A 288,056-nucleotide genomic window follows, 5' to 3' on the forward strand; every position below is an offset into this window, starting at 1 on the left:
CAATTCCAGCACAAACACACACACACACACACACACACACACATACACACACACACATACACACACACACACACACACACACACACACACACACCAAAAAAAGTCCCCAAACCAACAAGAGCACAAAATCAGTTTTGTCAGTTTCTTATAAAGTTAAAGAAAAACCAAACAAAAATCTCCTACCAGCAATCCCACTCCTAGATATTTGCCCCAAAGAAATAAAAACTTATATTCACACAAAAACCTTTATATAAATGTTAATAGTAGTTTATTCATTGTAGCAATCCAAATGGGTAATCTATAAGACATCCATAGAATGAAATACTAATCAGCAGTAAAAAGGAATGAATTCCTGAATATAAGTTATAAGCTTGGCTAATCTTGATGCATTATGCTAAGGGAGAGAAGCTAGACAAACATGGCTCCATCCTGGCTTATGTAACATTCAGAAAAGGTACAGCTATGGGGGAGGGGAGCGGTAGTCAGAAAACAGATCAGAGTTTGCTACCATACTGGTGCTTATACAACTGTGTCTTTGTCAAAATGCTAAAAGAGGGAAATTTTTATGCAATTCATACCTAAATAAATTTGACCAAGAAAATCAAACGTGCTGTGCTAACGCAAGCTATTATTAATAACCATCTAGTAGCTCAAAAATGAATTGATCTCACAGATGAAGGGGATATGGTGCCACTGTGCCTCCCTGTCCATATGTGGCCTTAAGTGAATCCTGCAGCAGCCCTGGCAGGTGGCAGGGGGCATTTCACCAGAAGAAGCTCAGACTACATTATTTTCTATCATTATACAACTGCTTCGGAACACAGCTGCAATTTTAACCTGATTTTTCTGATTCCTACTCTTTTCAATGTCATTACGTTGTCAAGGAGTTTGGGAGAATGTCAGATAAAGACAAAACAGAGAAACAAACAGAAAAACCCAAACACTACTGGTTAGGAGCAGGGAACCACACGAAACCAGGGCCAGCAGATTTCTTTGTCCATCTGAATCCTGCATTCTTCAACGCCCGCCTGAGGCAGTATCCTCTGCAGCCCTCTGCTAGCAATGGAGGCTGCTCTCTCTTCCCTGGGGATAACACTGGTGACTCATGCTGCAGGAGGGGGCCCTTCTGGCTGTGGGAAAACAACAGAAACAGAGAATCTTTGGCTTCCAGAAATCAGCTCCCCTTGCAACTCACCAACAGCACCCTTCCCCGTGGGCCAGGGATGGGTGACACCAGGGATTGGTGACTCCAGTCCCAGGGCCTGAATACACAGCAGAGACAGTAGATTAATGACACCCTCTTTCTTAAGAGGACTGGGTGAAAAACGGGATTTGTGCTGAGCACTATTTCTTTGTCCTCATGCATCAGAAAGATTGTCCCCACCTGGCCAGCTCACGTCTGTCTCTTAGCATGGTATCGACATGGATACTCAATGAAGTATCCTCATCCGTGTTGAGTTGTGTGAGCCTCATTACAATTCAGAGAAAAGGACAACCCTAGCCTCCACTTTGAAGGTGAGAAAATAAAATTCCAGAGAGCTAAGTTATTCTGCCAGGGACATCCAGCTAAGAAATGGTGAAGCACAACTGGACTCTTCTCTTAGGCATCCAAAGACCATCTTTGTCTTCTATTAATCCTCTTTGTTTTACTTACATCTCTCTGTCTCTTACTCTTCCTGTTCCATGGGCACAGTGGGACTAGTCCTCATCACGTACACAGACTGGGGGAAAACCATGAACTTGCTGCTGCCCATGATGTTGAATGGAATGGTTAGAGCTGTGCTCCTGGACAGTTCTTTGCTAGCAGTGGGGTTTGTTTTGGTTTGTTGGTACTGGGGATTGAGCGCAGGGGGTTTCTAATACTAAGCTACATCTCCAGCCTGTCTCTGATAGTTACTTTAAGTAATATGTAAGTCATTTGTAAACATTCCAAACCATAGATATGTATCTCTTTAAACTGATCATACCCTTTGGAGGAAGTTAGGAAGTAAGCTTTTTTGTTTTTTTCCCCTAGTGGGGATTGAACCCAGGAGCTCTTAACCACGGAGTCATATCCCCAGCCCTTTTTACGTCTTTAATTTTGAGACAGGGTCTCAGTAAGTTGCTGAGGCTAGCTTTGAACCTCCAACTCTCCTCCTGCCTCATCCTCCTCAGCTGGAATGACAGATGTGCACCGCTGCACCATGCCAGAAGCAAGCTTTTCGAGCATCACCTTGTCTTCTACTCTTCCGGGTCATCTGAACAAACTGCTCTCATCACACCTGTCACCTCTCACTCCTGGCTCTGCTCTATCACAGTGCTGGTGCATGGTCGGTCTGTCCCGGTCCCCACCGGCGGCGGCGCTGCAGGGGTTGGACCCCTGGGGTACTTTCAGAGGGAGGCACTGGTGTGTTAGCAGGGCAAGATGCAATGCGGGTTTTCTAAAGAGCAGAACTGAATATTTCCTTTTCATTAAGAGTTCTATTTTCTCAAAGGAGAGGGGCTGTAAACTGAGGTGAGGACAGCTTTGTTCTTTCAAACCTGTCTCCTGCCGCAGTGCAGTGCGTCTCTGCATTTCTTTTATGTTCTCGGTTTTCCAACTCACCTCGCGCAAATAACCCCGTTCCATTGACCCTCCTGAAGGCTGGAGCACTGGTCCCTGTGAGTGCCAGAGCTCTGTACTGCCTAATTACCTGCTCCACAGAAGCCCGGGAGGACTCCAGGCCCAGCTGGAGCCCAGCTGTTGGAGAGATGGAATATTAAGACATTTTCCTTTCTTGGGAGTCCTTGTTAATTCTTCCTGGTGGTGATTAGCCAGCTATTTTTAGCTCCATCTAAGCTCCCTGGTTAGTATTTCAGGGCTGGTTCCGACAGCTCTGAGGTGCACTCACCACATTAATGCGCCAATTCCATTTGGTCCCACTGAAGTGTACAAAATTAACTTGGCAGGGTGGACCCAGCGCCCCCGGCCTCCCCAGGTGGACCTTCTGCTGCTCCCTGAAGCTCTGGCTCCTTTCCAAAGGCTCTGCAGCACTGGGTTCAGGGACAAAGTCTTACAGGAGGGATCTGGAAAGGGAGCAATTTGAAGGTGACCTGAGGGGCTACAAATAACCCCTCTGGGGAGTGAAGAAATCTAGATTTTTTTCAGCTGGACTGTGGCCACCTAGCTGTGTGATGCCGGGCAAGTTGCTTTCCTTTTCTGAGCCATCAGTAATGTGGTGTGGCTGGACCAATTGGCTCCTAAGTTTTTTTCCAGGACTAAGATGCTATAGAGGTCCTAGGTCTAAAGTAGGAGCCCAGCGTGAAGACATCTGAGCCTGTGGAAGGACATCGGGAAAGCCAGCTATGGAAGATGTCTCTCTTCCCTCCTTTGGTCCACCTGGCTTGCCTTTCCCAAACCCAACCCAGATATGAAGCGGTTCTCACTGCAGGTCCCTGCTTCAGCCTCCGATGACCTGTTGTTGGTCGCGGGTATCTTGCCTTCCCTGAGACACCTTTGGGTGCTGGATACGCTCAGGAGTCACTGTAGATGAAGCAGCAAAGCGGGTCATGGAGATTTGGGCATCTAAGTGCAATCTTGTTAAGAAGATAGAGGAAGCCCCTGGGAGGTGACAAGGCAGTGCCATTCCATTCCACTTAATCAGCAGAGACGTGACGACTTCCAAGTGACGGCTCTTGCTGTACTTTCTTAAGCAAGCATGGACTCTAAGCCAGCTCAGAGGGATGTGGGCATTGCCTTTTCTCCAGAAATCTGCTTTGCTTCAGAAGTCCTGTCACTGGTGGGATGGTGGCAGGACCAACCCTCCACCTGGGTACGTCCCTTCCTCTCACCCCCGTTTGTAATCAGCTGCCTGGGAGGATATAAGTAGTGTATATTCATATATGTAACTTGGCCCAGTACTTTTCACACAGCAGGTGCCTCTTTGCTTGCTTATTAACTTGGTTTGAAATCCATTCGTAATGGATAATTCTTGGGGAGTGCTCACTCACTCTGGGCCAGGTAGAGAGTTGTACTTAAGTATACAGTGCTTTGCAATAGGATTACTACATTCCCTTGTTACGGTTTGGATATGAGGTGTCCCCCCCCCCAAAAAAAAAGCTCCTGTAGCAGTGCAGGAATGTTCAGGGGTTAAATGATTAAATTATGAGAGTCGAGACCCAATCAGTAGATGAATCCATTGGATTGATTCATAATTTAGATGAACTACAAGGTGATAACTTAAGCAGGAGGGACCAGAGGAAGCAGGTCACTGGGGGTGTGCCATTGGGGCAGTACCTTGTCCCTCCTTTCTTTCTCTCTCTTTTTCTCTCTGCTTCCTGGCTTCCAGGAGCTGAACAGTTTTCTTCCACGACTCACTTCTGCCATGATGTTCCACCTCACCTCCGGTGCAGAGCAATGGAGTCGGCCAACCATCGACGGAGCCTTCCAGAACCATGAACCACCACAAACTTTTCCTCCTCTAGGTTGTTCTTGTCGGGTATTTGGATCACAGTGAAAGAAAGCTGACAAACACACCCGTTTGTCAGGTTAAAGATTGAGAACGACAGGAGGCGAGCAACTTGCAACATCTCACGCTGTACGTATGAAGATGGGATTGAACCCAAGCTTCCTGAGGCCAGGTCTGAGCTTTGAACCACCTACTACACTGCATTTGAATAGAAAGATAGGACTTTTTTTTTGCTTGTGTATACATCTTTGAGCATTGCATTCACTTTTAAAACTCCCATGAGGCACATATATATATATATATATATATATATATATATATATATATATAATCTATTTAATAGATACTTTATTGATGAATCAAAACCATGACCCATCTCTTTGTCACACATTAATGCACTGGTCATTGTCCATGCAGTCTTCCCTGTCATTGCTCTCTCACTGAAGTCCTGCTGGGTCCTTCCACATCCCTAGCAGCCCACAGAGCTCTGCATTTCACCCCCATCCTATTTCTAAGCTTGTGGATAGTGATATCTGCAGAGTTTCTGCCCCTGCCACATTGGCTCTGGACTTCTCCATTCATGAAGGTTCCTTTGGCACCAGGATCTCAGGCCACTTTTCTGCCAAAACATCAAAGCCCCAGGCCCCTCCTCTCTTGCTGGGGGCTTTGTGTTGCTGTTGAGAGTTGGACCTGCCTGCACCCTTGGTCCACTCCCAGATTTCCTTGAAGGCACAGCTGCCACTGGGTTGACCACTGTCGTCGGCATGACTGTGTCACACAGCGACGGTTTCTCTGAAGTAAGTGAAAAGCAGACCAGGCACGTGACAGTTGACTGTGCCGACCTGTGGCCCTGAGGCACACACGGAATCAATGTGTGTCCACCTTCAAAACGTTCTGGAGGCTTCTAACAGGGCTGTGTGTCAGGGCACAGTTAAGATAACCTGGGACAAAGACTTTTGAATAGGCCAGCTGACTCTGCCAGCTGGTCAGACTGGACCAGTCCTCTCCGGCTGAGGTCCTGGCAGACTTAACCTGCCTTATCTCCCCATTCCTCCCAGAACACCACGAACTGAGTGTCCGAGCGGCCCACCCAGCTGCTGCTGTTGAGGTAAAGATCAAACCCAATGCATTATTTTTTTATGGCTCTCTCTGCAAGCAGGTCATACTTGAAAGAACCTTAATTGGCAGGCACCTGACCCTTCCTCGGTCTGGATTTTGGAGGCAAGGGAAACTCTTGTAAAAACCTTCTAAAGCTGGGACTATATGTTCTATTGTAACCATAAACAGCAATCAATGCCACAACAGGTGCACCTGGGGACTTGGTTAAATAATAAATGCAATCTGCTTTGTTTTCTCTTCACCCAGCCTGGCGGGGCCCTGGGACAGCTGGAGGGGGGGTGGGGCCACCGAGCAGAGCCCCAGCATGGTATTGAATCCAGAGAATCAGAGAGGGAGTGTTCTCCCTTTGCACTCAGGGAATACAGTGTGGATATTGACATAGCAATAGGTTCACACCTACGTGGTGTGGGGCCCAGTTCAAATACCAGTTGACCCAGTGCACACTTTGAACAGGCTCCTCATGCTGGCAAAGTCTGCTTTCTTCCTTGTGAAGTTAAGGTCACAGAATTTAGGGAAATTCTGGAGTAAATGGATTAGCAGGTGAAGTTTGGGGGCCTGTGCGCCCTCTGTCAAGAATGCACCCAGTCCCGGGAGCTGTTGTTGGAAAATCTGCTTCTGAAGCCCAACCTTGGTCAGAGAAGCTCCCTAAAGTCAGGCTTAAGAGTCATGGACCACCTAACAACCACTAGGATGGCTACTATCCAGACAAAACAACAGCATCAACAGAAAACAAGTGTGGGTGAGGATGAAGAGAAACTGTAACCCTGTGTACTCTTGTTGGGAACATAAAATGCTGGATGACTGGGCTTGTGGCTCAGGTAGAACATTTGCGTAGCATGTGCAAGGTCCTGGGTCCAATTCCCAGCACTGGGGAAAAAAATAAAAATTAAGACAGAATTACAACATGATCCAGCAATTCTACTCTGGGAATATATCCCAAAGAATTGAAAGCAGGGTCTCTCAAGGAGGTATTAGCATACCAATGTTTATAGCCCCATTATTTACGGTCCCCAAAATGTGGAAGCAAACTCAGTGTCCATTGGTGAATGAATGGATAAGCAAAAAGGGATATATATGTACAATGGTCTATTGTTCAGGCTTAAAAAAGGAAGGAAATTCTGAAATATTCTACAACATGGGTAAAGCTTGAGAATATTACGCTAAGTGAAATAAGCCAATTACAAAGGGAAAAATACAGAATGATTCCATTTCCATGAGAGGCCTGGAGTAGAAAACTTCAGAAACAGAATACAGAATGGTGATTACCAGGAATTGGGGTGAGGAGATAATGAGTGTAAAGTTCCATTTTTTGCCAGAAGAAAAAACTTATGAAGATGGTTGCATAACAATGTCATGAACTTATCCCAACCCAACTGTGGTTAAGATGATAAATTTAATGGCATTTGTATTTTAACACGATTAGAGTTATGGAACAAAATGACAGCAAGAGGTATCAGAGATCTCCAGAGAAGGAACTTTCATTTGTTGACATTTCTCATTCATATTTGCATTCTGCAGATGTAGACAATAATAATTATCATAGTAAATGTTATTGAGTGGGTTTGCACTTCATCACCTTCAATATCCATAGCAATCCAATTAAGTAGTTAGTATTACCCCCAACCTACAGATAAAGACACCAAGGTTCATAGCACTCAGTGAGAAATGAATGAGCTATGTCATCGGCAAGCTAGGACCCGGCTGAGGACTTCCCCAGCCAAGAGGGTACAGTTAGGATCAGGAGATACAAGTATACCCAGAGCTTCTCTGTGATCTCTGGGAACTCCCAGTCTCATGGAGGAGACATACAATGATATAGGCTAGCACTGGAGCCGGGGAGACACAAGAAGGGAAATCACAGAGAGCCAGGAGACGGCAAATTGGCAGAAAATGGGGAAGTGATCAGAAGGCCCAAGTTCCTTGGAATAGGACGGCAGATTTAGATGGAAAAACAGTATTTGTTAGCAAGAAAATACAGTTCCAAATAAGATTTCCTATTGGTAAAAGTCCATTAGGATGAGAAAGAAAGCCTTTGTAAGGGTTGTTGTTAAAAGCACATATAATTTATTTTTTCTTTTTTGTAGTGCTATGGATTGAACCCAGGGCCTTGCCCACCCTAGGAAAGCACCCTACCACAAAGCTCCATCCTCAACCACTATTGCAAGCACATTTAAATCCATGTAATCACAGTTAAAAACGATTGAACTCTGTGCACCAGGCACTGTTTTAAGCTCTGTGTAACATAGTACTTTAATCCTCATAATAACTTGATGAGGTAAGTCTTATTCATTATGATAATTTTATAGATGAAGAAACTAAGACTCAGTGAATTAAGTGATTTGATCCAACATCACAGAGTCAGGGAGTAGCAAAGCCAGGACTCAAAATCAGAGTTTCACTCCAGAACCCAAACACCCAACCCCCTACTCAATGTGGTTTAGTAATGATGCAAATATAAGCCTTCATTATCCAACCAAAACTATTTGTATTGCGTCACAGGCATGAGCAATTTTGTTTGGTCAAAATTTAATATTTTGAGAAAGGTTGCTGATGTTCATGTCTTATGCATTATGCATGTCCCGGATGCTCATGAAAAGCTTGTAAATGAATACACGGAGCTGTAATGGGGAAGGGGCATCTCCACGTGCACCCCTTTACCCACTATAATGGGGATTGAATGCATGGCCTCACACACACTAAGAAAGTGTTCTACTACTGAGCCACAACCCCAGCCCTCCAAATCCGCTCTTCAGGGTGAGCAACCATGCCAAATATTGTTTCTGACAATAACACTTAACTTTGTCCCCGCAGATCCTGTGTTTACCACACAGCTCGCTGAGATCACAGACATCAGCGGGGACCTATGTTAGTCAGGATATGGTGGCGTTAAGTGATGAAAACACAACTCAAACAGACTCCAGCAAAGAGGACAATCTATTGGCTCATCAAACAACTTCAGGGACAGCCTGGAGTGGAACTGCTTAGAAACACACACACACACACACACACACACACACACACACATACACAGAGTCAGCAAAGCCATCACAGGCTATAATTTCCAATCAAGACCCCCCCCCTAACCTTAGGTCACTTTTAAAATTTGGCCAAAGGCCATTTGCATGAGAATCATTATTAAAATATGGATTTTGAAAAGGGATTTTTGACCAGCTAAACCAGACTCCCTGGCACACAGTCCCAGGAATCTGCACATTAAAAATACATCCCTGGCGACTTTTGCAAGTCCTAAGGCAAGAACCACCTTCCTAGGTTACAGCAACAGCGTGATGGCATGTCCTGTGTCCCTTTGCCACACTGTCTCCTGGAAACACCGTCTTTTCTTAATGCCTCACGAAGTGGTTGCTCAATAGTAGGATTACATGATTAAGGCCCTTTCTCTCACCCAACTACGTGCCTCTTGAGAGCAGGAACTACATTTGTTAGTAAAATACCTTCCATTGTGTCACTGTGGCCCATCCCAGTGTCTGAGACATGGTAAGCACTCAATACATATTTATCGAAAGGATGGGTGGATGGGGTAGGGTGGGTGGGTGTAGTGATTTAAGGTCCACAGAGTTACTCTGGTTCACCTTTGTCCTTTCATCCACACACCAGTCTCTCTAATGAATTACATAGGCTAGAAATCATGATCTCCATTTGTCAGATAAGAAAACCGAAATCCGGAAAGAGATTGATTTGACGAATTACATAGTAAGCCGTCTCTCAGCTTTTAGGAGCCGATATTCCAATGTTCTCCTTCAAATAGGGTCCTACAAGGCTTCAGGGGAGTTGCTGAGTCATTAAGAGAGTTGGTATACGATATCTCTGTTGCGGCTGATCCACGGGATTATATTTTATGTCTTATCTCTTCTTAGTTCAGCTCCACAGATGTTTTCTATTGAACCCACCTCTTTTCTCCAAGGGCCAAGGGAGGAAGGCAATTAAAGAAAGAATAAGACAAAAGAAGGGACCAGGTACTCGGAGACTTGTAAATAAGATCTGATCTGGAGACAATGGGACAAAGAATGGCACATTACACCAAAAATATTCCCAGCCCCAGCTTGCTGGCCATACACCTGGACATGGGAACCACACCCACAAGTGTCCAGATATAGAAGGGCAGCTGTGTCCTCTGTGTGATTCTGGCAAATAGCAACAATTCATCTGCAGAGACACCACTGAACTTCTAGGTGTTTTGTCGTTCAAAGAATCCATTGGCATTTACTGAGTTCCTAATAGTCCATTGGGCTTAGGGGACACGAAAAGGACCTGAGATACAGAGCCTTGCCTCGGGGAATACATAGCACCCCTTATGTTGGAAAGAATGTGATGTGATGACACAGACAAGAGAGGAATCAAAGAATGCTCTGAGCTATGTGCCGACTTGAAGGCTGTGGGAGGTCAGGGCTGAGCTGTTTGGGCCAGAGGGCAAAGAGAGTGGTCATGGAAAATGTGACTGGATCCGGGGAGGCAGTGATGATTTTAAAAAAAAACAGTGGAGATGGGGAACATTCCTGAGGAGGCAGGAATGAACACAGCCTGAGAGCAGAACAGAGATGAGGTCCAGGCTGGCTGGCAGGAGGTGGCGAGGTGGTGAGGCCGGGTGCTCCGGGGCCAGATTGCCTCGTTCTGCTCCCTGGATTGGGCTTTCATTTCCTCTCCAGTAAAATATGATGACCATGATGATCAGCACAATAAATATTCTAAAAATAACATCACGGTGGGCTGTTTCATAGGGCTGTTGTTTACGAGAAGAACGCTTGCAGGATTAAATAAGTTAATAAATGTAAAGGAGCTTTTAAAAAGTGCCTGGTTGAATATAGTTGACATTATCCTTCGACAACATGCCTTGAGGTTCAACTACGTGCCTGGCAGGCAGGATAGAGGGGTCCAAGGTAAAAATCCTTCCTTTAGAGGGTCCCCCAGGAAGGAGAAGGAGAAAGCCCAGTTATACCAGTGCACCACAGCTGCTTGTGGTAGGCAGGCACATCACAGCAAAGCTCAGGGAACTCTGGGACTCGGAGCCTGCCTGGAGGTATCCGGGAAAGACCCCCTCAGAGGAGGTAATCACCGTAGAATCCAAAGTGCAAAAGGAGAGAAAAGGAAGTGGAGGTCCAGGAACCACCAAGTGCTGGAAGTACCAAACACAGTGGACAGGAGACAGAAAGTGAGGCTGGGGAGTTAGGATAGGGAGGTTGGAGGGCCTTGGGGGCTGGTCCAAGGAGGCAGGACGTGGTAAGCCAGAAGGAGTAATTAGCAAGATTTAAAGAGAGTGAGGAGGCTGCATCTGAGAGTGAAGTCCCCTGCCGAAGTCGGGCTGCAGCAAAATAACCGGGACGTGACAAGCAACTTGTGTAGATTGATACAGCAGGAGTGGGAGCCGTTTATTGTAAGACAACAGAGGTATTTATACATTCCACACAGCTTATCTTAATCAGCATAAACTAGATACAGCAGTCAACCAATAAGGAATCTCTACACTTAACGGCTCGCTGGCGCTACTTCACAAACCACTCCCTCTGGCAAAATGCCAGGCTCCATCCTGACTTGTTTACAAACTCTAACAGTCCCCTCATCTTTCTGGGCTTAGTTTCCTCATCAGTGACGTGAAGAAGGCTGCAATTGCCTATGCATAGCCCATGCTCAAAACTGACTGAGTTCTCAAGCTCTCAGATCTGCTTAGTGGCTTCCCACAGCCTCCCCTCTCCTGTCCCCACATGCTGATTTACATAATCACTGGATCAGCCAGAGGTAGCACTGCAGAGGGGGCCAGGTTAACAGATATAGCTTAACCATTATTTTAAAAAATTAATTCAACAAATATTTAATGAGCACCTATCAAACACAAACAGGACAGTCATGGTGCCTGTCCTACTGAAGTTTATAATCTACTGCATTGTGCATAGGCAGAGGCGAGAGGAGGTCCCAAGTGCTGAGCCCAGATTCTTGAAAATGGGATGCTGTCTGCATGCAAGTACTTGCTAGGGCTGGATGAGATGGGGCCAGGACTTGGCATTGTCTTTTGTCATCCCTCCCGTGTCTACATACTGCAGCTGTCTGTCTCATCTATCATGCACATGAAAGGACGATTTTCAAACTTGAAATGGGAGCTGCAGATAATGGAGACAGTGAGCAGAGACCTGGCAGGGAAGATTGGGAACCCCCCCACCCAGGGCGGTCCCCCCACGACCAACAGACAAGCAGCTCCAGCAACGTGGAGAGGTTTATGGACGTATAAAATCTTTTGTTCTTGGGCTGCAAATTCCCACTCCACACATGCCTCAAAACCAGCTCCCTGATCATTGTCCCATGCGAAGGAATGTTTCTCTGTTAAATCTTCTTCTAATCCCTTGTCTCCTATCTTGCCCATGCTCCCGGGAGTTCCCACAGTTTCCCAGGGAGCCTGTCTCTGTTCTCATGCAGATTTGTTCAACTGGAACCAGCTCAAGTTCAGGAACAACTGGGAAACAATAGGCTGGCGTGGTTGCTGTCACTTGCCCAAAGACAACAGCTTAACCAAGGTGGATTCTGGTTGCAGAGCTAGGCCCAGGGACTAGGGACAGAAAGTCCCCAGGGGTCAGGCCATTCCTGGGGACTGCTGATGAGGACACCTGTTTATGACTCTCATTTGTTCCCAAGTCCTGGCCTACCTGACTCTAGACCCTGGTTTTCCTACCACATGTGTGTCCCCAAGCATGATCCTTAAGTATACCAGGCCAATGCCACAGGTACTTGTGTCTCCTTACCCTTCTGCCAGGGCCTTGCATATGAACCCAGGTTTCAACCTTCACCAGCTGAATAATTTGGGACTCCATGAAAAGTAAAGGCAACATCTACCTCACAAAATTATTGTGAAGTGTAACTTGGCTAGTATACATAAAGTGCATAGTAGATGCTCAGTAATTGTTAGATCCATCCTTTCAAATAGGGAGACACGCAAACAATCAATGAAGTTATATTGAATATCTGCTTCATGAACAGAGCGTGTTAAACACCACATAAAGATATGATTTCTACCCTCAAATCAGAACTAAATAATCAGAAAATAGGTATTATGGGCTTAATGTGTGCCTAGTATTATGCTAGAACAATGATGAATGATTACATACATGACCATGGCATGGCCCCTTCTCATGTGACCACTCTGAAGAGATTAAACAAGAGCACAGAAAAGGTCAAATAATCATCCCAAACATAATAATGCTGAAAGAACAAGCCCAAGAACCACCGCAGTGTGTGGGTTTGCTGCCAACTGGCATGATGGTCAGGCAGAGCAGAGGAATCCAGAGGCCTGCGCAGAGGCCGGGAAGACAAGGCCCAGGGAATTCCCCATTGCATCTGGGTTTTTGCTAGTGGAGGTGATGGCGCTTGCGGTTATTATGGTTTTGGTCAACAGAAAGGGCTAAAAGATGTAGCTTAGAACACACTGGGGGTAAAGGCATATCCAAGTGGCAGATGGAGAGCCGCAGGGATCTGTTAACTGTGTGGGACAGTCTACTGCAGCCCCATCCTGAGCAATTGTGTCAAGCCACTTAATTTCTCTAAGTCTCTTTTACCTTTTCTACCTCATGGAATTATTGTAAAGATTAACTAAGGTGTCCATTTATATCAAATATAACATCTGACGCTTATGTGTCAATGTTAGTTTTATTAGTAGAAATAATATAAAAGGAAGTCATGATTTTCTTTTTTTCTCTCTTTCTTTCTTTTTTTCTTTTTTCTTTTTTTTTAGTTTTTATATTGGGAATGCAACCCAAACTAAGCCTTGAGACTTGTTTTTTTTCCTTTGTACTGGAAATTGAACCCAGGGGTGCTTTACCACTGAGCAATAACCCTAGTCATTTTTCAATTTTTATTTTGCCATAGTCTTGTTAAGTTACCTTGAACTTGTAATCTTCCTGCCTCAGCCTCCTGAATCACTGGTGATACAGGTGTGTGTGCCACCATGCCTGGCTTCAAAAGTCTTTTTCCCTAGGAAAGAGTGAAATATGGGGGTGACAGTATATTTTCACAATTAGTTTTCATATTTTACTCACTAATTTGTTTGATTTTGGAATATAAAATCACTCAAAAGAGTAAATAAAACCCCTGAGTGTTCTGTTTATCTCAAAACCCATTATCTTCCATCTGCTTTAAGAGATGATCCTTTAAAGACACAGGGTAAATACACTTGGGCACCCTTGCCCTGCAGGGTAAGATGGCACCGGGCATGGGTGCTTTCTCAACCCAACTAGTCTCAGCCTGGGATCCTGCTGGCTTCCAGGGTGTGGAGTTTAGTCTTTCTGTGTCTTCTCCTGGCAAGAGTTTGCAAACCAGAGAGTCTCAGAGAACTCAAAGACAGTTGTCTCTTTGTACAGGATCAATGGGAATAGGATCCCCAAGAATTATACAAAATCCGCACTCTGGCTAATGGGCATCTTGAACGAACCTTTTACTGTGATCACTAACAGGCCTCGCACGAACTGGTCTTTCATCCTCTGCCTATTCCTCCTCTGGTGGGTGTATCAAGGAGGAGGGCTAAAAGGCAGCTGGCAGAGAGAGACGAGTAATGAAAGAGCAAAGAGCGGGAAGAGGAGCTACAAACTGAACCATCAGTCTATGAATAATTGAGAGTTGCCTCTATCTGAAAATCGACTCTTATAATGGTTTGGCCAGAGCAGGGACCCAGGAGGCTGTGTTGTAGCCTTGTCATGGTAACCATGAGGCCCAAAGCCAGGCGTCAACGTGCTTCTCTAAATGGAGCAACTGCTGGCCTTACCCACAGGAAGGTGTCTCACAGGGTGGGTGGCTCCCCAGGCCGTATGATCACTGATGGGGAAAGGACTAAAGACCAGGACACACATATCCCGGGAGGACAGTGGCCTTCCGCCAGTTAGGGCTGCCCATGCGGGAGGGCGGAGTGAGCTGGCCTTTAGAAAGAGGTCTCTGAAGTTTGAAGCCTTGCAAGGGTTTGGCACCTTCCTTTGGTTTTCCTTTCAATCCCGTAAGATAGAATCTGACGGGGATTAAGATCAGGCAGGGATCGTATTTGCCGCAGGTAGGGGCTTGCCGAACCCTTGTGGTGTTGGCACAGAGCCGCCATTGTGAGCCACCGCCAGGCTGGGTGGCGCATCCTTGGCATGCATGGGGTAGCAAGTTGGGTCTATCGGGATACTCCACCTGCTAATCCAGTCTGTAAGCCATGGGGTCATCTCACAGATTCAAAGAAAGGCAGTTGGGGACTTGCAGGAGACAGACTGGGGCTCTAGTGGAGCTATGTGACTCTTGCAAATCACTGAATCCCTCTGAACTTTAGTTTCCCCTTCAGTGGAAAAAGGGCAAAATGGTTCGCTACTCAGAATTATTGGGAGGAAGAGAGATGGTCAAAATCCTCACCGTATCTAGCATGACAGATGTGAGCCAATATAATTGTCTTTCTACTCGTGCCGGATCATACCAGCACCTTCAGTCTCTGATCAGTGATGATGGCTCCCGGGGTCACAGGGGACCATGCTTTTCTGCAGCAAAGAGTTCCCAGGGAGAAACTGCCACTGGTGAGAACCTTCCGTTGAATTACACTTTTCTTTATTATTCTCCCATTGACACCAAAGGGTGGGGGGTCCCTATGTTTAAAGTCTCTGGGGCTCTGGCTTCAAAGGACAATAGGGACGCTTCCTAGCCTCTGAGGAAGAGCAGCTCAAGTTCAAGGCAAGTGAAACCACAGAAAGCAACAAACTATCACAAGGACCCTCAGGCCACTCGGAAGGTCAATGAAAATGGAGATAAGATAGCACTTGTTTGGGTCATCAAAAAAGCACCAAGCTGACAGAGCTCCCGGGACACCCAGAATGAAAAGTGCTCCTTGCAGTCAGTTCTTCCGTCGGTTCATGAGAGCCTGGGCTGGAGGGAAGGGGAGAGGCAGCTGGTGGAGGGATCCTGGGCTCGTCACGAGAGGTAAGAGGAGCGTGAGCTTGTGTGCCAGGTCTGAGAGGTAGGAGTCCTTCAGTCTGATCCACCGTTGGGAGAAGAGACTCAAAAGAGAACCTGATTCAGAGATCCCAGGGAGGAGCCTCCTCCTTTACCACGTACCTGAGTTATTGTTCCATTCTTTTAGTCTTTTGGTTTGACAGCTGTGAACCCCAGCCAAGAAGAGGCAGAGGAAACGGAACTGAGGGAATTCTTGAAAAATATGGAGGAAGGATCTATCATCAAAATTGCTGCAGAGGTGTCTTACGGAGAACTGGTCTGCCTGTGAGGTGGTGTCGGATGGGAGAGTCGGGGCTCCTCAGCATCTTGGCCACCGTTCATGGTGCTGGTGCCAAGGCACTGGATCCAGTCTCCAAACCCTCCTCCCGCTTGGGCCAGCCATCTGTCTCCACGGGGCAGCCAAAGGGGATGAGCTCATTTCCAGAACCGAGAGGTTATTGCTGAAGCTGGGCGGTGGAAGCCGGGCAGGGCATCAGGCTGGGCTCCAGCCAACCTCGAAAAAAATCGGGCAAATCTGCTGACTCATCTCCTTCTTCTTCTAAACAATCCCTGAGAGCTGGCATGCAGGAAGCGGCACTGAGGAGTCTGATGGCGTGGGCCACCTGGCAGGGACTGACCAAGGGGAGGCGGGGAGCGGCAGCCACCTGCCATCCCAATCCCACATTCCACTAACTGCACTGGGGACCAAAAAAACATGTGCCCACCCCAGGATTTCAGGGCCACAAGTAGAAACAAGTGTATCTGAAGAGGGAATGTTGCAACACGAGAAGGGTATGTTTTGCATGAGAAAGTGGATTGCTTGACTTGAATGATCTTTTAAAACTTATGTTGGGCTTGTGGGGAAAATTAGTGGTTTCTAAAAAAAAAAAATAAGTCATACATCACAATAAGCACAGGGAAATATGAAGAACAAAACAAACATGGTTCATAAGCCTCCTCCCTGGATAATATCTATAGATGTTTAAAGAATAGGAGTACTTGAAAAAATATATATATATGTACAAAATGAAAAGAAGAGGTGACCATCCTCTTACTTACCCTTCACCCAAAGACCTGGGGTTCTTTCGTTTCTTTCCCAGGAGAGAAGTTTGTGTGTAAACCTGCACAATCATTTTCCATAAACACTTCTAACATCAAAATAGCCTCAGGATTGCACAGCTCTGCGGGACATGAATCACATTGTGCTGTGTGGTGCTCTGAGAAGGAGCTATGTGCCCATACAGCACAATGTGAATGGTGCCCAACAGAGTTACACACTCTGGTAGGAGTCCTGTTTTCACATCAGAATATATCCTGGAGCTCTCTGCAGATCAAAACATATACATCCATCTCATTTTTAAACATCTTGCTTCATAGACCATTGTTTGAATAGAACATAATTTCAACAACTTTAATGTGGAAAGACAATTGGTACCACCCATTACAAAATCTACAATTAGCATGCTTGTATGGATATCTTAGCAAACTCTTGTGATTGTCCATCAGGTAAATTTGTGTGTGTGTGGGGGGGGGGGGGGATTTCTTAGTTTGTGAGTATATACATTTTAATTTTACAGACATTGTCCAATCAGGAACTTCATTATAAGGAATAGCTCTTCCAAGAAACAAACAAACAAACAAACAAAAAAGTTTCCCTGATTTAATTCCTTCCTTGAAGGAAAGTGAAAAGACTTGGAGCAGAATCTTTTTTATTATCATAAACAATATTGAGTGTGTGGGCCTCCAGATTGGGTGAAGAAAGAGATGAATTCAAAGCCTGGAACTCTTGGTGGCATTATTTGAGAACCAAGCCAAGAAAGAAAAGGGAGGGGAGAATGGGGGAGGGATGAGTAGAGCAGAACAAAGAAAAGTTTTTGAAGTTGAGAAAGGTCTGTTCTCTTAATCACTGATAAGGAAAAATATAGACAAAGAAGTTTAAAAGGCCTCTGATTCTCTATCCCTGGGTTGGTGACCTGCAGGGGATTTGTCGTCTAGGGCTTATATTATTTACATGCTGTATCAGGATGGCAGTGGGAGTCAACCCCAGGGCTGGACCTTTTACAGCAGGTATTAGGATTTTCTCAGAAGCTCCATTGTTCAAATGTCTGTTCTGGTTATCTATTGTAGCAATCTCGAATAAAGCAACAATTTGCTATTTCTTATGGTTCTGTGGGTTGGCTGGGCTCAGCTGGGTGGTTTTCACTGGAGATCTTCCATGAATGTGGAGATGTGTCCATTACTTTTTGGGTCACAGGAGATAATATTCATCTAACTTGAAGGAAAAAAATTGAATTTCTTCTTACAGACGGTACTTGGTCAACTTCAGGAGTTCTTCAAGATCAGCTGGGTTTAGTGGTTAAAAGGATGTCATTAGGTGTTATCAAGAATTTATTTGCTACTCTTTTCTCATGTCTTATTTTTCAAGTAATGCCACCAAGAGCTCCAAGTTTAAGATTAGTGACCCCAGGAGAAAGAAATCATTTTGCTAGCCACAGTAGCTTCAACACCATCCTGACACTCTTACTGCACTGACTTGGGTCACATTCATGTCTGCACAGATCATCACAAACAAGAGACAGGGATACACTGGCCAAGGTTGAGTCTTGTGCTAACTTCAGGTCTGGGATGTGGGATCAGACTCAGACTAATTATATGAACTGAGGTTGAAGGTGAGTGATTCCAGACTGTAAACAAAGGCAGAGGTATCCACCTAGCAGGCCCTTAAATGGGGGTTGTGTGACAATACTTGGTCAAAAGTCATACTTTAGCTGACACTGTCATTCAGTTGGGTTTTGAGTCCTTTTGCAATGTTAAGGAGAAAATTCTGCCTTCTTTCTCTTTGACAATGGTAAATAGACATGTAGAATCATGGAATCATATGATAGTTGAGAAATTAGAGACCACCAACTCCCCTCCTCCATCCAGTGACAGCATTCCTTCCTCACCACCTCTGCAAACACCTAGAAACTCCCTGCAATATGAGGCTCACTCACTGCCTTTCAAAGAAATCTTTTCCACCATTATACATCATACTCTATGTGTTTTTTTTAAAAAAGTCATTTTAAAGCATTTTAAAGTAAAACAAACACATTTCAAGTGGTTCCTGTGTGTGAGGCCCTGGGATATGCACTGTATAGGATTTTTTCCAATTTGTTTTTACAATATTACTGTGAAAAGAGTAACTATTATTAGCCCTACTTTACAGAAGAGAGAACCAAGAGCACAAGAAATTAAATAACTCAGATATTTCAAGGACAAGATCCTTGTAGTAAACTTCTCAATCAGGAGAGTCTACCAACCTGTAGTTTTTACCTAGTGGTCTTATTTTGACCTCTGGGAATAATTTAGATAATTTCTTAAAATAATTTCAGGCAGCTGATACATACCTCTTAAGACTTCAGTTTTTTAAGACAAGCATCCCTATCAGCTTTTGTACTTTCTGAATATAAAGTTATCTGTAGGGTTTTCACTAAATGCCCTTCTTTGGGCATCTTCAGTATTCTTCTTTAAATGTGCCTAAAACCCAACCTGCTCCAAATGAGAATCTAACTAGTATGAAACATTATGAGGACTCCCCGTGTTGGCTAGAGGACACCCGTCAACACAACTCAGACTCTTCAGTTCTTAAAGAGTAACGTTCCACTGACAGCTCAGGTTGAGCTTGGGGTCATTTTCCATCCCAAGATCTTCTTCTAAGTTTCTGCCTCTTGTTAGATGATTGAGGTGGAGTGTAAATGTTTTCTTAAAGTGAGAAAGTGCAAGTGTCTCACCATAAACGAGAATCCGTAACTAAAACTCTCTCTCTCTCCCTGCTATACTCCAGGATTAAGTAGGCTCCTTCCCATCGTTCCCCCTGCCACATTTTTTCATATAATGGATTCAGTGTCTGAGCAATCCACCACGCCAAACTTCCTACTCTCCACACACCCTTCTCTAGCCATAAACAATTGAGTCACTAGATTATCAAAAGAAGAAGATCCCTCCCCTTTCTTATCTCCTCACTCCTCCATATTTTCAAGTCTATCCCAGGCTGACCATAATACCAATCTGGAGGAAGCCATTTATATATGAAGAGAATACATCATAAGGGGGGACCCCCTGAGCCATGCAATAGCAGCACAGACCAGCTCTCTGCAGAGCTGGGTTCTCCTGTCCTTCATCTCATATCTTCTGGTGGGTCCTCAACTCTTACTAGATGAAACTGTTTTTAGCTTAGAATGCTGCACCAAGGGACTGGCTGTGGGTAGATGGGGCAAAACATCTTGCTACACAAAGGGTAGTGTCTGAAGATCACACTCGGGAGAGCCTAGGAATCCATATGATGCTCAGGCAACTAAGCGGAGGCCCAAGGCACCTGGATGGAATGGTAGCCAGCATTCTCTGAGGACCTGAACCATGTCAGCCTATACCTAAGCTTAACCATTGTGTCTCATTGACTCCTCCACGTGTCTCATATAGATGAGAAAACAAAGGACGTGGTAGACTTGGCCGACCCTCTGAGCCAGTGAGTTGCAGAGATAGTATTCAGTTCAGTCTGTGTGGCTCTTTGCTTCCACAATACAATGCTTGCTGGGAGGAGGAACATAGGGAAAAGCGGAACAACTAAAAAAGAGGACAATCTAAAAAATGTTTATAGTTTCTCCCTGGATATTAGATTGCTAGAGAGGTGGTAACAAATTACCACAAATTGAATGGCTTAACACAATAGAAATTCATCCTTTAATAATTCTGGAGATTAAAAGCTCAAAGTTACCATCAGGGCTATGTGCTTTCTGAAGGATGCAGGGAGGGGTGCCCCTTGTCTCTTTAGACTCCAGGGGATCCCAGCAGTCCTTGGTATCCTTTGGCTTGTGTGCCTCCCTCCAGTCTCCGCCTCCACCACCATATGGCCTCTCCCCAGTGTGTGTCTGTGTGTCCTCTCCTTTCCTTATAAGAACACCAGTTGTTGGCTTTAGGGCCTACCCTAATCTAATATGACCTCATCTTAATTGACTGCATTTGCCAAGACCCTATTTCCAAAGAAGTTTTGAGGTTCTAAGGGGTCATGAATTTTGGGGGGAATACAGTCTTGCATCTTGCTTCCCAATTTTGCCTAAGAAACTGGAGCCTCTCAGGACTGTCTCACTTTGAGATTTGATTCCTGAAGAAATAACAGTGGGAGCACTTTCCGGTGGACAGAGGTGTTGTATAAGTTTACTAATGGATCCAATGGTGGAAGAATATCAGTAAGGGGATGGAGTCACTCAGGGATAGAATTTCACAAGTGCCTTCTGATGCCAGCAGTCTTGATCCTTCAGCACGTCCAAGCATCGGGTGATCTTTCTTGCTCTGGAAATGGCTTTCACCCAATGTGACCCTGTCCCAAATCAAGACCTCCCTGTAGAGGGGATACTTGAGGTGCCTCTCAGTGCGATGGTGTAGAGGTCATCTTGAAGGATAGCAATCTGGACTTCTTCCATCCTGATCATTACATCACATCACTAGTACCATTCCAGTGATAGGTATTTCTTGCCCTTATAGGTGGCCTGGATGGCACTCGGTAGTGGTCTCTGTTTCCTGGCTGCTTTGGGTGAGGCACTCCATCTGAATGCCAACCAACTTCTCTGCTACCTGCAAATACTGGGCCAGCCTGGGTTCACAATCCTGAATGCCAACAGTCGGCTTGGCCACGGTCCTGCCTCCCTCGGCAGTGCCAGCCAGCCCTTCCTCTGTCCCCGTCAACTTCCTCTCCTCTCAGCATTTCCATTGCCACTATGGCTTTGATCATCCACCTTCACTCACTCCTCCTCACCTCCTGCTCCGGGGACCTCCGGGGGCTTCCCATTCATCTCATCTGACTTTCTCTGCTCCTCTTTCCAACCAGCCATTCTTAGGTGGGGATGAAGAGAACTGTCTGGCATGGGCCACAGTCATATGCTGGGGTTTCCAGGACAAAAAGGACAATGGAGGGGGCCCAGAGAGCTCTGGCTCTTCCCGGCCCAGGAGCCCGACCACCTGGACCAACAGCATTGAGTGGTATCCTCTGCTCCATATGTGGAAGCTATGTAGACTACCTCACCCCAGCCGCCACTGAAACAGACTGTACAGAGAAGCCTCCAGGCCCAGAGGAGGAAGGGATGCCGGCCATATGTCTGTGCTGTGGCTACAGATACCCAAGGCTCTCCCAGAAGAGGGTGAGAGCAGGGGTAGCCGTTAGCACAATCTTTTCAAATTCCCAACTGTGTTACTATGTCAAAGGACTGATTTGCAGCCTTGGCACCCTGCAGGACACTTGGTGCCTTCTCTCCATAGACTCGGCAGCCCTGCAGTCTGCCTGGGCACTTCCTCTTCCGTCACAATTTTTATTTTTCTCGATGGTATTTTCACCTGCCATCTTAACGTGATTTATATTGTAATGAAAAACAAATCTGAGAATGTATTGCAAAGCCCATACTTTGTCCGAGTACCTGCCCAGTCCAAAGCAGCACTTAGGAAAAACCTTCCACTGAGAGCCCAGAAGATAGTTCTGAGATGTGCCTTGTTAAGGTGGCACCGGAGACAACCATAGAGAAACAATGGCTGCCCATGACCCATAAAGCAGAGTCCATCTGCATAAGACGGAGCATCACAAGATGGTTTGTATGTAAAAGCTACTCCGTGCCTGGGGAATCCCAGGAATCAGTCAGCAAACGTAGGAGAGATAACTGAATCATGAGCTAAGCCCTATAAATTGCCTCACATGCTTTGTACAGGTACAATGACAAGCATTTCCATTTTCTTTCATCTGCCTGAACATATTCTGCAAGGCAGTAACAGGGGGTCTGGATACAGACCACAGGTTGAAGGAAACTGCACCTCAGCTACAGAGTCAGGGCTGATACCAAGGCACACATGACCTGCTCTGTCCTCACTAGCTTCATATCCCCCGTCCTCCCAGAAATTGCCTATCTTATGGCATATGCACTAACTTTCCTGGAATTCCTCCAATATTTTTTGTGGTGTTGGGTGCCTCCAAGCCTTTACCGCCATGTGCAGATCTCCAAGGCAGATCACAGTTCTTGGTTTTGATTCTTGTCTCTGCCTTTTGCCAGCTATGAGGACGGGACAAGTTTATTGAACTACTTCTTTGCTTCCATTTCTTCTCCTAAAATGTAATTTTTAAAAAATGGGGGTGGTAATAACTCCTAGGATCGTAAGAACAGCTAGATGAATTAATAAGTGTCAAGCACCTAGAAGAGTTCTCGGCACTTAGGATGCTCTAGATATGAGTTACTAATTAAAATCATTACTCATCCTTCAAGACTCAACTTGAACTTTATCTCTATCAGGAAGCATTGCAAAAACCCCCATAAACAAAGTCAAAATACAAAAGATAACCAGGAAACGATATTTTCAACATATATGACAAAGAGGACTAATTTCTTGAATTTTATGAGGAAGAAGTACAAATTTGTAAGAACTGTTGTTCAACAGAAAAATCCCCAATGAGCAGGAACATGAAATTCGCAGAAACACACACACACACACACACACACACACAAATAGTAAATAAACAAGAGAAATGCCCGATGTCTCTCATAATTAAGCAAGCCAAAGTAGTAAGGAGAGGCTTTAACCCCAGGCAAGTATCCACCCCTGAGCTCCACCTGCAGCCCTTACATATATCGTTGAAGAGAGTATAGTTTTTGAAGCCAATTTTGTAAGTATTTTGGAATCATCTACCAACATTAAAAATGCATATATCTTTTTAAAATGTTTGAATTAATGCATTATAGTTATACACAATAGAGGGCTTTGTTGTGATGCATTCATACCTGCATATAACATACTTTGCTCTTTTTCATTCCCTAATACTTCCTCTTTCCTACCCTCTGCTCTCTTCCGATCCCCTTCCTTTACTCTACTGCTCTTCTTTTTATTTATTTGCCTTTTTAAAAACTGGCACATTGTAATTATGCATAAGAGTGGGATTCACTGTGGTCAATTCATGCACCCACATAGCATAATTTCGTCAATTTCATTCTGCTGTTCCTCCCCTTTCCCATCCCTCCTCCCTCCCCTTTGCTCCCCTTTCTCTACTCTACAATCCTCCTTTCTATTTTCCCTTCTATTTTCATGAGATCCCTCCTTTTTAATTCCTTATTTTTCTATAGCATCCTCATATGGGAGAAAACTTTCATTCCTGACTTTCTACGTTTGGCTCATTTCATTTAACATGATGTTCTCCAGTTCCATCCATTTACCAGCAAATGACACAATTTTATTTTTCTTCATGGCTGCATAAAACTATTGTGTGAATATACCACATTTTCTTTATCCATTTGTCTGTTGACAGATACCTAGGCTGGTTCCACGACTTGGCTGTTGTGAATTGTGCTGCTATTAACACTGAGGTGCCTGTATCACTACGGGGTGTTTATTTCAACTCTCTCAGATAAATACCAAGGAATGTTATAGTTGGGTCATATGGTGGTTCAATTCCTAGTTTCTAAGGAATCTCTACACTGATTTTCCAGAGTAGTCGTATTAATTTGCAGTCCCACCAACAGTGTAAAAGTGTTTCTTTCTCCCCATATCCTCGCCAGCCTTTATTATTATTTGTATTCCTGATGTTCGTCATTCTAACTGGGGTGAGATGTAATCTCAGTGTAGCTTTGATTTGCAATTCCCTGATTGCTAAGGATGCTGAACATAATTTTACTCTGGAAAAACAACAACAACCACAACACAGGATCAACATTCCAAAATATAGGTGCTTCCTTAATAAAAGTCCTAGAGTTGAAGAAATAAAACCAAAAATCAATAAGTGGATAGAACCAAATTAAGATGCTTCTGCACAGCAAAGGAAACAATTAACAGTATGAAAATAGAGCCACCTGCTCTCTGATAGGATTAATAGTCAGAATATATAAAGAATGAAAAAAAAAAAAACTTAACACCAAAACCAGAACACATAGAACAATCAATAAATGGGCAAATGAACTAAATACTCTCAAAAGAAGAAATGCAAATGCCCAAAATATATGCACATATCTTTTATTGATAAGATTCTCCTTCTGTTTATTAATTTTTTTTAGTTGTAAATAGACACAATATCTTTATTTCTTTTTATGTGGTGCTGAGGATCAAACCCAGTACCTCTCACATGGAAGGCAAGTGCTCTACCGCTGAGCCACAGTCCCTGCCCCTCCTTCTGTTTATTGATATCCTCATAAAAGAACAATATATGTTACCACTGTAGTCTAGATTTCTAGAAATATGCCAAATGCATAGATGCTCAATAAATATTTGTTGAATGTGTACGTTAACCAGAATGTTCATTGTAGCATTGTTTGTAATAAACAAAACTAAAAAATAACCTGAGTGTCCAGCCACAGGAGAGAATTTAAATGGATTTTTGTACACCCCCCCACAACAGAGAATTCTACAGCTGTTAAAACCAACCTCATACATGTATCTGTATATTCTGATTTAAGAAGACTTCTAATACAGAAGAAAACAAAACACCTGAAGTGTCAGGGTGCAGAACAACAAATATTGCAAATGATTATCGGTGCAACTAAAAAAGAATATACACATGTAAATATTCAAATAGTCTAGTATACACACATTTTTATTTCCTAGAAATATGACTTAGAAGCTATCTATAATCCCTCTGTGGAGAAGAATTGGAAACAGAGTGGGCAACAAGAGAGAATTAGATTTATTTTATAATTTTCCATTGGAAATTTCTTTCTTGGCCCTTCCCTCCCATGTATTGCTTTTACCTCAAACTATCCATAACCAAGCATGACCTGTGCTGTGGAGTTGCCAACCAGGGTCCCTAAGACCTGTCCTGTCCACCCTCCCAGCCTCCTCAGGCTGTCTCCTGCCTCCCACCTCATGCTCCTGCAGTGCTGACCGATTTGCAGCTCCCCACACACCTGCCATGGTGGCCCTCTTCCCAGGTTTGGTCCTTGCCATCTGGCCCCAGCATGCTCTGTCCTCCCATGCTTACCCCTAGGTGAGCCTTGAGCCCACGGTGGCGCACCCACCACAACGTGCACACATACCCCTGTGTTCCATCGTCTGGGGACCATGGATTTGTTTGGAAAGGGCAGAGTAAGATATTCTTCGGACAAGGCTGTGCTTTGCTCATCTTTGTGATCTGAACTCTCACAGTGCTTCTCACAAGTAAAGTTCTCAATAAATGTTGGATTGATGGATATTGATGGGGGGGAGGGACTATTTTGCGTGGAAGATTGGGGGGAAATTTTTCTTTTGTAGACCCTATGATGACTGCCCCTAGCATCCTTGCATAAAAGGAACCACTTGCAAAGCTGAGAATTGGTCTAAAGAGAGAGCTTCTCCACCAGCAACTTGTTCAGATAATTGATTCCAGCACCAAAGAGTCTCATCCTTAGATGAAGCCTCCTCTTTCTGAGTCTCCCTTGCCTTCCTCTTAGGCTGCTGTGGCTCCACTCCCCAGTCCCATCCAGAGCTGCCCTTGCAAGGCTGTGAAGTCTTGGTAAAACTCTAGAAGGATTCCACAGTTTCTTTACCGCAGTACCAAGAGCTTGCTGCATGCTAGACAATGCACCAGATAATGAGCCAGCTGGGGTCAGAAGACAACAAAGGTATGTCCTGACCATTAAAGATCTAGTTTTGTTGGGAAAGAAGGAGTTAGAGGGGAAAAAATTAAATCAGGACAGAAAAAAATATTGCTGCCCATTACAGAGTCAAAAGATTCCAGGTTTCCAGATCAAGATTCAACTTGACCTATGATAAAACCATGCTTGTTGAGAATGTCTAGGGAGCAGAGAGGGTTAAGAGGTGCCGCAAAAATGAGAAAATTCTGCTGCAGAGAAGATCTGGGTACAAATGAATGTCCAAGAAAGGTAGAGAGAACCGATGGAGATAGAGTCAAAAGGTTTAATGCCAAAGGTACAAAAATACCAGTGGATAAAAGTTTCATGGCTGTCTATAAAGTAGTTTTCTGGCAATTTCATGGGTCTTAGCTCCCCCTTGAAGGCAACATATATGACATATATTTGACACAGGGAGGAGTGACGTCTTCAACGTATCTGTACTTGCCAGCAGTTACTGTAGGAGGAGGTGGCCACTGGGCTGACTTGGGAGAGGCCTGCTGAGCCGACTCTCCACTTCCTGGAGCTCCCCGCCTCTCCTACCTCAGCTTCCTCCTCTCTTTGTTCTGGCCTTGTCCTCTGTAGTGAGAAGGTCACTGTGGCTTTGGCACCTCTAGCCTGAGTGGGAGCTCAGGTGAGGTGATGTGCAAAGCCACAGGGAAAACATGCACCGGAGGGATTCTGAAAGCATGGACCTAAGCCCAGCTCCACCACTAATTCACCGTGTGACCTCAGGCAGCTGTCCTCTCTCTGCGGGTTAAGACCAGGTTCACAATAGCTGCGATTCCATCTGCAGGAGTGTTCTCTATAGAATTCTAAATGTCCTACGTGTTCTTCAACTCTAACCTCGTTGAAGCACTCTAGGTGACCCAGAGAGAAAATGATTCGCTGAGTTTTCACTTCTCACCAGGTATCTGGTAAGCAATAATTGGAACATGACACCCATCGTGTCTAATTTAATGACCTGGCATTTATTGAAGGCTTATTCATATTAAGCAATTGGGTTGATATTTTGGAACAATTGTGTAGATGATATGAATATCGATATGTTCAACACCGCCATGCGTATTACCTCTGCTCACCCTTGTTTCTGGGCTGGTGGATGTTATCATCCTCACTAACATAGGGAGGAAAAAAAAAAAACAAAAAAAAACCTTTGTGAGATTAAGAAATCTGACCAAGGGCGGTCAGGGAGAACACAGCCGAGCCAAGGAAAAAGCCCTAGTGATCTGACTCCAGACCTCGAATACTTCACTAAGATTTACTGCGTCTTCTGGAAATAATTACAGGTGGCTTAAGAAGAATAAGTAACTGTTATACAAACTGAACAAGACTAATCTGCTGCTGTTAGAAGCAGTGCTTTCTTTTCCTTCACCAGGTTAATATCCCAATGAACCCGGAACTTTCTACCACCAGCCTTCAGGCAGTTGCCCATAGATTCCTGCTAGACAGTCTTTTGAGCAAGAGGTTGCCCCTCTTCCCAGCCTGGTTTGCCCAAATGCCTAACCCCAGATTAATTCTCTTCAATTATCATGAACAATGTTTTACAGGAAGGAGAATGAGCCTACTTTGCAATATTTCCTGGAAATCTGGATGCCACATTTAACTGGGCTGAAGAGACCTTGCTAAGAGCACTCGGGAGTGTTTGTTTTGTGGTTGTTATTTAAACTCTGGGGCCACCGGGCTTCTTGATCAGACAAAGGGATAGATGACAGTTTAACTTTCCAGAGTCCAGGTGCCAGGAAACCAGGATCTCTTGCTCTGTGGCTAAGGCTGGGACTCTAGCACAGAAGGAGAATCTTCAGCCATGTTAGGTGGTCCTAGGGCTGCCCAGATGTTGGTCCCTGTAGAAGTCCTGAAAGCCAGCAGTGTTACTCCCAGGGCCAAGTGACAAAAACACAAGGAGAAAAGTTTGACTCTAGCCTTGTGGATTTGCAAACAGCTGATTGGAGGCCCCCAAACATTCTGCTCACAGGTCTGGAGCAAAGGCAAGGAGTTTAATTGATATAAGCCAGTGTGGCTATAGGTAATACATCAATCTTGAAAGCAAACTCAGTGAATGGAAAGCAACCCTAGTGAAGAAAAAAAAATAGAATTGAATGTATCGTGGGTTTAAGGGAAGATCTAGAAGACCACTGGAAGGGACAGTGATCTGTGCCTGTGTCCCCAAGGATATCCACAGGAGTGAGGTGATATTTCTTCATCTACGAAAGAACATCAGAATTCCCAGGACTCGGAAGACCTCGGCCAACTTCCGTGTTTCAGAGGAGACACAGAGAGAGGAAATGATTTGCCCCAGGTCACACCAGCCTCCCTGACTCTCCCAAAGCTCTTTTCCACAGTCTTGGTGTGGGACTGGTTCTCACAATGATCTCATGGTTTCTCATCGTCCGTAACAGCATCATCTTCGTGGCTATCAGCACTGTGCCCTGCGATTCTGCTCCAGTTATGGTGACACTTGTCCATCTCTAGGTCGTATCTCATAAGAAGAACATTTCAAGGAGGTTTGCCAGAAGAGGACTTGGAGGGAGATAAAGAGGTACCAGTGATCAGGTATCTGAAGAACTGGGTAAGAGAACACCGGTTCTTAAAGTGTGGTCCAGGGACCAGCCGCATCAGCATCACCTGGGAACTTGTTAGAAATGGAAAACCTTGGGCCTCACCCTGAGGCCCAAAGAACTGTTTTAACAAGCTCCGTGAGTTATTCTGATGACCTAGTGTGAGGCCCTTTGCCTGAAGGACAGAGTTAGGATGAATGGGTCAAATGGCCAGGAAGATGCGTAGGGAGCTTGTCCTGTGTAATCAGCACAAGCTCTCTGGGGTAGGGGTGGTGGGCTCCCTTAACTCTGCCTCCATTCACACAGAACAGGGGCTCTCCTGGGAGGAGAGGTGTGGAGAGATCAGCCCTGTGATCCCCAGGGTCTGTAACAAAGTCCCTGATAAACAGGCCAGGAATGCAGTTGTTTCTCCTTTCTAGAATGCACGCCCCTCCAAGGTAGGCACTTTGGGCATTTTTTCCATGAGCCTAACCTCGGGACTAAGAGCAGAGGTATAGTTGTGGGCCAAATTCAGCTCACAGCCTGCTTTTGCAAAGACATTTTACAGGAACATAATCACTCTCGTTCAATCTATGACTTCTCTCAAACGACAATGGCAGAGTTGAGTTATTATGGTTGACCAGAGGGCCACAAAACCTGAAATATTTACTGCCTGGGCCTTTACAGAGAAAGGGTTGACGATCTCTGATCTAGAATATTGCCTGTGCTACAGCAGATGCTTGATAAACATTTAATGAATGGATGGACATCTTTCTCTGTTGGCAGTAGAAAGATAGAGAGACACTGGTTTAGGGGAGAATGTAGAGATACAGGGACTACAGGCATGAAACTCAGCAATGGCCAGACCTGAAGTTAGATCCCAGCTCTGCCATCTACAGGGTGTGACTCTAGGCAAATTATTTAGCCTCTCTGTGTTCCATATGCACCATTTGTAAAGGGGCAGTAATACTAGCCATTTACAGTCAGTCTACTCATGATGAAAGATCACAGTAAACACTGCACAGAAAGCACAGCCTCTGATGCATGTAACTATTGAATGCAAATCACCTCATTATTATTAACAAGCTCGGAAGATTGTTGGTAAGAAAGGTTCAGACATTTAAGTTCGAATACTAGGGAGTGGGTAGAGGGCGATCACCAGGCCTGGGCTGTCTCTGTAGAAGCAGGGGAAAGGGCAAATTAATAGATGGTTATGCAGCTCATCATTTAAGCCTGTAGAAGGTTACTAGTCAGCCAACTTACCTATGGAGATCTTTAAGATAGTGAATCAATAGGGAAGATCTGATTAGCTATCAATGTTCAGGTACTTTTCCAGTGGTGAAAAATAATGATCCATCTACTTTCTCTGGCATATTCTCTTGATGCCCAACTGCATTCAACTGGCTGTGAGTCAGAGCTGAGCAGCCTGAGGGTGTGAGAGTCCCTGGGAGCCAGCTGGTCATATAGGAACTGACTGTGGTTCCTCTTCATCAGCTCAGTTGTGTTCTCCAAGAGGAAAGCATTTTCTCAAATAGCCCAAGTGTGGTCCCTTGGTGTTTGGGTGCCAGTGTTTTACTATCTTCCTGGCAGGAGCTCAACATAGCTGGGTGTTCTGGCAGAAGTCTCCAAGCCCTCCAGTTCCCCAGGGTGAGCCAGAAACAACATTAATCACAGGCAGGTACAAATCCACACTAGCAAGCAGGAGGCTGAGTCAGAAACATGTTGGAACTCAAAACCCAAAAAAGGCTCATGTTCAGAGTTTCCCTGATTCTGAGATTTTTGCAAATGACCCCACGTTGCTGCTTCCAACTTGTCAGGAGATTGATTTTTCCTCACTCGTGTTGGAGGCAATGTGGCAGTTTTCCAGAACAAGTGCATTTTTCCAGAACAAGCCCACTCTTTTCCTTTATCCACATGCATAATCTCCAACCCCTTGCCCTCAAACCCCAGATCTCTAAAACCTGTTCATTTCTACCATATAGAGTTCATTTTGGGGGTATCTTCACGGCCTGAGAATCTGCTGTGTTTGTCCCAAGGAAGACAGGTCTAATGAAAAGGAAAACTGAAGAAGTGTGACCCAGATTTCTTTTCTTCGTGGTTTTTATCTTCTTATACACATCAGGATCCAGGACACATAATTCCCGTTCCTGGGAGCCAGTTGCTACCTGTATGTTGAGAGAAACATGAAGAATTTTCTGTCTCTAAAATGCTGAGCTGAGCTTGCCTCCCAGTAACCTCCAACCCTTAAACATCAGTTATCCGCAGGTAACCACACTGCCGTCTACCACCAAGAATATTCCAGAATAGCCACCAATTTTATGTGTCTCACTGATGGCTCAGACATGTTACTCCTTCCTTCCAGGAAGCACAACATCTATAAAGGGCTTCCAAAAATATCCATGGTCCAATTCCAAATCATATGAGGAAGTTGGCAGGGCAAGGGAGCAGGGTCAAAGCTTCCAGTGAGGAGATCTGGAGTAGCTCCAGGTTCCACACTCGGCCATGGACTCATAATCCACCTTGTCTCCCTGCCCTGACTCTTCCCATGTCTACACGGACCACACCCTTTTCTCAGAAGCAATTAAACTTTGCAAGATCTATAGTCAATATTACAGTGGACTAGCCAAAACATAGATGACCCCCCAACCAGGAACTCCCTTTTGAAAAAGTCCTCATTTCCCCCTGAAACACAAAAGTGGGCGCCATCCATCCAGGAGAAGACAGATCCAGATGAGAGTCAAGAAAGAGGTTCTGACAGGGACTGGCTCCTTTCCTGTGTGCTCTTAGTCACCTCTGAACCATCTCAGTGTAGGTCAAGGTCACAGGCATTATCAATCCTCCATAAGAAGGCGTGTTTTTTTTCTGCAGGAAGGGAAGTGGAAATGCTGAGTTAACCGTGGTAGTGTATGGAATTGCAAGGTTCTAAGGAGGCCTCCTGCAATAGTTTCCAAAAACCTTCAAGTAATTAGCAGAGACGTTCAGTAGGTAACACTATGCCTAGGCTCCTAGGGCTACTGTCTTCAGCTTCCAGGGCCCAGACTCTCTCTAGGATGCTGAGAAATACCCACAGCCATGATTCTGAATTTCTCGCTCTACCTAGCATGACGGAAGCCATTTCTGATCCAAATCTGATCAATCTTCTCCATCACTGCCTCCATCAAGGCATTCGACTCATCCTCCAAGGATTGTAGCTCTTCTTTGGAAGACACGAGACCCTACTTGCCTCCATTTGGGTCCTAACTAATCCTGGAGCTGACAGGTCCCATATACCAGCAGTTTCATCATAGAAACCTCCCCTGGCACTCTGGATTCTATCCCTGGCATTCTGGATTCTATGCCCAGGCTCCCCTCTGTTCAAAATCCTCATCTTTCCCCTTGGGTTTGCTCTCTTCTATCTCAAGCTCAGCTTCAGCTCCTCTCCATGTTACTTGGTCCATCCTCTGCATCGAAGCTAAGCCAAGAGTGTCCTTCTTCCAAAGTTCCTCCATGCCCAGAAACTCCTTCTCTTGTCTGAGACTCTCCTAGGTGACAGAGAAGAGAGTTAGTATTTTTACCCTGCCCCACCCTGGCTGATCTTTTAGTCTCCACTCCCAAAACATTCCCCGCAGAACATGCCAAAGAGCAGAGACCAACAGGTGGTGGAGTGACGAAGGAGACCCCAGATTGCTGGAAAGGGAGAGGCAAACATCTGTCCACACTAGCCCCCCACCAAGCGAAGCTACAGGGGCAAGGGGACAGAGGATAGGGTCAACCCTGAGAGGGAGGAAGATGCACATTCAAGCGTCTGGCCTCCCCTCAGCTTGAAATACACACATTGATATTCACAATCTATTTATTCACCCTATAAATGAGAGGTTACTGTAGAATTCAGGGTTTTGTTTGGTTCCTGTTCTACTCAGCTCCTCTCTCTGACATTCTTATTTCTTTCTCCCTACTTTTAACTTCATCTGACTTTATTTGGTTATTCACCAAATTGGCCACCAGGGTTGTTTCTGGAATAAAAAAACAAAGAGGGGTTTTAATCACACCTATTCATATATTTTTATTCTGCTTCCAACCGTGCAAATAAACATAAATATTCTCCCAAAACAGTCAAGAACAACAATCAAGCAAGCAGCTGGAGGCCCCACTAGTGATACAGAAAGATAAACACAGGTGAGGTGTGCGTATGTCAAAGATAAGCACACTGATATACCCAGGTGCACTGGGTGAGAGGGCTCCTAGCTGTGCTTTCTGGGAAAGAGTGAATGAGGGCAGAGATGAGGGCTAAGCAGGAAAGAGGGTGGTAGGCTGGAGAGGTGGACCCAGTAGGTATGAGAAATGCCATGTAGTCAGCAAAAGGACCCCAGGAGTGCGCTGCTTGGATGGTCATATTCTGATGGGAGGTATCTGTCAGGATTGGTTTGTCTTTGTGAGGCTGCAAAACTCTGGGCGACAGACTGAGCCCACGTGTGCTGCCCTGGCTCTATTAGGCACAAAGGACCTGTTATAGTTTGGATCTGGAATGTCCCCCAAAGGCTCATGCACTGCCAGCTTTGTCCCCAATGCAGCAATGTTTCAGAAGTGGGATTTGGGGAAAGGGATTGGATCACGAAGGCTCTGACCTGATCAATGAATTAGTCCATTGATAAATTCATAGCTGAATGGACTATTTAGATGTGGTGGAAACTGTAGGAGATGGGGCCCCCCTGGAAGAAGTTGGATCCTTGGGTGTTGCTTTTGGGAACTATCTTATCCTCAGACATCCCCTCCCCAACTTTCTGTTGTCCATGTGGTAAGGAACTTTTCTTGATGATGTACTTCTACCACGAGGTTTCTGCCTTGCCACAGGCCAAATAAGTAATAGATCCACCTGACCATAGACTGAAACTTCTCTGAACCCATGAGCCCAAATCAATCTTTTCTCCTTTAAGTTGATTTTATCAAGTATTTTGTCACAGTGACAGAAAGCTGACAAACACAGGGACTACATAGGTAATAAACAAGGGTGGGCCACATTGTGCCCACGGATTTGTGGACTGGCTAAGTGACTTGACTTACAGCCTTGAGTGTTTTTAATGATGAATTCCAAATGAATATTATAAAATACATTTACTCCAGGGCTTTAGTGAAATGGTGCTCTTCGCCAGGCTGAAGGAGTTTGGGTGTTATACTGCTGAAAGGCAGAAGATATGCTGCGTGAGCTGTCAACCACCTTGTCAGCCTCAGAACTACTATGATGACATTCCCAGGATTTGAAATGCCGGGCGACTGCCTGCTGTTTTCATTGGCGGTTTCCATGTTTGTCTCCCTCAAGAGCAGAAAGGACCTGAGAGCATCATTCATGTTTGCATTTTCAGAGATGAGCGCCATGCTAGAACATCACAGATGCTCTGGAATACTGATGGAGAGATTGACAGACTGAGCAGAGTCCAACAGGCCCTCACCCCCAGCACCCCTCAGAGACTCCCAGGCAGGAGCCAACATGGTGGAGCTCCCTTCCCTGATCCCACAGGCATTTGAGCTTGCAACCCTGGAGGCAAGCACTGTCGTCATTCTTTTTTTTTTTTTTAAGAGAGAGTGAGACATCAATAGACTTAAAAATAAGAACCATATGATCATCTCGATAGATGCGGAAAAAGCATTCGACAAAGTACAGCATCCCTTTATGTTCAAAACTCGAAAAACTAGGGATAACAGGAACATACCTCAACATTGTAAAAGCAATTTATGCTAAGACTCAGGCTAGCATCATTCTGAATGGAGAAAAATTGAAGGCATTCCCTCTAAAATCTGGAACAAGACAGGGATGCCCTCTCTCACCACTTCTGTTCAACATAGTTCTGGAAACACTGGCCAGAGCAATTAGACAGACGAAAGAAATTAAAGGCATAAAAATAGAAAAAGAAGAACTTAAATTATCACTATTTGCAGATGACATGATTCTATACCTAGCAGACCCAAAAGGGTCTACAAAGAAACTATTAGAGCTAATAAATGAATTCAGCAAAGTGGCAGGTTATAAAATCAACATGCATAAATCAAAGGCATTCCTGTATATCAGCGACAAATCCTCTGAAATGGAAATGAGGACAACCACTCCGTTCACAATATCCTCAAAAATAATAAAATACTTGGGAATCAACCTAACAAAAGAGGTGAAAGACTTATACAATGAAAACTACAGAACCCTAAAGAAAGAAATTGAAGAAGACCTTAGAAGATGAAAAAATATACCCTGTTCATGGATAGGCAGAACTAACATCATCAAAATGGCGATATTACCAAAAGTTCTCTATAGGTTTAATGCAATGCCAATCAAAATCCCAACGGCATTTCTTGTAGAAATAGAGAAAGCAATCATAAAATTCATATGGAAGAATAAAAGACCCAGAATAGCAAAAACAATACTAAGCAGGAAGTGTGAATCAGGTGGTATAGCGATCCCAGATTTCAAACTATACTACAGAGCAATAGTAACAAAAACAGCATGGTACTGGTACCAAAACAGGCGGGTGGACCAATGGTACAGAATAGAGGACATAGAAACCAACCCACAAAACTACAACTTTCTTATATTTGATAAAGGGGCTAAAAGCATGCAATGGAGGAAGGATAGCATCTTCAACAAATGGTGCTGGGAAAACTGGAAATCCATATGCAACAAAATGAAACTGAATCCCTTTCTCTCGCCATGCACAAAAGTTAACTCAAAATGGATCAAGGAGCTTGATATCAAATCAGAGACACGGCATCTGATAGAAGAGAAAGTTGGCTACGACCTACATGCTGTGGGGTCGGGCTCCAAATTCCTCAATAGGACACCATAGCACAAGAGTTAATATCTAGAATCAACAAATGGGACTTACTCAAACTAAAAAGTTTTTTCTCAGCAAAAGAAACAATAAGAGAGGTAAATAGGGAGCCTACATCATGGGAACAAATCTTTACTCCTCACATTTCAGATAGAGCCCTAATATCCAGAGTAAATAAAGAACTCAGAAAATTAGACAATAAGATAACAAATAACCCCATCAACAAATGGGCCAAGGACTTGAACAGATACTTCTCAGAGGAGGACATACAATCAATCAACAAGTACATGAAAAAATGCTCACCATCTCTAGCAGTCAGAGAAATGCAAATCAAAACCACCCTAAGATACCATCTCACTCCAGTAAGATTGGCAGCCATTATGAAGTCAAACAACAACAAATGCTGGAGAGGATGTGGGGAAAAGGGTACACTTGTACATTGCTGGTGGGACTGCAAATTGGTGTGGCCAATTTGGAAAGCAGTATGGAGATTTCTTGGAAAGCTGGGAATGGAACCACCATTTGACCCAGCTATCCCCCTTCTCGGTCTATTCCCTAAAGACCTAAAAAGAGCATGCTACAGGGACACTGCTACATCGATGTTCATAGCAGCACAATTCACAATAGCAAGACTGTGGAACCAACCTAGATGCCCTTCAATAGACGAATGGATAAAAAAAAATGTGGCATTTATACACAATGGAGTATTAAAAAATGCATTAAAAAATTACATTAAAAAATGACAAAATCATAGAATTTGGAGGGAAATGGATGGCATTAGAGCAGATTATGTATGCTAAGCGAAGCTAGCCAAGCCCTAAAAAACAAATGCCAAATGTCTTCTTTGATATAAGGAGAGTAACTAAGAACAGACAAGGGAAGAAGAGCACGAGAAGAAGACCAACATTAAACAAGGAGGAGAGGTGGAAGGGAAAGGGAGAGAGAAGGGAAATTGCATGGAAATGGAAGGAGACCCTCAGGGTTATACAAAATTACATACAAGAGGAAGTGAGGGGAAAGGGAAAAATAATACAAGGGGGAGGAATGAATTACAGTAGTGGGGGTAGAGAGAGAAGAGGGGAGGGGAGGGGAGGGGAGGGGGGATAGTAGAGGATAGGAAAGGCAGCAGAATACAACAGACATGAGTGTATCAATATGTAAATCAATGGAAGTGTAACTGATGTGATTCTGCAAGCTGTATACGGGGTAAAATGGGAGTTCATAACCCACTTGAATCAAAATGTGAAATATGATATATCAAGAACTATGTAATGTTTTGAACAACCAACAATAAAAAAAAATTAAAAATAAATAAATAAAGAGAGAGTGAGAGAGGAGAGAGAGAAAGAGAGAGAGAGAGAGAGAGAGAGAGAGAGAGAGAGAGAGAGAATTTTTTTAATATTTATTTTTTAGTTCTCGGCGGACACAACATCTTTGTTGGTATGTGGTGCTGAGGATCGAACCCCGGGCCGCACGCATGCCAGGCGAGCACGCTACCGCTGAGCCACATCCCCAGCCCCCTGTCGTAATTCTTATTTCAGAAAATTCACAATTGACTTATAAAATCGAGGCCTAGAAATGTTACAGATGATATTAAAGCCACTTTGTTGGAGAGAGACAGCCCTCAGGACCCATGCTCTCCAGCACCAAGCTCAACTTTATACTCCTGTCACTCTTGCATGGACATTGCTTTGTCGTGTGAAGGCTCAAGCCAAAGTTCTCTTAATAATAGAATTCATTTTAGATAGTTGTGAGATACAGATGATGTATAGGAGAAAGCAAGCAGAGAAATGGCAGTCCTACTTTCCAAAGGACTTCCATTAAAATTTGAAGGAATGGGGGACGTGAAGCGTTTTCTTACCTAAGCCAACTTAAGTAAGAAATTACATTCAGTGTAGAACCTCCTCTTTAAAATGTCTGAATTAACGATCAAGTCTTCACCCATCTACCCTTTAGCTCTGCAAATGCATATCAGAGATCACACATATGCCAGTTGGTACCAAAGGATAGGAAAGCCCAGTGAAAAACTGGGTTTTGAGTTGGAGACTTATCCTGACCTTCACCTCTATAGCCCTCAGTTGTCTCATTGGTAAAATAGAAATGATAATACCTAACCCACGTAGCTGTGACATTTAAATAAGGTTTATATACAAAAGGACCAGGTCCAGTCTCTGCTACATGGTGCACACCTACAAAATCTAGCAATTATTTCCACCACTGACCTGCTAAGGGCAGAACAGTTGGAATGGTCCAATTCAGTTCAACAGCAGCCAATAACAATCATTTAGAATTTAGATGAGCAGAATGTGTATTGGGAAGAGATGGAGATATTTCATCACTGGTATTGTTAAGGATTGCCAGTGCATGGTCATAACAAAAAAAGCAAATTGGCTTTTATTCCATTTTATTATTATTTTGAATTCCCTACAGATGATGCACCCCCCACCTGCACTTGAGACAGACCATTTCCACCCTCATGAGGCCTCAGTAAGCACTGACTTATATGTTTAAATGTTGAGGTGATAATCGGAATTAATTAGCATCATTATAAACCACATTTGGAGTAACTCCCTTTGGATTTTACACATGAAATCAACTGACTTTTGTTATTTAGCTGCAAACATCTTAATCCAATAAAAAGTAGGGGTTTTTCCAATTTAAAACTTTTTTATTTGAAGTGTAATACATAGAAAGAAAAACATGTCTATACTATTTGCCGACTGGATTTTCATAAGTGGAACACACTCATGTAACCAGAATCAGATAATTAAATAGCATATGGTCAGCACCCTAAAAGCCCCTCCACTCCTGCTTCCAGGTTTTAGCAATTTTTTTTTTTTTTTGGAAAAAGGATTCATATAATAAGCACTCTTTCATGTGTTGTTTCTTTCACTGAACATTCTTCATGAGACTCACACAAACTTTTGTGCGTGGTTGTGGGTGACCGGTTTTCATTGTTATATAGTATTCTATGGTGTGACTATACCATCATCTATCCATTCAACTATTGGTCGGTATTTGAGCTACCTCCAAGCTATAGTGGTTATCAATAGTGCAGTTCCAAAGTGGTTTTCAAAGGCAGGACCTATATCAGTAGTGCAATCCAGTGAGTGTTGACTTGTGGTGAATATATGTACATGTTTCTATTGGGCTTTTTCTTGGAATGCAATTGCCAGCTCACAGGAAATGCATAGATTTATTAGGTACTTCCTGACAGGTTTTCAAAAGGAGGACTTATATTAAGAATTGCACTATCACTTCCAGACCCCCAGGTCTTTACACTGAATTAAGGTTCCTGGAGAAAGGCAAGTAATGGATGATTTTGGCTAAAGGAGCCATAAGGCAGAAAGCCTGCTGGCATTAAAGTGCTCACTGGGGCTGACCACTTCAGGAACTTGCCTGGAGGAACCCAGGGCTTAGTTTCCCAGGCTCTGCTAGAGATCAGACATTCAGTCTTTCTCCACAAGAGGTCTGTGGCCATTGTCAATGATTTTTGGAAAAACAAAGAGAGTGAAAGAAAGCAGGAAAACAAAGCTGAACAATGAAAACAAAGCCAGCAGGTTCCAGAGAAAAGTTGTGAAGTTCAGAAGTGGCTATGAAAAGTAAATCACCAAACAAAGCCACCTGCCTTCCTCTCTTCCTTGTGACCATTCATTCCTTCAATGTCTCAGAGTCATCCCCAGAAGAACACTGGGGACATCTTTGGCAGCTCTTCCTGTCACCTCACCTTATTCAACTCTTCCTACAAAGTTTTTTTGTTTTGCTCCTCAAGGACCGAATTGCCCAAAACACAATGCTCTCTCCTGTGCTCCTGATGGGCACCTGCCTGTCTGTTACCCACTGAGACCACGTCGGAAACCCAAGGCCCTCAACCATGTCCTGTTGAAACTCAGTCCTCCTTTCCTCAAAATGTTTATCCCTACAAACCACCAGAACAAGTCTTATCAAGTCTACTTCTACTACCCGCAATCCCTTCCACTACCATCACCTGTACGTCTGCAGCAGTACCCATCTCCCTATGCCTGATCTACCTTTACTCAAATCCTTAAAGATCTTTCTAAAAAGGAAATGGGACGTTTTCCATTGTCCTCAGATTCAAATCAATCATAATTCCTTAGCATATTCATCAAGACTACTAAATCTTGTCAATTAATGTGTTAATAAAAAAGCAATATCCTATTATAGCTAAATTAGGCTTATTAAAATCTTGAGTAGTATTTTAATTTCAATAGAATTGGTGTTTTTTTTTTCATACTCTTATGTAAAAATTGAGTATCCCTTATCCAAAATGCTTGGGAACAAAAGTGCTTGGATTTTGGACTTTTTGAATTTTGGGATATTTGTATATACATAAGGAGATATCTTGGTGGTAAGTTACAAATCTAAACACAAAATTATGTATGTTTCATATGTATCTTATACATATAGCCCAAATGCATTTTTTAAAATATGTTTTTAGTTATAATTGGGCACAATACCTTTATTTTATTTATTTTTATGTAGTGCTGAGGATCGAACCCAGCGCCTTGTATGTGCTAAGCAAGCACTATACCCCTGAGCCACAATCCCAGCCCCAGCCCAAATGCATTTTACAAAATATTTTTAGTGCAACTGCATTTTTGAATGTGAGGTCACATAAAGTCAAGTTTGGAAAACTTCCCACTTGTAATATAATATTATTGCTCAAAACATTTCAGATTTTGAAGCATTTCTGATTTGGGATTTTTGAATTAGGGCTGATCAACCAGATTTTGTTTTATGCATTTATAAACTGAGAAAGGGCCCCTAGGCTTCATCAAACTGCCAAAGGTTATATATATATAACATAAAAATCTTAAGAAAAATCTCCATTAAATATTTGTTTTTTATCTGATCCTGGTGATTAAACCCAGGACCTTGCACATGCTAAGCAAATGATCTACCACTGAGCTGCATTCCCAACTCTTTTTAATTTATTGTGAGACCGAATCTCACTAAGGTACTCGGGCTGGCCTTGAACTTGGCAATTCTCCTCCCTCAACCTCCTGAGTCAATCCGCAGGCATACACCAAACTCCATTAAGTGATTTTTAATTGAGGCTGGAGATTTGGAGGTGTAAAATACGTAGACTGAGCCTGGAAAACGGATGGAAAAGTAAGCAGTTTAAAGATGGAATGCAAGTTGCCTCTCCAGAATTTCATCCGAATGTTGGTCCAGACTCCCTGCCTGGGGCACTTGAGCCTAGAGTTGTGCATCCAGAGGGTGGCTGGAGTCCACCGTGGAGGGGACAAGAGGAGGGAGATTTGACAGATGAAGTCCCTTGGTAAAGGGTAAGCCAGTTTCTTTGCAGGTCCAACAACAAGACAGTATGGAAGGGAAGGAGAAGCAAGATCCTCACCAGAGGCCATGTGCTGAGATCACACCAAGACCCTGAACTTGAGAATCAGTCAGACCTGGATCCAAAGTAACAACTAACAGCCTGTGGGGATTTAGACAAATCATTTAATACCTCTGAGTATCTGTTTTCTCACAAGTAAATACCCATATTTCAGAGTTGTGAAGATCAAATGATAAAACATGGAAAAGTGCTTCGCTGCAGAGTAGATGATTGACAACTTGTCAGCTCTGTCACCCTCTTCCCTAATCCGAGACTCTGATCTCGATCACTCATTATCGGGGCTTAGTAATAATAACTAGATTTATTGACTTCTTACCAGGTCCTGGATCCTATGTTAAGCACATCATTTTCATCCTCACAAAATCCCAGTGAAGTAGGTCTATATTTTACACGCGAAGAAATGAAGGCTCAGAGCTGTTGAGGGCCACAGCCGAGTCGGGATGACGCATGGCATTCTGCCAGAAGGGAGTGGTTGAGAGGTGCCGCCATCGAGCCATTGAGATGATGATGGGGAGTGTGCCTGGAGTGCTGGTGGAGTTCGGGCAATAAAGTTTCCTGTTTGAACGTACAAGTGCTTTGCGGCGGCTGGGTGATTTGTGCCCAGCCAGACTGCAGCACAGAGCTGTTAGTATAATTTGCTCAAGGCCTCATAGCTAGGAAGTGGTGGAACTGGCATAGGAACCAGGCTGACATTGGAATCTATGTTCTGGATTATGCTGCTTCTGAGAAGACTGTCGTTAATCTGTTGGGTATACCTTTAATCCACAAGTACTGACGTTTGACGAAAGCTCAAGAAGGCTCTGCTTAATAAACAATGCCTTGGAACACCAAAATAAAGAAAAGCAAAAAAGCAAAGAGGTGGGTTGGACGAGTGAAAATACTCAAAACGCAGATGATCTAAACAAATGCTTAGAATAGTAGCAGTCATCTCTTGGGCACTGGAGAATATCTCCGTTGCTCCTGGGTGGCTGGAAGCAGCAACGATAGCAAGATTTGAGATACAACAGTTCTTCCTTAGATTTATGTGACAGAAGTCACTCGGGATGATGGCAGTTTCTCCTCCTACAGTCTGTCCCTCCTGGAGACCCAATAATGAAGATTAATCTCTGTGTGGTGCTTAGAGTGTAGTCAGCATTCACTCCTACGGGGCATCTGCGGACACATTCTGGGAAAGGTTTGGGGCCAGGGTCATCTGTTTTCTAAGACCAGAAAACTGAGGTTCAGAGAAGCACAGTGACCTGCTCAAGGTCAATGGACTAATAAAAGCTAGATTTAAACTCTATCTTCCGAATGCTTTTCAAATGCTATTTTCACCTCCATGGTTCATTTTCATCCCTGGTCTAAATTAGAAAGAACAGAGATTAAGGCTTCTTGGAAGCAAATTTCTAGACTCCTGAGATGTGTATATACTACAGTTAAGAGGCTAGAAGATGGGATGGCCAAAAACACCCAGCATTTTTTTAAAAAAATAACAGGAACAGATTTATTGAGATATAATTTGCAAATCATAAATTCACCCTTTTAAAATGCATGATTTGGTGGATTTTTATATACTCACAACTACATCAGCACTGATTAATTCCACAACACTTTTATCACCACAGACCGAAACCCACAGCTATTGCAGTTATTCTTTGCTCCAGCTTTATGGACCTCTAATCTAATAGTGCTTCTGTGGATTCACCTATCCTGGACATTTCTTGTACCTACTGTCATTCACTAGGTGGCCTTTTGGGTCTGGATTCTTTTACTTACATCATATTATTTCCAAGGGACACTCATTATTGTAGGATGTAGCAGCACATCATTCTCTTTATAGCCAATAGCATTCCATTGCTTGATGTACCACATTTTATTTATGCACATATCAGCTAATAGAAATTTGGGGAGTTCTAATTTGGGGCTATTATGCGCTATGAATAGTGCCACTGTGAGCGTTCAAGTGCAGGTTTTTGTCTGGACACACGTTTTCATTTCCCTTGGAGATATGCGTAGGAATAGAAGTGCTGGGTCATATCATAATTCTATGTTTAGTTTTGGCAGAGATGCCAGATTAGAATAGTTCTTTATTATATTTGTTTCCTTACTATTTACTATTCCATTTAGTCTATTTCCAAAGTAATTATATCATTTTTGCATTCCTACCAGTATGAGGGTTCACATTTCTCCACATCTTCCTAAACTTACTGCTATCTGATGTTTTTATTATAGCTATTTTAGTAGATGTGAAGTAGTATCTCATAGTTTTGAGTTGCATTTCTCTGATATCTAGTGATGTTGAATATCTTTTCATGTACGTGTTGGCCAGTTGTATTCCTTTTTTGGAGAAATGTCTATTTATATCTTTTGCTTACTTAATTAGGTTGGTTTTTTTTTACTGTCGAGTATAGGAGTTTATTAATATATTCTAGAAATAAGTCCCTTATCAGAGATATGATCTACAAATATTTTTTCTCATTTGATTGGTTGACTTCTCATTTTTAATAGTATCCTAATAAATACCATAGTTTTTAATTTTTATATAGTCCAGTTGATATATTTTTTTCTTTAAAGACTTGTATTTTTCATATTTTAAAAAAAATTGCCCAATCCAAGATCACAAAGATTACAGATGTTTTCTTTAAGAGTTTCATACATTTAGGGCTATGATCTATTTTGAGTGTAGTTTGTTTGTGAAATGAAAAGAACTTCAAATGGGCATGGTGGTGCATACTTGTAATACCATCTACTCAGGAGGCCGAGACAGGAGGATTGCAAGTCTGAGGTCAGCCTAGGACCTTAATAAGACCCTGTATCAAAAAAAAATATTTAAAAAAAGTTGGGAAGCTGTGAATGTAGGTCAGTGATGGAGTGCCTCTGGGTTTAATCCCTAGTACTGCTAAAAGAAAGAGGAGGAGGAGAAATGAGAAACGGAGAAGAAAGAAAAAGAAAAAATAAAGAAAAGACTGTCATTCTTTTGTGTATGTATATCCAACTGGTCCATTTGTTGAAAAGTCTATTCTTTTCCCATCAAACTGATTTGCCAGCCTTGTACGAAATCAATTGATCACAAATGTAAGGGTTTTATTTCTGTATGCTCAGTTCCCTTCCATTGATTTATATGTAGGCCCTTACTCAGTACCACATTATCCTGATCGCCATAGTTTTGTAGAAAGTTTTGAAATCAGGAAATGTAGTTCTTGGACTTTGTTATTATTTTTCAACTGTTTTAGCTATTCTGGTCCCCTTGGTATTCTATATGCAGTTTAGGACCAGCTTATCCAAATCTGAAGAGGTTAGAAAGTAGGGGGAGAAAAAGGCACCTAGGATTTACACAATGTATGGATCAGTTTGTAAGGTCCTTGCTTAGCATCTGCACTGCCATCTTAAGTGACAGATGCTGTTTTAATGAAAAGGTTTTGCTTTCCCGCCCGAGGGCATTTCTGAGAAAGACTCACCACTCCCTCGTACCAACACAACCCCTAACAGCTGTATTAGGACCCACAGCTCTGATCCCTGAGCCTTCCCCCAATAAAGTCCTGAAACCCAAGCCTGTTTTGCCTCTCTCTCCTGTAGAGAGGTGGCCTTTACTTGTCCACTCTGACAAATAAACCCTCTCGTGTGTATTTCTGCCTGGTCTCCGTCTTTCATTTCTCGCTCACCCATCTCTCCTTGTTTGCTTTCCCTTCAACAGGCATTTTAACAATTTTAGTCTTCCAGCCCATGAACATAGATTATCTTTTCATTCATTTAGTTCTTCTTCAATTTCTTAGAATACTTCATAGTTCTAAGCATACAACCCTTGCATTAATGTTGTTAAGTTTATATCCCAAGCTTGCGTTCTTTTTTATGCTACAAGTTTTTTTCTAGACGTGTCTTAAGTTCTCTTAGCTATATGCGCAGGAATGGAATTGCTGAATCATAGTAGATGAAATTGCTTTCCTAATTTTATTTTTGGAGTTTTCACTGCAAATGTATTAGAAACGTAATTGATTTTTGTATATTGATATAGTCTCCTGAAGCCTTGCTAAACTCCATTTATTAGTTCTAAAACTTCACAGTAGATAGCCCAGGATTTATATATATATATATATATATATATATATATATATATATATATATGCTCATGTCATCTGCAAATACAGGTAGTTTCCTTTTTTCTTTCTATCTGGATGTCTTCTGCTTCTCTTGACTAATTACCTTAACTGGAACATCCAAGACAATGTTGCATAGAAGTGATGAGAGCAGCTGTCTTATTGCTGAATCTTAGGGAGAAAATATTCAGTATTTAACTATTAAGTAGACACTAGCTGTGTGTGTGTGTGTGTGTGTGTGTGTTTCATTTTGTCCTTTATTGAGAATTTTTGTTTCTTTGTTTGTTTTTGATGTTGTTATTGTTGTTTATTTGGGGTATATTTTGTGAATGGCTTTGGTTAGGTGAAGGAAGTTCCCTTCTATTCTTTGTTAAATATTTTTTGTACAAAACACGTACACTCAGAAAAAATGAGAAATTATACCCCATCTATGTATGATATATCAAAGTGCATAAATGCATTCTAATGTCATGTATAACTAATTTTTAAAAATTTTTAAAAAAAGAATAGCATTAAACTGAAAAAAATATGTTGATTTTATCAAATGTTTTTTTCTGCGTCTATTGAGATTATTATGTACTTTGTTGTCCTTTATTCTATTGATATGGTGTATTACATTAGTTGATTTTTGTATGTTATGCCATTTTTGTTTCCTGGGGGAAAAAAATCCCACTTTACCATGTCTATGACCTTTTTTTGTTGTTGTTGCTGGTTCAGTTTACTGGTATTAGAATGTTTGTACAGATGCACCTCAATTTACAGTAGGATTATATCCTGATAAATCCATTGTAAGTAAAAAACACCTTGTGTTTAAAATGCATTTAATGTACCTAACCTACCAAATAACATAACTTAACCATAGAGTGTACTGCAGAGTATCGAATATTTACCCTCATGATTATGCAGCTGACTAGGAGCTGTGACTCACAGCATTCTGAGAGAATCATACTGCATATTGCTAAATTGGCCAAATATCTAAGTTGAATACTCAAAATATGGCATGATAAAAATGGTAAAAATTATATTATATTTAGTAAGATGCATATTCACATTCATATTCATATCATTGTAAATGTGAAAAATCGTAAGTCAGACCATCCTAAGTTGGAGACTGTCTGTATCTATAGTAATAAGAGCTATTGATCTGTAGTTCTTTTGTGATGTCTCTGTCTGGTTTTGCTATCAGTGTAATATTGGCCTCACAGAATGAGTTGTAAAATGTTGCCTCCTCTTCTACTCTTTGGGAAGAGTCTGTGAATGATTGATATTAATTCTCCTTTAAAGGTTTTTCGTAGTTTAGCAGTGAAGCCATCTCGGCTGTGGCTTTGTGAGTGTATGTGGGGATGGGTAATTATTTCTTGATTAATAATTCAGTCTCTTTGTTATAGATCTACTTGGAATGTTTTTGTATTTTGGATCCTGATTATTATTATCACCATGGCAGTAAAAAATATTTGTAATCATAATCCACTAAGAATTCAGGTTGGGTCGCCATTTAGTCTTGGTTTTATGGTTCTTGAGTCTCTGCTTTAAGAGTCTTAAGATCTCAAATTATTTACCATTTATTATGTTAGTTTTCCTCACTGTGGTAAAATACCTGAGATAATCAACTTAAAAAGAAAAAAGGATTTATTCTGGCTTACCATTTCGGGGTTTCAGTCCATGGTCATGTGATCCATTGTGTTTGGATCTGTGGCAAGGCAGGCATCATGGCGAGGAACCTATCGTAGAGAAGAGCTGCTCATCTCAGGGCAGCTAGGAAACAAAATAGGGAGAGAAGTAGGGGTCCCAATGGCCCTTTCAAGGACATGCTCCAAATGAGCTAGTGAGGTCCCACTACCTCCCAATAGCATGAGGGTCTTTTGGAAACACCTAAATCCAAACTGTGATATCTAGGTTACAAAACACAAATTTAACATGAATAAGTAAAAATACAGAGAATCGTAAAGAAGTGAGGAATTGATCGGGAAGAGAAATAAAGAGGAGATGTGCCAGGTTTTAAAGTCCACTGTAACAGAGGATTGCCAGTTCATGCCCAAAAGTTGCTCCTGGGGAGACCCTCTAACTCTAGTCCCCCGTGAGGGACCTTGACCCTTTTCTACCAGCCAAGGTTACCTGGCCAGAGCAGGGCTCATCCCGGAGCAGCCTGAGGTCAGTGACTTAAACCAGCATAAAAAGGGGAGCTGTGTCAATCAGACTCTCTTCTGGAATCTGAATCTGGGGAAGCAAACCAAGACAGCTGCCAGTCCAGCCAGTTGCTAAAAGACTTGTCCCGGGTATTACCTTGAGGTCAAGGTGGGACTGGAGATCCCAGGGCAAGCCAAAGTCATGAGGAAACAGAAACTGTGGAGTAGAGAACAAGCTGATCAGTAAAGGAGTCAACTCTCACAATAGGCAGCCACAGCATGAGAAAAAGACCGTTCAACCAAAACCAGAGCCGCGGAGCAGCGAGTCCTGGAATTTGCCTGGGAACACGGTATCTCGCCAACCTCTGTAAATCCATGCGTACCCTTTGTGCCACTCCTTGCCCCTGTTTTCCTGATGACTCTTTGAATGCTGTTCTCTACACACTAAGAACTACAGTGAAACAGACTTGGTTGGGCAGAGTGGAAGGGAAAGAAGTTCAGGATCCCAAATCAGCATGGATGGCCTCATAGAGATGGATTACTCATGGACTACCCAGGGAAGGGCAGAAAGAGGACTTTTTAAAGTAGGAGATTACAACGGTCCACACACCTAGATTTTTAAATAGTCTAAACTGTGTATTTGGTGAATGAATGAAAGTAAACAAGTTGGGCTCTCAGAATCAGGACTCTAGACTTGATACGGAGGCAACAGGAAACCTCCATGGTTTGGAACAGGAAGGTGATACCATCAATCAGGCATCTGAAAAATCACACAAGGTTTGCAAAGACATTCCATCCCCAACAGTGGAGCAGGCTGGGCCTGGTGTCACAGTGCTGGACTGAACAAGTCCAGCCACACACTGGCTGAGGAGACAAGAAGGCAGTGCCCGCTGGGAAGCAGAGCCGCACTGTAGTGAGGGCTGAGGGAGGCATCCTCCCCGACATATCAGAAGCTAAGAAGTGGCCAGAGCCACCAGCCAGGGAGGCCGCTGTGGGGAATGCTGTTCCTCTTTCTGTCTGTGGGGAAGTAGCTCTAAGTTTCTATGCAAACTCACCATCAGTTCTCAACGGGCCCAAAGAACAGGGCTGTCGGCCTCCTGTGGACTTCGGTGTAGAACTCAGATGTCACACGTAGATCCGTGACAGTTGTGTCCTCATCCTGTCAACTAGGCATCTGTAAGACAAGCACCACAACGGTCTGTCTCACTTATGTGGAATCTAAAAAGTCGATCAAGTAGAAAGTAAAACAAAGGTTACCAGAAGCTAGGGTGGGTCTTCAGTTGGGAAGATGGGGAGATACTGGTCAAAGGTTAAAAAATTTCGGTGACATATGAGGAATAAATTGAAGGGAACTAGGTACAATAAATTGAAGAGAACTTGGTGACCGTAGCTAATGACAATATTTTGTATCCTTGAAGAATACAAAGAACGCAGAGGTTGTGTTCTTATCACAGAATGATAACCGTGTAAGGCAACATTTGTGAATTAGCTAGGTTTCGCAACTTCACAAAGTACATATACTTCAAAACATCATGTGGTATATGATAGACATATAATTTTATCTGTGAATTAAAAAACAACATGAAACACGTATGTTCTGTAAATTCCTCCTTTTCTGGACTGCCAAGGTTTCTTTCTCAACCCATAACACAGGTTGGATAAAGACCTGCTTCTCCCAACCCCACTGTTTAAAGACCCACCCTCTCCAAGATGACGTTGGAGGTTATAAATAAAGTGTTTTGTTTTGCATGCCCAGCAAGGAGCACAGACAGTATCTCCCCCAGGGCACCAGGTGCATGTCCTGGGCCTCCTGGCTTTGCTCCCTGGCCTCCTGTTTCTTATCCCTTGGCTCTGGAGGCAGGCCCTGGTGTCCCTCTGGGTTCATCCCATCTGCCATCCAGTGGTGGTTGGACTCTGCATAAGGGTAAAGTGGAAGCAGCATGGTTAAGACCCCAAGCCTGGGAGGGCAAGGAGGAGTGGGAGGGGAGGCCGGCAGAGAAGAGATACAGGCAGCATCTGCTGGTGAGGGACCGAGGTGTGGGACCACCCCAAGTACCAGTCGCCCCTGCAGCAGGTAGGACACAGCCTGCCCAGCACAGATCAAGAGGAGGAGTGGCTTCGCCTCCATAGTCTCCCCCACCCTGACGGCATTAAAGGCCACACTGGGCCCACAATGACTCTTTGATGAAGTGGATGCCGCATCCTGCAGGGCCAACCGTCTCAGGGAAGAGAACAGCTCAGCAGAAAGCAGATCCCGCTTTCCAATTGGCTCTTCTCTTGTCTGCTTGCTTTTAAAAGTGTGGCTTCTGGATGCCACTTTCATTCTAAGCCACCTATAGCTTCTCAGCTGGGTAGGGTGGTGTTGGGGATGGAGGGGGGGAGGATCCAGCAACAGTCACTGCCAAGCGGCTGGGCTTCTGTGAGAACACCTATGGATGTATACTGTTCCGGGCAAGAACAGAACAAAGTCGCTTTTATCTGCTGCTTTCCAAAAGCCTTTGTGTGCTTTGGAAGCTGGGTATTATTGCATTATTAAAGCCCCAGTGAGCCAGCCAAGGCAAGGATACACCAGAGCTGTCCCAAGCAGCCTCGGCTAGTTCAGACTTAGCCTGTGACCCTGCCTGACTCCTGGCCTGTCTTACCCACCAGCCAAGGAAGGCAGGAGAAGAGGAGGAGCAGGAAAGAGGCTGGCTCTTACTGAAGGTGCCCCGCTTCTCACTGAACTGGTCCAGCCAGTTCCCAGGAATTATTCTAAGCATAATCCATTTTGCCAATATTATGTTTCTTAAAGCACCAGCAGCACAAAGCAGCACAAAACAATTGCATGAGATCATATCTGCAATCAGATTTCCCAGGGTTCAGCTAGCAATGTGGGAGAGGTTGGGAGGACCAAGTGTTCACTTCTCTGTGTGTCCTCCCAAAGGGGCTGGGGACTGGGGAACAGCCTGGGGCATAGTGTGCTCAGGGCAGGTTTGCTCTAGTTTGCTCAGATTCCTAGTTATAACACCTGGGAGCTTTGTCATCCCTGGCCCAGCTCTCACAGAGGAGAGGAAGTCAAAAGAGGCAAGGTGATTTGTCCAAGGTCGAACAGTGGGTTGTTCCCCGATTGGATAACCACAGCTTGGACCCAAGCTGAGCACACTTGGGGTGCCTTCTCCAGGTCCACAGGCACAGATGACCTTTAAATGGCAGTGGCAGTTTCACATCGGTGTTTGGAAAGACAAGCCCCCAGAAGGCCAGGACTGTATTTTTTCATGGGTCTCAGGTGGCACCCAGTGAGGATCAGGTATATGGAAGACCTTACACTTTTGGGGGGGAACCATGAATAATATTATCAATATTCCTTCTCCAACTAGCTCCCGTGTGCCTTATTGGCATGTAAATGTGGAAAAACAGTCCCAACTGGAGAGGGCGCAGTTTCACAGAAGAGCAGAGGGCCACCATGGGTGGCGCAGCCCCTGCACTCCGCAAAGGATTTGGCTGCGAGATCTAGCCAGGGCCAAAACCCAACCTGCCCTCCAGTCACGGGGCGGCCCCTGGCAAAATGTTCCTCTTTCTAGCCTCAGGTCACGTTCACCTCTGTGTCGAATAGCTTCCTTCTGTACCATCTGTAATTCCCCTTCTACCTCATTCTTGTGTTATCTACTCAAAGTTTCCCTTTCTAAAATTTATGGTTTCCAAGTTTCCTTCTTAAGTGATAATGACCAGTCTCGTGGTAAGTCTGGCCTGCGGTGCACTGTGTGAAGCCCCCCCAGCCCAGCTACTTGTTCCACTTTTTGGATATGATTTTCCCACAAGACACACAGCTCTCTGTCCCCATGCCACTTCCTCCAGGGGGCCTTCCCTGACCTTCTTTGTCCCTCCACAGAACCTACCTCAGAGAGCAAGGTTCCTCTCCACAACGCCTATGCGTTCCCCAGAAAGTTCTCAGTCTGCTGGTTGAAAATGATCTAGCCTATCCTTGCCTCAGCTCTGCTCTGCCCCGTATGAGTATGGTAGCTATCAGCATGTAAGGCATTGAGCACTGAACTGTGTCTAGTCTGAATAGAGAGATGTGTCGTAAATGCAAAATACATGCTAGACATTAAATGCCTAAAAAAAAAAAATCATGTAAAATATCTCAGTAATCATCTTGATCTCGATTACCCGTTGAAATGATGCTATTTTAGATGTACTGGGTTCAGTTAAAGATAGGATTAAAATTACTTTCTCTTGTTTCTTTTTTTCTTTTTGTAATGTGATTAATGAGAAAAAAGTGTATTTGTATTTCATTATATGGAATATGTTTATATTACATGAATTGCATTAAGTGTAAGGCATATATGTAAGACACACATACATGTGACATTATAACATAGATTACATTACATTTCTATCATTCTATGCTGCATAGACTGGAAACTTCCAAGTGTCAAAGTACAATGTTAACTCATCTTTGTACCCCCAGCATATAATGCAGACACACGTTGGGGTGTTGAGAAAACATTTTACAAGTGTCACCTGTGTTGTCACTCTCCCCTCCCACCTGGCTGTCTCTCTTAAGATGCTTTGCATGCCCTGAGCCTCACCTGTCAAGCACATGGCAAGAGGCAGGTGCAGAATAAATGCTAAAAAAATAGAAGTAAACATTTTATCTAAACATGCAGAGAGCAAAATGTTTAAAATCTAGTCTATTTTAATCCTACTTGGGGATCATAGATATGATATTGACACTTTATAGGTGGGAAAAGAGTAAAGTATCTGGAACTCCCTGGAAGAATTTTTCCAAGCCAAGATAAGGGGTCATCAGGCTTTTAGATGAGGGGCAAATGTCTTAAAAAGTTGCTAATTAGAAAAACAGTTCTGGGCTCTGCAAACAAACACAGGAAAAAATACATAAGATACAGGCTAATATTCACCACAATATCAAGTAATAGCCTAACTTAGTAAGTATTGATCAATTCAATGTTAATTCTAAACTTTAAAAAATATTGTATTATTAATATATGAATAAAATAGGAATTGTAGTACAGTATTTCATTTTCTGTACTCTTTACTGGTGTAAAGATGCCAGTTATCCACTAAATGAGATATCAGCAATAAATCTTTTCTCCTTAAATGTAAAACAAGAAAATCAACAAATAAAACTGGCCCATTGTAAAAGAATTTTGTAAAAGGCCTCAAACCTCACAATTATATAGATTTTTTTCTTTTTCAGTGCTAGGAATTGAACCTAGGGCCTCACTCATGCTATGCAAATGCTCCACCACTGGTCACATTCCCAGACCAAATACACAGAAATGCTTAAAGCAAAAACTCAGAGTCCTCTGTGGTCCGGTCTATGTGGCATTAAGTGTTAGAAATGTAATGTAATATATGTTATAATGTCACATGTATGTATGTCTTTATAATTATCTTAAAAAATAAAACAATAACCACAAATGAAAAGTTGGTGTTCCTTCAAAGCCTTTGTGTTGGTTTTTAAAAAATATTCTATTCTCAATATCAGTCTGCAACTTACTCTTTAAATGTATCAATCAATTGCCAACATTTTTCTGGGTTAGTATATGTAGATCTATCCCATTCTTTCTAGCACAGCATTCCTCCTCTTGACACAAGCCCTTACTGCTATGTATCAGCAGAAAGGACAAATACCTTTTCACTATCATAAATAGACACTAACAAACAACCTCAGACATGTCTTTGTAATGAACAAAAAGAGTTTCACTTATGTCCAGTGAGGATGGTGCAATCAGAATAGGATCATCTATATATATTTTTTTTAAAAAAGGGGGTGTAGAGGGTGCAGAGAATGGAGGGGGATGCCCACAGTGAATTATTGAGCTTGGTTTGAAGGTGTTTGTAATACTGAAAGAAAAGACCACTTCACAGGGACTTGTCTTCTACTTCCATAATTCTAAAAGTGCTTCTTTTTAATTTAACCTAAATTAATTTCATCTGAAGTCTCTATTTTGGATTGGTCTGTGTGAATTTCAAGAACATTATCTTAACCTAGGTCCCAGGAGGAACTACAAGTAGATATATTTTCTCTGGTCTAGTGTTCCCTGAATTACTTTCCACTTTTTCCTATTTAGGGACTTACAGATTCTTTAGTTACACAGATAACTCTGGTTTGAAATGAAAACAACAGTATGTCTTTTATAATTTTCCTGAGAAAGAAAAATTCCAATAGTGAATAATATCCCTAGGGTTTCTCCTTCCCCACATATTGCATCCAAAAGCCAACTTGACTTGGCCTTACACTAATCTTGGAGACATGTCACTAACATATCTGAATTCAAGTCTATGGACCTGAAGAAATGGTACGTTTTAATCAATTTGTCTATTGCTTTCAGATGTCCAGTGTCCAGAATCACGATTAAAACGATTTCTGATGTTTGTGGCTAGTTAGAAGCATTTTATTCCAATAAACCCTAGGAAACTAATATAATGCACTTGTTCATTAAGATATCCAACAATTATGAGCTAGATGTTAGACCAAGGAGCTAGTGAATAAGGTGCCAAACTTTTCACAGAAGTGTATGTTATCAATATGTTTTTAATGGGCCACCATAATTGTTATAAGTAACACTTTCCCCATCTAATAATATAAACATATTTCATGATCATAAATAAAAAAATTATATTGCTATAACAAAACACCTGACACTGATTAACTTATAAATAGCTCACAGTTTTAGAGACTGGGAAGTCCAAGAGCATGCTGCTGTCTACTGAGCTTCTGGTGAGCACTTTCTTACTACGTGCTAACTTGGCAGAGGGCATCACAGGGCAAGACAGAGCAAGCCCACTAGCTTGGGTTTGCCTTCCTTTTCTTATAAAGTTTCTAATGCCATCATGAAAGCCCCACCCTCATGACCTCATGTGATTCAAATGACTTCCCTGAGGCACCGCCTCCATATACCATTCACACAAAAAGTTGAGGATTAAGTTTCCAATGCATGAACTTTTTGAGGACACCTTCAAAACAGAGCATGGTGCCACCTCCTTCCACTTGTTGTCCAGATTAAAGATGGCGGGTGTAAAGCATGAGAGCAAAGTTCGTCTTCCAATAAGGACAGCTATTACTATTATTTCCAATTGCAAGTAGTACTCGAATTAAGGGCAAAATTGAGCGAGCCAAGGAACAAGGTGGTCAGGAGAAAAGAAGATCCTAACAATGGTAGTACCAAATTTGAACCCCCATTGCAAAAGCTTTGATAGCCACTGTCTGTGGTGCCAAGGAACTAGCAGACATCATGGAAGCACTGTCAGCCAAGCTCTGGGCTGGGAAGTTTACATGCATCATCTTACTTCTCTGAACAAACTTTCCAGGTAAAGTTCTCAAACCTGTGCTTGTCCACTTACCAGGCTACCCTCTGCTGCACCAGGCCACTTAATAATGCCTTAACAATTTCTTCTGCAAAATTTTCTCCACTTGACCCCATTCTGGTCACAGGAGCAGATCCAGGGCCTCCCTCTTGCCTAGTTTGATTTATCACTGCCTCTATCAGGACTTTTTCTGTTACAGTTGACATAAAGTCAATGAAACTATAGCTTCACCATGTGAGGGACCAAAATGTACTCATGTACATCAAAAGTCTGGAAGTGGAATCTGACTTCAGGCATGGCTGCACTCAGGGGCTCAGATGGTGTTATTAGAGATTTGTCTCTCTCCTGTCTTTCAGTCCCACTTCCCTCTGGGTTCTGAGGGTTGACTTTATTTTCAAAGGGCTCTCCCCTCTGGATAGAAATCTTATAAACCATGTCTCTACTGTTCATATGCCAAATCTTAGTGAAAAATCACATGCCCTTTCCTCCACTAGTCACGGTGGCTCGAAGAATGGCCTATGTTCTGGCCAGGCCTCCATCTCCAACCTATCCCTGTGGCCGGGGGATGGAGGGTCCACCTTACCTGTGTCACGGGAGTGGTTCTGCATAGAACAGAGTCCCATGATGAAAGGAAAGGGAAAGAGAGTCCTCAACAAAACAGAGCCACAGGTATCGACCGTAGAATTCTTGTTCTTCACTTAGTGACAACTTTCATAGATTCAGCCTTTTGTCTTAGACAAGCACATACTTAAGAAACTACACAGGAATTCCATAACTGTTTTTTTGTTTGTTTTTGCATATTTATCTTGCATTACTACGTACAGGCTCTACAAGTCTAAAAAATTCTGGGTGGACATGGTAGATCCTGCTCCCTTTTCCTGCTTGATTTAGTATATAATAGCACTATGATTTTTCTATGCTTTGGGCTGCAATTTTCAGAAAACTCCAGTCAAAATGGCTCACAAAATGAAGAAAATGTCCTTCCACTCATGCTAAGAAGTCCCATGGCCGGGCAGCTCCAGGGTGGACTGAGCTGGCAGCTCAGGCTCTTTCCATTGCTCCTCTCTGCCATCCTCACTGCAGCATCTATGTCTTCAGTGTGTTCCCCTCAAGGTGGCAGGATGGCCACTGTCCTGGGCACCATACCCAGGTGTGCAGGAGGAAAGATGGACTCCCCTGCCTTTCCCCAAAATGGAGTCCCCTCCTGTCACCCAACCTGCCCTGACCCGTTCAGGGGTGATTTACACTTAGATCTTAACCAATGAGGATTCTGTCACTGAACACTCCTAAGTCACATTGGTCACATTTTCATTATTCCAGAATGATGTTCTATTATGATTGTCAAGTTAAATAGCCACAGCAGAGTTCTGCATTGATCCTTATTAAGCACCGACTGTGTGCCTTGACTTTGCGGGGGCCCAGGAATGCAAAGACAAGACGTGGTCCTCACCTTCAGGAAATCTAAATCTAGTAGGGGAGACAGACAAATAACCAACCACCGTGAAAGATGACTTTCATCTCCGCCAGAGGATGAGAACCAGCCCAAGGACTCTGGAGTGTGAGATGTAAGGACACATTGCTTCAGGGGGAGGACAGGGCAGGCTGCAGGAACTTGCAGCAGGCCCAGAACGAAGTAGGAGAAGCTTCCTGCAGGTGGAGTTTTAGGGAAAGAATCTTTAGGGAAAGAGGCCATAGCAACCAAGTCATGGTTAGGAGAAAACCTAGTCAAGCTTTTGAAGAAAGGTAGAACCCAATCCAGGTCAGCTGCAGAACAGTGGCATGGAATCACTGTGCAGGGTAGACTAGAGCAGGGAGAACTGGATTCAGACAGCTGAGAAGCTGTAGTCAGCCGAGGTGTAGCTCAGAGGTCAAGTGCTTGGGGGAAGCCCTGGGTTCCAGCCCCAGCCCTGTGGAGAGGGGCGGGAGGCTCACAGGCAAAAATGGAGGCTTAAGAAAAAAAGGAAAAGAGGAGACGAAGAGGGGGCAAGTGGGGTGCATTGCTGTAAAGACTAAGCTCTATTGATGATTGAAAATGGGTTTTTTAAAAAAATTGCATTTCAGAATATTGTAAAAAAGCGTTTTTTTTTTTTTTGTTTCATTCTCTTTAAATTGATATTGTAAATCAAACTATTAGAATAAGTTGCAAGAGGACCCCAATATAACAACCCTCTGTTAGATCCGGACCCTATGTGAGAATTTTACTTGTAATATGACTTTGTCCCAGTAGTTACCACACTGTCCCTTATATCAGTTGATATTTATGGAACATAAATATTTATTATGATGCAGTAGTCTAAATTTAGACCTAATGGCTATGTTTAAATTGTCACAGAGTGGTTGTTTCTTAGTGATGTCATTTCAAGTGATTGATGGGTTGCTTTGTCTACAAGTGTCTCAGCCCATGAATGATGGGCTTCAGTGGACAGAAGACACAATTAGAAGTACACAATTAGTCGTACACTGGCGGTCCAGTGAAATATAGCAGGACACCTATTCTAGTGCATGCTATTGCAGTTACCTCTGCTGAAAACTGCTAATAAAACTGTAGATCCATCCTTGAGCAGGCGTGATAGACTTTTTTGCATCTCAGTTTTCCCAGAAAACAGCCCTCTGCCATCTTGAAGACAGGAGCCACACCCTGTCCACAGTGTTGAGAGCTGAAACTCTTTCTTTTCCAGGGCCCATGAGGTCCATGAAGCTTGACCTCAGGACTTCTCATTTGCCTCTGCCCCTTCTCAGATCCAAGAAGAGTCTGGATAATGTGTTCACAGGGCCACTCGTTTTTTTCTAAAGTTTGCAAAAGTAAAATATTGCAATTGTAATTGATTAAACATGCTACCTTTACTAAGATTCCCACTGTATCGCACATTCGTTGGATGAGATATTGTCAGAGGGGACACCCCGCAGATTGAGAGGAGTGAGAGATAGGCTTAGGGTGACTTTACAAAGCTACGTTCTTGCCATCACAGCCACCTCCATGTGTGCTATGTCACTGCCAGCCATCCAGGGAAGGAAGAACTTTCTGGAACACTCTCATCACCCACTGTGCCAATGCACCCACCCACTGGCACTCAGATGCAGGGCCCAAGGTCATGTGGACATAAGAATGTGCCCTTCAGGGGCTGGGGATGTGGCTCAAGCGGTAGCGCGCTCGCCTGGCATGCGTGCGGCCCGGGTTCGATCCTCAGCACCACATACCAACAAAGATGTTATGTCCGCCAAAAGCAAAAATAAATAAACAAATAAATATTAAAAAATTCTCTCTCTCTCTCTCTCTCTCTCTCTTTAAAAAAAAAAAAAAAAAAAGAATGTGCCCTTCAGCTCCCAGCACCAGATAGAGCTGGAAGGTGGAGGAGAAATCAAGTTTGAAATGCATCAAGCCAGGAAATGTATGGAAAATTCTTTTTGAATGACAGATGTGGAAACTCAGAGAAGAATAAATCAGTTTGCAATGCTCCTCAGCAGATAGGAAGGTACCTGATCATGTGGTATAAGTAATGACCAAAAGTGAATCCCCTTTGTTGTTATTTTTTATGGGAGTTGTGAGTAACAGAATTTACTAGAATTCCTATTGGTAGGGAGTGTATTCCAAACAGAGGGACAAAATTAGTACATTTGTAACAGTTCTTACAGGATAGAATCTTTTTTTTTTCAAATTTGAATACAAAAATTTACATGTCTCGGCCAGTAACAAGTTGGGAAGGTAAAAGAGATCCTTTTAGATTTAAAATTTTAAATATTCTGACCGACCATTCCAGGGAAAACGTTAAATTATCTTTTTCTTCTCTTTAGATAACGATAAAGCTATAAGGCTATATTCAAGTGTAGAGGTAATCAACGAGTTTGCCACCAAAAGATTTTTGTTCGGTTTTGGTTTTGGTTTTGAGGGGATACTGGAGATTGAACTCAGGAGCACTCAACCACTGAGCCACATCCCCAGGCCTTTTTTGTATTTTATTTAGAGACAAGGTCTCATTGAGCTGCTTAGAGCCTGCCTTCTGCTGAAGTTGGCTTTGAACTCAGGATCCGAACTCAGGATCCTCCTGCCTCAGCCTCCTGAGACACTGGGATTACACGCGTGTGCCACCACACATGTGCCACCACACCCAGCCCAAAAATGTTTTTAAGAAAAAGATTTTAGAGCTGTGCCAGGCAGTTAATAAAAATATTTTGTTATTTTTATGGATTTGTGATAATTGTGGTATATGTCAACCTTAAAATTTTTAATTTCTTATGATTCTTCTGTCAATCTAAGTAGATAGATATTCATATTTGTACCTAATATTTTATCCACAATTTTGATTATTTTTATGACAGAAGATTCCACAAATTTCAAAAACTTCAGGTCCTTCCCATCAAAACCTGGATCCACAGTTGCTCAAGGAAAGAAGTGAGGCAGTATTAAAGTTTACATTTGTCTTATTCATTGATGGTGGGTCTCTCCTATATTTTTATGTCTTTCTTCCTTTTTCTTTGACCTTTTTTTTTTCCTTTTTGTTAGTGGAAACTGAATCTAGGGTTCTCTATCACTGAGCAACATCCCTAGTCCTTTTTTTTTTTTAAATCTGGAGACAGGCTCTTGAAAAGACTTGCCTCCAATTTGTGAATCCTCCTGCCTCAGCCTCCCAAGTCATTGCAATGACAGAAGCCAGGCAGGTCTTAAGGTTCCACTCAAATAAAACAGGATTTATACTTGGGGAAATTAAAGACTGACACATGGAGGTAGCTTGGAATGGTGGCAGACATTACATTTTCCTGCAGATTTTGGTTTTCTAGCACAGAGAGTTCCTAATCCTTGAAAGTCAGTTCGTCATCTCTAAATGAGAGATGGGAGTTGGGTGAATTAGAAGTTCACTGCTATGTTTCTGATCTTCACAGCTGAGTGTAGCTAAGTCAAGGTATTCCATGACTTGTTATGGAGAACACAGAAGAATGAGTCATGAAAGTTTAATTTGTAAATGACTGCTGCTAAGTTTGCAAAGCCTGATCATTCTCATAAGTAGGTTAAACATATCCCTCATCTATTATTTCACATTGTTCAATTATTTAATAAATCTTTTTTTAAAAAACAGGGCAAAGGTAAACCTTTGCACTGCTCCCAAGTCTCCATGAATTTTGCATAAGTGGCATTCAAAGCAATTAAGCTTTTTATTGTTAAAATTGTCCCATCATCTATGTTTCTGTATCCCTGCTAATTTTTAAACCTATCCTACCTATGTGATCTTATTTTACCTCTACCAACATCTTAGGGGATCAATGGAATGGGGATCGTAATTTCTGCTTAATAGATTTCAAAAGGGATGGGGAAAGGTTAAAGCAGTTTTCTATTGGTTTGATTTGGCTAGAAACAAAATTAGAAGACATGTCTTCAGCTGCCCACCTCCATGCTGAAAGTCAGTATCTAGAAATAAATGATCTGAATAAGACATGGACAGTCTGGTTATCGCCAATTACCAGCATATATTAGCTCAAAGCCCTAGGATTGTATGGCAATGGGAGCTGACCCCTAGGCAATGTGGAGACCTTGTTCACCCGTGGCTCGAGATGGATCTGGAATTCATTTTAAATATTAAAGGAAAGGCAACTGAGAGTAGCCAGTCCTGAAAGATACATGGAACATTTCCCTCCCACATCCTGCCAGGTTCAGCGCACAGCTAAATGCACTGGCTAAGCAACCACCATCCAGCGCAGAGTCCGTGGAACACAGATAACACGCCTGGGGATGGGTTGTTTGGCTAGAGTTGGCTCATTTGCACTGACCAGTTCCAATGAATATGTGCAGTTTCTTCTGGGCAGAGTTAGAGAGGTCACAGGAAGAGGAAACAGGGACCTGGGTACCTCTGTGTGTGATACCTGCCCAGGAGCCTCTATTTCAATATTGACCGACAGCAACCTGGGGTACCCTAATTGCACTGCCTGTGTCTCTCTGCTCCACTCCTGCAGTGACATGAGATGCAGGCTTACTTGTGAAGGCAGGACAGCCTATGGTGCATGTACAAGGCCCTTGTCCCTGGCAGTTGGGTAGTTGATTGTCCTACAATATTTGCCAGATGTTTCCTTTAATACATACTCACACTTGAAACTTCCCTGAGAGGAGAACGTCTTGATGCATTTTAGATGTGGAGGTGACATGATATCAGTTTGGGGCCCCAGTGTATATAAGTTAGCTGGGGCCTGCTGTGGTCTGCGAGGGGGTCTGGCCAGCCTGGTTGTTCAACACCATCCTCCATGACTGTATCAGGCCACTGAGACACTTGAAGCCGCTAGTGAAATCAAAATTTGTCCCTCATTAACATAAATAAAAATTTGAATGTCCTTAAAGGGAGAACTACAGATCAAATGGGTGGTTCAAGTTTCCTGGCGTTTTTTAATGGAGAAAAAACAGCTTTACTATCTATCCCCGAACTCTAATTTGTAAGGTCTCACCTTATCTCACATTTAATAACCCTAATAAAGTTATATTTTTTAGAGTGCCTCGAGCATCTATGCTCTTTCATGCCGTCTGTCAAAGATAGTCTACAGTTATTGAAAAGGAAGAGAGGGATGGCGTAAGAAGAGACAACTGGTGGTTAATTAATGCTGTCTGGATGCCAAAGTCCCCGCATTGTTTATGTCCTTGGGTTTTTGTTGTGTTGCGTTTGTTTGTTTGTTTGTTTGTTTGTTTCAGCACTGGATTGAATCCAGGGGCATTTTACCACTAAGTTACATCCTCAGCTCCTTTTATCTTTTATTTTGACGCAAGGTCTTGCCATATCGCTAAGGCTGTCCTCAAACGTGCAATCCTCCTGCCTCAGCCTCCTGAGTCAATGGGATTATAGGTGTGCGTGTGCACCACTGCATCTGAGTTGCATTGTATATACCTTTTACCATTATTACTATTTTTGGTGCTGGGAATTGAATTCAGGGCCTCACATATGTTAAGCAAGTGTTCTGCCATTGAGCTAAACCTACAGCCCCCATATTAGCTTTTAAACCTCCCTACAGTCCTTCTAGGTGGTATTAAAATCCCCATTTCACAGACGAATAAACTGAGACACCTAAAGGCTGAGCAACACCCTCAAAATTACATAGGGAGTTGATCCTATTCTGCTCAATTCCTAAGACTCATCTCTGAATTCCAATCTGTGAACTATGTTCATGAAATCTAACAGATTGATAAACTCCAGGGACTCTTGGCATTTCAATCGTGAAATTGTTGGGCATTTGTGAGTCGCCTAAATATTTGCCAGGTTGACATTTCCCACAGGAAGGCAGAAACTCATAAAATATTTTATGTGGTAGAACTGCTGATAAAAGCTTATCTTCCAGATAGGACCAAAGAACAGACCGTTCATTATTTTCCTAACTGTTCCTTAATGCTAATGGACCTTGGTCAATGATCCAGTAGTGGCATCAGGAATCTGGGAATTCAAGCCAAAAACTTGGCTCTTCTCCTTGATTGTGAAGTGACCTTAGTTTTGTTATTTTATTCTTCTGTTCTGCTTTCCTTACCTCTAAAGCGGGTATACTGAGATGCTCGGAGGTATAATGGTCTGCATACATGAAAGCTCTTCGGAAAGATTATGAAGTATTTTGATTTTTATCTGAGAACTACAAGCATGGGATGAAATAGACACACACCCATAATACAACAGCCGATGTTCGCTGACTTTACTATGTGCAGGCACTGTGCTAAGTGCCTATAGCCATCACTCCATTTAACCTTTCCAAAACCAACACAGGGATTAGTATTCACATGATGGGGGAAAAAAAAAAAGTAAGGCCCAGAGATCTAGTAAAACTTCCAAGTCACACAGCTGAAGAAAGGTAGAGCTGAATGGGATTCCAACCCAATGTCCTTCCAGAGGCCATGCAATTAACCACTGTCCTTTACTGCCTGCCATATGTAAATGTACTGTAATGACACTGGTTATATAAAGTTTGAGTTAATTACCAAAGAATGCCCATTTGGCCTACATACTCCTGCCAGAAGATTCCAGTTCAAACGTATTCCCCACTGCACTGGCGCCTTGGAAGACAGCCTTATGACTCCCCGGCATCCATGGGCCATGCTTCCCATGGGCGATTCTTCACATCTCCTGATGGATCTCACCCTCCTTCTTCACCGCAGCCATCGTCACCCTCTGGCATTTCTCTGCTGACCTCTGTCCAGAGGCTTGCAGTCTGTCTCCACACGGTTCCCCTGACGGACTCTCCCAGGAAGCCTTGCCCACCCCAATGTGGACTGCAGCTCTGCCTCCTTTGGCCCTCAGAGGACCAGCTGCTCCCCCCGTCCTGCAGGACCTCCTCTAGGGAGATCCTTCACCTCTGGGTCTGCTTCCTCGTCAAGGGCTGTGCTGCTTTTCAGTTCTCCTTGTATCTCAGGACCTCACACTGCCCCACACCTAAGTGAGACGGAAGGAAGTCTCTTAAAATTATTTGACACTGTTCTTTTGGCTTGGATCCAGGCCCAAAGGGAGGACATTATAATAGAAAAAAACAGATGAAATCTGAATAAGATCTTTAGTTTCGTTAACAGCATCATAACAACTTTAATTTCCTAGTTTTAATAAATGCTCTATGATTAGGAAAGATGCTCACATTCGGGGAATCTGGGTGAAGGGCATATGGGAACTCTATCCCCTTTGCATTCCTCTGTCAATCTGTAATCACTTCAAAATGAAGTTGAGAAACCAGTCTGCAGGTGGACTTCTAGCATAATGTTGAAGGCTACCTTTTTGGAACCAGGCAGACTTAAGCCACCTACCACATGCACCGTGTGGCAAACCAAAGCCCTACTGTCTCTCCCAGCCTTATTATTAAATGGACTGGTGAAGTGAATGATGAAAGGTAGTTGGTTTTTACAAGATATATTATATTCACACTAACAAAGTATTGGTGCTACACCAATCTATCAAAAATATGGCCCCAGGGTCTAGGGTTGTGGCTCAGTGGTAGAGTCCTCACCTAGCACTGGTAGGATACTGGGTTCAATCCTCAGCACCATATAAAAATAAAAAGGATATGGACCAAGCACAGATGGAGTGGTGCATACCTATAGTCCCAGCCACTCTAGAGGCTGGAGTTCAAGATCAGCTTTGGACAACATAGAAAGACCCCCACCTCAAAAACAAAACAAACAAAAAGAATAATGGCCTGAACTTTTTTTTTTTTTCCAAAATTAGCTCTCTCTGCATCCACATTACCAGCTACTTGGCAGATACGTTCCGAGAGTTCTCTGCACTATTTCAGGCATGGAGATCCAGCGAGGAACTAAATACAAAAATCTCTGCTACAAACAGCTTACCTTCTGGTGGGCATAGACTGGCAATAGACATAAAATTGATAACAACACACTGGTTCTCAAAGTGGACCTCAGACCAGCAGCATCGGTACTGTCTGGGAAATTGTTAGAAATGCACATTTCGGGGTCCTGGCCCCGGACCTACTGAATCAGAGCTCTGGGGGACAAGCCTAAGCAGACTGGTTGGATAAACCCTCCATGTGACTTTGATCTCCCCAGGTTTAAGAGCCTCCAGTAGGACACATGTCAGTGATAATCTGTATTTTAGAAAACTAAAGCAGGAAATGGGGATGGAGTGCTGGGGTGGTGAGAAAAGCTGTGGTTTTAAATAAGGTATTTAAAAAAAACAGGGGAGGGCCTCACTCCAAAGATGACACCTGCTCAAAGACAGCAAGAAGATGAGGAAGTGGCCTAGAGATCCAGAGGAAGAGTGTCATGGGCAGAAGGAATGGCAGATGCAAAGGCAGGAGCAGAGCTGGGGTGCTCCAAGACAGCGGCTGGACTGCCGAGAATAAGGGGAGAGAAAGCAGGAGAGATCGTGGGGCTCCAGACTGTGCAGGGACTTGGAAGTCATTGCAAAGAGTAGCGCATTTACATATTGAACCATAGTTTTTCCAAAACCTCTCTGCCTTTTCCTATATGAGCTAGGCCTTCCAACCCTACCCCACTCCACCATAAAATCCACCTGCCCTGCCTACCCTTCGGGATCCTAGCTGATTACTTTTCTTTCCTAGATGGCCCCACCCAATGCCGAATGAGTCTGTCTCCTTCCTAATTTCCAGCCTGCACTTTGGTTTATCTTAAGCACATCACCTGACCATAGGGTTTGCCTACATTTTCCCTATTGAATCACATCTGCTTACAGCACAAACTCAGTCTTTTCCCTCCTGGATTCCTACTGTCTGTCTCAATACCTATGTTTTGCAACTGCCCCATAAATATTTACTGAGTTTCTCTTAAGTTGCAGGCACTAAATATTATAAATGCTGCTAATGATTTTGAAATTCCCTCTTTTGGAGAGAATAGGAAAAAGAACTCACAGGTTTATTCTCAAACTACCAAAGCATTTTGGATTCTGTTGAAGGATTAAGCCAGTGTTTGACTTAAAATCAAAAGAGTCACTCTTATTCCCACTTGCTCTCTTTGGGCCTAATGGCCTGAGTAGTTCTGGTTGGCTACAGTTCAGCTCTGAGTATTGACAGAGAGTACCATCAATTTACTGTTATCCTTGGGCCAAAATAGACCAAGTTGGCAGGTAGCATGCAAAGAAATGGGCATTAGGATCAGGCAGAGCTGGGTCTGAATTCCATCTCCATCACTCTCAGGACTCTTACTTTTTTTTAAGTATCATTAATCTGTTCAGCAATTGATGAAAACTATGGACCACATCCCAGTACAACGCATAAAATAAAGTATATGCAATTATAGAAAGAACAAATTTTATTGAAATAATGTTGAAGGTTCTCAGAATATTTTTAAATTATGTTATAGTAATACTCCTACTTTTTTTAGTAGTGCATTAAGTAATGAGACAGACAGAATGCATAAGTATCAAAATTTTGACATAATGATGAGTGTCAAAGATATTGCAAGGTATTCACAACAACAGTAATACGACACAAAATTATTGACAAATTCTATTACTGTCAGAGATACAGGTACTGCTATTACTAAAGTGGTTTTGTGGCTTACATTTGTTGAAGAAAATTTCAAATTTCAGTTTTACTGTAATTGTTAGGGGTTAGAGGGAGGGAGAGTTTACATCCAATTTCATCCTGAATTCTATATAAAAACCTGCTAATAACCCTGGACTATAAATTGGGAAATTCCTTTACCTTTCAAAATTTCAGTATCCTTATCTATAAAATAATGTTAAGTAAATAGCAGTTATTATTAATTTTAGTATCATTAATAAAATTAATAATAACTGCTATTTACTGCAATGCCTGTGAAGGACTTCTCATAAATATTCTGTAACATACTCTGGGTTCCTCACCTGGCGTCAAAACCAGTCACTTCTATAAATTCACCAGTAGGAGGTAATTTTTTAAAAGCAGAGAATTCCTACTCCTACAATGTTCCTTATTGACCCCCAATTTTATCTTCAGAGAAGCATATATATATGCTTCTCTGAAGATAAAAGCCCCAAAGGCATATATATATATATATATATATATATATATATATATATATATATATATATATATATATATGCCTTTGGGGCTGAAAGACTCAACTTCAAGAAACTACTAACAAAAAGTGAGTACTCCTGACAAACCATCCTAAAGTTTAGTCATGCATCTCTATAGCTGTGAGTTAGGGAATGAGACATGTGTTGGCCCATGAGAGAATCTGGGTGGCTATGGGTGAACAGGAGGGAACACATACTCGGGACATCGCGCCTTCAGTTCATTCCTTTTCCTGAGGACCCTTTAAGGAAACTAAGTAGTTTGTAGATAAGATCATATCTAATCTATAGCCATGGTCTCCAAGAGGATTTCCCCAAAGCTCAGGAGTGTGTTTGTTTATATTTGCATGAACCTCTATAATCATATATTCTGGTTTCCTCCCCCACTTGATTTCTAACCTAAACCAGCACCTTTATCATCTTTAAGCGACATCTTGGTTTTTAAGCAATTGAGAGAGAGATGCTTTCCTCTGGGCCAATCCCTCCAGCACTGCCCTTCTTCATGGACCTTGCCACTTCTTTAAGCTCCGAAGGACTGAGCTTCTCAAAGTCTACCGTACATCAGAATCACACGAGGAAACCCTTAAAACACAGACGGCTGGAATGCCCACGGAGGTTCCGTTTAATAGGCCAGGGGAAGGTCCTGGAAATTGCCATTTCTAAAATGCTTCCAGGTTTCTTTCCCTCTATGAGCCCAGTTTCTTTATTATCAAACCCCAATATTGATACCTGTTTTACTTATGATCTTCAATATAAGACATCTTGAAGATAGGTGATATATCCAAAGTACTAAATATAGGCAATATATCCAAAGTACTTGAAGATAGGCAATATATCCAAAGTACTAAACTCCTAACAGAAGTTAGGGTTGGAGGGGAAGGGAGTGGGTATGGGATAATTAATGCTGATGGAATGTGATGATCATTATTATCCAAAGTACGGGTATGAAGGCACGGATTGATGTGAATGTACTATGTATACAAGAGATATGAAAAATTGTGCTCTATATATGTAATAAGAATTATAATGCATTCTGCCGTCATACATAAATTAAAAAAAAAAAGAATGTTCCAGAATTTTAAAAAATGGTGTGTAAAGCCTGTGTGTGCAAAAACGCTTCACTAATTCAGAATGCTTCTTGGAGCTGCTCTTAGCTGAAACAAGCATGTGGATCATGGGTATATAAGCAGGGATCTGATAACACGGGCCCTTTCTGTGATGCTAAAGAGTTTCAACCCTGTTTTGAAGAAGGGCCTCAGCTGAGTTTCCGTCTTGTGTAAGTGATGATGGTGAAACTCATCAGGAGAAGTGCTGAAGAGCAAGCTGTTAGGGAATAAGATAATGAGTTACAGGTTGAACAAGTTGAATTCAAAGTATTTATAAGACACCCACTTGGAAACGTCAAGGACAATAAGGTACGTGAATCTCAATGTCCTTGAGGAATATTGACACTTTAACGTTAGAATACCTTAGCACAGGGGTGGCAGTCACATCCTCAGGATCAGATGCTATAGCTTAAAGAGGATGTCTCATGATGGACAGCAAGAGGACAGCATTCTGGAGAACCACAACACCTCAGGGCAATCTCCAACAGAGCCTGGGTCCCAGTTAATGACAGTGGGCAGGGTCCCTGTTTTCTCGTAATATCTATCTACAAGTCAATTCTGGTTTAAATGGATATCAAAGTCAGCTTTGGTCAATGGTACCCACAATATCCATCTGGTAGAAGCCATGCAAGCAAACATCACCAATAGGCCATGGGATGCTGGAAGGAAAAAAATGTTCGTGGTGTTAACAATAATTGAGAGGTGAATGTGCTCCCCAGCACTGCCCTCTTGGTTCCTCTGTTGCCAAAGTACCTGGACAAGTTACTCTAGAAGCATGTACCTCAGTTGGTCACCCTCTTATGTTGAGAGCCGAGTCGGAATGGCCCCTGGCATTTTGCCAGAAGTAATGGTTGAGACGCGCGAGCCATTAAGATGATGCTGGATTGATTCAATTGTATATAGACCCCTGCTGTCCGCCTGGGGCGCTCGCTACTTTGGAGTTCCCGTTGAGTCCTCCTGGGGTTCCAAGAGTGAGTGTGCGCACAGCCCGGTGGTGTTCAGGGAGAGTTCCTGGGGAGTTTGGGTTGGTGTGGTGTGCTGGAGAGGAGCCGCGTAGGTGGCATTCGGGAGAGTTCCCAGGAAGTGTGCGTGGAGTGCTGTTGGAGTTCAGGCAATAAAGTTTCCTGTTTGAACATTCAAGTGCTTTGTGGTGGCTTGGTGATTTGTGCCCAGCCAGACTGCGGGCACTCTTAGAGAGGACCCCTTTTCCAAGAATTTTTACATGAGGGAACTTATGGATTCGCCATAGCTCAGAAATTGTCCATGGAGACAAAGATATTGTCAACCATGAGTCATCACAAAAATAAACACTGTCCACCTTCCTTTTCCTTCAGACAAACAAGACATCAACGTGGATCTTATTTCATGCTGCCAAACCTACCATTCAGGGCTTGGCCAAACCCACGCAGACCAGCCAGATCCTGCGTCAGGCAGCCCCAAGTGCTCACCCTTCCTGCCATGGGCTTTTGGAAGGTCTGACAGGAACAATTTAAAGGCCTGGCTTGTGATCCCAGGGACGAAGAAGAACAGGTCCTAGAAAACGAGAAGGCGGTGAGACAGGACCACAGAAGAGCAACTGGGGAGCTCACAGGGAAGAGGAGATGCTTCAGATGAAGCATAGGAGAATTACGTTAGACACTGTCCAGGGGTCTCCCCTTAGAAAATTGTCTCACCTTAAGGAAATCCAAGGTTTGCAACAATCCAAACCACCGATAAATCAGCGGGCAATTTCAAAGGTATTTCGCCTACCCCAACCCCAAAGAATGAATTTAAGTATGTGTTCACATGTGAGAATTCTCTCTCATTCAGAGACTCTATTAGGCAAAAGACGAGGCTCACCTGTATGGGGACTTAGATGCCTTCATAGAATTGCTGAGCCCTTGTTGCGTTCAAAGACATTTTCTCAGGAAGGAAACCGAGGGCTTAACTTTTGAAAGAAATAGCCCCCATCCTGATTTCATGGAGATGGGGGCTGAGGGCAGAAGGCCCCCGGGGAGGGAACTGAAGCTTTGACAGGATTGTCACAGGTTAGGAAAGTACAGGAAATGTTCCGTCCGAAGGAATGAAAACACAATGTACGGATAGAAATCTGATCTCATACCCTATCTTGATTATAGCTAGCAGGGGTGGCAAACGGGAAAGCAAGTTTAAAACCATCAGACTGTTGAAAGAGAACTGTACTGGGGGAAAAAAAAAAAGTCTTCTGCAAGTCAGAAATTCAGCTTGTCCTGTTCTTAATAAACACCTGGGCCAGCCAGGAGCCACTGATATCCAGACTCTTAAGTACCTGGAACTGGAACATACTATTCTCAAAAGCTGTACCTATGACCTTTTTAGAAGAATTTTCCCCGTTTTGATTACTCCTTGGAATGTGAAGGCTTTAGCTCTGGGCCTAAAGAGACCATCTCCCAAAGCAGTGTTCCCAAAAAAAAAAGAAAAGAGAAAAGCCAGTTTGGGGCTGTGAATTCCAAAGAAGAGGGAGGGAGGGAGGTTGAACCTGGAGGCCCAGATCCAGTGGTAAGAAAGGGCCCTTCAACATGGCTGTTTTAAAAGTAAATACCTTCTTACAGAGGAGAAGAGCTGCTTACCACCCTCTCTGAAGGTGGAAAAGGGGGCTGTTCTTTTCAGGGATAGACCCTGGTTCAATTACTCCTAGCTGAATTAGGTAGGAATCCACCACCCGGCACGGTGGTGCAAGCCTGTAATTCCACCGCTTGGGAGGCTGAGGCGGGAGGAACTTGAGTTTAAAGCCAGCCTCAGCAACTTAGTGAGGCCCTACCTAAATAAAATATATAAAAAAAAAAAAAGGGCTGGGGATGTGGCTCAATGGTTAAGTGCCCCTGGGTTCAAGCCTCAGCAACCACAACAGCAAAAATTTACTTCTCAGGGGATGGAACCATTGTCTTGCTTACTGGTTTGCCATGGGATGCTTTCCCAAAGAACATCTGCAAGGAGAGGCACCATAGAAAAACACGGTCCAGGGTTGCATCAGGAGAGGGCCATTCTGGTGCCCTTCCTGGCTGAGCACCTCTGGCCCCTTCCAAGGACTCCTTCGGTATGTTTTCCTAGAACCTTCAACGGCTCCAGGCTCAGTTTGGAAATATTGAATCAATGAACAGCACTGAGCGTCTGCTCCCAGCTCCGCTTCCCATGCATGGGGAGGCTCAACCAAGAGTGGCTCACCTCTCAGGAGGGCCCAGCAGGACCTCTGAGCAGTCAGAGTACTTCCTGCTCTCCGTGCCTTAGCAGGCCCCTGGCAGGAGGCTGCAAATCAGCAGCTACTTATCCCAGGACAGGGGCTTACTGGCACACCTTTTGATACAGGTATTGTAAAAGCCCCACGCCACTAAGAGCCTTTGAGCTGTGTTCTAAGAATCTCTCTAATATTCATCATCAGCAAATGTGAATAATGCCTAAATTACAGATTATGCCATTGGACTAAATTAACCTTCTCCAGAAGGAAAGAATCTTTAATATTTATACCGAAAATAAATTCACACATTCTGACCCGTAAGAAAGAGAGAAGAGTCACCCTATTTCCAAGCATCTTGTAACAACCCTCTTGAGTTTCCATACTTGACACTCCTGAATAATTAAAAGTCAAGGTCATGCATGTCACTGAAGGAACCTATAATTAACATCTAAGCTCAGCATTAGACTCTCTAATTTGCTTCAGACTGCTCTTAAAAGGATGTTGAGAGAGAAAGAAAGAGTGAGAGAGGCACCTTGGCCTAATGTTTATTTAGAAAAAAAACCAGACTTTAATAATTTCATAACTTCTTCTTATATAAAGAGATAAAAACATGTTTAACATAAACTCTCACTGCTCAAATGATACATCCATCTCCCACTCCGCTCCAGAACTAGGAGCAAACACAGGGCCTCACCCATGCTAGGCAAGCACTGTACCACAGAGCTACCTCCCCAGCCCTTTTAAACATTTTTATTTTGAGACAGGGTCTTGCTAAGTTGCCCAGGCTGCCTTTGAACTTGCCATCCTCCCGCCTCAGCCTCCCACCTTGCTGGGATTACGGACACACACAGCCATCTTTTAGGTGGATATTGCAAGCCTTTGAGACAGTAGTGATGTCATGAGCTACATTGTAGATAATAGAAAGAAAATTCAGATATGATCAAATTTGACACTCACATTCTACAGTAAGGAAATTGAGGTCCAGTCAGGTGGTGAAATTTTCTTTATGACACAAAGCTAGCTAGCTAGTCAGCCTAGAAATGAGAGCCCCTGTGTTCATGACTCCAGATACAGTGCTTTGCTTACGGTATCATATAACAACTGCAAAGCAATTAGTAAACAACTCCCAGAACTGCTATTTTGCTTACAGTGCAATTTAAATATCATACATCAGAGCCTTTTAGATGCAGCTAATGCGTAAATCCTGCCTGGGTTACTTATCGTCCGTATTTGCTATAAACGAACAATCCTTAGGCTTTCAAATGCTCTCTCGTTTTTTGGACTTCTGTGGATAAGCGGGAAGGATCAGAATATATCTGAAAAGCCAGAGAGTGGGCCAAAGGCCAGAACACAGGGTGTTTACCATAATGGGAGAAGGCAGCATGGTGAGCCCAGCAGTTCTCAATCCTGGATGCACTAGAGTTACCCAGAATTTTAAAAAGTGCCTTGTCATACTGCATCTCCAGAGATGCTGAATATATTTGATTTGGACTGGGGTCTAAGCACTGGCCTCTTCCAGGTTTCCTTTGGTGATGTGTATGAGCAAATAAAGTTGAGAACCACAGGAAAGCAAGGATTTGATGTCAGAGCTGGACTTAAAATTCCCCAACCCGGAAAAGTAGACCCTTTCTCTCTGAGTTTCCCTCAGAGACAGAAGCAAGACACCAACATGGATCTTATTTCATATCGCTCAACCTATCATTCAGGGCTTGGCCAAACCACCACAAACAAGCAGGATCCCACATCAGGCAGCCCTGAGCCCTAGCATTTCCTGGCTCTGGTTTCTAGATAGTCTGACCCACAGGGAAACACTCAAATATTTATTTTATACACATACACACACACACACAATTTAAACATTTATATATACACATATCTGTACAAATTATACATTATATAAAATTCAATTATTCAATTATGTATGTATGCGTATGAGTTGGACTGCTGTGAGCATTAAATTAGATTGATATATAAATTTTATAGTAACTTCTCAATAAATTTGATTCCTCTTTTCTCTTTACATTTAGGCAGCTGTAGCAAAAATGGAGCCTAAAGCCATTCAATCAAGGAGAAAAGGAGGAAGGATAATTCTGAAGTTGTGAAAGATATTTTTGGTATGGGATCAATATATCTGAATTCTTCCATTCCCTATGCTCGCTCTTTTTTTTTTAAGTATTTATTTTTTATTTTGTATTCTCACTTGTTATATATGGCAGTAGAATGCATTATAATTCATATTACATATAGAGAGGACAATTTTTCATGTCTCTGGTTGTATACAAAGTAGAGTCACACCATTCACGTCTTCATACATGTACTTAGGCTTGCTCTCTCCTTTTTTTTTTTTTTTTTGCCAGAATGACTATTCCTGTAAATCAGTGGCTGGGCATGTGGTTCAGCGCTTTCAATCCTTTGCAGTGCTGTATTTGGTGGGAGCAGTGTCTGAGCACCTTCAATTTTATGGGTTTTCTGGTCATGTGCATTAAACTCTCAGGAAGATCTCTCAGGGGAGAGGGGAGAGGCAGCCGGAGATGAGCCAGGCATCTCTTCTTTCTGTCAGACACACTTCATGCCACTCACACCTGCATGAGGAGATTCTTTGCCAACCCAGCCCCTATAATACGCATCACGTGATCACCCACATATTCAACACAGTCCTTCCAGATACATCAGATGCCATTTCCTACCTTGTCTCTGAACATGAACATAGAAAACAGAAAATGCTCATGCTACAGTGAGCGGGGCGTGGCACTGGACAAAGTGAACAGTAACAATCGATGCTTTTGGTTCTTTGGGCCACACCAGTGAAAAAAAAGCACAACCAGGTTTGGGTTTTTAAATTAATGGCCTTGTACTTTCTTCATCGTAGGCAGCAGAGTTAAACTTAGAGCCCTTGCTGCCTGGACACTTGAACCTGTGCCTTGGGTCACCATTGGTCACCAACCTGTGTCCAGCAGCAGCCTGATCAGTCCTCCTAGTGACTGAGCCACTGCTCCAGGGTGGGGCATGTGTGACCTTTCATTCTTGTGCCTGCCTTGGTGAAAAGCTCCTGCCCAGACCCTTGGGTTCTTTCCCATGCACATATCCTCTGGTATCTATATTTCTCATACCCAGGGACTGGATTTCCCAATGTTCTGGCTGCAAGGATCTAGCTCATGCCAGAAGATTTGTTCCTGAACATCACAGTTCAGCACGGGGTGGAAACACTGGCAGAGCATGGGGTGGAGGCAATGGTGGGCCTGATGCAGTCCCCCGCTTCCTCACTTCACCAGCTGCCTCCAGTTATTGGGCAACTCTCTGCTGTTACTGTCTATAATATTTCAATAGGCAAGATGGCTCCAAATAGCCTGCCCAGCAATTCCTGGCCCTTCTCCCATCCTCTGCCGGTACCTCCAGACCATTTCCCTATACAGTCATCAAGCACAGGAGCCATCCAGGTGCACAATTATTTTTACTCAAGTGTGAAGGACTTTCAGGGTACAAATTTAGCAAAGGTTAAAGTTAACATTGCACAATCAGCAGGGTACATGTTTAAATCATTAAACACAGCCTGGCCTAGGCCCTTCCTGTTTTCACTACTCTACAAATTGGATTTTCTAGTCTTTGTTTCTTCTTCTTTCTTATTTTTAAAGTGCTGGGATTGAACCCAGGGCCTGGTGCATGCCAAGCAAGCACTCTCTTACTGAAAGACATCCCCAGCACTACTCTCTTCCTTTTAATGAAGCCTCCATATACGTCAATTCCTTTGCTCCCTGCACGAAAGAGAACCCTTCTCTTTTCAGGCCTCAGTCTCTTTCTCAGCCTCAGAAACTTTTCTCTTGACCAAGAGAAACTCTGACGTAGCAGGAATCTATGTGCAAACATTAGATGGAAACTTTGCAGCATTAAAATCTAGCTTAGAAATTCTTAGAAATGCCAACTATCCACCTTGGGGCATGAGTCAACACTGATTGACAAATAGTTGGCAAGTAGGCCAAGGCAGTGAGAAGGGATTTTGACTGAGGGTGTTTATTTCAGCATAAGGTTGAAAAGGATGCCACTAAGCTAGCTCACAAGCAAGAGAGGCACTGGGGACCAGGGTCTATGCAGGTGTGGGCCCACCGCCAGATGGTCCTCCAGGTGCTGGTTACACTGCCTGCAAATAGACTGTAAAGGGAATCACCTTGGTCAAGGTCACATCCTTCCTGAGGCAGCCCGCCTCCAAAGGCTTATTGGAATGGGCTACAAAGCCTCAGCCCCCTTCTCTGGAACTCAGGACAACTCTATAGCAATGACCCTGTTTCATGGGGAGACTGAGTCACAGCTCGACTTCGTCCACGAGTATAAGTCTCACGAGCTTTTTCCCACATATTTTTGCAAGCCAGTCTCCACCTCAGAGTTAGCTTCCCAGGCAACCTAATTGAGACAATGACCAGAAGAATCTAGTAAAATTTTTTTTAAATTATGTAACTGCCTCTTAAATTATGTGTCTGCCTCTTTCTTTTTTTTCTTTTAACCACTGCCATTGGCAGTAAAGCTCTTTAAATACAAATGATAGATGTTCTGGTGCAGGCTTCATTCTTGACCCAGCAGTATCAATCTCATGGGAGAGTATTAGAAATGCAAAAGCCCAGCCCGCCCCAGACCAACTCAATCAGAATGTGTATTTTAACAAAATCCTCAGATGATTCATATTCGCAGTCATGCTCTGTAAGCCCTGGCCTACATGACAGTTGGGTAAGGATGGATCCACAGGAATGTGCTTATCACTACCAGAAGTATCCCACCCACCCCCCCCCCTTTTCTTCCCAATGAGAGTAAACCATTTTTAGTTCAGAAGTTATTGTTCCTACTAGAAGGAGTTTAAAGACATGACTTTGCCACAGAACAATCACAAACAAAGAAGCAAAACACAGAGAGATGGTCAGCAAATTGCTCCTTTTTGAGGATCTGATCTGCAGGGGTACGCCAACTGGAGAAAGAAAATATATAAAGTTAGTACCAGCATTTCTCAGAATATAAAGGAAAGATAAAAGCCCTCCCTGGCAATACAATCAATGACCTTTGAACACAAGCAGTGATTCGGATTTTTCCCAAATGGCAATAAGGAACCTAGTCTAAGAGATCTGTCCCATCATTCAGGCATATACGTAGCTCTGTGCCAGAGGCGACTCACCCTGAACCACCTCTTAGCCACACCACTTAAAGGTTTTCACTTGTTTCTCAGAAGGGCAGAGCTGATGAATGGATGAATGGCAAGAGTTTGCTATCGGCAATGTGCTGAAATGTTAGTGTCATGAAATGATTCAAGGGGAAGATTAGGTCACTCTCAGTAGATCTCTTTGTTGCTGGTGAAACACCGCATTCAACTGCCTCTGTATTTCTTCCTGCAAGAATACCTAGACAGAGCTTGGTTTCTATATGGCTTTTCCAATAAAAATTTTAGAGTAGGCAATAATGGGTTACTAACACTCCACCACCATGCTTCGTCTATATTGGACTATGGTCTGTTCCCAAGGAAAAAATTGGCACAGCCAGTCCTATTAGAAAAGCAACCCCATGGGCAAGTGTAAGCATTAGTGGCCACCAAGAGGCCAGGCAAGGGCTCATATTCCAGATGAGATGGAACAAATGCGTCCTGCCCGCCTGTCCCATGGAATGCCACAACAAAACCCCAGTGGAAAAGTAACAGGTGCATTGGAGAATACCAGAATTTGAAGTGCTATTCAACCAGCCACGGGTGGCCCATTTGTCCCCTGATCTTCCCCTCCCTAAAATTGGAAGCAGGCACCAGGTATGGAGAGAGCGAGTCTTCTAGTTCTAGCTCAAGGATAAGTTAATGCTCAGAGAGAGTGAAAAAAAAAAAATCATCCTCTTGTTGTTTTGTATTTTTTTTTCCTTTTCTTCCTTTTCTCCAATCCCAGGCAATCTTGTGGCACCAGCAGCAGTGGTCATGATAGCCAGCAGCTGCAGTGAAGGTCATAGGGAAATCTTCCCTTTTGCTTGGATGAGCTGAGGTCCCAAGAGAATGAGGAAAACCTCCATCCTTTCCCCCCAACCCTTTCTCTATTCTCCCACTACAGGGCACTAGGAAATGTGCAGTATAGCAACAGCTTCCTGGCAGAGGAGGGAAAGGGGAGCCACAGAGGACTGGAAAGTACTAGAGAGAGCACAGAAAGAGAGGAACTCAGGAAAGTGGCCCCAGACACAGCCCCCTGGTCTCCATCTTGTGCTGGGGCCTGGGGCGCTGATCCAAGACAGCACACCCGAGCCCATGAGAAAGGAATTGAGGACTCGTCCCCTCCTCCCCAGGTCCAAGACTGGCCACCCAGTGGCACACACACGGGAAAGATCTGCTTTCTGCAAAGGCTTAGAAAACAAAACGGATGATAAAAACGACAACTTGCAGAAGGCTGGCAGAATTTTCAGCCTAAATCTGTCCAGGTTGATTGCCTCGTAAAGCATAAATATTAATACTCACATAAGATACAAACAAAACCAAGTTTCTCATCACATAAATTCAAAGTGTTTAGAATACAATCCAAAATCACTTGACGTAATTCCCTATTGCTGCAGGAACCAAAGGACACAAACTTAGGGCTTAAATTTTCTTCCTGTAAAGTTCTGTAGTTCAAAAGTCCCAAATCAGCCTCACCAGGCCAACTCTGGGTACCAGCAGGGCTGATTCCTGTTGGAGGCCCTAAGGGAGAATCTGTCTCCCTGCTTTTTCTGGTTTCTAAGAGCCTCCCACATATCTTATGGTCGGGACCCCTTCCTTCATCTTCAAAGTCAGCAACGTAACTTTTCTCTGACCCTTCTTCCAGGGTCACATCCCTTTCTGACCACAGTCGGGAAATGTTCTCTGCTCTGAAGAATGCCTGTGATTACATTTGGTCCACCTGGATAATCCCGTATACTGTCCCCACCTCAAAGTCAGCAAACAAGAAATCTTGATTTGCATGTGCAACCTTAATTCCTTTGTGTCATATTGCATAGCCAAGTCAACTCTCAGAGAATTAAGACAGGAGTTTTTGGAGACCAATTTATTCTTCCTTCAGTCCTCGTTATACGAAGAACCACTAAATCTCAACTCAGTGAAAACATCCAAAAGACGTCAGCCGCTGAGATGATGCAGATGTTGGAATTTTCTGACAAAGACTTTAAATAGCTTTTATAAAATATTCCAGGAAGTAAGGGAGAACACTCTTGAAGTAAGTGGAAAGATAAAAAGGTCTCAGCAGAGAAGCAGAAAGTATAAAGAAGATCCAAATGTAAATTTTAGGACTGAAAATGAAAAACTTCCTCTATAGTCAAATAGAAATGATCCAATATAATGCAAGAGAGGAAAAACAAAAAAGGACAGATCTTAGGGATCAGTGAAACAATACCAAATGTTTAACATTTGTGTCATCCCCGAGCGCCAGAAAAGATGGAAAAAAATAAGACAGAGCAGAAAGAAAAAAAAAAAAATCCCGGAAAAAAATAATGACTAAAAACTTTCCAAATTTGGCAAAGGATATAAATCCACAGATTCAAGAAGCTTAGTGAACTCCAAATAGGATAAATCCCAAGGCCATGTCTAGATACATTGTAATCCAATTGCTGAAAACTAAGATGAAGAGAACCTTTGAAAGCATCCAGAAAGATACACAAAGGAGAACAATTCAAATGACTGTGGATTTCTTGTCAGAAATCAGGACCATGCAATTATGAATTAGTGGCAAAGGTTTTGTTTTCCAATTTTGCTCATCAAATTGGAAAGCAAAACGTTTAAAGTTACTATCTGGTGTTAGGATATGAGAAAATTAGTGAGAAAAAAAAAGAAAAACATTGGTGAAGGATAGTTAAGCATAATATCTCAAAATCTTAAATCAACACATTTTTCATTCCTCGATTCGACGTCTAGAAATTTATCCTACAGAAATATCTGTTCATGTGCCAAAGGATGTATTGTGGCATTGTGTGTGATGGCAAATAAGGATATTAATTAACAAAATATTATAAATTAACACAGATGAAGTAATGCTTAAATAAATTAGACAACATCACATGTGGGGTATAATGTACTTTTTAAAACAATTATGTTGGAACCAAGTCTACTGGCATGGGCAGAAGTGAGGATGTACTGTAAAACAATAAAATGAAACTTGTTCAAAAGTACACATACACATAAAGCAGGTTTTATAACTGTATGTGAGATTATAACTGACTAGAAAAAGAACTGAGAAAATAAAGCCCAAACATCAGAGCTGCTCTTGAGGAGTCTGAGGGAAGGTTACCTGTTACTCTCTCTTTACATGCATATGTTTTACAAAGCCCATTATCCTGCAGTGTTCTGGTCCTAGACATTCACCAGTCATTCACTGCTTTCTAAGAATTTAACATTTTATTCACTTCTCTTAAGGAAATCTAATCATCTCGTTTAGCACTCCCTAGTCTATGAGTTATTTATTGCTGCATAACAAATTTCTTCAAATTTTACCAGCTCAAAAGAACCAAACTGTTTTATCTCATATATCCTCTGAGGATTGGGAAGCCAGGGTGACAAGGCTGGGTGCTCTGGTCAGGGTCTCTAATGAACTTGCTGTCAACATGTTGGCCAGTGCGATAGTGTTCTGCAGGCTTGACCTGGGTTGGAAGACCCATGGACAGGTCCCTCTTGTAGCTGTTGGAAAGATCTCCTGCTGGCTCATTGCCAGAGGCTTTGGTTCCTCCCTGCACAGGTCTCTCTATACGATGCTCCCAGGGCAGCTGCCTTCCCCTCATTTGATTGGTCAAGGAAAGACAGAGAGAGCAACCAAGATGGAGCAGCAATGAGTTTTGTACCTAATCTGCACTTGAACTAGCATCACAAGATGCCATCACTGGTCCATTTAGGGGTTTGGGTGTATCTATTCTTTCATCAAAGGAAAAATTCTGAACTAAAAAAACTCTAGTATATGGAGCCCCCATCTTTTCCTGTGAACAAGAGAATTCTGATTTTCCTAGAATGTGATGATTAAGGAGAGTTGGGAAACTGCAAGTATGAAAGAATTGATCAAGGAGAAAAAAAATCGTAGGTAGAACCAAACTCCTCAGTGAGAATCTCTATCATGAGGGGACATATCATCTGCTTCCATCCTGCAGCCCAATCTTTAATCCTCATAAGTCAGGGCAGTCATCTCTTTTCCCAAGTGGAAATTCCCATCAGCCACAGAAGGAGAAGGTAGAAATGCTTGCCACCTTAGAAATCAACAATTAGGGCCACTAAGATCCTCTGTTCCTGAGAAAATATTAGAAGACAGTAGATAAAAGCTGGAAGTTAAAGGCTCCCCATGTCTCTGCACTAAAACCATATGCAGTCCTCCAAGACAGAGCACATCGGAGAATATGTAAGAAGATTTCCTGATGTGTGCAAAAGATATGTATTGTAAACCTGCGAGTATAATTAAATGATGTTATACTGTATAGCCGAGGTTCAGCCAAACATTTCATTAAGTCCTTCATAATATGCTTGTATTAATAGGGAGAAATAAAAGTAAGAGTTGATTCATCACAGGTTGAGTAATCTTTATGCAAAGAGTGTTGATTAAATCATTGTTAGCGTGAAACAAGTACCATGCCTCGGGGCTTTGAATTTGGCCCTGTCTCATTCAACACTTTTATGAACTATTTGGACAAAGACAAAGAAAATGTGCTTATTATATTTTGAAGTGTTACAGAGTTAGACTGGAGATCAAAGACATCGAATAATAAAATCAGAATTTCTGAAGGTCTCCAACAGGCTAAAATGACAGGTCAGAACCTTTGAAAATGAGTAGGAAGCAGCATATAATCCTGTCCAACGTAAAAATAGGACAGACTGGTACAACACAGTTAATGGAGAAAAGCTTCAAGTGAACCACGTATTTAATATGAGTCAGCAGTTTGCCACGTCTGCCAAAAAAAGGTAGTGCAAAAAAAAAATCATTCTGCATTGTAAAGAATACAGTGCTGAGAACCAGGGAGATCTGGTCCAATTAACACCATGCTGGAAATATGTGGATTCTTGGAACGATTGAGAGATTCCTCTTTGACCATTTATATGTACACTTTAACTCCAATATCATACTGTTCTCTGTTGGTAGCATTGTTCTTAATGACTAGTCTAGTAATTCTATCCAAAAAGAAAAAAGAAAAGAGTTTGTTTTATTCCTTTAAGAAATATTTGTTAGGAAAAATAGATTTGGCAGATAATCTGCTAGAATCCAGAAACATAAAGATGCTTGGAACACAGACCCTGAGGATTAGAATCTAGGACATAGAGAGACTAGGGCCTGAATATTTGTATCCCTCCCAAATCTATGTTAAAACCTAATCCCTAATGTAGGAGTACAAGGGATTGGGTATTTGGGAGGTGGTTAGTTCTGGGAGCTATGCCCTCATTGGTGGGATTAGCGCTCTTATAAAGGAGGCCTGAGGGAGATCCTTCATTTCTTTTGCAGTGAAAAGACTCAGCAAGAAGGTGCCATCTGTGAAGCAGAAAGTAAGGCCTAACCAGACTAAACTCTGCTGCTACCTTGACCTTGGACTTCCAGCCTCCAGAACTGTGCGGAGTGAAATCAGTTGTTTGTGAATTACCTACACTCAGGAGTTTTGTTCTTACAACCCAAATGGATTAGGATGGGGGTATGGAAGGTGGGGCAGGCAGAATTCTGAGATGACCTTCCAAGATTCTCATTCATATACCTTCTTCCCGGTCTTCAGCCAACAGTAACACTGTCCCTTCTGAGAAGGGATTTTTATCAATGTGATTAAAGTTCTAGATCAGTTAAACTTAAGAAGATTATCCAGATGGGCCTCACCCAATCACAGAAACTTTTTAAAAGGAGAGAGTTTTCTCGAGCTGGTGGCAGAAGTCCGAGGTTGAAAGCATTCAAGGATTCCATGGACCATTGCTGGCTTGAAGCAGGAAAAAGCCACCCTGTAAGGAAGACTGATACCTCTGGGAGCTGAGAATAATCACTAGCTGATAACTTTCAAAGAAACAGAGACCTTAGACCTACAACTAGAAGGAAATGAATCTGCCAATAACAAGGATGAGTTTGGAAGAAGACCTCCAAGCCCCAGATGAGATCAGCAGCCCCAGCCAATCTAGGCATTTCAATCTAGTGAAACCTTGAGCCGGGTCTCTGGCCACACCATTTGCCATAATTAGGTGCCTTTTTAATACATTTTATTTGATGGTCTGTTATAGACAAAAGAGTTTTAAGTGACTTGTCCAATGTCATACAGTTTATCAAACAATCTCGATTCTACAAAAGTCTTTGCTTAACACAGCACTGAAGTTTCTACCTCGTCCCACCCTTGCTGGCCAAAACTGAAAGCCTTTCAATAATGAGCTAAGGAAGTTGGCTTCTCCAGCCCCCACTCACCTGTCATACATGGCCTAAGGTCTCAGACATGCTGCATGTGGTGCTACAAATAACCATTAGCATATGCTGAGTGCTTACTACTATTCAAAGCATGTTGTATGATTAATGCTTCTAACCTGCAAAATTACACTGATGGAAACTACTACCACTACCCCCCCCCCATTTCATAGATGAAAAGACCATGCTAGCATTGAAAGTTTGAAGATCATGTGTATGGTCATACAACTAAGTGGTAGAACTGAGATGAGAACACCAGTAACCCGGAGCCTGAGCCTGTGCCACTGAGTTTTGAACATCTTCTGTTTTCTGGGTACTAGACTGGGTCCTCTGCATATAGTTTCTCTAATCTTCACAGTATTCCTGTAAAAGATTTATGTTCCCAATTTTACCACCCAGGAACTTGAATGTTGAAGAGATTAAATAAACTAGCTGAAGATCTTGCCTAGTAGGTATAAATGTCCAGTTTCTACTAGGTTTAGGCCATTCTGTAAAGTAACTTGCCTTTCCGTGCACATGTTTTTTTTTTTTGGTTTGGTTTTTTTTTCTATAGCTCTAACCAGGTTTCCTATTCTATCCTCCCAAGACCTGTCTGAGATCTACAGCCCAGGTCTGTGTTCTGAGCAAGGTAGAGGGAGGAGACAGAAAGGAGAAAGTGGTGGCTGCCAGCTGCTGCTCCAAATAAAATATATCCTCATTTACAAAGGCACCGGGGACTGGTTGCCTAGCAACATCTTTCCGCCTCCCCAACCTGCTCCACCCCATCCCTACCCATTGCACATTATGCACACCCTTTGGCCTGCAAATGCCCTTTGGAGACATCCCCCTGAAGGCTGCCTTTGTTCATGTTAACCTGATTTGCTGGGCAAACACTTGCAGCTTGCAACTTGCAGGGGAGTCCAGGAAGCACACAATTTGTGCCACAGATGGCCCTGGGACGGGCGAAACAGAGCTATCCTCCCTGCATGGCCCATCCCTTGGCACTCACAGGGTAGCTAGCACTGCAGGAAGGAGGGGGGTCTCATTTCAGGCTCTTTGTCATATCCCCAAAGGTTTAAAAAAAGAGTTTTGTTTTTCACATATGTCAGGTCCTTTAAATAGTTCTTTGAAATAAAAGTTTGATTGGGATAGAATTAAAGCAGGCTGTCTGGATTTCTTTTTTCATCTTATCTCCCATGTTTGAAGTTAGAGCCTCTTAAATTTAAACTTATCTTCAGTTCAACCAGTCTAAAAGGCCTTGGGGCTATTCTTGTCCTAGAGTCTTAAAGAGAAGCAGGACAGAGGCAGAGAATAGGCTGTTCTCGGAGCTCTTCAAACACAAATGAAAAGTTGCAACAATAGTAGAGTCCCCCAAAAAGTCCAGAAGCTTCCAAATCCATGGTAAGAAGGGGATGCTAAACTGGGAGTCGGGGCTGCATTATTGCTTCCATGGGCGCTGGGCACCTGGGTCTCTATGAGCCCTTTTTCCATAAAAAGAAAGATAAAATATTAAAAAATGATACTTTAGGACTAGCTGGTATAAAGACAAATATAATCCAGCTGGATTCATTTATACACACACACACACACACACACACACACACACACACACGAGTTATATATATAATTATGATATATACTCATGTATATATATATAGTTATGCTATACTTATATTTTACTGATTTTAAAAGAGATTAAAATATTTTTTTGTCTCCTGGACGAAGTGTAGGCCCAAGCCACTGTTCCCACAGTGCCCAGTGACTAAGTGGCCCTGTTGAGAGCAGGTCAACACATGGCGACTGCTGCTAAGGCTGGGTGCTCAGCTGCATGCCTGGGGCTGTGTGGTAGGAAAAGATGTCAGTGCTGCCTGCCCTCAAAGGCTTCCAGCCTAACTGGAGAGAAAAACAAATTTGATGGCCCCCTTCACCCAACCATAGAAACTCCAGTTGGCAATCACTAAGGAAGCCCTTAAGACCCCTTTCTGGCCTGTTTGTATTTCCATGTAAATAAATAATACATTTGCTTTAAAAGCAAAACTTATGGAGGAAAGTCCAGAGAGATGAGAAGTGACACTAGACGGTGTGGTGATAGATTGGTGGGAATGGGCTTCCCCCTCCGGTGGAATGGGCTGGCTGAGAAATAAAAGTTAAGAGAAATAAAACATCAAAAAAAAAAAACACAGAACACAGAGAGTATGTCACAAGGGGGTAAAATTGCTACGTGTGCAGTCGAGGGGAGAAATAAAGAATGTCCCCGTACTTCTGCCCCTTTCAACGTTTTATCCTCTCAAATTACTCGACACAGTTTCACTCTATAGGTTCTTAATCAAGAAAACGACAATCCTTAATGCTAGGCACTGCAATAGACCTAATCAATTCACAGCAAACAATTCTAGATTAATTCTAAGCACTGCAAACACACTTAATCGTGACAGGCTCATGACAGACATTCCCGCTGCTAAGTTCAAAAGTCTTAAAGCCTTAGGCTTTGAGTCCAGCAGATGCACACTCACTCAGGCCGCAGTGACCAGGTCCGGAACCAAGGCAGGCTTTTCCAGGTGTGGAGTGGACGGCTGGTTGAGGAGAGGGTCCTAGGGAGAAGTTGTGGCTCTCACCAGGGTCCAGAGGAGGCGGTAGAGTGTGAGAGCTGAGAGGATCGCACAGAGGATCAGGGAAGAATGACAAGTGATGGGATGTCAGGTCCTCATCGGGCTCTCCAGCTCGAGGGCATCCTTGTTTGGGTTGGCTGAATCTCTGTTCATTTGCTCTATTATTTATACTAAACTTTGGTTTTTTTTTTCACCCCCCTTTCAATCCTTATCAGCTACCACCGATTTCTAAGTGACATCATTTACCCTGGGGTCAGAAACATCTGGTCTGGTGGTCTCCACCCTGATCTTCTCCCCTTTTCCTCTTATCAGGTGAGGACAGCCTGCCAGGGGCCTGAGGCCACACTGGAGGGCTCTGTGGGTGTGCCTGGGGAGACTGCAGGTTTGTTGCAAACTGGAGTTTTTTTAAATGGAGTTGCTTAGGCTCAGGCCTAAGGCCATCCTCACAGTGTCGTTTCAAAAGTGGGGTAGGACGCGCAAGTTGATCAGCCCGATAGAGCTTCTGGACCAGACGGAGTTCACACCTGCTTAATTCATATCGGGAAACGTCAAAGAGATTTTATAGAATGTTCTTTTCCAAAAAAAGGTTAAAGGTGGGCAGTTGGGTTCCTAACGGGTTAGGCCCATCTCCGGAGCTATGAAGGGGGAGCCTCCTAGCAGAGTGTAGGGAAAGGTCACGCGCACTGGGCAATCTATTGCCCTGGGAGAGCCATGCCTATCTCTCTCTGGCTTTTATGCTGAGAGAAGATTCTCATGAATTTCACATAGGGCTTCCCTCCGTGGAGCCCAGTGGGAGGTCACCGGGGGCATGCCCTCAAAAGAGATTGTGGAACCCCAACAGTCCTCTCTCCCTCTGCTCCTTGTTCAAGATAGGATCCCTTGCTTGCTTCCAACCTGTGCCCTTGTCATTGCCATCCACCAGACACCATAAGGTGATGTGGTCAAGAAGCAGCCCTCAGGAAACCTATGTCACTGGGACTCACGGAGCCTCCAAAACTTTGACCTAAATCAACCTAAGTGAGCTGCCTCCGGTGACATAAAGCCAATTAATACAGCCGAAGACTAGGATGCTGTAGCAAATACTGACATCCCAAGGCTCCTTATGTAAACACCTGCAACTCCCTGGGTTTTTCCAGCTTCAATAATAGGCTTAGCCTAGATATAAGACAAGCAGGGATTTTCAGAGAGTTAATGCCCCAGAAGCCATCCTCAACCGTGATGGATAGGGAGTTAACACATAAATAACCCAGCTTCCTTATTCTTCATGCGGAATAACTCTGAGGCAGAGTCTATGAAATCTTACAGAATTTCCCTGTGATATTGGCCTTCTATGGTCCTGGGAGAGATCGTAGTCATCCTGGCTATACCTTCTTTGAATGAGAGTCTTCTTTAGAAGAAGGGACTATGTAGCTAGCTCCAAGACCACGGGCATCTTAATGGAAGGACTGACATTTCTTCACTTTCCTTTGTCCAGTACTGGGAATTGAACTTGGGGCCTCACACGAGCTAGGCAAAGGCTCTATCATTGAGCTACTTCCTCAGCCAATTTGACTCTATGGTAAGACAGGGTCTTGCTCAATTGCCATCTGGCCTTAAATTTGTAGTCCTTCTGCCTCCGCCTCCTGAGTAACTGGGATCACAAACATGCATCACCAGGCCCAGCTAAGGCTAACATTCTTGATAGATGATTATCAACTTTGTTATAATTCAGATTAGCCCACTGATGTGGGTTAACGAGGTGATAAGGTAGAGTGTGGTTGGAGGAGGTGGGTCACTGGAAGTGTGACTTTGGGGTTTATATTTTGTCCCTGGTGAGTGGAGCTCTCTCTCTCTGCTTCCTGATTCCCATGTCCTGAGCCGCTTTTATCCTCCACAACCTTCTGCCACGAGATTCTGCCTCGTCTTAGGCTCAGAGCAATGGAGTCAGTTGTCTATGACTGAGAACCTCTGAAATTGTGAGCACCAAATAGACTTTTCCTCTTTTAAAATCGTTCTTATCAAGCCTTTTGGTCACAACAACCAAAAAAAGCTAAAACATGTCTTTCTGATGGATTTATCTTTTTTTTTTCATCTTAAAATGTCCTTCTTTAATCACAGAGAAAATTCAAAAATACTTAGATATGAACCAAACTGAAAATATAGCATTCCAAAACTTTCAGGGGCATAGCAAAACCAGTGCCAAGGAAAATATATGTAGCTGTAAAAGCTTACAAGGAAAAACAAGAAATATCTTAAATCAGCAACCTGACTTTAAAAATTTAAGGAAATAAGCAAACAAACAAAACCCAAAATCTAGCAGAAAAAAGAAAATGGAAATAATTAAGATTAGAGCAGAAAACAACAAAATAAACTCTAGAAAAAACTAGAGGCAAAAATTATGAAAATGAAAATTGTTTCTCTAAAAGGGTCAACAAATAAACAAACCCTTAATTAAGTGAACCAAGAAAAAAGAGAGATGCAGCCAGGCACAGTGGCACGTACCTATAATCCCAGCATCTGGGGAGGCTGAGGCAGGAGGATCTCGAGTTCAAAGCCAGCCTCAGCAAAAGCAAGGTGCTAAGCAACTCAGTGAGACCCTGTCTCTAAATAAACTACAAAATAGGGCTGGGGATGTGGCTCAGTGGTTGAGTGGCCCTGAGTTCAATCCCCAGTACCACCCCTACCACCACCACAAAAAGAAAGAAAAAAGAGAGATACTACAATTACTAAGTCAAAAAATGAAAATAGGGAAATCACTACCAATTCTACAGAAACAAAAAGAGTTAAAAGAAAGTACTACAAGTAAATGTGTTCTAACAAATTGGTTAACCTTGATGAAATGGACAAATTCCAAAAAACAAAATCAATTGTCTCAGATCATGTATGCCTCTATAACCAAATATCTGAGACTGGGAATTTATGAAGTACAGAAATTTAATTCCTCACCATTCTGGAGACTGGAAAGTCCAACATGAAGGCAATAGCAGGTGATGTCCATGTCTCCTGGGAGCACTGGTCCTCTACTTCTGTGAGGTCACCATGAGCAACGTCTTCATATGGTGGAAGTTACAAAAGGACAAAAAGGGAATGAACACTGAGTTCTCACATGGCAAAAGAGATAAGTGGAAGAAAGGGAAAAACTCTCTCTTTCAAGCTCTTTTATAAGATACTGACCCCACCCCAGAGGCATAGCCCTCATGACCTGATCATCTCCTAAATTCCTCTCTGATCCATTGAGTATTTAAGTTTTAGGGAGGACACAAACACTTAAGGATAGTACCTACCAAGACTACATCCCAAAAAAAGAGCCAGTCAGCACAGATCTACTACTAGTAAGGACGTACAATTCATACTCAAAATTTTTCCAAAGAAAAGCCCTGGGCTGCATGGTGAATGCTATCAAACATTTAAAGAACTAGTACCAATCCTCAAACTCCCCCAAGAAATGGAAGAAGAAAGGCTATTTCTTGAACTCATTCTTATGAGGCCATCATTACCCTGTTATGAAAACCTGAGAGACACTATAAGAAAACTGTAGACCAATGTCCCTGATGAATATTGATGCAAAAACTCTCAATAAAACTGAATTCACTGGGTTATTTGGTTTTTGATGTTTAGCTTTTTGAGTTCTTTATATACCCTAGAGATTAGTGCTCTAGCTGATGGGTGAGGGGTAAAAATTTGCTCCCAAGATATAGGCTCTCTATTCACCTCTCAGATTGTTTCTTTTGCTGAGAAGAAACTTTTTAGTTTGAGTCTACCTCATTTATTGATTCTTGATTTTAATTCTTGTGCTATAGGAGTCTTATTAAGGAAGTTGGGACCTAATCCCACATGATGGAGATTAGGGCCTACTTTTTCTTCTATTAGACACAGGATCTCTGGTTTCATTCCTAGGACCTTGATCCACCTTGAATTGAGTTTTGTGCATGGTGAGACATAGGGGTTTAATTTAGAATAGTGAATTTAGAATAGATGAACTCTTGATAGGGCTGAGGGGTGGGAGGGGTAGGGAGGGTGCAGGGGTTTAGAAATGATGGTGGAATGCGATGAACATCATTATCCAAAGTACATGTACGAAGACACAAATTGGTGTGAATATACTTTGTATACAACCAGAGATATGAAAAATTGTGCTCTATATGTGTAATATGAATTGTAATGCATTCCACAGTCATATATAAATTAAAAAAGAAAAAAATGCAAAACAAAATAAACTTGTGATAAATTAAAAAGAACTGAATTCCTCTGCATATTAAAATCAGATTATATACCATGTCCAAGTGGGATTTATTTCTGGAATGCAAGGATGGTTCAGCATATGAAAACCAATCAATGTAATATACCACATTGGCAGAATGAAAGGGGGAAAGCACGCAATGATTTTAATTAGGGCAGAAAAAGCATTAAGCAAAATTCAACACCCTTTCATGAAAAAAATACTCAAAAACCTAGGAATTGGAGGAGAGGACCTGAACATAATAAAAACCATATATGAAAACCCTACTCAGTGAAAATCACATTCAATGAAAGACTGAAAGCTCTTCCTCTAAAATCAGGAACAAGACAAAGATATTCACTTTTTGCCAGTTCTTTTCAATATATTACTTAAAGTTCTACAATTGCTCTTCATGTTCCTAATTGCTCTTATAGTCAGAGCAGTTAGGTAAGGGAAAAACAATGAAAGGCATCCAAACTGAGAAGGAAGGAGTAAAATAATCTCTTTTCACAAATTACATGATCTCATACGTAGAAAACCCTAAACATGTAAATAATGTTAGAGGTAATGAGAAAATTCAACAAAGTAGCAAGATACAAAGTTAATGCACACAATAAATCCATTTGCCTTTCTGTACACAAACAATTAACATTATGAAAAGGAAATCACAAAACAATTCCATTTAAAATAACACCACAAAGAATAAAATAGTTATGATTCACTTAAGCAAGGAGATAAAAGACTGGTACAATGAAAACTACAAAACATGGCTTAAAATTTTAAAGTAGACATAAATAAATAAAAACACAGCCCATGTTCATGGATTGAAAGATATACTCTTAAAATGTCAATACTACCCAAAGCAATGTACGGATTTGGTGTAATTTCCATCAAAGTCCCGATGATTTTTTTTTTCAATATTGGAATTGAAACAAAGCATACAATGGGAGATGATGTGGCAGTTCCTCAAAAAGACTAAAAATAGAATTTCTGTATGATTCAGCAATTCCACCTCTGGAATTAAAAAATGGTTTTTAATTAAAAGAAATAAACCATTCCAGTGACCATTAGCTATTCTTTGAATGATATTGTTATGGTTTCTCAAGCTTATGAATGAGACAATAAAAGAAAGTTTAGAGGTGAAATGATTGGGTTATGAGAACCTTAACCCAATTAGTGAATTAATCCCCCAATAGGAATTAACTGAATTATAACTGTATGGACTGAGACCTCTGAATCCATGAGTCCCCAAAATAAACTTTTTCCCTCTGTTGTTTTGCCAGGTATTTTGGTCACAGCATTGAAACACCTGACTAAAACACATGGTTTTAGATTTTTTTATTATCCTGGACTTCCTCCTCTGCATGACTTAAAGATGTTGGAATCACTGTAAATCAGTATTAAGTAATTAATCTAAAGCTACTCCATTGCTAACTTCTCTACATAAATTATCTAAATGACCCTTAATAGAAACTGGGAGATAAGTGTGTAAATGAGGAGACCAAGGCACAAGGAAATTAAAGAACTTGATGGGATTTGGACAATGCATGCCCAAATGATGTGATTCAGGAGCCTCCTTTTTTAGTCGTCTCTTAAAACCATGACTCCTATTTCACTAAGTTCAAGCAAAATCTGATTTAATAATGTAATAGAAAACAAAATTGCATGAATGGTAATGTGCAAAATTATTTTTCTCCAATTATCTGTGTCTCTTTCTGCCTGAATGTATTTCCCAAGGGCTGATCCTTCTTATTTATGGTGGTGGGTTTGGAGGACTTTGTTTTATGTTTTCTTTACCTTTTTGTGGGGTCTTCTCCTAACTTTTTATGTTGTTTGGATTTTTATGATGAATATGTATTATATTTGTTTTTTTCCTTCCAATGGCTTTATCAAGGTATAATTTATATACCATAAACTTCACTCAAGTGTATGCTTCAGTGAATTTCAGTGTATTCACAGAAATTTGCAATTATCACTACAATCTAATTTTAGGAGTAGAATAACTTAGTCATATGGTCTGTACTAATCTTTTTTAAAAAAACTGCTAGACTGTTTTTTCAAAGGGATTGCACCATTTTATATTTCCAATCAGCAATGTGTCAACATTTCTCCACATTCTTACCAATACCTGTTTATGTCCTTTTTTATTATAGTTACTCTAGTGGGTGTAATTGTGGCTTTGATTTGCATTTCTAATGACTAATGACACTGAGAATCTTTTGACATGTTTATTGGCTATTGGTATATCTTTTTTTCAAAATATATTATTTTTATAACAATCAAATGATTAATTTTTTAAAAGATTTTTTTTTACATTGATCATTGGGCATAATCACCCAGATGACATCTGCCCAGCACAGAGTACAATATGTCAGGTTGCCTGTGACATGCACTTGCCTATCTGCGAAGGCAGCCAGGACTTTGGGCCAACTGTCTCCGTAGACACATTACACCATTGATTCAAATGAAGCCTGTGGTCCACTCAATACCGCAGATCCTGTTCACACCGACTATTGTGAAGCTGGTTTCTCTCACTCTTTTTTAGACAAGTGATTTTATTGAAACTAAACACTGAAATTTATATTTATCCCTGTTGAATTTTATCCGGTCAGTTTAAATCCAATATTGTCCCCTATAAAAATAATATTTTATTTCAATTCTATCATCTCACTTTATCTATCTGGCAATTAAAAAATCCCTTATCTGGGGTTGTAAAAATATCCAAAAAGGTGGATTTCTGATGATTACATTTTCTGAATCAAATTCCTACTTTTCCATAAGCAACACAAGGATTCAATTATGAGAAATAATTTTGTTAGAAGTAAACTTAGCTGGATACAATGACACATGTGCATAATCTCAGGTACTGTGGCAGGAAGATCACAAGTTTGAGGCCAATCAGGGCAACTTAGCCAGGCCTTGTCTCAAAATGAAAAGTGAAAGGGTCTAGAGATGTAGCTCCAAGGCAGAGTGCTTGCCTAACACATGTGAAACCCCAGTAATGGGCAAAATTTTTATATTAAAAGCAACCATAAAGGGGCTGGGATGTAGCTTAAGCTCAGTGGGTGGAGCTCTAGCCTAGCTTGTGAAAGGCCCTGGGTTTGATCCTAAGCAACCTCCCCCCCAAAAAAAAGAAAGAAAGAAAAAAAAATATGACAGACTTATGAAACTCTATATTTTTATTTTTCATGATTATCATAGGGACATGTCTTTGCTTTATGAGAAGCTTCTAAATGAGCTTTGTTAAAAATGGCCATTTTTAACAGAGACTGAAAGAGATATAAAGTACATAAAATATATTTTAAAAGAAAGTATATAAAATGTCACTGATATGCAGATAGGTCCGATGTAGGGTTTTCTTTCACATTTTGATTCTAATTTCATTCTCAGTGGAAACTTTTTCTTGAAATTCTGGGTGGCTTTTCACCATTAGGTACTACATTGCGTCACCCATTCATATCCGACTTCCTCCTCAAGACCAGTCCAATCCTTCCCCTTCTCTAAGCTCCTCAGCAGATCCCTCTTATGTGTGAAACCCTCTCTGTTTCGTTTTCTCCAATTGCCTTCCATCCTCAATTCTCACTTCCCTCCCTTCTCTAGTCCAAGCCTAGAGCATTTAATCTTTCTAGTCCAACTTGCCTGTGTTCGTCTAGGTAAACAGGCATCCATTAGAAAGTGTTTAGATGTCTGTGTTTTAAAATATGTAAATAATATTAGGCTGTATGTTATTAGATTTCCTACTTTAATGGGCCAATGTTATATTTTTGAGAGATATTCAGGTGTAATATGTAAATCTAATTTGGTATCTATCTGCTGCATGCTATTCTATTAAATGCACACCAAAGTACTTACTTACATGCTTCAAGGTGCACAGTCATCCTGAAAAACCTTTTTATGAGCATCCTTGTAAATTTCCTACATTTACACTGTTCTCTTTGCTGGTCAGAGATAAATACCCATAAAGAGAAATTTGCAGATTTGACTTACAGTTTCTTTGAGGCATGAAGAAGAAAATTGCTAAGTTATAGGCTCATGTATGCATAATTTCTATAAAAATTGCGATGTTGCTCCCCAGAAGAGCAGTAGTGTTTTACCCTCCCATAGTAGTAGTGCCAAGACTTTGTTTCAACTTATTCTCCCTGGCACTTGGTGTTGTGTGACTTCATGGCTTTGCCAATCTGACGGAGGTGAAACACCATCTCAACAGTGCTTTACCAGCTCCTTTGTGACAACTGGTCAAGTTGAACATCTGTCTCCTCATATGATTATGGGAACTGCCTGTACATGTCCATTGTCCTTTTTTTTTTTCAATTATTTTTCTGTCTTTGTATTGCTGACTGGCATTAATCCCCCGTGCATAGTGGCTGTTAAAATCTTAAAGGTTCAGACATTGCAAATATCTTCCAGACTGACACCAATCACTTGCCACTGTTAACCTTGTCTAGGATGTCTCATATCCAACTGTGACTTTCATTTTTTATTATTGTGAAATTAATCCATTTACCTTTTGACAGCAGAAGCTTAGGGCTTTATTTAATAATTCCCTTACCACCAAAAGACAGACAGATATTCCCTACCTTATCCTCTGCTAGTTTTATAGTTTTCTTTTCACACTTTGTCATTAATCCATTTTGATTTTTTAATGGGTTAAGATAGGGATTCCACTGTATTTTCTGTATATAATAAGACTTTTCTCCACAGTATTTTCTACTTTGTCTATCCATTTGCTCCAGACTTGTTGAGTTATTCCTACCATATACTTGCTTTTCATAAATGTATAGTTTGTTTTGGGGACTTTCCATTCTTTTCATTGGTTTACCTGCTTGTTCTGCACCTAAACTTTGCAACTGCATATTTTTCTCAAATGTGTCATTCTCTAGTAGAGTGATCCCATCCTTATGTTCTTTTTTAGTTACTTAAGATTCTTGACTCTTTCATATAAAAGTTAAAATCAGTTTATTATAATTCTAGCAATTCTTGCTGATTTTCATTGGGATTATAATGATATGACATCAGAGCAATGCTAAATTGTTTCAGATATTTATTGAGGCCTTTCATTTTTCCTTTAATAAAACAACAGAGAAGATTTTTTTTCAATAAAGTTCTGATACATTCTTTATCAATATAATATCAGATACCTTGTTGCTTTTGAAAATTACATATAAATTAAAAAACATGCACATCTTGTATAACCATGTGTTTTATAAATTAATATTACATTTTCTAACATGGTCTTATAAATTAATATTTCATTTTCTATTTGTACTCCTGTGGTCTCTTTAGAGTTGCATTTGAAGAGAGGGAACCCACACCTCAGGGATTTACCCTATCGTATGCAACCATATTTAATACCTATATCCAGTCAATATCTTTATACTTATGCTTCATTTGTGACCAGTGGCCATCTTATGGTTTGGATCTGGAATGTTCCCCAAATTCTCATGGGTTGAGGCATGAGGTGGGGCTTTAAAATGATTGGATCATGGGGGGCTCTCAATTCATTCATCATTGGATTAATCCATTTGGTGGATTAATAATTTGAATGGACTACTAAAAAGCAGTGGTAACCGTAAGCAAGTAGGGCAAGATTAGAGGAAGCAGAGAGCAGTGGTTGTGCCCTTGGGAACTCTAGTTGCCCCCAGCCATTTCTTCTGTTTCTTTCTCTGTCTCCACACTCCCCCTCTATCCTGGCTATCAAGAGCTGAGCGGCCTTCCCCCGCTGTGCCCTTCTGCCATGATTTTCCTCCTTACCTCAGGCCCAAAGGAATGGCACCAACCAACCATGAACTGAAACCTCCAAAACTTCAGACCAAAATAAATCTCTCCTCCTCTGAGTTGTTCTCGTCAGGTATTTGAGTTACAGAAAAAAACAAACAAACAAACAAACAAAACCGACCCACACAGGCTCCAGAGAGATCAGCATCTTCACTGAGATAGCTACTTGCACATTATGTCTTACATTACTTTCCTTGAGATGTAGCTCTGTGCTACGTGCGCACAGACAGAAACAGAGAGCTGCTGTCTGCAGGGCCCTTGCTACACTGGAATCTGAAGACGTGAGTGTAGTCCTTGCTCTACTTCTGACTTTGAACCAGTCCATAATCCCTCTGAGTACCACCTTACCCTTCATGAACATTGACTAAGAAGTTGTCACAACAATTCAAAGAGGAAATAAATGTGTCTTGCACAGAATTTGGCATGTGGAGCCAATGCCTGCTATTGCAAGCTAAAGGTAATGAAGACTTAAATCAGCAATGGCAAGAAAGGATCAAAGACAGAAAAGGATTATGAGCTTCAAAACCTCTTTCCAATGATTGATAATTATTACCAAATTTACTCCAGCCAAGATCATTAGAGATAACTATGTCTCCACATATCACGTGCATTCATCAGTCACCGCTGAAAGGAGAGGCCCCGCAACTTGAAGACTGTCACTGGCCCTGGGCTTCCTGAAGCAGCCCAAGGAACATTTTTTCTGGGAATCTGTTCTTTTGGGTGAAGGAGGAAGCTACTGTGGGTGGTGAGATACTCTTCCTCTGCAAAGGGATAATTTCAGCAGAATCCCAAATAGTACAATCAAGTTAGCTGTATTGAAATGCAAATTTTGTGCATATTAAAAAGTAGCTTTAAATCAGCCCCTCCTGATCTTAGGGGGATACATTCCAAGACCCTCAGAGAATGCTTGAAGCACAGATAGTATTGAAATATATATATTTGTTTTTACCTATATATGCATATTTACAATAAAGCTTAATTTGTAAATTAGGAATAGTAAGATAATCATAATAACTAATAATAAATGCAACAATAACAACAATAGACTATAATAAAAGTTATTAAAAATTTACGAATTGTTTATTTTGCATTTAATATTTTTGCACTGCAATTGACCACAGGAGACTGAAATCTCAGAAAGTCAACCCTCAGATGATGGGGGTGCTGCTGTGGTTGAAACAAGTAAGACTCCGTCTTATTTCCAACTACAATGGAGATACTAGAATGAAAGATGATTTCACAGTGAGGATGGATTTGAAAGAGGCAGGATCCCATACTCATTCTGTAGAAACCCCTATAAACCTTTCCCAGGGATCTCTAGCTAAAAGGAGAGAGGGAATCATTGAAATTGTGATGAGGAGTATAGCAGGAAGAGAAGGAGCAGGGAAAATTTGAAGAATGGGCGCTCAATACCTATGTGGGAAGAAGACTCAAGCTCAAAGACTGGGCACCTCTGCCAAAGCAGCCCTCCCCGGGGAACATGGGAAGTATGAAAGAGGTTTAGATAGGGCAAAGGGGAGGGAGAAGAAGAGAGCGGGCATGGGGCAGGAAAGATGGCGAAACGAGATGGACATCATTATCCCAGGTACAAGTGTGAAGACACAAATGGTGTGATTCTGCTTTGCGTATAACCAGAGAAATGAAAAATTCTGCTCTAATAGGAATGCATTCTCCTGTCATGTATAACAAATCAGAACAAATTAATTAATTAATTAATCAATCAATTAATTAATTTTAAATGAAAGGGGAAAAAAGCAGCCTTCCTGACCTTCCTAGCAAAAATAGTATCCCCTACCCCAGGTCACTCCGTCCTACCACCCTGCTTTAGGTCCCCTTTGAGCTACTCATTGTCTTGCTTGTTTGTCTCTTGGTTATTTTTCATGTCATTCACTAGGCTGGAAACATTAGGTTGAAAACTCCATAGAAACAGGGATGTGATCCATCTTGTTCATGTAGCTTGATCAGTGCCAGAAGGAATGGACACTCGACAAATGTCACTTGAATGAATGAAGAGAGTCCAGGTCTAACAGAAATGGTGCAGTAGATGGGCATGGTGGCACGCGCCGGTCATCCCAGAAGCTCTGGAAGCTGAGGCAGGAGAATCACAGGTTCAAAAGCCAGCCTCAGCAACAGTGAGGCGCTAAGCAACTCAGTGAGACCCTGTCTCTAAATAAAATACAAAATAGGGCTGAGGATGTGGCTCAGTGGTTGAGTGTCCCTGAGTTCAGTTCAATCCCCAGTAACCCACCCACCAAAAAGAAAAAGAAATAGTGTAGTAACTATTTCTTGTTTCCTCACGTCACATGAGGGCACTAATGGACCTTAGTGGTAGAAGGAAAATGAGGATGGAAAGTTGCCATAAAGCAATTTGGTGGAACAAGCAACTTCTCGGGTAAGTGCCACCCCAAGGAGCACTCTTGAGCCTGTCTGCCAGCAATAAGAAAGAGGAACACACATTGTCCCTGTTCTGACTTAACCCCTGTGTCCCCTGTGGATCTATACATTCCTGGTTTATCTTGAGATAATTGTCAGGGAGTAATACAAGATATAGAGCCCGTGGCGATGACCTTGAATGAATGAGTAATCCAGCAAGTTACAAAGTTCTTAAAAGAAAGTTTGAGGTGATCTCATTCTCCTGAGCTTCTCTATTCTCTGATCATGGCACACAGTGGGTGGTGTCATAGGGGAATGATTTGGGTAAAGAAATAATCAATTATTCTGGTTTTCTTTGTTCGTACCCCTCTCACTTTATTTTTTGAGAGAAAGAATAATGGAATGGGATTGGAAAGGTGGCAGACCTCTAATGAAATCACTTTTTTTTATAAACAAAATGATAACACTAGAACCATAAGGCAAACCAGTAGGGGGTGTTAAAGATGAAATTCCCACTCAGAAGTCAATGGAAATGTAGTTACAGGCAATTATTGTGTGTTCTCTGTTTCCCTTGTAAGCGAATTGACCTTTAAAAATAAAATTGCTCTTGATTGTTTTTAAAATCTCATTATCTGTGCTTCAGAGATTGTTTCCAACTGTTGCCCATATATTTTTTAAAATCTCCAAATGTCCTGTCGTAAATCACAGTAAGTAAGGTTTCTTGGATTATTAACTTCCCCATGTATTTTAAATATTCATATTATATATTTCACAATGAACAGACACATGATAGTATCTAAAAATTAAATACTATACAGTCATGAAGTAGTATATTTAAAGAACATTTTGTGACATGCAGAAAAAATTCCTTATATAACCTTATGTATAAAAACAGGATATAAAACTTCACATTGAGAAGGCTCTTCATTTGTGTTTCATTACATTTAAAATAATGATTATGGGATGATGAGTGCAAATATAGGTGAGTTTTATTTCCTACTTTATGTCCTATAACAGTTTCTTTTTTCTTTTTTTTTTATTTGTAGACAGACACAATACCTTTACCTTATTCGTTTATTTTCATGTGGTGCCGTGGAACGAACCTAGCACCCTACGCATGCTGAGCCACAACCCCAGTCCCTGTAACAGTTTCTTTGTAATTCCTGAATCCTCTTTAACAAATATCACTCTTAAAATCAGAGGAAAATTTACCAAAAAAAAAAAAAAAAAAAACACTATCAGCTATCTGTTCAATGCAATTTAATTTGTCTTTAAGGTATCTTTTTGAGGTAGACAGGGAAATTGATTTTACTCTTGTATTTTAAGGTCAAAATAATGAGATCATGCCTATAATCACATAGCTCATGGCAAAGAATTGGAATCTGAAAGGGAAACCAACCTCTTAGATTGACGGGGCCTCTTCCCCACCCCAGTTAGGAGTCCCTGTGAGCCACGCACAGAGCTGATCTCTGCCCTGGTGACTGGCTCTCCAGCACTGACTTCCTCTTTGCACTGCTGTATCTGGAGGAGGCCCAGAACCTGAGTCTGAGGCTCCCCTCCCCTAGTCAGTTCTCTAACCTTCTGCCTAGGGAAGCTGAGAATCTCAAAATGTATCTCTGGTTTTCACAATTTTCAAATAATTGAATCCATCCAGCTGAGATCATTTCAGGTACAAATGCTATTCTTGCAAAGGGCACCAGTAACATGTTTCTGAATTGGTTAGAAGCCCAACTTTAGAATCAGCATGCCCAAGTCCCCTGGATCACTTCTTGAGAACAAGGACTATATCCATTCGTTTCCAGATTCCTAAACCAATTCTCAGAACAAAGACTTATGTTTGTCACGGAGTCTTCATCAACAGCCATTAACTTACTAGTCATCAGCCTTAGGACAATTGAGGCTACTAGTTCAAATCCAGAATTGGTCCACAGTGTATGCAAAAAGCAACCTATCACTACCAGGTGAAACGATTTGTTCATCAAATGAGGGATCTCTAAATTTCCATTTAGAGAATCAAAAAAAAAAAAATCTTGTAACTTACTTGAAAGTGGCTGTTTTAATGTTTTTTTTTCCAAATGACAAATGACAACCATTTATTTCTTTTGGTCCTTGCTCTTGACAAACAAACAAAAATGTTGGTTACCTGGTTTCATACATAGAAATTTGACTTTAATTCGTACCAACAGGAACCCAGGCATCGGTATTCTTTGAAAAATCTCTTTTGACAATTCTAATGCTCTGCTAGGTTTGAGAACTACTGATTTAAACTGTGAATCTTTGCCTCTATGTCATATTTAGTATCTGTGACTTATCCGATGCCAAGTCTTTGGTCAAGAATGCAACATCCAATTATAACACAGATCCCACGGGTAAGATCGTTTTAGGATTTTCCATGTGCCTTCCAGAAATGTACTACAGTGAGAATCAAGTATTGTTGGATATTTTATATTTTTCCAATATCCAAATACCCACAAAAGAAGTATATACCATAAACCTATTTTTCTAGATGTTCACAGAGGCTATTGGAACAACACCCTCAGAAAAATCACAATACAGGTCTTCTACAAAAACCAAACCTTTTGCTCTCCATGGGATTCTATGAGAAGGATCCTTTAAAAAGCAAATGAGGCTAACACAGGAATCGCTGATACCTGTGTTGGAAAAGGAAGTTTTGCCGGTAAGCCTACAACAGCCCTTGTCCCCAGGATACTAGGACATACCGGTCCCTCCAGCCTCCCTGCATCCCTGACCAGGAACTGAATCTAGAATCGATACTCTGCCTCCACCTGCCCATGACCCCAGCTCTATTCCAAAGCATAAGGACCTATTTTTCTGATTTCCTGCACACTAAGTATGGATTACAGTGTGAGAAGATGAAGTCCTATCTGTTCAGAGCTCAGAGAAGAAAACATTTTGCATAAAGGCAGAGATGTGGTTAGCCAGATGCTGCAGCAGAGAGAGAAACAGGAGTAGGCAAAGGAACAGGGAGACTTGAGACACTGTCCATTTGGCAAGAACGAGGAGAGTCAATAGACAATAATATCCCATGGGCTTAGAAAGTGATTGATTCTAGATCAATATCAAAAGAGCCTTATTGGACAGAAATTTGTTTTGAGAAGGAAATTCATGAACTTGAATGCTTGAAAACAGGATACTGTGGATAAAATAATATGGCATCTTTTCAAATTTGAGCAAGTGCCCCTTTATTGGATTAAGAAAAGAGATCATGAGGCAGAGGGAACATAAGGGAGCCTTCTGGGAGATGGTACTGGCCACGTGAGGCTCTCTGGCTACATCTGACTCCTTACTTTCTGCTTCCTGCATGTGTTAAGCTGGATATAAAATATCCAGCTCCATATCCAGGCCCTGTCTAAACTACTGCCCTCTACCTTCTCTTCAGGATTCTCTTCCTATTGCCTCCTCTTGTTCTCCCTGGCTCTGGTTGGATAGCCTTGAAGTAGAACTGAGTGATGTCATCCAATAGCCTAAGGAGATGTGATGTGGGGGCCAGGGGACTGTCCTTGGAGAGAAAAGAGTCTTCCCAGAAAAGTAGTGAGGAGTCATCCTGAGTCCAGAAATCCTGCAAAATATTTTTAACTTAATTTCACCTTCACCTTAATTTCTCTGGTTGAAAAAAGAAAGATGCTTCCTTGAATTCTCGCATATTGAAAACAGTAGCACGAGCGTGTGTGTGTGCGCGCGCGCGCGCCTTTAAAATGCAGCCGCATTTTAAATGAGTAAAGTGAGGTTTTTAAGATGGGCTTATATAAGAATCCAGGGTATCATGGAAAATTATTATATTTAAGAGAACCGATCCTTTAAATTACATGTTTTGGATTTACTCCCTCCCCCTTTTTAAGAAGCAAAACATTTTGGTTCTTGAAGTTGACTCTTTGTAGTTGCCCTAAAGCTAAGAAAACATGGTGCAGTGGAAAAAGAAGGAGCTGTGGCTCTTGATTTGACATTAAGCAGCAGCTCTGTGACTCTAGAAAGCACTTGTACCCTCTCAGCCTCAATCCAATCCTGTAAGAAGAGGTTGGGCCAGGTTATTTCTGTTGCAGAATTCTTACTTCATAAGCTCAGTGCCCTTTCTAAAACCCAAAGTGCCCGTAAGCTAGAGTTTTATCCAAAGCTCAGCTTCCCTCCTAATTCAAGAATCAAATGCCGTCTGCATAAATCTCCTAATTGCACTCAGTTCTATTGTAGACATTTCAGATATGTAAGAAATGGACTCAAGAGAAGCACAAGAACTTGCTCAAGACCACCCAAGTTCAAAGCAGGTCTGTTTCTTGCTTTATCGTGTCCTAAGCAATAGGGCATCAGCTCTGACATCAGCTCTGTGAAGGTAAGTGAAAGATGCACTTAGCCCAGACAGATCTAGCTGGAGAGCTATTTGCAGAGCTCCCGACTCCTGTTCTCTTGGTACAGTGTAAGTCTGAGGTGACTGAAACCCTCACATGCTGTTTATGCTGTACAAACATGCCTCCCATTGGGGAGCCGGAGTGACTGACAGTACCAATAGCAGCAGAGAACAGGAGGGCCTGATATTTCCGCCATTATTTGAGTAACTGGAAACAGCCTCCTGCATCCTCGAAGAGAGCAAGGTGATTTAAGTCACACATATTTCTGTGACATGGATGTCTAAACAGGAAGCCAAAGAGAATTGGCCTTTCAGATTTTATGTTTTTTAAGACATATGGCTAGAAATGAACAAGACCAACAATTCCTGCTGTAATTCTCAGTTTCTGCAGCCTGAGAAATCCAGCATGCATGGAGGTAACCTGATACAAAGTAGCTTTCACTACTTAGAAATTAAGGTTTCTCCACTGCTCATGGAATGCGAGCCTGTGTTTAGAAGTCAATGCAGGACCTTAGCTGACACTTCCATACCTGCCAAGAGCCACTGATGTGAACCAGGTGGCCTGCTTCAAGCAGAATTCAATTACCCAGATGGCAACTGTTTCTTAATTCAAAACTTTAACAGCACTTTTTTTCCATTATGAAAAATGAGAGAGAGAGAGAGAGAGAGAGAAGAGAAGAGAATACATTGAGTTTGAGCACTTCTGGTTTATGAGATTACAGCCATGGGAGGAAAGCATGTCCCTGGCCTCCCCCAGCTCTCTGCAGCTCCGGTCCCAAGCACAATGCCTGCTTGGATGCCTGTCTTATTCCTGGAACAGAAGTGACGGGCCTGAAATTCAGCCTCCTCTTGGGTCTGTTCTTCGGAAGCTAGAATAACTCTCCCTCTCTAATTAGCGATTGCATTAGCAGATGGTATCTTTTTTTTTTTTTTAAGTGAAAAGGAAAAATGAGAAAAGGTTTTAAAGGTTTTAAATTGCATTTGGAAACAATGCTTTCTTTTTCCTGGGAAGGTTCAGCATCAGCCCCTGAACTGCAGATCCTGGGTTTTCAAGACTTCTTATTCTGCAGGTGAAAAATCTCTCAGCTGGACTCTAGCTGCCATGTTGCAGCTTCTCTCCTATGGTTTGGTATTCACAGGACCAGTTCAGACAGGTGGAGTGTTCAATGACCTCTACCTCCCAACTGGGTAGACCCAGCTGGCTATGTTTCAGTAGACAGATTTCTTTGTTGGACAGGAGATTGCTAGGGAAAGAGGAGAGCCAGCATAAAGTAGATTCTGTTCTCACTCCTCCTCTAGACTGATTTTTGTGGATGCCTTCATTCTCGCTTGGCCTTTGTGTTTTCCAGGCTTAGGAGGGATTTAGAATCAAGACAAGATCATTCCTTACTTTTTCTGAACAGTTACTACCTGGTAGACAATGTTGATCCTGATAGCAGCATGGTGGTGCAGTTACTACATAGTTTTTATAAATAAAAAGTTTCATGTAGGTAAGGAAAATGGTACGATTTGAAGAAGGTATTTGTTTGGGGGATACTGTTATTTGACCAACAGTTTTGGATCCACCCACTACCACCAGTATCACTATCATCTTCTACCATTGCCTTCATCACCACTACCATCATCACCATCACCGACTCCACCAGGACCTCTACCACCATGTTCATAATCAGGTGTCAAATGTCAAGTTGGCAGGGACTTGTCAAAAAAGCAAAAAGCTGAGACTTGTTGGCACACAGACATCTTTAACATGAGCTATTTGGACAATTGAAGCTAAATTATTCATTAATTTGGCCTCTTCCTCCTTTTTCTTTATCCTCCATAATTCTAATCTTTATAGATGAGATCCATTGCCAAGTGGCTTAAAAAATTTCTTTAGATAGTGGAATTGCATTAAGCTCTGGTCTCCGAGAGAAGCAGAAGCAAAAAAAAAAAAAAAAAAAAAAAAAAGCCCTTGGTCTATTTGGAATTATGTTTAGAAAAACAAAACACAGGGAACCCAGATAAAATCCCTGAATCTTTCCAAAAAATTGAACAATCTTTCAGGATTAGGGAATTGTATGTTAACCGATGGTTAAAATTATGTTTCAATTACAGTTTCTCATCATATCCAGCTATTTGAAAGCCTCCGTTTAGGGAAAAGTAGGGGATAATGTGGATAATAATGGGAATTAAGGCATGCTGCATTTAGGTCACACACACACAAAAGAGAGAGAGAGAGAGAGAGAGAGAGAGAGAGAGAGAGAGAGGAAAATAAATTGAGAATGCTGTCACAAAAATATTCAGGAAGATATAGATGTCTTGAGATTCTGGATTCTATAATATGATCAGAAGAGCTTTGATAAATGGGCTGGTTGTGGAGTCCTATCCTAGCATTCTGGTGCTATCAAAGAAATCCTTCCAAAGCACAAATCTGATCATGCCACAACCCTGCTTAAAACCCTGCTATGAGGCCCTATGGCCTACCTGATAAAGCTGAAGTCCTTCTAGGGCTTCTGGGTCCCCCCACAGACAGTTCTCTGCTCATCTTTTGAACCCTGCGGCTCTCCCTCTCTCAACATAAGCTTGAGCCATTTTGAACTGCTGACCAGTCCTCCAACAGACTGTTTATGTTCCAAAACGTTTGCCCATGTACCGTGTCTGACAGTGTCCCTTGGCTCCTCACAAACACCACACAGCCACTTAGTGACTTCCCATCCATCTTTCCAGGTCCAGAAGGGAAGCTTTCTGATTCCAGGCAAAACTGGCCCCTTCCTCCTTCACATCTCTGAGATAACCATTTTAAGGACAGCTCCTCTCCCTGTGCTACTAACATCTCATTGTATGACTTTCTTTTATGTCCGATTGGGAGTAGAGAGTAGAGAGTACATCTTAGTACATCTTTATACACCAGCACCCAGCACAGGGCTAGGCTCAAAGTAGATACCAAATAATGGTTCCTCCATTTCCCCCCTCCCCTTGAATCAACTCTTAATTTTGTTAAATAGATAAGAATACCAGAGTTATGGGTTAGAGAAGGTTCTTTATGAGAGGGAGAGAAAGGGGTTTATTTGTAAGAGTTCCTATGTGGAGGTCATCCATCACTAAAATGGCAGCATCTTGAGTAAAACATAAGCTGTTAAAAATGAATTGAGCTGATTACTATTTTTGTACCTGACCTACTTTTTTGGTTACTTCTACGGCTGTTACAAAAGCCTCCAGAATTTTATAAATGAAACAAACCACTTTTTGATGGCCTCATATTCACTTCTGTTAAGGTACTTCTTTACTGAGAAGAAAATCTGCACATTCTCTGATACCCCTCTTTAGTGCAAAAGCATTTATTGGCAGAGTATTTCTCTCAATAGGACCAACTTCCACAGAACATTCTCTATTGTTTTCCCATAGAGGAGTTTAAGGCCAAGAATAGCAAATCCATCCACCCTTGTGATGGCAACTTATTTCCTTAGTGCCCATCTTCCAAAACAGGCAGAGTTGAATGACAGTCACCTCCTGCCATTTCTCTGTTTCCAGCGTGCCCGTACTGGTTTGTAAGCATGCTCCAAACCACCTCCTTGGATGGATGAAGTTAGAACTCTGGTAGGAGGACAATTTTTCACTTCAGACCTCTTCTTTGTTGTTATTTGATTTTTGTTTGTATTGCCCCCATAGTTGATGATTTGTAGAAAACAATTAGTTTTCAAATGCCAGAATATCATAACATTTTATAATGTTTTGAGTTGAAATGAGGAAAAAAGTGAGGTGTGTGTGTGTGTGTGTGTCCATGTCTGGGGCAAAAGTGCTACGAGACAGAATCCTATCTTAATTTTAGAATCCAATGTAAAACACCTGGGAAACAACTAAAGAATCCTTTATTGTTGTTTATTTATAAGAACTGTTCTTCATAAGAGCACTATAAGTAACAGTCATGTCAAGAGGATACTGAGTAAAAGTAATAAAATGTAATTCCATTCTGATTGATAGCATCTAGAAGGTATGACAGTTTTCAAGTAAATGCTGACACTTAAAATTTCCAGAGGCAACATTTACAGTCTTCTACAACCTTTAGCAGTAGAAAATACATTGGAAAGAATATTAAAGAGCTTTCAAAAGGAATAGAGAAGAAAATAGGGTTTGGGAGGAAAGTTAATGGGAGTCAGAATTATTTAACTGGCAGACCATAATAAAGGTCAGCAACGTGCCCAGAACTATGCTTTGAAAGCAGGAGGAAATAGATTTGCTTCTGAACAGGAGAAGGGAAATAAATTTGCACAGGACAGGTAGAAATGGGCTAGGAAGAACTTGGGAGATGATGTGCAGAGCTGACTGTAGGGCAGGGAGAGTGGTTTTCTGGGGGAAACTGGGAAATGGGTAAATACCTGCTGATTGTTTTCATGCTTAACTATAGGGCAAGCTAGGCAAAACAAAACAACAACAACAATAACACACAAAAAAACCCCTTGTCATTCCAGATTCCTAGCTCATTGATTTCCTCCCTTTTTTTTTTTCCTTCCTATGGAAAATGCTAAACTTGGGGTGGGCTCCAACTCATATTCTAAAGTCCTTAATTGCAATGATGTGTTTATTCAATTCAGCAAGTACTTACCCAAAGTGCTAACATTCTTGGCTCAAAATACCGACTTGCATCATATTTTTCACACATCTGCTGACTCTATTCACAATGACTGGGTCAACCCTCCTTGGTTGTGATCAAATCCTCCTTAAAGCTATCCAGGCTTGGCAGCCTTGAGGTCTATAAATGCTGAGTCTCTGGGCCAATCTGTTTAATTGTGCTCCAAGCTAGGAGCTTAAAAAGAGCTGATAGGATAAGAAGCACATAGAATAGAGAAACATTACTTCCCCTGCCCCCTCTCTCTTCTAGAACCCATGTTTGTCCCTTGCACTGTCTGGGAGTTAGAAAAGGTACCTGGAAGTCCTGCCACTATGCTTGGAATATCCAATGTTAGTCACTCCCTGAGTCTGTTTCTTCATCATGAAATAAAGACAGGGTTACATTTTGAATCTCTAAGGTTTTATTCAGAAACCTTTCCTAAGACTAGAAAAGAAGACTTTTCCAAGAAATTGACTTTTCTACCTTTGGCCATTTAAGTTCAAAAGTGTCACTTTGACATCTGAGGATTCTGCACCTCAGTCTCGGCCATGCCTTCCCTTTTCTGGGCCCCATAGACATGACAAGGGATCCGTATTCTAACCAGGTAGGGTTCTTTCCATCACTCTTTCCCATGGAACACTGGTACTATGCTCACAGACCCACCTTTAGAAGAAGTCAGATGCTTCCCATTTTGCAATTTGGAGACAAATCTTCTTCAATAACAAGTGGCCTCACAAAGGCCCCTGCGCCTCTAGTCTCCCACTCTTTGCCTTGCTGACTTGGGAGAATTCAAGGACATATGAAAAACTACTATATGAAGCCAAAATCAAAATCCAGAATTTAGTTACCATTCCTTCTATTTTCACCCTTTCTGTACCTAAGAACCCAACTATAGATCTTTGTGGTCCTCCTGAGAAGACTTGAGCAACCTGCATCTACCAAAAAAAAAAAAAAAAAAAAAAAAAAAAGCTCTAGTAGAAAGGGAAATACTTTGGTTTACAAAGGTTGTTTTGTTAAATGAATGAGTGGTAATTTTACTTATGGAGGGAGAGTAAGGCATCAGCTGGCAGGAGAAAGTTACATTGTTCAGACTTGTGCTTTCTACATTTTGTTGTTGCTGCATTCAGACCAGGGCCCAAGGGGTAATTAATCTTAAACAAGCTTAGAGATCTTTAGCAAGTAAAAGCCTGCTACAGAATAGCAGTAAAGGGGGGCTGTGAGGCATAGAAATGAGGATTTTTTTTTAGAGCTTTGATAACATTGTAGCCTTTTATTAAATTAACAGGATGGGGAACTCTGTTCTGAATTTGGGGACTCTTCCTCCAGCATCCCTGACTTGAATTTTGTTTACAATTCTGCCTTCCTGGGAGTGATTAAATCAAGTCTGTAGGACACAAAAGCCCTTAACCATGTATCTTTGGACAAGAGGAAGGGGACTCTTACCAGCAAAGTTTCTTTTATAAAGGGATGAGAATTTTACTAAGAATGTAAGGATAACACAGTTGCTAGTTTTTTTTCGCTTTTCCTTCCCCATTTTTTTCAAGCTTCATATTCTTGTTTGGTCATGTTGAATTAATTCTTGAAGTTGATAAGAGTTGCTTTAACTTGCTTAGTAAGTTAATATTTTCCTTGTTTTTCATAGAAATTTCCCAGAGATATGGAGTGACTTTCTCCTGTGAATCCTGTGGTTCCCCAGTGTACTTGACTTCCTGACAACTATTGATAATAGACTTTTTTTTTTTTTTTCTGTGTCAGAGAACTTCAGCCACTGTGGCCTCTGTTATGAAGCACTCAAGGTTGGGGGTGGAGTGTGGTCTGAGCCCCTCGCTGATATCCCGAAGGTGGACAAAACGAAGAAGCAGATAAGACTTCAAACACCTCCCCTTTGCGCCACCCTTTCTTGCTAAAGATACACATTTTGGGGGGGGGGTGTCAGGTTTTTCTTCCCTAAAAAGAGAATTCCCCCAAATCGACAACTAGGTGTCATTTGCACAGTGGTGTGAATGAATTCACTGGATGACCTTCGGATGGTCACTTGGGGGTCTTGAATGGAGTGAGACGGGTGAGTTGTGGTGAGGGGTGGTGTGCTCAAGTCCTCTGGCGAGGCCAGCTCAAACTCATTTTCTGATGGTGGAGTAAGAAGTGAATACGAGGACCCCCAAGTCAGCAGCGGAGGCATCCGAAGAAAAGGCACTTAGAACCTAGGGATGCCATCCGCAGACGGGCGTGGGTCCTGGGTTAAGCAGAGGCAAAGTGCCTCAGACATACGCCATCGAGACATCCGAGACCCCTGGTGCATCCCTTAGGCCCAGACGGACGCTCTGGAAAAGCAATTCCCTACTACGCTTTGGTGCCTAGTCTCTGGCAACCAGGAGGAACAACCAGGGGAGCCCAGTACCGAGACTTTACCGCATCCATTGCGAAACCTCCGTGCCCTACGCAGCAGACGGGTCACGCTGGGGCCGCGTCACGGAAGGAAGGGCGCGGAGTACCATGGACTCTAAGTCTTTGCTGCCCAGTGGGGAAGCGCTCCCCACCACCCTCCCGGGACTCGGGCACGCGCACCCGTACCCGGGGCCCCGGCGCCCTCCTGCCTGGAGCCGGGACTGGCCGCAGCCAGCGCGGTCCCGGCCCGGGGGGTGGGACTTGGGGCGGGGGCGGAGCCAGCCCCGAGGCCGGTGTCAGGTTGCTCCGGTAACGGTGACGTGTGAGGCGTGGGCGGGGCCAGCACGCAGGTTGCATATTTTAGGAAGTGAGGAGGAGGCGCGGGCTTGAGCTGCGGCGGGGTCTGGGGCGCAGAGCAGCGGCGGGAGGAGGCGGACACGTGGCAGCAGCAGCGGTAGCAGCCCCGGCGGCGGCGGCAGCAACAGCGGCGGCGGCGGCGGCATCGACCCGAGCCGCCTGCCGCCCTCCCTCCCTCCCGCCCCGCGGCAGCCCTAGCTCCCTCCTCTAGGCTCCCCCGGCCCCGCTCGCTCGGCCGGGAGCTGCTCTCTTCTTTTTCTCTCTATTCTTCAGCGACCGGACCGGGCGCCAGGCACCGAGCATCGCCACCATGGGGAAGGGGGTGAGTGTCCGGTGACCCCGGGGAGGGGCGCGGGGAGCCCTGGAGGGGAAGACAAGGAAGTCTGGAGGGCCACCGCAGCCAGCGGGAGGCCGCGGAGGAGGAAGCGGCGCGGCGCGGCGCGGCTTAAAAGACGACGCACTTTGGAAATGGAGGCAGCCGCAGGGCGGTGCGCAGACCGCGGGCAGAGGCTGCGGGCCTCCGAGACCGTGCGCGCGGTGGCGGGGGAGGTTCTGGGGACCGCGCTCGGGAAGTGGCGCCAGGAGGAGGGCCCGAGATAGCGGGGCCGCCCCGGGACGGAGCGGGCCGCCGGTGGCATCCCCGAGCCCGGCTCCCCCCGCCCCGGCCGCCCTCACCTCGCGTCTCTCCTCTTCCTTTTTCCCTCCTCCCTCCGTGCCCGGAGGAAAGGCGCGCCCCTCCCCTTCCCCTGGGGCGCTCCGCCGGGGCCCCCTCCCCGGCTGCCGTTCCCGCCGAGGCCCGGCGCCGGCGGGGGCAGCCTCCGGGTCGAGGCTCCTTCTTCTGGAAGCGCTGGGGCTTAGCCAGCTCCCCGCAGAGGCGGCCGCCCTCCCCCCAAAGGAAAAAACTGGCTTCCCCTTACTGCGGAGCCAGTCGGGCGTGCTGGTGCCAGAAAGGGTGTGTCTTCACCGCCCTAAGATGGCCTTTAAGGTATACTTTTGAGAGCTTTATTGGGCCACTTTCCATAACAGGATGCGCCCGAGGTAATCCGAGTTGCCTTGACGGTGGGGAGAGGTGTGCGGATTTATTCGAGGGATGGGCCTTGAAGAAGGAAGGCAGACTAACCAACCAGGGCCTCTGGGTACAATGAACCCGAAAAAAAAAAAAAAAAAGACTTGGGTAGCACACGGGGGCAGGAATGACTTGCGGGTTTCCAGCACCCAAGAGGCATCTATCTGGAGGGCAGGAGAATGAGTAGCACCCAGCGCGAACAACATCGCTTTCTCACATTTCTGGAACCCTCTGTAGCCACTCCAGAACACGGAATTAAGGACCCCAAAAGAGCTCAAGTCCAATGGAGAAAAATTTACACAAAATGACCCTAAAAATTGTCCGTGGAATGAAAAAGCACTGAGTCATGAGACTCAGGTGGGAGAGAATCCACTCCTTTCTCTCCAGGGCTTAGCGCCTAACACGCCCCATAGATCTTTCCTGGTTCTAAGGCTCCTGGATGTGGACAGAGAGATGGGTGCAGAGGGAGGGCCCATTCGTCAGTGACTTTAAATGGATTTTGAAGAAGGTAATTGAAAGGCTTGGGCCTGGGAGGGGGAGTGGGATCCAGTGGGAATGCATACCATGTGTTGTTTTTAGAAGCATAAAATGTGGAGGTCTGGTCCTGGTCAGGTAGCATCCGAGCAAAGAGCTGAATGCCTGCCCTCTTTTCCCCCTCCCCAGGATGGAAACTGGGTTAGTGGCCTGTATTGTGTACTACACCATCTAACCTTTCCCCATTCCTATAAATATTTCCTTCTTTAAAGCTCATTTCTTTTTTATCTCTTCTTCCCTTAAGAAACTTTTTGTTTCTTTCCCAAATGGAGATACATTACTGATTTTAAGGAGTGTAGAGATCACAGATGTGTACTGAGGCCTAGGAAGGTGAAGTGACTTGCTCAAGGTCAAATGGTTGGTCAGTGAAAGAACAGAAGTCCCTGATTCCTGAACAGCATGTGATCTCAAGCCTAAAGGTACACTTACTCCTTCACCATTGCCCTGTAGGCATGACTCTAAAGTTATTCTTCAGATGAAACTGAGGTATTTGTGGTATTGGATTCTAGGCCAAGCAGATGTTTAGGTAAGTAAGTTAATGTCCATATTACCTAGATGTCTCTTAAACACACACTCATGCCCAGTAGTGGTACAGTGTAGTAATATACCTTAGTGGTTAGTGGATGTTCAATCCACATGTCTTAATGATCAGGACATTATCCAAATGTAGACATGACCCTGTTGTCTACTGGTGTGCAAGCAGATTGTGGTTAACATAGGATTGCATAGTGCCTGTGTCTGCTGTGTAGTATTTAGTATTTGAAGTTCCCTGAAACATTGATCATTAGGTTGCAAGTGTACGTGTGTGTGTGTGTGTGTGTGTGTATCTATGTATGTATGTATGTACATGTGTCCAAGCGTGTGCTTGTCCCAGTGGTTTATTGTGATAATCCAAATGTTCAGAAGAATATTTCATACCGAAATGTTGGGATTTTTCCACATGGGGATTAGAATGTGGGTGGAGTGGTGACTAAAGCCCTGCTGATAATTGGTTAACCAGGAAGCCTGTGCCGGCAGTTAATTTTTAAGGTCATTGTTAATTTCTTCCCCTCCTCTTCTCAGTACTGTTTAGGGTTTAGGTCTTGATGATATTTCAGGTAATTCTTATGTCCTTAAAAATCTAGTTCCTAGCATTTGGTAAGAAAACAAAGAATGGCTCTTGCTGAATCATTCCTGGATGAAATAGGATTTTGTCCCTTTTTTTTTTTTTTTCTTATTGGGTGTTTTTGCCAGTGACTTGGCCTAAGTCCTCAGCCATGCCTACCACCCACAATTGTTTAGCTTACCAAAGGTACACACCGTAAGTGTTTAGAACTGCAAGAAACTCTGTTCTTTCAAGTTTATTAAAGATGGGGGAGGGAGTTCTCACCATACTTTTCACTGTAGTTCTAGGTTTGGTTTGAATATTAACTTAGTCACCTGGAAAAAATGGGTAGTGATTTAAAGAGGGGCGAGGGAAAGGATCAAGTGAAGGCTGCACTGGGGTACACATGTCAGCAGAAATCCTGGTTGCACGGTGACATTATCAGCTGCCCTTTTGAAGCTCAACTTGAAAGTGTGACTAAATATTCTTTGGCTGCTATAAAGCTAGTACTTTAGACTCAAAACATGGTAAGCCAGAGTCCTCCAAATGGAAAGTTGGCTGGCCTGGCCAGGAGCAGGTGGAGGGGTTACCGGAGGAACTGCCCTGGGGGGGGGGGGCTAGAGAAGAGTTTGAGGTTGCCTTTCACCCTCCCTGCTAGTTATTGTATGTTTAAGTGTAGCAGTTCCTTGCCTCTTGGGTTCTTTCTGTACCCTCTTATCTGGGTTGTATCCTCTTTTGGTAACTTTCTGTTTGTTAATTTGTAGTGTTCTCTGCCAGCAACTTTGTAGCACTACAGTGACTCACCTTTGGGTGGGAGGGGAGGAAAGGGGGAGGCCTGCATCATAAACCTGAGAAGATGGGGAACAGCCAAAAAGCAAGCCTTTAAAAAAAAAAAAAAAAAAAAAAAAAAAACTAAGAAGCTGCTTCAGAATATCCAGTAAGGTGTTTATGCAGGTGAGGGCTGAACTTTAAAAATGTAGACTGCTGGGAGTGTTAGTCTTAATTCACATTTACAAATAAGAAGTGAATTTTGACGTCTGAAAGCACAATTGACCTGGCACTCGCCCATGTTCCATCTCAGAACCCTTCGAAATCATTGTCTGCTTATTATTTTAGCAAAAACTGCAATAAGTGCCTTTTTCTTCAGATCAGACTGTGCTCTTTTAAATAAACCTAAACTGAATGAAAAAGAGGCTTTAAATAGCTTTGAAAGATTCTGTTGGAAAAGTGAAATAATTGCTTCCTTGGAAAACAAGCAGGTGTTTAAAAAGGAGGAGAAGAAAAAATCCTGACGCTTCAGTTTCTGGTCTGGCCCAGGTGTAGAGTACTCACCTTGAGGATCAAGTGGAGTCATCTGTGTTGTTTATACAGCGAGCACAGGGCCAGTGTGTGCTGGGGCTTACAAAGTAATAGGAATTGAGAGAACATCAGATCTTGAACTGAGTTTGCTGTTTCTCAGTTAATTGTGAGCCCTTTCAAAGCTAGAGAACAATTTTTTCTTTCTCCTGAAAAGAAACATATTAAAGGTTGAAAATGTTGGGAAATACTGTGAGTCGCTCTTCAAAGGAAAAATCAAATGGAAGTGTCCATTGATATTGCTGAGAACTGTTATCTTTGCCCCCCAAAGAAAATATATTGAATAGCATCTTAAGAGTATTCATCTACTTTCACTTTTCAAGTAAAGGACTTTCATCATAATTGGTTATCATTTTTACATTTTTTTTTTTTAAGTCTTGTAAAGCGAATCTGACTCTTCAGCTTTGCGATGGGAGCCTGGATACAGGTCTGTGCTGCTTTCTTCTAGCTGCCCAGGGCCTTGTGCCAGCTAGCAGGCCAGAAGGAGGAACACGAGTGTCAGATCAGATGGGCTCTTGGTAATCAGAGTGGCTGGGTTTGGACAGCAAAATACTGGGCAAAATGTTTCCCCATCCCTGCCAGCGCTGTCCAAATCTAGATCACTCTGAAAATAAGGTGTCCAGTACGTGATAATATGAAATGAGGAGGACTTTTAAGTCTTCTCCTTTTTTAAAACTCTTTTGTGAATGTGCTTTGGGGAAAGGAAACGTTAACCGAGTCTGATCTGAACTTTCTCCCATTGCTATGAATTGAGTGTATGAAGGGAAGTGTGTTCTTTGGCCCAAGTCAGAGAGAGACTGTTCTTTGCATATGACTCACCTCATTAATTGTGCTGAAATCCGTTGTCAGGAATCCACAAGAAGTTCCTTGCATTTATCTGACCGACGTTGGGAGTAGCAGGTTATGTTGGTGAGAAAAGAGGTGCCCACCATCCCGAACTTTCTCTCTGGTTTCACTGGGGTCTGGAGCCAAGGGATTTTTATCCAATAGGCCTCATTCTCTAGTTTCTTTGTGAGTTTATAATGAAATATATTTGGACTTTATCTCTTTATCTGGTTTTATTGAAACCCTATTTAGTAACAATGATCTGATCTTCTCTCTTGGTGATCTGAAAAGTTGATTCCTGGTGCCTTATGCTTTATCTTTGGGACTTTCATTGTTTGGGGGCCTGATAATCAGCCTAAGGTTTTGTGATCAGTGGGCTTTGGTGTTTATCTTCCTAGTCTGTAATCATGATGTTATCTGGGGCCCTGGGGCACTTTGGGGCTTACCCTCATGTTTTTCTTTTCCTCCATGTGATGCTTCCATAACACCATTTTTGTTTATTTCCTTGGATGCCTTTAACAGTCATTTTACTTCCCAGTCTAGACTTCAGGGTATCAGTTGAGGATGCAGGGTTGAATGGAAGGTGTGGCTCAGTGGTAGACCACTTTCCTAGCATGGACAAGACCCTGGGTTTCATCCCCAAAACATCCCCCCCCCCAAAAAAAATACTTGGAATTGATTTGGCCCTCACTGTAACAGTTTTGACAGTTATGAATCTGTTGTCTCTCAAACCAGATTGATCTGGCAAAAAAAAAAAAAGGTGGGGTGAGAGATGAAGATGAAAGCAAATGGAGGATGTTAAGAAAGAAGCAGAACGTTTTAACTGTTTCAGTGCCTAATGTAGAGGTAGAGTAAGTATCCCATCGAGAAACCTCAGAGGTATATATGTGTATGTTCATTTTTGTTTATTCACTTTTTAATAGAGAAAACTAAATATGTTTATAAGAGAGAGCAACTTTAAAGTAAACTTTTAACATTTTTAGGATTTTCATTTTTTAAGCAGTGCATGCTGTTGCAGTTAGGTAGGCTGGTAGGCTTGTTAGAATTTACATGCGAGCAGATGGGGGAGACAGAGGTTAAGTCGTGTTCCTCTTGGGATGATGGGGAACCCCATGGCTGGAAGTACAACTATTCTTTTTTGTCCCCTGCTGGCAGATGGGCTGTAGCCCAATTTTAGTGATAGATAGTGAGCCAGGCTCTCAAAGGGACCTCTAGCTTTGGCCATATTGGAGTATCTTTTCCCCAGTATGTGTGTCTAGGTGAGTGAGAGGAGGAGCAGGAAGGCATAGTAGTCTCTCAGGTATCTGGAGAGCAGCCACTGTACCATGACAATGTGTGTCCTTCCTCCCTCAGACCAGGACATCTCAGCCTCAGGTCCCTGGCTAGAAAATTCCCTGTATGTAAACTATACCACTTAGTTCTAGGAACCAAAGGAGATAAAATAAACTGGGTTCATCATTTGTTGATTTGATATTTCCTTTAAATTTTAATTGACAAGATGAAATTTTAAAATGCCAAAAGTTGTTTTTCTTTTAAGGATTTGAAGAGTTTCTTAGAAAGCAAGGAATAGCAGTAGTATATGTTAATTGGAATGAAGTTAACATCATAATCTCTGTGTGGCACTGTGCAGAGCGCCTTTACATATACAACTGTATTTGATGATGATTTAATATGTTACCCAGGAAAATTGGACACACACACACACAAACTCTACCACCTTTTATGTTAACCCCAAAATAGGCAGTTCCTCTGGGCAACCAGCCGGATTAGCGCTATCCCCTGGCTTCTCTGCCAAGGTAGAATTTGCCAAATTGAGTTCAAAGGTACCATTTCTATGACTCTCGGCCAACTTTGAAGTGGGCTGCATGTGGACAGTTACTTTTGCCCTCCTTGTACCCCTAGTCCAAAGCTTGTGTTTGTAGGTTTTGGAAACTGTGGTTTGTAGATGTGTCGTTTCCAGATTTAGTGGCAGTTCCTTGACTAATCAAACTATCGGGATGCCTTCTGTAGGTTCTAATAGTTATGCCAAGTGCTGTTCTCATTTTGGGGAGGAGGATACTGAGGCTGACTGTTCAAGGTCATGTAGCTGGCAGGCGGCAGAACTAGAATGACTACAGGCTGAGTTCAAAGCATCATCAACAGGCTGTCTAAAGGAAGAGAGAACCTCGAGCTTCCTATTTTCCTCTAATCATTTTCAGCAGAAGTTTCAAAAGTCTAAAATACTCCCAAGATCCCTCCTGGCCATAGGACTTAGGATGTCCTAGTGGGATTGTCCTTAATGCAAGGTGAACGAATCAATGAAGACTGGGGGCTGGGGCCGGCTGCTATTGGTGGCCACTGTGCTTAGGTAGACCTGAAGGGGTACGCTCTTTTTCTAATTTTGTTGCATTTTTGAGTGTGGCCTTTCCCCCGCCCCCTCACTGCTTATTTTTTAATAATTCTCTGTAGCTGTCATATGTGTTCCACACCCTTTCCCCCTTTAAGCAATTAATTACTGAAGAAGAGGAAGGAACATCTTCCTCTCTGAAGGTCTTGGGGCCATCTCCCTCACTCCTTGTGAGGATTTGGACTATATCGCTAGATGATTGAAACTTGTTACATGGTTTAACTTTGGTTCTTGTCAAGAATTTCCTCTTCCTGGGTCTAATTTCCTTTCTCTGTACATGAATGAAATAGCAGAATTCCTAGTGAATCTTTGAGAAGACAGAAGAAAGTCATGGGAAGCACAGGATGAAGCAATGACACTGGGGGCTGAAACTGTCACACTGGGAGAGCCCCTGCCCTCTCTGTGACTTCCCAGTTCTTAAATTAGAATGGAAAAGCAACAACAGCAAAAAAAAAAAAAACCCACAACCCACTGTAGTTTTACCGGTGGCCCTTATGAGGATAGTGTGGCCTGTCGAGTGTCCCTTGGACTTTTCCTCATCGACTCTCAGCGGGGTGCCATGGTGCATGATGGGAGTGGGGAAGTGATCCCGACTTCCTGACTGGAGAAGGGTCTACAGGCCCAGTACCCAAACTAGTGGGAGGTCGCTGAAGTCCAAGAAATGCTGTGTTTGTCCTTCCTCCTTATGGTGACCTTTGTTTTCCCCAAAAAAAGCTTTTAAAAGAAATAATAAAGAAAATACGGTTGGATCCAGTTTTACCCATGTCACCTGTGTCACCCAGCACCCCAGATACACGCACACGCTCGCTCCAGACCTTTTCAGGTTTGAAATTGTAGTAATTAAAACTGACAGGAACTTAAGTATTGCCTGATCCCTACTAGGATCAGCTAGTTTTAAATTATTGTTTTACTTTTGTGGAGAAGAACTAAATTGAATAAGCTGCTTAGTTTTGGACAAACATTGCCTGGTGGGGGAAAACATTAAAAATTTGAAGAAAGACCAGTTTCTTATGTGGATACTCTTTTCATGTGCCTTTTCACAGATGACTTCATTTAAAACTATTGCCTTATGTGGCATGATTTGATGAAGAAGAGGGAGTTTTTAGGGAATCTAGGTTCTCCCAACTAGCTCACCATTGATAGCTCTGGAGCTATAAGCAAGACATCTATTTTGTGAACGGTGATAAGACTTTGGAATGCATCCAAGGCCTTGCTGCTCCAAAAATTCTCTCCCCCTTTCTTTTGGAGTGGAAAATATTGTAAAACTGGGAGTCATCAAAGCATACAGATGGTGAGGATGAGGGGTTTTAACTCTTGATTTCCATTTATTGAAATATGTTTTAATGGTACTCGGCTTCCTTAAAATTTTGTGAACTGGATTTTAAAAAGTCAAAACAGGACTGGCCAGATAAAAGATCTTAGAGATGCCTGGTCAATGTCTTTAAAATGATTTTTTAAGTGTTGTGCTTTCCCATGAAGTATGTGATGGTAGTGGCACTTTAGACTGTGGACTCCTCACTGGTAGAGGCCCTCCCTCTCTTTTCCTTTTGTTTAGTTGGCCTCTCTGCTTCCAATGTGTGTGACTATTTTTCATTTTAACTCTGGCACCAAGAGCTATACTCAAAAGAGGCCACTCACCAATGTGGATGCCGCACGGTGAGGAGAATGTCAAGAATGTTGACTATCTTTAGACCTGCTCCATTCTGAACAGATAAGATGAAAACTAAAGTACCCCACTCTCTCTTGGAAGAAGTTTTTTGTCAAGTCACACTGCCAAGGACCACAGAAGTTGAACAATGTAACTGATATAAATATCTCCCACACCCACTAATGTGGAGCAGGATTTCTCTTTGGAGTCTTAAATGCAAATGGGAATACTGTATTTTATTTGCAGCTTGATTACTTATGACTGAGACATACTTTTCAACTTCCATTTCAGCACAATAAAAAGATAATAATATAGACCCACGAGTTCCTGAGTATTGGTTTGGTGACTGTTAATGGACTTCTGGAAGTTAGAAATGTGTAAGGGCAAGTCAGGAAATAACAGTAACTCCACTTATCCATTTTAAGGAAATTGCTAATTCCTACCTGGCCCCTAACTTGTAGTTGTGGGAAGTAGACTGGGGAGTGGGTGTCTGGTCTGGGGACTGACTTCATAGCACCAAGTTAAGGCTTCGTGTAGATAAGCTCAGGCTTTTTAAATGGGTTTAAATTTAAACTATAGAATCAACATTTTCTTTAAAAAATATATATATATATTCTTCCAGTTTTCTAGAGGCGTAGGTGGATCCTGTGAATTATGTGATAGTGCACACGTTTTTCCTACACGCTGCTTATGTCAAAACATTTCCAGTGACTTTGATTTGGGGGATTTCATTTTTAGGTGACAAAATGAGGTGGGGACTCCCTTGGGGGGGGTCTCAAAGAATTTTGGGGACTTTCAGACTGACTTTTTTTCAAATGAAAGGATGAAAAGGTCATTGTCTTATGTGAGTAGTAACGATTTTTAAAGTCAATACATAATATGTCTTTGCGATGTAAAGAATTTAAACACAATGTAAAAGTAGCTAGCATTTAGATATGTCATTTAATCTTCTCAGAAACTCTAAATGAGGCTGGCACTGTTCTTATCTCCAAGCCATAGCGGAGGAAATTGGTTAACAATGTAAAAGATGGTTCCGTTGTTTCTGGGGGGAGGATGGAAGGCTGCTGAATAGGGATTTTGGTGGTGGCACAACTCTCCCTATTCACCCCAAATGGAAATTTTTCTGTCAAGGCCATTCTGAGGCTTGCCTGCTCTGACTTCCCTCCTGTTCCTCGTGCCCTTGGGTGGGGACGGAGTGTCTTACGTGGGTGTAGATGGTTGTCAGCGTAGTATGCTGTATCGCTGCGTACATTTTCAGGAATGTTACTCCAGTGACCGTTCCAAATGATGAGGCCCAACTTAAAACTCCCAGCATGCCCTGCCGCAGACCTGTCAGTCTCCAGGTGCTGCGCATCGGTTCATAGCCACCCCTTTCCCACGTTCTCCTGTAGGTTGGACGTGATAAGTATGAACCTGCAGCCGTTTCAGAACATGTCGACAAAAAGGGCAAAAAGGCCAAGAAGGAGAGGGATATGGATGAACTAAAGAAAGAAGTTTCTATGGTAAGTACTGGAGGAAGGCTGCTTTCTGTTCTCCTTAAAAATATACAGACCCCTGCCCTAATCCTTCAGTCAGGGAATTGTTTTATCTTGGAAGAGGTCATAGCATTTGGATAGCTCTTACCCAATTAATTATATGTTAAAATTCGACACTTTAAAAGCTTTTAGAGTATCAGAAAACTTAACTCGTTTGGGCGCGGTCAAAAGTCCACAGAAGGGGGGGCTGCAGCTGATCTCATGGTTTTTTTCTTTTCTCTGGCTTATTTTGAACATGGGGGACTTTGAATCTCTTCAGACGTCCACCAACACAACCTATCTAGACTCTAAAGAAGTCAAACAAGGCTTACTAGATCTCAAAGCTGCTGGGTCTCCCTGACTGGATGTGGAAGTAATGGTGCTCTTTTATGCGACAGTGTTTCATTCTTTTCTTTTTGTTTTCTCCTAGGATGACCATAAACTCAGCCTTGATGAACTTCATCGTAAATACGGAACAGACTTGAGCCGAGTATGTTTTGTTTGAAACTTGTGCAGAACCCTAGATCCCCTGTCACATTTTGCCTCATGTCATAGGTCTGACCTTGGGGGCCTCTTGGAGGATGGGAGGAGGCCTTTTAAATTTTTGTAGACAGTGACTAAAAGGCTGAAGTGTGTTGAATGCCTAATAGATACGTAGTCACTGTTTCAGTAAAGACTCTCTGGCCACCCCGAGCTCTGAGAGGGGCCTCAACTCAAATCAGTTGCTGACATGGTCACCTGCGCCACCCTATCTCTAAGCACCCTGCCCGTGTTATCTCACTAAGTCACTATTAGAGTCTACTGAAGAGTGCTGTGGCCTGAGTAGGTTACTGAAATGCTCTGGATCTATTTCCTTGCTTTTTTGTTGTTGTTGTTGTTGTTGTTGTTACTGGAGATTGAAACCAGAGGCACTTAACCACTGAGCCACATCCCCAGACCCTTTTATATTTTATTTAGGGACAGGGTCTTGCTAAGTTGCTGAGGCTGGCTTTGAACTTGTGATCCTCTTGCCTCAGCCTCCCAAGTTGCTGGGATTACCTGTGTGAGCCACCATAATCAGCGATTTCCTTACATCTAAAAGGGGTTTAATAGTAGTTTAAAAAGAATTGTCATGAAAATTAAACAGGTTGATTAAAGCACAACACTAAGTACCTGGTGCGTTGATAGTGCTTAGAAGTTTGGTTGTTGTTTTGATTATTCTTATTATGATTTTTGATTATTATTATTAATCCAGTATGGACTTCAGGCAGAGAGGGTCTTGAATATTTCCATGTTTTTTTTTTTTTCTCTGACTGCTTCATTTTTTCTTTCTGCTTTCCCCAAACTCTTGAGTGGATTCTAATATTAAACATAATGGTGACACAGAATATGTATGAACTAATCCTTTAGGCATAAATGTGTTTTATATTCTCTTTTTTGGCTTAGTATTTTGATAAGACCAAATAATCTTATTTTCCCAACTTGATGGGAGTCATATATCTGTATTGTCAGTGAACCTTGGCCCAGGAGAAAATAGCAGGGCATCTGTACAGTGGACTTTCCCACTGATACTTTTCACCTGATAGGTTTACTGAGAGTTAGTTAAAATATGCACATTTATGAGCCCTTCCCCACCAGATGACTATCTTAATTGCCATCCCAAGAATAAAGTTCTATTCTTAAAACTTGGCTGTTAATCTGGTAAGAGGTTACATTTCTACAGAAAATTTTCCTTCTGAAGTTTGCAGAGGGTTTTTTCTCCTTTCCCTGACAGAATCAATACATAGAATACTTGAAGTTTTTAATTTGCAAAACTAAACTGAGTAGTTAAAATAGATAATCTTTTTGGCAAAAATGCAGTTTATCATGAATCCTTTGATCTGAAACTTAGGAAGAAAAACAGGCTGGATTCAGATGTGTCCTTGAATCATTTTTTTAAAGTTTTAATTGCAGTGTTCTGAGTTTGTCAGGAAACTTGGCCTTGTTGGTTTTCCCAAACCCTCAGACTTAGTCATGGAGGGATCTGCCAGGTCCTACCTTGGCTCAGCAGCTTGGGAAGCTGTTTCCTCCGTATATCCTTCAGTGCAGTCTCCCAGCTATCAGGGAAGCACATTAGCTTGCAGGTACTAGTGCCTGCCTTATCTTGCATTCCCCTTCTCCCCAGGGCTTGACAACTGCACGAGCTGCTGAGATCCTGGCCCGAGATGGTCCTAATGCACTCACACCCCCTCCCACGACCCCTGAATGGGTCAAGTTCTGCCGGCAGCTCTTTGGGGGATTCTCAATGTTGCTATGGATTGGAGCAATTCTTTGTTTCTTGGCTTATGGCATTCAAGCTGCCACAGAAGAGGAACCTCAAAACGATAATGTGAGTTCTGTAATTGTGCATGTGGATTAGAGGGGTACACAACAGTCTCCATCCCCCCACCTCCCCCCCCTTTTTTTTTTTTTTTAAGTTTACCACTAGTTACCTGATGGGTTTAAGCACACTTTCTTCCTAGTTTGTTCACTCTTCTCCCTCCACCTTGCACTCTTGGGTCCTCCTACTAGATGTGTACCCTAGGCAGCTGCTATGGTCTAGCTGTGGTCCTTAAATGACAGAGAACAGCTTTCCTAGTTGGCACATGACATGACACCTGTCCAGAAACGTTTGGTAGCTGTTCTTTCAGAAGTCACAAGTTGTTTGAAAAAAAAAACTCTTTTGTTTCAGTAACACAGGAGAAATGAATTCATATAGGATATTTCCAAAAGTCTAACATTAGTGAACAGGTGTGTCTGTGACTATTTCTGACCCTTCTGTGTGGAGGATCTGGAGAGAAAAGTAGAAGAAATGAGTTTTGCATTTCTGAAGACTTTCTCTCTCTTGTTTAAATGTTTGCTTTTTATTCAGCCAAAAATGACCCGAATGTCCCCAGTTCTTTCCCAAGAGCCACTGTCCTAACTTGTCTTTGCCTTCCCAGCTCTACCTTGGTGTGGTGCTGTCCGCTGTCGTCATCATAACTGGTTGTTTCTCCTACTATCAAGAAGCTAAAAGTTCAAAGATCATGGAATCCTTCAAAAACATGGTCCCTCAGGTACCTCACGCTTTGTCCTTCCCCATTGGGTGACTTAGCCCCTAAAATGTGAACCAAATGTCAAGTTAAGATTTTCTAACTATTAAGTGACTCCATCCAAACATGAACTCTTAAAGCAAGCACAGTATCTAAAAAAAAAAAAAAAAAAAAATACCGCCTCTTAAGTGACTATTGAGCAAGCTTTGGTATCTCGTATAAATCCAAAGATGAATAATATCTTTGTCTATTATTCAGATAATTAGAAGTATGGGGGTCATTTGTAATTTCATTTTCTTGTTTTGGACACCACCCTTTTCTTGTCGGTATCCATTTAACAATATCAACTGTTTTCCCCTTCCAAAGCAAGCCCTTGTGATTCGAAATGGTGAGAAAATGAGCATAAACGCGGAAGAAGTTGTAGTTGGGGATCTGGTGGAAGTGAAAGGAGGAGACCGAATCCCTGCCGATCTCAGAATCATATCTGCCAATGGCTGCAAGGTAGGTTTTTCTAGGCAAAAACCTCTCGTAGCCGGATCTGCTTCTTGGGCGGATCCAGTTGGGGAGCGGAAGCCCCTGATGAGGCCAGCGTATTCACGCGGCACCCTTCATTGTTTTCACACACAGGTGGATAACTCCTCACTCACGGGTGAATCGGAACCCCAGACTAGATCTCCAGATTTCACCAATGAAAACCCCCTGGAGACGAGGAACATTGCCTTTTTTTCAACCAACTGTGTTGAAGGTAAACCATTCTCAGGCGCCATTTGGCATGACATGCATTTACCTTGGGCACTCACAACACAGGAAAACCCTGGGGGCAATTGCTCTTCTTCCATTGGCTCCATTTCTGACAGCTTACATCAAGTGCAGAGCAGAGGAGGTTCCTTGCCGTCGGGAAACCTAGGTATCCTGGTTGACGGCACCAGTCCCCGTATGAATATTGCAACTGCTGCTGTCCTGCCAGTGGGTAGAAATCCCTTTGCCAAACTTAGGTTTAAAACAAACAGCAAAAGCAACCAAAGAGCTTTAAGAACGTTTATCTTGCCCCTTTCTAAAACCAGCCTGTGTCATTGTGCAAATTCTGGACTGTCTGTCATTCCTGTTCCGTACACAGTTTGGTTCAGCTTTCTCTCTCCCTTTTCTCAGGCACTGCACGTGGTATTGTTGTGTACACCGGGGATCGCACTGTGATGGGAAGAATTGCCACCCTTGCTTCTGGGCTGGAAGGGGGCCAGACCCCCATTGCGGCAGAAATTGAACATTTTATCCAACTCATCACGGGGGTGGCTGTGTTCCTGGGTGTGTCTTTCTTCATCCTTTCTCTGATCCTTGAGTACACCTGGCTTGAAGCCGTCATCTTCCTCATCGGTATCATTGTAGCCAACGTGCCCGAAGGTTTGCTGGCCACTGTCACGGTGAGAGGCTCGGGGAAGGCATGGTCACCCTCCCTCAGTGCGGCATGCAGTGGTGCCAAATACACATGCTGGCTTCTTCTAAGGGGTTGCCCGCTTAGGTTTTGTTCCTCGTGTTTGTATGTCATTTTTCTGCAGCACCCCGTCATGGAGTGAGCTTTGATAGTGAGAAAACCTCAGCATGTGTTTATTCAAAACCCAAATATTTACATTGTGTTCCTAAATGATCACATGATCCAGAACAGTGGAATGGAGAAATGAAGAACTTTGGGATTAGTGGCAGGATTGGGAGCATACTGTGTGGCAAACTTTGGCCATTATTATTTTTCTTAATATACTGCCTTTTTTTTTGGTTGGGGGGAGGAAGCCCCACATACCTATTACCATCGTGTCTTCAGAATTCAGAAGACAGTTGAAAAGAATTTAGTTTTCGACAAATTTCTTCCGTGTTAGGGGATGGCAGGTATTTGTGTAGAATCCCAGCCTGGCTCGGTGAAGTCATCTTGTTCCTCACGCCCACCCTAGGTGTGTCTGACGCTTACCGCCAAACGCATGGCAAGGAAAAACTGCTTAGTGAAGAACCTGGAGGCTGTGGAGACCTTGGGGTCCACATCCACCATCTGCTCTGATAAAACTGGAACTCTGACTCAGAACCGGATGACGGTAGCCCACATGTGGTTTGACAATCAAATCCACGAAGCTGATACAACAGAGAATCAGAGCGGTAAGACCTGCGGCTGCCTTGCACGGTGGCCACCTGCCAATGTTGAGCTTGCTTTTAGCTTTTTGATTTTGTTGTTGTTGTTGTTAGGCTCGTGATGGTTTTTTTTTTTTTTAATCATTTATAAAGAATCAAGGGTGTTTGGGGCATGTCGATAGATAAGTTAATGTACCCTGCACATGCCTGGAAAATGCCTAAAACCTGGTTTCGTTCATTACGTTCATTAGGGAGCGAGACAGAGCATTTCATACTTACAGAGGACTTTACTGGGATGACTTGAGAACGCAGCACTCTAAGTTAATGCGTCATTTTCCTGCTTGTTTTCTTGCCTCTGATAGGTGTCTCTTTCGACAAGACGTCCGCCACCTGGCTCGCTCTGTCCAGGATCGCAGGTCTTTGTAACAGGGCAGTGTTTCAGGCTAACCAGGAAAACCTGCCTATTCTTAAGGTATGCTCAGGAGTTGCGGTTGGCCTGCGGTTGCTTCGGTGGGGGGGCTGGGAACACCCCACGGGAACCGCCTCTCAGCAGTCCTACCTTTGTGTGTGCCCAGTCACTTCACTGTAGAGGGCTTGAGCTGTCTGTGGGAGGCTTCACTGTAGATAGTCCAGATTGGGTTGCCTGTAGCTCTGAAGGACTTTTAGTGCCCATGGTCCATGTTCTTTGGGGAAAAGGGGAAATATAGTAAAAATCTGACCCAGGTGGGAGACGGTCTTTCTTGGTAAAGAACTAAGGATCCAGTTTTACTAGTCTTGAGTTCATATGATATCACCTAACCTAGAGGACACTGAGGGCTACTTTAGTGACTTGGATAATTGTATTTTCATATTAGGATACACTAGATTCCAGTAAATCCCTTAAGCCATTTATTTTCTTAAAATAGCTCAGCTATTTCTCTTATCTTATTTGTTCTTAGCTTGTTAACTAATGATGCAAAAATAAGATCAAGGCAAAAATAAGCTCAGCCTCATGGAATTCTCATGCAGTTTGGAATGACTGAGATTTTACTGTGTTGCCCAAGCAAAGACACAGGGTCAGAAGAATCACGAGGTGCACAGAGTCCTTGAGGAGTTTGGAGTGCTGTGCAAGGCTCCCTGGGCCCCTGTGTCCTCTAGTGCTATCTGTGTAGTTCTCCATGTGAACAGAGTTGCCAAAACAACTGTGGCCTAGCTGTAACTGAACTGGCTTCTATTGTGAAGATAGCACTTGCTTATTCTTTTTTTTTTTTTTTTTTTTTAAAGACAGAGAGAATTTTTTAAGTATTTATTTTTCAGTTTTCGGTGGACACATCTTTATTTTTATGTGGTGCTGAGGATCGAACCCAGCGCCCTGCGCATGCCAGGCGAGCGCCCTACCGCTTGAACTACATCTCCAGTCCCAACTTGCTTATTCTTTAAAAGAGGCTTTCTTGCCGGGTGTGGTAGTGCATGCCTATAATCCAGTGGCTTGGGAGGCTGAGGCAGGAGGACTGTAAGTTCAAATCCCCCCTCAGCAACTTAGCAAGGGTCTCAGCAACTTAGTGAGACCCTGTCTTAAAAACTAAAAAGGGTTGGGGATTTGACTCAGGGATAAAAGCGCTCCTGGTTTAATTATTCCCGGTACCAAAACAAAAAAATAAATTGGCATGAATTGATGCAGGTTTAAGAATGATGTTTATTTTGTGCATAAAACTAGAGATGCCTGCTTTTGAGTTTTTCCATACCTCAAAGTGAAAATTTTCAAGATTTGAACATCAAAACTCACAAGAATCAAATCTAAGTATTTGGGGAATTGATCCATGTCATTGGCATTATTACCATTAACTTGTATAGGGGTCAGCAGTAGCTTCACTCTGCTTAGCAACTGACTTTTCTGAAGAATGATCCCTACTTATTTTGTGTTTCTTACCAAACCCAGCTACATTCCTACTGTATTTGAAACCATTAATTTGTTCATTTGCATGTGCAGCCTTAAGGTCAGGGTCAGATGTTGCCCTGTATAAAAGATATTTATAACTAGCGATGTTTACCTGAATACAAGTTATTTGTAACGAGCAATGTTGTTAGTAAGACAAAATACGAGTGTTTCACCAGTAAGTGTATCACACAGAACAAGGTATGTGTCTCCTGAGTGGAGACTAATGAAAGTGCTGGCTGAGTACGTTGCTGTCTGAACTGACAACAGCCTGCAGTTTACAATCTTCGGGTCCAGATAATTTTGCACAGTTGAATTATGTTTAGAATATAAATTCCTTTGCTGTGCCCTTAACATAGTTTGTCTCCAATTCTGAAACCACCCCCTTTCCCACGTCCATTTTTTTACAAGTTGTAGGGCAATGAGACGCTACAAAGGTTTACTTATTTCGTATTTTCAGATTCACAACCAGAAATATGTAGTTGGGAATGGCATTGGCTTTGCGACTTTTCAGCAGGCCAGGGAAGTTAAAAATAGGCAAAGCAGGTTGGGAGGGTGTTTTGCTTCTTCAGGGTAGGTGACACTTCACCCAACCTGCTGCCAGGAGCTGCTGTGGGTTGGGGAGGGAGGTTGGAGTTGGACTGTATGGGCTGGGAACCCGGTGGGCTGGGTCCCTGGGTCCTAGTGATGCTGCTTTTCTCCTCACCTGTCTGGTCTCACCTGATAGGATTAGAATATGTCCAGAATTCTCTTTCCTGTTTTCCAGTGATGCCTCAGTGAAACCAGGCTTTGGCGGGTAATTAACAGGTGATGTTTCGTTCACAGCGGGCAGTTGCGGGAGATGCCTCAGAGTCGGCACTCTTAAAATGCATCGAGCTCTGCTGCGGCTCTGTGAAGGAGATGAGAGATAGATACGCCAAAATCGTCGAGATACCCTTCAACTCCACCAATAAGTACCAGGTCTGGAGATCCAGGGAAGCATGAGTGGGCAAGGGCAGGCTGGGGACAAGGCAAGGGAGGAACGTGAGCCCAAAGAGGACATGTGTAGAATGTCAGTAGGATAAATGTAGTCTCTTCCAAAAGACTTGTTGGTGGGTTGGTGGGGTGGGGTGGGATGGGGAGAGGGATCAGGGGGCACATGTGACACTCCCCTTGTTCCCTGATTTCCTTCAGGAGCATTTTATGAACATACCCATGAAAAATGACATGTGTTCTCATAAAAGCTCATGAATGCACCTGCAGTATTAGTTTTCTCTGTAGCATTTAAAAGTTATGTCACCAGACAGGAGCTACTTCAGAGTTCAGAAAGGAATTCTGGGTTCATTCTGTGACGTGGACCAAGTCAGGAGTGAAGCCTATTTTCCTCCTGGATGGCCAGGCGCAGCCAACCCTGTTTCCATCTGAATATTCCCTCTCAGTTGTCCATTCATAAGAACCTCAACGCCGGTGAGCCCCGACACCTGTTGGTGATGAAGGGCGCTCCTGAAAGGATCCTGGACCGCTGCAGCTCGATCCTCCTCCACGGCAAGGAGCAGCCCCTGGACGAGGAGCTGAAAGACGCCTTTCAGAACGCCTACCTGGAGCTGGGCGGCCTCGGAGAGCGCGTGCTAGGTAGGCAGCCGAGCTGCCAGAAGCACCTGGGCGGGCCCCTGTCCAGTGCTCTAGTCTCAGGCAGTCACAGGTGACCACCTTCACTCGGCTTGGGTTGGCCTTCCTTTGAGTTGTTCTGGGGCCGTCCTACTTCTTGATTCGCCCCCTCTTGCTTTGAAAACAGTAAGTGGTACGAGAGAATCGGCGCAGTGGGCTGTGGGAAGGGGAATCCTGATGGTTTGCCTCTGGTTTGTGGGCTCGTGTTGGTCAGTTCTGTTAAGGATAGGGGAGGGAATTTTATTCTCTCTCCTTTGTTGCGATGGCCATGGTCTGCAAGTTTAATTAAGTTAATTAATTCTCAGTGCGCCTGGAGCGAAGCCTTTCCCGACTGCAGAGGGATAGTTGTGCTGCTCCAGGGGAGCTGGTGCACCCGCCCGGAACCTGGCAATGACCTGGTCGGGCGAGGCTGCTTCCTGTCCTCTCTATCCTGACAGCTACAGGGGCTTTGAAGTTCATTATGTGGTTCTCAGTGTTCTCCTCAGCATGGCGAACTTACAACTAATTAGTTGGTCTCCTCTGGTTCATACCCCTTGCTGCTGTCCAACCCAAAGATCACCATCTTCTCTTAAGTCACTGTGCTTCTCCGCCTTTACCACCCCCGAAGTAGCATCGGCCTCTCTGCTTGAGTCCAAATTGCCACCTTTTATCTCCTTGAAAGACCCTTGTGACCCTCCTACAGCATTCAAAGGAAGGTCTAGAACATCTTGTCTCTTGTAGCATCATCATATGATAATATGAGTAATAAACCCCTTGGCAGACATCTGATCTGCATTTAATCTCTAAGCAGCTAGCATGAGTCGCTGCTTTGGTGCTCAGTAATAATATTTTAGATAAGTGAACAAGTGAGCAGATATGTGACCCCCACAGGAAGTAGCTGAGATGGAGAATTAAATATTTTTTGCCAAATCTAAACATCTTACTGTCAGTGGCAGCTCTAGAACCCTGGTAGGCTGGTGCCCAAAATTCGTGTTAGCAATTCAGTCTTTTCTACACGAAACAGATCTTCTTTCTTGATAATGCTTGGTGATGGATTCTGTCTTTTTGGGTGTTTCTTTCTTTTCTCGACAATTCTGTATTCTTCATGTTAAATAAAATCTTTCCTCTGTTATAAAACTGAGACCATGAAGAAACATTCCAAACTAAACAGCAGGGGACAGGCCCCGTGCAGGGGTCCTCCATACAGCGCTTCGGGTCCTCATGGGCTCCCTGTCTTCCTCGCAGGTTTCTGCCACCTCCTCCTGCCGGATGAGCAGTTTCCTGAAGGCTTCCAGTTCGACACTGATGAAGTGAACTTCCCTGTGGAAAACCTCTGCTTTGTTGGGCTCATCTCCATGATTGACCCTCCACGAGCTGCTGTGCCTGATGCCGTGGGCAAATGTCGAAGTGCTGGAATTAAGGTAGCGCCAGCCCCCTTCCTTGGCCTCATCTATCTCTCCGGGCTTCAGGATGCCTTCCTTTGTGACTGTCACCTCAGGGGCAGGCCGTTGCTTCTCCCACCTGGAGTATTCATTATAAAAATGTTGGTGTAAACATACAGATGAGCCATTAAAGGGGAGACCTGCTTTTAGATAAAAGTAAGCAAAGTAAAAAGCAAAAGATGTGGAGCTTTAAATTTGGAAATGTTCGAATTGCTCTTCATCAATATTCTAAGCATTATCATCGCATCAAAAAGAATGACAATTTCGAGTCCTTGTTACATGTTATTCTCTCTCAAAATTGGGCCAGTTCAAGAATGCCAGCTAGCAATGCAGAGCACCTTTACCAGCATCTGATTTTTTTTTTTTAATTTTTTTCTTGCTGGGTTTGGTAAGTTTGCGTTATTTTTATGTGACTGTATAAAAGGAAAAATAGGTACTGTGTGTGCATTGTGATGTGATCCTGTACCGAGATAAAATCTGGGCATGGCTTTTTGTTTTCTCTCTGTGAATACAGTGTTTCAGCAAGTCGATGTTTATCAGCTTTATGTTTGCATTCTTTCCCTTTTGGCATTCCAGGCTAGATTATCCTAATTTCCTCTTGCCAACCTACATATAAGACTTTTTAAGGGCATTTTCTTGGCAGCCACATTCAGCCAATTATCCCATCTGTTATCACAGGTCATCATGGTCACAGGCGACCATCCAATCACAGCCAAAGCCATTGCCAAAGGTGTGGGCATCATCTCGGAAGGCAATGAGACTGTGGAAGACATCGCTGCCCGCCTCAACATCCCAGTGAACCAGGTGAACCCCAGGTAAGGTGGGAAGCTTGGTTCTGTAATGGTTTGCCTCTGGGTTGTCCCTGCATAGGGAACCCACCTGCACTGCCAGAGAGCTCATCACAGTTGCCAACACTGAGATGCTGCTTCCTCTTCTGAGTGCTGTTTCTTCTAGTGACATTGAGAGAGGGATGATTCCCACTGGGAAGCTGAAGCTTAGAAAGGTTCATAGCACCTCAGAACTGTTGAAGTCCTACAGTAAATCCCTACAGTCCCAATTTTGGGCTGTTAACCACTGAGCTATACTGTCTAACACTTAGTACCTTGTCAATCTCCGGATCCATACTAACACAATAAAATGAGAACCAGGTAATTCAGGCCAAAGGCGGGGGGGGGGGGGGGTTGGTAACAAAGTAAAATAGATAATGGAGACAAGTTAGTTTTGTTTTGTTAAGGTTTAAGGCCTCCTCACTCAGTTTGGGTATTAGGGTAAGCTTTGGTCTTTTATGAGCTCTTCTACTTTCTAAAACTTGGCCATTTTATTTCAATGTGTGTCTGATAAAGGTGAGGGAAAGGAAGATAGTAGGCAGTCCCCCCAACCCCAACTAGTGGTTGTGAGACTTGAGCGTGGTAATATATATGAAAATGCCCTGTAGCCTGTAAAGTTCTGCACAAGAAGTAGCTCTGAGATGACGTTCTGTGCGTGTAGTGTTCTGCAGAGTTTAACAGCACCCCCGCTGGAGGTGATGGGTATCATGCTGGTGAAGTGATGGATGACCTTTTCTATTTCTTTCTGCTCCTGATTCTAGAGATGCCAAGGCCTGTGTCGTGCATGGCAGTGATTTGAAGGACATGACACCCGAGCAGCTGGATGACATTTTGAAGTACCATACTGAGATTGTGTTTGCCAGGACCTCCCCTCAGCAGAAGCTTATCATCGTGGAAGGCTGCCAGAGACAGGTCAGTGGGCTGCCTCAGGCACGGTGCACCCTTGGACTGATGCAGGCCATGTTAGTGAGCAGAGTTCCAGTAAGAACTCAGCCAAGGTGGGGGGAGCCTGCCCGCTTGGCCAGACTGATGGTATTCATTGCCTCTCAGGAGTTCCCAGATAAGGGATGGGGGGGTATATGAACTGTTAAGCCGTGACAGAAGGACTTGCCAGTACAGGTCCCCACTATGTGGCTAAAAACCTGATCCTCAGTGGCATCATCTGCATTCGCAGTATGAAGTCTTAGAAACTTAGTATACAGGGAAATGGCTTGGAGACTCTGGTCTCCAACCTCCAATAGGAATGAGACTTCCGAGAGTTCCATTCACCAAAGCCATTCCTCGGTAGCCCTAGTTAACACGGGGAGAATAGTTTATGGCCATTTCTCCCTTCCATCACGTGGTCTGTCTAGTCTCAGCGGGAGGGGAGCAGTGGCTGTAATCGTGCTGCATGCATCACCCTCATTCCATCCCTGGAACTGGTAAGTTTTATTAACCCATCTCCCTTCTTGTTCTGGGCAGGGGGCTATCGTGGCTGTCACTGGTGATGGCGTTAATGACTCTCCAGCTCTGAAGAAAGCAGACATTGGGGTTGCTATGGGGATCGCCGGTTCAGATGTGTCTAAGCAGGCTGCCGACATGATTCTTTTGGATGACAACTTTGCCTCAATTGTGACTGGAGTAGAGGAAGGTGAGTGTCGTGCTTGAGGACATTCACCATCCAGATACTGCAGTTGGCATCCGTGTCTGCACTTGGTGGGTATGTTCAGTTTCTAGTCTGCCTGTCTCTTCATTACACCAGACAGTAAAAGTCTTGCTTTCCTAGGTCGTCTGATCTTTGACAACTTGAAGAAATCCATTGCTTATACCCTAACCAGTAACATTCCGGAAATCACCCCCTTCCTGATATTTATTATTGCAAACATTCCACTCCCACTGGGGACCGTCACCATCCTCTGCATTGACTTGGGCACTGACATGGTAAGTGAATGTCGCAGCCACTCATCAGGTAGTAATAACGTCTCCTCCAACACCAGCAGGAGCATTCACTCCTTGTTACTGGGACCCACAAGGCTGGTGTTAGGAAAAGAGTTCTTAGGAGCAGAGTAGCCAGTGTGTGTCCCAATCTCAGCATCAAAGAATGAGTATGAGCATTTTCCAGTCTACACTCACTTATCAGATAGGAATCTTCCCTTTTATGTGGTTTGGTCTTTTTTTTTTTTTTAAAAAAAAAAAAAAAACAAAAACGTGATCTATAATATTATTTCATGAGATTAAAAAAAATTTTTTTTGCACACCTGTCATCCCAATGGCTCAGGAGGCTGAGGCAGGAGGATCGCAAGTTCAAAGCCAGCCTCAGCAATGACAAGGTGCTAAACAACTCAGTAAGACCCTGTCTCTAAAGTCAAATACAAAATAGGGATGGGAATGTGGCTCAGTAGTCAAGTGCCCCGAGTTCAATCCCTGGTACCAAAAATAAATAAATAATAAATAAGATTTTTTAAAAGGGAGAGTAAGAATTTTGTAACAAGAGGCTCATAATACATCTTCCCTGTTTTTTGTGACTGTGAGTCCTTTCTCCCCTCCTGCAGGTTCCTGCCATCTCCCTGGCATATGAGCAAGCTGAGAGTGACATCATGAAGAGACAGCCCAGAAATCCCAAAACTGACAAACTTGTGAATGAGCGGCTGATTAGCATGGCCTACGGACAGATTGGTGAGCCACAGCACTGAGCAGGAAGCTGGCACATTGAAAGGATGTGTGGTGGCATGTCTGCCTCAGATCAGGACGGATTTCTGAGACTTCAGATCCAGTATGAGCCACATAATATAGGGTTTAGACTGGAGTTTTCTTCCATGTGGAGAGAAATAGAAATCTCTGGCTGCCTGCCCGCTGACTTTTGTAGAGACTATGATTCTTTAGCCTGAGCACCCTGTTTTGGGGGCTTGACTTTGCCTGAGAACCAAGGAGGTGCTTCCTCACTGAGCCCTGCAGAACACCAGGTTCTGCTAAGGAACTGTGCGTCTCATTGACTCAAGGTCACCTTCCCTGGGGATGCACACTTAACTGTCACTCATTTGGATAGAGGGTGAAGAACTTTAGAAATGTATGGGTTTAACAGTGTGACCAACTGACAAGTGGTCTAGGTGGCATGCCCTTTCATTTCTAAATCCTTTGTTTGGCTTCCTTCAGGGGAACCTGTTGAAGATACCCTGAGCATCTTATTCTAGATTAATGGGTGGCCTTGCTGTGAAAGCTAAGGTGAAGTAAAGAACAGATTAGCACCTTATGCAAATTATGACAAAAACTCATTAGACAGTGGCTGGCAGTAGAGTAATTGGACAGCAGCCCATGTCGAGCTCCAGGACAACTTGATTTTGAGAGGAAGACGGCCAGGTCTCTGGATGCATAGCATGAGTCCTCTCCTGAGGGACTCGGGGTGTGAGGTGGAAAAGAAGGCATTGCTTTTCAGATTGAAAAGGGGGAAGTAGGTTTCCCCTTGGAGTCATTGCCCATGTACAAGAAGATGATCAAGTAAGGGAAGTGGCTGTTTTAAGAGCAAGGCCCATCAATCAATTTTTTAGACTCTAAAAAGAGACTCTAAAAGCAGAGAGGCCTTTATTTAGGTCAGTGCACCCTGCGGTCCTCAAGTCCATCACTCCCGGGGCCCACAAGTGACCAGGCATCTCTCCTGTGCCTTGATGAGCCATGAGGACCTCCCTTTGTGCTTCCTCGGGCAGCCACCACGATCAGATGAAGGCTGCGGAGATGAACTTCTCGTTTAAAGGTGGTTTTCCCAACTCCAGGTATGATCCAGGCCCTGGGGGGCTTCTTCACTTACTTTGTGATTCTGGCCGAGAATGGCTTCCTCCCGATTCACCTGCTGGGCATCCGCGTGGACTGGGATGACCGCTGGATCAATGATGTGGAAGACAGCTACGGGCAGCAGTGGGTGAGTGAGTGCGGGCCGCTTACCTGACCAGCCTGGTAGCACGGTAGCTCCTCGAGCCCTGAAGGACTGTGGCCACACTGCCACCAGCCGTGTTGTTGGAGCGCCGAGGCTTACGCTTCTGCCCTTGCGTTTCAGACCTATGAGCAGAGGAAAATCGTGGAGTTCACCTGCCACACAGCCTTCTTCGTCAGTATCGTGGTGGTGCAGTGGGCCGACTTGGTCATCTGTAAGACCCGGAGGAATTCTGTGTTCCAGCAGGGGATGAAGTGAGTAGCAAAGGGCACATCACGGGCTCTGGCGGCTTTTCATTCAGCCCTCTGCAAAAAGTCCAGTGTTTGGCACATAATGGGCCAAATTTCTGGAATCTCTAGCCTTGGGAGCAAATTTAAGAAGCAAAATGGAATTTTCCAGTTGTTCTCATTTGGCCTCTGTGTGCTAATTACGTAGGTAGACATGGATCTGCCATTCAGTGCGCAGCATTGAAGGTGAACCTTTTTGTTCACATCTTTTATTAAGCTTTTCTTTTTCTCCCCTTGAATTTCAGGAACAAGATCTTAATATTTGGCCTCTTTGAAGAGACAGCCCTCGCTGCTTTCCTTTCCTACTGCCCTGGAATGGGTGTCGCCCTTAGGATGTATCCCCTCAAGTAAGTAGAGCCTCCCACATTCCAAAAAGTGTAGAAATAGCATGTGTGATGTGCGTGGCACCTCTTGAGAATTTTTGGGTGGTGTGTATGAGAATTCCTATGGATTGAAGAGTTAGGAAAGCTTGACGGAGCAGTAAATCGGGCTAGCAAATCCAGACTTGCATGGCTGCAGCTGGTGCCCGGGATTTGGCCCAGCGTGAGAATAGGCAGGCTCGGGTTCCTTGCAGTTGCTCAATAGCTAACTGTTAGGCCCTCAGGTCCCTTACAACTATAGTCCAGCTGTCTTTGGAGACCACCCAGAGCTGTTCTGGAGTTTAGGGACCCAGGCTCAAATCCTGATTTGCTGACCCTAGTCGCTGTGTCCTTCCTCATGAGCCCTCCTCCTTTTGAGGGCTCTGCTTCCGAAAGAAGATGGATGAAGAAGGAGATCTGAGGCCCCTTTTAAGTTTACGATCTATCATAGTAGATCTGATGAGAGCCATCAGCCTGACTCCATGTCTTTGGTCAGAACCAGGCTGGCCTTAAAACACAGTGAATGATTTTTGCACTTCTGTTTAAACTTAAATTTTCACATTCAGTGTTTACCATCATCTCCGGTAGCTGTTTGAAACTGAGTGTGTTCGGTGATGTTTCGTAACCGGTTAAGGTGAAGTAGCTATGACTTGATTAGAATATGTTAAGCCGCAGAATGGGGCACCCAGAAGAGCCTTTGAGAAAGCTTTTGGTTTAAAGCATCAGTGTCTAGGAATTCCCACTTCCCCGGTCTTTGCTCAGATTCAACCGGACCCTCTCTGAGCTGGCCTATTGCCGGCACTACCATTCACCAGTCTCATCCTTACACTCGTCAAAACCACGGGCTTCATTCACTGTTGTGTATGTGCAGGCATCTGTCTGTGGTGCGAGGTGAGACTGGCATCCGGGGGTCTATCTTACCATCCCAAACTGTTCTTTAGCCTTACCTTGCACCCCTGCAAGCCTATGGGAGGTGAGTTCAGTGTTCCCCTGTCCTCCGCCTGTGGGTTTGGTAAGGTCCCTCCCTTCTGTTCCCCATCCATCCTGATGGGCTGATTTCCTTGGAGCTTGTCTCTGAGTGATCTTGTCCTCTTTCTCCTGGACAGTGGCATCTCTTCTTTGGCATTACTTGTCATTTCTGTTTCCCAGTAGATAATAATCTTGAAGGCATGGCCCCCGTAGTGTCCTTTTTGTCTCTGTTTCCCCGATGCCCTGAACCGAGTTGGTGCACAGAGAGGCAAGACATGTCTCAGTTGAATTCTGTCAGCTTGAGCCAGTTTTTATCAGGAGAAGGCCAGAAAAGGTCACCAGGCTCTCTAAAAGGCTGGAATGGAAAATCACACTAAAAGATAGTCATGCCTCAGGACATTGCCATTTTCTGGGCTCCTTCAACCCTTTGTGACCACTAGACAACTTGTTCTTTTTTTTGAAACATTTTCTTATTAGTTGTTGGTGGACCTTTATTTATTTCTATGTGGCGCTGAGGATCGAACCCACTGCCTCACACACGTTAGGCAAGCGCTCTGCCACCGAGCCACAACCCCAGCCTCAAGAACTTGTTCTTGACGGGCTCTGTCCAATTGTGGAAGGTGGTTTGGTTCCTCTGGTTGTGGAGTCAAGTGTGATCACCTGTTCCCTGCTGTGGAAGACACACAGGAGGTGACTTCCAAGGGTCCTCCAGAGCCAGCCTTCCCCACATGGGAGCTGGTCGTCAAGAGAGCAAGTGGAGGCTGCCCGGAGCCTGTCTCCAGCCTGGGGACCAGGTGGCAGCAGCCTCCAGGGCCCTTGAAGGCCTTTGTCATCTGTTAGAGCTCAGCTTTTTTTAGGTCTAGGACTCAGAACACACAGCTGGCTGTCCCAAATCTCATCGTCAGAGACCGAGTTTAGGGGATGAATAAACGGGTTTTGATCCACAATGGCAGTTCTTTGCCTTCAGATGTCAAGACTTGAGACAAATGTGTTCAAAACCCTCTTAAGCTCTTTAGATAGCAAAAGAAGGAAGAAAATGTCCAGTTGCTCCAGGTTGTTAACAGAAAGTGTACTTGACTTGCCTGGTAAACCAGTTCTTCTGGAAAGGAAACGGAAGACGGTCGAGGCTTCCTTTAGGAAGCCCGCGGGCCGGCTGCTGCGTCTCCGGGCCCTGGGCACATGCAGCGGTAATCTGCTCCTGAGGAGTCTCATTTGCTCTGTGATGACTCAGGGCTTACCCGTGACCGTTCTTCGCGGATGGCTGCCTTGTCACAGTGGTGGCGTGTGGTCTCCGTTCCTTTGAGTTGACCTTGTTTGTGTGTGTATCTAACTGGAACCTGGTTCTACTTCCAGGCCTACCTGGTGGTTCTGTGCCTTCCCCTACTCCCTCCTCATCTTCGTGTATGATGAAGTCAGGAAGCTCATCATCCGGCGACGCCCTGGCGGTAATTGGGGCATTTTCACTTTGGTTGGAAGGGGAGGGTGCTGTCCTTGGGGTGGGTCTCTGAGTTTCATCCTGATGGCTGAGGCCTTTACCCCAGTACACTGAGCTGAATGCAGTCACATCTTCATTCCCTCCATCTCCTTCGGCTTTGAGAACAGATTGCTTTTTAGATTTTTAAAAATATAATGTAGGGAATACTTGCCAGAAACCCAGACAGCCTTTCCAGATGACTGTATTCCTCAAGAATTCAGTAAGTACACTTAGCCAGGCATCGTGGTGCCTACGTGTAATCCCAGCTGCCAGGGAGGCTGAGGCAGGAGGATCAAACTCAAGGCCAGTCTCAGCAACTTAGGGACAATCTGTCCCCAAATTTAAAAAGGTCTAGGGATGTAGCTTAGTGGCAAAGTACCCTGGGTTCAATCCCAAGAATTGCAATAAATAAATATGTAGATACCACACACACATACATTCAGTTGAGGTCCCGTGTTGAATTGGGGTTGTAACCTCACCCTACCTCCGATGTCCTCGGGTCGATTCTCATGGGATTTCTCTTGGAATGCTGGAGCGAGGACTCACTTTAGTATCTTTTTCTCTGTCGCAGGCTGGGTGGAGAAGGAAACCTACTATTAGTCCCCTGTCCTGCACGCCGTGGAGCATCATGCCACACACTCTGCATCCATCACCCACCCCCTCTCTGTGTACTTCAGTCTTGGAACTCGGAACTCTACCCTGGTAGGAAAGCACCGAAGCATGTGGGGGAAGCCAGACGTCCTGGAATGAAGCATGTAGCTATACTGGGGGGTGGGGGGAGGGCTGCCTGAAAAACATCCATCTACAGAATGACATCGGGGGAAGGTTTTTACGTGCCTTTTTGTTTTTGTAAAAAAGGAAAACCTGGAAAGACTGAAAGAATACATTTTATATCTGGATTTTTACAAATAAAGATGGCTATTATAATGGACTTTGTCTTGTGTCCGTGTCACTTCTTGGGTGTGTGTGTGTATGTGTATGTGGGATCATCTGCGGTTCTCTGTGTGGGTCCCCAGGCCGGCAGCTTCCCCTGGGGCTTGTTAGGAAGGCCAGCCACACGCACGGAGGCCAATCAGCAGTGTGTTGAATGTGCTCTCCAGGTGCTGCCTGGTTCCCATTCAGGTTTGAGAAGCAGGGTTAAGAGGAAACCCTGTGCCCAGGCTTATTTGGAGTAGGTGAGGCTCCCTGGCCCATTTTTTCGGGTGCTGTGCTGTGACTCCACCTGCTGTCTGGGCTTCTGGCCCCTTGACAGGAAACTCTTCAGCTGAGGGACTTGCAGACGCACGGCGTAATGAGCCTCAACTTGGGCCTTCATGTGCGGGCCCCTCAGGCCTTCCCGCTGGCTCTCTGAAGACCACCGCAGCCTCCAGTGCCCCAGACTCGGCCTGGGTGCTCATCCGGTGCTTCTGTCCATCAGACTCGTTCTGAAGTTGGCACCAGCAGAACCATTTCAAGAAGTGGTCATGTGCCAGAGGCCCTGGTAAAAAGGTGAAGGGGATCAGTTGCTTCAGGGTCGCAGCAGAAAACACCTGCTTTTAGGGGTCCTGTAAGGCCCCTCGGGCTGTCTCTAGTCCCTCGGAGGACTGGTAACTGCCGAGCACTTCTGCTGGCGGTCATCGCCAATTTGTCCCCTTTGAGCAAGGAGCGAGTACGACAAGGAGTACTCTCACCTCGGGCACCAAGCAGTGATCATCCTCCTCCAGAAGATCATCGTATATTTTTCTTCTGAAAAGTTTAATTCATTCCTTAGGCTTCTGTGATGCTCTGACGGGAGGAAGGGGAGGAAGGAGGGTGACCCCCACACACTGCTGCTGCTGCTACTCCGGTGGCATGACCTGGAAGGGCAGGACTGTCCCTTCATCTGGGACACCTCTAGGCTTGCAGGCAAGGCCTCCTTAATGAGCCATGGTCCAGACCAACGTAAGGACCCTTAGAGACCTCGAGATGAGGAGGCTGGAGACCAAGTAATTGGTAATTAGGTCTAACTTCAGGTCGTCTTGCACTGCAGGGACTCAGCTGCGGAGACGCGCCACTCTGTGTCTGGTCTTCTCAGGCTTGTCCCCACCCCAGGCCCCAGATGTCCTTTTTTTCTGCCCTTTTCTATTTGACCAAAAAAAAAATAATAATAATAATACAAATTTTCACTAATCTACTATTTTTTTTGAGGGATGTTTGGGAAGATTTTTTTTTTTTGTGGTTGTTACTATTTTTATTTTAATACTAGGATTGAACTCAGAGGTACTTGACCACTGAGCTGCACCCCCAGCCCTTCTCATTTTTTATTCTGAGACAGGGTCTCACTCAGTTGCCCAGGCTGGCCTTGAACTTGTGATCCTCCTGGCTCAGCCTCCGGAGTCACTGGGATTCCAGGTGTGTGCCACCGTGCCCAGCTCCCACTCACCTTCTGGATAGCATTTAGGTCTTTTCCTCTTGGGGAAACACTCAGTGGGCCCTAGTGTTTGAATAACTTGCGGTGGCACTGCACCCCTGTTTCTGCTCCCAAATGGACGGTGAGTTCTATAATATCACAGACCAGATTGTACCCTCCCCAACGTCAAGCACATTCAGTGTTTGCTGAGTGAATGAATGTTCATTCCCAGAATTTTTTTTTCTTTTTTCTTTTTTGGATGTTGCTCAAGCAGCCATAATTTTAACATTGATTGTCCTCTCACCTGGAGTCTGTTTCTTGGCTCAGAGCTGACACTTCACCCAAGGGAAATCCGTGCCCAGGCTTGCCACCAACCAGTCTGTTAGTTAGGGCCTCTCCTCCTCTCTCCAGGCTGAAGTTTCAAGACAGAGAGTTTACGAATGAATCATGCATGGAACTGGCTGTGATGGCGTTGAGTGGGGACCATGGCAAACAAAGGTCTTCAGTAAAAAGAGACATGGGGACACCCAGAGGACCCTCATCCCTGGACTTGCCTGGGCTCTAGAGCTTTTTAATCCTTGTCCTGGGCCTCAAGTGATCTCACAGGAAAACCCTCCTTATTCCCAGCTAATGTGGAATCCGCTATGAAGAGTGCTGACGAGTCCCCGACACCCAATTCTGACTCTCCCTCAGCTTTGAAATCGTTAACAGCCTTTCCCCCCTCTAACCTAGAGGGTCTGTGAGGTCCGAGAACCTGACTGTTCATTTCCTTTTTTTCCCTAATGCCCAGGTCAGGGCCTCACACAGAAAACACCTCATTAAGACAGTGGCCCAAGCTCTGTACTCAAAGAGAAGGGCCAAGGGCCAAAGAGCTTTGTCCATGCACCATGTGGTCAGAGGTGAAGGCAAGATTGAGACCCACGGGCCCACAGGTGACATGTCCCACCATGACTCTGTGCCACCTCTGAGGCAAACTCGCTGGGCAGGCGTTGAGAGTGGTCTCCACTGTGGTTCCGGAAGCCTCACCCAGATTTTCAGGTGGGCAACGTGGGCGCATCGCTTACCTCTCCAAAGCCTCTCTGTCTACAAATTGGAGAGGGCCACAGCCTCCCTCATGAGGCTGCCGTGGAGTTTAAATGAAATAAAATGTGGAAAGGGCTTGGCACAGTGCCCAATCCTCTGTAAAGTTTCAGGAAACATTTCCCCACCCCCACACACATCTCCACTGCGACTGTACTCCAGGACTCCCCTGAAGATAAACCCAGGCGGGGAGTTTGATTTCCCACGTAATGGAACTACCTACTTTACAGTGATTGTCACGTGCCAAGCAATGTCTTGCATTATAACCATTTTACAAATGAGAAAACTGAGGCTCAGAGAGGCGAAGTAACTTGGCAGAAGTCCCACCACTCATAAATGGCAGAGGTGGGCAAGTCCGCCTCCAACCCAGTCAGATGTGGAGTCCAGGATCCTAACGCTTTGTACCTGGCACCTGTGCCTGCTAGGGAAGTGGATTGCGGTGTAAAGAGCTACAGCAAGGGCCAAGAACCTGGGAAGGGCAGCGTTTTTATGCAAGTACAAAGAACAGGGAAGGTTAGAATTGGTGTTCCAACATAAGATCATGGAAACTTTCTTGGAAATTAAACCCACGTTGCTGAACAGTTACTCAAATGAATTTGCCCCCAGGAGCTGCCGGGTGATCAAGCTGCGACTTGTGCAATGGGAAAGCAAAAGGGCGGTGGCGCTAATCCCGGGCAGGCTGGGCCTGCCTCTCCCATTGGGCTAAGGGCCACCTGCTTCCCAGGCTGTGGCCCCCTCGGGACAGGGCTTCCAGCTGAAGGGTGGCAGGTCCCTCACGTCCCACCGGCTGCAGAAACGCCCCTCTGCGTTAATGATTGCTTTCCAGGACTTAGAGTTCTTAACACTGTCTTTCCCGGACCCTGCCGTCTATAAACAGCAGGGTCCCTTCCTATCGGCTCCCTGCTCTTCCCTCTTCTTCTCTTCCTTTCCCTTCCCTTCCCTCATCCAAGGTTCTGACTCAGTACAGTTAATTTGTGCGTAGGAAAGCAGAGCTGTTTAAAGACGTTGTTCAGTAATGTGAAGAATCCTTTTGTAGTTTGAATAATTGCTCCATTTGAAACTAGTTGCAAGCTCTTACATTCTTCCTAAAATGACAGGCATATAAGACGCTAATGCCAGCTAATTTGTACCAGAGATGTACTTTCCCCCTTTACTGGTCTTCCCTGTGTGTTCTCCACGCCCAAGATGCCTTCAAGGCCAATGAAGCTCAAGAAAGCAGACGGCCAACGTGCTCCAAGCCGGCTCTTCATCCCATATGGCTGTGCCAGGAGAGAAGCCCAGAGTTCCTGCAGGCCACCTGTTCTAGTCCCCATCGTCCCTGGGGCCAGCAGGCAGGGTTTCCTAAGGAAAGGAGGACCAACATTCACTACGCGAACTACCGCCTGCCGCACTGTCTTTGGCACTTTGTTTATTTGATCCTATGAAGCAGACAGAGCTGGACGGTATTGCCCTGTGCAGAGGGAAACTCAGAGAGTTTAGTAACTTTTACTGAGTGAGGGAGGAAGTGTTTCAGCACAGATTTATAAGCCTAGGGTCTTTCCACCACACCAAGGGCTGTGCTCTAGGGGGATATAAAAGCCCCCCACGTTGTGGTTGGCAGTTTTGACCTCGACATTTCACCCTAAAGCTGAGACCCAACACAGCATCTCACACACATAAATGTGGGCTCACAGACGTGTGGGTCCACACACTAGGCCCTGCATCTAGGTATGCTCCTCCAAAAGTAGCAGTGAGGGCCGGAGCTCCCTGGTTCTTGAAGAAGCCCTGTGCCTTTTCTTCTTGGCCCCATTTTTCCAACATCCCTTATGGGAGGCACGCTCACCTGACCGCTCTGGGCAGTGGAATGCACGCTGACCTGATATATGCATCACTTCCAGGGCTGACCCCTAAATCCTTGCAGAGCAGATCATTCTCCTGCTACGTCTGCCAGCCGAATGGCGGAAGGCAGAGCGAAGGCCTCCGTGGCTGCACACTAGCATCCCGTGGGGAACTTCAAACCTCTCCATGCCCAAGCTGCATTCAAGACCAATGAAGCCTGAATCTCTGGGAGTGGAACCCGGGCATGGAGATCTATTAAAACTCTCCAGGTGACTCTGACGTGCAGCCGAGGTTAAGAACCATGGCCTCAGAGCAAAGTGCGAGCCCAGTCCAGCAATATAAGCAACAGCTGGGAGCTTGCTAGAAAAATGGACATTCTCAGGCCCCACTCCAGTCCTACTGAATCAGAAACTCTGCGGTTGGGTTAAGCCCTCCGGGTGATTCTGTTGTACACTGATCACTGCCCTGGAGAAAGGCCCTGGGTCCTGCACTGCTGCTTGGAGAAGGGCCCTGTGGACAGCCACCCTATCACAATGCCCATGTTGGACTAGCGTGTGGGTGAAAAATAAACTTACTGGGTTAAGCCTCCGATTCCCTAGGTAAAGCGACCCTGTGGCTTCAGAGAGAACGTGGAAGAGTTGAAGGTGGGGAGTGAGCAGTGGTGTGCAGGAACGGCTCATCTGTTCAGGGTTTGGGAATGCAGCAAGCCTGCTAACTTCCCCCTGTTAACACAAAGTTGACCAAGGCTGGAATAGTCACACCATGGAAATCATCAAATGCCACGCACCAGGACTTCTTTTCCTAGGGGAGCTAGGGGTTGAACATTAACCAGCACACCCCTGGACTCAGTGTCACAATGGCAGAGTGGCGCAAGGGCCCTGCACCGTAATGAACTATCAAAGGAAAGGCCATTCCCTGAGGCTCCAAGCCCCAGCCAGCACTCGGGCCACTCTCCACCATACCCTGTGGGTGCCAAGTCCTTGTACTTAGAGCTTCTGGAAGCTGAGCGAGGAGGACTATAGAAGCATAGGAAGCAAGAAGTGCCTTGCAGGTTAAGAATCACGAGTAGCTGTAGAGTGGGTTTCTCAACCTTGGTGCTGTAAACCCTTTGGGTCAGATAGTTCTTTGTTGAGGGTGGTCCTTGTGTTTACGGTAGCATGTTCATCAGTATCCCTGGCCTTCACCTGCTAGGTGCCATTAGCCATCCTTCTCCTCCAGGCTGTGCTACAGAAAAGGATCTCCAGGCATTTCTAAATGGCTGCTGGAGGGCAAAATCACCCCTAGTTGAGAACCACTGGTGAAGAACTCTGTAGATGGATCTGATATGCAGATGCTAACACTCAATAATGAAGTGATTGAGAGGGGGGAGAATACAAGTTCATCGGATCAGACAAAAGGGAATGAAGGCAGGGAGGGGGGCTGGGAACAGGAAAGACCGAGGAAGGAATTGGACATAACTCTCCCGTGTTCATATATTATACACCACCAGTGAAACTTCGTGTACAGTCGCAAGAATCGGATCCTAATTAGGATGAATTATACTCCAAATAAATATCAAAATAAATTCTACTGTCATGTATATATACAAAGAACAATAAGCCACTTGGAAGTCTGAGGCAGGAGGATGGCAAGTTTAAGGCCAGTCTCAGCTACTTAGAGAGAGACCCTGTCTCAAGGGGCTGGGGTTGTGGCTCAGTAGTAGAGTGCACGCCTAGTACGCATGAGGCACTGGGTTCGATCCTCAGCAACACACAATCAAGATATTGTGTCCACCTACAACTAAAAAATAAATATTAAAAAAAGAGGGATTCTGTCTCAAAATAAAAAATAAAAAGGGTCAGGATGCAGCTCAGTTGTAAAGCACCTCTGGATCCAATCCCTAGTACCTCCCCGCAAAGTATTAGATAGATAGGAAGAGACAGCCTCATGGGGGAGGGACAGATCCCATTACAATTTAGGGGAAAAGATCCTCGGGTTCAACCACAATCTCTGTGGACCTCCCCCATTTGTTTCAAATCAACCTTGACCCCTCTGTTCCCTCTCTGATCACTCCATTCCCTTCTCAACCACACAGTTCCTGGAGACGATATCACTACATTTAATTTTGGGGATTGGTAGTGTCCAGTGGTGCTCCCAGAATGCTCCAGGTGTGTAGGCCTCTCCCTGGACACTATGGGTCTTCATTCCTCCCTCAAGAAAGTATGATTCAATGACTGAGAATACTAGTTCAAACGCTGTCTTGTCTGATGGATCCTGGCTCTGCCACACTTCAGCTGAGTGACTTTAAGCAATTTTTTTTTTTTTTTTAAATCAGGGGTTGAACCCAGGGATGCTTAACCACTGAGCCACATCCCCCCCGGCCCTTTTAAAATATTTGATTTAGAGACAGGGTCTCTCTAAGTTTCTTAAGGCCTCAATAAGTTCCTGAGGCTGGCTTTCAACTTGTGATCCTCCTGCCTCAGCCTCCTGAGCCACTGTGATGACAGGCACGCACCATGGCACCTGCTTAAGCAAATTTCTTGACCTCTCTGAGCCTCCATTTCCTTGTTGGTCAAATGGGGCTTTCTCCATTTGAAAATATTTTCTCCATGAAAAAATACTCAACAAATATTGGCTATTGTTTTTTCACGAAACAGATTTTACAGGGTCTAACCAGTGTGAAGGACTGTGCACCACCATCTGGGGACAGAGTCTGGCTCTGCCTTCGCCTTGTGTTGAGCAAACACAACACAAAGTCTCAGTCCCTGCTACTCACAGTCCAGAAGATGGTGCAATGATCAGGGCTTAAGAAGATGTGTGGTAAGTGCCCAAATAAGAAAACGCCCCGGTATTTAAAACTCACTGGAGGAGGCTTGAGAAATTAAAAGTGGGTACTGGGCAGACCTTCTTGTGCTCCAGTGGGGGTATCTTGCTTTTTCTGGGCCCTCCTGATGGACCCCCAAATCTTATCTCTATTTCCTTTTCCCTTTTCTCAATCATGCCCAACCCCCATTACTTTGTTCTGCCCATAGGTAACCATTTTAGTGTTCATCTTTTAATTTCAGTGTATTTTTGCAACCTGGGAATTGTGTGCGTGCACGCGCACGCATGCGCTTCCATGCTTGTACACATGCTTTTTAACTTTTAACATGAACAATCTCTAAGGGACACAAAAGTAGAGATGATAATGCAGCAAACCTGCACGTAGCCATCACCTAACTTGAACAGTGGCCAACATTGTGTCAGTTTTGTGCCCTCTCTTTACTGCCTTCCATCCCCCATGCTTTCTTTTGAGTATTTTAAGATCTATCCCACACGTCCTTTCACCCATAACCCTGCAGTATGCATCTTCAACAGAAAAATGACCTTTAGGAAACTCATAACCATCAAGCAGATTCTTTCTCCACCTCTGCCACTTTTCTTGTGAAACATCTTGTCCTTGAGATCCATCCGGGTTGCTCTGGGCACTCCTAATCCACTGCTTCTAATTGCTGAGTACTCTTTATTGAGTGCATCCACCACATTTGACCTCTTCTAAGTAAGGGCCACCCAGGTGGTGTGCTGCTCCCCTCCAGTGCCAGTAAAGCAGAGTGAACACCCTCACACATGGCTCCTTGTGGCTCCGTGGGAACTTCCCTGGAGGCAGAATGGTGGGTCACATGGTACATGCATTTACATAATCTGACCCAAAGGACTAGACTGCCCTTCAGCAAGGCTGCACCAGTGCACACGCCTCCCACCCTGCGTGAGGGTTCCCAAGCCCCCTCCTCCTGCCAAACACCAGAAGTATCCAGCTTTCTAGCTGTTCTCAGCCTGGTGGATGTACATTTCCACTGAAACTCATATTTCTTTGGTGATTTACAATGATTTGAGTATTGTGCCATATGTTTGCTAGATTTTTTTTTTTTTTGCAGTATTAGGGAATGAACCCAGAGACTCTCTACAGAGACTAAGCTATATCTCCAGATCTTTTTTTATTTTTATTTTGACACAGGGTCTTCCTAACCTGCCTAGACTGGCCTAGAACTTGTAATCCTTCTGCCTGAACCTCTTAAATCACTGGGAGGTACCATTGCACCCAGCCATTTGTTAGAATTTAGAGTTAACCTTTCTATTCATTGCTCTTTCATATCTTCTACCCGATTTGTCATTGGGATTGATGTCTTTTTCCTATTTGGAGGTGTTCCTGGTGTATTCTAGGTACTAGTCAGCTTTAGACCTGGCAAGCATCTCTCCATTCTGTCATTTGACCTTGGGCAGAACCCTTCTGACCCAGAATCCACCCTTCCCTCCCATTGCCAGAGCAGGGAAGTCACCTGCCTGATGCCACCCATTTGTGGAACTCCATACACTTTGCCAGGGCTGGCTATAGGAGCAGTTATGACCTGTTCTCCACTGAGAGAGAAGTCCATCAGAGGGCTTCCTAGAGGCACAGGAAGACCTAGTGTTTCTCCCCTCAGGTGTTCTTGGGCTGTGACCAGGAGCTTCTGCAGCCACCTTGCTTTTAGCCTGAGAATAAAACCCATCAGGAAGGCTCCAAATACTCAGTGGCATGATTGAGACACTGTATCAATGACCCTCAGGGCTGCCCAACCTCTGGACTTTTCCTTTTCAGTGAGATAATAGTTGTCCACTTTGTCTAACCTACACGGAGCCAGAGTTTCTGATACTTGGGGTGAGAAGGATATTGATAGACATCATCTCTAAACCAAAGACTGTCAAATATTCTGATCACAAACCACCACTCAGAATCACTTTTTTTATATGGCCATCCAGAATACATCTAACAGAAGCAATGCCTACCTGCTTAACTTCATGATGTCCAGTGTGCTCACATAAGCACTCTATCGTCCTATTTCTCACTGTAGTTTTTTTTTTTTTTTTTTAATGACAAATGTGACCCACAAAGTTAATTACACAAGCTACTAACAGGCCATGATCCACAGTTTGAAAACACTACTTTAAGTCTCAGATTTCTGAACTGGGGCCTGACGGAATAATAGGCTTTAGTCAAGTAAGGTGGGGGCAGGGAGGGAGGTATGTGTGTGTGTGGGGGGGGGTTCTACATAAGAGGCCTGCAGAGGCCTCAGTTGGACAAGCCAATCAGACACCTCCCTCCCCCAAGGGTGACCAGTGAGGGAGCCCTTGATAAGCTTTTGTGGATTGGCTGTGTCCCCTCCCATAGCTCTCCTCCCAGGATGCCTTTCTGCAGCCTTATTCTGGGAGTAGATAAGACCAGAGCTCTTATCTCACCTCTGCCTGGCCCTCAGGACACTGTGGGCCCTCAAGTCTGCTAATTAGAGATGGCTGGGAGGATTACCAGGCCCTGCTCTGGCAGCCGTGCCCAGCTCTGAATTCAATACCCAGTGCCACACAGGGTAAGGGCTCACCTTGATAAGCCCCCAAGACAAAGCAAGAAGACAGATAGGGTTTGTTCTCAACAAAGCAGTCACCCTCTGAATACAGTTCTTGTTTAAGCCCCAGGGCTGGGAACATTCCATGGCCTGGTAAACTCCCTGTCTGCTCAAGGTCAGGCCTTCCTCAGCATTCCTCCCTGGAAATGTCTCCCACGGCTGGCCCTGCTCCTGCCCCCTGCTCTGGGGGCAGTTATGTAACTCTTAGGAAGACCTAGAAATGCAAGCATATGGTGCCCTCAATTCCCGGCACAGCCTGCCTGCTTCACATTTTTAGCTGGTGCCGAGAGACTGGCTTTCACACACACAAGGGCGCACATGAGCGCACACACACACACACACACACGTACACGGCCCTGACTCACAACCACATTTCTGCTGCAGTATTTTAGAATTTTTGCAAGTTAAATACAACATCTGGAGCCTCGTAAAAGTGAAAGCATAGGATATTTGTCCCTGTAACTGCAAGGAAGGGGAAATGCATACATTAGAATAGAGAGCAGGAAAGGCCTCTGAGGCAGGATGCAGGAGACCATAAAATAGTGCCACTGTAGTAGCCAGGGCTCCTTGAGGCCTGGGCTTTGGCTCCAAGGACAGTACGTGACTGACAGTTGAGTTCTGTGACCAAAGCCCACCAGGCTTGGCACTGAGTGCACAATTTCAATGTGCACCAATTGTATAATTGCAATAAGTAAAATGTTAAGGAAGAAAGCTAGATTTGGGGGGAGGAGGTATCTATAAAATATGTTCCACAAAATGTTTTACTAAAGACCCTGAAAATTAAGATTCAGAAAGCATTTTGCTTAAAGAAAAAAGTATGAGTAGATATTTACAGAGGAGTATAGTTGTTACAAACGCTATTTATGAAATTAGGGTCAACCCAGATTCTCATTCTGGCTCTACAACTTACTAGCTGAGACCTTCAATAAGTCTCTTTTAACCTCGAAGTCTTAGTTTCCCAATGTGTAAAATGGACAAAACATTGTGAGAGTGTTTGTGAGGATTAAGTGAGATTACAGAGCATTTAGCACCATGACTACAGAGAAAGGACTTCTAAATGCAGCTGATAGTACAATTGACTTTAAATGCAACTAAAACGCCTTTCGATTGGATGATGGAACAGATTTCAGGTCAATTTTCTTTTCTCTCTTACTCTGTAAAGTCTGACCTACTGGAGAGAGGAGGAGTCCTGTGAGCTGGCTGCTTCCATAAGCTAACTCAGAGTGCCCTGCACACCTAGAAGCTGCAGGACCTTCGTCTGCCAGCAGGGCTGGCTCATAGGGGTGCCACTACTGGTTTGTGTTGCACTTGCTTTGCTTGATCAAGACACACACACACACACACACACACACTATATATATATATATATATATATGGCTTTCCAGGTATAGCTACCAATGCGTACAGTAAATGCAAATGGCAAGCAGAGCAGAGAGTAGATTCACTAAAGAGGGCCCTGATCCAGTCTTCAGAGGGTTTGCTGGCTGCCCAGGCACAGTTGGCTTCCCTCTGATGCTCTCTTCTTATACAGTACCTGCTCTTTCTGTTTACCTATGTTCGTAATAAGCAGGTAGTAAGGATGGGTACCCATCATGGTGTGCAGCTTGCAGATCATTTTAGTGAAGAAGAAACTGCTACCATTTCCCAAGTTCTAGTTAAATGTCAGGAGATATATATATATATTTCTCTTAATCCTCACAACAACCCTATTAATTCCTCTTTACAAATGAGGAGAGGAGCCTCCCTCCGCCCCCACAGGCTGCTGAAATGTCCAGTTGTAAAGGGGCAGGGATGATGGAGAAAAGATTCATTTTAGCACCAACCACTATGAGATACCCTGTAAATATCATCTCATTGAATCCTTTTAACAACCCTGAAGCACCATCCTTATTATAAAAGATTTTGCATTTCTCTTCACTGTCCTCTGCCCTGTACAGGACTGTTGACTGGGGCTCTTCTATTACTGTGGTCCTGCAAGGGTTAGCCAGGAAAACTCCTCTTAGGGTTGAGAAGGGGTCCTTGCATTGACAAGCAGGCAGCCCATATTGGTACTGGACACTGCAATACGCACTCGATTACTGCATGGGCATGATCTCACTCAGTCTTCATACGGTTCCTGAGGTCACACTGCCACCGTCCTACCTCACAGGAGAAGGAGCAAAGGCTGGGAGGTTCTGAGGATGCACACAGTAGTCGTCCAGGTGGGTCCAATTGCCCAACCCACCCTCTGTCTGGGATGCTGATTGGTTTCTGAGCCACGGTGGCCTCCTAGGTCCAACCCACAGATCCTAGCAGGGCTTTGCTGGTGGGTTTTTGGACTGGGGCCCCATGAAGCTGACCTTGGCCTCCAAAGCCAGCCAGGCCTCTGGCAAACAGGAAAAAGAACCTGGAGACACCCACCGGCGTCCAGAGTCATCCAGTAAGAAGTCCCATACTTAAAACTAAGTGCATTCTCGAAATGTTAGACATTTTGAAAGTGTCAATATGATAAAATAATTTTAACAGAATCTATAGTTCTGCTACCAAGCAAACCATTACTGTTTGCATGTATTCTGCTTCATTCTATGTGTATGGATTTATTGTTTTATATATATATAACACTAATGTTATAAACTTGAGGAGACAGGGGGTTTGCCAGGCCAGGGAATGTCCACACTGTGATTTTTTAATGATAGCATTTTCCCCCGCTTTGGGTCATTTACTTGAGCATCTGCCAGATGTCTAACATTCAAGTGGTTTCTGTGATAAACACTCTTGTGTATAAAGTCTTCTCAACATTTAGACCAGTTTCCTTGGGTCTTATCCACAGGGGTGGATTTACGAGATCAAAGAGTGAGGACATTTCAAGGCTTTCAGTATCGCTGAATAGCTTTCCATGGGGGACTGAGGGAGGGTTCGGGTACTTTGAACACTTCCGCTTATATCCTAAAAGGTTCATTCATGAAAACAGTTAAAATGTACTTCCGTTGAGAGATAGTCACTCTTTTGGAGAGTGTTTACGTTTAAATCCAGATCAGAGTTGAAATAGAAAATCTTATGTCCTAACGATGGGCGTTCAGGCATCAGAGAGCAGGTTAGGGAGGTCCTGTGGGTTAGGATTTTTCTGGTGACCCTGAGTGGGTGGCCTTTTATTCTGCCTATACTTAAGATGGCACTTGATTCCCAGCCCTGGTTGGAATTCTCAAGGAGGTCAAAGGTCATGGGAGAAGTGAACTATTTCCTGAATCCACAGACTTTGAATGATCAGGTCTTTTCTCCTGCAGATGCCAAAGGAACCCAGTAACGATGTATGATCATGGGATAATACCTTCAAACTGTCCCTTTGTGCAGCAGTCACCCAGGTACATAAATACTGTCGAATTGATTTTGTTGTCAGTGTGTGGGCTCCAGAGGTGAAAGACGAAGAACTCAGTCCAGTTTCTTTTTCACTCTTATAAATCTACCTGCTGTCCGGCATTACCCCACCAATGTTACTACCATTGGTTCTGTGATCCCCAGGAATGAGATGAAGATGATCAGCAGGTGGGCCATCTCCCTATGGAAAGGGAGCCTAAGAGTCTGCAGGACTGAGATGCAGGTAGATGAGAATATCACCTCTTTGCCTGGCTGGATAAATCCATCTCTTCCTAAATGCACTCTGTCTGCTCTGTGATCCTCCCCATCCCCAAATCTTGGCAAGTACCCCTTAATTCATTGACATCCAGTCTACATTAGAATCTTTTGACCTGGGCTTTGCCCTACACCACTCACATTCCTCCTTAGAAGTATCACACTTATCCCTCTCCAAGCTGCTGGGGCACACTAACAGACAGCACCCACCAGGAAGTGTCTCTGCTGAAGAGAGATGAATGTCTGCCTCAAGGTCACAGCCATCCTTCCCAGGGCAGTCCACACCCCGCGAGGCATATCGGTCTACCTCCCTCATGCCACCTTCCAGTCTCCTCCGGAGTCAGCTGGGCCTCTGGGAAGGCTGCTTTGGGACCCGTCTTCTGTCTCTGCCCAAACTGTTTCTCAATTTCCTTTTCCTGAAGGTGTCAAGCCCAAGGATATTCCCTGATCAACATCCTACCTGGAAATCTCCATCTCTGCATCTCCTTGTGGAAAATCCAAACTGTGACGTTAATCCGACATGACATGTTCACTGGCTGCTTTCTTGATCCCTTATCTAATACATATTATCTAGCAACAACACGGGGATAAGGTCACAACTCAAAATAAATAGGTTGCTTAATGTCTCTGTGACTTGTGTGTGTGTGTGTGTGTGAACTTGTTTTTTTCCCGATTCTCACAAGTTTTGGCACTCTCAGACTCCTTCTAGATTACAGATGGATTTTTAAAAATTGATTTATTTATTCTAATTTGTTATACATGACAGCAGAATGAATTTCAATTCATAGTACACATGGAGAGCACAATTTTCATGTCTTTGGTTATACACAAAGTAGAGTCACACCAGTTGTGTCTTCATACATGTACTTAGGGTAAGGATATCCATCTCATTCCACCAGCTTTCCTACCCCTACCCCCTCTCCCTTCTCCACCCTTCTCTTTGCCCTATCTAAAGTTCCTCCATTCCTCCCATGTTCCCTGTTCCGTCTCCGAATTGGATCAGTATCCTCATTTGGCATTTGTTTTTTGGGGATTGGCTAACTTCACTTAGCATAATATTCTCCAACTCCATCCATCCATTTACCTGCAAATGCCATGATTTTATTCTCTTTTAATGCTGAATAATATTCCACTATGTATATATACCTTAGGGTTTTGTTGTTGTTGTTATTGTTAATCAGATGACCTTAAAATAGGAAAATTATTCTGGATAAAAAGAATTCAACATAATCATGAATTGTTAGAAGTGGAAGGAAGCAGAAGAGAGAGATGTAACTATGGAAAAGGATCAGAGAGATGCAGTATGGAAAGTGCGGGACTTGCTGTTGCGGTCTTTGAAGATGGAGAGAGACCACAAACAAGAACTATAGGTGGCCCCTAGAAACTGAAAAAGGTAAGGGAAGAGATCCTTCCCCAGAGCCTACAGGAATGAATGTGACCCTGCCAACACCTTGATTTTACCCTTGTGAGATCCATGTCACACTTCCATCCCACAAAATTGCAAAATAAAAAAAAAAGTCTACATTACTTTAAGCTATTACATTTGTGGCAGTTCAGGACAGTAACAATAGAAAACTAATACACTGGGCAAATTCACTCTCTACTCACTTACAGGGGCGGCCCCCAAGGGAAGAGCAAGGAGGAAGCAACTAGTACAACTTGTTCACACAAATTACTCTTGTCACTTCTGTCCTGGTGCCACCAGCTAGGTTGAAAAGTTCTAATATTTTTTCTGTAACCCACTTTTTTGGAGTGAAAAAAATACATCCAAGAATTTTAGCAGCGAAGGAGAGTAGAGTTCGTGTCTATCAATCGTTTTCAAGCCCACTTTTAGCGGAAGAACTCTTTTTTTTTTTTATTTTTAAAGGAAATCACAGACATGCAGTATCCAAGACAGATAAAAGTGGAGCGGTCCTGATTGAAGCCCAAAGTCCGTTTTTGTCTTTTGCTTCACTGAGGAATTCTAGGTCTGAGGGCAAAGTGTAAAAATTGCAGACATGGTCACTGGATCCCTAGGCTGGAGAACCAAAGCAAAATCAAAACTCGGGTCTCCAGCCTTCGTCCAGAGCCTAGAGAGAGAGATTGACTCTATGATGTTCTCAGCAGTAGGCTGTCTCCTGGCCTAGACTCTCGGATTGCTGTGGTCCGTGAAATCTAGGAAGCTTTGCAGAACACTCGTCAATTGCTTATAGGCAGATCTACACCTTTGTTTGCATTTGTGTGTGTGTGTGTGTGTGTGTTGTGTACTGATTTTCACACCTGTTGTCAATGGAATAGACAACTTACTACTCTTTGGTGTGACTGTCCAGTTGCTGAAGGCCTCTCTACCAAGCCTCTCTACCCACCAAGATACCAACACTCCACACTGGAGTCACTAAGGCCTTGCCTCCAGAGTCTCCTTTCAAAGTTCAAAACCATTTCATTGATTCAAATGCTCACATCTTGTCATGTTTCAACAGGTTTAATATCGAGCCCTAACAAATTCTCTGGATTCTTGCCATTATAATCGTTTTTCTTTTTTTCTTTTTCCTTGTACATAAACAAATGTGGCATCTTACAAGTCACTGACCTCTTGTATTTGAAAAAAAACATGGTATGTGTCTTGGAACGGTGAGAAAGAAATTGACCTGTTAGTGCCTTTTGGGGATAAAGTAGAAATTAAGAGACCACAAAGATGAAAAAACATCAAGATAGAAGAGGAAGAAAACCAGGAAAGTCTCTGTGCATAGATAGCAATGTGTGTGCTCGTGGGCACGTGTGTGTACATGCGTGTGCAACATAGTGTGAGGGATCTGAACATCCAAGAACAAGAGAAGAGAGGGGATGGAGACACAAGGGAGGTTTTCTAAGCCCATATCAAGTTTATATTCTGGCCTAAAAAATTAAATTAAGATCCTCATTTGCTTGGGGAAGCAAATGAGATTTAAAAATGGTCCACAGACTTTGTAACAATGACATTCATCACTTCAGAGTCAATAATTAATCAAGTAAACATAGACTATATAACTTCAAGCATAATTGAACTCCTTCGTGCTACAAAATGGATGCACTTACTATTTCTGTGTGCTAAAGATTAGATGGCAGCTAATGTGAACCCATAGCAAATGACAACAGGATATGTCTGCTCTGTCAGTCCATTTGGTTACATGAACTATTAATGCATTTCACCAGAGTCTTAATCAAGGTCAGCAGCTAAAAGGTACTTGCCAATCCTGGAATGATATTTAAGATCTAAAAAATAAAAAAGGTACTTTTGAAATACAGACGTTATTAACTTTCATTAATTAATAATCAAGATACGAGTTTGTTATTCAAACAATTTTGTTTGGGAACAGAAGGAGGAACCAAAATTGCAATCCAGGGACTTGTTATTTCGTCTTTCCTGCTACAAAAATTAGCTATCACTTGGTGTCCAGCCAAGGCCACGAAGTCCCACTTTGCTTGCCTTTCATTATAAATTTGGAGATGTGCTCCTCTGGAAAACAAATTCTGCATTAACACATAATAAAATTCTGTGCAAAAGGACAACAGACCTTTAAAAATCACACTGAGGGAAAAAAACAACAACAACAGTTTTCTGCTAAAAGATTCATCATGTTATTCTCTGCAATTCACCAACATGGATGCACAAGGCTGGACTATTTTTGTGTTTGGCAGAAAAGCATAAAGGTCTAAAGAAGAAATATCCCTGATGGCTCTGCTGAACAGAACATAATGAACCTCAAATCTCTCAGCTCCTGCAACTCCCTCCACAGCCCTCCCAGCACTCCCAGACCTGTTCCCAGGGGGCTTGGCACACGCTGCTGGCATTTAGCAATGCTCGGAGCTGATCCTATGGAAGGTTCTGGCAGATATGGATGCAGAAGTGATCGCTAAACACAGCCCTATGGGAACAAATGAGATGAGCGTTCTGAAAATCTGGCAAATAGGCACCGTCTGTGAAATCATGTCCCAGAGTAAAAATCATGGTGCATTTCCACTTGCAGAATTCTGCAGAGCATAGCCCACCCGATTCAGAGAAGGCACATGCCAGAATTCTTAGACATTTCCTAAGGGAGTACCACGTGCAAGGTGTTACAGAGGGCACCAGAGAGCATGCAAATTGTAGGATCCACCAATGCCACATTTTGAGGACTCTGAAGAAAGAGGAACAAATGGGAATGTAGCTTAGTTTTCTAGCAATGACAGGAACCGCTGTCCTGCCTGTGCTCTGACCTCACGCTTTAGCCTTCATCTTCAGGGCTTGCTCTCGACAGCAGTCACAGCAACAAGCCTACAGAGTCATGACACCCACTGGGCCACAACCAAAGGGAGCAAAGAGGACAGAGGCCCTGTGGCTGAGTGATGCTCCCGTTGTCCCTGCCTGAACTTGGATCCAGAGAAGTAGAGTGGCATTCAGCCTGGCACCACAATTAAGTTTAGAACAATTTCATCAGCCCCAAACAAAATCCTATTCCATTTAGCTATCACCTCCTCAACCCAAGGCAACTACTAATCTGCTCTCTGTCTGGAGAAATCAGAGATTTGCCTGTTGTGGGCACGTCATGCAAGTGGAATTACACATAAGACCTTTTGCGTCTGCTTCTGGCTTCTTTCATATAGGACAATATTTTCAAAGTTCAACTGTGTCTTAGCGTATACTTTCTTCCTTTCTGTAACCAACTAATACTTCATTATGGATATATCACATTTTATTTATCGATACATCAGCTGGCAGATATTTGGGTTGTTTTATTTCTTGGCCATTTATGAATAATGCTACTATGAACACTCATATATAATTTTTGTGCAGATGTGTGTTATCAATTATTTTGTTTACAAACCCAGCACCTGAAATGGGTAAAGATCCGCTGAAGCTGGGCACAGTGGTGCTCAACGGTGATCCCAGCGACTCAGGAGGCTGAGGCAGGGGCATTGAAAGTTCAAAGCCAGACTCAGCAACTTGGCCAGGTCCTAAGCAACTTGGTGAGATCCTGCCTCAAAATTCTTCAGTACAAAAAATTAAAAAAAAAAATCCAGTGAATGGAAGGGAATAAAAGGTCTCTTTTCATTTTCTTAGAAGATTTTCTGGAGGTTACTACAAGATACACTAATGTTAACAACTAGTGGCCAGTGGTGACTAAACCTGTCACAGTCCTCTTTGTGGCTGATGTGGGTTGAGGGCGGCCTGACCCTTCCTGTGAAGCTGGGGGAGGTGGAGGGCGGACAGAATGACTGTGTGCCTCCCACGTCACTCGGGAAGACAGAGGCTTGTCCTGATGACAGATTCTCACAGCAGCGAAGGCCCCACAATCCAGCTGACCCACTTCAGGTGACATAGCTGCCCCAAGGAGCCAAGATGGGACTTCACAGGGACAGCACCTCCTACCCGGGCTGCGGGATAAGGAAAGGAGGAGACTGGGGAGGGGCTGGATGCTCACTGATCCACCATCCAAGGAATGCTCCAGAAGGGCGTGTGTGTGTGTGTGTGTGTGTGTGTGTGTGTGTGTGTGTGTACGTGTGGGACAGAGCTGTGGCTCACGCCACTTTGGGTGCACTTGGTATTGCAATGAACATGCTGCTGCTCCTACCAAGGTTTATTATCCATTATCAAGGGCCACACAAGGGTTTAAAGTTGTCACCAGTCATTGGTGACATGTCACCCGTCATCATGCCATGATGAAGCCTCGGCTTCTCAGCCCATTCCTCCTGTCCCACCCACACTTCTCTGCTGCCCTGGCTTGCCCAAGCATGGGGAGAACTGCTGGAACCCAGATTTATTAATGGCGGTGTGGTTGGCAGCTGGCCTCCCAGCTGGTGCTAGGCAGGGCCGGGCTCCCACAGGTGCTCCTGTGGCACGCCAGCCTGGACTGGCTCCTCGCAGATGCTCTGGCAACACGTGCTCTGACCCAGCTGTCCTGGGTTCACTGGTCTCGATGGATTGGATTCCTAGGGAAGGAGCTGAAGGAAGCTCCTACTTCCACCCACGTGGGGGTCTGCCGGCCCTTCCAGCCCAGCTTCCAGGCAGTGTTAGGCCCCAGGGACACTTTCTCCTTTGCTCCCTTTCACGTTTGATGGGCTCTTTTCTCCCTAACAAGAATAACATCTTTCAGGAGGAGAATAGTTCTTTTTTTTCTGTAACAGCTTTCCTGAAATCTTCAGAACACAGCCCCCAATTTAGAAACCAGCAAGGAATCTTTTCTCTGTCTCATTAAATCATGTTCACGCCTAATACTTACCCCATAAGCCTAGTACTTACTCGAGGCCTCCACAGTTATTTAGCATGTAGCCACTATTGTACGTGCAAATAATATTTAAGTGGTTTTTTTTATATTTCAAAAGTAGCACATGTTCAATGTAGAAAATTTAAAAAGCATACAAAAGGAGTAAAATCCACCCATTACCCAACACATAGATGTAATTCCTATAAAATATTGGTGTCTATTTGTTTTTCTATTGGCATTTATAACTTTTTAAAAATTGCAATCCTAATGCACATGCTATTTTACAATCTGGGGACTAGTTTTGAATACTACTGAATATTTTTCTAAGATACAATGCTATAAATGAAATTACAGGACTAAAAATAATGAACGTTTTAATTAATTAATTAATTAATCTATCTATTTATTTATTTATTAGTGCTGAGCACAAGGCCCTGTAGATGCTAGGCGAGTTCTCTATTACTGAGCTATATTCCCAGCCCTTTCTTTCCAATTTTAATCTATCTCTTTATTAATTTATTTTAATTGCACAGGGTCTCCCTAAATTACTGAGGCTGGCCTTGAACTTGGGATTCTTCTGCCTCAGCCTACCAAGTCCCTGGGATTACTGGCCTGTGACTGCAGTAGTGTTAAGTGCCTTCTGATTGGAAACCTCAAAATTAAAAAATAAATAAATAAATAAATAAAAAAAACACAGGAAAAGGACTGCAATGAGCAGGCCCAGTGACATCAAAAGGCAGAGTAACAAAAAGTGATAAACAGGCACATTGTTGGGCAAAGAATAATGTGTTTGCAAAAAGACCTGTATTCATCGAGAAAAATGTTACGTCACATTCCCTACTCCAGTGTCCTCTACTTTAAAAGGTCAGAGAGCAGACAACGCATTTTAGAAGCACCACAACAGCAAGCGTCCTTTTAATAGCAGAGCAGGTGGAGCAAGGAGGGGTCTTGGTGTCGGTCTCAAGGCTCAGCTTGCATGCAAACCCCACAGAAACACAGTCACCTGCCCTCAGTCTGGGGTCTGTCTGGCCTCAGTTTCCCCATCTGAAAATCACAGAATAAATGAGAAGCTGCTCAGCATGGTTTCCGTGAGTAACAAACAAGATTGAACTATGCAAAGTCCTTTGTAAACAGCCAAGGGCTGAGCACCGAAAGGAGGAAGGGTTGCACCCCAAGAGAGGGACAGGTGCTTCCCTGGAGAGCAGGAAGGATAGAACCGTGGCGATTCCCTCCTATCCTATCCCCACAGCACCCAGGAACTTAGGTGCTGCCCATCAGTAGCTCTTTTTGACACTAAAATGATTGAATAAGAACTTGTTTCTGTAAGGAGAAAAGAAAGGCCTTTTTCCTATTAAAATTCCGGCCTTCTAAGTTTTGCTCGAGACCTGATATGCTCAAGGTGTTTCTTGTTCCTTCATATCATGGGGATTTAACTGCTCTACATTCGCAGGAAGCTTAATTGGCTCCCTTGCTAAAGCACTGGCTCCTGCCTTTTTCCTTTGCATTCGTGGCAGGTCTCACAGGACCATCTGGATATAATAATGTCCCAAGGTGAAAAGAGGTGACATGCTGGAAATTGCTTGGAAGAGAATAAAATACTACGCAAAGGTAAGGGCTAGCTCTCAATTTGCAATGACCTTCAGGAGAGCCTGTATATAGACCAGGTCCACGAATGTGAATTCTGGAGCCAAATAAATACGTGTTGAGTCCTGGCTTTGTCTCTTACTAAGCGCATGACTTTAGGCACATTATTGAATTGGTCAAAGCCTCATTTTCTCCTCTTCATTGCAACTTTAGCCCTGGGAAGTTGTCTCCATTTCCCTGTATTTGGTGCGTGCCTCCCTCCACTAGAATGCAAGCCCCAGGAGGGCAGGGGATGTGTTCAGCCTTGTTCAGCCCAAGACAAGAAGAGCACCACCACCTCCAAGATGACGTGTCTGATGAGTGAGTAATTCTGCCACTACCTTAGGGGCCATCTTCTGTAGAAACTCCACTTTGTCCCTCCAACCACTTCAAGAATGGTTTGACATCTGGGATAAAGGTGATAAGCCAAGAGTGTCCATTGCAAAAGGAGGGGAAAGGAGAGACACCGCTGGGAAACAATGCACCTACTCAAGTCCAGTAGCAACCAACAGCCACTCTTTTTCAAAAATGGCCACCAAAGGGACTATGATTTTTGCAAGTTTGGGGCCCCCTGTGTGCGATGATTCCTTCTAAAAGGGACCATTACTTTTGGATTATAAAATATTGCTTTCCTTTTAAGGACATGTACTTAAATTATTTCTCCACTTCTATCAAAAATAAAAGAGAGTTAAAAATTTGACTAACTCAACTTAAGGCTTCAAACTCAGTCCTAGATATGGCCACAGAGAGGCCGGTGCACCCTCTCCACCAGGACAGGACATCCCCTTCTCCCTGCCTTTGGACATTTCCCACCTGGGACCTCCCCATTGTGTCACCTGATAGAAGGCAGCTGGTTGTGGCAGGTGGGGTGGAAAGGAGCCAGCCCTCCCTATAGAAATGTCAGGGAGCCAGGCACGGTGGCCCATGCCTGTAATCCCAGTGACTCAGGAGACTGAGGCAGGAGGACTGCAAGTTCAAAGCCAGCCTCAGCAACTTAGTGAGGTCCTAAGTAACTTAGTGAGACTTTGTCTCAAAATAAACTATAAAAAAAGGGCCGGGGATATGGCTCAGTCGTTAAGGACCCCCTGGGTTCAATCCTTGGTACCAAAAAAGAAAAGAAAGAAATATCCAGGGCTGCAAGTGCTGTCAGACCCACTGTGCTTCCTGTCTGGGCTTCCCACACTGACCAGCCCCGCAGCGCTTGCTCAGGAATAGGGGAGAGGACTCGGACTGGTCCAGTGCTGCATCCACACTGCTGGAAGCATGTGGAATGGACAATGGAGGAGGAGAAGCTGGCCTGAATGAATGAGGAATGAACATGCACTCAGGGGCCACCTCTCTGGAGGAGGCACTGCTACTCCCTTACCTGTCATCTTCATGGCAATTCTGTGAAGTCAGATGATCACATGTGTTTAAGGTGAGGAAACTGAGGCAGTATGCTGAAGAACCAACTAAGTACTCAGGTGACGGCTGATAAAAGCTCAGCTTGTGGTTTAGTATATGAGAGACTCCTAAGACTTTAAATTAAGAAAAAAAAGATTTTTTTTTTTTTTTTTGGTTTATTTGTTTGTTCTGTTTGGTTTGTTCCCGGAGATTGAACCCAGGGGCACTTAACCACTAAGCCCTATCCTCAGTCCTTTTTTATTTATTTATTTTTTTAAATTTTGAGACAGGGTCTTGCCAAATTGCCTAGGACCTCACTGAGTTGCTGAGGCTGGCTTTGAACTTGCCATCCTCCTGCCTTGGCCTCCTGATCTGCTGGAATTAGAGGCATGCACCAAGATGGTGGGAATTAGAAGAGTTTTAGCACAATTATCCTACCCTAGACAGGGTCCCTTGGCACTGCCCTGCTTGACCTTGAGCTACACAACACCAGGAGTGAAAACTTAGAGCTTGTCTTATGGGGTTTGCAGTAAAAGAACTAGAGGGATTGTTATTCTGTTAGAGGAGAGGATGGAGTTCCAGAAGATCTTGAAAGTTTGAATGAGGAAACGGAATGAGTGAAATTTCCTCCCCAAAGTTTTCAATTACAAAAATTAAACTAATATGCTTAAAGCCTGTCACATTCACAAAACCAACTCCTTTTTTGTTTGTTTGTTTTTTGGTATCAGGGATTGAACCCAGGGTGCTTAACCACTGAGCCCCTTTTTATATTTTATTTAGATACAGGGTCTCACTGAGTTGCTTAGGGCCTCACTAAGTTGCTGAGACTGGCTTTGAACTCGTGATCCTCCTGACTCAGCCTCCCAAGCCACTGGGATTACAGGCAAGCACCACCATTCCTGGCAAATGCCACTTTATAAGGAAGACAGGGAGCACTGCTCAGTGGTGATTCTGTGATTGACTGGCGATGCTATAGCATATATACTGTTGTATTCTAATTACCTGGAGGGGAGCAGGAAATGGTTATGTACAAGATCAAGGGAACTCATTTTAGCTGCAGAGCCGTCCCCAACCCACACCAACCCAACTTCAGCATCCCTCCCACTTACTAAGAGCCTGGAGGAAATGACATGAATTTTATGATGATTACAACTCCCACCTGATAATTATTGTTCCTATCTCATAGAGATGTGGTGAGAATTAGATGAAATCATAAATATAAAGAACTTAATGATGCCTGGCACATTATAAATAACTGACAAATATTGACGAATATCGCTGCCATTGTAAAGTGCCGTATTACAAATTTCTATGATGTCTGTTTTCATTCTCCTGAGACATTGTTTTCTTACTCAGGTTTATTTTCTTAAGCTAAATTCTCAAATGTGAAATAATAAATATAAAGAACTTAATGATGCCTGGCATATATATATATATATATATATACCCAAAGGTATAAGCACACTTAGATCTCCCCGCACTTCATAGGCATTGCCAATTTCTTTGCTAAATAAATAGAACACTGTGCACGATGACTAGGCACAGGGGTACCATCACTAACCCTGGGCGTTATTATTGGTTTTATACAACAACCGGATGGATGTTTAGAAGTGATTCTTCTACAGACCCCCCATCCAGAGAAGGAGTGGGCCGGGCTTCGACGAGTCCAAGGCAGAGCCAAGCAAAACTCAGTTGGGACAAACCCCAGGGCAGAAAAGGGCCTCTGAGGTTGGAAGGCTAGAGATAAGGCAACCAACAGAAATGTCCCAGGATAGGACCCAGCGGGGCTGTGAGATGCACACTGACCCACCAGGAATGCTGCAGATCAGCCCGGATAAGACAAGGAATCTCTGAGGCCTGAGGAGCCTGGGGTGATGAAAGAAAGAAGGGACAGGTGACAGGCAGGAAAAGCTCCTGGGAGCCCAGCCAGGGAAGCTGGCCATCTGTGGATGAGAGGTGAAAAAAAAAAGAAGGGCATTCAGATCACACCTTCCTGCAGAGGGATTAGGAAGAGAAGCCTGTGGGGGGATTCAGGGACCTGGTACCTTAGAAGGACCGCCAGTTGCTAGAACCCAACCCACTCCTATAATTGAAACGCTGGGGTTTATGGAGCTTTGATGGGCAGCCTTAGCAAACTGTCACCAGGGCATGACATACCTGACCCCTTTCTCTTCCCTCCCACCTTTGGTTCCTCTTACCCTGTTGGACTCTCCCCCAAGCCCTGATCACCTTCCAAGAGATGGTATGCCCTCCTTATTTAACACATTTATTGCTTCTGATGTGTCTCCCCCATTGGAAGTCACCTTGTATCATAGCAGGGGGTTTTGTGTGTTTTGTTTCCTGAGGTGTCCCAAGGGTCCAGCACAGAGTCTGACACATGGAAGGCACTCATTATTGGGTAAACAAATGCACAGTGTCAGTGGCTGATGCACGGAGTGTGAGCTGTGTCGGGGTTTCCATTCGTCTCGCCCTTGCTGAGCGCTGCCTGAGGCTCTCCACAGCCCTATGGGGTAAGAACTATTATCCCCATTTTAAATCACAGGGGTAAGAACCGTGTTGCCTGCTCTACTTCTGGAATGCAGAACATTGCAGTCCCAGGCCTTCTGATGTCACACTGGCTCCTTTAGGACTATTTAGTAGAAGATCCCTTGCCTGGATTCCTAGGATCAGGGTGGCGGGCCAGGGCGGCTGCTCCTCCCCCCCTGCCGCCTGAGCCATGACTGGCCACCGCCTAGTGGGTAATCCCTCAAGCTTTCAGGCTTGGCTCCCTGGTGATCTGCAGGGGCCAGATCACCCTGGATCTGCCACTCACACGTGTGCCTGGGAGGGCGAGAGAAAGAGGAGACGAGAGGGCAGCAAATGAGGGCAGGGGAAAGCAGGCTGTTGAAATTCTAAGACTCACCAGGAGCCAAGTGGGCCGGGAGGCTGGCATTGCCGGCCATGCTCGGCGGGCACCCAGTGGGCACAATTCCTGTTGCCCAGTTCTCCTGGGACGGGGGTTGAAGGGCAGACTGCAGCTCTGTAGTTGTATTGTGACGGAGAAGAGGAAACAAGAGCAGCTGATCCAGCCCGGGTCGGGAGTGCCCACGTGCGTACAGACCGCCCTTTGTGTCCTGGACCCAGACAACAGGCCGTATTCTTCCCCCACCTCGGTGACGTCCTTCACGGACATGTCCCCAGAGCGCATTGTCAAAGGATTAAACAGCTATGGATCAGATGACACGGCATTCCCTCTGGTACTCACTCTGCCCGGGCTGTGCCTTCACTTGTCTTTGAGCACAGAGCAGGTGGCCGGCCGCGGCCCTACCCATGGGGGGCTTACAGGGGCCCCTGGACAGCTGCAGGCCTCAACGGTATCAGGTGTCAGAATTACAAAACAGAGGAACTGGAGGGGCCCCGAGAGCAAGGCCAATGGGTGCATTTTACTTGAGGTGATGGAACCAGGCACAGATTTTCCCTGGGACCAGAAGCCCTGCCCCATAACAGTGTCCTTTCTGGAGAGCTAAGCTGCCCTCAAGTCTGGCTATTATAGCCCTCCACCAAAGGGCCTAGACAATCTTCCAGAGAAGCCCCAAGGAGATGGGTTTCTCGCAAAGGCAGTCCTAACTTAAGTCTGGACTGTTTTCCAGAGAGTAGCTTTACTCGCCCAAGCTGAATACAGCGGACAGTGCGTACCCCAGGACGTCACCGCCTCTGCTGTTCAGCAACATTGCAAGACCACTGAGGGCTCATTACTGGAGAAGTGCTTCTTTCTCTAGATGTGAAGAAAACACCCCTTGAATACTAGATTGCCACCCTCCCTGGCTTCTCGCAGTCATGCTTTCAGAGTTGGAAGGCCTACTTCTCCTTCCAGATAGGAAAACTTCCAACTCTAAGATCTTGGAAAAAGACTTATCCTCTCTGACTCCTCATGTTTCCCCATAACATGAGGCTTATGACCACTGCCATTCCCCCCCCCCCCCACAGGCCACTGTGAAGTTCAAGTAAAATAATGCACGTGAGCTTGTTAAGGCGAGATTGCAATAAATCACAGAGTTGATCTTCAAGCAGGAGGTGGAAACTTTATTCAGCTGGTAGTCTGGTTCCACCAGCTGGCAGGCCAAGGGGCAGGCTGCAAGTCTACATCCTTTGACCCACTCCCACCCAGGGTTTGAGTACACCTTTTATAGTCCAAAACCACATTAATCATGAGGGGCTGTTGCTATGATTCAAAAACCATAAACAAACATCATGGGATCTAACATCATAAGCAACAGAGCAAGTGGGTCAAAGTGACCCTAGTTGAGTATAAGTTAAAGAATGGTCACTAACGTCTAGACAGTCATTCTCTGATAGGGTTCAGCGATCAAGAAAAATGGGAACCAGAAACAGAACAATTTTATATTGTATGAGAATTGTCATTTGGGTCTGGGAGTATAGTAGCTCAGTGATAGAGCACTTGCCTAGCATGTGTGAGGCACTGGGTTCCATCCTCAGCACCACGTAAAAATAAATAAATAAAATAAAGGTATATATATATAAAAAAAAGAATTGCCATTTTGTGTTGCCAAACATGCTATGCTAAGCCACTCTTGATGGGTACAGAGGTGGGGTGTTCCCATGGATGCACATTTCTTACATGACATGGAGTCTCAGGGTAAAATGGAATCTGTTTGGTCATTGCTCATATAACCTGGCCGATAACAAACTGCACAGTAGCACATGCCTGTAATCCTAGAGAATCGGGAGACTGAGGCAGGAGGATTGCAAGTTCAAGGCCAGCCCCAGCAATTTAGCAAGATCCTATCTCAAAATAAAAAGGGCTGGGGATGTAGTTTAGTGGTAGAGTATCACAAAAATTAAAATAAAAAGCATGTGAAACACATGACAATGATGACAGCCATCCCCACTAGTATTCCTACTGCTGCCACTCTGCTGCTGCCAACAGCAGTGCCAAGCACTAAGCTGCTGCCTGATGACCCAGACACCATCTCGCCGACTTCTAGTATCTTCACATATAAAGATTCTTTATGCTTTCTACTTGCAAATACAGATCCTCCCAATTTTATTTTCAGTTTTCATGGAGTGAAAATATATATAAAATAAGCATGCCTTCCAGCAGCTCCTCTGCCTCTTCACCTTTTGCCTGAGACCTTAACTTGCTTTGCTTGTAAATGAACCCCAATTGCTCCCGTGCTACTGGTGGCTGCTGCACCTGCTTTGGCTGTTGCACATGCAAAGAGTGCAGATGCGTCTCCTGCAAGAAGAGCTGCTGCTCCTGCTGCCCCACAGGCTGTGCCAGGTGTGCCTAGGGATCTGTCCGCAAAGGGGCATCTGATGAGTGCAGCTGTTGCACCTGGTGCGGGGACAGCACTGCCGCCATGTTTACATGGAGTGAGGTGCACAAACCTGCATTTCTTATCCTAGTCCCCTGGCCCATTCGAAGCATTCCTTTTTCTTTGAAGTGTACAGATGATAATAAAAGCTGTTGACTTGAAAAAAAAAATACATACAAACATAAAGTTAGTTAACCTTATATTACTTATATCATTGATCAAAATCATGTTTAAGTACATTCAAAAATAGTCAACTAAAACACAACGTATTTTCTGTAGAAAATACTTAGCATCCTTATGGATCTGCAGATCTCCTGCAACGACTCTTGGTCTCTCATTTCATTTAAGCCTCCAAACAGTGCTTAGGAAGTGGCCAGTTTACCCACTTGATGGATAAAGCAATGAAGATTGACGGAAACACCTACTCAGTGAACGGTGGAGCCAAGATACAATACCAAATTTTTCAATTTCAAATTTTATACTTCCCTGGTGCACTATGCTGCACATCTTCCAGACCTATGAAGAGACAAAGAACTATAAACTGGTGTTTGGTTATTATCCACCCAAACTGGCCCAAACTCTATAAAAAACAATTGAGATGCACATGTTATTAGTATCTCTTTTAGTGATTGTACATTAAAATTGCCTCTCTTTTTGATGTAAGGGTCTCTGAAATTTAATACACATATAGATTCATGTAACTATTGACATAAAAAAGATAGAGAATAGTTCTATCATTCCAGAAAAACTCCCTCACACTGTCTCCACACCTCACCCACTCCTAACTGCTGGATTTGTGCTATATCTACATTGTGTTCTTTTCAAGAATGTCCTATAAATGGAAGGATTCCATATGCAGACTTTTTTTTTACCTTAAACTTGTATTTGGAGGTCACATATATTCATGCAATAGTAAAGACTGATACTGAGATTCCATGTATCCCTTACCCAGTTTTCCCCATTGGCAATATTTTGCAGAACTCTAAAGTTAAGAAACAGACCATTTTCAACACCACAAATATCCCTCATGTTATCATTTTATATACACTTGGCAACCTCTGATCTACTCTCCATTTCTAAAATTTGATATTTGTAAAATTGTATTGCATACATCCTTTTGTGATTAGCTTATTATTTTTATTATTATAAATTTATAGGGGGGCTGGGGATGTGGCTCAAGCGGTAGCACGCTCGCCTGGCATGCGTGCGGCCCGGGTTCGATCCTCAGCACCACATACCAACAAAGATGTTGTGTCCGACGAGAACTAAAAAATAAATATTAAAAATTCTCTCTCTCTCTCTCTCCTCTTTCACTCTCTTTAAAAAAATAAAATAAAATAAATAAATAAATAAATAAATAAATAAATTTATAGGGGCTCTTTTTTTACCACTCAGCATAATTCTTTGGATGCTTCTGGGTTCTTGGGTATACTGATTGGCCACTCCTTTTTTTTTAAAATATGTATTATTTCCCTTACATTTAGTTTCTTATATTTGATTAATAGTGTCAGTGAGTGGTTTTCAGAGAAGCTCTTACCAAGTTCAAGGTGTCACCCAAATAATGTCAATGCTGAAGATACTATATAGAGTGACATGCTGGTTTTTTAAAAATATTTTTTTTAGATATTGATGGACCTTTATTTTGTTCATTTATTTAAATGCGGTGCTGAGAATCCAACCCAGTGCCTCACACATGCTGGGCAAGTGCTGTACCAAGGTCTTCTTCAATTTCTTTCTCCAATGTTCTACAGTTTTCACTATAGACATCTTTCACATCCTTGGTTAGATGTATTTCTATGTATTTTTTAAATGTTTTTGTGAATAGAACTGTTTTCCTGATTTCTTTCTCAGTAGATCTTTTATTGATATATAGGAAAGTTATTGATTTTTGTATTTTGACTTTGTAACCTACTACTTTGCTGAATTTGTTCACTAGTTCTAACATTTTTGGTGATGTTCTTTGGATATTCTTGCTGCAGTCTGGCTGGGCACACTGAAGCAGGAATAAACTTTATTTCTGAACTCCACCAGCACACTCCACACACGCTCCCCAGGAACTCTCTTGAATGCCACGCAGCTCCTCCAGGAACCACCAACCAGAAAATCCCTCCTCCGGCACTTCCCCAACCAATGCAAACTCTTCAGGAATCCCCGCGAGAGATCAACTGGAACTCAACGGGAACTCTGTGAGAACTCAAAAGTCATCATCTTAATGGCTTGCTGGTGTCACCTCTCAACCACTACTTCTGGCAAAAATGCCATGCATCATCCCGACTCAGCTGTGGCCCTCAACATATTCTATGTAATGTGGTCATACTACCAAAGCAATAGATGACATAGAAACTTGATTCAGTTTTGGCAGACCATATTTATTTAGAAATGTGTCTATTTCTTTAGGTTTTCCAATTTATTGGAGTATAAATTTTCAAAATATCCCCTAATGGTCCACTGTATTTCCATAGTGTCTGTGGTAATTTCTCTATTTTTACCTCTAAAATTATTAATTTGAGTTTTCTTTCTTTTACTTTTGGTTAGTTTGACTAATAGTTTATCAATATTTTTTATCTTTTCAAAGTATTAACTCGTGGTTTCAACAATCCTTTGTATTTTTTTCCTTCTTAATTTCATTGTTTTTGGCCTTGATCTCAGTTATTTTGATCCTTCTACAGTTTTGGAATTTGTCTGTTCTTTTTCAAGGACCTTGAGATACATCAAAAGGTTGTTGACGGGAATCTTTCTGATTTTCTTATGTAGGCGCTCAGAGCCATAAACTTTCTTCTTAGAGCTGCCTTCATTGTGTCCCCGAGGCTCTGATATATTGTATCATTGATTTCATTTGAATCCAAGAATTTTTAAATTTCTCCCTTGAGTTCTTTCATCTCCCATTCACCAATCCAAAGTGCATTATTCAATCTTCATGTGTTTATATATTTTCCATAGGATTTTGTTGTATTGATTTTTAATTTCCTACCATTATAATCTGATAAAATACAATAATAACAGTGTGTTTTGTTTGTTTCTTTGTTTTTGTATTGCAAAGAGTTGCTTTGTGGCCTAAAATATGTTCTATTTTGGAGAAGGTTTCATAAGTCACTGAGAAGAAAGTGTATACAGCTCTTGTTAGATGAAATATTCTATAGATGTCTGTTAAGTCCATTTAATTTATACTTTTCAGCTCCAAGGAGTCTTTATAGAGTTTATGTCTGGATTGAATGGTGAGAGAAATGTGTTGAAATTATCCAGTATCATTGTCCTGGAGTCTATCTGAGGCTTCAACTTGAGCAGTGTCTGTTTTATATAACTAGTTGCATCCATATTTGGGGCATAAATATTTATCATCATTATATCTTCTTGTTGTATTGTTCCCTTTACCAATGTGAAGTGATCTTCTTTATCTCTTCTGATTAATTCTAGTTTGAATGTGCTTTGTCAGATATGAGAATAGCTACTCCTGCCTGTTTCCATGGTACATCAGTTTCCATTCTTTCACTTTCACCCTGTGGCTGTCTTTGCCTGAAGGTGTATCTCTGGCAAACAACATCTAGTTGGGTTCTGTTTTTTAATCCATTCTGCCATCCTATGTCTTTATTTATTTTAAAAAATTAATTAATTAATTAAAACGCATTTGTTTCATTGTACACAATTGCAGAACAATTTTTCATTTCTCTGGTTGTACACAATGTAGCATTGCACTGTATGTGCAGTCATACATGTACCTAGGGTAATGATGTCCATCTCATTCCACCATCTCTCCACCCAACCCAAGCCCCCTCCCCAGCCCACCCTCCCCTTTGCTCCATCAAAGTTCTTCCATTTTTCTCATTGTCCCCTCCCCCCCAATTATGGATCAGCATCCACTTATTAGAGAGAACACTTGGCCTTTGTTTTCTGGGAGGATGGGCTTACTTTGCTTAGCATGATATACTCCAACTCCATGCATCTACCTGCAAATGCCATAATTTTATTCTCTTTTAAATGCTGATCAATATTCCGTTGTGTATGTATACCACAGTTTCTTTATCCACTCATCTATTGAAGGGTATCTAGGTTGTTTACACAGTTTAGCTATTGTGAATTGATCTGCTATAAACAGGTGTGGCTGAGTTACTATAATATGTTGATTTTAAGTCCTTTGGGATAGGCTGAGGAGTGGGATAGCTGGGTCAAATGATGGCTCCATTCCAAGTTTTCTAAGGAATCTCCATTGGTGCTTTCCAGATTGGTTGCACCAATTTGCAGTCCCACCAGCAATGTATGAGTGTGCCTTTTCCCTCACATCCTCACCAACACTTATTGTTGTCTGTATTCTTGATAACAGCCTTTCTGACTGGTGAGAGATGAAATCTTAGTTTTAATTTGTATTTCCCAGATTACTAGAAATGTTGAACTTTTTTCATATATTTGTTGATCGAATATATGTCTTCTTTTGAGAAGTGTCTGTTTAGCTCCTAAGGGCATTTATTGATTGGATTGTTTGGTTTTTTTGGTGTAATTTTTTTTTGAGTTCTTTAGATATCTTTGAGATTAGTGCTCTATCTGACATGCATGTGGCAAAAATTTGCTCCCCAAATGTAAGCTCTCTCTTTACCTCAGTGATTGTTTCTTTTACTGAGAAGATGCTTTATGTTAGACCTTAAAAGAGGAAACTTAAAAGAGGAAAAATTAGGCCCAAATCTTCATCTCGTCGGATTAGGTCTATATCTTTAAGTTGGAGAGTTGAGACCACTTACATTCCCTGTTATTACAGAAAGGTGTATATTAATTCCCATCATTTTGATTTATTTACAATGTTTAATGTAGTCCTCTTTCTCATTCATTTAGCTACTCTTCAAATGAGATTTGTTTATTTGTGAACTCCGGTTTGTTTTTAATTTCTTCTGTGTGGAGTAGTTTGTTAAGTAGGTTCCGAGAATTCTTTTAGTTTTTGCTTATCTTGGAAGGTTTTTATTTCCTCTTCAATTTTGAATGAAATCTTTGCTGTATATAGCAGTCTTGTTTGACAGTTATTTTCTCTCAGGACTTGGAACGCATCATTCCAAGCCCTTCTGGCTTTTAGAGTTGGTGCTGAGAAATCAGAAGTGATTCTCATAGGCTTGCCTCTAAATGTGACCTGACATTTTTCTCTTGAGCTTTTAAAATTCTATTCTTGTTCTGTTTGTTAGGCATTTTAATTATACCTTGCAGTGTGGAGGTTCTTTTTTTGGAGTTCTGAATGCATCCTGTGTCTGGATGTCCATCTCATTCTCAAGGTTTGGAAGTTTTTCTGATATTATTTCCCTTAAGAAGTTATCAATCCCTTAGCCTGCATCCCACAGTTTTCCTCAATTCCAATGATTCTTAAATTTAGTCTTTTAATGTTGCCCCAGAATTCTTGTATATTCTGATCATGGTTACTTCTTTGATTTAATGCTGCCTGAATGTTCAAAACTGGCTGCTCTGTCTTCCAGCTCTGAGATTATGTCTTCAGCTTGATCTTCTCTATTAAAGACACTTTCAATTGAATATTTTATTTTATTTATTGTGTCTTTTATTTCCAAGACTTCTGTTTGGTTCTTTTTTAATATTTCTATCTCCTTATTGATTTTCTCATTTTTCTCATTCATATCCTTACTATATTCCTTAATTCATTCAGTTTTCCTGTGTTCTCTCTGTTGGAATTCATTTGTCTTTTTTTTTTTTAAAGAGAGAGTGAGAGAGAGAGGGGGACAGAGAGAGAGAGAGACAGAATTTTAACATTTATTTATTTTTTCTTAGTTCTCGGCGGACACAACATCTTTGTTTGTATGTGGTGCTGAGGATCGAACCCAGGCCACACGCATGCTAGGCGAGCGCGCTACTGCTTGAGCCACATCCCCAGCCCATCATTTGTCTTTTTTTTTTTTTTTTTTGGTACTGAGTATTGAACTCAGGGGCACTCGACCACTGAGCCAAATCCCCAGCCCTATTTTGTATTTTATTTAGAGACAGGGTCTCACTGAGTTGCTTAGTGCCTCGCCATTGCTGAGGCTGGCTTTGAACTCATGATCCTCCTGTATCAGCTTCCTGAGCCTCTGGGATTATAAGTGTGCACCACTGCACCCGGCTGGAATTCATTTATCATTTTTACAATGATTATTTTGAATTCTTTATCTTATATTTCATTCACTTTAATATCTTTGGGATCAATTGCTGGTGAATTATAAACTTTAGAAGGTATTGTGCTACTTTGTTTTTTTCATATTTATATTTCTGTGTTGGGTTCTATGCCTCTGTTTAGAGGTATTATTCTTTGGCTTTTATATGTGGACCTTTTTAGGTCCCAGTCTTCACCTGCCAAAGTGTCCTAGAAAGATCTAGATGGAGACCCCCTCATAGGTGTGATATCCACAACCTTTGTGTTAATTCTCTGGTTTTGTCATAACAGTGGATGTCCATAAGTGGAACCTGGGGACCTACCAGGCTTACTTGGGGCCTGGTCATTAGTTTTGTGTTTTGTTTCATCTATTCTTTGTACTAAAGGAAAGATTAAGGGTCATTAATTTGTGTGTGGAGTAAGGTGCACTATGTTTTGGTTGAGTTTAGTTCAACAGCAGAGTCTCTACCCTGTGAACTTGCAGTGTCCTTGTATGTTCCCAGCACCTCACACAATGGAGAGAAACCAACAATAGCAAGAACCAATGCAAACAATATATAGCATTAAAAAAAAAAAAAAAAAAAAAACAGGACTGGTAGGACCAGCAATTGTCAACAGTAAAAAAACAATAACAATGCTAGATCTGGCCTTAAAACAAACATCAAATGTCAACTGTGTCATCCACAGCAGTAATAATTTCATCAGCATCAACAGCAAGAACCAATGCAAACAATATATAGCATTAAAAAAAAAAAAAAAAACAGGACTGGTAGGACCAGCAATTGTCAACAGTAAAAAAACAATAACAATGCTAGATCTGGCCTTAAAACAAACATCAAATGTCAACTGTGTCATCCACAGCAGTAATAATTTCATCAGCATCAACAGTAAGAGCAGGAATTATATCAACCTATTCTAAAAGGAGGTAAAAATACAGTTAATTAAGAAACTAAGAGTGGGCGCGTGGGTGCATGCCTGTAATCCCAGGGACTCTGGAGGCTGAGACAGGAGGATCATGAGTTCAAAGCCAACCTCATCAATGGCAAGGCCCTAAACTATTTAGTGAGACCCTGCTTCCAAATAAAATAAAAAATAGGGATGGGGATGTGGCTCAGTGGTCAAGTGCCCTTCCACTCAATCCCTGGTACCTCCCTGCCCAACACCCACCTCCCTGCAGCCAAAAAAAAAATTAAGAGAATAAAAAATGTGCTAGCAAGGTAGAAAAGAGTTTACAATTTCAAAAGGTGAACAGAGAGAATACAGAGGGGATGTAGCAGCTGATGGTTATAAGAAAGGAAAAGAAAAAAATAGGAGAAACAAAGTAAAGAGAGAGAGAAAGAAAGAACTATAGAATTTGGCTATTAGCAGAAGAGCAAGAAAAAGAAACAAATGAAAACAATACAAAACAAAACAAAAAAATACGAACCAAAAAACACTAACCCACAAAAGAAAAGGCAAAAAAAAATTTTTTTAAATGCTAAAAATGACAAAAAGGAAACAAACATGTATATGTATTAATATACCTGAACCAATCAGTGCACCAAGAACTCTCTCTCTCACACACACACAGACACATGAGAGGAAAAGAAAAAGATTCTCAGTAAAAAAAAAAAAAATGATGGAATTGTCTCCACTGAGCTGGGCAAAGTAGTTGATGAGAATGGATGGTCACTGTCTATGCCCAATTGTCTTTCTTTCCATTTCTTCTTGAGCTATGTACCGAGAAAGAGAGCAAGGGCTGGGGGTTGTTATCCCCTTCTTCTTTTTGTGTTACTCTCTCAGAGTTGCAAGCTTTAGTGGCCTAAGCCAGAAGCTGGTTGAAATAATTCTCAGCTTTCCTTTTCAGTGGCATAAGGTAGGACTGTGTGGAACGTATTGTAAGTTGGAGTTTTGTGCACATACCAGATGGATGCACTCCCAGGGTGGGGCTGCTGCAGAGTTCTGAGTGGAGTTGGGGTGGGTGGGGTTTAGTGTTAATCAGACCTCAGGGGCTTTGTTGGGTGGTATCTGCTCTGAAGAGATTAGATCAACACAACTCTAGGACCTGGCAATTGCTGATCTGTCCATGGGTCTGAATCTCAGGAGCCTCTCAAGAATTCTGCTTGTGGGGCAGGAGAGCCAATCCTCCACACACTCTGCTGCCCAGAAACACAGACTTCCCGGATGTAATCCCTGAGAGCATTCACCCTCGACTGTTGAGATTTCTGACCCACTTCAGCTGGCCATGTGAGCTGCCAGACGCAAAGGAGAAGAGAGTTGGGCTCCCTTTCACTTATTTCCAACTTGAATCCCTCTGGGTGCCATCTTTGCTGTGCCTGTTCCACTCCCACTATGCTAAGTACACTATAGGGAGCATAGTGGGCACTTGTGGGGATAGTGTGGCGGTGTTTGCTGTGATCTCCAGGCTCCCACAGCAGTGACAGAAACATGACTGTTTCAAGGTGGCTTCTGCCTTGGTTCTGCACAGCCAGTTGGGAAACAGCATCTTTTCAAGCACCAGTGCAGAGTGCAGCCCTGGATCAGCTAAGTTCAGGCCTCTTTTCCCGTGATAGGTTTTTCCATGCCAAATCTGTGTTTTCCTCTGTTCTCCCTTCCTCTGTGGTGACCCTGGGCTGCTTACAACTCCCACTGCCATCGTGGTCTTGGTTCCATTGCCCTCTTTCTTTATTTAATGTTCCTACATTTCTGAGTCCCTAAGCCACTCTGATTGTTCAGTATTGAATTTTAGTGAAATTTCTCTTTCAGCCATCTCACTGAGGAGCAGTACACCTGCTATGCAGCAAGTTAGGATCCTAAGCCACAGAATAAGTTGGAAGGCAGCCTTCCTCTAAACCACCACACTGAACCTCCATTGTGTGGTTTTTTCTGAATACAAGTATTGGACATGTCTTGTTAGACTTACATCTAATATTTCTTTTTTCTTAAAGCATTTGTAATTGGTATTGGATTTCTAAGTTCAGTGTCTAAGTGTGCATCACTAGTATATATTACATATGATTGATTTTTGTATATTTATTTTATATCCTGCAACCTTGCTAAACTCACTTATTAATTTTGGTTTTTTTTTTTTCTTGTCTGTTGGTTGGAGATCTTTGGAATTTATATGTAGACAAGCATGTCATCTGAAAATAGGGACAGTTTCTGATCCATATGCCTTTTAATTGCCTGATGGAACTGGATAAAAACTTCTATGCTGATTAAGAGTGGTGAGAGCAGACCTCCTCCTTTGGCACCTGACATTAGGGAGAGAGCATTCAGCTTTTCACAATTAAATACAATGTTATTATAGGGTTTTTTTTTTTAAGTAAACTTGATCAAGTTGAGAAAGTTTCTATTACTGTTTCCAAAAGTTTTTGTCATGAATAAGGTGTCAAATTTTGTTAAGTGTTTATATTTTTTTTTTACATCAAGCACTTTCCTTCTTTCTTTAGTCTATTAATATGATAGACTACATTGATTGCACAAATCCTGTTTTAACTGGAATAAATTCTAATTAGTCATGGTAGATATTTCTTTTTATATATTGCTGAATTTTGTTTTCTAAGGAATTTTTACACTTATATCCATGAGAGATACGGGTCTGTAATTTTATTTGTTCTTCCTTTGGTTTCAGTATCAGGGTAATACCTGATGTGTATTCTGCATAAGAAGTATTCCTTCTTATTTTAATTTGTAGAAAATCTTTTATAAAATCAGAGTTAATTCCTAAACATTTGGCAAAATTCTCCAAAGATTCTACTGGGCTAGAGAATTTGGTGGGCTGACTTTTCACTAACAGTTTAAGTTACATAATAGTTTAGGCTTTTCAAAAGATTATTTCTTATTGGGAGAGTTGTGGGGTTTTTTTGTTTTTCAATAAATTTGTCTAACTTATCAAATTTATACACATAAACTTGTAGAGTTGTTCATAATATTCCTGTTATTATCTTTTCAATGTCTACATAGTCTATATTTCTAGGCCTTGTTTTGTACTTGATATTGGCAATCTGTATCTTTTTTTCTTGCTAAAGTTTAGTCAATATTATTGATCTTTTCCAAGAACCAACTCTTTATTTCATTGATTTCCTCCATTGGTTTTACCGTTTAAAATTTTGTTGGTACCTGCTAACTTTAGTTTTTCTTCCTTGTGCTTGCTTTGGATTTATTTTCTTCTTTATGTTCCTGAGATGGGAGCTTTGATTATTCATGTGCAACTTTTCCTCTTATCCAATCAATTCATTTAGTGCTACAAATCTCCCTCTCGACACTGAGTTAACAAAAATTTTTTTATTATATTTTCATTTACTTTGTTTCAATGCATTTTAAATGCTTTTTTCCCCCTTTGAGCTACATATTATTTAGAAATGAACTCCTTGGTTTCCAAGTGTTTCTGCTGGTGTTCTGTTTTCTTTCGGTTATTGATCACTAGTTTGAGTCCACTGAGGTCACAGAACACACTCGGTGATTTCTCAAAGCACAGCTCACTGGGATTAAATCTGTTAAGGATTATTTTGTGACTCAAGATATGTTCCATAGATAGTTGAGAAGCATGTGTATTCTCCTCCTGTTTTTGAGTGTAATGTTTTATAAATGCTAATTAGATTTTGTTTTTTAATCATGTTCTTATATATCATTGTTGATTTTCTATCTAATGTTTGCTCGGTAGTGGAGAGGGTGTGTTGAAATCTCTGACTATAATTGTGAATCTGCTTATTTCACCTTTCAGTTCTATTAGTTCTTTTTTCACATACTTTATAGCTAGATTATTTGCTGCATACCCATTTAGTATTTCTATATCTTCTTTGAGACTTGACCCTTCTGTCACTAGGTAATATCCCTCCCTTATTCTGACAAATTTATTTGCTCTTTAGTCTACTTTATTTGAAATTAATATATTCATAACTTATTTTTGATTAGTGTTTGCATGGTATATCTTTCACCATTATTTTCCTTTCAGTCTGCCTGTACTGTTATCGTTTAAAATTAGTTTCTTGAAGATAATATGTAGTTGGTTTATTTAAAAAAATCCTCCTGCCAATCTCTGTATTTTCATTGGTTTATATTGATCATTTAAATTTAATGTAATTATTGATATCTTAGAGCTTATGTCTGTTGCTTTATTTTTTTTTTCTCTCCCTCTCTTTTCCTGGAAACCTTGTGAGTTACTCCAACATTTTTTTTTAATTCTTTTTTGATTAACCTATATCATTTTAAAAATATATTTATTTTTTAAAGGTGGACACAATATCTTTATTTCACTATGTGTGGTGCTGAGGATTGAACCCAGTGCCTTACACATGCTAGGTGAGCGCTCTACCTCTGAGCCACAACCCCAGCCCCTTATCCTATAGCATTTTTGAAAGTATCTTTTTATATAACTTTTTCAATGGTTCCTCTTGGTATTATGTTACACACACATAAATTACCACACTTACGGCTGCTGTCATTTTACCAGTGTAAGTGAAGTGTAGAAGTTTTACTTCCCTTTATCTCTTTATTCTCCCTTCCTTGTTATTATTAATATTCCCCCTACATACTAAGAATAATTTCCCCTGTATAGTTTGAAAAAATAATTTTGCTTCTATTATCAAACTAAATTTAGAAGACTCAAGGGGAGTGAGTCTTCACTTTTGTTCCTGCTTGTGTTCGTTCACTCTTCCTGATTATTATGGTTTGGATCTGAAATGTTCCCGAAAACTCATGCGTTGAAAGCTTGTTCCCAATGTGCCAATGTTAAGAGGTGGAGCTATTATTGGATTATGAGGACTTTAATCTCACTGATGTATTAATCCACTGATGGATTCATTATCTGATGTGATGGGAACTATGGGAGGGGATATAGTTGGAGAAAGGAGGTCATTTAGAGCATTCCCTGTAAGGGTGTGTCTTGTCCCAATCCCCACCCTCTTTCTCTTTGCTCCCTGGCCACCATGACATGAAGAGTTTTGCTAGGCTATGCCCCTCCGCCATGATGGAACCTCTCTACAGGCCCCAAAACAATGGAACCAGTTGTCCATAAGCTGAAGCATCTGAAACTGTGAGCTGAAATAAATCTTTCTACCTTTATGTTATGTTTCTTGGGTATTTTGTCACAATGGAAAAAATGATTAATACACTGATGTTCCAAGTTTCCTATTTTATCCTTTTTTTTTAGAGAACTTCTGTTCGCCCTTCCTTTAGAGAAGGTTTACTGACTATCGAATCATCATCTCAGTTTCACTTTTTCTGAGCATTTTTATTTTGCCTTCATCCCTGAAAGATGCCCTTTGTGCTGAGAACATAATGATAAATAATATAAGAACATAATGATAAATAAAATAGAAAGTGTTTACAGAGCTTACAGAATAGGGCTTTGTGTACAGTAGATAGTTCATGTTCATTTTTAATTCTTTCACATTAAAATTTTTCCCCCCCGAAGTAATTGCTTTTGATTTTTTTCTTTTTATTTCCAAATATTTTAGAAAATGAAATTATATAACAGTTATACAAGGTTAGTGTTAATTTTTTCATATGCTCAAATGCATCTGTTCCATATTTTTGCTGACTACCTTCTAGTCCTACTGAAAGTCCTCTGTTATTTTTTTTTTCCCAAACTGAACTAGTTGTTTTCTAAGACTGTGCCGTGGTTGTCTCTCTAGGACTTCCTTTTAATTTTTCCCTACGTGGTAGCCCAGCTATCTATATATCAAGATTTCTTCTTCTGTATATCAAGATTTTTTCTAGCCCAGCTTTCTATATATCAAGATCGGTCCTTATTTTTTCTCCAGTTCTTTCTCTAGTAGCTTCTTTTAAAAAGGTATACGTGAGAAGTAATTTTTATTCATTTATTTAATTAGTTAGGAATGGGGATCAAACGCAGGGCCTCACATATGCTATGTACATGCTCTACACTGAGCTATATACCCTTAACCTTGAGAAGCTGTTTTTAAAACCGTGTATGTCCCTGAATTATTCTATTCTAATATTTGATTAATTGTTTAGCTGTATATAGAATTCTAGATTGAAAATAACTTTTCTGCTGAGTCTTTTTCCTTATAAGTGGATACAGTATCTTTATTTTGCTTATTTATTTTTATGTGGTGCTAAAGATTGAACCCAGTGCCTCACATGTGAGAGGTAAGTGCTCTACCACTCTACTAATATTCTTCATTGCATTCTGGCTGTTAAGAAATACACCTCTCTCATTTTTGATTCCCATAAGGGCTTTTTTTTTTCTCTCTCTCTCTGGAAGATTGTAGGCTCTTCTTTCTTAGCCACGGTGCTTTGAAATTTAACAATAAACTGACTTGTTCTTGATTATGTTCACTTATTGTATTAGAAATTCTGCAGCCTTTTTCATTCTGAAGACATGTGTTCCTGTTTTGCAAAATGTTCTTTTATTATATTTTATAATCAACTCTTCTCAGGTTCAATGTTTCTCCCTTTCATAAACTCCTATTAGCCTTATGTTGGACCTTTGGAGATTGTCTTCTAAATTTCCTATATTTCCCTCTTGTTTGCTATTTCTTTCTCCTTTAATTCATATGAATTCCTATGAGATTTTCTTGACTTTCTACCCTAATCTTTCTGGCAAATTTTTAAATATTTAATGTCATATTTTTACTTTACAAGATTCTATCATCTTGCTAGTTTCATAGATATATAAAACTTCCTCTAATTTCCTGGAGAAGCTCAGTTAACTATTTAAAACATTTCATTCTGCTTTCTCTATTGTATTTATTTCTTCCAGGTCCCTTTTCCTTTCTTGTCTGCTTTGTCTTTTTTTCCCCCCACACACACCTAAGTGTTTATTTAGGTGGCTGGGAATCTTTGACTTTCCTTTCATTTTTATGAATGAGGCACTGAGAACAAAAAGTGACTGGGCAACTGTCCCAAAGTCATGGAGGCTGAAGAGACAAATGATAGCTGCCCTCGGTGTGTGATAAATGACTATGTGTCATGGTTTGGATATGAAGTGTTCTCCAAAAGCTCCTGTGTTAATATAGGAGGTGACATGATTAGATTATGAAAGTCATAACCTAACAGTGGATTAATCCATTTGATAATTAGTTAATATTTAATATTAACCAATTAATTTAATATTTAAACAATTCAAATTATAATTTGAATAGCCTAACTGGGTGGTCACTGCAAGGAATTGGGATATGGCTGGAGGAAACTAGGTCACTGGGGGTGTGCCTTTGGGCTTCATATTTTATCTCTGGCTCCTCACCCGCCTACAAACACACATTTCCTGACTGCCATGGGCTGAGTTTTCCTTCACTGCACCCTTCTGCCAAGATGCTCCACCATTACCTCGGGCCCAGAGCAGTGGAGTTGAATGATCATGGATTGAGACCTCTGAAATCATGATCCAAAATAAACTTTTCTTCCTTTAAGTTGTTCTTTTTTGGGGTATTTTTGTCACAGTGACAAAGATCTAGCTCATCTAGCTACTTTGAAAGACGTAACTAGAACAATTATGGATGTATGGACGGAAGATTTCCATAAGTGTATCACAATACATGATGTGTTACACATAATGCATTACACATTGTGTGTTAGGAAGTCCTTGTTCTAAGGAAATACACAATTAAGTATTGATGAATCAAAGGGCATGATGTCTGTAAATTACTCTTAGGTAATCAATATGTGCAGTGGGATCATGTTTTCCAGAGACCCACTCAGACGTAAGAGGTCTTACTGCCTTACTTATGTGCTCCTATAAGGGCTGTCTAGGTTGTTTTCTGAAAAAGAAATGCCTGATTTTATCCTGATATAAATTCAGAGGGAAAGCTGTTGAAATTAGTAATGTTCATGCCTACAAAGATAACCTAGTGAGGAGATGAAGAACAGAACTTAAGTCATTCCCTTCCCGGGGTTGAGATACCACATTAGAGTTTCATTTCATTAGCTCATGAAAACTTTTTAGACCTCACCAAAAGCAAAACAAAACAAAACAAAAAGCTTGGGGAGATGCAACTGATTTTGAGCTAAAAGGAGGAATCAATCTACACTGACTGAGAACCCAAACATTAAGAAAGTTAAGACACTTCTCCAGTGATTGCATAGAGCTTAGGTGGGAGAATCTGGATTTAGAACAAGTTCTGTCTAATTCTCTACTGCAATATACTCAAAGACCATGATCAGTTTGTTCCTGAGGTATTCATTTATCAGATGGGTTTATTCCTTGACAGAGGACCAGGAGATGTGAAGTTCAACATGAATTTGGTCCAGACTAGATGTGTGGTAGAGCCAGGAAACAGGGGCCAGAAGAGGGGACACTGAGGCATGGGATAGGGTATGATGAAAATCCACAGATACATGAAACCGAGTTCCTTCAGCACCATCCTCCTCTCTTTCTTCTCTCTGGAAGGTAAGTGTCTCTTGCTAATCCTGGGGCAAGCCCAGTGCCTGAGGCTCCCCACACTGCCACTGGAGTCCCACAGACATAGGCCAGGTCACCCATGCTCCTGGCCTTGATTGTTTCAATAGCATCCACGTTCTCCTGTTTCTAGAGAGCTCTGCTTATCAGACTCCTGGAATTGGATATCCCGTTGCCACCACATCTCAGCAGTCACTTATATAGAATGCACACCATCCTTTTTCCATTCCTCTAAGCAAGAAGGCCCTGGGCCATCTAGCACTAATGATTACCCTTTACCCCCCAGTCCAATTATTCTTTTTCTCAAATCACTTCACTTATCCTTTTGTCTTCTCTTTCTCTTCTTTGAATTCTGCACAGTTTCTTGCATGTTTCCATAGAAGCCCACACATGGGGCCCTCTGCTCTCTCTGTGGAAGGCTAGCTCAGGACGCACAGGAGTATCCAGGAAGTGCAGGCAATGTATGATCACCTTCTACCACAGGAGGACAATCTCTTGGGTCAATGCCCTAGCCTCCCTGTCCTCTGATGGGACAATTTTGAGATGCACTCTACAGTTCTTCTGAAGATTGTCGTCAAGACTGAGACTGCTTGCTCCTTCGTCACATTTTCTTGTCTCCTCTCTCTTTTCTGTCCCACTTTTGACCTTCCCACACATTCACTCCCTGGAATCACATCCCAGATAAATTGCTCACACCTAGGCCTTTCTATCTGGTTTGGTTTTGGTCCTTTGCAAACTCAGATGCATCCTCTTCCATTCTTAGACTTGGACACTCCCATTGTTTTGACAAAACAGAACGACTTCTGGCTTACTAAATACAGGACGCTCCTTTCCCAGCACCAAGAATTTTCTTCAGTTGGAATTTTCTTTCACCCTAGCCTGGCTGTCAAAATGATCACTCATCCTTCAGGACTCACCCCAAGTAGTTCCACCACTTCTGGAAGCCTTCCATGTTCCCCATCCTAAGTGCATGCACACACGCCTGCAAGTGCGTACACACACACACACACACACACACACACACACACACACACACCTCCTTTTTTCTACCCCTCTTCCTTTCATCCCCCTTTGTCTAATCTATTGAACCTCACTTCGTACCTTCCGCCCTTTATTGACACACACTTCTAATTTCATCTTTCACAAGTTTGTATTTTCAGCTAGGCTGTAAGTTAGAGGTCCATCCCTTTCCACTGCATCCCCCACTGCACCCAAATAAATGTTTGTTAAATGAATGAGTACATCAACCCTGGAGACCTATAGAGCATCATGCAATTCTGTCCTATTTTATCAAAAGAGAATTGTAAAGTAGACGATGATCAGAATTAGCACCCACCCCCACCCCCGCGTCTGACACTCTCAACTTTGCACAGACATTGAACATACACTTGATGTGCAGGACAGGCAAGAAAATTGCTGCTGTCTCCATTGTATGACTGAGAAAATGAGGGTGAGAGGTAGAGACCTGACATCCCAAGGTCACACAGCACTAGAACCTAGTATTCTCGACATTGACCCAGCCCTGGTGCCTGCCATAGCTGCCCTGGGCTTCAGAGTCAGTCTCTGTGCTTTGCTGGTCACATCCTCTCACTGTCTGCTCCTACTCTCTGGCTTTCCATTCCTAGCAGGCAAATCTGCCCAATGTCTCAGCAAGCCTTTCCTCAAATGTTCTGCCTCTCCCTCTGAGCTTCATCCAGGGCCATGACACTACACTGACCCAACTTCCCAGTTCCCCAAACCTTTTCCCAACTTTCCAGAGCAGTTGCTTGGCTCCCTCAGCTGCTTGGAAGCTTTCTGTGGGTTCTCAAGAAGGGCTACTCTACAGCCCCCTCTGCCTGCCTATTCTGACATCTTAGGGGTCATGGCTTGAACATTACTCCGTGGAGAAAATCCTCAAGTTCCCAAATTGCATTTATCCCCAGCATGCTACACTCTTCCTTGACAGCTGTTACCATACATTTGTAATGATCTGTTAGTTTCCTCTGATAATGATACAACCAGCTAACATTTACTAAGCCCTTCTTGTGCAAAGTGTCTTTATTATTTTATCTAATTCTCATAATCCCCTATAGTGGAAGCGCCTATGGTTAATCAGCTATGGGACATACTTTTTCTCTACTCATACATTCTCAAATCCTAACATAGTGTCTGATACCATCATGAATAAATAGTGAGTGTTCAACACCTAGTTATTAAAAGGACAAATGAACTCTCTTTGGTACCATATCATTACTGTTTTCAGGATATATCTTCCCTGATCAAGTCCACAAACGGTTCCAGTCATATTGACTGTGATCAATATTTTGGACAAAGCACATGTTAACATCTGCTGTTCACTCACTCATTCAACAAATATTTGTTGAGCTCCTATTGGGTAGCAGATACTTGCTAGGTGCTACAATGACAAGAGTAATATCTAACATGCAAGAAACATCACTTGAGTATGTAAATATTCCAAAGGAGAGCTATTCTTACTAGTTTGCTATGGGGCTGCATTACAGGCATCTCTGACCTAGCTCTGGGGGCTAAAGAAGGTATTCTAGAAGTAGTGATACTTGAGTGGAGACATTAAAAAAATGTATGGAATGTCAGGGACTTATTTTTTTTCTTTATAATATATATGTATATGTAGAATTTAATGATTATTTTGTTATTTCTCTCTTTCTTGTAGTTTCCTTGTTCAATATCATGCACCTCAGATGGTAAATGCCTCCAAGAGCTTCATCCCCTGATCTTCTTGTTCAATAACCAGACAGATACATGATATGGAAAGATGCCTGTTGATGATGGTGATGGTGGTGATGGTGAAAGCAGAGAATATGTGGGACACTTCCCCTGCCACTTGCCTCTGTAGAAAGGTGAAGTTAAGGACATAGTTCCACTTGGTTCTCTTGGAAGAGCCAAGGAATATGGGAGAGATTCAGACTGTGCTCCTCTACCACCTCCTAACACTTGAGTCCAGATAGACTTGAGCTTAAGTGAACATGGTCAGCCGTGAACCCCTGAATCCAGGAACTTCTACTAGGAAGTTCTGGGAGAGATGTGAAGTCAGAGGATGCAACTCACATGGATGAGGCCCATTGGCCAATGGGCCACCTGAGAATGTGAGTGGAAGTTCATCTCCCGGTGCCTAGAAGTTGGCCATAGTCTCAGACCCCAGCAGCCACCTCACTGATCTTACAAGGGACTGATTTGTGCAGATGAGGGAAACAATACGCCACCAGACCAGACATTGGTATGCATATATCATTATAGGAGGCTGATTTCAGTTATTTGGGATAAATACCAAGGAGCGGTATCACTGGGTCATATGGTGGTTCCATTCCCAGTCTTTTTTTAAAAAATTTTTTAAAATTTAGTTTTGGTTGTAAGTGGACACGATATCTTTATTTTATGTGTATGTGGTGCTGAGGATAGAACCCAGTGCCTCACTCTTGCTAGGCGAGCGCTCTACCACGGAGCCACAGCCCCAGCTCCCCAGTCTTTTGAAGAATCTCCATGCTGCTTTCCAAAGTGGTTGTATTAATTTGCATTCCCACCAAAAAAGGAAATAGTCTAAGTATTTGAACTGCTCAAAGTGTGCTGAGCAGAGCCACTTAGGAATGGGGGTTGGAGAGGAAAGGATCAGTGTGCCTCAGTGGCCTGCTGTATAGCAACCAGAAGGAAGCCTCATCCGGAAATGGGCAGAGAAAGAGAGGGCACCTTGGGAAGGGACATGGGGGAGTCAGCATGCCTTCCTGCTCATCTGCAAGGTGTCCCCAGCCTGGGTTTAGGATTAAAAGTCCTGTCCCTTTTTAAACAGCTTGTCAGCTATTAGAAGTTGCTCTGTGTGCCTGCTCTCCTGCTGGCTTGAAGCCTCTAACCTTGCTTTGGATAATCCAGGCACTTTACAGTACATGTTTGGATGTGTTCTTACTGCAAGGTTAAATTTATTTTTACCTATCACTAGAAGATTCTTCTTCTTCCCCCCACCTTTTCTTCTACATTGCTCACTCATATTTACTTTTCTGGGATTTAACTTGATATCAGATTTTTTTCCTGACATGTGTGTAGTGAATTCATAAAGGTCAACACTTATATGAAATAGAAGCAGCAAATTTTCAACATTTTTTTTTTCTGCTTTTGGTTTTGTCTCTTACATATGATTCAGTGCTTGGAACAGTGTCAGATATTTAGCATTTAAAAATTAGTCATGGAACACTTAAATGGCCTAACAAAATATACGCATGTACATAAATTGGGGTGAAGTCATAAAATGAGTGAATCAAACAAGAAATATGATCTTAGTTTTTCTGCCTCTAAATTTCATTCATGTCCAGAGTCCACAAAAGCCAGAAATCTGGGTCTCTTTTTTGGGTTCTTCCACTTTCTCACCTTCCATATCCATTTAATTGGTCCCCACATCTGTTTAATAATTCTACTTGTGTTTCAGTCAGCCTTTCATCTCTGTGATCCAAAGATCTGACAAGAACAACTTAGAGGAGGAAAAATTTATTTTGGCTCATGGTTTAAGAGGTTCAGTCAATGGTCTGCCTACTTCATAGTTCTAGGCCCAAGATGAAGCAGAACATCATGGCACAAGGGCATGGTGGAGGGAAGTAGTTCCCTTCACAAGGGCCAGAAAGCAGAGACAGCAAGGATGCAAAGAAGCAAGGATAATATAATCCCCAAGGGCCCACCCCCAATGACCTACTTCCTCCAGCCATGCCCTACCTGCCTATAGGTACTCCCCACTAATCTATTCAAATTATTAATCTGCCATATGGATGAATCCACTGGTGAGGTTACAGCTCTCATCATCTAATAATTTCACCTGCTTTGTCTCACACATGAGCTTTCAGGCAATACCACACCTCTAAACCCTAACACTAAACATACTTTGAGATTTCTCTCTGCTCCAAACCCTTTGCCTCTTCCCAGGTCAGGAGCATCCTGACTAAAATCCTTACCTGCTGGTCTTGGGGGCACAGATCGTCCAACGTCATCCTTCAATACCCACATCCAACCCTGCTGCTCCCTTGCTTAAAACCGTTCATGGCTCCCCATCTCTCCACAGAATGGGTTTTAAACCTCGATGATCGTTACAATCATCTGGGAAGAACTAGAGAAAACCTCAAATCTCGGACGGTAAGTGCTGGGATCTTTAGATGACCTTGATGGCTGGCAGATTTGGAGGTTCCCAGGCTTCAAGGCCAGCTCCCCTGCCTGACACAGGAGGCTCCCCATGCCCTGTCTCCTCTGGACTTCTTCTCTCACATCATTTCATGCCTCTGGCCCCATTCGAGTTCTATGCTCCAGCAATGCGGCAAGCTGACAGTGCCACACACAGGACATTGTTCCATTTCTGCTTCTTCCCACAACGACCTCTACCTTATTCCCCAGTGCATCTCTTTCTACCCCTTCAGCTCCATCTCAGCCTCCAAGGAGTTCATACAGAAGGATTTCCGTCTACATTAAGCTCAAAACAGGCAAAAACAGCCTGTGGTTACCCTTTGGTGGGGGTGGGGTGGTGACTGGGAGCGGATGGGAGTGCAGTATCTAGGGTAATGATGTTCTTGATCTGGGTGCTGGTGACAAGGGTTTATCCCAAAATGTGACAGTTCATCCATGACTGGCTTATACCATTTTTTTTTTGTATGTTGAGCTGGCTCAGATAATCCTTCTTCAGGGAAGCTTTGGTGAATGCACTCCCTTAGAGCTGATCCTGCTCTTTCCTGCTGCAGCTTCTGCCTAGCTCCATCTTCTTTGGTGGCACTTAGCGCTCTGAATTGCAGTTCCTTTATCAGCCTCTCTCTCCCTGTCCAGTCTGTGAACTCTTGAGGCCAAGATCTGAAAAGCCTCAGCACCTGCCCTGTGTGAGGACTGAATGCACCCATAAATGAAGAAAAATCGGCTTGGAGGCAGTCACATCTACTCCTTTGACCTTTCTTCCTGTTGAGAAGACACCTGAAGCCTGGTGCCATGGCGCATGCCTGTAATCCCAGCAGCTTGGGAGGCTGAGGCAGGAGGGACCGAGTTCCAAGCCAGCTTCAGCAACTTAGCAAGACCCTGTCTCAAAAATAAAATATAAAAAGGTGTGAGGATGTGGCTCAGAGGTTAAGTGCTCTGAGTTCAATCCCCAGGGCCAGAGAGAGAGAGAGAGAGAGAGAGAGAGAGAGAGAGAGAGAATACACTTGAGAATATTGTACTACTGAGCTGCTTTCAATCACCCAGGGCAGGACATTCGAACCACCTCTCACCATTCCTTTGAGCAGGACTGACTGCATTCCCATAACCGGGGAGACCTGTCTCCTCAGACCCTGCAGCACTCTGCTGGACTCTCAGTCCACGGGGCCAGTAGCAGCTCCTCTGATCTCATCCTGTGTAAACACTGCAGCCCAGAGGGTTCCCCTGGGATCACCGAGTTGGCACTGGCTCACTGTCTTCCATTATTGCTTTGCTGGAGAAAACACTTCTGCACCAGTCCTAGTCATACAACAACAATGTTTTTAAAAAGGGCTTTTAGGACTAGGAGGGGTTCCTGCAGCCACTGATGAGCTAACAGCAGACTCACCACTTGGCAACTGAGATGTCCCTACCCTTCCTGCATTCTTGACCGTCATCACTCCCTGTCTTTGTCCCCTGAGGAGACCCACTTCCTGCAGGTACCCAGGTCTAAGACTCTTTCCCTTTTATTTTACCAACAAGACCAGCATCAGGAATGGCCACATAGTGTGTGTGTGTCGTGTGTGTGTGTCGTGTGTGTGTGTGCGTGTGTATGTGTGAAGTCAGCCAGAGCTTGGGTCTCTTTCAAAGAGCTCTGGACGTGGAACCATAAAGTTCAGATCTCAGTTCTATTGCTGACACCTACTGTCCTTTCACCAGTCACCCCCAAATCTCTTGTCCTCAGTCTCCTTCTATGTAAATTGGGACATAAACAGAGCACGGATTGTAGTGAGCCTTCACCGTGAGATCAAGTACTACTGGAAAGTTCCATACGAATATGAGGAGTATCACGTTGGTATAAACGGAAGGCCACCTTTTGAAGGAGTAGCTGGATTTTTAAGCCGTACATCTTCAAGGAATTTCAAACATTACACTCCAAGCTGAGGGGAAGTATGAGTTAGGCGACTTCTGGTAAGAGTGATCCAGGACCAAAGGAAATAGTTGCACGTGGAAGGTTGCTCACCTCCTCAGGGAGCTATATTTCCACATCTTGAGCATCCTGCCTCACTGGTTTTCAACAAGGCCATCCTGGGATCACAGCAGTCCACTGTGTAGTAAGGGCTATTCTCCAAAGCTGACTTGAGGCTCCCGCCTAATTCATCGGACACCACTGTGGCCCACCCCTGCATGGGTGGCTAAACATGGCTAAAATTCTCTGAAAACATCTGTACCCCCAGGGGTTCAGGCAAAGTCCGATGAGCAGGAAAACATACTCTCCACTGATATACCATCTCATGGAACTCAAATGATGGGAGGAGTTTGGGAGGCCATCCAGAGCTAAGGCCTTTATGTCAGCAAAAAGAAAAAAGAAAAAAAGAATCCCGGTGTCTAATTGAACAGTCTTAACACAGGCTGCTCTGAGCTCCCCTTTCAGTCAGCCATGATACGGGTGTATATGACCAAGAAATCCCAGTGAAATTATTGTGCAATTGCATAGAAGACCTGATTGCATGGGGGCTGGATACCTTCCTGTGAAGTTGGCAAGTTCGCCCCTAAACATCTAAAGAAGAAGCAGAAGATGACAGACTTGGGGTGCTCACAGCCACTGGATCAGCAAGCAACCAGAAATACAGCAGCTCCCAGGAAAGGCTTTTGTATTTGATAGGCTGGGGATGGAACTTTGGTTCTGCCAGTTATTCATCAAATCTGATGACCCTTAAGAATGTTAAAGAGTCATGTGCTATTGACTTAGTTTCTCCTTCTATAAAACAGAAGTTAGAATGCTTACCTTATGATGGTGTTGTGTGAATTAAAGGAAGATGATACACGCAAAATGCTTACCAGTGGCTCTCAGGTAAGACCAAATAAGTGGTAGTTATTTTAATATTCTGTTTGGAACCGATTTTCTAACAAGAAGTCCTTTACATGCGGGCCCAGACATTGATGTAAAGCACAGACATAGGTTAAGTTTCATTTCTATGCTCCTGAGATCCTTTAGGAAAGACAGGGTACCCAGGCCAAAGGTATAGTAAGGGATAAGGTTTCTTATCACTCCATTGAGGACAGGATTCCCAGGCCAAAGGTGTAGTAAGGGACGAGGTCTCTTATCACTCCATTGAGGACAGGTTACAGACTGTAGGTAGAATGGGCCTGTGGGGCTCTGACCGACTATTGTCTCACCCAAGGAAACCAGCTGCTTCCAAGTAGGGGGAGAACTTCCAAAGGTGGATCCAACTTGAGCATGCCACACCACAAGAGAGAGAGAGAGAGAGAGAGAATTTTTAATATTTATTTTTTAGTTCTTAGCAGACACAACATCTTTGTTGGTATGTGGTGCTGAGGATTGAACCCCGGCCGCACGCATGCCAGGCGAGCGCGCTACCGCTTGAGCCACATCCCCAGCCCTAGCTCTATGATCTTGATTCTTACTTAATGAGAATGACCAGGGGCTGGGGATATAGCTGAGTTGGTAGTGTGCTTGCTTCCTATGCATATAGACCCTGGGTTCAATCCCCAGCACCACAAAAAAGAAAATTGAAAATGACCATTTATTCAGGGACTGGGTTGCTCATGAATAAGGATCTCCCCAAACTTTCAAAGACTTTTAGCTAAAAGAAAAAAAAAATCAAGTTCTTATATTTCAACCATAATATAGACTCAGTCCCTCCTGCCAAATTATTATCACTTCTCACCAGCCAGTTTTATACTTTTTTTTTTTTTTTTTTGGCTCTGGAGATTTAATCCATGACTGCTTTACCACTGAGTCACATTCCCAGCCCTTTTTATTATTTTATTTTGAGGTAGGGTCTCGCTAAGTTGCTTAGGGCCTCACTAAATTGCTGAGGATGGCCTTGAACTTGAAATCCTTCTGCTTCAGCCTCTGGAGTTGCCGGATTACAAGCATGCACCACCACACCTGGCTCAGTTTCATACTTAAGTCTACAAGTTTCAGTTGTGGTAGGGGATATATCTCAAAGGGCAGACTCTTTATAATGTTGCTTCTGCTAAGGAGCTTCGGGCCCAGGAAAGGGATTAGATTATCCCTGCCAAGCTCTTATTACAGTATATAGTCCATAAATGTTTATGGAGTCGTTGACTCATTCATTGATTCATTAATTCATTTATTCAACAAATGCATACTGGGCACTTGCTCAAAGGCCAGAGATGACTAACACACAGCCCCTGATCTAAAGAAACATTAAAATCCAGCCAAAGAGTATAAAATTGCTGACCACACTATCAGGAAGAATGAAATAAGTGTCCTAGATGAACTGTAAGTCAAGCGGGAAGAGAACCTTGCCCGGCACAGAAGAAATACTGCAGAACATGTTGGTAAGTGAAGCCCAGTGGATTTAGTGAACAGATGGTTATTGGTGAAATGCTGATGTCCAGATATGCCCTGCAAAACAGCCTCCTCTCGTCTCTCTGCATTTTAGCAGCTCCTCAGCCACCACAGCACCAGAACCGAGGCTCTGTGACAGAATCTAACCTTAGCAAGCTGGACCCGAGAATCAGGCAGCTGGCTCCTCCTGAAGCGGTCAGCTCTGCTCTCTCCACTGGATTCCGGCCCGGAATTGATTTTCCTACATTACCAACAGGTCACATCATTTTGCAAAGCCTGCATCTTACGGGCTCAGCCAATAACCCCCATGGGGTCTTAGGCAGGAGGCTGAGGCTTCAGGAAAATCAGTTCAGTTCTGAGCCCTATTGTGACAAATCTTTTCTACTTTTATTAAATGGGGATCTTTTCGACTGGAGGCCTTCTGTTGCTCTGCCTAGGAAACAAAATACAGAGTGAAAGGAGAAGGGCAAAGAGAAAAGAGTGAGCTCCGCAGGAGCTTCGGGGGTCGGTGAGGAGACACAGATGTGTCTGGCATTGACAGTTTCTCTGTGTACAAATAGAACAACAGCTTGATGACTTCATGCAAGACAATCCCAGTGAGGCTGAGATTTTTCATAATCACAATGTCTGGGACTTGTCAGTTTTGCGGTTCCTGAAATATTTGTCTTAGTCTAATAGCAAAGTGGAACTGAAATGGAGCCTTTAGCAGATAGAGGTGACCTCACCAGCCCCAGGACCGTGCAGGGTCAGGGGAGCTGGCAAGGCCCAGGAGAGGATGACAGGAGCACCCCTGAGGCCAGGTGACAGGGCAGAGGAAGGGCGGGACTTTGTCCCGGGAGACTTGGCTCCCTGCAAAACCTGATGCAAAGCCTTGGGTAAATCTCTTCGCCATTGTGAACCTGTAACCGAAAGCTTGGTCCTCGTCTTCCACACCAATGCAACCACAAAGACAAGGACTTGAGAAAAAGGAAAAAGGAGGTTTGTTTCTTTGCTAGCGAAGGAGAAACCCAGGGGACTCCTGTTCCAAAGGCTGTGATCCTTCCCATCCACAGGAGCAGGGGCCTTTTATAAAGGTGATTCAGAGGAAATGAGATTAGGGAGGAGAGATCAGGAAGGAGAAGATCAGGGAGGAGACATTTAGGGAAAAGACGATTGGAAAAAAGGAAGAAAAAAATGTCAGTTTCAAAGCCACAAGAGAAATAGTCAAAGCATCAAGTGAACCCTGTTAAAAAAAAAAAAAAACAAAAAAAACTTCGTTTTCTCATCTTTAAAATGAGGGGTATCAATTTCTACTCTGAAAAGATGGGCTAGAGATTTTAACACCTATGGAATCCTTCTTGAGGAAATAGAAAGCCACGCAAAGGAGATTTGGAGGCAGTAAATTTGAAGGCTAGAGATGACAAATGCAGCACGGAGGTCAGCACCGTCCTTCTCATTTTCAAAGTTAACTCTTCTTCATCTCTTAAGATCTCCAGCTCCTCCAACTGGGTAATTACATCGACTAGTTCCTGAGCAGTTGTTCACTGCCAGGCTAGCTCCGTGTTAACCTCTTTATAGGTTTTACCTCCCGTGATTCTCACAACATTCTTGTGGGATAGGAATTTTACAGATTAAAACAAACAAGCAAACAAAAACGTCGGAGAGAAATAATTTTCCCAAACTCACACAGTTCTGGACAGAGCCAGGATGTGCACCAGAGCTAAGCCTTCAGAGGAGCTAAAGGCAGTTCTAAAACCAAGAGCTCATTGTGAGGATATGTAATTGTGAGCCAGTGTGGCTTTCCCTGGCCATAAGGGACAGAATATTAGAGTCTCCCCTTTCCTTACCTCCTTTCTTGAGTCCCTACCAGAAAAGGAGCAGAGAAAACCAAGGCGTCTGGCTTCCACCAGGTCCTTTCACGGCACCTTAGCCCAGCAGCAGGAAAAATTAGGAGCTATTATTCCAACAGCTTCCTTATTGAGCAGCGCTGCCTAAGCTCAGTATTTAACTCTCATCTCCATTATGCTATTTGTCCTGCTCCGTGGGGATTGAAACTGCATGGTCAGTATCTTTCACTGAACGGGGACTGGACCCCTCTTGTTTCTGCAGCAGTCCCTTGAGGCTCGGGGCCTGTTGAGGGTGCAGAGCTGCCTGTGTGGCCCCCCACCCAGTGGAAGAGACCAGCCTCCTGGGAACTCCCCCGGAGAAGGGCTGCCCACACCTGTCTTTTCCAGCTGCATGGAGATCCCTTGCCCTGGTGTGGTTTTGGGTGTGGGAAAGAGAGAATTGGGAAGAGAGAAAGACCCATGGTTTCCTCCCACCTAGGAGAGGGGAGAAATGAACCACGGCTGTGTAGATACGGAGGCTCTCTCCAGGGCCTTTAGGCCAACAAAACATCTTTTCTCTCTGGAGGATCCACTCTGCAGCAGATTCCTGGCATACCAAAAGGCTTGGTGCGGAGGGCCTCTTCCTGCTGACCCCTGGCCCAGACTGCCCCAGGGCAACCACTCACCACTCCCTGGAAGAGCTCAGCTAGTCAGCTCACTCCAGGTGGCTGCTTGCTGGGGCCCAGGCCTCGGTGTAGGCTCACAACGCAGGAGGTGCTGAGGGAGAAGGAGGGAGGCAGACGGGCAGGAGGTAAGACAGCAAGCCCTGAAGTCAAATGGAGGTGTCTAGTGCCCCTGCCCAGACAGCCCAGAGTCTAGGCCTCTGCCTGTTTCCCCAAGCTAGACAGGAGAATGGGCGGGTCTGGTTTGGTGGAGAAAACGAGAGCTACCCCCAGAGGGTAAGGGCTTTCACAGAGTCGGAAATGAAACCAGCAGGCCTAACCCCGAGGCCCAGGTCCGGACAGGGCAGGACAAGAGGCTGAAGCCAAGACTTTCCAGAGCTGAGCTGTCCATACGCAGGAGCCTGGATGTGGGGAGGGTACAGGGGTGGGAGGAGGAGGGAGGGACTCAGCATCAGGCCAAAGCACAGACATCTGGAACTCGGGGCCCAGCAGGGTGGCTGCTCCACCCTGTGTCTTTTTAGAGGGTCCCTCCCTGAGCTGAAGAGGACTGCATCCTCCCCCTCCATCCCACACAACCAGACTCAGGCGCCTCCTCTGCCCCAAGCCCTGCCCTGAACTGCCAGGTCCCCAGAGCTCCTCTATGACGCTACTGTCAACGGCAGCCTTCCCTGGAGGGCCACAGAGCCCGGGGGCGGCCACAGACACCCCCCCCCCCAACAGGGCAAATGAGCTGCTGTTCTCTCTCCTGCCCATGTTTAATCAGACAGAAGTAAAACAAGCTCTCAAAGTGATGGGAACGCAAACAGAGCTCTCTGGGCTCCAGAAGCTGGTTATTTCAGTCAAAACAAACAATCCTTGTTTACGGCTTGCAGAACAAGGCCTGGCCTTCAGCAAAACGGTGAAGGCGGTCCTCCCTGCCTCCGCCCAGCCTCAACACAAATACACCCTGAGGGGTCCTCCCTCGACCCCAGCTGGAGAGGGGCCAGGACCCACATGGTGCTCTGGCTGCCCAAGTTGCCTCCACCCCACACAGCCCTCTTGCTTCAGACACCCTAGACTGGAACCTTTGCCTCCCAGTTGACCCACACCTCCCCACACATGCCAGCTCCAAGCTGAGTCTTCCAGGAGGTGAGGGCTATTCACTAGTGGAGCCCTGTTAATTCCAGCTCCTGAAATCAACTTAACAAATGTTGTTTCATGCATCTCTGTGACGACCCTTGGGTGAAGTGCTGATGCCACCCTTTTGTACATAAGAACCTGAAGATCAGAGAGGTTAAATAACATGCCCAAGCGGGCACAGCAAGAAGTGACAGTGTCCCTATCACAAAGCTTTTCTCACTTGAATTCTCTGATTTTCTAATGGTTTTGAAAGTCCCACTAATTTAGAAGAGGAATAGCCCAGTGTCCTGCAGGTAATAGGTAGGAAATCAGTGTGAATTGATGAATAGGTGAAAAAAGAAAAGAACGAGTAAGAGGAAATGGGGAGGTTGAAATGAACTTCACCGACCATAAATTAAGGGTCTAGCCTCCGCAGATAAATTTTTTGATACCAGGGATTGAATCCAGGAATTGTTAACCACTGAGCCACATCCCCAGCCCCCCCCACTTTTTAAAAATATTTTATTTAGAGACAGGGTCTCGCTGAATTGCTTAGGGCCTCACTATGTTGCTGAGGCTGGCTTTAAACTCACAACCCAATCCTCCTGCTTCAGCCTCCCAAGCTGCTGGGATTGCAGGCATGCGCCACGGCGCCCGGTGCATGAGTTACTGATTTGAGAACTTGACCTTCTCCAAGGGCAAAGAGGATGAGAGCGCAACCCTGAGCCGCTGCTGAATCCTCGCTACTCCATTTACCTCTTCAGCAGCAGGTGCAGCAGAACATACCAGGCAGCGATTGCGCAAGGACAGGTTAGGAGCCAAGTTTGGGAATGAAGAAACCCAAGGGCGGCGATGCGGCAGTGGAGAAGGCAACTTGAAAGCAATGGCCCTCTTTGGATTGTGCATTTCTTACTGCTTCTTAGAAAAGCTGAGGCTTATTCAGAGAGAAGTAGGAGGAGTGCAAGGAGCCCCACGGGGTCTTATCCTGGGGGGTTGTTGCGAGGACTGCGGAAGAAGGGAGCATTGTGAGTTCAGGTGTTTGGAAGCTGGGCTGGGTGTGTGGAAGAGAAGCGGGCTTGTGCTGGGTGGTGTCGGAACTTTAGAACTAGGTCCAACACTGAAACCCTGGAGGGCAGGTTTGATACCAACATGCTGGGTCTCGTGTATTCACTCAACAAACGCTTGGTGGGTGTCTCTTGAAAGCGAGGCCCTACTGAAGGTTAGGATGGATAGGATTCGGTGTTAAAAACCAAGGAAATGCTGATACATGTCACGACATAGACACACAAACCTCAGAGCGTTTTGCTCAGTGAAACAAGTCAACGCAAAAGGGCAAATAGGTTTGATTCCACTAACACGAGGTCCTGAGGGTCATCCGACTCAGGGAAAGCAGAAGGTGGTTGTTAGGGGTCCGAGGGAGGGGGGATGGGGCTTTGGTTTTATAGGTCAAAGTTTCAGTTTGGAAACATGAGAAAGTTCTGGAAATAGGGGTCATGGTTTCATGACAATCTAAATGTATTTAATGCCTCTGAACTGTACACTTAAAATGGTTAAAAGGTTAAATCTTTATTATGTATATTTATATCCTTAAGAAAATAAAATTTTTAAATGATTCTTTGAGCAATGAATCTGACCTAACATAGCTAAGTACATATATGAATGTACCATGTGAATCTCACCATCATGTACACACACACAAGCTAATAACTAAAAAAAGAACTCTATGTAAATAGCAAGAAATCAGTAGAGAGAGGGAACGGAATGGGGTGGGAGGAGGAGAGGGGGAAGGGATGTACTGGGGACTACTTTAGAACAAATTATATTCCATGCTTTTCTAATCATGTCAAAATGAATTATATTTTCATGTATAACTAAAGAAAACCAATAAAGAAAGGTCTATACTAAGGGTCATTTTTTTCCACTTCTTTATTTTTCTTTTTCATGATAGTAGAGTGTATTTTGACGTATTATACACACATGGAACATAACTTTTTTTTTTAAAGAGAGAGAGAGAGAGAGAATTTTTTTCGGTGGACACAACTTCTTTATTTTATTTTATGTGGTGCTGAGGATGGAACCCAGCGCCCCGCACATGCCAGGCAAACGCGTTACCGCTTGAGCCACATCCCCAGCCCTGGAACAAAACTTATTCTAATTAGGATCCCATTCTTGTGGTTGTCCATGATGTGGAGTTTCTTGGTCTTCTGTGCATATGTGAACATAGGAAAGTTATGTTCAATTCATTCTACTGTCTTTCCTATTCCCATTCCCCCACTTTCTTCATTCTCCTTTGTCCAGTGGATTTCTATTCTCTGCTCCCCACCCCTACCCCTACCCCACCCCGACAAGGGTCATTTAAAAAGCACGTTTGCATTGGTGCAACCACTGTGGAAAGCAAGGTGGAGATTCCTCAGAAAACTTGGAATGGAACCAGTCAAAACCTGGAATTTGACCCAGTCATCCCATTTCTAGGTGTACACCCAAAGGACTTAAAATCAGCATACTATAGTGACACAGCCACGTCAATGTTTATAGCAGCTCAATAGCTAAAGTATGGCACCAATTTAGATGCCCTTCAACAGATGAATGGATAAATGTGGTATATACACAATGGAATACTACTCAGCTTTGAGGAATAAAATTATGGCATTTGAAGATAAATGATGAAGCTGGAGAATATCATGCTAAGCTAAATAAGCCAAACCCCAAAAACCAAAGGCCGAATGCGTTCTCTGATAAGCAGATACTAATCCATAATGGAGGCTGGGGGGTGAGGAAGAATGAAGGAACTTTGGATTGTGCAGAGGGCAGTGAGGGATGGGAAGGCCAGTGGAACGAGATGGACATTATTACCCTACATACATCTATGAGTACATGACTGGGGTGACTCCACGCCATGTTCAGCCAGAGGAAGGAGAAACTGTGCTCCATTTGTGTACAAAGTGTCAAAATTCATTCCACTGTCTTGTATAACTAACTAGAACAAAGTAAAAGATAAAATCAAAAGCCAAAAAAAAAATTTAAAAACATAATTGCATTGAAGATTTGTTAATGTAACAATAGGTTTAAAGTAATTATGTGGTTGATCTAAGAGGAGGGTCTTCCAAGAGATCATAAGACAGAAGTCAAGGAGAGCAGGTCAGATGAATGCGCCAGGGAAGAGAGAACTACCTGCCAGGAAGGAGAAGGGTGAGGTAGGGGGGCGGAGTCTACGGGGGGGGGTGTGTGAAGGAAGCTGCAGAAGTCGTTCTTCCTGCACGATGGATTTGGGAGACCCAGACTGGCTTGAGGTTCCAGTCATCCGGCTGGGATGTAAAGTCCTGGTAAGTCTGTCTCTTCCTTTCAGTGGCTTGGCTGTGTGGGTAGGCGTGTGCCACACGGAGCCGACGTGTGGACCTCAGGAGATGGATCGCCGGCTCTCGGGTCTGTAGGTCCATGGCCGAGAGCTCAGCTTACACACTTGTCAACCACAGGGGCTGGGAGTGCAAACCCTCTCCAATTCTCAGCCTCTCCTGGTGTTCAGATTCCTGACTCCGCACCCTGGATCCTTGATCTTCATCTGGCTCCTTGGATTTGACAAATCCCTCCAGGGTAGACTTTGGGACTTAAAAGATCTTTGCTCAACCCACGAGACTCACGGGGGGCCCCTGTAGTGAGAGACAGCTCCACCGGCTGATGCTCTCCCCAAAGAGGCAGAGGACAGCCTGGCCTCCGGGTGGTCCTGAGAGGAGACTCGGACACTGGGATGTTGGGATGCTGGGTCCCACAGGGCACAGGGAGAGCAGTGGCCCCTGCCACAAGCAAGCTGGGGAGCTGGGCTTCCAGATTGATCCCACATCACAGTGCTGGACCTTCAGACCCAGGAGCTCAGAGCAGGGCTAATCTGGAATCTTAACTCTACTGGGAAAAGTTGAGGCCGTCAGTGACTGTGGATGCTCCCTGCCCCTTCCATACCCCTCTTCACTTTTAGTCCCCTAGCAGCCACCCTCCCGCCACACTTGTACGTCTTTCTGTTCCACACTGGATGTGGTTGCCTATTCCCAGGGAATCTGATCCATTAACCTCTGGGTGACTGCCCTGGCCCAGGCTTTGCTGACTGTCCACAATGAATAAATAAATGTCAGCCAAGCCCTGTGCAGGTGGTAAAGATGGCTTGCTCCACTGAGTATCTCACTTGGCTTACGGGTCCCAAACTAAGCCTACACCTGTTGTCTGTTTAAAGAAAGGGCAGAGACCAATGCAGAGCGGCTGAGGTCACTCAACAGAGACATCCTCTTAGGTCCCTCCTGCTTCTTCTCTACCGGACACCCCACAAAGAGTATCCGCCTTCATAGCTGAAATTGACGGCAAAACACACACAACACGCATGTATTCATACGGAGAGACTTATTCTATAGGTGAGGACACTGAGTGGCAGAAAACGCAACTCTTCCAAGGTCATTCAGCTGTAAGTGGTAGAGCCAGGATTCAAACCCAGGAAGTTAGCCTGCGTTAGACGATGCAATGCCTAAGGTAAAGCATTCGGCGTGGAAATCATAGGTGCTTGGTAAATGATAGTAGGATTAGTATTATCATCCTCCCCTGGCTTCAGCTCCTCAACTTTTTTTTTTTTTACTAAGTGACACTGGAAAAGTGACTGTGGATAAGCTCATCTGGTGAATGGCCAGTTCCATAAGTGAGGGCTACAGAACCACACTCAGGAATTCTAAGCACGTAGTCATTGGCATCCCGACATTTCACATTGGCTGCTTTGTCTAAAAATCCGTAGCTGATCATAATTTCTGATTCTGACACAAATCGCACCTCCTGTCCGGATGCTAGTTTGTAGTACTAACTAGTCTTCGGTCAGCAAGCGAGCCAGACCAGCGCCAGGCATCTAAATCATGTCACATGTTTTTTTTTGTTTTTCTCTCTATCTGCTGTTGCTTGCCTAGAAACTTGTGAATGGGACAAATTTGTATTTCTTTGTGGAAAATGGAAGCCAGGAGAATGACAGCTGCTGGCGTTGGTGGTAGAAGTGGAGATCTAAAGCCATGACCACTCCCCGCTCAGTGGAGGAGTCTTGAGCAAACGTAGGAGTGGAAGGGCAGTCACCAGGGACTCTGATCTGTGCCTTGAACGCGTCTACCCTAAGCCCCATGCAAAAGCTGGGAAGAAGACCATCAGGAGACCCAAGGGGAGTGATGAACCAGGGATGCCGGCCGTGTCTGAGAACTTACCCCAGTCTGGGGTTGCAAGGACCTGCTCTACCTTGGCACATGGCTTGGTGGGAGCCTGGATAGCAGTAGCCCTTTCTTCCCCCCCGCCCAGGGAAGAAAGCAAATAGGAATATCAGAGACCGTGGAGGCTTATGATGGAGCCAACTGTTCCAGCCCTCCCTGGGCTCTCTCTAGGCACAGCCCAAGAGCCATAACCTCCCGCACCTGCAAGGCAGCTTAGGCACCTGCTCCACAAGGGCAGGTTCCAGTAGGAGCTCTCTGCACTTGGCCTCAGATTTCCTCAATGTTCTGTCCTCCTTTACCCTCTGCTCTCCCCTCCAGTGTTTTCTGCAGGTGACTCATCAGATCACCATCTATCCTAGGTTGATATTTAACTCGCTGGGAGCCAACGTTGGTGGCATTAAGAAAGGATGATCAGCTGAACGCAGCGGCCCACCCCCGTTAATCCCAGTGACTTGGGAGGCTAAGGCAGGAGGATCACAAGCTCGAGGCCAGCCTCAGCAATTTTGCAAGACTCTCGTCTCAAAAAAGTTCTGAGGATGTAGCTCAGGGGTAAAGCAACCCTGGGTCCAATCCCCTTTACAAAAGATGGAGGAAGAAGAGGAGGGGAAGGAGAGGAAATGGTAAGAGAAAAGGCAAAACAAAGACAACGAGCGAGCGTCTTGTTTTATGCGCGAATGGTCCTTTGCCATTCTCGTCAAGCTGAAAAGAAACATCCTGAAACTATTGACTAGCAGCCAGTTACGTTAAATATCTAATTAAAAGAGATCTGGAGCTCGTTTAAAAATCGAACACTGGAAACACTTGCCAATCAGAACAGGGTGAAGCTGGGGAGAGGGGTTGGCTGAGTAGCAGCAGCCAAGAAAATATTTACCAATCTCAGCAAAAATAAATGCACAGATTTTTGTTTTTAAGGAAATGCACATATGGCTCTTTCCACCCCACCCACCCAGGTGAGTAGTTGATGTCTCTGGTGGAGGCCACGCAGGGAGCACAGAATGAGGGGGAGGCGTCATTTATCAGGAAGTGGAAGGACACCTCCCAGTGTTCCCAGCTGTGGGCCCTCGGAATTGAACAGGGAGGATGCTTTAAGTGGAACTCAATTCAGGGTTGCCAGATGAAATCCAGGACACTGGATTATCTTTTTTTTAATACAAGTAGGTCCCAAAGGTTGCGTGGGACATGCACTGAAAATTTATCTTTTGTTTCTCTGAAATTCAGACTTAACTGGGCATCTGGTAGTTTTATTTGTTAAATCTAGTGACCTTTGAAACCCCACATATTCAAGGAACCCAGGGCTTGGGAGTGTAGCTGGGTGAAGAGCAGAACAGAAATCGGGACCGGTTCAAGGTCAGATTTGGTTACAAGGGAACCAAATGAAAATCTGAGCCTGCTTTGTCATGTGACTCTTGCTGTGTAGGGCTGTTGTGAGGACTATTGGTGAAGTCAGGAGGCACCTTTCGGCCACATTTTGTGTGCTCCGTACACAGCAGCCGTTATCGGTGGGCAGAGAGCCCGTGGCCAGGCGAGCAGCACAGGTATGAGTTAGCTCTTATCTCCAAAGAAAGAGGGGAGCTGACAGGTAGACGAAGCCATCGCTTGCGGGGACCACTAGATGCCACGCACTTTCCCACCGGGTCTCACCTAGGCCTCTGAAGCTCATTTGATTGTCCCGCTCGCTGGCCTCGCGGGTGAGAGTGGAAAAGGAAGATGGTTGGCAGGAGGGTTGCCAAGCTCGAAAGGAAAGATCTGTCGGAGGGCAACACTTAGAGGTTGCTAAGCTTCGAATGTGTCCCCCAAAGTTCATGTGAAGAAAACTTGATCCCCCCAAATCATCTATTTATGGTGTTTGGAAGTGGAGTCTGTGGGAAGTCATGAGGATTAGAGGGGGTTCCAGGGTGGGGTATAGGAGGAGAAGACACCCACGCCTGCACGCCTGCCCTTCTGGCCATGAGATGCCCTCTCCCGTGGCAGGATGCAGAGAGAAGACCCCACTAGATGTCAAACGTACGACAGTGCCTACTCGTGGACTGCCCAGCCTCCAGAACCATGAGCCCCATAAACTGCTATTCTTTATAAATTACACAGTTTGGGCTATTCAGTGATAGCAATGAAATGGCCTAAAATAAAAATCAATGACTTTTTTTGGTCTGCACTAGGGATTGAATCTGGGAGTCCTCTACCCCTGAGCTACCTCCCCAGCTCTGTTCTTTTTATTTTTCGGTCCTAGGGATTGAACCCAGAAGTGCTTTACCACGGAGCCCCATCCCTAGCCTTTTCATTTTTTTTTAATTGTAAGACTGAGTCTTGCTAAGTTTCTGAGGCTGGCCTTGAACTTGTGTTCCTCCTGCCAAGTCACCGGGGTTATAGGCGTGTGCCGCTGTGCCCAGCTAATACCACTTTTTAATAGCGACACAAAGGGTCCTGGTTGACATCCCACCCTGGAAGGAAGAAGCCCAGCCATGATGTGGGGAGAATATTACTAAGTGTTATTTCTTGCAGGTCTGAAGACATCAGAGAGATTGGAGGAAAGACCCAGGAGTCCGTGTCCTGCCCCCTTGATGTGACATGTCAACCATCCTGAGAACTGAAGATATCAAGTCTCAGTGATCCACAGAACAGAGAAACACTCATCAATTATACTTCAAATGCTTTCTGCCACCGACTGGATTAGGTTGTCTAAAGTGTCCAAATGGGAAGACGTGGCCTGAGTCTGGCCAAGCCTTTTCAGTTTTGTGTTCCCTGTAAGACTCCACCTTCGAGAGTTCTTTTGTATTTTTCATTGATAAAATTGTCCTAGTATTTGGGGGGTCTTACTTAGACCCTATTGTTTTCCCCAATTTTTTTTGTACTGTGAGAAAACTCATAGAACAAAATGGCCACCCTAGCCATCTTGATATGCATAGTTTCACGAGGCTAAATATTATTGATGATGTTATGCAACCGCCACCAGCTACTTTGGGGGCTCCTGAACCTGGTCCTTTTCCTTCTCTATGTTTCTAAAATCTCTTTCTCTTTCACTTTTTCTTTTTTTGTCAGCAAAACTTGTCTGCGCTGGAGCGATCCCAGGCCTCACACTCATGCTCCTTCCAAGACGAGCCAAAGCTGGCTTCACGCTCGCTCTCTCCTCTGACCTCCCCTCTGTCACGTGGCTTGTCCTGAGGTCCCACTGGTGCGTGAGCCAGCAAACACTCACCTCACCTTCCCCAGACCGGAGGCCACTCTCAGCCCCCTCTCTGGACCCAGAGATCCACAGTCAGCCATCTTAACCCCGGGGTTGGTGTCTGAATGTCAGCTGGAGGGCTGTTTCCCTGGGGCCTCATTTGCACAGAGCACTGACCTAAACAGAGCTGGTTCCAAGCCCAGAGGCCCCGAGGACCTTTCCAGACCTTTCCAGACCTTTCCAGACCTTTCCAGACCTTTCCAGACCTTTCCAGACCTCGCCCGCATGGTGCGGTCAGGGAGCTGAGGAGAACAGTTATTGCCGAAGTCACTTTTCAGCTTCCAGAACCAAACCTTCTGGCTGGCTCCCAGGCTCTCCCTGTGTTCACCAGCTGATTCAGTCGGAGATTTCCTGGGGCTGAGGCCCTCCCTGCAGAAGGATATTCTCCGCCAAGTATTTCTGTGCGAGGCAGATTCTGAGGCGCCTCTTGGACATGGTCTCAGCTCCCCCTCGGGCCCTCTGTGAAGAGTCACAAGCTGGCACCCTGTCTGGGTCTACTGGAAGCTCCAGGGGCTGCCTCGAGGGGCCAGAAGAAAGCTCATCTCCCTTCCATCTCTCTCATTCCGAAGGGACTGAGGCCTTCTCAACAGCACCTGTGTGTTCCTTGGTGAAGGGACGGGGAGGAGCCTGGATCTGTTCTGTTTTTCTGTTGGCATGACCTGTTGTCCAGGTCTTGTTCCCCAAAGTGTGGCTGATTAAAAAGGAGAACCATCTAGCACAGAGCACGGGCTGCGTCCTTGGGATGGGAGTGGTGGGGAGTGACGTTCGTGAGCAACGTAGAGTGCGTACGTCCACCCTAAAGAGGTGACGATAATGGAGGCGACAGTGGTGCTGATGGTGAGGGTGATGGTGACAGTGGCTGTGATGATGGTAGCGGTGTTTCAGTTGATTGTGGATGGGGTTGCGGGGAGGCTGAAGAGGAAGAGGAGGTCAAAAGAGGGGTGACATAGGGAAGGGACATATTGCCATCATCATTGCTTTTAGTTTTGAGACCTCTTTTCAGCCTGAAAGACAGCCCAAATAGCATCTCCCTCCACTATTTCCCCCATTAAGGTGGACTGGACAGCACTTGAAAACGTCAAGTTTGGGGAGGACAATGGTAGAATCTGAGATTAAAAAAAAAGTCATATCTCACAAAATTTCCCAGGGTCAAGGTTGCTTGGAGAGAGTCTGATCGTCTGTACGTGTCATTATCTGTCAACTCACCCTGGCCATCTTTGGGTACAGAAAAAAAAAAAATACTACGGATGACTACTGTTCTTTGTACCCAACAATCGCTCCAGGAGAAGAAGTCACATAGATGACAATTCCAATTCCAAGCTTGTCATTTTCTTGTAATGGGTGCTCTCTGAGCCTGACTTTGCTCATCTGTGAAATGGGAATAATGACACCTGCAAGTCCGGATTCAGCGAGACAGCGCCTGGCACGTAGCTTGCTCTGACGAAATGTCAGTTTTTTCGGTACTCATGCTGTTCCCAGGAGGGGGTCCACAGCAAGATCAGGATGTCCAAGGTAGTTTATGCCAGATTTCTGCTTCTCTAGCAGGCACTTCCTGCCCTGAACATTTTTTCATGAGCCACAGTTGTATTTATTAAGAATCCTTTTGATTCTTATGACTTAGGATAACAAAACTGCAGACATCAAAACAAGAGAGAGACAGACAGAGAGAGAGAGAGAGAGAGAGAGAGAGAGAGAGTTTAACCACTCAATTAGTTGTTTTTTTTCAGATGCTGCCCAACTGGTTTTTTTCCACTGAATGGGCTGATATTTTGGTTGACTTGACCATGTGAAATGATTCTATCACTTTTTTTTTTTTCCACACACCATCAGGATGTTTTCCTTGCTATCTGGCCCAAGTTCCTTTTGCTTATTATTATTCCATTACTCCTACTTGTGCCGTCTGGTACCTGAATAATCTAGAGAGTACCTCTTGAGTTTGTTCCTTTCAAATATTTATAAACTCTAGTCATGACTTCATGCAGCCAACCCTATACATATTTAATTTTTCCTTATAAACAAGTCCTAGTTTCCCTAAATCACTTATTTACTCTTCTGAAATCTTTCCAAAATCCTTCTAGCCTTAATAGGAAGAGATGCTCCTAAATGGATCCTTACAAAACAGGCTCTAAAAGGTGATTGTTCTGGAACCCGGGACATGAATTACCAGTTCAGATACCCAGCCCTCATCACCTGAGGCTCTGACTCATGGGTCAAAGGTAGGGGTCTAGGAATGTGCATTTTAACAATCCCCACCTCCACTTATGACCTCCAGGTCATCTTGACCTGGTGTCCCTAAATGGCACTTTTATAGGTACACTGTCACACCGCAGCTGGCCTGGGATAGCGCCACAGGAGCTGGTGGGTTTCTGCTTCCTAATCTGCAACCACATTCAGGCTCATCTTCCCGAGATGGTATCAGAATGACCTTGATCAGCGTTTCAAGTGATCCCAATGCCTTTGATTATAGGCATTGTCTTGGTTCACTACAGCAGATGGCTACACAGACTTAGCAGAGAAGGAGAGACCTGTTCAGCTCCCAAAAAAGTTGTACTCTTTCCCCAGCTCTGCAGTCTTCAAGTTCTAGGTTGGTGGTGGAGCAAGGATTGCAAAGGGCCACTTTCTCTGCCACCCCTATGCTCCTAGAAATCTAGCAGGTTCACAACCTCCGTGGTTGCTCTTTGTATCCCTTTTTAATAAACGTGTTACCCAGTTAACAACAATCATACTACTTCTTTGCATTTTTACAGCACTCTGTGGTTCACTAAATACCTGCCTCTCCACGATGTCATTTGGTCTTCATAATAGCTTGGTGAGGTAAGGAGGCCAGGTGTTTACCATGTCCATTGAAGAAAGGCGCACAGAGAACGTGGAACTTGCCCAGGGATTTATGAAAAGTAAATGGATAACTTCTTAGCCTTTTTTCCAAGTGTAGTATCTGTTCCCAACACTTTAAAAAGTAAGTGGATGTCACAGGACTTAAGGTAATTGTTCTGGAACCTTCGGCCTGTGTTGCCACACCTCTGCCTCATGGTCATGCTGTTCCAGCCACTTGGACTATTCAAGGTATAGTCTTTGAATATCTTGATGATTTATAATTAAAACATTTGCTCCATGAATGCATCTATTCCTTGACATAGCTGTTGGGAATGAGAAGGAAACATCCAAGTTGGGTTTTTTCACCTGCCCTATAATTATCTCATTGATTCTGTCCACATTCATATAACAGAGCTCTTTGTTTCTGTAAGTTTTAATTGGAAAGATAAACATAAAAGACAGGGGCAATCTATAGCATTGTGAAGAACACAACTATTGATCTCATAAGGTTCTTCCCATGAGTAAAGATTTATCGTAGGAAACTTGTTGGCAAGAGAAGTAAAAGGGGAGTAGCTAAACTTTAGATAAGGCCGAGTATATTTTCTCAGTCAATTGACGAATTATAAGTGTTTTTATGGGTAAATAATATTCCATCCTGTATATAGCCCATATTTTCTTTATCCACTCATCGGTTGATGGACACAGTAGCTGAGCCCTTACCTTGGCTATTGTGAATGCACCTTTGTTTTATATATTTATTTATCTGTGGTGCTGAGGATCAAACTCATTGCCTTTTACATGCTAGGCAAGCACTCTGCTATGGCGCTCCTGTCCCAGCCCCCCACCTTTTTTTTTTTTTTTTTGGTGGTGCTAGGGATTGAACCCAGGACCTTGTGCGTGCAAGGCAAGCACATTTCCAACTGAGCTATATCCCCAGCCTAAGTCCCAGCCCTTTATCTTGGCTATTGTGAATGTGCTCCAATAAGCATTCATTTCCTTTGGGTATTTGCCCAGTCGTGGGACAGCTGGATCACCTGGCAGCTCTCTTTCTAGTCTTCTGAAGAACTCCATACTGTTCTCATTCATGGTTGCACTAATTTACGTTACCACCAACAGTGCGTTAGAGTTCTCTCTCTCTCTGCATCCTTGACAGCAATGTTATTATTTTACTTTGTTGATAATAGTCATTCTGGCTGGAGTTGCATGATATCTATAGCTTTGATTTGTTGAAATCCTGTCATTTGCAGCAAAATGGGTAGAAGGAGAGGATACCACGTTAAGTGAAAAAAGCCAGGCACCGAACAACAAACACCACATGGATCCTGTAAAAGAAGGGTGTAGAATCGTAACCACTAGAAACTAGAAAGGGAGAGAGGGGAGGGGGCAGAGGGAGGTGGGAAAATGGTACCAAAATATGGTCAGATAGGAGGAATAAGTTCTACCATTCTACAGCACAGCAAAGTGACTATAGTTCTCCACAACTTATTATACATCTTATAAAAAAACAAGAAGAGAGGAGTTTGGAAACTTCCGAACACCCAGAAATGATAAATCCTTCAGTTGTAAATGCTCATTATCCAGATCTGATCATTACACATTATATACATATGTCAAATTGCCACACTACAACTTATAAATATGTACAATTACTATGGGCAGATTAAAAGCAAAATTAAAAAAAATATATTTATTGGATACCGGTTATATCCCAAGCCTACACATTAGATAATATTAAAAGAATAGAAAATGAATAGAAGCCAATCTAGGTGCTGAGTGGCTTTAAGTCTTGGCCTTGTTTCTCTTACCTCCATTTGTTTATTTATTCATTCACAGAATACATATTTTATTGAGCACTTACTGTGAACCACACTCTGTGCAGGGCCCTGTGGCTACATCAGTGGACAAGACAGACTCAGCCCTGAATTGTGAACCTAACAGCCCAGAGGGGGATTCAGACAAGGACTCTGAGCAAGTAGTCAATTCTGTAGGACAGAAAGGCAGGCTGTTAGACTCGTACCTACAAGGGGCATCCAACCAGTCAGACTGAGGGGCCCTTACCAGGAAGCTGTATGTGCACACAGGCCCACTGCATTTAAAGAATTGTGGGTTTTTTGTTTTTGTTTTTTTTTTGGAGTAGCCAATCGGGAGTAAGCTGAAGGCCTGTCTCCTATTACCCCACGGCACCCCAAGGGTCCTAGGGAGTCACTGCTTAACCCACAGAATTGCCTCTGTATGAAACACTTTCCTGTCTTCCTCCCTCAGCTGGATTCTAGTGCCTACCTATCATCCCTAGCCCTCGCTGTGTTGGGAGTATGTTAGATATTCCACCCTCCGTGTAGTGTAACATCCTGTGAAAATCCTCTATTGTCATCCTTAGCCACTCTGTCCCTCAGACATCTCCCTCCTCAGACTTGGAGCACGTCCAGCTCGGGGCCTGTTTAATTTACCTCTGTTTTCTCTGCACCAAGCAAATGGCTGCCACGTAATAAGAATTGGATAAATGTTTGCCAAATGCACAAATGAATGAATGTCCCAGACTTCAATATCCGGTTGATCAGGAGGTGAGGAGCTGAGTATATGCAAATGAGACTATTTGCAAACAATTATGCACAATATGTAAAATCATGTAGCACCCCCTTCAAAATGAACAGCAAGCCTCCTTCGCCCAGCACACACAGTCCCCAGGGTGGTACACCTGCTTCTCCAGGGGTAAGTGTGTGTCTATGCTGTGTAGGCTTAGTTTTCTCCAACCGAGGAAGTCTCCCTTGGCATCATGAAGGGTGTTACCCCACCCTACCACAGTAAAATGGAAATCCTTTGGGAGTGACTATGGGTAGGGTTCCTTAGAAGTACAGGTCAAGAAGGAAAGTTTCCATCCCAAAGTTTCTCATATCACAAGTTCACAGCCAGCCACAGCAACTTAGCGAGGCCCTAAGCAACTCAGTGAGACCCTGTCTCCAAATAAAAAATGAAAGGGCTGAGAATGTGGCTGGCTCAGTGGTTCAGTGCCTGTGTTCAATCCCCAATGCAGAAAAATAAAATAAAATAAAACCTGCTTAGTTGCAGAGGTTAAAAACACAGGGTTAGAATCAGGGTGAATTGAGTGTGGCCAGGTCAAGCAAGTGCCAGTCAGATTCTATCTTTATTTAAATTTTTGAGCATTTGTTCATCATTTTTTTTTTGCATTCATTTTTTTTTTTTAAAAAAAAATAGAGATGGCCCCCAGTTTATGATGGGTTGATTTACAATTTTCCAACTTTACAACCATGGGAAAGTGATATGCATTCAGTAGAAAGTGTCCTCTGAATTCTGAATTTCCCTCATTTCTGGGGCTGGTGCTACATACTACCAGACTCTTTGCAGTGCTGGACACAGCCAGATGATCACTGGTGGATACCACCGCTCCTCCACAGTGCACTGTGTGGCTAAGCTGGATATTGGGCAGGCTAGATGCATTCTGTGTCTTTTTGACTTATGATATGTTCAACATATGCTTCAAGGAACATCTACAATAACATTCATTTTGAGTATTTAAGTTCCCAAGGACACAGGAAACAACTCAGAAAAATCCTCACCCAATGTCCCCCTCTCTGGTCTGAATTTACTCAGCAATTCTTCTCCAGCTTCTTCCAAAGCCTAACCCTGATCCCCACTTGCAATCCTGCTATGGATGAGCCTTATCCACACACTCCCTCTGATGGACGGCTGCTGCGAGCTTTAAAAACAGACACAGCATCCGTGAGCGTGTGCATGGGTTGTATTTCCCAGCTGGACATCTTCAGAAGCTGGGACATTATTTTTTCCCTCCAGTATGTCAGACTGTGGTCCCTGAGCTCATGGACAAAGTCCTGTGGTGAGGCCATTATTTATTTCCCTTGCCTTTGCTGATAGCATGAGATCAGCTAAGTGACGATGGCAGATCTCCAAGACCTGAGCACAGAGCAGCTAGGGGCTCGGTGATGGGAAGCAGTCAATTGTGGGAGGTGTTTGTAATCTCACCCACAGGAGCCGTGCTTTTCTGGGAAATGCATGAAGTCCTGAACACTAGAGCGCCTAATGGGTTTTGAGGCCCAAGTAAGTGTGTATGGATAGGTGCCAGGAGAGAGCAAATCATTTCAACCACAGTCTCCTCAATGCATCTCTGAGATCCCCATTGAGAATGGCTGCAAAGGTTTCATGACTTAGATGTGGGAGGCGCTGGGGAAGGCCAACCTCCATGCTCCCCAGGAGGCATTGCTTGTGATATAACCTTCAGTCAAACCACAGGATGCATGCTTTCCCTAGACCATCTCAGGGACTCCTTACCATAACACTGTGGTGTTGGTGTTTATGACACCCATATTTTTAAAATGGAGAAAGTGTGGCATAGGGATCATGTACCTATCAAGAGGTGGGGCAAAATCTAAACTCAGTTTTTTTCTAATTCCAAAGCACATGTTCTTAACTACCCCACTCTCTGGGCATCCGAGCTCTTGGACACCAGGCATCCCTAGCTGGAAAGTACCTTTCATCCATTTCTACATCCATTCAAGATTCAAAGAGTATCTAGAGTGAGTATCTAGGCCCTTTGCGAGGCCCTGGGCTTCCATGATGGAAGAGACCTGGACCCTGCTCTCATGGAAGTTGGAAGAGAATAAAAGAGGACCAGGGTCTAGAATGAATCAAAGGCCACTTGAGGTGGCCTGGCCAGGAACAAGTGGGTTCTGAAACTGAGCTCCTCTTCCACGGAGCTAAGTGCCCATCGAGCTGCATTCTGTGAAGGAAGCAATTGTTTGTTTGCCCAAAATGTTATAAGGTCTATCTGGGGTGCCTACCTCCGTTCACCATTGGTACTCTGAAAGGCACAACCTGTGGTGCCTCCAGGAGTCTACCCCAGGGCAGATTCTGAATAGTGAAGGAAGTCAAACAGCAAGTCCAAAAAACTGCAGTCTGTCCCTGTAACCCCAGTCAATGAGGTTTGCATCCAATTTCAGGGAATCCTGGTCAGTTTACCATGATTCAAATTAATGTCTCTCAGCAAAGGGCCTGAATAAGTAAAATTTCCCGTGATTCCCAAAGATACCTTATCTCAGCAGAGAGTGGGGCTTGTGTGTGTGTGTGTGTGTGTGTGTGTGTGTGTGCCTTCTGCCCGTGACCATCAGACCCCAGAGAATCTACAGGGAAGGGTTTGGAGGACACTTACTGAAGGAAACAAGGATAAGGAAAACTCGAGGTGACATCAAGCCCTGCGCTACAATTAGGGGAAGAATTTCCCCATTAACAGAAACAGAGATTCAAGGAACTCTTTGGAAAGAGGGACGAGTCCGTCACGTGGGCTCTCTTTCCAGTTACGATCACATTGGCTTCTGTCTGCAGGGCCTTCGTGTATGAGGGCGGCACGGTGTGAAAATGGTATGAAAGCCCCAACCGAGCTCCCATTTTATAGATGAGGACATTGATCCCCAGAAAAAACAAATAATGTGGCTTGGGTCACATAGCTAAGAAGTGGCAGTGCTAGAGAGAGTGGCAAAGGTGAGTCGTCTTTATTCAAAGGACGCGTGATGGACTTGCAATCTAGCTTAGAGGTTCCTGAGCCCTAAGATAAAGATAAAGGAAGTAAGATAAGGGAAATGAGGCCAAGAAATAGCAAGGCAGGTGGAAAGAAGGGGAAGAAAGACGAGAAGGTAGTGGAGGGCAGATCCTAGCAATTTCTGTTAGGTAATAAAGAAAAAAAAAAAAATCTCCTGCCACCAGCCATGGATGAGCTCATCCATCTCAGCATCTAAAGCAGAAAGTGCCAGAGCGGGAGAGGTTTTGCATTTCATTTTTTTCAGCTGAGGAAATTGATACAGGAGACCTCTAGTGGCTTCTCCTAGGTCTCTCAGGCTGTCGCAGACGCAGAGCCATGGCCAGGCCCCTGGTCTCCTGGCACAGGGGCCTGATAATTTCCACCACACCACATCATGGAGATTATTAACCTCAGTGACGGACGATGGTGCTATTAACAGCTGCGGTCACCGTCCAGTTATTTAGCAACACTGCCACCCCGGGAGCCATCTTAGCTTGGTGACTTGAAGGGTACGCTGCCCTGATCATGTGAGCCTCAGAGGAATGGAAAATTCCCGGCCCCGGTGAACAACACACCCTCCAGCTATCCTTCTTCATCAGCCCTGCCTTCAGAGGCTCCCAGGCCCTGCTGTCCCACCACCAGTTAATATTTCACTTTGGTGAGACTTCAGGGAACAAAGAACACGGAGCTGGCCTTGAGGGGCCAAAGGTAGGCAGACCGGTGATTCCTGATGCAGCTGTAAATAAGAACGGTGCAAATGTACTTTGGATAAGAACGCAGCTCAGCCTCCCGAGGAACAGCTGGGGAAGCTATTCATAGGGTGGTATGCTATTTGCGACCGTCAGCCTGGCATTTGAATGAGGCTCACCTAACTGTGCTGCCTTCCCCGCAGATGTGACTCATGCTCCTCATTTCCCCGAGTGAGGAGTGGCCAGGGGCAAAGGAGAATGCTCCTCAAGGCTAGCCCAGGGAGACCTGGGGGCCAGGAGTGCCATTTCCAAGGAGGCCTCCTACCCCTGGCGGGGAGGGCGGAGGACACAGAAAGCTCCTTTGGTAGTAATATCAGCCTGATCTCCCTCTGGGTTTCTCCCTGGACCCTTCCTAATGTCCCCTTCATCTTTGCCATTGTCAAGCACAGGGGACATTCCATACCCCTTCCCCACTCGTGGTTCAGCTCGCCTCTCAATCCTGAGGACTGGGAAAGGCCAATCCCAGCACCATGGGAAGGCCAGTCCCAGAGGTCACGGTGCCCTTCACACCACCTGCTTTCTGACCACCACACTGCAGAGCTCACACTGGAACTGAAGACCAAGGGAGCACGTGAGATGCAGTGGAGTGATTCTTACCCATAATTAGCTTGTCCTCCTGTGAACATCCTCCACCCGTGTTCCTGCCTCCCAGGGAGTCCTGTGTATTCCTGGCCTGGTCATGAGCCAAGGGCACATCAGAAGCAGGGCCTACTGTGGTCCAAAGTGGCCTGGGGGGGGGTCAGACCCTCATCTAAGGATCCCTACAGGTGGAGGGGTCCCAGGACCTGCCTAGAGAGTCAGCCTCCACTCCACAGCCAGCCCCAAGATTCATATATCAGTCTCAGGCCCGAGAGAAAAACTCCAGCTCTATGTCAAAAAGCAAAGTGACCTTGGGAGTCCATCAGACCCAGGCATTAGGAAAGGGCAAAATCTTTCTCCCCGCGATGACTTTCCTTCATGGCTCTGGATCCCTCTCCCTGGCCCCCTGCCCACCATGTTGCTGGAAGCTGCAGTCAAAGGGGTCTCTGTACACTGAGAAAATACTGAGCTGTGGTCTGGTGGTTTATATCAGGGAAGGCTCAGCTCCCCAGGCCGACCACAAGCTCTGCCTGGATCTCTGCACCCCCACACGGCAACCCCCAGCCAGCATGAAAGCAAGGACTTTGTGTGTCCTTGACACCTGAGCTGGCCTTTTGACTACTCGATTGCTCTGGGCAGAGAGGAAACTCTGATCTCTGCATTTCTGAAGGGCTTAGTGCTGACTTTGACACAGGGTATGCATGTAGTGGTGTTGTTAATTCGAATTGTCCGATTTCAGTAAAGAACTTTCTAAATGAGTCGACCTTACATTAATGGGCCCATGAGGGTATATGCTATAGATACATGAACTGATACCAATTTCACCTTCAAGACACTAGCAACCTTTAGAAATAATATTTCTTAAAAAATATTTCTTAAAAACATTTCTTCCTCCTGAGCAAAAATGATCCATGTATGGGGGATTTGGCATATGAGCTGGTCTTCTTAGCAGAAGGGATCCGTTTCCTGCTAGATCATTGTTATTCCACTCCCTACTACGTACCAGGCACTGTACTATGTGCTGATTATTCAAAGAAAAACAAGGTGCTGCCTGGGTTGAAGCCAGTTTCTCAAGGGGCTCGTTACACTGGATCAAAACTGTTTTAGAAACACGGCCTGAAGCTCTGTAAGAGACAGGCAGCAGCAGATAAATCTTCCCTGATGGAGGACGGGAGGGCAAGGCGAGAGGAGGTTTCCCGGAGGAGAGGACATTTGAAGGATGGAAAGATCCATACGGACAATGAAGTCTTCTCGGCTGGAGAATAGTAATGAAAACATCCCACGTCAGCTGCACTTTGGGAAAGGAAAGATTCCCCCACTCTCACTGTGGCATGATAGCAGACCAAGGTCAGGGTGACAACTTTGGCCAGGGAACGGGGCATCTGCTTCTAAGTCAGCCTGTCCCAAGGGCTCTTCCTGCCTGAAAATAGCTGCCCGGATTCATTTCTCCTATCAGTCCCAGAGGCCACAGACGGGGAAACAGGCTCTGTCCACGTGCAGAGCAGAGCTGTATCTGGAAAGTCGGGCTATAACACAGGGGACAGCCTTGGGCACTGGCAGGAGGCCAGGCCTAACCACACCTCCAGGTCCAACCAGCTACGTTTGGACAGACCCTCTCTGGTTGTTTCCACCTCATGTGACCGAAAGCCTTATCATAATAACAGCTGTAAAAATGCCAAACTTTAACCTTATTAAAGTCACACTGTTCTGGTTTGGCAACCCTAATGGGATTTTGCAACTCAGAATCCTCAATCAGAGTTCTTGAACAGCCCCAGGTCTCCTGGGCCTGCCATGGGGGCCTTCAGAGAGGGGAGCCCACCCACAGTCCCATCGCACCCCGGGTCCATCCACGACCCATTCTCAGGGTGGCCATCAAAAAAGCCGCCTATTTGTTACTCATGGAAATGGAGAGAGTTCCACTGTCCTAGACCCCAAGGAGGGTGCCTGAGGGTCCCCGCAGCACTCCCCAGCTGACAGGGTCTTTTCCTCTGGATGAATGAAGCACAGTGGAACTTGTAGCTGTTGTTGTGATGATTAATATGTCAAATCGGTATCACAGGAAAGGAAAGCAGGAGAGTGATATGTGAGGGGGGGGGAGAAGGGAAGGAGAGAGAGAAAGCCAAGCCCAAGAAGGAAAAGGGGAAAGAACAAGGGGAGGGCAGAGAGGTGGGGAGGGTGGCCACACTGGCCCTAACGGGGCTGCATCCAACAGGCCAGAGGGCTGTGGGGGTGTCTCCTGCCCAAGGTCACCTTGGTGGGAACGTGGTTTAGTCGGTTGCTGAGGAGAGGTCTCCCGGGAGCCAGTTAGTAACAGAAGTTTCTGGATGCTGGGGAGTCATGGACCTGACATATTTGAGGAAATGTGTTTTTTTTCCCCCAGAATAAAATGCACAAAAAGACATTTTTGCATCCGGTGTTAGGAGGTTCACTGAGTCCCTAGACCTCCGTAAAAGAACAGAAACAAAAAAGCCTTGTGTTCATCGGATGGTGTTTCCGCAGCTGGGACTGTGTCACCTCTGTTCGCAGCACCTCTGCAACGTGATGCCTTTCCCAAACAAGTTTGGGAAGGTGACAATGGCGTCAGCCACAGCACGCTTCCGCTCTGCTGAGCCTCTGCTCTGTCCTGAGGCCTGACCCTCCTGGCCACCTACAGGCCCACCCCGAAGTAGCTTCTGGGAGAAGGTCCCCTTGCCGACTCCGGGCAATGTAGGTGGCCTAGGTGAAGTCTGTCTGTGCTGTGCGAGAATGCGTTCCGGGGTCATGAGATCATTCCACAGATGGTCCAAGGGATGCCTGGTCAAAATGCCTGGGGGAAAGACATTTGCAGTGCAAAGGAATCCTTCAAAACCAAGGCTCCACCCTCCAGCTAATTATTTCTACCGGGTTGTATTAGAAGTCCTCATTTTCTTTATAATCAGAAATTGGCTCGACGTAAACATCATCGACTATGGAATTCTCTTGTCACTTTCAACAGGATCTGGATTTCCTCTCCTCTTTCTGGGTCTAATCCACACAAGGTGACAGGCCAGCGTAATCAAACTTTACTAAAGCCCCTCGACTCTCCTGTGGATTGTTATACGTGTTGCTTCTCCAATGCAGAAGGGGAAAATCAGGTTCTGTAGGGCCTTCCAAAGGTGACATTATCTCTGGATGGGAAACGGAACGATGATAAACCATGAAGACTGGTTTACATGGTCAGCAGAGGAAAAAGTCTTTTGATAAATCTTACTTTTAGTTATATTTTTAAACGCTTCATTTTGAGATAATTACAATTGTGCAAAACAAATGGCAAAAAAAAAAATCTGAGAGGATAACAGCATCTAAAAGGTGGAAAACTAAAATTGCCACCAGTAAATGAGTGGACAAACAGAATATGGTGCATACATACTATGGGATGTTGTTCAGTCTTAAAAAGGAAGGAAATTCTGATGGATGAACCCCTCAGACATTCAGTGAAGGGAGACAATCCAGTCATAAATCAACAAATATTGTATGATGTCATTTATACGAGATACCTAGAAGAGTCAAATTCAAAGAAATGGAAAGTAGAATGGTGGTTTTCAGGGGTTGGGGGAGAGAGAGTAGGGAGTTGTTTAATGGGTATGGATTTTCAGTCTGGGATGGTAAAAAGTTCTAGAGGTGGAAGGTCAAGTCTGTTGTACCATAATGTAAAGTAATTAATCCCACCTGTTAGTCAGCTTTCCATTACTGCGACAAAATACTAGAAAGAATCAACTTATAAGGCAGAAAGTCTTATTTGGGCTCCCAGACTTCAGAGGTCTTAGTCCATGATCACTGGTTCCATTGCTTTTGGACCTGTGGTAAGGAGCACATGGTGAAGGAAACAGATAAACTCAAGGCGGCCAGGAATCAAAGAGAGAAACAGAAAGGGGCCCAAGTCCCCATGTCCCCTTCAAGGGCACACCCTTAGTCACCTAAATTCCTAAATGTTCCACCACCTCCCAATAGCACTCCAAGCCTTCAACACATGGCTTCTATGGAATACTTGAGATCAAAGTTTTAGCGCCACCAAACTGTGTATGTAAAAAATAATTAAAACAGTAAAATTTATGTTACAGGTATTTTACCACCATAAAAATGGTACAAGGAAGTCCCCACACACTCTTCACCCTGCCACCTTGTATAATGATAGTGCACTATCAAAACCAGGAAATTGATATTGGTACAATTCAAAGCTAATTTGGGCTACTAGTTTTACAGGTACTCTGTGTGTGTGTGTGTGTGTGTGTGTGTGTGTGTGTGTGTGTGGCTTTATACAATTTTATCACCTATGCAGCAGTGCCTAACCACATTTAACATCCCTAATTGCTTCATCACCACAGGGTTTCCTAGTACTGGTCTTCCGTGGCCACACCCAGTGGCCTAATTCCTAATTCCTGTCACTAAGGGGGTTCTTCATCTCCAGAATCTCTGCATTTCAAGAATGCCACAGAGCCGGGTGTAGTGGCCCATGCCTGTAATCCCAGCAGCTCAGGAGCCTGAGGCAGGAGGATCATGAATTGGAGAGCAGCCTCAGCAACTTAGTGAGACGGTGTCTTAAAATAAAAAAAAAATAATAAAAAAAAAAGGGCTTGGGATGTGGCTTAGTGGTAGAGCACCCCTGGGTTCAATCCCCCATACCAAAAAAAAAAAAACAAAAAAAAAACAAGAGAATGAAATCCTACAAAGGAGGCATATCAGGTGGGGGCATATCAGGTGACTTCGACACTGGGATCAGATTAGAGCTTAACTTCATTTTGTGATATAAAACCAGTAAGAGTATTCAGTTTGGTGACTGGTGGGTTTTGTAGCAGCTCTCCTTATACTTTCTGACTTTAAAAATCAAGTTTGTTTCATTCACAGATTGTTTTGTAGAGAGGCATTATTTCATAGAATTTAATGTAGAAAACAAACAAAAATGGAATCCCACAATATGTAGCATGCAATCTTTCGAGACTGGCTCTTTTCATTCAGCATAGTCACCTTCAGATCCACACAAATTGTTGCAAATATCAACCCTTTGTTCCTTTTTGTTGTTAACTGGTAATCAGTGACTTGGATGTAAATTTCCAATTATACCCTTTCATGAAAAATTAACTAAGGAACTCTTCAGTTGTCTGTCTACGTTAGGACCATTGCACAACAGGAGTGACCGTCCCCTGGGCTCACCAGCATATCCTGAACTCCACTCACCTCCCAGAAGCCTTTCTTGAGCGACAGGCTATGTCTCCTTGAAGAAAATGTCCTACAGGGCAAGCTCTCCTGCCATCCTGCCTGCTGAGGTCATCTTGGGGATCCCAGTGGACAGGGGGTGTGATAGGATGGGATTTCTTGGTCCACAGAAATGGAACACTCTCCACCCTCCTCCTTGTGCACCCCAGGAGGCCTCAAGAGGACAGGCAGGTGACCTCTTTAGGGAAGCAGGTAAACTCCAAGAACCATTGTTTTAACTAGGATGTTGTTCCCAATTCTCAGACAGGAGCGTGACTGTTTCCACCTCTCACTATCATCTAAAGCATCCCTGTCGCCCTCCGTGAAGCATAAACTCCAGCCCCTGAGCCCAGCATAGTGCCTGCTACCACCGCCCCTCACCACCACCCCCCCGCCATCCCCCCCCCCCCCCCCCCCCCCCCCGCCAATGTGTGGTGTTGTTGAAGGAGAGGGGCCAAGTTGCAGGGGGCAGTTCACAAAGGCTGACCAAATCAGGCCAGCAAGGTTTCATTTCACACCATTTTCAAAAGCTGCTCCATCAGCTGTTTGACAAAGGTGGGAGTCCGAGTACAGGAGCGGAACAATAATAAAATCATCATCTTCTTCCTCCTCCTCTTTTCCAAATGTGACAGCCCTCCCTCGCCCCAAGGTGCGTCTCCCAGACTGGAAAGAACTCCATGTTCTGGGTGGGGTGGGGCTTCTTACTGAAAAGCAGGTGTTCCGAGAGGTGAAAAGGGCTGGCTGGGTGGAGCTGGAGCTGGAGATGGAGGTGAGGTAGTTCAGGGAGCCTCCTCAGCCACCTAGAAATGAAGGTGCAGAATTAAAGTCCTTCATCCCCTCCCAGGAATAAGGACAGAGGTTCTTACAGCCTTTTCTCCCTTTCTTGCAAGCATACCTACCCTTTGACCCTTGGCCAGGGGCAATCTGAAAGGTTTATATTTCTAGTCAAATAGATGGAAACCCAGAGAGGCCACCACCCAACATCCTTGTCACTGCCCTGAGGCCCCAGATCCTGGGACTTTACCCAACAGCTTGGTAATTCCTGCTCCGAGGAGAATCAGGGGGTGTGGCCAGAACTAACCTGGAAAACATGCAGTTGTAGAGGAGATGCTATGCAAACCTAAGGGTTTGCTCACTGCCCCCGAAGGATCCTGAAGGTGACTGACTGCTCACAGGTGGGCGAGGTGCATCATTTGCTGTGGGGATCATTGCATGGCTCCATAAGGGGTGGGTGAGGAGCCGGCACCAGCACCTCCTCCGTGGGTGCTTCACACCGTTCAGGGTTCCTTGCAGGAACTTACTGAGATGCCAGGTGCTATGGCCTCTTCCAACTCTGGAGATGGAGTAAAGGTCCTTCTTTGACACCAACAAAGATCAAAGCTTTGGAGGTTTTTGTCCTGGACTTAAGTAACCCAGGGTGCCATACATTCTATCCAGTATTTGGTTCCCTCTGCAAACTCTATTTCACAAACTCGGTATTTCGTCAATTAATTCAGTATTCATTGACCATTATCTGGTGGCCAAAAGTAGTTCCAACTTCTGGACTTTGTCTTTCAGGGTAAAAAACTGCACTTCTTAGAAAAAAAAAAAATTCACCAGGTCTTTAGAATCTCTGTCGACACCTTGTGGGTTAATGCAGGCTCAGAAAATCCAAATGTTGGCCAGGAGACTGGAGTCAGCAGGATTTCACCTGCATAGTCAATTTTTACCTAGAATAGTGCTCTGCCTGCATTAACTTGTCACCAGTGGAGTGAAAATATGAACCTACAGAATATGATAAAGTTTGACGTGAGGACTTGTCCGTATACAGAAGATTTAAAACAGAAAGTCCACAAGGAGTCTCCTCTCTCTCTCTCTCTCTCTCTCTCTCTCTCTCTCTCTCTCTCTCTCTCTCTCTCTCTCTCTCTCTCTTTTTTTCCTTGGTACTGGAGCTTGAACCCAGGGCTTCTGAGCATCTAAGACCAAGGCTGTACCACTGAGCTACATCCCCAGCCCCAAGAGTCTGTTTTAAATATCCATTAACTCCTTCCTCGTGGGCTGACAGAAGAGCTGACACCTGCCATGTGGAACATTCTAGGTCTATTCCTGAGCCCCTGGTTGTCATCAGTAAGAGCCATCACCATCCCCTCCAAACTGTGGAGATTTTTCTCCTGGACTTAAATGACCCAGGGCTTCTGTACATTTTCTCTAGGACGATCTCTCCTCTTCCTTCCAGTCAAAGCTTCCGTATTCCCCTCTCACAGTGGCTTCTCGGACCACTTGCTCTTCTTGACCAGGAGGAGGACCGGCCTGAGCAAAGACTCCCGGGCAGGAGGGAGCCTGGCATTCCTAGGGATTGGCGGAAGGCCAGGAAGATAGTGAAAAGTAAAATGAGATAAAGTTGGAGAGCAGGTAAGGACAGCCGGCGCGGAACCCGCTGCCCTTTCTCCCAACATCCTGAGCAGGGAAGAAGAATTTGTGAATTTCTTACACGTGCCTTTGCTCAACAGAGCTTTCTGCCCTCACTGAAGCCACGGCACCGAGTCTGATGGCCCTGAGTGAGGCACTGTGAACAGAAGGAACCATCCAGAGGGATCGGTAGTGACATCAGCAGACAAGTCATGTCACACTGGGGTTTGAGCTACAGAAGGACAGGAGAATGTGCAAGTTCCTGCCGAGAGCCTTGATGTCAAATGGCTCCGGGGAAACTCAGGCTTCCTGGGACCTCTTGAGTCCTGCCCCTCTACTCCCTGGTGGCTGAAGATCCTCTGGTCTGCCGATCCCCTCCTCTGGCCTGCCCTCTTCACCTGCAAGGCCCCACCCTTCCCAGGAACACAGAGTTCTCTGGCCCTGGACTCTGGGAGGGCCTGGACCGTGTCAGGATGTGCTGAGGCAGGTGGGGCGTGCCAGGGGAGGGGAGGAAGGTCAAAGATGGCAAGTGAGGGGGACGAACCAAGAGACGGTGGTAGGGGCTTCCCCTCACACGTGTGGGCTCTTCCTCTGACACAAAGCAAAGGATGCAGATTATGAAATGGAATGAAATCGCATCGTGCCTGTAGAGTTGGGCCAGCCCTGATACATCCACCTGACCTCACTTTGGCCAGCTCCGGGCCTGCAGGTGCAGGCCCGTGTGCCAGGCAGGGAGCGGACACGGACTGGATGAGGAGGTGAGGTAGCCAACCAGCCTATTTGCTAGGGACAGGGATTTCCCCGGATATGGGACTTTCAGGACTAAAATCAGCTCAGCCCTGGACAAACTGGAACAGTAGGTCATCCTCACAGGAACTGACCACCCCAGAGAGACATTAGAGAAAGTTAGTACAGCACCCGAGGCTGGTGGGCACTGACACCCTCCTTAGGACTGGAAATGCCATTCCTGGCACTCAGGCCTCTCCTTGACAGGAGCGCTGGCGCCTGATGGCAGCCTGGCCGAGCATCAGCCTTTAGGATGGGCAAAGGGTTTTGTGGAGATTGTGCTGTCCCGACTGTTGGCTAAGGTGATTCTCATTCTATCAACTGCCAGAGCCTGTCCACTGGGCTCCCGCAGGCAAAGGTCAGCTAAGGACAGGCTGATTAGCTTGCCCCTCCGGGCCTTTCTCTTGGTGACACAGCCTCTGGCTCAGAACAAGGGCCCCTCATTTTTGCAGAAGCACTGATTGTTAAAACCGCGAGAGTGCTGTCCCCTGCTGGCCACAGGGCTGTGTTCAGGGATAAGCTTAGCTGCCCCACTGTGACAGCCTCCTGGAGAGCCCTGGACCACACCTCCACCAGAAAGAAGCTGAGGACCCCCTGAAAGGTATCCTGTGAAGGACACTGCTTTCCAGGGCCAGAACTCTCAGGCCAGCCCTGGGCTTCTAGAATTCCAGTCCCAGTGCTGCACTGGAGCTGGCTCTACTGAAGTCAATGATTAAATATTCAGGAATTTTACAAGCTGCATTGTCAGCTTGGAATTAGTCACGGTGGGAGTATTTACACCATGAAAATTGGCAAATGCTGCAGATTAGAGAGTTTTTCTTAACGTCCAAAGCCCTCTAGCCCATTAGTCAGCACACTATTGTAATGACCCATCAAACTTAAAAAGAGGCAGCCAGGTACAGTGGCCCATGCCTATCATCCTAGAGGCTTGAGAGACTGAGGCAGGAGGATCACGAGTTCAAAGCCAGCCTCAGCAACTGGGTGAGACCCTGTCTCTAAATATGAAAAGGGACTAGGGATGTGGCACAGTGGTTGAGTACACCTGGGTTCAATCCCCAGTACAAAACAAAAGAAAGCAATAGTGCGCATGCTTAGCATATGTGAGGCCCTGGGTTCCATCTCCAGCATGAAAAAAAAAATCTTAAAATATTATCATGTGGGAGACAAAAATTACCACCTGTTAGTAAGGGTGTTCTCAGATAAATCACCAAGTATGTAATTGATTCACAGAGAAGAGATGCATTCTGGTAACAGGGAGATGATATACATTTTAATAAGAGGGAAGTTGTGAGGAAGGAAATTTCTTAAACTTCAGCTCACGTGCAGTTGAGGGCACTGTTTGAGTAACAGCTCTTGTGCTTGCTAACAGTATGCCAATAGGCAAATCCCTTCACCTCTTTAGCTCCCAGGTTTCCTGTCTGCAAGCAGAGGTAATAGGAGTAGTAGTGGTCCAGTTTGTAAGTTCATAAAGGGCAAGAGTCAAGTCTGATTCTAACTGTAAGATCCAAATTGTACCTTCAATTAGATTGTACCTGATTTGGAAGACTCATATTCACAAGAGGCAGACTGCATAGAATCTAGCAAAGTGGTAACAGAAAGTAGGGCTCTTCCAGTGTAAACAGACACAGGACTTAGCATGTGCTTTGCTCCCAAAAGAGGCAAGAGCTTGGTTGTGCAGTGAAGACCCTTGGCAACATTCCTGTAGAACCCAGTGGCCAGTACCCAGGAATATGGCCCTCTCTAAGGCTTTATGCTCGCCTATTAATCTTTAGGTGAATAATTTGGCTTTTTGGTTGCTGAAATCCTCTGAAGAAACTGTCCTGCCTAGTCTCAGAAAGTTGTGAATGAGTTGGCATTGCACTCCTTTGAGTTTTGTTAAACAGTCCACTAAGATTAGATGTGATTGCACAAGACAGAAAACACAAAGTATACATCTATTTGTCTCCCATGTCAACAAAACCCACATGGCAACTCCACAACCACCTTTTGGTTCCTCCGTTCTCAAGGGTTAGTTTTCACTTCACGGTTCGAGGTGGCCACTCAGGTTCCCATCGTCACGGTTGCTTTGTAGTCAGCAGGAAAACCATACTTTCCAAGTCCGACATTTCTGATTACAAATCATTGACCGGATGTAGACTTTACCTAGGTAAAAAAAATGTCTTTATTCCAAACAAGCGTAGGAGTCAAGTACCTACTTAAAAATTAAGGAGTTTTAATAAAATACTGACAGTCTACAATAGTAGGTCAATTTCCCTGAGCACGCTCACTTCCCCATCAGTCCCATCTGGACCATAAGCCCCAGCATGGGAAGATGACTGGATTCCCCTCTGTGACACTCTTTCCTGCCTCCTGCTGGTGGCAGAGACCCCTTCTGTTGACTCTCTAGAACCTTCCAATGTTGAGAGCCACAGCCAAAGGGGCCCCAGCAAACTTCCAGCTGCCAGCTGATGATTGGCTCACAGTGGCCCCAGCAACATCTAGCTGATTGGCTCCTCTGAGATGATGTTCATTGGGCTGTTTCCCTGCCCTTCAGACTGCCAGCTGATGATTGATTGGCTCACAGCAGCCCCAGCAACAGCTAGCTGATTGGCTCCTCTGCGGTGATGCTCATTGGGCTGTTTCCCTGCCCTTTCAGACCACGGAGCTGCTCATTGGGGGACTTCTTTGGCTCCGCCCACACGACCCAGCCAATCGGCCTCAAGAGCAGGAGGATTGTGGGAGGTTGAGAGGCTGGTATGGGGGTGAGAGGCTTGTGGAAGCCGGTGGTAGCAGTTGGGCTCTGAGGGTTTTTTCCTGAGGAGCTGTTTTGTTTGGCATTTGTAGTTCTAAAAATAAAGTTAGTTTCTTTTGACAAGTGGCTCCTGAATTGTGCCCAGCCAGACTGCAGCATTCCAAAGTTTCCCTCCTTGTGGCCATAGCCCTGAACTTCAGACCTCCGTGTCCACTGATCGGGGTCACTGGAGCAATCTCCTTGCGGTTCCTTCTGCCTCTCCTCTTGCTCTCCTTCAAGCCCTCCAGCAGATGGGTTACCTTTCCTAAGGGCCAAGTCCTACCGTGATAAGCCCCTGAGCAGGAACACCAGCCCCCTCTCCAGAAGTCCAAGTTCCTTAGAATTCCAAAGACCATGAACATGAACGGGCCTTTGCTGGCATTTCAAACTAACTCCCTTTGATACTTGAAGTTCCGGTCACAAAGGGCACCTGCCACTCCTTACCTGTGAGGCATGCTCCTCAGCCCCACACACCGCTGTCCTCTGCTTGGTATGGCTTTCCTTTGTCTCAGGTCCCTAACTCCACCCATCTCAGCATAAAGCCTTCTTCCTCCAGGAAGCTTCACCCAGCCTGGGCTGAGTCTTGTCTTCCTGAGTGTTTTCATAGGACTTTATGTTTCTTTTGGGGCTTGGACTACAAGTAGTAGCTTCGAGAGGGTGATCATCCACCAAGCTTGCTTACTCCCAGCATCTGTGCCTGCCACATCAGTGCCATGCCATGGGCTGTGGAAGAACTGGATTGCAGAGAAATGCTTGGGCCCCATGGAAAAGAACCAGTTGGGAATAGGGTATGGATTTGAACAGCTCCTGAGCTGATCACCGGGGCCTCCTGGAATGTGGAAAGTCAAAGTGGCCATTTACACCACACTGGGAGCAAGCATTTGGGCTCCATTTGAATACACAACTGTAGATCCAGGACTTCCACCAAAGTGAAGCCCCTTCTGGGCTTGTGATTGGGGAGCCTACGAGGGGCGGTGGAGTGGTGCTTAGCAAGGACTGCCATCATCTTTCCTTTATTTATTTATTTATTTATTTATTTTTAAGGCTCAAAGTCTGAGTAGTCACGAAAATTAAAGCTTTGGGAAGGGATGTAGGTATTTGAAAGGAAACTTTGAAGCATCTAGAAAAACAATTCATTTTTCAAATGAAGGGCCTCCTTGCCAGAGAAGCAAGGTCATACAAGGTCACACACAAAGTTCACCCAGCCAGATAGAGGATGAGATGGAGACTGTCCTAGTTCCCACTCTGCTTTTCTGTTCAACCACACAGGGTAAAGACACCCTCAATTCCCTATGGTCACATCCGGTTTTGGGGGAATAGATCTTGAAAGTTAAACAGAGATATGTGTGTGGCTGATCTTTATTTTATGTTTCCCATCAAATCATTTTTCGCTTCATAACCAAAGATGGAGAACAGATAGTCTATTCTCAAAGTTCCAATTCTGTATGGCTTTCAATTTTCCCCTTCTCTGCTCATAATTCCTTTACCTGAGGAGGTAATAAAATAGTTTTTTTCTGATATTTGGACCAGATTAAAGATCACTGGGATCGCCCATTTCTCTCCAGTGTGTAACTGACTAGATTTGATTGGAAGAGATAAGACCGTGAGCCATTGAAAGGTCCTTTGTTTGTGGATTACAAGCAGGTCATTCAGTTTATCCCATTCATTATTCCACCCTACTTTTTGAGTTGCAAGGTTAAGGCCCTGGGCAAAATGTTGATGGAAGGGAACATTGAGCACCAGGTTGTCCTGCTTTGGCCTTCATGCCGATCCACTTTCACCTTCCTTAACTGCTGAAGGTTATGGCTATAGCTCATTTCTCCAGTGACTCACTCCAGGAAAAGGACATGTGACAAGAACCTGGCTCTCATGGGACTGCCCGCCAGGGGTGCCAGGACAGAGATGGCATTGTTCAGGGAAGATTCAGGAAGTCAAACATCCGGAGACGGGTGTGCATTGACAACTCACCCCACAGGCTGGAAGAGAACACATTCCCCCCCCCCCCCCCCCCCGCCCCCTGATCAATCTGTGTATTTACTTGAAAAGGGCACTCAGAGGACTTTAGAGTCTTTATTTCCTGGGATCTCCAATTCAGCCTTCCTGATGGTCCAGGAGAGGCAGCAGGGGCCGTTCTTCCTAGAGGTGCTTGCTTGCTGGCACGGGGAATCCTCTCCTCCCTGCTAGTAGCCCTTGGAGAGACACATGATCCCTACTCTCATTTTACAGATGAGGCAATTTAACCACACAGAAGTTAAGTAGCTTACCCAGGCCATCTGGGCTGCTAGATGACAGACCCAGGATTCACACCTGGGGCTGCGTTGACATGGGAGTGTATCTCCAGCATCAGAAGAGGTCCTTGGTTTCTGCCCGCGCCCAGGCTCCCTCTGAGACCAGTGCTACCTCCCAAACACATCTTTGTTCTGACCTCCTCCTCTCCCTCTATCGACTCTTCAAGCCCCACACACAATCCAGTTCCCCCACCAAGACTTCCTGATGAGCCAAGAGAAGGCTCTCATTTTCTCTCACTCTCTTTTTTTTTCTCTCTCTCTCTCCCTCCTGTAATCCTCTCCGCTTGCTTTCCTGACCTAGCCCTTAAAATAGAATATAATCTAGCTCCTCCGAACTTCCAGGAGCACAAGTAACTCCCAAGCACACTCCAGATCCCTCCGGGGCATTGACAATGCTTCTGTTTTACTCTGTGGATTCTGAGCATAATGAAAAATACTAAGCAGTGGCTGGTAAACACAGAGTGAATGATTGACGGGTTGATTCCTAAGAGAGGCCGGTGGGAGTCCTGTGACTCTGTTAAGTGACGAAGCTCACAAAACTCAAGGCAGGTGGCTGTTTCCTTGGCCCACACTTCTGGCTACGGTGTAAAATTCTCTCCCCGAACCTTTCTGGGAGGGGCACTGACCTCACTCAGTGCTGAAACCATGCCCAAGCACCTGCCACCATTAGGGACGACAGAGCAAGAGGGTCAGCTTCGGAGCGTCCCAGACTTTGCGACTGTCTTGTCTGTCCCTTAGTCTTGGGCTCTCATCCTTGGCTTCTTCCCAGGGAGCCATCTCTCAGCCTCATCCCAGACCTAAGTGGTGGCAGTGTAAACACCTGGGTCACCTCCAATCTCCTCTAGTGGCAAATCTGCCTGCACATACTCCCTGTCCCCGACTTCTCCTCCTGCCTCCTGGGATTCTGCTTATTTTCTTCCTTCTTCATTTATTGCCCCTTCTCATTGTGTGGTCGTTGTACCCATCTGGAGATCTTTGAGAATGATGATGTCAGAACACGGGTCCTTTCATGGTGTGTCTGCTGCTCACAGGTGCCCCGGACACACGAGGACCCTGCTTAGTTCACACGGCTTGCTTCTGCTTTCTCCCCAGGTGCTCTTGTCTTTCTTTACAGCCTGACCTGAAGTGTGGAAAGAGCTCTGCTGCTGCATCTTGGGATCGGGAGCTCCATCTGCACCAGGATGCCCGCCTCGGCCCCGTGGGGCAGAGCTTGTGCCTCCTTACCACCCCCCCCCCACTTCACCTAGCTGTGAGAGCCCCCGAAGGGTTATCCTTCTTCTACCTTTGCAGGACTGGGGACAGAACCCAGGGCACTCTACAACTGAGCCACGTCCCCAGCCCTTTATATTTTATTTCTAGGCAGGGTCTTGCTAAGTTGCTAAAGCTGGCCTCAAACTTGCCACCCTCCTGCCTCAGCCTCCCGAGTCACTGGAATAACAGGTGTGTGTCATCGCATCCAACTACCATTTTTTTACCTTGATTCCTGCTGCCTAGTCCTGTGATTGTCACATAGGAGGTGGTCAGTCAATAGTAAATGAAGGTGAGAAGGAATAGCAAATGTTTCCGCTCTGTGAAAACACTCAACACATCCCATCAATCTGACGTTCACAGCTGAGTCACTGAAGCAGGTTCCCTGCCCTAGACCGAGCATTAAGCATGGAAGAGTCCCAGCACCTCCGGGACAAGATGAAGACCAAGACAGGGGAGTGACTTGCTCAAGGTCATACAGAGCGGGAGCAGCGGCTTTGGGCTACACCAGGTCCCTTCTTTTCCTTGCCATAGGCTCCTCCTCAATCAGGCAGGCCTTCAGAGTCAGTGTGATTTGCTCCAAAAAATCCCTGATGATTCAGGCTTTTCTCCCGATTATTTCTAACCAGCGAGGTTTGTGCTAGAGCTGCTCACTCTAAACGCATGTGCATATTCATGAGCAGATGAAGCTAGGACCCCTTAACTCTGGCTGGATTTCCCAGTTGGGCCCCGCAGCTTTTCCCAGTACAACCCAGGGGGGACCTTAGCCTGATGAAGAGCGCTCATGGAAGGCATCCCATCGCCTGTGTTCTGCCTTCTCAGCTGGAGGCCCTGCCGTTCTCTGGCCTCCGCAGGCCAACAGGGCCGTTCTTGCCAGCACCACTCTTGTGGAGCCTATTAGGCTTTTATTGTTGTTTTTAGCAAACAGCTGATGCCTGGCGGAGAATTAAGTGCTTGCTCTTCCCGTTCCATTTGTCTTCTAGTGTGTGTTTTCTCCTTTTTTTTTATTAGCAGGGGCACTTCGTGGAAGACTAGATCTCTGTCACTTAGTGGTTTCATATGTTCCTTCTGTTCATAATCCACCTGGAGTCACAATCTCGTCTCTGTGACAGAACCATTGGTTGCTATGGAAACGAACGGTACCACCGCAGGCTGCAGCCGAGCCTGCGTGCGTGCGTGCGTGCGTGCGCCTGAGAGAAGCTAGAGTGGTGGGGGCATTCCAAAGGCTCGTGGGGGTGGGGCGGACGTGGGGCTAGGGGTCCTGAGCGTGGCTTTTTTATTTTTATTCTTTCTTTCTTATCTGGCCTATTTGTTTTTGGTTGCTTGTTGGTTTGCTTTGAAACAGGGCCAGGCTATACTGCTCAGCCTGGCCTTGAACTTGTGATCCTCTCCCCATGGCCTCTTGGGTAGCTGAAATGACAGGCCTGCTTGAGTGTGGCTTTTTAGACTAGTGGTCAACTTCTCTTAGCCCGCTTGGTCCCCCCGGCGCCTCTTCCTACTGAGAGCTGAGGGTACGTGTGTGTGCACGTGTGTACCCAGACCCCGTAGGAGCACATCTGTTCTGGTTGGTTGTATCTTTCCATAGGCCCCAAGCCAAGCTCAGCGGGCCACAGGTGCCTGTAAATGCTGCACCCTGATACAAATGGGTAAACTCAGACCCACCCCCTGCCTCTCAGGCCTGCTATGAAGACCATCTTGATTTTCCTGCACTGTCTGGCCTGGGCTGAGTGAAGCTAGAGAGAGAGACTCTCACCCTTCTGCTTCTGACAAAGCTCTACAGCCCCAGTCTCATGAAATGAGGGTTTGCATAGTGAATTTTAAGGTCCTTCCTAGCTATATACCCTAACTATGAAGGAGAAGAACAAGCACCCCAGAGATACCTCCCCTGGAACAAAAGATCCCCCCATCTCCCCCCCCCCCACTGCTTATATTGGGGTAGCAATCACCTAAGGAGTCAAAGATTCTCTCTCCAAAACTGTCATTGTCTGCTGGGAAAGGCCCCAACCCAAGCCCAGGCTGTGTGACCCTCCACAAGATGGCGCCTCTGTGTTGGCCACAGCCTGGCCTTAGGCCTGAGGGACACTCATAGGCACAGAGGGGAATCCAAGGCAGGCAGCTCCAAATGCTCCCTCAGCATCTGGGCCAGATGCTCCGTCTTTTCCAAAGACTCTATTTTGGTGAGTTCTTCCCGGGAGAGAGAGAAAACAAAGCTGAAATACCGGAGCCACAGAACAAGCCAGAGGCTCATTAGCACTGGCAGGCTGCAGCTGCCTTCCCCTGACAGCCTTAGTCCCAGATAATAGAGGAACTACTGCAGTCACGGGATCCCCAAAGCACAAGGCACAGGCTTGCAAATGTGTCCCTTTGGCTCTGGCCAGCCCAGACCCAGGCAGTGCACGCTACACCCAGGGGACCTCTTCGTAGCACGCCTACGAGTAAGACAGAAGGGCAGTCACAGGGGAGGAGGTGGGGGAATGCAGCAAGAGGAAGAATGTTCCAGGCTGGCCACAGCTTCTAAATCAGGTCTGGCTAGGGTTGGAGGGAGCTGCATTATGGGAAAGACTGAAAGGTTAATATGAAACCACCTGATATTGAAAAAGAACAATTAGGAAGGTTAGAGGGCTTAATACTCGATCAATGGCCACTGGTGGATAGAGTTTGCAGCTTCCAGGAAAGAATTTGATGCAGAGAAATCTCTTCAGTTGAGCTCTGGGTCTGGCTTTGTTGATAACTTTCTTCTTCCTGGTAACTAAGAACAAAAAGTACTATTCATTCACATAAGATTCATTCCCTCAATAGGGTGTGGTGGCGCATACCTGTAATCTCAGCGGCTCGGGAGGCTGAGGCAGGAGGATCCCAAGTTCAAAGCCAACCTCAGCAACAGTGAGGCGCTAAGCCATTCAATGAGACCCTGTGTCTAAATAAAATTCAAAACAGGGCTGGGGATGTGGCTCAGTGGTGGAGTGCCCCTGAGTTCAATCTCTTGTACCCCCACCAAAAAAAAAAAAAAGACTCATTCTTTCCTCCCTGTTCCTTCCTCTTCTCCTTTCCCTTTCTTCTCTCCCGTTTGGAAACATCTGATTTTCTTCAAGTTCTGGAATGAATTTTAGGAACCCACCTGTGAAGAGGCCTTTCCTCCCACTTTTTTCCCACTGGGAAAAGTTCTTCCTCCATGAGCTCTGTGGTGCCCTTCCAGAGTATTTTGGTCAGCGCTGGTTGGGTTCTTGAAATAGTGCAGAACACTGAATGGTTCCATAGCTCAGTAGCTCTGCCCAGGAGAGAGTTTTCTGAGATAACAGGAGTTAGCCCAGATATAGGGAGCCATGCTGTTGGACTTCCTTCAGTGGCTGAGGATCCTGGGGGGAAGACGGGGGATTCCCATAGTTCCCACATCCAAAACCTCATCAATTCCTCCCTGGGGGTTTTGTAACACAGAGATTCCCAGACCCTGCCCTGGGTCAGCTGAGTGAGAACTTCAGAAGGAGTGTCCTGGGGGTCTGCACAGTCTAAGTGCCTTAGAAATCAGGACCAGCCTGGTTTGGAAACTGCAGGCTCCAGAGGCCCAGGGAAGAAAGGCTAGGCAGGGAATGGCCAGGGTCCCCTCAGACTTTGGACCTTGGCCATTCATGTGACTTCCAGCAAATTTCTTGGGGCAGACATGTGATCCCACTCATTATAAGGATCCCCACCCAGGGCTGGCCACATGTGGTATGTTGAGAAAGATTACTTTGGGACATAAGGCCAGACATGTCAGTCTTGTGTTCAGTGCCCTGCATTTGGATTTCCCTTTCACTCAAATTGACAATCCAAGGTCCTTACCAGGCTTCTGCCATGCTGATTCTTCCAGATGCCTGTCCACACCAAGCAAGATCTTCCCTAACACCCAGGTACCCCCTGTCTGACGCGGGGTCCTCAGATACCTGCACATGTTGCTGCCTGTTGTTCTGACCACCCTATCAAAAATGGTGCCCTGTCCCATCAGCCGTGGGGCCCTTACTCTGCTTCAGTGACCGTCTCCCCTATGAGAGTATCAGCTCCACTAAGGCAAAGACTTGGTTCAGTGCTGTGTCCCCAGCCCTGAGGACAGGGTCTGGCACGTAGTAGGTGTTACAGGATCCAAATTCATCCGATTAGTTTTGAGTCTAAGGTTATTCTGTACATTTCTGCTTCTTGATACGTTTCTGTCATTAAATAGTAAATACGTATTGTTTCTAAAGTCAAAAGGAGCAGTAAATGACAGTCTTTTCTCCGGGTCTGTTCTTTGGGAATCGATCCTCTAGACACTTAAGAAGATGAAGGAAGGCCCTGCCAGCGGCCCTCTGGGGTCTGATGGGCACCAGGACTATCGTAACAGTGTTGGGAGGGGCCCTGGGCGCCTGGCTGCACAGAGGAACCCAGCAGAGCTAAGCACCCTGTTTAGCAGATGGATCTTGTCTTGGGGTCAGGGGGAAGAGAGCTGGGGAAGTAGAGAGAGTGAAAGCAGGAAGATCAAAACCCCCTTCTACCAACATTCGCCACCTCCCCCCAGCCCGATGCACGCAGCTGGGACACAAACGCTCCCAAGGACACGGGCCCCAGGCACCCGCCCTTTGAGCACCGCTGCCACGGACCGTTGTCTAACGGCCACAACCCTCTGCTCTCGGGTTCCTCTTCCTGTTCTTTGGGGACTGTTACTCTGGATCCTGGTACCTGCTGCCTCTCCTGAGTCTATGAACAAATCCAGAACAAAGACCCACCTTAGCTCTGGGAGCAGGTCTCTGGCCTGACAGGAGCCCCCTTACCTCGCCTCTGTGTGGGAGCCCCTGGTGCCCCATGGCGGCGGGTGGGGGTGCCAGGCTCCCCACGTCTCAGGGCTGACGTTCAGAGAGAACCCAGCAGTGCGGGAAGAAGCACCGTTTCACATACTGAAACAAACTCAGAAACGAAAGCCCCTTTCACTTGACGACTGGCTCGTTTTCTGAGAGACGCTGGTCTGCTGCTCTCCTAAGACACATTTGAAATAGGCAAGTGAGAAAGGAATGAGGGGGTCCCATCCCCCTCCCTTCTCCAACCTCAGAGCTCTGCCAGAGAGTCACCAGGAGCCCAAGACCCTGGATCTGACTGGGTCCTGGGGCTCTCTGACTCCCACCCGTGTTACTGTGACCCACCAGTCAGCTCCCACAACACTGGGACAGAGTCGCCTGTTTCCTGAACTAAGATTTTCCCAAGATGCACTAAAACGAGTTAAGCCAACTTCTGTAAAGAGCCAAATAATAAGTATGTCAGGCTTGTGAGCCACATGCCATCTGGTCTTTGTCACCTGTTCTTCTTTTTTTTTACTTATAATCCTTGAGAAATGTAACAACCAGTGTTAACTCATGGGCCTTACCAAAGCAGGAGGCAAGGGTTGGCTAAGTACCTCCATAGGCCAAATCCAGCCCACTGCCTGTTTCCATAAAACAAAGGCTTATTGATACTCAGCCACACTACTCTGTTCATGGCTTGTCAGAGACGAGGGGATGAGACAGACCCTGTGAGGACCACAAAGTAAAAAATATTCACTCTCTGACCTTCAAAGGAAACATCTGTCCTCCTGGAAAGTAATAATGCAAACCACTCACGAGCATCCCAGTTTTTCAAGTGTTCCAGGTGTATTCATTTCCATTTCATACTGGAAAGCGTTTTTGAGATTAGTATTAGCCCCGTTTTTCAGATGAGGAAAGTGAGTCTGGAAAGGTTAAGGCTTGCCCGAGATCAGAGGGATAATAAATGGCAGGTGCAGAACCCGAACCCGGATCTCTGATCTCCAAACTAGGAGTGTTTACCAGATGAAGCTGCTCCTGAAGGAGGGAAATGGGTGAAACATGAAATATGTTTCTTGCTTGGCCCCCGTAGTAAAGCAGCAGCAGGTTTCTTGGAGCCAGGGTCTGAGAGAGACAGCGGGTATGAAAAGCAACTCGACTGACACTGTGTAGAAACTTGTAGATTCTCATGGAGATTGTGGTGGTGTAATCCCAGTGACTTGGGAGGCTGAGACAGGAGGATCACAAGTTCAAGGCCAGTCTCAGCAACTTAGCAAGACTCCTCGAAAGGAAGGAAGGAAGGAAGGAAGGAAGGAAGGAAGGAAGGAAGGAAGGAAGGAAGGAAGGAAGGAAGGAAGGAAGGACGGACGGACTGGGGATGTGGCTCAGTTTTAGACCACCCTGGGTTCAACAACAAGTACTACAAATAAATGACTTAGGTCTGGGAGTGTAGATCAGTGGTAGAGGGCTTGCCTAGCATGAATTGAGGCCATGGGTTCAATCCCCAGTCTTGGCCAAAAAACAATTGTAGAAAAGTTTTCATGGACTCTTTAGTGGGCAAAGAAGGTCACCAAGCGCTTTCCGTGCACAGGCAAGAAGGCTGGCTGGTGGGCAGGAGAGCTGTCCTCTAAAAGCCTTGCTCCAGCCTGTCCCAGGGCTGCAGTTGATCCTCTAGAGTGAGGAACTGCTGGGCCATCATCTGTGTGCGAGAGACCCCCAGTGGACGTCAGTGGTATTGCCGTCCCTAAGAGCAGCTCCAGAGAACAGCTTCTGACTCCCAGGGCAGCCACTTCCTGAGCCTGGTTGTGCAAGGCTGCGGGTGCTTTTGAGTAACTGCCACATAAAGGACTGTGGTCGTCTTCCAAGCCCTCCCTGGGCGGGTTTGGTGCATGTATGTTCTAACAGGGCTGCCATGTCACAGGACCCATTTGAGAACTTCCTTTGGACCTGACTTCATGACCTTCCCTGTGCTTTGCTTTTAGAGTCCTGTCTGCCAACGGATTTAACCTTCCAGAACACCTTGGCCTTTGTGAAGCTTTGTTTGACTACCCTCATCTCCCATGTGCCACAGTCCCCATCCATCTCTATGGCCTCTTACTGCCCTGATATTTGATTACATTACCTTCCTGGTTCTTAGAGAAGCTTTGTACTTATCTCTCATATAGAGAACAATTGTCAATATAATCGCAGGTGCCACAGGTAGCAGACACTATGCTAAACCCAGTAGGTACATTTTCTCATTTAATCCAGTGAGATGGGTATCATTAGCATTTTACAGAAGCAGAAAACCACCGTCAGATGTTTTACACAACTTGTCCATGATACGGCAGCAAGAACTGCTCCATGCTCTTGGCTGCTGTGGCCAGACAGACCTGGATTTAATCCCTAAGGCGGCAGAAAGTCAGGTTAGGTTGACAGAAAATATTCCTTTATGAACCACAAGGGGTGAATTGAATCTCAGGGATGGACACATGCATTTTAATTTGTCAGAAAATGGGCTCTTTTCGCTGGTTTAGAGAATTTGACCAGCTCAGTAAAGCCTTCAGGGGATCACTATTCTCTACCCATAATGAATTCATAATCTCAGTCATGCAGGGGACCAAGTGTTTGGTGGTAAAGACACCAAACCATTCCCCTTTCTTCCTTAGGATATTTGCCATGAGCCTCCCTCTGATGCCAGGTGTCCAGTGCTCTGAGGTCACCCAGAGGTCCCAGGACACTCCTGTGACAATGTCTAGACTTGAACTTTAAGACGGTACCTCACCACCTGGCTTCTCCCCAACCTCTCAGTCTATCAAAATGTCCTCTGCTGCGTCCTGTGTGTTCAAACAGCCGCTAAATGATGAACAACTTCATCCGATAAGTGATGGGGAGGTAGGGGGTTCGTGGATCCATTCATTCTCCCAACAATTAGTGAGTATCCCTCTCCTCTTTTTTGAGGTGTTCCCATTGCTCTTGGGAGACCACTGAGCCTTACTTAACAAGGCCTAAAATGCCCACCAGGCCCTTCCAGTCTTTCTCACACCCCATCTCCCAGCCAGAGTTCCCACCCTCCACCAGAGTTGCACCTGCCTTCTTCCAGTCCCCCTGACACCCTTGTCCCCACCTACTGAGGCTTTGCACTAACCCTGTCCTCAGCCTGGAATTCCGTGTTCTATTAGCCAGGGACTGAGGGCTCAGTCACAGCTTCAGAGAAATGCATGCTGCCCTCTCCGCCTAGCTCAGATCCCCACTCTAGCGCCCTCTGCAGGGCTGAACCTGAACCCCTACATTTGCTTCTCTGAAGAACACACCTCTGCCCCCAATGAGTCCCAGAGTGCCACCAAGGAGGGACTGTGCCTGTTTCTACTCCCTTTTGTATCTCTAGAGCCCCGATGCTTCATTCATATTTGTGGGAGTAGGGAAAAGACCAGAGGAGTTTCTACAGAAGACGGTCCTCCATGGACAATGGTTTAGCTCGTGATTTTTCAACTTTACAAGGGTGCAAAAGTAATCATTCAGGGGAGAGTGTGTTTTGCATTGGATCTTTTCCTGGGCTGGGGATATAGGGTGCTAGCCTCTTTCATGGTGCTGGGTGCCATCAGTGAGCCATGGCCCCCAGTCCGCCATGTGATCTCGGGGGGATTAACTGGCTCTCTACAGTGTGTGGTGCTGCTGAGTTGGGGGGTTCGGGAGGTCAGATGGATTCCACCCTCTATCGACTTGGGATAGTTCCAGCTTAAGGTGGGTTTGCTGGATGTTTCCCCACCAGAAGCTGAGGCATTTGTACTTCCTACAATTGAATAGAGACAACCTACAGGTCTTGTCCAGGGACACGAGCTGGTTAGTGACAGAGCAGAAAGTTGGACCCACGTCCCATGTCTCCTAAGAGGCACATTTCTCTTCCTCCCTATCAATCGTTCTCCCTTCTGGGGCCTGGCTTCTTTGTCATGAATATATAGTACTGAATGATTGTACCCCTGAAATTTATCACGACCTTGGAGGCATGCCCGGTCTGCCTCCAGACAGAGGTGGTACAGGATACTTGGGCTGTACAGTGTCAGTCTGCCACATGTAGGGACAGTGTGGTGCTGCGCAGACCAAAACAGATCACAGAAAGATGGCTTTGAAGTGAAGCCATCCATGTGGCATCCTGGGAGTCAAGGAGGAGGTGAGCTCTGTGACCAGGCTTAGCAGGAGTATGAGATCTGGGATAATCTCCTGCTAGAAGAAGAGCAACCAATCGCTGTGAAAACCCTTGAAAGACACTATTTGAGGCTTCTCAAAGGGGTGCTAGTTCCCTATCTCACAGGTCCAGAGACCCCGTAGCTCAGAGTCCCACAACTCATCAGTGGTCAGTGGAAGGATTGGCTTTGAAACCCTGCTGGCTCTGGAAAGTTCCTTGCTCCACAATGTAGCACAATCTCAAAATAGAACCGAACACTCTAGAACCTTGGATGGGAGGTGAGAAATAATACCAAGAGAATAAAGAATAAAGAGCGGGAGGTGGAATGAACAGTAGAAGGTTTCTGGCCCAGGGAGCAGGGCCTAGGACCTGCCAGAGGATGACTAGTGGGGGCAGCAGGAAGGACAGAAAGCCGAAGCCCCCAGCCAGACAGCCGACTCACGGGAGAGGGGAAGGCACTGGGCCTGGGTGGAAAAGGACCTAGCTCACAACACAGCACAAAAGCAATGTACTACTGTTTGAATTCTCAAGTCCTTGAGCTTTGCCTCCCCACTCCCTTTAGAAAAAAGATTTATTTCTCCTTTCTATGGAAATATTCATTTCTTGGCAATCTGATGTCTTCGATGTGGAAAAAGAAAGTGGGTACAGTGGACCAGCCGCACAGCTCAGGAACATGCCGTGGAGCTCCCCTGACCATGACGTGCCTCTGACACCTGATCTGATAAAGGGGGAAGCCGAGCAGGAGGAGGACTGAGCCTCCCAAGGAGAGAGCATGGGGCTGGCCCCCACGAGCCACGGGTGCCTTTGAGCAGTGGAGGTCCCGGCCCTCAGTGTCCCCACCTGTAGAGGGGGACTGGTTCAGACCATCTCTGTGGCCTCTCGTATCTTAATGCTTCTCCACCACAGACCTGGGAGCAAGGCAGAGTGCGTTTAGAAGAAGGACAGCGACCAGGAGTCCTTCAGGAGATAACAAAGTAATGGAATAATGTCAACTTGTCTTGGAGACTTAGCTGTATGTATTTCTGACCTTGAGATTTTCTTGCACGTGACAGCCTGGTAGATAGCCCACCCTCCCTGAGTGCCAGGTGCCCATCTGGAACATCAGGAGGATGGGACACACCTCCCAGGTGGTAAGAGTGTAGATGGAGACAACGTCGCACGGGACCTGGTGACATCCCTATAAACGTCCTCTGTGCTCTCAGTGGGCAGGGGAGCCACCAGAGTGGAGTTTAACTAATTCCAAATTCATCAAGTAGCTATTGAGCGCCCAAATGTGATCCCCCCACCTCCATGCCTTTACACAACTGTTCCCACGTGACACTGAAACCGCTTGGAGCAGAGACGCTGCTACCCAGGGGTCAGGGATTGGCTTCAACTCTTCAGTGGAAGAACTGACATTGGAACCTGGGTCTGCTGAACCCAACCCCATAGCTGCGTATCGGGGCAGATGGGAGAGCTGAGGCTTAGGGGTCGCTCCTGGAAGCCCCCGTATTTTTGGGAGTCATACATGATACGTCCCCATGTTCTTGGGACCTAGTGCAAGGGGCCTCTTGCCCCGCGTGCTGGATAGAACGAACCACATCACCATGCCCTGTGCAGGGGAGTCTCTCAGCTGCCTGCTGTGGCCCATTCAAGGCTCTGGCATGAAGGTGCTTCCCTGGGCCTCAGTTCTTCACGTGCCCACTGGCCCCTGGGAGTGGGTGAGTGCATCATTTTATGTCTCAGCCAGGAATGAATCAAGGAGTCACCTGACTTGACGGAGGCCACACTGGGGCTGGCGGGGAAGGGGGCCGCTCCAGACCCTCACTCATGGCACCAGTTGCTGCAGAAGCTGACCCTGCTGTGGTCTTCAAGTCACAGCAGTGTGGTTGCTCCAGGCCTCTCCATATTTGGTCCTAAGGAGTTCTTGTCACCTGAAGGTTGATGAGGTGGAGGGAGGAGGTGGCCGTGAGAGTCAAAGCATGTGATAATGAGGCCCTTCTCTCTCTCTCTGTCTCTCTCTCTCTCTGTCTCTCTCTCTTTGGGGCTGAGTCAATAACAGTGACAGTTCTTTAGCTGTGCTCCTCCTTAAACTTGCAGGGAGAGTTACTTCATCATGATTGCCAGTGGAGGGTGTGAGGTGACATCAGGGCGAGTGACTCGCCTTGCCTGGTGGGGTCTCATATCCGGGACAGCGTTCTGTTGCACCCAGGCCTCAGGAAGCCCCACCACCCACCCCAGCTTGGGCCCTGTGGCCTTCTTACCACTTCCCTTTTAGGCCCCGCCCAGGTCCACTCAGAACCCAGACTCTTTCAGTGCCAGCGTAGCCCACACCTTTTGTTCCAGGCCCAGCTACCTAGCAGCTAAAAGCATGGAGTCAGGCAGACTGCGGCCAAATCCTGGTTCTACCCTTGACCAGCAATCCAACCTGAACTACATTGCTATTGCTGCACACCTGGTTCTTTGTAGAATGGGACTTACTGTTCACTCCAAGGATCAGACACAGCAGGGAATGCACTGAGCACGGTGCCCAGCACACAGTAAGTGCTCAGTGTATGGCTGTGTCCTGGGTGCCTGTATCCCTCCTGAACACTAAACACTTTTTTTTTGCTTTTGGTACAAGAGATTGAATTGAAGGGCGCTTTACCACTGAGCCACATCCACAGCCCTAGCCCAGTATCCATTATACCATTATATATATATAAAATGTTTTTTAAAAAAATTTAGAAACAGGGTCTTGCTGAGTTGCTTAGGGCCTCCCTAAGTTGCTGAGGCTGGCTTTGAACTCGCAGTCCTCCTGCCTCAGCCTCCCAGCCACTGAGATTACAGGCGTGCATCCCTGCTCCGGGCCTGAACACTTGACTTCTTTACTATATTTTCCCCGCCCCCCACACCAACCTGTACGTCTCAAGGCTCACATCATTTCTGTCTTCTCAAGCATCCTAGTTTCTTTTTTTTCCCCTAATTTCTTATTTCTTTTTTTTTAAATTTTTTTTTTTGAGAGAGAGAGAGAGAATTTTTTAATATTTATTTTTCTGTTCTCGGCGGTCACAACATCTTTGTTGGTATGTGGTGCTGAGGATCGAACCCGGGCCGCACGCATGCCAGGCGAGGGCGCTACCGCTTGAGCCACATCCCCAGCCCCCCTATCACTATTTATAACGTTTCCAGTCTTACCCCATGAGATGGAGAATGGAAGCTGATGAGCTAACTGCAAAAATTAATCCAAGCCATGAATTTCTTTAAAAATAGAAAAGCCAGTGACAATGGCAGATGCCTGTAATCCCGGCAACTTGGGAGGCTGAGGTAAGAGGATCAGGAGTTTGAGGCCAGCCTCAGCAACCCTCTCAAAATAAAAAGGACTGGAATGTAGCTCAGTGGCAATGTGCCCCTGGGCTCAGTGCCCAGCACACAAAATGGGAAAAAAGTAAAAAAAGAAGAGAGAGACAGACAGAGAGAAATGAACAAAGGATATAAGGAGGCAATTCACAGAGAACAAATCCAGATGATTTTTTTAAAAAAAGTAAATATTTCAGACTAATAACCTGGGCAATGTAAATTTAAGTAGCAATAATTTATTTCTTTACCATCAGAATGATCAAAACTTAAAAAGACTGATAATACCTATTGCTGATAGGGATGCAGGGAGGCTATAATCATTGTTCTTGGACATCAGTCTTTTTTTTTTTTTTTTTTTGGTACCAGGGATTGAACTCAGGGGCACTCAACCACTGAGCCACATCCCCAGCCCTATTTTGTATTTTATTTAGAGACAGGTCCTCACTGAGCTTAGGGCCTCGCTAAGCTGCTGAGGCTGGCTTTGAACTCACAATCCTTCTGCCTCAGCCTCCCGAGCTGCTGGGATCGCAGGCGTGTGCCACCCACCCGGTGACATTAGTCTGTTTGGAAAACAACTTGGTAACAACTGTTCTTTTCTTTTTTGGGTCCTGGGGAATCAAAGTTAGGATATAGGCGTACCAGGTAAGCACTTCACCACTGAACTACACCCCCAGCCCAATTAAAATAAAAAGTACACATAACTTTTTGACTTAGCATTTCTACTCCAGGGAATCTACCCTATAGAAATAAAAATACTGCAATACATGGCCATGTGCGCAGGATGTAGAATGCATTATTGTTTTATGGTGGGAGACCGACAAGACCTAGAAACAAAGAAAATGTCCTTTAAATGCAGAATGGTTGAATACGTTATGGCACCCAGGGAATATTCTGCAGCCATCAGAAAGAATAAGTTGGAGATAGAACGGGTGAGTCATGGGGCTTACCATGAATAACTGAGGTTAAAATTGGGTCTCAAATTATCCCGTTTTTAAGAAGAAACAATGCCCCACCCCTGTGTTTGTATGCGAGTCAACACCCATGAACCTGGAGGAAGATATGGCAGGATTCAGAACACGTTGTCATCGTGGGTTTTGCTGGCTGGGTGGTCACCTGGGCGACATCCACACCCGCAGGGAGACGCTGTGCTGCCCGAGCACCCAGTGCACCCATAAGGATCACATTCAGCATGTCTCACAGAGAGAATGTGCAGGGTCACATCATACCCAGCAAGCCAGTTCCTAGAAGTAGAACTTCCCTTTTTTTGGGGGGGGGGCAGGGTGGGATACTGTGGGTTGAAAACCAGGGGCACTTAACCACTGAGCCACATTCCTACCCACCCCCCACCTTTTTTTAAAAAATAATTTTGAGAGTATTTGGAGGAGATATTGAGACCCTGGCCTCTACCTATCCTTCTCTCTTTGCATACCTGTGGCCATGAGGGTGAGCAGCCTCTTCTGCTCCCACCATGAGGCCCCAGCCAGGGGGCCAATGAACCATGGATTGAAACCTCCAAAATGAAAAAAAATCCCTTCCTCCTTATAAGTTGATTTCTCTCAGGTGTTTTGTCATAGTGATGAACAGCTGACCAGGAGTGAATGTGTTAGGTCCTTCTTTTTACTATACACTTTCTAGGTTTTGTCAATATGACACAAAGTTTAGATTAAGTGGCCTGGCTTGGATAGGCAGACTGCATGCTCCGAATCCTGTCTTGGGACAGGCGATGCAGTGCTGGGACAGGATTCAGACCCAGCTTCATCTCCCCTAGTCAATGCTGGTGACTTTGAACATCATATGGATGTCGTCCCATATCATAACGCCTGTTCCTTTGTCTGAAAAATGGGGTGATTGTCAAACTCACCAATTAGACAAATGAGACGAAAGTTCATAAAGGTCTTTGCCACCATGACAGTGCCATCGGGTCATTGTCATACCTGTGTATCTGTATACCTGCATACATCTGTAGCAGAGGGATGGAGTGAAGTGCTCCATCCCTACACCAACAGCCAGGTTCCTGAAAAGAGCCTGCTCTTTGGAGACCGGCGGAGGAGGAGATCTGGGGACCACTTTCACCAGGGCTCAGTGCACAGCGTTGGGCAAGTGCTTCATCTCAGAGCTTCAGTTTGCTGCCTGAGCAGTGGGCATCCAGGGCAGGAAGATCACACCCAGCCTGCACAGTGATGGTGATCCAATAGAGGCTGCAGGACAGGTGTCTGAACAGAGTGGGGCTGTAAGGAGTTCTTCTTGTGGGTGGGTCACAGTCTGCTGACTTGAGAGCTCAAAGAGGGGTACTGTCCTCTAGTTTCTGTAACTCCATGTATTTCTGACTCTGAGCTCATCTTTCTCTTGGTTGGTGGAAAATCTAAGCCCCAGCCTTTCCTGCGGAGGCCCCTGCCTTGGCATGGTGGGTCACGACTTTATACAATGCAGGAACTGGGGAGGGGGTGTTTTGCCCTTGATCCTTCATCCAAGGGAAGGCGGTCTTGGCCCCATCCATCTGTCCTGTTCTCTTTATGAGCTCAGGAGTCTTGGAAGTACACATTATCTCCATAGCTCGGGCACAGAGCTAGAAAAGAATGAGGTCAAGAGAGTAGGGAGGAGTAGGGCTTGCGGTGAACTGGAGAGAGACACCATCTCAAGGTCCATGAATCTTGAAAGTTGAACACCCCGAGAGCCACGTAAAAACACACCAGGGTGGGCCAACTGGGCAAATGGCCTGTCCACGGCTCTCACTGCAGGGCCTCGGCTGGGCATGCTCACTTCAGAGACCCTGTGGCTCACATCCTATGGCCCCTCTGGACGTGGTCCAGTAAGGTCCTTCTGTGTCCCTCTAATGCTCCCCACCCCCTCCCTGTTGTATTCTTCTCTAGGGCCCCGTGACTGTGGTCCCCTCATTGATTCTACCTAATGTCCATATCCACCACTGGAATGCAGGCCCCATTGAGGGCAGATTTTTGTTGTTTTGTTCACTGTTATATCACAAGTATCCAGAACAGTGCCCAGCACATAGTAGGCATTCAATTACTATGTGTTGGATCGATGGATGGATGGATGGATGGGTTAGTGACTTCACCACTGAAAAAACAAATTGTTGTTTTTTTTTAATTGCCTCCCATGATACCCATGCATAAGAGGATGCTCACCAGGGCTGGAACTAGGGTGAGATGGGAAAGATATTTACCTTAGGCACAAAATTTAAGGGAATATCAAAAAACCTCAGTAATCAAAATGAGTAACATATTAATGCAATATTTTTAAAAATCACAATTAGTGAAAAAACATCTGTGATGAACAAGATGTCAAAATTTTAAATAAAGACACCCTTCAAAATAACTTGCAGCTGAGCTAAAGTTAATTAAAAGTGATTTAACATCATCACCTGGTTGAGAAAAAAAAAATCTCAATCATGGCGCTGCTCTTAATTGAAAACAAGATAAAAAGGTAGATTTTTGAATTTTTTTTTATTAATGATTTTCCTTCCATTAGAGCCAGGAACGGAGCTGGATGGGATGGCATACATCTATAACTCCAGGGGCTCTGGAGGCTGAAGCAGAAAGACGGCAAGTTCAGACCTCGCCTGAGTAACTTAGTGAGGCCCCGTCTAAAGAAAGAAAGTAAAATGACAAGAAAGTAGTTTAGTAGATTTTGGTTCTGGGTTTTTTTTGTTTGTTTGGTGCAAATAAAATATTTAAGCCTAAATTAATATGGAGTTTTAATAATTTTTCAATTTTATAAAGTTACTTCTGGAAAAAATAACCATTTAGAAAATGCGAAACTGCATAGAGCAGCACACATTTTTTTTTTCTTTTGCTCCAGGCTCCATATGGGTGGCAGGGCACTGTGTCTAAGGAGACAGGAGCCGTCCCTCCCGCAGGATCCTGTAAGACTCACAGGCCCAGCCACGTTCACCTCAAGGAGAGCTGAGGGGACTCCAGGAAGCTGTGAGGGAGACTGGCTCAGGGGCTTTTCAATGATCCCCCGTGTGGCCTACTCCACTGAGCCTTGGCTTTTCCTGTGCATAGAAGGACCTTGAAAAATAAATCTTTTTTTTTCTTTTAATTTTTTTATTTATGCTTTTTAGCTATACCTGACAGTAGAATATATTTTGACATTTTTTACGTACATGGAATACTTCCCCTTCTTGTGGTTGTTCACGATGTGGAATTACATGGGTCGTGTATTCACATATGAACGAAAGAAAGTCATGTCTAACTCATTCTACTGTCTTTCCTATTCCATCCCTCATCCCCCTCCCTTCCTTTCATTTCCCTTTGTCTAATCCAATGAACTTCTATTCTTCCATACCCATCCTGCTTATTGTGTCTTAGGATCCACATAGCAGAACATTTGACATTTTTTTTTTTTTTTTTTTTTGTGGACTGACTTATTTCACTGAACATGACAGTCTCTAGTTCCATCCATTTACAGCAAGTGCCATAATTTCGTTCTTCTTTATGGCTGAGTAATATCCCATTGTGTATATATACTATGTTTTCTTTATCCATTTACCTATTGAAAGGCACCTAGACTGGTTCCATTGGTTAGCTATTGTGAATTGAGCTTCGATAAACATTGATGTGGCTGCATCACTGTAGTATGTTGATTTTAAGTCTGGGTATAAATCAGGGAGTGGGATAACTGGGTCAGATGGTGGTTCCATTCCCAGTTTTCTGAGGAATCTCCATATGCTTTCCAGAGTGGTTGCACCAATTTGCAGTCCCACCAGTAATGTATGAGTGTGCCTTTTCCCCACATCCTCGCCGACATTTATTGTTCCTTGTACTCTTGATAATCGCCATTCTGCCTGGAGTGAGATAAAATATCAGTGTGGTTTTAATTTGCGATTCTCTAATTGCTAGAGATGTTGAAGACTTTTCCATATATTTGTTGATTGGTTGTATTTCTTCTTCTGTGAAGTGCTTATTCAGTCCCTTTGCCCATTTGATTGGGCTATTTGTTTTGTTTTATGGTGTTGTTTTTTGAGTTTGAAGAGGAAATCTTGAAGAAGAAAAAAGAACGATGCTGAGATCAAAAGAGCAAGACTGGGGAGAGAGGAAGGACCGGTTCCTGTTCCCTAAGCATCAGGCACCAACACAGGCAGCCTGGCAGCCCTCCTCTGGCTCCCTCTGGTCTCGTTCCCCATCATCCACCCTCCCACTACAACCTGGAGGAACGGTTGCCTTCCAATACAGCCAGCGCCACAGGCCTCGCAAGGTGCTGGTGCAGCCGGGCCTCCTCCTACATGGCCTGGGCAGCTAGCACCATGTCCTCAGGCTGGAGCAAAGTGTGCCTTCCAGCATGGTGGGATGGTGTGGAGGTGACAGCCGAGGGGTTTGTTGGGAGTACCCTCATGTCATGGAAAAGCACTGGAGCAGAGGCCAAGACAGCTGGGGTTCCTGCTTCTGGTTCTCCCACGTGAGAGTGAGCATGATACCCTGGTCCAGTTACCTCTCTCTCTCAGCCCAAGCTCTCTCCTGTGTCTCTGAGGCCTCGAAAGACCCCTGCACATCTTGAGTCTCGAAGGCTGAGTTTGCCACGGTATTTGGTATCTTCACTCCTCGCTCCATATAAACGGCTAGAAGGAAGCTTCATCTTTGCAGGATACTTAAATTAAGGATAAACTCTTTATGGAGCAACCAGCTTGGAGAAGACTTCCTGAGAGGTCTCTGATTGTCCATGGGAGATGGATCACGCACATCTTCTCCCAGTCCAGTTTGGTGGGTCAGAGGCCCAGAAGGCCACCCTGCCTGGGTTTGAGTCCTGGTTCTGCCACTTACAACGGACTGACCCTGGGGCAAGTCTCACTTCAGAGTGAGAGAAGAAAAGGATAAAGACGAATGAACTTGGAAACTGAAGCCAGATGAGGAGAGAGAGCTCCAAGAGGTTCAGGGTCAAGGAAGAGGAGGTAGGATCATTGGAGAAGGAGATACTTGTCACTCAGGACTCTGGCGGGGCTGCGGGTATTGGGATGGGAAACCCAGTAGGACCACAGGGCGGTTGGCTCAGAAAGGGGAAGACAATGTAGAATGGGGGACCTACAGAGCTACGTGGGATCCAAGTAGGAATGATGAAGGATGTGCCGGGGAGTCCTGGGCTTCCACGGGCCTGGAATGAAGGGTCTGACAAGGTTGGTTCAAGATAGAGTTTATAGGAAGCTGTACCATCAGGAGGTGGCGGGACTGGGGAGATGGGGATCCTCCCAGGCGCACTCGGGGTTCCAGGGCCCTCTCAACTCTTGCTGATGGCCTTGGAGGCCGTCTCACAGAGAATGCTACCCGCCCTGGAGTGACATCACCTGTGCTCTCAGGCTGGACACTCGCCTGTGACGGGCACACCAGGGGCAGCGGGTGCAGGAGCCAAGGTGCTTGCAATTGGCTCTGGAACTGTGGGTTCCATGGGGCGCCTCCTCCTCACTTGGGATTCATTGCTGTGCTGTATCCATAGGTGGCTTCGGGGTTTCCCAAGTGCTCTGGGCCGTGTGCCCCCCAAACTCATGCCATATGTCTCATGGGGTCAGACATCCTGGTGACAGAGGCCTCCCTGCCCTCTCCATGTTATGCCACTGCGAGGGACAGCCATGATCTGGCCTCTTTCAGAGGAAACACCACGTTTACCTGCTGCCTGTCAATCTGTCTTCCTTCCCTGCGTCTCCACTGATCCTGCAATGAATTACTTTTTTTTTTTTCCTAAAGCAAAAGAGGAATGGTGTCTATATCCTAAAAATGTGTGTGCCCCTTATCTTTATATAACAGGGGAAAAAATAAGCAGCCTGACCACTCGATCGCTTATGTACCTACCTATGAACCCTTACAGATGGACATCTTCGTATCTCCAGTGGAAAAACTTAGAGACAAGAAAGTAAGCACTCGGTCACCTGTTGTGCCGGGTCCTGAGCCCTCATGGGGTGGCGGTGGCTTCAGTCCACCTGACTCGGCACTTTGGTGTACAACACTAATGAACAGTCCCAACGCGCCTCCCAACAAGCCAGTTTTTTAATGTGACTCTCAGAGCTGAGACCATAAGACCCACATGGAAACTGTCACCAGTGTCAATCGTGACTTGGTTTCCATACGGATCTCCTGGGATGGTCTTCTTCTCACCCTGACACTTCTCTTCCTGTACAGTCATCTCTGTGGTGAGGACAGGATGATCTTGGGCCACCTCAGAGGAATGAGTCACCAGCACAGCTGCAGCCCTGCCTCAGGGCCCCTTCAGACTGGCCTCTGCCTTCCCGACACTCTGTGCACAGCCACAGTGCCCACAGATCACATCAGCCCAGAGCCCCCCAGACATCTGTGACCCAGAGAGCAAGAGTTCATGGAAACCTAATGCTGTGGTTCCTGGGGCAACGCCATGCTAGTTTTCCTCACTGAGATCCAGACATGCTAAGGGGTGCTGTGAATTTGCCAGAGTCCATCACGTGGGCAATGCTTCTCACACGGGCTCCTTGGCACACACCTCAGGGCCTTTGCACACCTCTGCTCACTCCCTAGGGGTCTCCTCCTCCACTCAGATGGCCTCAGTTTCCCCCACAGTCAAGGAATCGAGCCCAAATCCCCATATTTGTACCAGGTTGATGCCGCAGTCCAGCTGCAGCAAAATAATGGGGGTGGGGGGGGTGACGAATAACTTTTGTACGTTGATACAGCAGGAGTGGAAGCCATTTGTTGTAGGACAACAGAGGTATTTATACATTTTGCACAGCTTATCTTAATCAGCATAAACTAGATACATCAGTCAACCAATAAGGAATCTCCACACTTAATGGCTTGCTTTTGTTACTTCTCAAACCACTCCCTCTGGCATTTTGTCAGGCACCATCCAGACTTGTTTACGAACTCTAACATTCCCCTGGCAAAATACCACGTGTTATTTTGACTTGTTTACAGACCTTAACAGGTTGAGACCCCACAATAAACCATTCTTCTCATAAAAATGGGACTCTCTGCCCCTCTCCTAATGCCGTTGACTTTGTGATCTGTTTTCTGGACCTTTGTACAAAAACAAACAAAAACACGGGGCTCTCAGAAACTGTCTCACCTCGACTCTCTGGGTGAGCATTGAAACATGCTCATCTTCCCTTGGACGTCTGCTGTCTCTTCGTCTGCCCTCTGACATCCCTAATTGAGTTAGCCCTTCCCCACTGTAAAATGCCACCATTTCCATGAGGAAATCTGCTCCCAGCTCTCCTGCCCCCCCAAGCTTCATCATGTCTGTTGACGGAAGGAAGGAAAAAGCCCTGGACTCCCAGTGGCACTGGATGACAATCCTCCCGTGCCTCCCCTCGTCTGCTCCGTTGTCCAATGTGACCGCACGGATCTCACCCTCACGCTGCTCCAAATGGGAAATGCCCACTTCTGACCCTGTGCTCAGTCACCAGCTTTGCCACCTCCCTGCCGCCACACCTGCTGCTCTCCTCAGTGCACCCCCACTTACGACACCACTCTGCACCCCCCACCTGCCCATCAACCCCTCCTGACCTGGGCATCCCTTGGTCAGCTGAGCTTGGAATCCCTTGCCCCTGGCCTTCTGCCGCGGCTGGCTTCTCCGGGTAACCCGAGCCCTGATCTACCTGCAACGGAAGAGCAAGGAAGCCTCATAGTCCACCCAGTGCCCCCACTGCACCCAGGTTTTCCCTGCTGCTTGGTGATCCCCATCTCCGTCAACTCAGCAACTCACTCAAGAAACCAAAAGCCTCAGCCTCTCGCCAGCCTCTCTGATGGCAGCTCTAACATGTCCCTCCCTCCTCCCTGGGGTCCCCAGCACAGCCCTATGCGGGTGGTCCTCCTGGACCTCGCCCACCCAGCCCTATCTCCTCTGCCCATCCCACCACCCCTGGGCTTCAGATTCTCTTCCTTGGGGACCTCAGATGTTCAGGGAATCAGTTACTGTCCTGATGAAGTTGTTCCCTAGCCCCCAAACCTACATCTCCAATTCTGTGCACAGGTATCACCACCCACATCATCAGGAGCACCCCAAACCCATTGTCTCTCTTCCCTAGCAAGATCCCCGTCTGACTCCTCGGCTAAGCTTGGTAGTGTCACCTCTTTCTGGGCTCCAAGAGTCCAAACTCCTGTTACTTTTGCTTGTTTCTTGAATATTAACAGTAATCAGAGTCATAGTAGGAACACTTACTGGATACTATTAGGCGTCGGTCACTAGTGTAAGCATTTTACTTAAATTAGCATATTTCTATATATTATTCTTTCTTTCTTTTTTCATACCAAGGATTGAACCCAGGAGCGTTTAACCACTGAGCCACATTCCCAGTCCTTTGTGTATTCTATTTAGAGACAAGGTCTCACTAAGTTGCTTAGGGTCTCGCTTAGTTTCTGAGGCTGGCTTTGAACTCATGATCCTCCTGCCTCAGCTTCCCAAGGTGCTAGAATTACAGGCATGGGCTCACCATTCCTGGCTAAATTTTCTCTTTTTTTTCTTTTTTTTTTTGGTGTCTGGAGATTGAACTCAGGCCTCTGAGCATGCTAAGCAAGGGCTCTACCACTGAACCACACCCCCAACCCTACATATCATTATTTTTGTGCTGTTCTTACTTATACCACCAAGTACTCATTTTTCACCAAAGATAACGAGCACAGAATGTTGGCTAGCCCTGTCCGAGGCCTGTGAGAGATGGAGCTGACACCCCCAGGGAGGTGGGCACCAGAGCAGGCACTCTGGGCTGGAAGTTTTGTTGGGGTCCTCCAGAGTTTCTCTCAAAACCAGCCCTGCACATTCCCTCCTGCTTCTCCCACCCTGGCATGAGCCCTCTCCTCGGCTTCATTGGGCCATCTCGTTCATCCAATAACCAGTGTCCCCATGCCCAGCTCTTGTCTCAGCCTATGCCTTGCCAAAAATAAGAACGCTCACTGTGGCTAGCACGGTGGGTGACACCCAGTCGGTTCCTCATGAACGACAGTTAGTTTCTCTGCTGATGTTGCTTCTGCCACCAACGGATAAGTAGAAGCTGGCTCCCAGGAAATGGCTGCTCCCCACCAAGCCTGGTCTCCATCTAGGACATTATGTACTAGGACTGCGCCCACTGCACAGTCTACGGGGTACCCAGCTCTGTTTCCCTGCCCCATTTCAGGATGCCTGATAACGGACACATTTCTATCTAATAAAGAGCTGGACGAGAAGCTGAAATCTGGGGTTACTGACCTCCTTCTGGAGACCTGAGTCTGAAACACTAAACGAGAGCCCTGCCCACCTGGCCCTTCTACTACCCTAAATGTTCAGATGGAATTGGCCACAGAGCTAACGGACCCCAAGAATCATCCCAAAGTTGGTCAGAACATGATGGGAAGACAAAATTTGTTGAGAGAATTTTACCTTGTACATGAAGCTACAGATTAAGGGAGGACTAGAGCTGCCCGGTGGAAAGATAATGTGAGCCACATAAGTAATTTTCAACTTTCTTTCTTTCTTTCTTTTTTTTAATTTTAAACTTTCAGTCACGACATTGCAAAGGAAAAAAGAAACAGGTCAAACGAATTTTAGTGACGTATTTGTTATAGTCAGATTTGATGCTGTTGTGGCCAAATGACCGGACAAGAATAATTAGAGGAGAAAACATTTATTTGGAGGCTCCCAATTTCATTGAGATCTCAGTCAGTAGATGACCAACTCCATTGCTTTAGGCCCAAAGTGAGGCAGAACATCATGGCGCAAGAATGTGGCGGAGGACAGCAGCTCAAGACATCACACCAGGAAGCAGAGAGAGAGTTCCGCTCAACAAGGACAAGATATAGACCCTAAAGACACACCCCCATGGACCCACCTCCTCCAGCCATACCCCACCTGCCTATAGTTACCACCCAGTGAATCCCTTTCAGGGGATTAATTCACTGATTGGGTGAAGGCTCTCAGAACCCAGTCATTTCACCTCTAAACTTTCTTGCATTGACTCCCACATGAGCTATTGGGGGACAACATAGCAAGACCCTGTCTCAAAATAATATACTTAAACCATAACAGTATTTTTATTTAACCTAATATAGCAAAAATATTATTTCAGCATGTAATCAATACAAACATTATTAATAAGCTATTTTCCATCTTTTTCTGACCGAGCCTTAGAAGTCCAGTGTTCTCCACACTCCTAGCCTAGCCCACTTGGTCTCCCACATTCTGGGTGCCCCACAGCCACTGTGGCTGGTGCCAACCATCTGGATGTTAGGATCACACTCCCTCTCCAGCACCCATCCCCGTCCTCCCTGCAGTAGGCAGCTGCCCTGTCCAGAGCCACGCCAGAGGTGCAGAAGCCCAGTCCACAGGCTCACCTGGAGCTGATAGAGCTGTTTGTCCACTGCAGACACCCGCTGGTGCCGTTTACCTGTCTCTCTCCCCGGATACCTCCCAGTTAATAGCTTTTTCAGATCAAGATGCTTTTCAGGGACAGGAGACATTTTTTAGAACTATTATTATGATTATTATTTATTTGGGGGATGATCCAGGACTAACAGTACTGGCCAGTGGAATAATTTTCTCTACACTGAATGAAGTGCTTTAAGAATCAGATCCTGGTTGTGTAGCTCTGTGGGTACCTGGTGCCATCTCCCCTTCCTAGTCTAGGCATCCTGGTGACAGGCCCATAACAACACTCAGCAGAAAACAATTTTGGTTCCAGTGACCAATCTGTGAAGGAGATGATTAACTTTAATACTACTAACTGAGGATTAAAAAAAATACCTTTATAAAAAAACATTTGCCCCAAAATATTTCACTGGGTAATACTTCAAAACTTTTTTCAATAGATTTTAATAATATTGTTTAGAGGAGAGTCAACTGACTGATAACGAATGTTAGTCACTTGCCAGATGTAGCGACTGAGCACCAAATTGTGGCTAAATGTGACTGAGGACTGCATTCTAAATTTAATTTTAGTAATTGTCTTTTTTTTCTTTAAATCACCTCATGACCATTACCTTGAACTATGCGGATCTAGGGAAACTGAAATCTAGTTTTCACGCTTGACTCCAGGCACAGGTGTGAAATGACTTGGATCCTAGATGCCATCATCTGGTAGGAAATTTGCTCTTTGGTGTTTCCTGTGGAAGTGACAGATTAACCTAGCAATATCCTTTTGGTGAAGGCTGATATGAAAACTGTTGGGGGATCGGGAGTTTCTGCTCCTCACATTTATAGGTGGGTCACTGTCCTAAGGGACTTGGAGGTGGAGGGTTCCTTGTAACCAGGAAGGAATGGACTAGGGACCGAAGTGTAACTACATCTCAAAGCAGACCAAGGATATAAGGAGGCTTTGGAACAGTACCCAGGAAGATTGGGTTGTGTTCCCAGGCCTTAATCTTTCAGTGCTCCAAGGATTCATTCTATCTCAAGGTAATGCAGACTCTTACATGGGAAGCTGGTGCGTGCAAAAGTCCCAGACAACAAGCAAAACAAAAAACCTTTGTTTCTTTTTAAATGTCTAAAATTTTAGCCAGGCACAGTGGGGCACACCTGTAACACCAGTGACTCAGGAGGCTGGGACAGGAGGATCACAAATTCAAGACCCATCTGGCACTCAGCAAGATCCCCAGTAACTTAGTAAGACCCTGTCTCAAAATAAAAAATAAAAAGAACTGGAGATGGCGCTCAGTCGTAAAGTATTCCTGGGTTCAATCCAAGTTCCAAAAAAAAAAAAAAAAGTTTGAAATTTCAAACTTTTTTTTTTTTTTTAATCTTTTAGAGCTTTATGTTCTGGCCTTTGAAAAATCAAGTTAAGTTTGAAAAATAATTTTCTTAAAAGGCTTATGTACCTTTTAAAAACAGCAAAATAGGTTGAAATGACGACTAATGGTATTGCAGTAAGCACAAGCCAGTGCCTTGTACAAAAGAAATACAATCAGCTAAACTGATGGAAATACAGATACCATTGATCCTCCTTATGGAAATTTGCCTACTTGCTAAAATTTGTTTGTAATCCTCAAATCAATATTCACAGCAATTGTTCTTAGACACGTTCTTAGAGTCATTCTTAGCACAGTGGTAAACACGTGGCCAAGCTCTACTTTTTCTTTGATAGTGTCCTGTGCATAGCCTATTTTGTGCCATATTTTTGAATTTTCATATTTTTTGGATGATTTCACTGTTTAAAAGCCCCCAATCATAGCGTTGAAGGGCTGGCAAGTGTTCCAAAATGCAAGAAGGCTGTGATGTGCCTTACAGAGAAAATATGTGCGAGAGACATGCTCTATTTAGGCATGAGTTACAGTGTGGTTGGCTGGGAGTTCAATGCTAATGAATCAGCAATCTATATCAAGGTGTCTTTAAACAGAAACACACATAACACAAGCCTGTGGATTGACTGGTTAATGAAAATGTTTTGACCACAGGCTCCTAGGAACCTCACCTGTACTTCCCCTAGGAATGATGGTCCAGCACTCACCAGCTCAGCCTTGGCAATGGCTTTATAGAATGCAACCGCTGCGGACCAGGAGATTTGGCTGTATTTCGAAGTGAACTCACATGCGTAGGGTTGATGCATCTCAGTCTTGTGTTATTTATTTAAAAGAAGCAAGAATCCCACTGGTCGGCTTATGCCTGGTCCTCCTCTTGCTGCTGTGGAAGCAGGGCTTGGTATCGGGAGTTTCCTGGGGCATTCTGGCCTTGTGCATAACGAGCTTTAAAAATGTACATCATGAGACAGTGCGCTAAGCGTGCCTGCTGTCTCACTGACTAATCCAATGTTGAGCAAGTACCTTCACCTCCCCATGCCTCAGTTTTCCCATGGAGTAACTGTAAGTGGGACTCACAAACATGCCTGTCTGATAGGGTAGTTGTGAGCATTAACTGAGTTTGCACACTTAAGAATGGCTGCTATCTGCAGTCTGTAACCTCACATAGATGCCATCAGGATCACTGTTATTGTCCTTTGACTGTGTGATTCCATTTCTAGGATATTATTCTGGGGACATTGTGATGGGCTCATCCCCACTTACTTACAATTCCAAAAAGCTAAAACGATCTGTCCTTACCAGAAAACTATGGCGTGTCCCTGAGACAGACTCTATCCAGCTATTGAAAATTAAAAACTCAAAAGCAGAATACTTGAGGATGTAAAAAAAAAATGTTGACGATGCACTGTTAAAGAGGGTGGTCATTAACAGCAAATGCAAACATGGATAAAGGACGGGAGGAGAGAGGGAAGGAGAAAGAAAATGAATGAATAAGCAAGGATAAGCTGGTGATCACATACCCCTGCCTCTCCTCACCAAGTAAACCGCCATCTACTGGTTCAATTTGGGAGGACCTCGTCCCTTTAGTAACAGAATTCAGAATTTTCATCAAGGAACATTGCCACCAAACTGAAGGATTGACATGTAACTGTGTTTGGGTAACGAGAGAGGCCGGTAGGGTTGTATGGCATTTCTCAAAAGTCTCCTTAACAGCCATGCACCCCTTCCCTTCCTGCTGCAGAAACCCACGTGCTGGCCAATCCCTAGCAGCCGCAGCTGGGGAGGCAGCAGGACTTGGACAGCATCTGGGGTCTCTGTCAACTTTATAAAGTAGCAATAGGTTCAGAACTGCCTAGCTCCAAGCTTGGTTGTTGTTTTTGTTTTTTGTTTTTTTAATGTGAAATAAGTAATCTACATTTTAAAGCCACTGCTATAAGGTTTATTTGTTTGTTTGTTATTTTTTTTTATATGAGTGAATCATTCTAATTGATACTGTCCCTTCTCCCCTGGGATGATGCCAGATGCTGTCATCTCTTTGAGACAGATATTTAGGGAGATGACAACCATAATACAAGTTCTTAATTCTCCGTTTCTCCTTCCTGACCTGTCTTTTGTGGTGCCAGCTGAGTGTTCCCTGTTCACTTGGATCACAAGATGATCCCATTCTCGGAGTTTCCTTCCCACCTCCCTAGAGATCCTTTTTTAGTCTCTTTGGATGTATCCACTTCCTCGTGTCAGTCTCTAAATGCTGGCATCCCTGAGGCTCAATCCCAGGACCCTTCTCCCTGACTTCTGCTCTAAGGGATCTTGTGCAGTCCGTCACTTTAAATGCCCACATTTTTTTTTCCCCTCCGGCCTTAACATTCCTTAGAGACTCGGACTCACACATCCAAGGGCCTCTCTTGACATCATTTGAAATCTAACAGAACTTCATGTGTAACATGTCCCCAAACAAACTTTTTGTTTCCTTCCCGTACCTGCTATTCCCCACGGTCTGTTTAGTCTCAGTGAAATGGTAACGTGATTCATGCAGTTGCTTGGGCCAGAACTAGGAGTCATTTGTGTGCATCTTAGGAGGTGCCCCTTCTCCGGGAGAACTTCTTGCCTCTAATTTCCAGATGCAGCCTAAATTGAACCACTTCTTTTACCTTCTCCTGACATCACTCAGGTTCATAATACCATATCTTTTTGCTTAGACCATGAGTTTCCAAGTGGGGTGCAGTTTCCCCAGGGGTACATAAAATGATTAGGTGCAAAGAAAATTAGAACCTCTAAATATATTTAGTACTTATATAATTCTTTAATTTGTTATGTTTTGTATATGTTCTAAAATAATATAAATGTGTTCATCTAGTGGTATCTTATGGTAGAAGTGCCTATTTTAGAAAAAGTGCCAAACAAGTTCAATTTGCAACTGATGGATTTGAACCCAGAAGACAGAAAAGACCAAACCCATGGAAGGATGGCTCAGAGTGGCACTATTTACACACAACACACAATCACAAGAAGTTTTTTAAACCAGCTGAAAAATTATTATAATTGTTGTGCTTGGAGCAAAGATTCCACCTGACCCCATCTCTCCTTTTACCTTGGTAATAGAAGTCCTGTGTTTTAATGAGCACTTGGCCAGAGAGCTAAGTATTCCATTTTCCAACCTCTCATCTACACTTGGCCATGAACTCAGTCTGGCCACAGGGATGTGATTGGAAGGATGTGTAAGCATCAGAGCCTGGTTTTAACCTTTAAAGGGAAGAACCTCCTCTGTCCTCCCTCCCCATTTGCCATGAAGCAAGCAGATATCTGAATCCCTGTCTGTTTGACCCCAGAGAACACAATATTTAAGCCATAAATACTTCAATACATGTATTTTAAACAATCCAAAGAATAAGGATTATTTATAAAATGCCATTATCATATCTTCAAAATCACCATGCATTTAATATAATCAATATGTAATCACTGTTTAAATTTATCCTATTTTTTTAAAATCAGGATCAAATAAGATTCTCATATTGAAATTAGTGTATATATTTCTTAAGTTGCTTTTTAAGTCCTTCTATCCATTTTTTTAGCACAACAAATTATATTTCCACATTGTGTACCTTGGGTATAACACAGGTGACATCCTAAAGGAAGAATTAATAAAGGAATATTTGCTCCAAGCATAGCAACTATTATAACTTTGCAACTAGTTTTAAAAACTTCTTATAATCGTGTGACTTGTGTAAATGGTGCCACTCTGAGCCATCCTTCCCTGGGTTTGGTCTTGTCTGTCTTCAGGGATCAAATCCATCAGTTAGAAACTGAAGCTGACTTTGAAGGTTTTCTGGAAATTTTTGTTTGCTTTCTTGAGAATTCAATTTGATTGGTCTGAAAATAATATGATGACTTTCATGGTTTTGATGTCATTACTTGAAAAGTTTCAAAAAGACAATAAGCGAGAGACCCAGGGAAAGTGATTCATCAGTTGAAATCCAAGTATTTATTTATTTATTTATAGACAGGGTCTCCCTGTGTTGCCCAGGCTGGCCACAAACTCAGCCTTCCAGGTGGCTGGGATTATAGGCATGCACACCATACCCAGCTTAAAACCCAAGTGTTTATATTCATCATATCACTAATTTTTATTTTCTGTTTCAGAAAATTGGTTTGGAAATTTTTCATTCAATCAAGCACAGTGGTGCATGCCTGTAATACCAGTTCCTAAGTTCAAAGCCAGCCTCAGCAATTTAGCAAGACCCTGTATCAAAATAAAATAAAAAGAACTGGGGATGTCGCTCAGTGGTAAAGTGCCCTTGAGTTTAATCCCCAGTACAAAAAAAAAAAAAAAAGAAGAAGAAAGAAAGAAAGACTTACTCTGTCTCTGCCCAAAGAGATTCACATTCTCTATTTGCCTTGGAATTCTGGCTCACTAGTTAAAATTGTAACGTTATTCTGAATCTTAGTACTTACTATTTTCTTATCTTCTTTTGAATTTTCATAATCCACTTGCAAGTCCACTAATCCTTTTGTTTGCAAACTGGGAATAGATCATAAAAAAGATGATAAAATTGCAAATACAAGTAATACTTAAACAATATTTTAAAACAGCCACAAACGGTCATGCTATGCATGTTCATGTAGCATATGTACAACTTTTAAAAACAACAATGACTAATAGTACTATGAGGCAATTCTGCAATAGTTAAAAACATTGGCTCTGGATCCTAGTAGCCTCATTTTTCTTTTTTTTTTTTTCTTTTTTTTGCACTGTGGATTGAACCCAGGGGCACTTTACCACTGAGCTACATCTACAGCCCTTTTTTAGTTTTTATTTTGAGACAGAGTCTCACTAAGTTGCTTAGGACCTTGCTAAGTTGCTGAGGCTGGCCTTGAACTTGTGATCCTCCTGCCTCAGCCTCCAAAATTGCTGGGATTAAGGTGTGCACCACTATGCCTGGCTGCTTAGCCTCAATTTAAAACCAGGCTCTGCGGCTTACTAGCTGATGATCTTGGACAAGGAAGTTAAACTCCCTAGGTCTTGGTTTCTCACATAAAATAGGGATAATTACTAGTACTTAACTCCTAGGGTTGTGTGAGGACTGAGGTGAGGATTGAATTAACACTTGTATTAGAACAACACTCAACCCCCAAAGTGCTAAAAAATGTTACTTTGTGTCCATAATGAGGTTTCTGAGGAAATTATCACTCATTTTACATTTCAGATATGTGAACCTTGTTGGCTACCACAGCTGTGGTTTGAAAACCACAAATTACCACTGGTCCATGGACCCCACTTGCAAACAGTATCTCCACCATGGCACTTTAGTTGTCTGCTTGCTTCCTGAGTCCCAGGTTGCCAAATTGATCCATAACATCCTCATAAATACTGGATTGCTAACTTTGCAGTGGATTTTCTTTTTTCTTTCTTTTCTTTTTTTTTTTTTTTAGTTTTATTGATTTTAATTTTTTAAACACACGACAGCAGAATGAATTACAATTCTTATTACACTTATAGAGAAAAACTTTTCATATCTTTTATATAGAGTATGTTCATGTCAATTCATGCCTTTATACGTGTACTTTGGGGTTTTTTTGCATTACAATTCTTATTACACATATATACCATAATTTTTCATATCTCTATTTGTATATAAAGTAGGTTGACACCCAATTCGTGTCTTCATACATGTACTTTGGATAATGATGTCCATCACATTCCACCATCCTTGCTAATCCCCTGCCTTCTCCCTTTCCATCCCACCCCTCTTCCCTATCTAGAATTCATCTACTCCTCCCGTTCTTCCCCTCCCTATCCCACTATGAGTCACCCCCTTATATCAGAGAAAACATTCAGTATTTGTTTTTTTGAGGATTGTCTAACTTCACTTAGCATTATCTTCTCCAACGCCATCCTTTTGCCTGCAAATGCTATGATTTTGTTCTTTTTTATTGCTGAGTAAAATTCCATTGTGTATATGTGCCACATATTTTTATACATCCACTCACTGAAGGACATCTAGGTTGGCTCCACAGTCTAGCTATTGTGAATTGTGCTGCTATAAACATTGATATGGCTATGTCCCTATAGTATGCTATTTTTAAGTCTTTTGGGTATAGTCTGAAGACAAGGATAGCTGGGTCAAATGTAGTTCCATTCCCAGATTTCCAAAGAATCTCCCTAGGAATTTCCATAATGGCTGCACCAATTTGCACACTGGATTTTCTGTAAGCAATCATTTTTCTTCTTAAGACACAGTTCAGGATGTGTGCTGGTTTTACATTGTTCTAAAGGCCAAGTGCACGAGGACTTCATAGGTACAGGGGCTGCTATCATGCTCCAGGATCCTGCACTGGACGATGATGGGACCCTCTGCCAATGTACAATTTGGGGTTGGAGATGGGAGGGGCTCAGGGGGAGGGAAAGCATCATATTTAGTGGAAGAAAGTGTAATATTTAAACTCATTGTCTTCACATTTTTGAAAGATTTTTTTTACTTCCTTATAAGCTAGAAAAAATGAGCAGACAACTTTCTGGAGCAACTAGGAAAGAGGATTCTCCCTTCTGCTGGCTGGGTCAGACCCGCCTGTTCAGATTCAATGGAATAGATTCAGGCCCCAAATTCCTGATCCTCAATTGTGGAATAAAAGCCACTGAAAGTCAAAAGATTTTTCACAAGTTGGCAAAGTCATTTATCTTCAACTGCTGATCTGAATCGACATAGAGGATTGGTTGTTTTATTTTTCTCATTTCAGCCATTCATTAGGTTCTACCACAAAAATAGTCCTGAGCTTCACTGTAGAGTGTTCCTCATAACCAAGAAGGACACGAGAGGAAAGAATTTATATCACCTTTATAAAATGCAAAAAAAAAAAAAAAAAAAAAAGAAAAGAAACAAGCAAACTCTAAAACATCCTTGATTCTAAGGGTCTTGTGAAAACTGTACAGAGCCTGGTAGGGTCCTGCCCACTGGCTGGACTGACCTGTAAATAGGTGGAACAGAGTGTGGATTGTAGCATAGCCCTGCCAGTCTCTAGGCCTCCCCCCGGCCCAGCCTTCCCCCAGGAAGCCCAGACTCCCAGGATGAGTTAAGACAATCACATATCTTCTTATGCCAGTGCTGCCCCCCAGTGGTAATTAGTTTATCCTATTAGTCATTTATTTATTAATTCACATGCCTTCCGTGTGTGTGTGTGTGTGTGTGTGTGTGTGTGTGTGTGTGTGTAGGGGGGTACTTTAGATTGAACCCAAGGAGCTCTACCCTTGAAGATACGCTTGAGCTACGTCCAAGCTCTTTTTATTTTATTTATTTATTTACTTATTTATTTTTGTTTTGAGACAGGGTCTCCATAAGTTGCTCATACTGTTTTCCAATTTTCAGTCCTCCTGCCTCATCCTCCTGAAGTCTCTGGAATTAGCAAGCGCCTGCTACCTCACCCAGCTTCTTATGTCTTCTTTCACCTCAATTTTCCCCCGGCAACTAATCATCAGAGACTTGAGAAAGTTTGCAAAAATGCGCAATATATATGGCCATGGTAGGATATGGGTGCATTATAAACATTTATAAGTTTACATAGCTGGTTCAAGACATTATAAACATCTCCTAAAAAGACACTAAAATAAATTAAGGTTCTCTAAGATAGTGGAATACTATCCTGCCATCAAAAACGATATTTTCCAAGACAAAGGAATTCTTAAGCTTCAGTTAATCATCTAAAAAGCAAAAGTGGTAAAATGGTTAACTAATCTCTCCTTCCCCATCTTCTTCTGGATTTGTTCTTGCTCAGTTAAACAATGTGGCCAGACTGCCTTTGAGAGAGACCACAGTCTCACACTGAAGTCCCCTTTTCTAACTAGGACTGTCTCATTTTCAGGTTTTATCTGGCTCACACACCTCCATGTTCACTGCCTTAATATTCTAACAACAAGAATGTTGATTCATTTTCTAAGCCCTGGGTCCCCTTTCCCAAGTGACAGTCCTCACATCAAATGACAAAGGACTTGTTCTAGTTGACTCCCATCTGGAGGATGGGAGTCAACTAGAACAAGTCAACTTTAAGCATTCTCCAGCCTCCCCTCGTCCATCTTGCCCACAGCACCCCCACAGCAGCCCATGAATACTTCCAAAGAACTTCCACGTGACCCCAGAACAGCTCAGGAACACCTGCTCTCAGTGACGTGCTTAAAAATCACTCAGGGTGCCCGTTAAAAATTCATATCCCTAGGCTGGGGGTGTGGCTCAGTGGCAGAGCGGTTGCCTAGCATATGCCAGATTCTGGGTTCCATCCCCAGCACTGAAAATAAAAAAAAAAAATTTCCTGCCCTGTCAACTGCAGTGAGGGTGACCCTTGTTCTCTTGAGTTCTATTACAGATTCCAGTTCGTTGATCTAATTCAGGCACCATCTAGCCTTTCATTTAATACTTCCTGAACGGAACAGAGGTACATTCCAAGCTCCTCAGTCTGTAGCTTTGCCCTCCAGAGGGGCAACAACGAGGGTTGCTTCCCCTCCCACCCACAGCCCCTGACATAACCAGACGCACAGGTGGGTGCTTAATAAGTGGTGCTGGACAGAGGGAGAGATGGAAGACTCCATGGATAAACCCAGGGACAGCGTCCACTTCCTCCACTCTAGAAATGTAAATTCTCCATCCTGCTCACCTCCAAAAGAAACGATATGGAGTCTAAGAGGACAAACTCAGGAGCCTGAATGCCCGGGTTCAGATCCCAGCTCTATTACTAAGAGGCACTTGACCTTGGGCAAGATACCTAATCCCCCCAGCCTTGGTTTCCCCCTCTCCACAATGAAGAGTCACCTGTCCCTCCCCCAATAGATGGAGATGAGGATTAAACAACCCATAGGAACGTCGATACAGGGACCCACGTGTGGAGCCTTCGCAGAGGAAAGCTTCACCAAACCCAGCTGTGATACAACAGCAGCCTCATCAACTCCAGGAAGCCAAGCCAGGGGAGGAGGGTATGTGATACTGGAGCAGAGTCCCAGACCAGGGCCTGCGAGGTTTGAGCCTTAGCCCTGTTTTGCTGCGGGACCTTGGACCTCATTTTCATCTGTAAACAGAAATGCTTTCTAAGGTCATTGTCAAGATCAAATGGAATAAGAAAGTAATTTGGGGGAAACATCTGGAAGCGCCAGGACTGTCTCCTAGGCGGTCAGAAGTCCTGCAACTCGGCAGGCCCTGTCCCAGGCTGTCTGGTTACATCACGGTCGCCCTCCGGCAAGCCCAGGAGGGTCTAACCCACATGCCCAAGAGTGTGCCTCCTTCCTGCAGCACCTGGATCCGAGTTTGCACACGTTAGAGCTCATCCTTCTTTCCATCTTTGATATTTTCTCCCTGACCATGGGACGGACTGCAGCCAGATCTAACCATCAGTAGTTACCGTCTGTACTGCAAACAACACGAAACAGGCAAGAAGTGTTCCCACTTCATCCGTAAGATAATTAGTCCATTTATAATGAGTGGATTTAGCTCAGTGCCACGTAAGAAATGAGAATATATATATATACATATCTGATGACATTTTATTAAACATGTGGGATAGTCCCAATAGTTTTAGTAAAGATCACATACTGACCCAGACAGTTGATAATTCATTTATGAGAACATCATCATTTTTGGTGTGATAAAGGTATGTGAGGGGAAGGAAAATAACTAGTAAATACTAATGGTAAAAATTTTAAGGGGTTTGGGGTAGGGAGGAAAGCCAGATCTCAACTTAATCACAGAAGGAAGTGAACACCCTAAACCTAGGAGGTGCCAGGAAATTCCTCCGTGCAAAACACTTACGGAAAGTCTTCCACTAGGTCTGGAGTCTCCAGGAGATGATGACTAAATCTCTTAAGTAAGTGCTAACATAATTTCAAGGAAGCGTGACCTATTGCTGTAGTGCGTGACATCCTGAGTCATGTCTTTTCACAACCAGAACTTCAATCTCTTTGGCCGTTTCTTGGTAGTATCTGTTGATTCTTTCCTTTCCTAACATCTGCTACCAATTTCTCTGCCTGGGTGATCACAGTGGTTTCTGCCGTGGCATCTCCTCTCCCTAACCCATCGTAAATACCCACCATAAGATCCATCTTCCCAAAATATGTGCCTCGGGTCACCTTCCTTGCTCTGGGATCAAATGCAAAGGCTCCCACTGCCACAGGCTGATGGTCAGACTCTCAAACCAGCACTTAAAGTCCCTCACTCAATACCGTGGGTGTCACGTCCCGATCAGAATATACCTGGCCTCTGCTGGACTCCTCCGTGGATCTTCATGAAGCTTCCTGTGGTCTGTCCCGCTGGTCTGACCCTCAAACTCATGAACCTTTGTTGAGCTACTATAGAATTTTTAAAGACTAAACTATTTAAAAGCATTTCATTACATTAAGAAAATTACTCAAATGTTTCAAACTCATTTTTACAAACTCTATAGCAGGGTTCTGAAGATGCACTGGCTGGTTTGGTTATCTGAATTCTGAATCAAGGTTTGGTTTGCCTGTCCTGTAAACTGCCAATCCCCGGCTTCCATGTTTCTCAGATTTGACTCCTGCAGGGGATCAGCTGGCTTTCCTAACAGAACGCCTGGCATCTTAACCAGCTTTACAGGTCAGAATGGAGTTCAGGGGGCCAGATCCCACACCACCTTGCAGGCTGCTGTAAAGATGTCAGCTTTCACTCAGAGTGAGAAGGAGCCACCAGAAAGTTCTGTGCAGAAGAGTGACATGCTATGACCTCTGTTTTAAAAGGATCATTCTGGTCGAACCAACAAAAGCTCTTAGTGAGTGAATGTAGGGGGGCAGGGATGATATGGAGGTTTTGGTCTGAGTAAGTGGAAGGATAAAGCAGCCATTAACCAAACAGGGAAATGTTTTGGGCTGGGGAGATTTTAAGGGAAAGAATAACCTGAATTTTGGACACGTGACTTTTGAAAAACCAATTAAATAACTGAGTGGAGACATAGTCTGATATACACATATACATACACAGAACTCAGTTTGGGGGGTCTGAGTGACAACTGGGTCTGGGGGTCTGGTCTAACTCTGGGCATCATCAGCATCGAGAAGCAATTTGAAGCCCTGATATAGGATGAGCTCACCCACCTGGGTGTCAGCACAGGTAGGCCAGGGAAGAGGCCCAAGGCCTAAGCCATGGAGTCTCCGGTGCTAAGAGGCTAGGAAGATGAGGGCACCAGCAAAGGAAAGTGAGAAGGAGAGGTAGTGAGTTAGAAAGAAACCAGCACAGGGTGGCGCCTGAGCACCAAGTGAAGACATCATGTCAGGGTGGAGGGGGTGATCGGCTGTGTCTACAAGCTGCTGGGAGGTCTAGGAAGATGTGGGCTGAGAATGGACCAGGGATCTCTTAAGCAGGAGGTTGGAAGGTGTTTGGACACAGTGGTGGGCATGGAAGTCCACCTGGAGGGGGTTGAAGTGAACAGGAGAAGTGGGATCAGAAAGAGGGAGTGCGGACAGCATTCAGGAGCTTTAAAGTGAAAACAGAAAGTGGGTGGTGTTTGCTGGAGGGCTTGAGGGGTCATGAGAGGGTTTTAATGATAGGATAAACAACAGCATATTTGTATGCTTCAGAGAACAAGCCATCAACCCAGAGGGAGAGGTTCCAGTAAGGAAAGGGTCAGATTCCTGAGTATGGTGCAAGTCCGTGGCTGGTGAGGACTCAGCAGGTTCATTCATTCACGTGGAAGAGGAGCAGAGGAGCAGGTCAGGTGCAGCCAGACAGGTGGGTGGGTAGGAGAGCTTGGGGACATCCTCTCCATTGCTTCTTTTCTTCAATGAAACAAGCAGCAAAGCCTTCGACTGAGAAGAGCACTTGGTCTGGGGACAGGGTAAATGAGTACTAGGAGGAAGGGTGAGTAGTGAGGAAGGGGATATTGGATTGAATTGAGGTCAGTGATCAGAAATGGAAAGTATGGAACCCTGCAGAGGGGTGTGTTTTTCTGCAACCACAAGAGTGCCAGCCCGGATCAGACAGGGCCCTGCGTTTACCCCAGTCGCCATCCGGCCATGGGAGTTAAAAACACCAAAATGGGATTGAGGACCCTGAATGTGTCTGCAATGGGGTTGAATGCAGTGAGTGACAACAGCATTTAGGCCAAGAAAGGATGGCAGGGAGAACAGCAGGTGGGTGAAGGACTGAAGTGAGGGGGACCCTGGGCATGGAGAGGGTGCATGGACAAGTTCTAGGTAACATCCGTGGCATGGGAGGATGAGTCCATTGCAGAAAAGGAGGTCAACGGCTGAGGTGTTAAGGCACAGAGGAAACTTCTTTAGCTAGTACAACCACCCAAAATCCAGGCAGCCAAAGTGTCAGAACACTGAAACGGAGCCAGGCACTGAAATAATCAAGAGGCACGGGTTGTGACCCAGAATAACTGAAACAAGGTTGGAGCACTAGAGATGAGTGAAGGAGAATATTCGGAGGTATCAGTGAGGAGCAAGGTGAAAACCGTACCCTCTCTTCAGTTTTGGTTTAAAATTGGAAAGACAATCCACGTCCCACCACGTGAGGAAGCAGACCCGCTAATTACAGAGCACCATCTATCAGCCAAGCAAAGAGTTCTGAGTTAGCCATGACCACTACTTCACTTTCTAGAACATTCCTAGCAAGACAGTGGTGCTGCTCTGACACCTCAGTCTGATTCTTCCCTACCCAGAGAATTTGAGGGAACCCACTGTATCTGGTTCCTTTGTACTAGAAAGAGAGGGAACCCCTGTGACAGGTGACATCAGTTTCTTTTACTTCTCATGAGCCTTACATCAGTCCTTGAAAATAGTTGGAAATTTGCCATTTAAAGCAAATCTGCTCATGGAGTACTCCTCACTGGACACACACACACAAAAAAAAAAAAAAATGAGAGAGAGAGAACCTGGGTTGAGTCTGTGACACTGGGCTTCCACTGCATGATCAGGTGATGTCAAATTGAAGACCCCAAGGTCACCTGACACTCAAAGTGTGGGAAAGCTCTGACCTCGGTTTACTTCCTTTTCTACCACTTTATCCTTTTGTTCTTCTCAAATGATGCCTTTTGATGTCACAGGGCTATTGGAGTAGGCCACATTCCACTCTTGTCCACAGCCCCGAGTAACAGTGGGAAATCACTGTAACGGCCGCTGAGACTTAGAAGACGACCAAGAAGAGTTGGCTACAGGAAAAAAAAAATCACTTTATTGATAATAGAAAAGCATCTTCCAAGACGTTCTTTGAAGAAAACCAGAGTCCAATGTAATGGCAGAGATTATTCATCAGTTATGTTTTGTGCCAGACTGATAAACAGTTGACAGAAAGTACAGGAAGTGAAGAACACATTGACCCAGTAGAGCTTGCTCTTTAATAGGAAATTGCCACCTGCTTAAGTCCAAGAAATTAACTCAACATTTATGCAACACCAAGTCCGGGCAGGCCAGGCACATGGCCCTCGTTGGGAATACGGCCATAACCCAGGTCACTGCAGGCCCATCAGGGGCCCCATCCCATGGAGGAGATACAGGGCAGGTACCACACAAGGGGCCACAGCAAGGGGAGCCACCTAGCAAGGGCCTCAGTCATGCTGAAATTGACACAGAATGCACAGTCCCAGGACAGAGGTCACCAGTTGCAGGCAGGGTGAGTGCAGGGAGATGGGGAGGAGAGATGATCAGGCAGATGAAGCAGGCAGCACCTCCCAAGGAAGGCCCTGAATGGAGAAGAGCTGGGTGTACCCAGGATATAAAAGCAGTTCCAAATGGGTGAAGGGAGCCAGGGAGTCTGGTGGGAGTAAGGCTACAGGAACCAGATAGTGTGTGTGTGGTGCGGGTATCACATAAGGTATGCCAAGGGTTTGCTCTTACCCTAAGGGCAAAGGGAAGCCACAGAGAGGTTGTTTACCAAAGATGGGCCTGGAAACTTGTGTGTGTGTGTGTGTATGTGTGTGTGTGTGTGTGTGTGTGTGTGTGTGTGTGTGCTGCAATGGAACCCAGAGCCTCACTTACGTGAAGCAAGAGCTCTGCCACTGAGATGCACCCCCAGCCTGATATAAGTCAAGCTTCAGCAAACTGACTCTGTCTTCAGAGTGGAGAGTGATTGACAGAAGCAAGCGCAGAGGCAGAGAAACCAGAACCAAGTCAATGCTGCAGCAATGGGGGAGCTGTGGATGGGACAGATGAGGCCAGATGTTGGTGAAGGAGCCTGGCCGGTGGACAGTCTGGGGATACATTTGAGAGATAAAATCAATGGAACTTGGTGGCTGGAAGTCAGGGAGAAGATGATGGTGACTGTTAGGCTTCTTCCTTGCCTGACTGAGAGGTGTCCCTCATTGAAATCAGAAACAATGATGGAGAAGCAAGTCAGGGGTAAAATAAGAGCAAGACCCCAGAGACTCAGGAGGCTGAGGTAGGAGAATTGCAAGTTCAAGTTCAGCCTTAGCAACTTAACTAGGTCCTAAGAGACTTAGCAAGACCCTGTCTTAATATAAACAACAAAAAGGCTGGGGATGCAGCTCAGTGGTTAATCCCCAGTATCCTCTCCAAAAAAGAGCAAGGACCAGGGATGGGGTGCAGCAGGGGACCAGTGCTCAACTCACTCTCACCAGCCAATTGTGAGCATCTCTGCCCAGCTTCGTTCAGTGCAGTCTGGCTGACAGTTTGGGGCCCACTACTGTGGGAGTTCACGCAGCATAGAAACAGACCAGGGCCTTGGATCAGAGCACCATCCCCTCCACACTGATTAGGACACTAAACATTCTCTATCCTCACAGGACTGGGATACTGCTGATATTCCCCAAATGGGTTTAGATGTGTCTTGTTCCAGACTCGACTTTCTTGTTAAGAGAAACTATTTAGGGTTACCATTGATGATCTTTTTTTAACATTTTTTTCATTGTCAACGGACTTTATTTATTTATATGTGGTGCTGAGAACTGAACCCAGTGCCTCACACATGCTAGGCAAGTGCTCTACCATGGAGTTACAACCCCAGCCCGATCAATTAAATCTTGATTGATTTTTTTTTTTCCTAGTAGCAATCAGGATAATTGAAAGAGCCCAGAAAAAAAACAAGAACGTTAAATAGACCAATTGCAGGCAACTGTGGTCAGTAATTTCCAATAACTAAATATCCTGCTTGCCTATTTTCAAGGATTTTTAGAATCCATGTCTCTCAAGGAAGGAGGGCTGTCCTAAAATAATTCACCTGCATCTTTCTGTTGTGTTGCCAGTCATATGTCCACAGAGCACATGGGAGGGCAGATGAAAAAGAACAGTCTGAGGGGTGGGTCCTTCCCCTCACAATGGCGGAGGCTCCCAGATGCCTTATAGGTGAGTGAATAATAGTAGGTGGTTGGGGTCAGATGCATAACAATGAACTACCGCATAAAGATGGCTTCTGTGATTCCCAGGGAGAAGCCAGGGATCCTGGGCTTGAAGACAATGAGAAGTCAGGAGTGAAGCTAGTGACCTAGAGAAGAAAGGACAAAGGGGAGACTGAACTCAGAAAAAAAAAAAATACCACAGTAATCTTGAGATGGAAGACATTCTAAAATTTATTTAACCAAATTACCCCCCTCTCCATTTCATTAGGAAAGTGACATGGCATCAAGAAAAGAGCCCCCTCCAGTGGAGCATGCATGTAATCCCAGCAGCTAGGGAGGCTGAGGCAGGAGGATCACAAGTTCAAAACTAGCCCAAGTAACTTAGTGAGGCCCTAAGCAACTTCGCAAGACCCTGTCTCAAAATAAAATATAAAAAAGGGCTGGGGATGTGGCTCAGTGGTTAAGTGCCCCTGGCTTCAATCCCCAGGGCCAAAATAATAATAATAATAATAATAAAATGCTGAGAAAACAGGCTTTAGGCGGCTTATCAATTTGCTCAGCATCTCTCCGCAGGTTTATTGCATCGTAGGGACCAGAATGCACATTTTCCAATTCCTTGGTCAGTGCCTTTTTAGAACACCAAGGTCCCCTCATTCATTCGTGAAATAGTCACTGGGCATCTATTCTCAAGCACAGGACAGACACAGTCTCTGCCTGCCGAGAGCTTACTTTCTCTAGCGGGAGGTGGGCTAATTTACATAGATAGTTACCAGATGCCAATGGCAGCTGTTAGTGCCTCTAAGCAGAAAGACTGGGTGGAGATAGGAGTATATTCCTAAGAAATCAAGGAGGGGAGGCGCCCCTGAGTTCAGAAGAAAGAGGAGCAGTTTTTGAGATAAGAAAGCCACTAAAGAGTTTTAAACAGGACAGTGACAAAATAACTCTTCCTTTGAAAACTGCATTTAAAAACTTAAATTATACATAGACACGTATGATTTTACCCCGATGCAGAATAATCATATGTGTTTTTGCCTAATCTTATCTAGGCTCTTTTTTCTTTCTTTCTTTCTTTTTTTTGGGGGGGTGGTGGTGTAGTTGCCTCATGATTTCCCCCAACGGCCATGACAATCTCTCCTTCTATAATCTACATTAACAACTCAGTACACCTCCTTCAATATTTTCCTTCCTGCTTATATAGTCACAAAGGCCATATATCACACATTTGCATATTCATGTAAGGGACTGGCCAACGTTTAATAAAAATGTTTTTATGCAGTGTGTTACAGCCTGCCTACCCCATCAACTCGTCTAGCTATAATTTATTCTTTTAATGGCTACACAATATTCCAGGGTGTGAATGGATGGCAGTTAATCTGCCACGGACCCCCCCCCCCAAACACTCCTCTTGTCCCTAGCTTTGTCTGCTTCAGCAGTACTGCAAAAACTATCCTTGTGCATGTGTCCTCATATAGTTACAGCTTCATATTTATTGGACAAGGTCCCAGGAAGGGGCTTGGGGTTGCTCAATCAAACATCCAACAGATTTTTTTTTTTAATTTTTTAATAGAAACTGCCACACGGCTTACAAAAAAAGACTTTTGCAATTTCCATTTCCATTAGTAATGCCCGAGTCACATTTTCTTTGTACTCCTATCAGCATTAGGTGATTTTTTTTCACATGGAACTATTGGATATAAAGTGACATTTCATTGTTATTTGAATTTGCATCTTCGTGACCTTTATAAATTGAAGCAGATTTTTCTGTTGGTGGAGGATTTGGATTTCCTTTTCTGAGTACTGTCTTTTCATAGTCTTTGCCACTTTTTCCCCCCTAATCAGGTTACTTGTCTTTTTCTTGTCAAAGTTTAAAAGCTCCTTATATGGTATGAATTTTTTTTTGTTATCAGTATTATAATTTTTTTTCCAAATTTGCCTTTGACTACTGACTTCATTTAATATTTATCTTCCGTACAAAGGTTCTACATTTTTTACATGATGAAAATGTCTCTTTCTTCTGGCTGTGACATGGAAGACCTGTGGGTGGGGTCAGAGGAAGAGATCAGCCAGAGGCAACTCCGGCGTCCTGGACAGCGAGTGATGGTGGACAGCACAGGAGGCATCACGGTGCAGGCAAAGGTGGTTCAAGAGACATCTGGGAGGTAGAATTGGTGGGACTGGGTGACTGGCAGCACATGAGGATGGGAGGGGGCTTAGAGCTCTGGCTTTCCCCTAGCTGGGTGAGGCTATTTCCCATGAAAGGGAACCCAGCAGGTGACAGGTCTGGGCTAGAAGAACATGCTCTCCATTTGGAACACCCTGGGACACCAGCGTGAGAAGGCTGTGAGATGTCCAGCTGTTAATGTCCAGGGCTGCTGGTGCACAGGTCTGGGGCTCACAGCAGAGGATGTGGGTTTGGGAATCATCAGGCTTGCAGTGACTCTGTGGAAGCCATGGGGACCATCACGTAGGGAGAGCATATGAGGTGAGAAACGGAGGCCTGGCAGGCTCTTTAAAGGAGAAGAACACCAGGGCAAAGAGAAAATGGCCTGGCAAGCAGGAGGAAGATCAGGAGGAATGACGTCACCACTCCAAGAAGAGAGATAACAGGCGGAGATTTGACCGGACAAAACACACTAGCAGTACGAATCAGATAAAAAGGAAGAATTGCAAGATATCTAGATGGAAGCAGGATCAAACACATGGGCATGCATGTATAAAAATGATTTTTATGTATTTTCTCAGAAACCCCGAAAAGAAATACACCAGAATATAAACTATAGTTTCATTGGATGGCAGCATCTGGGTAGCATCTGTTTCAGACATAAAGAATAAAACCATAGTACTAACGACATAAGGTACCTGCACAGTGATATTCGTTTTTAAATTATCTGTAGTAATTAAAAAAGCACCTGGTGATAGCTCAGTAATTTAGTTTTATGCTATAAATTACTAGGTAGCTACTTTTCTTTTTAATCCAGGGGTTCTTTATCCCCAAGCTATGTCCCCAGCCCTTTCTATTTTTTTTTTTTTAATTTTGAGATAGGGTCTCACTAATGTGCTGAGACTGGCCTTGAACTTGCAATCCTCCTCCTTCAAACTCCCAAACCATAATTATAGGCACACATCACTGTTCTCAGCCTATACCTACTTTTTCTTTCTTTCTTCCTTCCTTTCTTTCTTTCTTTTTTTTTTTGTAGACTATCTTTATTCTTTTAGGAGTTAACATTAAAATAAGAAGTCACAGAACAATATGTACAGAATAGCCCTCTTTAAAAAGACTATGAATCTGTGGATACATGTGTCCATGAATTCCTAAGCCTGTTTTTTTTTTTCAGACTGTGGAGAGATACTCTAAATTATTAACAGTGTTTACTTTTAAAGACTGAGATTGTGGTGATGCTGAGATTTCCACCTCTGACCTCACTCACTACTCCATAAATGTCACATCTGATGAATGCGTGACTTTTAAAAACAAATCTCATGTGACTATTATAATATAGAACTATATCCGTTCTTTAAAAACAAATAGAATCCTTCAACCAAGAAGAGCATGATCTCTAAAAGCGAGTATCAGCCTCTGTTTTTATATGCATGGCTATGTCCGTCATTTCCTCCTGACAGCAAAGTCTTCTGTCGTCTTTCCAAGACTGATTCTAAAATAAATTGCTATAAGACAATTTCCAGTGAAGAAAGAAGAATACAAGAAAGATTTTTTTTTTCCTCAAAGGCCCCCCAAATCCTAAATGAATGAATGAATGAATGAACCCAAGCCAACAGCAGGGAAGGAAGGGAGTCTGCAGTGAGCTGGTTGCTTTCCTGATAACAGTGAGTGGTTAGAAGAGCCCCAGGGTCACTACCTAATTATGCATTGTGCAGAATAGGAAGTACCCAGATTGTGAAGCCAGACAGGCCCAGGGGGAAGCCCCTAAAGCCTCTGTACATAGGTCTCACTGGCGTTAATGATGATAAAACAGAAATCATAAGGCCTGCCACAAAAGCTTGCTTTGAAGTTGAATACTACTGAGAGTCTGCACACTGCCTGACATGGAGTAGGTTTTCCATGTTTTTTTTTTTTTATTTTTTATTTTTCCACGAATCAGGCAGACACCAGGTGTTCTCTGTGTTGAATTCACTGGGTGAGAACTGGGCCTGGAGAGAGTTTTTGCTGTTTAAAGAGAGATGAAGAGAGGGAGGGAAACAGTTTTACCTGGGGTAATCTAAGCAGATTTTCCTGCTAACTAGATTTAAAAAAAAAAAAATTATTAGAGGCTTATTTGTTTTGAAGAATGTCACAAGCTATCTGTGGATTGCATGGAAGCCTCATGAATAGAGACACCTGGTGTCTAGGAATGGCCACGGACATTTCCTTGGGTCATTCGCCCAGGGACAATGTGAATGTCTTTCCTGCTCTGTCATGGCCCACACAGCACCTGAGATGGGTGTGATCTCCCAAGACGTCCATCAATCTGCTGACTGCAAGACCACACAAAGCAATACTCCACCACTGAAATATTATCCCTGCCTGTGATGTACCCCCTTAAATAAACCACCAGAGCCATTTTCCTTTTATCTAGTTCGCGAATCCATGTGGACTAGATCTATCAGGGGCTTCGTCTCCTATAAATATGAGTATTTGTGTTTTGATATTTGCTAAGGATCTGAGATTGTAAGTTTTAGGGTGGCTGGGATTATCCTGGGCAGGAAAAGGAACTCCTTAATGAGACGCTGGCCATCCCCTCCCCTGAAAGAAGAATCCTGAGTATTCTTCCTGTTTTAAGAAATAAAGATGAGGATAACTAATACTTAATGAGTTGTACAGGCACAACTCTTGTTTTAAATATTTGGTTGCAATAGCTTTACAAAACATCAGTACTCTGATTTTGGTAGTTCTTATTCTATGGCTTGAAATCATAAATGGAACTCAATATCTCTGCAGATGAGGTATCCTGATTTTCATTTAGAAAATGTGATCATATTTTTTTTTTAACTTCAGGCTTGATGAAAGAAACTCTCCCCCCACCCCCAGCCACAATTCTTCTGCAAATTTTTACATGGATCCTAAGGTTTAGAATGACAGCTTTTTCATTTTATTTAATCTCACATTTGTATGGTGCTTACATAGAGACAAACTAATCGTTCTCTTAGAATTTGGATGACAGATTTCCTTTGAGTTTTTTCTTAGCAATGAGCAATGTAATTTTAAAACACTTCTTTATTTTCAACATTTCCTGCCGATTTGAGCAGTTAAAGGTAAAAAAGAAAAATTCATTTGATAAAAACAGTCCTCTAAAATGTTCTTGTATCTAAATACATAAATCTTGGTATTTCCTTTTTGAATGTGCGACATTGCTGTGCTGATTGGGCTAACGTATTATTCCAGTCCTGGGAATGACAAGGTCCAGGGCCATTTTGGTTCTCAAATGGGCAGATGGGATTTTCCTCCAGCTGTGGACCTGGGATCACAGCCTTGATCCTCTCACTCCTTTGGATCTTGGCATCACAACAGACTTCCAGTCAAGGGTCACCCAGAGGATCAGAAGGTGTGGCAATCTGGGAAGTTAAGTCTCTCTCTCCATGCACCCACACACATTTGCAAAACAGAGGACCAGCCAATCTCAAATTTCTAGGCCAGTATTGAAATCAAATGATCTGCCTGATTACGTCCATAAATTCTCGGATTAGTCACTCCCAGTTGCGAGGATAGGAAATAAACTCACCAGGTGTATAGATAATGAAGAAGAAGAACATAGTCTTTCTACACAGCAAATATGGTGCGGCTTATTCTTTTAACCTAGTTCTTTATCAATCTAATCCAATGATCCTAGGCCAGCTCAGCCTCAATAACAATATTCAACAGCAGCAGCAGCACAAACATTTACTGAGGGCTTACTGCATGCCAAGCACTTGTTCCAAGAGCTTTATACATGTTAACTCATTTAATCCTCAACTCAACTCTGTGCAGTAGTTATTAGTTTTTCACCATTCACCAAACGTTTGTGGAGTCCCTCTGGTGTGCCAGGCACTGTAACGATCAGGGAAGGCACAGAAGTGAACAAAACAGACGAGTCCTCGTGCCCTCTTGGAATCTGTGCTGCGGTGTGGAGAAGAAAACAATAAACACCAAAGTCAACATCTTCTGTGGTGGGTGGTGTTGAGCGCTACTGAGAAAAATAAAGCTGAGCAGGGGGGATGATGAGTTCGTTGAATCAGCATCTGAGACTCTTTGGGGAAGAATATCTGAAGGGTAAGAACCACCAGGTTACAGATGAGGATACTGGGCTCAGAGAGGTTCCACAGACAACTGTCACTCAGGGAGTCAGGGGCAGAGCCAGTCAGCATCCAGACTCAGGCCGTTGGTTGTGAGAGCTAACCATCGGCAGGGGCCACCCGCCATCTTTCCTTGTCAATGCCATCCTCACACAGTCCAGCTAGTGACTTCTGTGGCTACGATGGCTCAAGACAGAAATCTGCTGGCTTCAGGCACAACTACACAGCTTCCTTGCCTCTGTCCATTTCAGACTGAAACTGTGGCCATCTGCCTCCTGAAAGGCCATGAACCCTGGTCCCAGAGATCCAAGAACTTCTGGAGAAGAACCTCTCCAGTTGTCAATCTGCCTCTCGGACGTCTGGTCCAGAGGTGACCTCTTGGTTCTCCACGTCACCTTCCTTTGGCGCTGTCTTCCTCAGTCTGAAATCACCTCCTTTTTTTTTTTTTTTTTTCCTTTCCTCTCTCATTCTTGCGCTTTGAGTCCTTCTTTCCCAGGCTGTTTTCCTCCAGATCTATGTGGTCCAGTACAGCAGCCATGGCCACGTGTGGCAAGGGAGCTGTGAGATGCGCTCTGCACGGAAAATACACAGCCCACTCTGAAGGCTTAATATGAACAAGTGGAATTAAAAAAAAAAATCTCTTAACTTTTTACGTTACCTGAATGTTGAAAATATTGTGGGTACAATAGATTAAATAAATTTAATTTTAGCCTGGCATGGTGACACACACCTTTAACTCCAGCAGCTTGGGTGGCTGAGGATCATGAGTTCAAAGCCAGCCTCAGCAACTTAGTGAGGCCCTAAGCAACTAAGCGAGTCTCTGTCTCTAAATAAAATATAAAAAGGGCTGGGGATGTGGCTCAGTGGTTAAGCATATCTAGGTTCAATCTCTGGTATCAAAAAAAAGTTATTTCACCTGTTCCATAGTATATTTCTATCAGCCAGCGCTGATCCAGTCTGTCCACTCAGCATACCCACATCCCATCACCCTCCAAGGCCATACTACCTCGGAATGCTCACGTCTTAGATCTAGCTGAGATCTATGGTACGCCTTGGGGAATGAGGTTCTTACTAGAGCTATTTAAAACTCTCTAAGTCTTTGAAAATCTATCCTCCAAAGTCTGATTCAAGGTAATTCAATACACTATTGATCATTTCATTAAAATTCCTTTAAAACCCCTGCTATTTTGCAGATACTCTGTTTGTAGTTGGGAAACTTCACTGCAGCTAATTGATGATGGCACAGCCTCATTAGTTTCTTATTAACCTGGATTGCTTGTTTTTTGAGTGTGTAGTATTAAGCTTCTTTTTTGCTTCTAGGTTTTAATCGTTACATAGGGGGAAACGGTCAAGATACTACAGAACTGTGAGCCCAGGAGAAAGTCAAGCACTAATTTCAATCAACATTTTGCAGAACCTTAAAAAAAACCTTATATGTGAAGGGGCTGGGGTTGTGGCTCAGAGGGAGAGCGCTCACCTAGCATGCATGAGGTACTGGGTTGGATTCTCAGCACCACGTTAAAAAATATAATAAAATAAAGATTATGTCCACCTACGAATAAAAAATAAATATATTTTTTAAAAGATGTGAAGGTCATGGGATACAAAATGGGTACTTTCCTGAGAACAACCTTATCAAAAGAATCTGGATCCCTCCATGCTTTGAGGTCAAGGTCACAAAGAATAAACTTTAAACTAATGGCTGGGGACAGGGAACACAAATTTATTTCAGTGACTCTAGGCAAAGTGAGCGCTCTCCCTCTGAGCCACAACCCCAGCCCCTTCACATCCTTTTTATAAGGTTCTGCAAAATATTGATTGAAATCAGTGCTTGACTTTCTCCTGGGCTCACAGTTCTGTAGAATCTTGACCATTTCCCCCTATGTAACGGTTAAAACCTAGTGCCATCCCCTCACTTCTACTAGTTTCACATTGAGCCTCTGACCTCAAGGACTAACAAAGTGACCAGCACGGTCACCAGCAGCTGCAGAAAACAGGAAGGCCACAGAACCCAAAGTCAAGAATTTTTTTTTTTTTTAAAGAGAGAGTGAGAGAGGAGAGAGAGAGAATTTTTAATATTTCTTATTTTTTTTAGTTCTCGGCGGACACAACATCTTTGTTGGTATGTGGTGCTGAGGATCGAACCCGGGCTGCACGCATGCCAGGCGAGCGCGCTACTGCTTGAGCCACATCCCCAGCCCCAAAGGCAAGAAATTTTAAAAGAAACTAGGTCACTGGTGCATGTGATGGCATATGCCTATAATCCCAGAAACCTGGGAGGCGAGGCTGGAGGATCACAGCAACTTAGCAAGACCTTAATTCAAAAAGTGGAGTGGAGGGGCTGGGGGTGTGTTCAGTGGTAGAGTATACCTGGATTTAGTGCCCAGTACCAAAAAAAAAAAAAAAAGAATAAGGTCAAAGAAGACTCTGTGCCTAGAAGGTAACTGAGTGGCACTTTCCTCCCAGGCTGGGGGTAGGCAGGCACTGAAAGCCAACCTCAAAGAGGAACTGCACAAGAATTTTCTCACAGCTCTCTGGGGACAATCTCATTGTCTGATAGTCATACTTCATAGTCAAACCTAAGCTTGTCTGGGAAAAAGGAAATGGTTGTACCCTGGCTTCACTTGCAGAACTGAGAGGGAAGATTTGTTCTTCCCTCAGAATCTGCAGGGTAGTAGCCTTCAAGTGCAAGCTTCCAGAAGCATCCTGCAATAGAGAAGAAACAACCCAGGGAAAAACCAAAGGCAGAAAACTTGTGCAAAGAAGAGCTGACCATGCAGAGAAACTCTGCTTTGAAATAGAGAAGCTGACACCTAACTCTAGCCTGGAGTCACTCAAGAAGCATCAGTGTGACAGAGGTCAGTAAAGTAAATGCCTCCTAGATCTAATTCTTAAAAAGTGCTTCTAAGTCTTTCAAAGTTTCTGAAAGATGCCCATCAAAATTAACCCAAAAAAACATTTACAAGTGCCATGAGTGAAACTTTGTTAGATCCTTATTTTTTCTTTAAAAAACAAAGACATCCATATGATAATTGGGGAACTCAGAATCAGTTTAAAAATTAGGCATATGGGATTAATTTGCAAACATTATAATGTTTTTGGGATTATGCAAAAGTGTCTAGCGGTGACATGTGGTTGCCCAGAGAGTATCAATACAGCAAATGCTGGTAATAAATAAAGATGTAAATTTTAAACTCCTATTCTGAATTCTACATGATCTATTACAGATTATGATATGAAATACAATTTTATGTGATCGGTAATTGTGCTGTTCTGTACAATTTCACATGTTATAGCAAAATATTACATTGGACAATGTCTACAGGCCATATGCAAGAGATCAATTATGACTGTACCAATCTGAAAAAGTTGCTCAGCAAATCTAGGGCTAGGTATGCAACACAGCACGTGAGGGTGTGGATTTTGATTTACAAAGACCTGGGTTCAAGCTACTCTGTCACTTATTTGCTGTGTGAACTTGGTCCTGAACCTACCTAAGCCTTGTTTCTCTTTTTAATAGTCCCTAGCTAATAGCACTGGTGTGACAATTAAATGAAAACAAAAATCTAAAATCTAAGCTCAGCACCTGATACGGAGGGTGTGCATAATTCATGGTGATGTTATTTACACCCCATTATAACACTGGGCTTTGTTTTCTGATGGAAACATGTACCCTTCTGACACTAATGACCTTTTCTAATTGAAAACACAGACCACCTGCATCTGGATGGCAGCAAACCCTCTGAACACGTCTCACATAATAATGTGAGATAACATCAAATGGAGAAATACTTGATAAATACCTTATCATCTAACATCCAGATTTAACAGTCTGTACTCTCAAAGAGAAAAAGTTGAACCCAATCAATGAAAGGAAACATTTTTGTTTTAAAAAGTCACACCAGGGACTTAAGCCTAGCTGGGGAGATAGTTGGCAAGATAAAGGATCCACAGCAGCATAAGGCTAAGTTAAGAACTAACTAATAAAAGAGTTTCCATTCTTGGGCTCTTGCTACTTATACAGTGCAACCTGCATCCTTTCTGGGTGTCTCCTCACTTACCTAAACCAGCAGCAAATCCTTCTCTCTCCACCTTCAGAACATGTCAAGAAGCCCCCACCCCATCTCACCTCCTCTGCCTGCAAAGTAAGCAAAGCTTACTGGCTTTGCTCCTGAAGCCTTCTAAATAGTGTCCCTGAATCTCCCCTGCTCCCCCGTACCAGTCCCCACTACTGCCCCCCACCCAGCACATCCAGAACAACTCCTTTAAACACCCAAGTCATCATAATTTTACTCCTCTTCAAAACCCTTTAAAACTTCCCATTTCACTGGGAGTAAAAACATCAAAGTCTTTAAAAGGGCCCATAACATTTTATCTACGGGATGGATCTTGACTGCTTTTACAATGTTGTGTCTGACTTCTCTCCTCCATGGTGCTTTCTCGGAAAGTTCCTAAATACCTGAAACTTATCTCAGGGTCTTTGCCCCATCTACGCTCTCTGAATACTACTCCCCTGGACGGCTACATGAGCTCCTCTCTCAATTCCTTAAGCCTACTATCAACTGCCGCCTATTGAAGAGACCCTCCCTGACCACACTATATATCACTAACCCCCAGATACTTGCTGAACGAGTCATAGAACCCATGGAATATTATGCAAAAAAAAACAACCTCTGAAAAAGAATAAAAATGATTCCTATGAACTGATTTTACAGGCACATGATTAAGTGACAGAATTAAGGTACGGAAGAACACATAAATATTGCCTCCTTTAATAAGGAGAGCTGGGAATAAACATACATATCTATTTATAGCTGCAAAAGAAATAGGAAAAATGAAACAAACCATATATTGTTATGGGGCAAGTGTAGGAATAGGATTTCTCTGAACCTGTCTTTTTTTTTTTTTTTTTAAGGAAAAACGGGAGGTCTTTTTTTCCCTTTATTATTTTCAAGAGAAAAAGGTTAAGCCTCTTTTTTTTTTTTTTTCATACCAGGGATTGAACCCAGGGGTACTCAACCACTGAGCCATATCCCTGGCCCTTTTTATATTTTATTTAGAGACAGAGTCTCACTGAGTTGCTTAGGACCTCACTAAATTGCTGAGGCTGGCTTTGAACTTGCGATCCTACTGCCTCAGCCTCCTGAGCGGCTGGGATTCCAGGTGTCGGCCACCATGCTGGCTGAGCCTCTTATTTGTAACAGGCACCTGCCTTCACAATCACTTCCCTGTGTCTGTTTCTAATTATTTCCGTTATAGTTTCTCACCTTTCTCTGAGCAACTTACAGTTGCCCAAATTTCCAGCGAGTCCATAGTAAGAAGCAAACAAAGCAATTACCAGAATCACCATATCACAAGCTGATGAATTTAAAAGTGCATCCTAACTGCCTTGGGGTAATAGCAGGCATGTGCCTGCCGCAGTCTGGCTGGGCACAATTCAGGAGCCACTTGGCAAAAGAAACAAACTTTATTTTTAGAACCACACACGCCAAACAAAACAGCTCCTCAGGAAAAGCCCTCAGAGCCCAACTGCCACCACCGGCCTCCTACAAGCCTCTCACACAAACACAAGCCTCTCAACCTCCCACAATCCTCCTGCTCTTGAGGCCGATTGGCTGGGTCGTGTGGGCGGAGCCAAAGAAGTCCCCCAATGAGCATCACCGCAGAGGAGCCAATCAGCTAGATGTTCTGGGGCCGCTTTGAGCCAATCATCAGCTGGCAGTCTGAAAGTTTGCTGGCAGCTGGAAGTTTGCTGGGGCCCCTTGGCTGTGGCTCTCAACATATGCCCCTTCACTTATTCATCTCTAGGGGAGCCGGAGGGAACTTGCATCCTAAAGGTAGTCTAGCGACATCAGACCCAATCTTTGGCAGTTTCTATTATTAAATGACTTCCTCTTCTACCTCATCCTTCCAATCATATATTTTTGGGTCAAATTTAGAACCTGAGGACCTAGATGCATATTAATAATTTTTACTGTTGTCAAAGAACACTAGTGAAGATGGTCTCACTTGTACTCTGCCAAAATCAATGTGTTACGCGGATAAGTCCAGACCGTGTCCATCCTGGGAGCACAATTGCGAGCTGACTGGAAATGGGAGGTTATGGGGACCATCGCTGGGAGTACAGAGAGGAAGAGAAGTGGAACAAACCACATGTGATCCTTGAAGTAACTGGAACGACACTGCCGTAGCAGGGAGGCCAAGCAGCCTGGGAGAACGCGAACACGTTTTCCAGAATCCCTCTTTTCAGTGGAGCTCCACACCAGCTACTGTGGGAATTGAAGTTGTAGGTCCTTTGCAGGGACCACAGTCCAGTCCTCCTGTGGTGCTGGCTGCACACAGGAAGCACGGCTGTTGGTCTTTCACTCTGGGAACTGAGCATGTCATCTGCAGCACTTGAAGGTGACAGTGACACTTTCAGTGCCCGGTGACAGCACCTTTCCTCTGGAAGACTTTATGCAAACCAACATGCGGGGTTGCAAGGTGTGACAGACTTCCTCTGACAGGTCCTTCCAGATCTTTATGACCTAGGAATTTAGGACTCCGGGCTTCTCACTGAGAGGCACTGTTCCCACTGTTTGAATTCCAAGCCACAGAGCAGCTGGGAACACATCCTTCCTCTAGTGCGCCATCTTGAATCTCTGTGAGCATGTCTTTTTCTATAATTTGAACCATGTTAATACTTGATATAATAAAAATCAAATCCAGTGGAAAACCCCAAAAGTTGATAAGAAATGGAACCAAATTAACGTAATCGAATGCTAAATTGGTAACATGACCACACAAAAGGTAAAGAAAAAAGTAACTTTTGAATATGGTGTTCTATACCTCATCACTGATCTACCTTGAAGCGTACAAAAAAAGGCTAAGAAATCTTTGAGTGCATTTGGTGTATTTATGGCTGGTAGTGGTATTGGCATAATGGGCTTTTGGTTTAAGATAGATTAGGGAAAGCATATTGAGGATACTAAGGAAGTTCTCCCTGAGGGAGAGGACAGAGACACACGGAATGGAAGAAGAGGCAGAAGAAGTGGCTGGTCAGATTCATCTTAGCATCATTAGGACAAACTCATCGTTTGTGGAATCTCTCATTTCTTAGCTCTGAAACCTGACAGGAGCAAGAAGCCATGACTCAGTTGCCTTGAGGATACCTAGTAACCAGACCTTGATTTCCAAGTATTATCTCCCTCTAAAGGAAACCAAGAAATGAACCCAGAAGATCTTTCTAGGCCAGGAAAGTAAGGAACTGACGGGCATGTAGCAAAGGGAACACTGACGCTTATAGAGGTTCCCGATTGTCAAATCTGAGATCACAGAGCAAGAAAATGAATGGTGGCAGGAATATTCTTTTTAAAGAAATCCACGAGTTCACACGAATGCTCAAACAATAGAATAAAGTGGGTGTGTGTAAAGGCTATTCGTTACCGAAGAATGCCAACTAATAAATGTATGGAGAAAAACTGGGATAGAAAAGAGCCATTTACTCATATGTTAGTGATAACGGATTCTGGGAAGAATCACCATAGGATGATCAAAACCATTGGATGAAAGATAGTTGGGGAACAGGATCCTCATTCAACTTCAAAGCATCACGTGATCAAGTATTGACAAGGCAGAAAATGTGCCTCTACAACTGAGAAATCTGGTGGACTTCACCTTAACCCAACTGTCAACATTGGCCACTCAAATAATGGAATCCTGATCACATCTGCCTGATGGGATGCTCTGAGAAAGACTCAAGATACCTGTGAGATATTGCTGCTCAGAAGAGTTAGAATCTAACCACGAGGAAACAGATTTGTCAAATCCAGACTCGTTCTGTAGAACAGCTGGCCCAGACTCTTCAAGAACGGTGATGTCATAAAGTACAAAAAAAAAGAAAAAAAAAAGAAAAAAATTGCAGCAGTTTTATATTATTAAAAAGGCTTGATTATCATATACCAGCATTGGTTTCTGAACTCTAACAGAATACATTATTGTATCAATGCTATAGAGGCAACCCCCTCTGCCTTTGGCTTCCTACTATGAATCGAAACTATTCAAGGAAGGAAAAAAAATAAAAACAACCTTGCATCTGTGTGAACGTGGAGACATTCTTCCTTGTCATGATTACCTGAAGAATAATTACACAGCATTTACATTGTGTTAGGTATTATAAACAATCTAGAGATGATTTAAATGGGAGGATGGGTGTAGGTTATATGCAAATATGACACCATTTTATATAAGGGACTTGCAGATTCTGTTATTCCTGGGGAGATTCTAGAACCCATCTCCCACAGATACCAAGGGACAACTATTCTTCCTGGTTGTAACAGTTCTGTGGCTTGTTAGGCAATGCTCTTATTCTTAGGAGTACATGTTGAATTATTTGGGGGTAAGGGGTCATGAGGTCTGCAACTCTCAGGTGCTTTTAAAAGAAAGTGTGCATGCACATAAAAAGAAAATAAATGTTAAGAAATGTGATGTGATTCAAGGAGAAAAGTGTACACATGTTTATTGCACTGTTATGATTTGAAATGCTCCCAAAATTCTAAAAGCTAAAAAGAAACATTAACCACTTGGCCCCCTTTTCCTTTGCTTTATCAATTTCTAATATCTGTGTATTTACTTGTGGATTTACTTATTGTCTCTCTTCCTTGCCATGTTGTGAGCTTCACAGAGTCTGTGCTGGGCGGTTCCCCAGTTCCTCATGCAGTGCCTGACACATAGTTGATACTCAATAAGTATCTGTCCACATTACTGTCTTCTCGCTCAGGTGAGCAGTGCATACTTCAAAGGTGAAGCTACTGAGGTACACCGCAGTTAACTGACTTATTCAAGTTCATACCAGGTGATGGGGGAGACAGGGTTCAAAGCCAGAGACTGATTCCAGCGTTGGTTCCATAAACCCTGGTGTTTGGAAGCTCCTTAGGGAGGCAGGTTTGGTCCTCTGCCCAGGGGATCACCTCTGACCAGGCCATAGCTCTCAGATTTGTCCTTATTTTAAGGCCTATGCTGAGCAGATTACAAATACAAGCTGCAGAATGAAATGACCTCAGAATACATACATGAATTAAGTGGGAGGGCCCACCATGAAGGGGATATTCAAAGGATCTTCTGGAGGAGTTGGGGGTTGGTGGGTAAAGTGGGGTGGGTGGGTAAAGTGGGTCTGCAGTGGAAGAGAGCACACAGGTAGAGGCAGTGTTGACCAAGGTACCAGGGAATGAGACCAGCTCACCTGGAGGAGAAGTTTCCTGCCTGTTCAGATTTTGCATTTCCTCTTCCTCCTTTTCCATATGACATCACCACTGTTCTTTGGGTCCTGACCTCCCTGCCTCCAATTTCTCCTGCCTGCAGTCCTACCTTTCCTTACTGCCTGAGTATTCTTCCCAGGCAGGTGTGTGAGTCCCATCAGCTCCATACATAGCCCTCCTTTACACGCAGAAGAAAATCCAAATGCTTCAAGGGAACATTCTGGGCTCCCTATGGGGCACCAAGCTCTCATGGGTACACAGAATGACTCTCAAGTTCGCTGTGCACACCTGGCTTTCTTACATGGTCTCCTCTCTGGGAATCTGGGACGCTTTGGATATGACGTGTCCCCAAAGCTACTGTTCATCCAGGAATATTCAGAGGCAAAAATCATTACGCTGGGAGCCGGAACCTAACCAGTCCATCCTAATTGAAAAGAAGGACTGGGTGGTGACTGGAGGCAGGTGGGGCACGGCTGGAAGAGGTGGGTCACTGGGGGTGTGACCTGGAAAGACTGTCCTTCCTGCAGTCCCTGCCTCTTCCTCTCCCTCTCTCCTTCCTGACCCAGCCACGAGCTGAACAGCTCCCCTCTGCTAGGCCCCTTCCCCATGATGGTGCCTCACCTCTGATCCGGAGCAGCAGAGTGGGCCCGGCTATAGACGGAGACCTCTGAAACCATGAACCTCTAAATAATTTTTTTTGTCCTCTAAGTTGTTCTGACTAAAACCAAAATTATTTTTCCATATGGTCCCATATCCACATACCACTCGCCCTCAAAGGCTGTTGCTTCACCAACGTACCCAATTTCACAAGAGCAGCCACTTTCTTCCCTCTGCACTCCCAGGACACATTGTTCTTGACCCCATATGGTAAGTCCTTTTGAGTGAATCTCAGCCCCCGACCCGCCAGGCTATTCTCTGAGAACGTATGTACCCCACCAGCACGGAGTGCACATCCAACAAATGGATGGAGACAGAAAATTGACCTGATGGTCATAAACAAAGGCCTGCCGGGGGGGGGGGGGGGAGGGGGGTCAAGGAGAGGGGAGCGACCAACAAGGGGGTTACTGTGAGGCTCCTCAGCTTGGTGGTGACTTGCCTGAAGGATAAAGAGGATGGGGGTGAGTTGCATAAAGACTGAGACAAAGATACCTATTCCAGAGGGCTGTTGTGACAATGGAAGGTATGGAAAGTTCTAGACACTGGTTCTTCCATGTTTAGGGGGTGGGGGGGAGAAAAGAGCAACAGCCACACTCCTTAGGAATCCTGAGCTGAGGCCATGGCTCACCCAGACACTCTGGTGTCCCTATGCCGTAGTTCAGAAAAGCCATGGGTGGCTGTCCAGAGGCCAGGAGGGGTGGGCAGCAGAGAGAATGAGCCAAAGTTGGTACTTGGGGCAGGTGGGACCGGGCCTGGGTGAGTTCCCGGGCTGGGGAAGCAGACGAAAGGTCCACCTAAGTCCTTGGAGAGGCTACCTCAGAAGGCAGGAGAAGTAACTCGGTCACTTGTGAAAAGTCACACCCTCCTGGAGGAACTCCCGGTGGGGAGATGAACCCAGCAATGGCCTGAGCAGGATCCCCAGGGAGGGAAAAATCCCAGACAGCACAGGAGCCCAGTTCCTTTCCTCCTTAACAGGACCTGTGACTTGACCCAGGTCCGGCTGCTCGCCGCTCAAAAGCCAATATGCTTGAGAGACTTGTGGGGAGATCAGTTTGATTCAAGGGATGGCCCTAAGCAGACGGAGGGGCTATTGTACTCAAAGCTCTGTCTTAGGAAACTCAGAGGCATAAAAGGGTTTTATAGGTAGGGACAGAAGGAGCTGAGGGGCAATGGCAGGAAAAACTGTGTTAAGCCAGTCTTGGTCACCTGGGGCTTCTGTCTCCTTTATTTACATTTCCCCCGCTCCCTACCTCTAGCTGGAACTTAGACCTCGTGGGACTTGCTCCTATAGTTCTTTAGACAGACCTGTCACTTTTCTGCAAACTAAAGCTCCCAGCAATTTACATACTTTGTGTTGGTTGATGCACAGAACTAATCAAGAGCTGTCACATATTCTGATGTAATCTGAAGATCGACCAGATGTTGAGTTCTGCGAATCTAAAGAAAGATTCTTTAGCAGTTAACATCTTAACCACCTAAATGGTAGTTTGGGCAAAGGGTGGGGGGTTGTCATCTGCAAAGGGCAGCTTGCAAAAGAGCAGCCACTGTTGCCAACCCAGATACACAAGAACAAAGTTTCTTCCTGACTGCATGAGGGTACCTCAGTGGCAAAGCAACCTTCTGTGAAAAGATCTCACAGGCAGAGGTTCTCCTAGAAGCCTGGATTCCACCTAAAAGACTGACTTCAGGCAGCCTGCCCACCTGGCCAGAGTCCTGGGGCCACCAACAGACCAGTGCTGTCCAGGGACCCCAGGGAAGGCCTCCACTCACTAACCCCCAGCAACCACAAACCACGCTGAGGATCCCAGGATACATGGCCTATGGCCCAGGGCTTCCAGCCAGCCTGGACACCAGGGCCTAAATGTAGGTGCAGCCTTGGTGGTGGTGGTGATCTGTCACCAGGGCTCCTCAGTCTGATCCCCTCTTGGCCCAGCACCGTGCATGATCCTCTTCTTCCCTGCACATGTGGCACCATGAGGCTCCTTCCTTTTCTCTTGCCTGGTCCTTCCTGATGCCACTCGATCCACTAGCATTTTACCCAAATGGATTAACGGCTCCTTCCACATCTTCAGCGCTCCTCTTTAGCAGTGGAGACGTGGTGGTGGCAACTCAAGCGGGATGGCTGGGGTGGGGCTGTCACTCCCAGAAAGCTGGGCCCCACTCACTGATACCCTGGGGTGACAGCAAGGTACCAAGCCCTGCATCCCTCTAGCACTTTCTAGCCGAAGGAGCAGCTTGGTGCTAGCTTTTCCTGCCACTTACTCAGCAAAAGGACCCTGGAGAAGACAACCTCTTTGAACTGGTCTTTCCTTAAATTAAAAAGGAGGGGACATTTGGGACAACTGTAGGGTTACCTGTAGGGTTACTGGGTGCCCCCCCTACACTAGCAGCTGGGATTATCAGTCTTGATTTTTCCCTTCTCTTCCCTCTTTGGTCTCCTCTCTTCCTCCCTCTCAACCCTGGCCATTCCCTCAGACTGAGGCAGACCGCTGTTTCCCTTAGGACTTGGCCTCCCCCAAACCCACCCATCCCAAGCTGCAGTAGGCACTCAGACCTCCCCCTCTACTGGCCTCGTCGTGACTGGCTTTGCCCTTCCCCTAAACTGATAGGGGAAGCCCTCACATCAGCTTCCTTCCCTGTTCTTGTCCTTCGAGACAAGCAACAGGGTTGGCCTCTGCCTCGCCGAGGGAGTTAAGAGAACTCTTTTTTTTTTAGTGGGGGGTACCACAGATTGAACCCAGGGGCACCTAACCACTGAGCCACATTCCCCATCCTTTCTGTATTTTGTTAAGAGACGGGGCCTCTCTAAATTGCTGAGACTGGCTTTGAACTTGCGACCCTCTCGCCTCAGCTTCCTGAATTGCTGAAATTACAGATATGTGCAACTGAGACAGCCAAGTTCAGAGAACTCTTATTATCATGTGAGCAAGATTCTATTCCTCCCAACAGGACTCGGACACCCTAAGAGCGAGCAAACCCTATCGCACTAAGTTGCTCAGGACCTCACCAGGTTGCTGAGGCTGGCTTTGAACTTGTGATCCTCCTGTTTCAGCTTCCCAGACTGCTGGGATTACAGGTGTACACCACTGTGCCTGGCTGTCTTCAGATTCTTTTTGTTGTTGTTGTTGTTCTGGGGATTCAGCCCAGGGGCACTTCACCACTTAGCCACACTCCCAGCCCTTTTCAAATATTTTTACCCAGGATCTCGCTGAGTTGTTTAGGTCCTGTTAAACTGCTGAGGCTGGCTTTGAACTTGCAATCCTTCTGCCTCAGCCTCCCAAGCTGCTGGGGATGACAGGTGTGTGCCACCACACCAGGCTTGTCGGGATACAAGGTGCGGGATACAGCACAAAAAGTGAGGAGTCAAGTTTCTCCTCTGCTCTGGACTGTGAGGCTACTCGGGCCAACTTGGAAAGTAGGAAAAGTGGGTCAGTCCCTCAGGTACTGGGGAGCTATGGAAAGTTTTTTGCGCTGGGAAATGAGAGAACAGCACACATCTGTTGAGCACTCATTATGCGCCAGGTCCTGCATTATGCCGTGCATTACATGGATTGCTTTAATATCGCCACTGTTTTATTTCTGTACTTGAAGAACTTGTGACTGGGTAAAGGTAAATAACGTGTCTAATGACATGCAGAGGCAGAACTGGGACTCCAACACAGGTCAAGTCCAAAGCCTCTCTTCCTGCCCTTCCCACAGGCACGGTCTGTGATAAAGGGGATATTGGACTCACCACAAAGAGCTGTCAACCCTTCAAAATCAAGTCACTTTACTGCCCAGTCACTTGTGCTGGGGAGTACCCCAGGCCTGGTCTCCGGGCCTTGGGCCAGGCATGACTCACAGGCCTCTCGGGGTTAGACTCTGACCCACAAGCAGTGCCAGCTGTCATTATAGGAGTGCTGTGCGTCTCCAGGCATTTTGGAAGTGCTGTATGCCTGGCCCAGCAGACTTCACAAATCACGGTCCAGAAAGACGGCGCCTTTACACACTGAAAGTTTGGCATCACAAGAGTTTCTAGATCTTTGGGACCATCCTGTGACTGGTGTTGTGAGGTCCAGTTTTATCATCTTGTCAATGATCGTGGGCAAGAAGAAAGGGACAAGCCTGCTCAGGAGGTGGAGACGGCTCTTCCGCACACACCACTCTGATGCTCCGGATCTAGTTCCTTCCAAACTCTGGGAATCACTCCTACAAAGCATAGGAATCCCAGAACATAGAGAGCAAGATGCTGCCCCTCACCTGCCACTTCATCATACACCTTACTGGGAGGCCTACGTTGACTTCGTTTATAGAAAGGCTCGGTTTTCAGAAAGGGCATAAAGGTGTTCTTTTGTTCCATAATATTCTATTTCCCCTTTTCCTATTCAATTCCTACATAAAGAGAGCATGGGGGCTGGGATCAAAATAACACCTAAGACTTATAAGGAGGCCATCCCTGGTACCCAAGGAATGGACAGTCCCATTCTCAGCCTGTGGCCACGCCAGCTTTATAAGTTGATAAGGACCCAGCAGACAGGGCTGGGGAGCAGGGCAAAGCATCCAGCAAAGCCTTGCCAAGTATGGACTTAGAAAAAGAGGAGAGAAGCTGCTCTTTACCCTCTGCCTGTTCTATGAATTTTAATGAATCATGGTGGGCTCCAACGAACCACAAATCACTCCTTGGTCTTAATCATCCCGACCTGCTTCTCAATTTGCACAGGTGGTGAGCTCCGAGCAGCATTTAAGTTTGTGTGGGGAAAAGACACTGGTGTGCTGTGTGGTCTTGCCCAATAGGGAACATCCAGCTCCTGCCCTTCCCTGCACCTGGAAAATTCTTACGGACAATTCCCTGGCCACGGTACACTAGACGCTTTGAGGAGGTGGGTGTGGTCTTGCTGCTGCAGAGGCCCCGGTGATCCAGGAGGGCGGTCCCACCTTTTTCCCCTCCTTCTCATCAGCTCCCTCTCACCCTACCTTCCCCACCAAGATTAAAGGGGAAAAAAACCCCCCATAAGTTCTACACTCTGCCCCTGCCTGGCAGGGTCCAGCTGTGCCGTGTGTTCACAGCTCTAGGGGCACCATGCACTGATGGTCAAGGCAGACGTGCATATTTAT

At 44.4% G+C, this 288,056-nt stretch overlaps 1 protein-coding gene and 6 long non-coding RNA genes across 11 annotated transcripts; 3 read left to right on the plus strand and 4 right to left on the minus strand.

Moving 5' to 3' along the window:
- Positions 1-272: 272 nt before the first annotated feature.
- LOC144368276 (uncharacterized) lies at positions 273-16,348 on the minus strand. The gene is made up of 3 exons (XR_013428078.1): positions 15,615-16,348; positions 13,427-13,517; positions 273-1,130 (listed from the first exon to the last, which is right to left on the minus strand). It is a non-coding gene; the product is annotated as an uncharacterized LOC144368276 (long non-coding RNA).
- An 8,802-nt stretch (positions 16,349-25,150) lies between these two features.
- On the minus strand, positions 25,151-106,227 carry LOC144368277 (uncharacterized). Of its 4 annotated transcripts, XR_013428081.1 has the most exons (8): positions 105,332-105,802; positions 86,966-87,069; positions 48,058-48,176; positions 47,160-47,219; positions 46,520-46,631; positions 32,473-32,624; positions 29,896-32,153; positions 25,151-28,615 (listed from the first exon to the last, which is right to left on the minus strand). It is a non-coding gene; the product is annotated as an uncharacterized LOC144368277 (long non-coding RNA). The 4 variants fall into 4 exon arrangements; XR_013428082.1 differs by having other exon boundaries at positions 25,151-32,153; positions 46,520-46,597; positions 105,332-106,227; XR_013428079.1 differs by having other exon boundaries at positions 25,151-32,153; positions 105,332-106,226.
- A 1,874-nt stretch (positions 106,228-108,101) lies between these two features.
- Positions 108,102-137,367, plus strand: Atp1a1 (ATPase Na+/K+ transporting subunit alpha 1). Its single transcript, XM_005334918.4, has 23 exons — positions 108,102-108,401; positions 118,370-118,480; positions 118,923-118,982; positions 120,636-120,839; positions 121,432-121,545; positions 121,888-122,022; positions 122,149-122,266; positions 122,671-122,939; positions 123,462-123,660; positions 123,996-124,105; positions 126,374-126,508; positions 126,967-127,159; positions 128,420-128,595; positions 129,295-129,431; positions 130,205-130,355; positions 130,905-131,073; positions 131,209-131,363; positions 131,975-132,098; positions 133,190-133,335; positions 133,471-133,601; positions 133,880-133,981; positions 136,316-136,407; positions 137,008-137,367. Exons 1-23 carry the CDS (start codon positions 108,390-108,392, stop codon positions 137,034-137,036), a joined length of 3,072 nt encoding a protein of 1,023 aa, XP_005334975.1. The 5' UTR covers positions 108,102-108,389; the 3' UTR covers positions 137,037-137,367.
- A 2,983-nt stretch (positions 137,368-140,350) lies between these two features.
- Positions 140,351-142,458, minus strand: LOC144368278 (uncharacterized). The gene is made up of 2 exons (XR_013428083.1): positions 142,278-142,458; positions 140,351-141,225 (listed from the first exon to the last, which is right to left on the minus strand). It is a non-coding gene; the product is annotated as an uncharacterized LOC144368278 (long non-coding RNA).
- Positions 142,459-199,387: 56,929 nt separating this feature from the next.
- LOC144368279 (uncharacterized) lies at positions 199,388-202,918 on the plus strand. Its single transcript, XR_013428084.1, has 2 exons — positions 199,388-199,598; positions 201,478-202,918. It is a non-coding gene; the product is annotated as an uncharacterized LOC144368279 (long non-coding RNA).
- A 10,983-nt stretch (positions 202,919-213,901) lies between these two features.
- Positions 213,902-218,318, minus strand: LOC120890881 (uncharacterized). Of its 2 annotated transcripts, none has more exons than XR_005735355.2 (4): positions 218,181-218,318; positions 217,805-217,899; positions 215,576-215,704; positions 213,902-215,034 (listed from the first exon to the last, which is right to left on the minus strand). It is a non-coding gene; the product is annotated as an uncharacterized LOC120890881 (long non-coding RNA). The 2 variants fall into 2 exon arrangements; XR_013428085.1 differs by having other exon boundaries at positions 217,618-217,899.
- Positions 218,277-223,127, plus strand: LOC144368280 (uncharacterized). Its single transcript, XR_013428086.1, has 2 exons — positions 218,277-219,490; positions 219,589-223,127. It is a non-coding gene; the product is annotated as an uncharacterized LOC144368280 (long non-coding RNA).
- The last annotated feature ends 64,929 nt before the right edge of the window (positions 223,128-288,056 follow it).

Source organism: Ictidomys tridecemlineatus, chromosome 11 (assembly GCF_052094955.1).
Source record: "Ictidomys tridecemlineatus isolate mIctTri1 chromosome 11, mIctTri1.hap1, whole genome shotgun sequence".
NCBI classification, from domain to species: domain Eukaryota; kingdom Metazoa; phylum Chordata; class Mammalia; order Rodentia; family Sciuridae; genus Ictidomys; species Ictidomys tridecemlineatus.

Bases quoted from the DNA above. Each gene is read 5' to 3' on its own strand.
- Atp1a1 (XM_005334918.4), top strand. The intron at 128,596-129,294 runs GTAGCGCCAGCC...CTGTTATCACAG, and splicing joins GTCGAAGTGCTGGAATTAAG to GTCATCATGGTCACAGGCGA. The intron at 136,408-137,007 runs GTAATTGGGGCA...TCTCTGTCGCAG, and splicing joins CATCCGGCGACGCCCTGGCG to GCTGGGTGGAGAAGGAAACC.